This window comes from Haemaphysalis longicornis, unplaced genomic scaffold (assembly GCF_048455015.1).
Source record: "Haemaphysalis longicornis isolate Haplotype H1 unplaced genomic scaffold, Haemaphysalis longicornis Haplotype H1 scaffold_6, whole genome shotgun sequence".
NCBI lineage: Eukaryota > Metazoa > Arthropoda > Arachnida > Ixodida > Ixodidae > Haemaphysalis > Haemaphysalis longicornis.
The window spans coordinates 212445358-212677509 of record NW_027526407.1 but is presented as its reverse complement, the minus strand read 5'-3'; the positions used below and the strand labels follow the sequence as shown (position 1 = coordinate 212677509).

At 48.7% G+C, this 232152-nt stretch overlaps 2 protein-coding genes and 1 long non-coding RNA gene across 3 annotated transcripts; all 3 read left to right on the top strand.

Moving 5' to 3' along the window:
- The first annotated feature begins 22771 nt into the window (after window positions 1-22771).
- On the top strand, window positions 22772-188337 carry LOC144143471 (neprilysin-21-like). The gene is made up of 16 exons (XM_077675217.1): window positions 22772-22798; window positions 28577-28735; window positions 45666-45743; window positions 46405-46532; window positions 67788-68031; window positions 69641-69739; window positions 96732-96809; window positions 107628-107734; window positions 111420-111478; window positions 129860-129911; window positions 133742-133809; window positions 142562-142680; window positions 178088-178153; window positions 178218-178328; window positions 184935-185011; window positions 187555-188337. Exons 1-16 carry the CDS (start codon window positions 22772-22774, stop codon window positions 187655-187657), a joined length of 1575 nt encoding a protein of 524 aa, XP_077531343.1. The 3' UTR covers window positions 187658-188337.
- Window positions 74134-79666, top strand: LOC144142198 (uncharacterized). The gene is made up of 3 exons (XR_013316884.1): window positions 74134-74304; window positions 74914-75000; window positions 79576-79666. It is a non-coding gene; the product is annotated as an uncharacterized LOC144142198 (long non-coding RNA).
- LOC144141709 (uncharacterized) lies at window positions 138641-140562 on the top strand. The gene is made up of 3 exons (XM_077673221.1): window positions 138641-138796; window positions 139327-139524; window positions 139585-140562. The coding sequence occupies exons 1-3, from the start codon at window positions 138641-138643 to the stop codon at window positions 140368-140370; spliced, it is 1140 nt and encodes a 379-aa protein (XP_077529347.1). The 3' UTR covers window positions 140371-140562.
- Window positions 188338-232152: the final 43815 nt, after the last annotated feature.

Here is a 232152-nt window from a genome sequence, read left to right as displayed (position 1 = left end):
GCTGCAGTCGGGTGCGTTGGCGCGCTGGCACGAGAATTTCAATCGTCTATACACCATTTTCCTTGCTAGAGGTGGGCGCCGCCATTTGCTTTTTCTGACCAGACGCTAGCGCCGTCTATGAAGCGACCGCCGAAACCTCCGTGCTGGGCTGTTAAGTGCGCCGTTCTTTGCGTGCGTCTGCTCGGTATCCGTGCATTACCGAGTGAACCGTAGTGGTTTGGCGTTAAGTTGGCGGTTGCAGTGCTTGTGTGTGTGTGTTCTGTTTTGTTTTCATCATCTGCGGGCGGATTTTAGGTCCTAATTTGCTGCCAGAGCGGGAAATTCCGACCCCGGCTGTTTCGAGCAGCAGTAGCAGTGTGGTGGTGGTGCCGGTGGTGCTACGCAGTTCCGCGATGCAAACGTACCGGTATGGCACCGACTGACATAGAAATAGATATCGGGGAGTAAATACGTGTTTTCAATGCCACCGTGCTTGTTATGTTCACCGATCAGTCATTTTTACGGAAGCGCGGACGTCGAATGCGGAGCGCGCACAGCATATGTGGCTCACGGTGATCCGTGCTCGCGATGGACTTTCGACGAGGCGATTGCTACGCTGTTGACATTGCAATGCAATATAATCTTTCTTAACTACACTTATGACGGTTACTGACGAAACGAAATTACCCGGGCGGAAAAATAACACGACCGCACAACCAGTCAAATTACTATTCGAAGGTTGAGCAAAAGGGTTCACGTTCGGGCGAGTTAATATTGGTTGATCATGATCGTGATCATGATTGACCTAACTCTGCGCAGCGCATGTGGCCTGTCGCTCGAAGCCCACCTTTGTGAAACCGCTGCTTGCACCACAAATGCTTTACGCGACCAGCAGTAACTGTTTTGTAATTGTAATACTTTAGATTCCGTGGCAACGCAAAAGGATTAGAATCTTTTCCTTTGACCGCGTTGTGAACAGGTTGAGCTATTTTCCAAATGCAGCGTTCACGCGCATCTCGAGCTGCGTGTCCACATTTGGCTGCCTGCTTATCCTGCTACCGACCAGCAGTGTGTGATGGAGAAAGTTATCCTTTCATATCGTTTGGCAGTGTGATGCGTTTGCCTGAAAAAAAGTAAACAAAACGCCGTGATTTTAAAGGTTAGATTAGATGAAAAGGGGATTGTTTAATGCCAATCGGCCGTAATGACCAAACAATATATGGTATTTTAAATTGACTACAAGGAACCAGAAGTTATTTTAGTGTTATATTGTATCGGCGCTCGTGAAAGATCCCCAAGTGGTCAAAATTAACCCGCAGCCCTCCACTACGGCGCGCCTCATCACCCATGCAGCGTCGGGGTGTTAAACACCATAATGAATGAATCAATCAATCAATCAACCAACCAATCAATGCTGTATTGTAAAGGATAAAGTTGTTTCTAACATTTCAGGGGGTTCCGTTCCGTGTCGCAGCTTTGCGTGTGATAAATGGATTTTGCTCCGTCTGCTTGCCGTCCAAGTGCACCCAACAAACCCTGGAGTTGGTCGTTGGTACAAAGTCGTTGCGATTTATCAACGGAATCCACCGATATCTCAACTCGGTGTGCGTAGGGAAGCGATGCCGCAAAAACACGCCGCAACCGCACTGCATTTTCTCCAGGCAGTGTCGTGCACATGCGTGCTGTCAGCGACTGTTTCTCGCTTTGTCTGATTGTTCAATAACTCGCCACCGCGCAGTGCTGACCAAGCGACGTTTGCGCCTTGAACGGCATCGCAGCATTGGCTAAAACAGTTGAAAGTTCCGCAAAAACTAAGCACACGGTGCGAAATACTCCTGAACTACGCAGCGGAGCACACCGCGCCGAGCGATATGTTAACAGCCCAGCGCGCTCAGGCAACGCTGGTCGGCCGCCGAGAGAACTGGTTTGAGAGTATTTTCCTCCTTTCCCGGCTGCTTATGGAAAATGGTGTATATATGCGCAAGCAAGCGAAGCAGATGAGCATTGCAATTGTTTGCAACGGCGAGAACTGTCTCTTTGTTATCAGCAGAGTTTGACAACACCTATCGCCAAAATAAACAGATTGAAACAACACGGTGCGCTGTCTGCCTGTGATCGCGCTGGCTGAAGCATCTATACGGGTATACGTACGGTATCGGTTTTGTAGCTGCATGCAACCGTCGCGTCCTGCTTTCTCGTTCTAATTAGCATTAGGCCATGGTTGAAGTGCTGATACACGGAAACAACACAAGACTAACATGGCGACCGCCCGCTTGAGATGATTATCCCAGATGGGGAGTTTATTTTGGACGTGGTGCTATACAAGGAACCGAACGCCATCTCACAAATGGTGTTAAGTGGTTCTAAATCCTCCCTTTTGCCACACGGATGGGCAACGGTACTACCATGGAGGTTCGTCCATATTTTTAGACCATGCCTAGGGAGTACATTTTTTGCTATAAGTACTTTTCAGGGCACATTACTTGATTAAAACTCCATTTCCGGCTAGTTTGCGTTTACAGTGTACACAACATCCCGGACACAGACAGCGCGGACGATATCACCAGAAGCCTCGTTAACCGAAGAAACCCTACGATCCTCCAAGCGAGAAGACTGGGCTCATCCAACACTGCCATCATAGTGTAACGGAGTATTTGGGTCACATACTGCCGCTACTGTAGCATGAAGATTGTAGTGAAGAAGTCGAAACGTTGAAGAGGTTTTATAGGTTAACTTGTTTACTTTACTGATGACGTTGGTGACATTTAGCACATACGAACTTGAAACATTTACACTTATTACATAGATGAAAAAGACAGTCAAAAGATTAAGGGTACTTAGCGGGACATAGCTGGCGGGCGAAGGGCTACCGGCGAGAGGGCACGACGACGGGCTGCAGAGTTTCTGAAGTGAGCTGGTGCAGGCCGCCCTCTCGCCCTCAATAGCCAGAGGGGCCGCGTTATATTTGCTTCAAGCTGTCCGGTGGGGGACGTATTGGGGGAAAAAGCGCATCCTAGCGTGCACTGTAAAAAAATGGCCAATTTTACGGAGAAAGCTGCTGGAAAATGTTGCCAGACACATTTCCGTAATTTAGACAACGGAAAGAATTTTAAGAACGTACATTCCGTAATACGGAAAGGCCGTAACAAACCAAACACTCCGTTTCAAAATGCACGTCTTTCCGTAATTGATAGAACCTTCACTCCGTAATAGAATGGACCCACCGTATTTGGTAGTACAGCAAGACCGTAATAAAACTAACACTCCGTTTCAGAAAACCTGCCTCCCCGTAATTGATTCTGTTTGACGTGTAACGGAGAGAACATCCGTATACTGAGGGACGGAGCGCACTTCCGTTAAATTGCGGGTGTTTTCTTTGTTCTGCATCAAACAGAGCACGGCTCTGTTTTATTACGGCCATCTGGTCCGTAATTTGTCCGTAAAATTACGGATTGTTTTTACAGTGTGTGCGGACTGCGTGGAAAAAGGCTTTCTGCAGCCAATCGGGGAGACGCTTCATAGCTCCAATCAGACATGTCCCCGCCAAAGTGAAAAGGAAAAAATCACACACAGAAGACACTAAGTTCAAACTCGAAGGCCCCCGTTTCTGGCAAAAGAATTACTGGTGAGAATAAAGTAAAGGTGTACAAACTCGAAAAGGAGAAAAGACAGGCGGCCGTTTGAACGAGACCGAGGGAGAACATAGCGGCCCGCGTAGGCGCGCAACGGGGGGGGGGGGGGGGGGGGTCGGAGACGCCAATGCGCGCGGTAACAGAAGCCGAGGCGATGGTTCGCTTCCCCCAACAGCCGCGACTCTCGGTTTCTCTCACTCTCTCGGTGGGTCAGCGCGCAGAGACAAACTTCGCATGCGCTTCCTAGAAAAAAAGGGGGCCAAGGCATCGCCGCGTCCGAACCGCTTTCGCACAAAACACTTGGGAGGAAGAGCCCCGGCGGCGGCACAGAACTAAAAGAAACAAAACCAGAAAACATCAAGAGATCTTCGCTTCGCGACAATATTGTTCGAAGGAGTCCGAGTCCCGCATTATGTCTACTACCGCGGCGCGGAATACCGTTGTTTCCTCCACCGGAAGAAACACGAGGTGTGTGATCGCTGCGGACGCTTCGGACATAGAACCGACGTGTGCCCAACGTGCGGAACCCGGGATCCGCAGGACAATCACCCATGTGAACCTCAGTGCGCAGTGTGCGGCAAAGGACACAAAACTGGCGACAAACGCTGCAAGCAACGTTACCGCGTTCCATACCTGCTAAAGAAGCGTCACTGGGACAGAGAGCGCAGGACGCAGCTCAACACCACGAATGAAAGCAAAGATGGACAAGAGAAAGGAATCCTGAAAAACATTAGGGACAGATCCGAATCCTTCCCTCGACTGGCGCTCCACACGGATGGCGACCCGAGTGGCCACGCATCTCGAAGCCGGACGCCCAGCCGCTCGGCCTCGAGTAGGGCGAACAACGTCGGTGGTCGTGCTGCCTCCCGGACGTCGACCCTCGCGGTCAGCATCATGGCAGGCGCGCCATTGCAGCACAGCCACAAACGAGGGGCAAAGGAGAGACACCAGCAGCAGCCGGGACCACAAGAGCAAGAAACAGCAACAGCACGAGGCCAAAGCGGAGACTTCTACGGGTTACAAGGGTCGGCCCCAATCGCGGTCGGCTTCACGTGGGAGCCAACATCGCTCGAGATCGCCGCCCCGGCTCACTGAGCATCGAACCTCTGGAAGCAGCAAACAAAACAACAAGGTGAGCTGGGCTGACGTGGTCTCGCACACTGCTCCACTCGCGTTTGGCAGGAAAGACTCTCCCCTCCTTTCGAACCAGGAAGTCCATCAGGCAGAAATTACTAAAATAAAGCAACTGCTAGAAATAGTAATTGCGGAAAACAAGGCTCTGAAGGCAGAAATTACTAAGCTCAAAAGTCCACGCGTGGACACGGCGACCTCACAGCAGCGCAGCTTTGCGCAGACGGTCCCTTCAAAAACACCATTAACGGAAGTTGAATCCCCGTTGAATAGAAGTTGAATCCCCGTCTGTTAAACGCAAGGCAGAGGATGCGACCGTGAACCCTATGCGGCCACCCAAAAAGGCAGGGGCCCCCTCATTCGTAACGATGGAACAACTAGAAGAGAAGTTTAGCCATTTGAACGACACTCTCGCCGATACACTCACAGGGAAGTTCGAAGCCTTGCTCACGAAATTCACAGAAAATGTAGGCAAGCAGATCACTGCCCTTACTGCAAGAACAAGTGAGCTGGAGGCCGCACTGACGCGCTACCCAGGCGGTGGAGGGTGTGCTGGTCCCATAAAATCCACTAAACCATATGCCAGACCGGCCTCCCAGGACAGAACTAGAACTAGCTTCGACAACGCCGCAGTCACAAGCCATGGAACGGAATAACGCAAAATACGTAATCTGGCAGTGGAATTGCCGTGGTTATCGCCGCAAACGGGGCCACCTTGAGCACTTCATAAGTAATAAGATCACGGAGGAGGCGCCCGACGTTATATGTTTGCAGGAAACCGGATGTCTGGCGAAACTAGCTGGATACAAACCTTACTATGAGGCCTGCGAGCCGGCTTCGGGCGACAGAAGTGCTTCAGTAGCAACTCTCGTTAAACGTAACATACCAGCCATTCGTCACGACACCGGCGTTACGACCGTAGATCACGTCCTCGTGGAACTCATATCGAGTAAAAAAAGAACTCGGGGGAGCTTATTCGTTCTAAACCTGTACAGCTCTCCGAGAAAACAAAACAGATTCGCGAACCTTTTCCACAAAGCATTAGACATTGCCAAGCATCAAACACTAGTGATAGCGGGCGACTTCAACGCCCACCACACTGCCTGGGGGCACAGGCGGGAAACGACCAAGGGGCGGAGTCTCTGGCTGGATGCCCAGCGGGAGGGCCTGTCCCTGGTCAACGACCCGACGTACCCCACTAGGACGGGCAACAGCGTAAGCGTGGATACCTCACCAGACCTAACTTTCACACAAAACGCCCGACATGACGCCAAATGGGTAAACACACAAGCAAATCTGGGAAGTGACCACTATATAGTCGCCACAAACCTCGAAGCAAGCCCTCAAAATTCCAAGGAAGGTGCGAGGATCAAGATTACCGACTGGGACCAGTTCAGGAGAGCAGCCGAAAGGGATTCGCACGAAGATAGAGCGCAGACGCACGAAATCGAGGACATTAAATCTTGGGTCGAACAGCTTCACGCCTGTGTGGAGAAAGCCACAACAACTATCCCAGAGGAAGCCGGAATGCAACAGGCAGACTCAAAACTCCTACACATGTGGGAAGTGAAGCGCGGCTTGGAGAAACGGCTCGGCAAATAAAAACTCAACCGTCCACTCCGTAGGGGGCTCGCGGTTCTCAATAAGCAAATCGAAGATTACACCACTCAGCTGTCGCGCCAAAACTGGCACAACACCTGCGACGGCATGGAACGACAGATAGGCCTGGCGAAAACATGGAATATCCTTCGATATCTCATTGACCCAACCAGCAGTAAGACTGAGCAAAGGCAAAACCTAAGCAAAATTTTAAACACTTACAAAGGAACGGACGATGCCCTAATCAGAGAAATCCGGGACAGATATATCGGCACAAATCCTAAAGAAAATCTTAAACCGTACGCGGGAGCTGCAAACCCAACTCTGGACCGGCCGTTCACGACGGCGGAGGTGCGGGGGACCATACACGATCTCCGTACCAGGTCCGCCCCGGGACCGGACGGTGTTACAAATAAAATGTTGAGAAACTTAGACGAGGACTCTATTGAGGCTCTCACCAAATATATAAATCTATGTTGGAGCGTAATCGCGATCCCCAGACAATGGAAGACCGCTAAGATCGTTATGCTCCCGAAACCAGGGAAAAAACTGCAGCTATAGAGCCTAAGACCAATCTCGCTTACCTCTTGCCTGGGGAAGTTAATGGAGCATGTAGTTCTGAACAGACGCAACGGGTACATGGATGAGAAGGGGCTTTTTCCACATACCATGACAGGATTTCGACCCAAGCTATCAACTCAAGACGTTATGTTGAGGCTTAAACATGAGATTATGGACGGGGATGGCTGCTCTCCTCTAGACACCAGGGCAGTACTGGGGTTGGATTTCACCAAGGCTTTCGACAACGTTAGGCATGACACGGTGCTCGAAAACTTGGCAAAACTAGGCGTGGGCCCCTGTCATGTGGTAAGAGCCCATACCCGAAGGGGGATTGGCCCCAGAAGAAGATGTTGTCATAAAAGATGAAGAGAAAGAAGAATCAGCAGACGGGATGGTGAGAAGGATTTTGGAGTGACCAATGGAGAAGAAACACAGGGTATAATCGAAGAGGAGGAGGAGGTAACTTGTTCAGCGAATGGGAGTCGCACACGATAGAATGCGAGGTGAAGAGGAAGAGATCAAAGTTGGAGCAGACAGAGTGGAACGGGTTCTTTGGAGGAACGGTGGGAAGTTCGGGCCGTGCCTGCACACCGCACCAGCGGCATCGCACCGTTTGGCAGCGGGCTGCCCGGAACCACCGAATACCAGCAGCTGCGCTCTGCTGGCCTCCTGTTGACCGGCGGCATCGCACCGCCGGCGACCCGTCGAGCCGTGCCCCACGACGCACCAGCGGCATCGCACCGTCTGGCAGCGGGCAGCTCAAGACCACCGATTACCAGCAGCTTCGCTCTGCTGGCCTCCTGCTGAGCCGCGCTGCTCAGCGAAGCCGAGTCATCGCACAGCGGGCAGCTCCGGACCACGACGCACCAGCACGGGCCATCGCGACGTTCGGCGACGTTGGGTGACGCGTAACCCAACCGACCCACTGGGCCACGTCATCGGCATCGCACCGTGGTACCGGCGGTAGGATGTTTGGATTTGGAATATACAGTTAATGGGTTATAGTGACTGTCTGACTAGATTTTTGGGATGGTATGAGGTTGTGCTTGTATTTTTGTGTATAGTGTGATATGCTTGTGAGTTGGTTATGATTGCGTTCGTTTGAGTGGTTTTGTTCTGTAAATATATTGTGTTGCCATCGATTGAATCAACTTGAGCCTCATTTCTCGGCCGCGTGAGACGCGTGACAGCCCCCGAACCTACGACTACGTGAAAGACTTTCTAACGGACCGGACAGCCACCCTAACCATCGGGGGTATCGAATCTGACGAGTTGGAGTTGGGAAGCAGGGGCACACCGCAAGGTTCGCTCCTCTCACCATTCCTCTTCAACGTCGCAATGATCGGCCTCCCAGATATGCTAGAAAAGATAGAGGGATTACAGCACAATATCTAGGTTATTCAATAATGGACCATATTCACACGATCAATCAGGTGATAGAGAAGTGCGCTGAGTATACTGAACCCCTATATATAGCCTTCATAGATTATGAGAAAGCATTTGACTCGGTCGAAACCCTAGCAGTCATTCAGGCATTACGGAACCAGGGGGTAGATGAACATTATGTAAGAATACTAGAGGATATCTATAATGGCTCTACAGCTACCATCATCCTCCATAGGGAGAGCAGTAAAATACCTATAAGGAAGGGTGTCAGACAAGGAGACACAATCTCTCCAATGCTATTCACAGCATGCTTACAAGAAGTATTCAGAACGTTGGATTGGGAACAGGTGGGAGTAAGGGTTAATGGAGAATACCTCAGTAACCTCAGATTTGCTGATGACGTTGCCTTGCTAAGTAACTCGGGGGACGAATTGCAAAGCATGCTTTCCGCACTGGGCGAACAGAGTAGAACCGTGAGCCTGAAAATTAATATGCAGAAAACTAAAGTGATGATCAATAACCTCGGGACAGCACAGCAGTTTGAGATAGATGGCGAGGCAGTGTAAGTGGTAAGCGAATATATATATTTAGGCCAAGTTGTGACCCCAGATCCCAACCATGAGGCAGAGATAATTAGAAGGATCAGAATGGGGTGGGGTGCATATGACAGACATTCTTAGATAATGAATAGCAGCCTACCATTGTCGCTGAAGAAGAAAGTGTATGACAGCTGCATCTTACCGGTACTCACCTACGGGGCAGAAACTTGGAGGCTCACTAAGAGGGTTCAACTTAAATTGAGAACGACTCAGCGGGTAATGGAGCGGAAAATGATAGGTGTAACATTAAGGGACAAGAAGAGAGCGGAGTGGGTCAGGGAGCAAACTGGTGTTAAAGACATATTAGTAGAAATTAAGAAGGAGAAATGGACGTGGGCAGTGCATGTAATGCGAAGGCAAGATAACCGCTGGTCATTAAGGGTAACAGAGTGGATCCCTAGAAAAGGCAAGCGTTGCAGGGGGCGGCAGAAAATTAGATGGGCAGATTAGATCAAGAAGTTTGCGGGGATAAATTGGTCACAGTTGGCACAGGACCGAGGTAATTGGAGAATAATGGGAGAGGCCTTTGCCCTGCAGTGGGCGTAGATAGGCTTGTGATGATGATGATGATGAATCTATGCGGAAGATGTAACCCTTTGGGCGGCGGGAAACAGCAAAGGACAGATACAAGACGTCCTGCAGAGGGCCATAGATGCATTCGAAGCGTACGTTAAGCCGAGAGGCTTGGATTGTTCCCCACAAAAGACAGAGCTCCTGCTCTACCAGCCGGCCCTGAGGGGACGCAAATCGGCAACCACAATGTCACCAATCCACCTCTATGCCATCGGGGGGCAGCTCATCCCAACGGTAAACAGCATCAGGGTGCTTGGCCTCCGAATTCAGGCTAACATAAGGGCACTCGAATCTAGCCTCTCTCAGACAAGCAGACTCGTCTCGCGCATTGCCAGCCGGCACCACGGGATGAAGGAAAGTAACCTCATCCGATTAGTTCAGGCATTCGTCGTAAGCCGCGTGGTCTATGTCGCCCCGTACCTGAAGCTCAGGATGGACGAAAAGAACAAAATAGATGCCATGCTCAGGAAGGCCTTCAAACGGGCACTAGGCATACCCGTCACTACCTCTAATGAACGGTTCGAGGCACTGGGCCTGCACAATACTCTAGACGAGCTGATCGAAGATCAGAGGATCGCACACCTGGAAAGGCTCTCGAAGAGCCCGACTGGGCGACACATTTTAAGCTCCCTCCGCATCAACTATGAATCTCGAGCTGGAGCTAAATTGGACATCCCAACTGAGATCAGGGCGAGCATATACGTCCCGCCACTGCCCAAGAACATGCACCCCGTACACAACGCAGAACGCAGACGCGCAAGAGCACAGGCACTGCAGAAAAGATTTGAGAGGTCTGAGGACGTGCTTTACGTGGACGCCGCGGACTATGACGATCGGGACGCCATGGCCTTAGCCATGGTAAATCGACAGGGCGATTCAGTCGTTTCCGGCACGATCGTCACGACGTCGCCTGAAGTCGGGGAGGAGGCGGCCATTGCCCTGGCAATGACGGCATCCAGCAAATACAAATTTATAGTGAGCGACTCCAAGTCGGCCATCCTTAATTTCTCGAGAGGGCGCGTGTCGTCGGAAACGCTTAAACTCCTGCTGGCCGGTTTCGGCGGCCATCGGGTCAGAGGGGTCCAAATAGTCTGGGCGCCGGCCCACTGCGGTCTCCAGGGGAATGAGAACGCGCACGCCGCGGCTCGAGGTCTAACCAACCTAGCCGACGCCGACGATTCCACCGTCGACGCGCACTCGTTTCGCCGGTCGGGGCGGGACAGGCTGGTATCTTATCGGGACATACTAGATCATTACAGCCTTGAAAGAGCGAGATACCCTGCACCACACAGAACTTTAACTAAGTGGCAATCGGTGGCTGGGCGTTTGCTGCAGACCAACACGTTCCCTAACCCTGTAGCCTACAGCCGCTGTTACCCGGGGCTGTACACAGCTGAATGCAAAATTTGTAAAGGCAGAGCGGACCTCCAGCACATGGTTTGGTCGTGTCCCATCAAGAGTAAACAGGTACAGCAGACATTAGAACCGTGGAGCAGTGGGAGACCGCGCGCTCAGCTCCGATCCCGAAGTGCAAGTCGAACTCGTCCGGATGGCTGAAGACGCCGCCGGGGTCCAAGGACTCCTGGCTGCCGCCTAAAAGGGGGAAGAGGACCGAGGAGGATCTCCAACCTCTTCCTTTTCCCACCGGGCACAAATAAAGTTGTTCTCTCTCTCTCTCGCCTCGGCCGTTCTACGTATTGTGCACTCGAAGAGATGCCCGGCCGCGAGCTTGCAGTGCGCCGCACAGCTGCCGTAGTCGTTCGCGCACCGCCGCCCGTACGCGCGTTTCGCGTGCTCGTCGAGTCGACCGAGAGCCTGCTGCCGCCGTCGCGACCACGAAATCGACCGTTGTGCTACTGCCGTATTCGCTCTAGACCGGCCCCGGCACTTTTCGAATTTGCTCTTTATGTGTCGGCAACCCAGAGTTTCTTCAGATTCTCGCATTACGAAAACGAGTGAAAGCAATTATTCATGCACGAGGCACGAATTACGCTGATCACTCGCGTGAGGCCGCACGTAAAAGGGCTACTGAGGAGAGGCGACGGCCGCACGGGAGTCCTGACTGGCACGTCACATCCGCAAGTCCGCCGCAGTGGCGACTAGTTGCGGCGACACTTCGCTAGGTGCTGCGTCGGCTCAAGTGGCGTGTTTTCGAACGGTTTTAATTAAAAAACTGCGCGTTTGTGGAGTTTAAAATTAGGTCACCAGGGACTTTGGAGGTGCATACCACACATTGAAGCAGAATTAAGGGCAGGGAAATTTTCGTTGCAGTTCGCCTTTAAATGCTGGTATTCCTCGCCGAAATTAGTAATCAAAACTTGGGATTGGCGTTGTGTAAAGCGCGAATGCCTCTTGTGACGAAGACACCGCGGTCGAGGAGTAACCTTTGGTCACTCTCTACGAGAGCGTCGACATCAGGAACAGCATCGTAACAGTAGACGGTGTTCATCAAGGTTGCGCGGGGTGGCAGTGTCACATGATCATCGGCGATCCTTAAAGCAGCACGGTGTTCGAGGTTCGGTTCCGGCGTCATGCAGTGATCGGAGGAAAAAGTTATGGACTTGGTCTGTAGATCAATAATTGCACCGTTGTTCGTCAAAAAGTCTATTCCAAGAATTACGTCGCGGGAGCAGTTAGGAGAAATGACGAACGCCGCAGTGTACGTTGTGCCGGGTATGGTGACGCGCGATGTTCACGTCCCACTTGGCGCCACGAGGTGGCCTCCTGCTGTGCGTATGTGCGGACCGTCCCATCTGGTCATAACTTTCTTCAGCTTAAACGCAAATGGCTCGCTCATGACTGAGTAGTCGGCTCCCGTGTCTATGAGGGCTTCTACTTCAAAGCCGTCGACGGACAGCTGAATGTCGGACGCTGCCTTCTTCGAGTTCCGGGTGCGTCGTAGCGTCGTATCTCGGCTTCTGCGTGTTGACGGTCGGGCGCTGTGCGTCGCGGTCGTCGTCTTCTCAGCGGCAGGTTTGGTCAGGTCAGGTACGCGTCGCGCCGTGTGGTTGTCGTCGTGTTCAGGAGTCACGTCCGGGTTAAATCGGGTCGTCGGGCTGAGGGCATGTTGGGAATCATTGTCTTCCGCGAGTCGTTGCGTCGTTGGAGGGTTTTCCTTTTTCCGTGTCCTGCAACTTTACCCCCAGAAGTTGCTCCTTCCCCCGCGTGGGCTGGGTCCCCCGCGTGGGCTGGGGGACCTTCCACGTGCGAAAGCAGCATTGCTACGACGGTTGGGCGACTGTTATGGGTAGGGCGATGGCGATCGGTTGAAACGGGCTGGTCCACGGCTGGTGTTGGACAGGTATTCTCGATCTCAGATGGGCGCGTGCCGGGTAGGGGGCGGGGTGCGTCGACGGAGAACCCTTGCAAACTGAGCCTCTTGTAGGGGCAGCGACGGTAGATGTGGTCGGCTTCTCCGCAGTGGTAGCACAGCGGACGATTATCGGGGGTTCGCCAGACGTTCTTCTTCCTCGGGTTCTGGTTTTCGGCTTCAGGGGGTCGTGCGGGCGATAGTGGACGGCGGTACGCGGGGCTTCTTGACGACGGGTTCGATCATGGCGGGGTCGACGAACAGCCGCGGTCATGGCTTGCCGTTCGCGGAGTGCTTTCGACGGCGTAGAAGTTCCTAGTGTGTTTTAGTCTTCTTCTCGGATTTATCGGTCAGGGAAGCCACTGGAGGCTGCGGCGTCGTTGGAAAAAGCTTCCGAAGCTCCTCTTTGACTACTGCTCGGATGGTCTCCCGCAATGCATCGGAGCTTCCAGTTGCGGCACCGCTGGTCTCCGAAAACAGCGCGTTGACAGAGCGGTCGTACTGCCTCGTTCGAATTTCTAGCGTCTTCTCCATCGCGGCAGTTTCAGACGCGAATTCGGTCACCGTTTTAGGGGGGTTGTGGACAAGACAGCGAAAGAGTTCTTGCTTTACGCCTTGCCTCAGAAACCTTAGTTTCTTTTCCTCCGTCATTTCTGGGTCCGCACGGCGAAAAAGTCGATTCATCTCCTCGACGAAGATCATGACCCCTTCGTTGGGGTGCTGCGTTCGAGTTTCAAGCAAAAGTGCTGCGCGTTCCTTTCTGACCACGGTAGTAAAGGTCTTAAGGAACTCGCTTTTGAAGTGAGCCCAGTTGGTCAAGGAGCTCTCGTGATTCTCGAACCAAGTGCGAGCTGAATCTTTCAAGTAAAAGAAAACACGCCGGAACGTTTCTGCGCCGTCCCACCTGTTGAAGATCCGGACGCGCTTCAGTTTCTCGAATCATTCTTCTGGATCTTCTGTGGGGGCTCCTCGGAAGGATGGCGGTTCCCGTGGCTGCTGCAGGACGATTGGTGATGTTGTTTCTTGCACCATGGTGGTTGTCGCAGCGGTCGTTCTTTTGGGTCCGTCTGGCAGGAGACCAAACTCGGGCGGGAGGCCTTGCAGTCGGAGGCTGGCTCTTCTGGACCGGCTTGGCGGCTTCCGGAGGTTGTAGAGCTCACGAAGGGTTTTGTCACAGACAATGCGGTTGTCTTCAAGGAAAACAAGTTTATTGGAGCGAACTTGTGCCCCCCTAACAACTCAAAAGAATACGGAGGCGGCGAAGCAGCGGTCAACAAAGTGACTTGCGCAGGCGAGTGTCGTCGAATGGAATGCCACGGCGCCTGCTCTGCAGGCTTTTATCTTTCGGCGCAAGTGTTTCTGGAACCGTCGATTTACATCCAGAACATTGCAGGTCAAAGAAGATTATTCTGGGCTTAGTGTCGTTAGGATGAAACAGTCTGCTTATCTGAATGAGATAGCCGTGCGGCATAAACATAAAGAATGGTAGACGCGCATCGCTCTGGGCACACATAACAGAGCCGGGCGTGGCCGGCCAGTAAAGCAAACAATAAATAAACGAACCCATACACGGTTCGCGGCAATATCGTGACGCCCCAAGTCTCACGTGATTTTTGGCAGTGTATCTCGGGCATTTTGTTTTGCATTTTTTTTCCACCGAGCTCGACCTTTGTGTACACTCTTCCCAGCGTTCGTGAGTCATTTCTCGCGTGCTATTCACGTGCTATTCACTCTTCGTGCTATTCACGTGCTATTCACTCTTCGCTAGTTCACGTGCATGCGCGCCTGAAGTTGGGAAAACAGGGCAGTTCGCGCTACAGACGACGGTTGTAGCGCGTGCTAACGCGATCCACTTTGGTAGAGATGTGAAAGCCTGCTGAAAAAGCGATTTCAGCCTGCCAGTCATGCAGAACTTTCAGTGGAAAGTTCGGAAATCCATGAGAGGTGCAACAGCCGGATTTCCAACGAAGGGACAGGAGCCGCTATTTCTCCAGCCTTGCACCCCTAGTGCAAGCGGCGCCATTTCTTTAGACGAGGCAGGGGTCTGTTCTTAAAGGGTTTTGTCACGCGAAAAAATTCGTGCTTTAAACAAAATACGCACAGTAAACTCGAGGCAAGGCGTGTATTTATTCCTAGGCGTTCTCTGCTCGGATTCCGCTTATCGTTTCGAAAGTTCCTTATTTCCACAAGCCGTGGTGATTATTAGTGCTTCTGTGGGCGTTAGACTGAAAACAATAAAATTTCCTGTTTCCGTTCCTACTGCGGTCTTGCCTCCGTCGGCGGTTTAGGTAAGACCGCATAATATGATAATATTACCGTGCACGCTGTAAAATTTGTCTGGCTTGCAAGACGCTCTCACTGATTCCATGACTGCGTTTCTCTTCACAGTATTGAGCGGCCATTTGTCCGAGAAGTTGTTTTTCTGCGACAGCAAACAATGTGAATACGAAGGTAAGACCGGGGTCCTCTTCCTTCACTATAAAATGAATGACTAGTACATAACAACGGGTGAACGCCGCCTACTACCAGGGAATAACTGCGGTATATCGCGAGAATTTCTGCGGTAATTTGGAATAGCCAAAGAAACCTTCTTACGTGGAAATGGTTAGCGTAGGCGCAGCTTATCAGTTATACATTTATTGTTTGATAATTCTTTATATAGTTAAAATATTACCTTATATAATTATTCAAAAAGCCATTCTCTCCATGCCGAGTCATCTGAAACACTCCTTTGAACGATTGACACTACGTACCCCACGCCCGGATACCAGTGACCCGTTCACGTCAGCAGAGCGGGATGCACCCATTAGTCTACGAAAAATAATGGTAGTCTGAAACCTACCTTCGGCTTTCATAAGAGTCGCAATTTTTTTAATGCTGTTAGGTGAGCCCATCTACTCGAGAATAAAAAAAAGAATGTACTTGGAATGTAAGCAGCCATTCCCCACGCTCGTCCGGTGAATGTGCGACAGCTAGCAAGGGCTTTATACGCAGTCTATCTACTTGCAGGGCCTACACGTAGATAATGGATCACGGTTTGCCCACATCGACTCATTTGTACATCTATTTTACCGCACTGGCTAAGCTTAGCGAAGGCGTGTGACTAGAATTATCCCCGTTTCTTCATTCCCGTTTTCCGGGTTTTCTTCGCGTGGTACATTTAGGCCGCTGTATGCAAACAACACTCGCACAAAGCTCATAAAGAGCAACCCGTATCGCAGGTACACAAGGTTCACTCAGGTTTGAGCATAACTTTGAGAGAGTGTGATTCACAAGATTACTAAACACGTGAAAAGTACCATTAGCTGAAAGAGCCATGAATGTTTTGTGCTCTGAAAAAAAAAAACAGTCGTTACATTTGCGCAAATGGGAATGTACCCGTATTACGGAGGAGGAATTTCTCAGACCCCCCCCCCCCTCCAGTAGTGCACATACTACGAGATTTCATCAGCATACAGTTCCGTACCAGTATACACGAGAGGGAAATCTAGCGGCAGCGTCTAGGCGAGTCGCGTTTCAGCGAACGTGCCCGCATGTACCCCGTAGGAATGTTTCGCTTTTCCTTGGCATGGCTATGAAAAGGCTGAAAAGTGGGTGCATCCAAAAACATTATTGAAAATGATTATTTGGAGTTTTTTGTTGAAAAAATGGAGCTCCAAGAGAAATTACTCCAAAGATTAATGCAAAACATATGAGGGAAAATAGTTGTCATTGTTTGATTATTTCGGCTCGAGGAGCGAGAAGCCAGTCCACGCAGGACAAGAACGTCGCTAGTAGCTCGGTGACCACGGCGGCACAGCGGCAGATTTCCCTTTCTCCGTGGTTGCGAGCGACGCTGCCCCGATCTTGCAGCGCACTTCCTGAACTCGAGCGTGGACTGGGCGCTGAACCCGTGCGACGACTTCTACCGCTTCGCGTGCGCCCGCTGGAAGGGGCGCCACCACGTGCCCAACCACAGCGACGAGCGGTCGCTGTTCACCGTGCTCAAGCGCGCGCTCGACATGGACGTGCTCGGTGAGCGCCCCGGGAGAAGGAGGGGTACAGAGGAACGCGCTCTGTATTTGAGCTCACTTCGTACAGGTCGCGCAGAGTCTGCCATGCCGTTAGCTGCGTACACTGTAAAAAAATGGCCAGTTTTACGGAGAAAGCTGGTGGCAAAATGTTGCGGGATACATTTCCGTAATTTAGACAACGGAAGAGTTTTAAGAACGGACACTCCGTAGTACGGAAAGGCCGTAACAAAACAAACACTCCATTTCAAAAAGCACGTCTTTCTGTAATTGATAGAACCTTCTGAAAAGAAAAAAAAAAATACTTCGACGAGAAATCGAACCCGCGGCGTTGATCGGATGGGCACGACGCTCGAGACCACTGCACCATCGCACGAACGCTGCCCTTGTGCCGAACAACCTGTATACTACATGGATGCCCACCCTGCGTGTGCCATACATCGGTGTTTACCAGCTGGCTTACAGATTTCCTGGCTGATAAAGTGCGATTTCTTAAATAGCGCTTGCGCAGTAAGGTTCCGCGATGCCCCCAAAATAGTTGATCGCCATCAACTCCGGTGTTTCCAGAAAGTGCTCGCAAAAATTTGTGTGACTGGCTGCGACTGCGATTTCGCACTGCATGAATAGTGCTCGCTGTGCTTTGGTTTTAAGCTTTAGGCTAAATACTTCGGGCGATATTGATTCCTTAAGGACTAAATTACCTTCCGCAACTCTGCTTCTGCACGCTAATGACCTTATATTTTCTACAAGTGTGCCGGTCACACACGCATGTGCAGTTTGCAGGTCCGGGGCAGCGACGTAGCCGGAGCGTCGTAAAGAGAAGATACAGCGCTCGTGTTGAGCGGTATGGGCCTCATGGACCTCACTAAGTTTACTACACTTTAGACACTAACGAAACAGAGCCGCATTCACGAATTCACGATTGATTCCCGACGATCGAGACGACAATATATTTCTTGCAGTTATTACTAAACTGATTTGTTTCTGTTCTGCATCATACAGAGGAAACGCCCGTATTTTGCAAAGCAGAAAAAGATTCCGTTTGACGTGTAACGGAGAGAGCATCTGTATACTGAGGGACGGAGCGCACTTCCGTTAAATAGCGGGTGTTTTCTTTGTTCTGCATCAAACAGAACACGGCTCTGTTTTATTACGGCCATCTGGTCCGTAATTTGTCCGTAAAATTACGGATTATTTTTAGAGTGAATGGGGCAAACGGGCAATGCATGTCGTTGCAATGAGTGCAAATGTCTACAAAACATAAAACAATAATACAAAGCAACACAAAAATCTTAGAAAAACTCGTCTACAAATCCTACGTACCTTAACCCGCGACATTTTTTCGCAAGCGTCACATTCCGTTGGACGTACTTTTTCCGTAATTTTTTATTTGTTTTTTCTTCTTTTGATTGATTGATTGATTGAATGATTGATTCTGGGAGTTTAACGCGCCGAGTTTACACAGGGGATGAGGCGCGCCGTAGTCGAGGGCTCCAAATTACTTTCGACCTCCTGGGGACAAAATCTCGAACACACGGCCAAATCTAGAACACATGGACATTTTTTTTATCTTAGTCGTATTATGCAAGTGGACTGGGTAGACTTTTGCGATTTCGTTGCCTTTACATTTCGCATATTTCAATGTTCTCATCATATAAGTTTTGTGGACTGTGCGTATAACCAAAGTGGGTGACTTTTTGTCGTTGTTATGATGCACCTGTAAGGCTTTGGGCCGCGTGTGCCAGTTATAATTCATAGCGACTGGCTGCACTGTAACATGAGTTGATAGAGGAGAAAATGCCTAATTGTTCATATTCCATGAAAGCAAAGCAAACTTCCCCCAACTATTCCAGGGCAGTGTACACTTATTTCCAGCTTCCATGTGTTTTCAGTTTGCCGGGAAGTAATTTGGACGGCTATGTCATATTAGACACCATTTACGTTGACACAGCGCATGCTCTCTTACACTGCAGGCATACTGAACGCCACAGTCCTCCCAGAAGAGTTGCAGACACCAAAGCAGAAAGCAGCCGCTCTTCTCGGCGGATGCATTGACAGAAGTGAGTTGGTTTCCGTAGCTGTACGCTTTTGGGAAACCAGAAACCTGAGAGGACCAGCCTGCTCTGTCCCGGTACCACGCTTGTAAAGTGGACTAGCCATATGGGCGCACGTTGTGCAGAGACACATGTAACGCCTTGAGTGACACATAATGTTACCCACGATCTCAGCACGGACAGAGCAGCACGGACAGCGTCATTCGGCGTCGTTCAGGTAAGCACCTGCTGCAGGGCAGGTGAACCGCCTGGGCCTGGCGCCCTTCGCGCGCCTCCTGCACCAGCACGGCCTTTCCGGCTGGCCACGGCCAGCGTCGCGACATCCCGACCAGCCGACGCAGCTGGTCGCCGAGCTGACTCGCAAGCTGCGGCTGCACGCTTTCTTCTCCACCAGCGTCTCGGTGCACCCGAAGGACGTGACCAGGCGCATGGTCCACGTGAGTAACGACGGTCGCTGACACCGTAGCTGGAAAGCGTGGTAATCCGGGGGCTCTTTTGATCGCTCTCGTCGTGCGTTATGTCTACTCAGATGGCCATATGGAATTAAAAAAATACACGGTGTTATTCGAGCAATTTGAGCAGAGATAGAGGAGTAACCGCATGCAGCGACGGTGAGAAGCGACGCGAAAAGCGTAACTCAATGGGTACAGCAAGCAGCTAGGTAGTGTGCGCGACAGCCACAAGCGAAAAAAATTAGCAGTGACTTAGCTCTGCTATGCCAGGATATATGCGTGAGCTAAGGTTCAGAAATCCAATCCAATCCAATCCGGTCCGGTCCAGTCCAGTCACTGCACCTCGCGCATGCGCAGCAGGGCTCTCCGGGAGCCACGCGACGCGGCTATCAAGCGGCTCCGGCGTAGCGGCACACTTGGCTACTACGCCACGCAGGCACACACCTGGGCACGCCCCGGCGCCACTGCGTCGGCCGGGGCTATGACGTCACTATTCTGGAATGCGCAGACCGGCGAATGTGCAGACCCAATTCTCTACCCACCTGTACTACAATTGGATTGGATATCCAATTCAATCCAATCCAATCCGATCCAATCTAAATCCAATCCAGTCCTCTCCAATCCAATGCTCCTACCGCTTGCGCAGCTCGGCCCTTTAAGGTCCACGGGAAACTGCTCAACCTCGGCCAGTGTAGCTTACGCTACAAAAATATACACAGGCAGCCTGCCTGCGGCGGCGACAGCGGCAGGCGACGGGCCGTAGCCTTCGCTGGCCGGCCAGCAGCAGCCCACAACCGTGCGCGGCAGCGACGAGCTACGACGACGGAGGGCATGGGGCATTTGTGTATTAATTTTTTTTTCATGTACAGGTAGTGTGGGTGTAGCATAATTAAACGTGTCCTGACCCCGCTCGTAAACCGACCTACGCAAAGCACACTTATTTACGGGAATAATGGGTAGAATTGAATTAGGCGTACATTTTACAGCAAGAAAAGCAAGAAATCACGGCTCTCGCCAAAACTGACGATCCTGTCCCTAGGCTACTAAGGCCGAACAGCCAATATTATGTAGGAGTTGCTCGCGAGAATGTAGGAAGTGTTCCAAGTGAACCAGTCGATGGCGCTGGCTGCGTACACAAAGTGACGGGTTTGTACCTATCTGGTTGCCAAATGTCCTGAGTCTGCTAGAACTTGCTTGAACAGCGTGTAAATCGAGGCGTACTGTGGACAGGCGTACGGTTTGTAAAGTTTGAGCGAGTTCTACTTGCTACCACAGCGAGACCTCGAGAACTTTGGAGGCGGCAATTGACGCAACAGCCGCCCAATGGTAAAACGCAAACTGCACCGTGTCCCGTGGTGCTATAGAGCTGCAAAAAAGTATTGAACGCCATGGGTAGGGCTCTCCCGACAGGCGAAGGGCGACTACAAGATGCGGCAATAATTCTAAAAAAGGTTTGCAAGCAATTTCACGTGGCAGCGAATGAAGTTGAATTCAGCGTGGAATGCAGCTCATGCAGTGCTAGTTTTGTTTTATAGTTGTTGGAAGAAAGGAAACCGCAAATATGATATTCCGTCGTCGAGCGCCTGCCGGTAGCCAAAATTTCATTTCCAGTTTAACAATAGAGATTTCAGACAGGAAAACGAGTCTTGGTGCGGTTCGCGGTACAACGTCGGGGCTACTGCGATTGCGCGCGACCAGTTCCGGCATTTTTTTTTTACTTCGTATTTTTGCCCCGCGGCATATGAGAGGAGGCTAACGATGGGAAGAGAGAAAAAAGTAGGAAGGCAAGAGAAAGTGAAGAAAGTAGAGAGAGAGGGGTTTCCAAAAGTACAGATGGTCACGAAACCGATAGGTTTTCGAGTCTACCCGTATGCATGCAGTCCACTAGCGTGCGGAAAGTCCGTCCGCGACCTGCAGTAATTATATTCCTGCACCCAGCGGTTGTAGTCATCCAGTTTATCCCACCGGAGACCAACCTTTCTGAGCGCATCGTCTCGAGCGGTCCTGGTTCCCGCGCACGTCCACAAAAGATGCTTGGCATCAGCTTCAACCGCCGGAAACGGACACTTGGGACACATTCCTGCGTCGTCTTGTGAGTGCCCCCAAGTCCAAGTTACTGAAGGTGTGAGGGCCACCCCAGCCCGAAAACTCCTGAGAGAAATTTCCTCCACCCGGGTAAAGATTCAGGGGCACGTGTGTCCCTTCGTAGGAGAGATTTCCGGGCTGAAAGACGGGAGCGCGGATCACAAGGAAGGGGGACAGGGGAGGATTCAGGGGGAGAAGAAGAGTGGGAATAGAAGGAAGAAGAAGAGTCCGCTATATAAGTTCAGTATATTCTGACCGTACCCAATCTACACGGATCGTTAGCTCTGATATTTTGTGGAGGCTCTGAATCTGCTGGCAGATTAGAGGCACTTCTGCACATTGAAAGTCGCTGGCCATGTTTCTTGCGGTGTTTTTCACCATGAATCTGAATCTGCACCTACTAGCCCAACTTGCCATCTTACCTCAGTAAATTTCTAACACATTCGGCTTTTTCCTTACTTATACACTAACGATTTGAGTAACCCCGCAAGTTACTTGCGCTGTTTTTTTAACATGAATCGGAATCCCTACCGTGTACCGTAACGGGACCATTTCTCAGACCACCTATAAGCCCTCATTCACACAGCCGTCACCTTCTCCCTCACGGCAACGTCACGTCAAGAAACCGCGGCGGAGACGTAAGCGGAGTAGTGTTCGTACTGGAGCTGTCCGTCAGAGTACAGGGTCGTCTGCCTAGTGATCAGTTATACCCCTGTCACACGGGCATTTTCAATCACGATTGAGTCGATCCGGATCGAGCTCAATCCGGATCGGGCCCCTGCTACACGGCAGTTTCAATCGCGATCGAGCTCGATCCCGCTCGAACTCAATCCTGGTTTCTCAAGCGCGATCGAGGCTTCCAAGCGCGATCGAACGAAGGCGGCGATACTCTCGTCCCCGCTCAGTAATGGCACAGAATGTGACAACTTCAACTAACGCCACAAATTGTGTCAAATAACTTGACCCAAATATGCGTGAGGTAACATTTACATAGTTACATATACCTACGACCGCGCGAATTACCAGACGCCAGCCGCAAGTACATTATTAGCGCCATCTGGGGAACACGAGTGCAACCCGTGCAACTTCTCGATCACGATTGAAACGTGCCGTGTAGCAGCGGCAGTACGTCGAGCGCGTTCGAAAACTCGATCGCGATTCACTTCAATCGCGATTGAAAGTGCCCGTGTGACAGGGGTATTGAGCGTGCTTAATATGAGAAGTAAAGAATGTGCTTGTGTTCAATTTTCGCTAAATTTAGCCGTAAAAATTTGTTTTCTGATTAGCTGGTTTACCGCGGGGCATAGTCCCGTCGCGTTGACGGGACGGAAACGTAGAACTCAGCCTCCCGTCACCGTCGCACCGTTTTCAGCGAGAAATCGCCCGAAAAACCGTCGCCCATGACGGAGGAAGACAGTGACGCGACGGTGACGTGACGGGGTGAAAAACGGCTGTGCGAATGAGGGCTAACTCTAATAACGAACGGTTTATAAAGAAAGCTAGACCAGGTGTGCCACGTCGTTAAAGTACTGAGAACTGTGGTACGGTTGGTCATGAACACTCCCAGTAATCTACTAATAAACACACCGCAACACAACGCCTGCGCAGGACGAAGTGGTCACCTAAACAACACGTCGTTCAAAAAAAAGGATGTAAATGCATTAGAGTGGAGAGCGAAACAATGTAGGACTCCAGGTAAACAAATAAAAGGCCCTCACAATATTTTCTTTCATTCTTTTGGTTGGGTTTCTGAGGAGTCTGTGCAGACTTGTGCTTCTGAGGGTTTTCATCAGAGTAAACTTCATGCCCCATTTTTGCCCACTTGAACCTAAAACACGAGTATCAAATCAACGACCAGGCGCTTCGGAGTGGTTTACCCATAGGGCCACGAAAGCGGGCGTGGAAAGGGACGAAAGCGACGAACCCGATGGAGACTTAGGTATAACAAAAACGCTACAAGTTTTCGACCGCACGGTTAGAAAAATTGCGTGCTTTATAAAGTGCCGGAGCTACACCTGGGCTATACGGTGCGCCGTCGTAGAGGATTCCGGGTAAGTTTCTGCCACCTGGGCATCGTTAGAGTGCGTCCAGATCCCTGAATTCAGGCTGGTATGTTTGCTTTTCGCGTCCTTCACAAAAGTAGAGGGAGAGAACTTTATTATTCCAGCGTATGGATGAGGCATTGCGGTGCAGGGGGCCGCCGCGGCCGGCACGCTACGGCTGGACAGCAAGACTTGGCTCAATGCCTCAGGGTCGTGCAACGCCTTCTTCCAGAGTACAGCCAACGCAGCCGGCGTCTCAACAGCAGCCCTTGCGATGAGCAGCACGACGCCTTATCTATTAAAGGGACACTGAAGTGAATTTGTCAAGCTCCCGTTTTTGCTTGCACTGTGTAGACTGGCTCAAATTAACACACTATTCATCGTTTATCCGGTTGACAAATCGGTAATTATTTCACAAAGCGCGAAAGAAGAAAAACTACTATGCGCGGTTTGCGGCGGCCGCACCAACTAAAGGCTGTGACGTCAGGAGGGGGGCACCGTGATTGGACGATGCCCAAGGTTAGCAATCAAAAGTTTCGGTTTCGGTTTCGGTTCTGTAAAACAACATGCTTGACATCTGATGGCGTTGTTGGATGGGCATTCTCGATTTCTCAATTATCGCCGTACCGCTTTTCTGCCATGTTGTCGGCTGTCAGATGTCTAAGATAAACCTCCCAGGGCGGCTTGGAATCGTAGAAATCACTAGACGAGGCCTACGCAGTGGATGAACGCCCTCCGCGTCACCGCAGGCTCTCAAATGCCATGCGCTTTTCCCGCATATTCGGAGCTTGCCTCACTCATGTCTGTTCGTAAAAAGCCTTATTGCGTAAAAAGCTAGTTCGCACCAGGCCAAGGGTGTGCTGATTCAGGCCTGGGCCCACTGCCCGCAAGCAGTCGGTGCTTGTGGCAACAGCACGCCAACGAGAACTCGCTAGTGCGTCATTGTCAGTATGCGCGCGTTCTGCGATCTCGCTCGTGGAGCAGTGAACGTTACGGCCCAAAAATGGTGAACTCAGTTCAGAAAACATCGGCCGCATACGAAAAAATCAACTTACAAAAAAAAATACATGTACCCTCGGGGATTCGAACTTGCGACTTTCAAAACAAATTCCAGCGCCTCAGACCGCTAGACCACGAGCCGGCGCTGGCCGGCTTGGATATATAAGGTTTATAATGTATGACCAGTTTACATTTTTATTTATTTTAAGCATTTTAAGTACTTTATGTGACTATTTGTTGTATATCACTCCTGCAGTAAGTGTCCCCCAAACTTCCACAATATCTCACGTCTATCAATTGCATTTCTTTGACGGAAAAGCGTTCGCAGATGTGCGGTCGTGCTGCTGACCGCTGTGCTTGTTTACCCAGCGCAAAAAGTGCTTCCTGCTCCCTAGTTTTGCGCTGTACGGTAAAAGTTTCAGGTGATTTTATTTTCTTAGTACCTATATTGACTTCGCTGACTCTTCTCCCGCCTTCAGTTGGCCTTAGATTTTCCTACTAGCGTAAAGTCAGCGAAGCGTCGCATGTGCACTTGTGCAGCGCTTGTGTGGAGCGACCCGGACTCTGAGTTTGACACACTGTACAAGCTAACAAAGTAAGGAAAGGCACATTCTTTCATTCACAAAGGTGTTGTGGCTTAGTTTCAATTGAGCGAGCGAATAGCGACGACCCGTCGGCAGCCGGCGGACGAAACGCTGGGCGAACTGACTCGATCGGTAGGTCGGCTGGTCGGCGAACCGTGCAGTAGCGCAGCCATTTTCCAGCTCATCTCCTGCTGACGTCACACGAAAACGCCACAGAAAATGGGCGAGCGTAAAGAGAGGAGGACAGCATTTTCGAATTGATTTTTCTACTAAATAAATTCGCGTAAACGCGGCCAGAGTGGTCGAAACAATGCCTACGGACTCCGAACTACAATTTGCGCTAGTAATCCCGCAATGTTTACAAATCACTTCAGTGTCCCTTTAAGCGGTCACGGCGGATTCGTGTGAAAGGCTTGTTTTGTAGCGTGAGCTACACTGACCGAGGTTGAGCAGTTTCGCTTGGCTCCTGGAGGGCCGTGCTGCGCATGCGCGAGGAGCAGTCACGTCACACGACCCACAGAACGTTGCTCACCACACGTGCCCAGCGTCTCCGCCGACCTCCGTTCCGCACGTGGCGGCCCGGTCCACTTGATGCGAGGGGTGGCCGGGTGTGAACCAATTGCTCGTGCGTCGCAGCAACATTGGCGTGCGCCTGTGGAAGTAGCTGAGCTCTGGGGCGATTGGTGACGCCGGGACGGAGCCGCTTGATAAACATACACGTGTAACATGATGCGCATACCGTGTGTGTGTCATTGAAGCAGCAGTAAGCATGATAATCCAGCTATCCTAGACAACCAGGAAAGCTAAGAATAACCAGCCAAACCTTACCGCAGGCTACGTATATCCTGGGATAGGCGAGCTAAGCCACTGCTAATTTTCCTTTATTTGATACTTACTGCCATCCATCCCTTGGTGGTCAATGCGGGAGTGGTGCATACTTGCAGCGCTATAACAGAACAGTTGACGGTACAAGAGCATGATCAAACTAAAATGACCACATACCAGTCTTGCGTGGGACATGTATGTGCTTGGGCCACAGGAGCGCCATAAGTGCGCTATCAAGACACTATCCAGGTTCTCTTCACAACGCGACGTGGTAAAGCATGATAAGAATAACAGAAGCCAATGCATCTGATAAGAATGCCTCAGGCGCTGCAATGCTGGTTACGTCATGCGGGAGCGCATTCCAATCGGAAATCGTTCGAGGAAAGAAAGAATATCGCAGAGAATTTGTTTTTGTAAGGGGCAGTACTATAAAATTCCCATGCTTATTCCGTGTTTTTCCTGATGTATTAGCCTTAAAGGCGAGGCCTGAGCGACCATTGATTGTGCTATACAGAAATTGTAAGTGGTGTATCTTTCTGAGGGACTCTAATGTAGGACAATACGGAACTCTAATGTGGTATTCCTGTGTTTACACGGCTGGGACACCAGATATGTCGTGTCTAGAAAGTATACACGGCATAATTCTTGATGGCCCGTTCAGTTAGTTGCAGGCCTGCGGAGTCTAGGGTAGACGTCCTTGTTCGACAACTACCCCCATCGAAAGTGTTGAAAACGGAGAAATCGAGGGAATTTTGCGTAACAAAACATAGGCCGCGTATCTGCTCCTTTTGTTGCACATGTCGACGAAAAACCATATTCTTTCCTAAGGATTTGCGAAGTACCTGCCTCCCTTCACTTTCCCGCTGACCTCTCGTGCTGTTCCTCTTGCGTCGCGCTCCTCCCAAGGCAAACGCGCTAGAGGTTTGCTGAAGTCATATTACACTCACCGCGTTCTACTGCTCCAGGCCGGGGTACCTCGATTCCCGTGCTGCTGTACGGCGGAGAAGCGTGTGTCTCGAGGTAAATGTTTATAGGAAAACGTTGTCCTACTCCACGTGCGTTCCAAGGGGAATGTGGAACCTATCTAGTGGGACATCTCGTAACAGTTTCCCTTTGATTACTTAAAATGCCGCTAGAAGCTTTAGTTGCGCGGGAGACGGCAGTACACGGAGTGAATTTTTTTTGTGTGCAGTAGAAGCAGTATTCCATTTCAATCAAGCATCCAGCAATTTGTTGTTGTGAATGAATTCGTCTTGTGTTAAAGCAAAGCTTTCTGCCTCTATCGGCCAACGCTGCCGTCGTAGCGTGCGTGACAAGAAACTCCCAACGCGGCTGAAGGGGGTGGGCGCTTTTCACTCACGTAACACACTGCAGATGGGGCGGTGAATGGGTACCCAGCGTTCCCCGCGCGCAGGTGCTTGCTCACAGCGGCGGCCGCGGTGGCGGGATGGCTTAATTGGTCGTCTCCTTTAGCGACTGCTGTTCTGGCGTAGCTTCGCGTCCATTGCGTGCTTACTTCGCACGGCTTGATTCACTTGTTCGACAGCACCTCGAGGGTAACCCGCACCCGACGGAATTAAGTGGTCGTACGGCAAAGGTACGTTAAGGATTGGTTTACCAGGACAAAAACAAAATGTAGACCAAATGCCGACATATGGCCGCTAGTGAAGCGCTACAGTTTGCGCACTGCTTGCCACGAATGGGATTTTCTTTGTAACTTGGTGAATACCGATTCGGTTGTGTTTTAAGAGGCATTACAGAAGACGAAAGGAGCAAGTGATTCTGATAAATAGCGATTGTAAAAGTTTCCTCAGCTTTGTCGTAAATCTCAAGCTGACTAAACTAACTAGTTGAAGTTGGTTTAAATGGGAATCACTGAGCTGGCATGCCGCGCGGTGGTGTAGCCCCGAGCTAGCACATCAGGATGGCTACGTTCCGCTGTTTCACCCTTCGAAAGATGCTCTTCGTGTTTTTTAAGTGCGAATGCACTTTATAAGCGACCCCAAACCATCCACCGCCGGCGGCGGCGGCGGCGGCGTCGGCGGCGTCGGCGTCCGCAGTGCTCCTCTATATTTAAAAAAGAAACGGCATCCGGCGCCAGGTTTCGATCCGAGGACTTTGCGGCCGCAGCGCGACGCTCTACAGACCAAGCCACGGACGCGACGCTGATATCAGTGATAGTGACGCGCCTTATATCTTTAACGCATTCAAACTACGTCGTCAGCGGTGTGCGTTGGCGACTCAGCGGCGTTATAGCGGCTTGATAACTGCGTGGTGTACACGTGATACTACAAACCCGATGGAAGAGATGGAAGAGAAGGCGGCGAGGCGGTGGGCTGCGGGGGCCGAGCGCAAGCGCCGCAAGCGGGCCGACAACCGTGCATTCGCACTTTCACATTCTCCCCCTCGGGGAAATGCGGGGGAATTTTTTCAGTTCTGTCTCCCCCCCCCCACCCCCGCCCTGAGGAAGCCCATGTAACGGCTGGTAGAATCTTTGGTTTCACTCTTTGTAGAACCACGTGATAGAATTCAAACGAGGTCGCATTCACAATTTTTGTGGGTGTCGTTTAAATTTTTGTTTCCAACCACCTTCAAAGCGTGGACTGGAGCCAACTTTTTGCTTCTTGGAAGCCTTGACACTGGGGTGCCAAATTTGAAGCTTGAGTTTGGCGTCCTAATTTACGGCAATTTATAAGAACCGTGTTCACGTGCAAACCAGGCGAAAATTCGTTGCCATGACGTGGACTTTTTCCAGATTGACGAGCCCGAGACGCTGCTCTCCAAGGCGATGATCCTGGAGGTGAACGTGCTGGAGAAGTACCGTCAGCTCGTGGCCAGCATGCTGAACATGTTCAAGGACAGCGACGAAGGCGTCGCCAACAACGTGCTGCACATGGAGACGCAGCTGGTCATGGTCAGTGTCGCACACGGCGCTGCTCCTCTCTCGCCGCATTCTGCCGTGTCGCCCGAGATTATAAAATGCGGTCACGTACACCGGAAAATATAAAGAAAAAGGTAGAAGACAAAGTTCCTTCAAAGAATTTAGAGGCTTTTATTTTCTTGTGAGTGCATAATGGAACTTCCACGCGTGCTGCGAGACAAGGCAAGCAAATCTTCTTTTATCGTTTCCAGACACCAAGTGGATATAGTCACAAGCAAGTAGGGAAGCCGATGTGGGGGAAGTGCGTGCGCTGTGAAGTTAACAGCGTCACTGTAGTGCACATGCAATCACTGAAGAAGTTGAGCTTGCTGGGTCAGTTGGTGCATTTGAAGTTTGGGAAAACCAGCGAAAAAAATATGCAAACAAAACGGAGACACGAGACAACATGCACGCTGGACTAGCAACTGATACTGAATAGTCAAAGCCGACAAACGCTGTGAACAACCAAGCCAACGCATGCGGCAACAAGTACGCCCCACTTGGTAGAGACGCTATCGTTCAGCTAACTTTTTGTGCTTTATTATTGCTTCAGTTCAGATTTGTAGGAATGGGATCTCCTGATCGCTCAGGAAAATTGACGGTACGCTGATGCAATTTCAGTTGATGCATGATGAGGATGATGATAAGTGGCACTTCGTTTAAATCGGGGCGTTGGTTGTCAGCAACCAACTTGCCTGTTTTATTAAGCTTAGTTGAGCTATTCCCAGCTAACCTAATAGATTTGCTTCCTCGGTACCATCTCCCCATCTTCTCTGTTTTAAACTCATCGCCCCACCCCCTTTTTCCTCCCCTCGCTGTTCTAAATTGTCATCCGTATGATTACTCCGTCTGCGTACCCATCCCTGCCCTACTTTTCCTCCACCAGCACTCCAGTCGCTTCTTCGTCGCCTCTCTGGCCTTGAGGTTGAGGTTCCCCATCGCCCCAAATCCCAAAGCCTCCGCCAGCATCGTTTCCCCCTCACCCCGCGGTGGTCTGATCTCTGTGCAGCCCCTGACAATATGGTCTATGGTTTCCCGATCACTGCCGCAGCCTCCACATGTTTCATCCTGCTGCCTGTAGCTACCCGTTTATGCCCGGGTTCTCAGGCACCCCGCCCGGGCCTCGAAGAGCAATGCACTGCTTCTAATATTGTCGTAGAATTCCTCCTTCTTAATTTCTCGTTTCTCTGCCCTAGAAGTCTCCAGGGTTTTTTTCGCTTCCATTCTCTGTGCCCACTTCGTCGTCTCTGCTGCCTTTACCTGCTTTTTAACTGTTGTGTAAACCCCGCTTTCCCCTACCGACTTTCCGTACCGCTTGGTCAGCTGTCTGGTCCTCCGTCTCCACCGCGTGTCCACGCTCCTCATGTACAGATACTTAAACACCCTCGCGGCCCATTTTTCGTCCTACATGTGACGAAGTCGCTCCTCAAACTTTATTTTGCTCTGCGCCTCCCTCGCCTGCGAAAACGACCAGACCATATCCCCGTGTACCGCTTCATTTGTATTTTTGCTGTGGGCCCCTATAGCCAATCTGCCTACCACCCTCTGATTTACCTTCAGGCCTGCTTGAATCTCTGGTTTGATGTACAGAACCGAATTTGCGAAAGTTAATCCTGGTACCATGTCCCTTTTTCAGACTGCCCTTACCACCTCAGATTTGGTGCATACGCAGAGGGCTCTATGCTTCATTATGCTGTGTTCCGCGCCACCTTGTGGACAACGAAGACATCTGAATTCCGCGAGCAGGCGACGTCCCGTAGCGTCTCGTCCGGCAGTGTACGGACACGGCCGCTCGATGGAAACTAGGTTCCCATTGGCCGGCCGTGGCACGGATATCAGCTCAAGAAAGAACGAATGGCTGCTATTCTTTCGCAATGCGATACAAACAGCCAAAGGGTACTTTAATAAGGAGAACAGGTTTCGCAAGGGCAACAGGAAAGCGATTCGCCAAAACAAAATGGGTTGTATGCAAGCACGGGTTTGTTTCGGCGCCGTAAGAACTCGCAACGCCTTCATCTGAAACCAGCGGCGCCGCTCGAATGAAACATAAAAATAGAAAGGCGAAAACCCGCGAATCCATTTACGAAAACACGGAAAGAAAGAGTAGTGCAGGAGCGTGCATGTGTCTGTGCATCGCCTCGTGGAAGCGATAATGTCTGTGAGCAAGAAGCCACGATCGCTCCACCAACGAAGCGATCGTTCTGTGGGGCCCCTCTGCCCCGCAAGAGCGTAAATTACGGCTCAATGATCCAGCGGCGCCGGCAGCGATTTGGCTTGTTCATGTGCCCTGACAAGCACCTCTGAATGCTTGTCAAGGCACAACTGTGAAAACTGGCATCGTTTGGCGGGCAGCTTAGAGGAGAGAACGCCGGTGACCGGACTTTCACGGGGCGGCTTGGAGAAGCGAATTTCTCCCGTGTAAACTCCACTGTACCTTCTACGTGTCAGGAAGTGATTTGATGTCTGTTGTGTGTGTGAAATCGACGCGAAAGGCTCGTGAGTATATTGCGACACCAAGGATATGCGGCTTCAAGAGCTGGAAGATTCAGGTTTGTAGAGGCAAGTATTTGAAAATGCAACTGCTCGGCCAAAGTCTACCTCGAACTGCTGAAACTACGATGAGTTCGTTGGAAGGGCTCAGAAAAATATCGCGATGGTTTTTTGAGTGGTTCCATAGGTTTATAAACGTGTACTTAATGTGAAAATACTTTTGACGTAGATTCGAGTGAGGAAGCCTTTATGAAATCCTCTAAAAGTTTATTTACCTTGTTCTTTATCGTTCGACATATACCAGGGCAGAGATATGGTAGAGCGAACAACAGGAGCTATAATAGTGCACATCCTTCTCGCATTCGGAGTGCCAATGAAAAAAAACGACAATTTGAAATAATGGAGATTGTTTCAAAGCTGATAGAATTGTACGCTATGTTCGTGTAACTACATGCCAGTGTGTGCTCACGCGTGCAAAAATATTTTCCGCAAAAGCTCCACTTGAACTCGTTTCGTTTCTCTTACAGTAAAGATCGTTTCCCCGAAGTCCGGTGTCGATCAGGAACCCAATCGCCCGGGCTCCGGTTGATTTGGCAGGAGGCTGGCTGGGTGATGGTATTGAAGTTCTTGGAGATGGCGGTCGAATTGACGAACTCGAGGTGTTGAAGTTGATTAAGTGAAACGGAGGTTTATGTACAGCTATTTACAGTAGGATAACTGGGTACATGAGTAATGAAAAGAAAAAACTTCAAACTGCAGCTAGACGCTAGCTCCGAGTGCGCACAAATCACTCGAGCTCCTCAACTTCGTCTAACTCTCCTATTCTCGGAGCGTACACAAACCGCTCGAGAAACGACGGCCGAGACTCTGTCTCGCCGCAAGATCCGTCTAGTTGCCCGGTGCGGCGCTGCACCCTAAACCTCCGACGCGATCTTAACCTCAACTAGGGGGCTCACAAATCCAAACCTAGTGTTAACGGTCGAGACTCCTAGTCCCGGCGGGAACTGCCAGCTCAGCGCTCAGACAAGAACGATTTCCAACGGCCAACTTCGGCCTTTTAAAACCTCGAGACAACCCTCTCTCGGGAACGCCCCTGTAGCGTTCGTACACGCGTATGGGAGTGCCCGAATTCACCTAGACAGCTGTCACTCAGCACGTCACGGAATATTCAATGAGGCGCCATTATCTCTGGGTCAACTGACCGCCCGCGGGCCAGAAAACGCGTACGATCCCGACGGATGAGCGCGAAAGACGCGACTGTGCGTCATGCTGACCGGGACGTGTTAACAATAGAGACTCGTACGGCGCTTGTCCTGACGCCGGTAATCCCACCACCTCCGCGCGTCAAATAGACGTTCCTGGAATCCGGCGCCGCAGTCTGCCTTCTCAATGGGGGATCATCCTTGTGGCATGCGGTGGGCCAGACAATCCGTCTTCCGCGCACGCCATGACCAATTGGCGTCGACTGCAGCGCAGTGTCGGCAGTGCTACGTCACCAGACAGAGCGGCGGGTTCTCACGCGCAGCCCGGGCGCCTGGCCGCTAATCTCATAAGTGGACCTTACAACTCCCCCCTTTAAGAGGGTTACTGGACCTCTTGGTTCAGTCAATCCGAAAAGAATTTAAAAGGGCCACTCGTTTCATCTCTGCTTCCGCAACAGCAGCGGCATAAACAAACAAACAAAAAAACACGTGGAAGGAGCTAGGTATAACCGCAAATGAGCCCCCTTCTATTTCTGCAGCTGATCCGCACTCTCTCTCGCCTAAACTACAAACACAACCTATTCACTAGCCGTTCAACAGGGACGGAATACTCTAGCAAACCGGAAACACACAAAAAAATGCTAAGTGCGAGTAAAGAGAAATTGGGTCGTGTCTCCGGGGCGCGTAAACGCCACGAACAACGAGACAACTCAACCTAAAACACTGATGCGCGCTATAACTGCAAACGCGCACAAACATCCCGGCACTCGACAACAAGAACAAAAGGAATACGGACTGGCAAACAACACGGGCAATTTTGCAGTCAACAAAAATAAAACGTTAAGAAATTTTGCATTGCCTCTATGGGCACGCGCGCAAATGTCCTCCTTGACGGCGTAGCCTGATAACGTCCCTTCAAGAATGTTCGGCTGTGCTTTCGCTCTCTTGCGGTGCACAGAAAGTTCAGTTCGGTGCGCGGATCGATCAATTCGGTGCACGGATCGAGCACTCAAGGCCTCTCGTCGCGCACAGCCGCGGCGCACGCACGCACGCACGCGCGCGCGCACGCGCGCACACACACACACACACACACACACACACACACACACACACACACACACACACACACACACACACACACACACACACACACACACACACACACACACACACACACACACACACACACACACACACACACACACACACACACACACACACACACACACACACACACACACACACACACACACACACACACACACACACACACACACACACACACACACACACACACACACACACACACACACACACACACACACACACACACACACACACACACACACACACACACACACACACACACACACACACACACACACACACACACACACACACACACACACACACACACACACACACACACACACACACACACACACACACACACACACACACACACACACACACACACACACACACACACACACACACACACACACACACACACACACACACACACACACACACACACACACACACACACACACACACACACACACACACACACACACACACACACACACACACACACACACACACACACACACACACACACACACACACACACACACACACACACACACACACACACACACACACACACACACACACACACACACACACACACACACACACACACACACACACACACACACACACACACACACACACACACACACACACACACACACACACACACACACACACACACACACACACACACACACACACACACACACACACACACACACACACACACACACACACACACACACACACACACACACACACACACACACACACACACACACACACACACACACACACACACACACACACACACACACACACACACACACACACACACACACACACACACACACACACACACACACACACACACACACACACACACACACACACACACACACACACACACACACACACACACACACACACACACACACACACACACACACACACACACACACACACACACACACACACACACACACACACACACACACACACACACACACACACACACACACACACACACACACACACACACACACACACACACACACACACACACACACACACACACACACACACACACACACACACACACACACACACACACACACACACACACACACACACACACACACACACACACACACACACACACACACACACACACACACACACACACACACACACACACACACACACACACACCACCAACGAAAAAGGACGGGTGAACGGGAACGTTCACGTCCGTCGTGGCGGTGTTAAGGCTCGGAGGCAATTCAATACTAGCCCCCCCAAGCAACAATCTGAAAGCAGGGGAGTGCATTCGCGTACTTCCCGCCCCCTCTGCAGATGATCCAGACCGCGTAGCATTGCAATGTCAACGCCAGTCTCGCTAATTTAGCCCCATGAGGCGAACACAACTTCGGGGAAGACGGAGTGGTATCGCGAAATGTGACTTCGCTTCCTGTCCCATAGGCCAAGTGTCCCATAGGCCTCTCCAATGCCCCAACGTAAGGCAATGCTGCGCGCTGGCCGCGTGAGTGCAGGGTTGATGTTGGAGCCTAATGGCGGCCCGCGAATGCGACGACCTTCTCGGGATCATTCTTTCCCTTACGCACAGACTGCCCCACAACAACAACCTCACAAGCACCTGTCACTACCAAAAACCGCTCGTGCACGCTAGGTGCATTCTGAGCAGCGGCCTGACAAAGACAGTTTTTCGGCTGTCCCAGCACGCACTCATCCTGGCAAAACTCAGAACTAGGGCCTGTGACACACTGCCAGGTCGCAGAACTTAGTGCGTCGACCCATCCAGCGCGGCTCCCGACTAAATCTCGGTAATGGCCGCAACCAACACTAAAGCTACGAAGCTCTATCTCAGCCACCGGTTTCGCGAGATCGCCGATTGCGTCTCGTTCCTCGCTTTCAACTGTAGCTGCCTCCTCACACGGTTTTTCCCTCTCCTTCGCAACCTCCTAGGGAGCTCTCATACTTGGTTTCGCAGTCTCCACGCCTGCGTTTTCGTGTTCTCCATCGGCCTCCTCGGTTACACTCTCACCATCAAGACTACCAAACCCACGCGACATCTCCGTATCGTTCCTACCCTCTTCAAACGTTCTGAGCTCCTCATCCTCCGTCTTCTCGCGTTCTCTCTCACTTCCTCTTCCATTTTCTACATGTTCAACCCAGACTACCTTCTCAGCTCCCTTATCCGCCTTTAACTCCCGCTTTTTCTCAGCCTGATCGTCAACTCCGTCTCTTTTTCGCTCCGTCTCGTCACACGATTTCTCGCCCGCTATCTCCTTTCGCTTCTGGGCGATCTCCTGAACGCCCGACCCGGAGTTCGCTTTCTCGTGCAACTTTCGAGCGTAATTGGGAGCGCGGCGGGCCCCGAGACTTTCCTGCGCGACTCCAGTCTCCTCCGGTCCACCGATTAGAATCTGGGTACCGCCTGTGCCAGCAAGTTCGGCACGCATTAGCGCAGTGTCCGGTGCAAAAGCAGCTGGCGGCTCTACACCCGCGACAACGGGGCTACCCCTTGACTCTGCTCCCACACCGGACGCGCTCGCTGGGATGCTCCGCGTGCTCGCTTCGCCTTCCATGCAGCTGTTCCCGGCTGAGCCGCTCGCCAGCTGTGCGCAGCCACGGCCGCTTATCTCGTTCTCGCGCGGCTCGAGCTGACAAACGAGCTGGCTTCATTCAACTCTGCTGCCAGTGCATAACTGGGCCTGCTCGACGGGTTCTGCCCTCTGCACTGCGACTCCATTCCCAAACTTTGCCTGCGAGGCTGCTCGTCATGTTCGAGCATCACTTCATTACACCGCTCTACGGTATCCCCGGACGCGCTTACTTCGTCGCTCCTCATCCCAATGTCCGTCTCCACGCGTTCGACACCGGCGGAAATGATAGCCTCATGTAGGGCGTCACGGCTGCTTACTTTCTCATCGCAATGTTCAAATTCCCAACACTGGCCGGAACCATTCAACTTCGCGGTCGCCACACGACTTGTTGGGTCGGTGCCCCATTGTTTCTGCTCGCGGGTGTCCGAGCGCAAGGGCGTCTGCCTTCTCCGCTCCAGCTCCAACTCATACCTTCGCAACCGCTCTTCGGATTCCAGCTTCAGCTTTTGCATGCACTCCTTAAATTCTCGCGCCTCTATTCTCTCTCGCTCCTCCGCCTCGCGCACTGCTTTTCTCTCCCGTTCTTCGAATTCGCGTGCTGCTTTTCTCTTCCGCTCTTGAAACTCCAATTCCATTCGCCTAATAATCATTGTTTCGGACTCCGCTTGGACCACCCCTCCTGCCGCTGTTCCTCCTTGAGGTGGTGCCTCATGCGTCTGGCCATTTCCGTCTCCTTCCGCCATGTTTGGCAGCATGCTCCGCGTGACTACCACGCAGCCCCAGACTCAGCCTACGCCGCCACAACGAAGCGCAAGAAATCCCGCTCACCCGCGCCTTCGGTGGTCGGCCGCCGCGTCGTTGGCCCCGCGCGCTGCTTGGCTCTGCCGCTCCACTCCGCTAGGAGCTCGGCCGCCGCCGATGAAGGCGGGCTTGCGTCTGCTTGCTGCCCCTGGTTGCGGCCTGGTGATTTCTTCTACCAAATCCTGTAGGCTGCGCCAGTAAAGATTGTTTCCCCGAAGTCTGCTGTCGATCAGGAACCCAATCGCCCGGGCTCCGGTTGATTTGGCAGGAGGCTGGCTGGGTGTTGGTGTTGAAGTTCTTGGAGATGGCGCTCGAATTGACGAACACGAGGCGTTCAAGTTGAAGCTGTACATAAACGGAGGTTTATGTACAGCTATTTACAGTAGGATAACTGGGTACATGAGTAATGAAAAGAAAAAACTTCAAACTGCAGCTAGACGCTAGCTCCGAGTGCGCACAAATCACTCGAGCTCCTCAACTTCGTCTAACTCTCCTATTCTCGGAGCGTACACAAACCGCTCGAGAAACGACGGCCGAGACTCTGTCTCGCCACAAGATCCGTCTAGTTGCCCGGTGCGGCGCTGCACCCTAAACCTCCGACGCGATCTTAACCTCAACTGCTCACAATTAGGCTCACAATTAGGCTCACAAATCAGAGTCACAGAGTCATTTCAATAAAACTGTACAGTCGGGGACTTAATTTTGCAGACCACGCGAGCGCGTGACAAAAGCCACCGATGCGCGCTCTGGAGGCCCAGCACCTGTTGTCGGTCAAGACCGGCGCAGCGCGCATGCGCGTCCTCTTTTATTCGCAGGCACGCCGATTTTCTCGCTTCCTGTAGCGCTGCAGCAATGGTCACTCAAGCACCGCATAGCGACGCCATTGTAGCATTTCTTTCTTCCCGATGGCACATTTTGGGGCCTTTGCGAGGGCTTTGGCGCAAGTGCTCCTCCTCGCGTCCTGATAAACACTTGCGCGGAATGTTTTCTTTGTTTTGTGCTTTATCGTGTATAGACGATGAGACTGGCGGCTTGCGAACGGCGTCCCCGAATGAAGCGCGTACGAAGCATTCTCACGGTACCGCTCTACCGACGACGAAATGCCAGCTTTATGAATAGCGAACCTTTATTCACCTTGTTTATTTTGTAATTTGTCCACTGAACATATATTTCAGCTCGCTCTCCGCTGCCCATAAAGTAGGCGATTTGCAAGTTTGATAAAAGAAATTATTTCGGTGTTTTTGCTGCCTACTTCATTACTTAAAAATGATAGAAATGCGTACCCATATAAATTGTCTGTTCGTTCTGCGCGTCGGCATTATTCAAACCGACACCTCGGGTTTCCATCGAGGAACGCCATAACATTATTCACTACTTTTCGCCGTGATATTAATCGCTACGCTTTTATTACTAATGAACGGGTGTTCAACCACTGAAAAACAATCAGCTCCTGTTTCGTTGTTGATTTTGTCCTTCCGCTCAGCTGGGCATCTGCAAGGTGGCCCTTTTCTGATGGCGCCAAAAAGCGAAAAGGCTCAGTGTATTAGGGATTTCGGCGCATGTTACACGTCCCCAGATAATCAAATTTAATCCTGAGCTTTCAACTACGGCGCGCCTAATCGTCTGTGTAGCATCTGCGCTTTAAAACCTCATAATTAATCAACTTAAGCCGACCTTGAAAAATTGCTAATCGACCAGATTTAGGGGAAATCCCCAAGGTGGGATTTCCTGAACCAGGACGAATTTTTCTTCAACTGCGAAGTTTCCGAGAAAGCTGTATAGCTTTCATTTGTAGCGGTATGGCTGCATTTAGGTGGATGTCAAACTTTCCTTTACTGAAAAATTGCTCCGGCCTTGGATCAATCCATCCCCGTAGGCATTAATTCCTCGCCTAACAGCACCTCTTGGCCTATTAGTAGGCCGACAAATGTCCCTTTGAAAAACCTCTTCTCAAAAGTAGCGAATAATTTTACGGCATTCAGTGAGAACCCGAGGTGCCATTTTTACGAATGCGACGGGTAGAGCGAACAGACAAATTAAATGGGTACGCATTTCTATCATTTTTAAGTAAGGATGTAGGCAGCAAAAACACCGAAATAATTTCTTTTATCAAACTTGCAAATCGCCTACTTAATGGGCAGCGGAGAGCGAGCTGAAATATATGTTCAGTCGACAAATTGCAAAATAAACAAGGTGAATAAAGGTTCGCTATTCATACAGCTGGCATTTAGTCGTCGGTATACAGAGCGGTACCGTGAGACTGTGCTTCGTACGCGCTTCATTTGGGGACGCCGTTCGCAAGGCGCCAGTCTCATCGTCTATACGCGATAAAGCACACAACAAAGAAAACATTCCGCGCCAGTGTTTATCAGGACGCGAGGAGGAGCACTTGCGCCAAAGCCCTCGCAATCGTCATTGGGAAGAAAGGAATGCTACAAAGGCGTCGCTATGCAGTGCTTGAGTGACCATTGCTGCAGCGCTGCAGGAAGCGAGAAAATCGGCGTGCATGCGAGTAAAACAGGACGCGCATGCGCGCCGCGCCGGTCTCGACAACGGGCGCTGGGCCTCCAGAGCGCGCATCGGCGGCTTTTGCCACGCGCTCGCGTGGTCTGCAAAATTAAGTCCCCGACTGTACATGCGAGTCCCAGAATTGCGGCTGGTTTGTGTCCATCGGTTTAGATCTAGCGTAAACAGTTACGTTTCTCATGCTTTCATTCTAAAGCTTTCTTTATATCTTGCTGGGATGACTGCGTGCAATAGAAGCACGCGTATTGGTGGGATGCTCCAGGTATTTTCTTATGCGTGCACGGTTATACTGACACCAGAGGGTATTTGAGGAACTACAAAAATAAGCACTCGTTCCGTTTTGTTGGATGCGCGGCATTTTTTCGCAGTGGTCGAAGCGGCGTGCAGATACGCAAATGCACCTATGGATCTGTTTTTAATATTATTTCTTATCGGATACTGCTTTGTGCACGTCGACGTCGCAGGCAGCTGATCCGTGTACTGCCGTCTGCTTTTTTTGGAGAAGGGGCGCTTTCTAAAATATTTCAGATTGTATTCCCGCACAACTCGTCAGCGGAATATTTCTATGAATATAACAGCTTTGAACGTAATAAAACGCGGTAATTGTTGTATATACTAACATTGCGGTTGTTGTTTAAATTGACCCCGCTGCGAACTGCTCTATATGCTTGCTTTGTTCTTTAGAAAAAATTCCGCCGCTGCTACCAGGAGGCGCCACATGTTTACTTGAAACTGCAGTGCATGAGGCCCATAGGCTTTAGCTTTTCACTGATGTCATGGTAGTTGTGCTGGTGGGAGGTTTAATCTTGGACGTCAAACTGCCCATCTGGCGTCCCTCTTGGTCGGTTGTCGTGTGTGGAGAGCCGAAGACGACGAAGGCAGGACTAGGGGCAGGGGAAGAAGAGAAGGTTGAGGAACAGAATAAAAGCATGGTTCCCAAGTGAACAGCCTCGGATCATTACATTGGCGCAGCCGACAGGATTCCAAAGACGGACACTATGTGGATTACTCTGCATGCCACGCGGAACTCACAAGGCAAGTTTTACTTCTCGTCATGCCAAGTCGACGACGAAGTGCCGTACGTCTTGCCCGAGTGCATCTCAACACCACAACTGTGTGACTGGGTGGCAAAGAAGACCGGCCAGACAACCGAGGACCTGACTACCCAGTCTTCTCTCAAGCTCAGGGTGAAGCTGTCCGAGTTCCAGGAATACTTCATGGAGCCAACCATTAGGGCGTCAGGGAACACGAACACGACACCGAATGTTAACGTTACCACCATGGACCCAGGCCTTCTTCTGATTCTGCAAGAGCAACAACGGCAGGCAGAGAGGCAACAGCAGCTCATGGAGACCCTCATCGCTACGGTCCAAGCTCAACAAAGAGAGCGCACAGAAATGGTGAAGCCGGATCGGTTTGACGGAGAGAGCTCAAGGCCTGAGGATTGGATTCGTTCCTATGAATACGCATCCGAGAAGAACTCCTGGCACGAAGCTACCGACCGAGTGGAAAACATGCGGCTGTTTTTGACGGGACTTGCAAAGAAGTGGTATGAGCTACACTTCTCCACACACGCGTCAGAGAGCTGGGACAGCTCGAAGGCAAGCTTTCTCGCAGCGTTCAAGGAAAACCCCGTGGAAAGGTGGGACCGTGCAATTTTCTATAAATACCGATCGCGCAAACCCTTGGAGTATTTTTACGAGAAAAGACGCCTACTAAAAATGGCTGATTCTAATCTCCCGGAGTCTTCATCTGTGCCACTGATTATTCACGGGTTGCCTAAGGATCTTCAGAAGCAGGTGCAGCTTAAGTCCCCAAAGACAATCGAGGAACTTTTGGAGTGCTTTCAAGGCTTGTGCATAGATGCTCCTCCGAGAATGCAGGGTACGCGACGCTTCAATTTCGAAACCGGGGAAGCGTCGCAGAGGTCTGGATCTTCCGAAGTGTCATCGGGTACACAAAGAAATTCGTACCGAGGACATGGTGTCATTAACCTTGCATCCCCCAGCAGTGACAATATAACCTCGGATGAGTCCCGTCAAGTCGAAGCACATAGTGACGCTGAAGCAACCCAGAAAAAAAACTAATAAATGAGGGTGATCAGTCCTACCCGACGACAAAAATTGAGACTGTTTACTTCACCACATTAAATCTTCTTTTCATAACGTTGGGAGGTAACGGCACCAACGTCACAGCACTAGTTGATAGTGGCGCTTCCGTGTCCGTTATAAACAAGTCCCTTGTGTCTGAAAAAGATATTCTTAAAGAAAGACCAGTACAAATACAGGGCTTTGACGGAAGGAGACAACTTTACGATGAGTGGATAAAAGCCAAGGTGACGTACCAAGGTCAAAGCACAGAGATCGACGCCTTAGTTGTTAATGGGTGCGAATACCAATTTCTACTCTCAAGACCTGATATGAAAAGACTTAAAATAAACCTATACTGGAATGATAATGTCTGCGTTGACATGGAGGCCTGCGGTTCCCTGAGCACGACAGACCGACTTGTTCGGTGTGAGGAGGACGTTCGCCTCAAGTTTCCAGAGCTCGTTTGCGTCGGTACTTACCCACCAGCAACAACAAAATTCTCTGTTTCTTTCAAGCTTGCTGATGTAACACCCATTAGACGAAAGCCTTACAATACGTCCCGTGAAAGAAGAATTTGGCTAAAGAAAGAACTTCAGCACATGCTGGAAGCTGAAATATTACGCCCGTCAGTCTCCAAATTTGCTTCCCCCATTACATTAGCGTTAAAAGAAGATGGCTCATTGCGTTTTTGCACAGATTACAGGATTCTAAACAGACAAACTGACCTTTTCCCATTTCCGATGCCACGAATAGACAACATCATTGAAGAGACGGGAGGCTGCCGCGTCTTCTCTCGCATAGACTTGGGCAAGGGATTTTGGCAGATTCCTCTAGAGGAAGAGTACAAATAGTACACGGCTTTTGTCGCACCCTTCGACGCGTACGAATACAACCGACTACCTTTCGGGTGAAAGAACAGCCCCGCCTAGTTTCAGAAGATGATGAATGGGGTGTTGAAACCATTTTTGGGCCTATTTTGCAATGTTTATGTTGATGACATTATAGTGTACTCCAAGGATGATAGCTCACATGCGGAACATTTGACCGCTGTCTTGACCGCCCTGAGTGCAGCCAAGCTGAAAGTAAATTTTAAGAAAAGTGAGTTCTTTAAGCCGAAAATCACATTTCTCGGTCGCGTGCTGGATGGCTTCACTAAAAGCACGAAAGAGGAGTCCGTTGAACGGGTACGAAATACGAAGCGACCTGAAAACATACACGCACTGCGAGTTTTTCTCGGTCTGGCAGGACACTTCCGGAGCTTTTTCCGGGTTTCGCTGCTCGTGCCAAGCCACTAACAAGCCTGCTTCAAAAGGGTACGGCTTTCCAGTGGACAGAAGAGTGCGAAAAAGCGTACCACGACTTAGTGTCAGCCATTTCATCTGACCCCGTGCTCACACTGCCAGACTTCTCACTTCCTTTTGAGCTCACCACGGACGCTTCTCACTATGGTGCAGGCGCCGTCCTATACCAACGAGGACATTCGGCTACAAACGATCGAAAACTACACGTGGTTGGATACTACTCGTATACGTTCAACAAGACTGAAGAGAACTACTGTGCAACAGAGAAAGAGGCTCTGGCTGTTGTGCTAGCGGTGAGGTACTTTCGATCGTACCTCGAGGGCACGAAGTTCAAGCATTTTACTGACCACCAGGCCCTTACATATCTCCTGCATGACAGTCAACCTAAAGGACGAGTATCTCGTTGGATCAGCGAATTGCAGCAGTTCGATTTCGACGTATTGCACCGATCCGGGCAGTTTCTTTCAGATGCGGATGCCCTTTCCCGTCTTCTTATTGACATAAGCTCCAAGACTTGTGAAGAAGTAAATGCACTGATGGCTCTGAGGCTGTGGGAAGGAACAGAAGAACTACAGTGTGTAGATGAACGGTTTCACGTTCCACCTACACTGGTCAGAAAAGTTCTGGAGTTCTACCATGACTGTCCAGAGTCAGGAGGTCACGACGGCTTCTGGCGAACCTATTACAAGATCAGGAAGAGGTTCACTTGGCCACACATGAAAAGAGATGTAAGCGCATACATCCGCTCGTGTCACTCATGCCAAATCAACAAAGCCAAATACAAACAGAAAATGAATGCAATGACTTTGCCAGCCCATTCAAAAATACCATTTGAGACAGTGCATCTCGATTTTGCGGAGCTCAAAAAGAAGGGTGAAGGGGTAAGAAGGACACAGTCTTTCTTATTGTGTATCGATGAATGCGCCAGGATAGTGGCTGCAAAACCAGGAAAGGTGGACGCAAATACTGTTATAGCGCTTTTGAACAGAGAGATGTTTAATGGCGTAAAATACGTTGTGTCTGACAATGGACCTGCTTTCAGGAGCCGAGCAATGATACGCTGGGCGGAAAGCAGAGGCATCACACTCAAGTTTGCAGCCCCATATCACCCGGCGGCTAATGGTCTTACAGAACGGGCCATACGAGATATTAAACAGTACATCCACTTCTACCGTAACTTTCCCGGGGGTTGGAAGTGCTGTCTGGAGGCGGCGGTCACGCATCACAACCGGTCGCACACAAGTGCACTGGGGTGCAGCCCTCAGTATGCAGCCTTTGGTAAGCCATCATACCTGCCCGCTGACGAGATCCTTGGTCTGACGACAAGGCTTAAACTTCAAGAAACGAAAAGGACAGTAGAGTGAAATGAAGTATAGGGAGACGATGAAACGTTTCTTCGACAGGCGCCACAACACGAGTATTCCGGCTATTTCACCAGGCGATTTGGTCTTGGTGCGAAAAGGATGTGGCAACTCAAAAACCAGACCTATCGGGCCCTTCGAAGTTATCAAGACAGCATCTACCAATGGCGTTTTGAAGACCGTCTGGTACATGACGGGCAACGGGACTGTGGAAGTCGCGGCCATCAGCAACGTGGTTCCCTACACACAGAGGAATGACGAAAACAGGGCCCCGGAGAGTGTGGAGAGCCGAAGACGACGAAGGCAGGACTAGGGGCAGGGGAAGAAGAGAAGGTTGAGGAACAGAATAAAAGCATGGTTCCCAAATGAACAGCCTCGGATCATTACATGTGTAGACAGTAAGGTGCCGACGACGCTGTATGGAAACAGACAGCCCTATGCTTGTGCGCTAGAGTAGAGGTCCTAAGTTTTATTCAGCTAGTTTGCTAGTAGTATTCTCAATTTCAAATCACAAAGAAACGTTTTGCTTCGTGCAGTCCGCTGACTGCGTAGAGCTTCGCAGGTCTTCCTTTTTCGCAGAGTCGAAGGGCACGAAATTGTTTTATTCTCAGACGCGCGTCTTTCTTCCCGCCTTTTCAATACGCAAGCAGCGCGGACAGTTGCAAGGCAAATTTGTGGAGCTGCCTCAGAAATGAGCACGAATTCTCAAATGAGGCAGCCCTCACCCAGGACACAACAGGAGGGGTCAGCAGCGTTACAAGGGTATTGCTGAGAGTATAGAAACAATCAGGGATCGGCAGGCAATTAAGTCGGGTCTAACATTTTTGTGGACCCAATCTATGCTCTCTAACGTGAATGTGCATTTTCTAAAAGGGGCAAGTGGTGGAAATCGTCATGGCTGCAGAGCTATTTCCTTTAAAATGGCAGCTATTTCCTTGAAAATGGTTTGAAAGCGTACTTTAGGTTGCTAAGTTGATGAGAATACCACCTTTTTTTTCAGGAGCACACAAGCATTATTTCAGTCCCTGAACTTCGGCGGATAATGTTGTATTCTGCACAGCAGTCATTCAAATTTTTGGGGTCTTATGCGTCGGAGTGTGGCGCGTCGACCTGGGGATTTCTAACGGGCGCCAAAAGCTCGACACACGGGCTCGCCTCCGTCTGAAAAGCAGCCGCCGCGGACGGGACCTAACCAGCGTCCTTGAGCTCACCAGTATAACGCCGTAGCACCGGAGCCACCGCTGTGGGTCGAATGGAAATTGGAAGGGTTGGTACAACGCACTCATACTTCGAAGTGGCTAACTTTTAAGAACGTAAGCCGGTTAAATGATTTAGTAATAATGGGGCACAATACTTGATCCTCCTGGGTTGTTTTACAGTAGCACACTGTCGACGAAGAATGTATTGCTGTAACGATGCTTTTCTTTGCAGGCAAAAGAGCTGCCGTTCAAGCGGAAACGAAGGCGTACCATCAGAATCACCGTGGGAAGCTTGCCCAAATCCGAAAAGGTACGTTCAAACGGTGGAATACAGAGAGGGCAGCGTTACGTGTTGAAAGCTAGTTCGTCAACAGTTTACGTTGTAAAACGTAAAGTAGCCATGGTACGAGTTGCTTCAATGGTATATGGCAGTGGAAATGAATTCCCTCTTTTTTTTGTCGGAGGTGGGGCTGCAAGCAGCTTTTTCCCCATGTCTACACCACATTACGTTGTTATCACGTTGTTATTTTAGGCTGCCTGTATCCACACTCCCTTGTGGTCACATGAAGCAAACCGCGAACTGCGATATTCAGCGCGTGCTATCCCGAAACACTGGGACACGAGGCAATGTTTTGGTGTGCTCCCTTTGGGCGGCGATGCATGCTGTGTTTCCGGCCGTGGTGCTCGAACGTGGCACGGTCGCTTGCGCAAACTTAGCGTCAACAAGTTATACACTGAAACGTGCGCTAGGCCTGATCTTATTTCCTTGAAATAGGCCGATGTGGACTAATGACATTCTTACATGCAAGGGTAATCGCAATAAGGGAACAAGCCCTGCACCGTAAATATTGACATATTGAGTCGCATTGTTGAACTCTTTGATTGGTTGAATAATAAACCGATTGATTTATTCGCTGAGTGGCTTTCGTGTTTTTGTTTGGCCTGGGCGACGGAAGATGACTTCCTTTCAGTGGGACTGGGTCTTGTTTATGAAGACCATTCTCGGAGACATCTTGGACGTCACCGCTGATACTCAGGTGATTATGCGGAGTCCAGAGTTCTTCTCCCGGCTGCGCCACGTGTTCAACAACGCCTCGAGGTAAGCATGTGTCATCCATTGTGCGCACATTTCATTTTCACTGAGGCAGAGTATGAGTTCTACTTGAAAACACCGCTTAAGTTGGGGATACAAGTTTCTGACAGTGCATTGCTTGGCACTTATGTGACAATTTGGGCTAGTCGGTACGAAGTCTTGCCTTTTTGTATACCGAACGTATACTGCAGGGTAAAAAATTCAGGGAAGCCATTAACTCACGCGCGAGACTTGAATGGCGAAGCTTTTGTAGGGGATCATTGACAAGACACAATGTCGAGTTTAATATCGTTATGGTGTCGTGGCCGATGTCGACGGCACTGCGTTTGAATGAACATTGTTGAGCAAGGCCAGAGCAATCAGGTCGTTTTGGTCCACGTTTTCGTACGCCACTGTGTAAGCGCGACTTATCGTTTCTGGCGGATGCTTTGCACGCCGAGCCTGTCGAAGCAGAGCGGCCGTGCGAATATGCGCGGCCGGGCCATGTGGAATCAAGGATCACCTGCAGCAGCTTCGACATTCAAGTCGCGGCTCTTCTGCGGTACAGAGCGCGTGCGCACGACTACACGAGGACGAACGAACGAAGGGCGTACGCTATGGCGTGTCTTAATCGTTCCGAGCAAGTGTCGCCACGATACGGCGAACGCTGGAGTTTTTTGTGGTCAATGTTAGCCAATCTCCCTAAGTAGTTATGCTTGGCTTGACGAACGTTCGCTCGAGATACAGTGAGAGAGAAAAAAAACTTTATTTGAGCCCCACGGAGCTAGTCGAAGCATGTGTGCACGAGCGTTGGGCATTTCCTTGGTGTTTGTAACTGCGAACACCGTGCACAAACGATTTGGTCAGCAGCTTTACTGTTAAAAACAACAGCCGCGTTAATTCAGCGCCCCTATGGCGCAGATTGCAACTCCACAATTCAGTCTTTTGGCTTTACTAGAAAATAAGGCCGCTGCTTTGCTGTAAGTTTTATGACACCTGTTAGGCGCCACATAATATATGAGACAAAAGCCACGGGGCACCATTTGCTTGTTTCAAAAAGAACAGCAAATTATTCCAACTGAATTATCAGCATGAATTAACGAGCCACTTCAAGAAACTTTCGCGTAGAGGGACCAGCTTCACTAAAAAACTTAGCGAAGTCTTCATAACAAGGGCGAAAACCTAAAGCAAAAATAATTCAACCGAAAAGCAACAGACCTGAGAAATGTGGCAAAGCCTACTTACAACCTAGAAAAAGCTGTGGACCAAGGCTGTTTAGTAAATATCCATACAATGAGGGCGCACCGTGTTCACGGAATCACGGGGGGGCACTCTTTCCAAAAGCTTTAGATGCTCGGTCGTGTGGAATAACAGAGAATAGTGACTTTAGATGCTCGGTCGTGTGGAATAACAGAGAATAACAGAGAATAGGGGGAGGCCGCTGGTATTCTGTGACCGTTGATTGAAGTGCTGCGAAGGTGGCGTTATATTTCGTCAAGCCCAGCCCCAAGTTGAGTTGCTGCTAATTAAACAAAATCGAGCCAACACGCAATTTCTCCATAAATGAGACCAAAACTATATATGAGACCCAAACTGTACGGCTCATTACGCGGATCTCTAACCCCACCAAGGAACACAAAGAGGAGGAGAGAATCCCACTGATCCGGGCATTCGTTGTTAGAAGAATCACTTACTCCCTCCCCTAATGAAACCTGGTAAAAGTGAATTAGAAATAGTCGAGCACCTCAGCCTCCTGACATACAAAGGTGACTTTCACCTCCCCCGCAGTAATATTCTGCCGGAATCGAGGGTCTTGAGGGTTTTGGGGGGTAAATATTGACCTAAATTAGTTGATTTCTCAGTGAATACGACATCATTTGCTGCTGTACGAGCGCTAAGAGCACTATAAAACAAAATCTTTCGATTAAAACAAACTTGTGTTTTCGCTTCATGGCTCCTTTAAGTATGTGGTCCAAGTTCGATATTTTTTTATTTTCCTCGCAATGAATGCACCCTGAACTAGCCGCAACAATTTGTCGTATGTGTGCAAAGTCTAGCTGATGATGGTGGTCGTGCGTACCCTGGTTTCCTTCCTTTTCGAAGAGGGCATGGATACGTTATTGCGGCAGACTTGCCGATATTAGCGATACCGGCAAGCATGCGTTCAATAGTAAAGAGGAAGAAACTCTCACTAAATGCAGATAATATACTCGCAATGCTAATAAAAACACGCGCTCAGGTTGCTGAGTCGGCCGCCACGTCGGTTTTGATGTCCCGCACTGTAACAGGGGCATCCACTTATCGGTCAGCATATTCGTACATTCATGAAAGCACGACGTTCTGCGTGAATTTTTAAAGCGGCTAGCGGCGGTGTATGGAGTGTTTATTATGTTTTTATTTATTGTTTTTTATGTTCAGGAGAACTATAGTAAATATTTTTACGCACAACTTGCTTGAGTTTTCTGTGCTCAAAAATGTTTTGCAAAAAATTTACCAAGCGTAATGAACGCACCCCTAGGTTTACATAAAATTTTTTGAAAAAAAAGTGGCATATCATTACGCTAGTAAATACGGTAATGCATTTCCCCATACACAGGCTGTTCGACCGATAAGCTCTGATAAGGTCTCTGGACGTACAGCGATTGCAAGAAACCAGCCTTACATTGTGTCAGAACGGTTACTTGAAATTCGCGAAAAAGGAATGGTTATAGATAAGACAATACACACATCAATAATGGAGGAGTACAGTAGTGTACCTTTATCTCATAAGATTAGATCGTTCATAGATGCGCTTGCTTAGTGCGCGAAAAATCTTCGCATGGGTTCGTCGTTAGTTTGCTATTTTGTTCTTTGAAGGTTTGACGATCGATTGGATGCACTCTTAACGAAGGTTCTGACGCGATTTTGACGCAGATTTGATGTGAGAAAGCTTTTGCGCTTCTCTCAACTTTCGTTACGAAGTGATTAAGTTTTTTTAAACGTTTCTGATAACACATTTCACGCGGCTACCAGTCATGTCCCATTTGGTTTATTTACCTGCTGTACGTTAAAAATAAGTTTCGCCTAGGCGAAATTTGGGTGCAGTTGGCGTTCCAGGACGATACTTTCTCCTCGGCTCTTTGAATGCGGAACTCTGCCTGTACCGAAGTTATCATGAAGCAATGTTATTGGTGAGCTTGATCTGAAGTCGGGCTTCCCAGTCGGACGAATCCCTCTGGCGTACTGGAAATTGGCCGATCTCTCTGTATTATGGGTCAAAAGGGAAAGAGAAAAAAATTGGCAAAGCTTGGACTATGTCGCGCAAGCCTAGAACCATAGCGAAGCTGGAGGATTTCTTTCTATGTAAGCACTGAAGGACGCACCATCACACAGTGAATTAGGTTTGAAATGGTTTATTTACATGTTCCGTCGTCACTTTTCACAGTGGTAGTGGTAGTCATCGTCCTATCCATCTATATGAGCTCAGATGGGACTCGCATGTCGCCAATGTTACATCAGCTGCCTTACGGCGACTCTTTTTTCTGAGAAGGTGACTAAAGCAGGCACCACCAGAAACAAAACAACATGCTTATAATACATTTGTAAAACCAACTTTGGAACACGCAAACGTCACCTGGTTTCCTTAAACACACTTATAAAAAGACTTGAAATGGTGCAGAGGAAGGCTATTAGGTTTATTTATAACAAATACAGGAAAAATGATTCGCCCACAGAACTTCTAAAAAAAGGAGGAATATTAACTCTTAACCAGCGAGCAAAACTTGCTCGGCAGATCGGCAGAAGATGTTATACCGATTAGTAAACAAGCAGTTAAATATAGATAGTGTGATGAGATACAGGACAGAGTGGTGAAAGGTTTAGAGATCATTTAGCAGAGCGGAGACAATCACCCTCTGGGGGTATGTGCCGTCATAGTGTCGCCTCAAAGTGAACCAGGAAAATAGTGGGGGCAATAATGTGACGTCGAAAAAGGAAGGGGAAGAGGAGATGGTGGGTGCCGACGAAGCAGGGGGGTGTTCGAAGGAGCGATGATTCGGGGAGCTATCCGCAAGGTTCGGTAGCTGTCGTCTACCGAGGCCGTCGTTAAGGACGCCCGGAGACCGAGCCAGGCTGCAGTGCCAGCCGTTCGTCGACCACGCATTATATCGCCGGCTTCGACTGAGCAGCATTGTGTAATGTTCCCTGTGAGCACCTCCAAGAAGTCGCCGACAACAGGGAAATAGCAGCACCGACTGCATCGACAGTGCCAACGCACGTGAGACATTTGATTCCTTACCGGTTCCTGTTGGAAGTGAACTAAAACGTGGTAATTTTTTTCCCTAGTAGAACTTTGTGTGTTCAGGATTGACTTAAGCATCACAGTATAGTAGTGACTGTACCTTCATATCGTCAGCTAGTTTCACCCAGATAAATGTTCGTCTTCGTCTTATACGCCGGTCTCAAGCGCCTGTCTCGTTTGTGCGACGCGAATCCCGAGGTCTTAGCCAACAATACCATCACAATAGCTTCATGTTTATATCAAAATCAGAAACCAGATCAACACGACACACGCATCCACTAACACTTCGAGAATACCAATGCCGTACCGACTGTTTTAAGTTCACCTTATTTCCACTCGCCATACGTGAATGGAACAACTTGCCTTCCTCCGTAACAAGCAGTCGTACTTATGAAACCTTTTCGTCTTTGCTGGAAAATCGCCTGCGCACATCGATGTAATTCAGTCATAGAACCTTTGACTTATACCGAATCATGTTGTGTTTTCTTTGTTTTCTTTTTTATCTGTTTTTTTTTGGTTTGGCGGCCGGAACGGAGCTCCGGGGGTGCCGCCGGACTAAGTGGAGGTCGGGATCAAGGGCAACCTCTACCACTTGTAAGGAGACAGGACGCTTCTATCAGGGAGACAGCAGAGCGAACGGTTCCGTCTTTTACTTGCCAGATCGTGATTCCACAAACAAGCGACTTGAGAGGATGATTATGTGCAAATGATGATTGTAATGATTATGGACAGGTGAGGAGTTGACCACACCGGTGGACGGTGGACGGGTACGGTGTGGGGCAATTCACAGGTGCAGTAAGCGCTCACAATCGCTTATTTATCAACGAGAACGTGACTCGCGCTAATAGATAGCTCTTCCACTTGGCTAGGCTTAAAGGTAAAGAAAAAGGTTTCAAGCTTGTGTGGACTAGGAACGGCAGGGTGCTCGCTAGGAAAGAGGAAGGTCGCCCCATCGTTCATATCGATTCGAAAGCGGAGCTTGACTTCATCGTATAAAATGGATAAAGACCACTTCCTAGTTTCTAAATCTTTTTCTGCAGTCAAAGAGTTGTTTAGGTGTGATAGTAGTTCGGTTAAACTTTGCCACGTCAATATTCTAAGCATTAGAAAATACTGGGACCAGTTCTTGGCTTTAACTTATTCGTATAGGACTTTTTCGTATTCGTATAGACTGTTTTTGTGTGAACCGAGATCAATGTTCCTTGAGACACCCTTTGCAACTACAAACTTACTAGTTATCAAGTTTATTCTTACTTACGCCCCATTGGAAAAGGGGGAGGCATAGCTGTATTTTTCGAAAACACGTGGCTGGTTTCAGAAATAACCTTTTCTTTCACTCAGGCTCAAGTGGTCGCATTGCGGTTATGCTCCCCATGACTATCTCTTGTGTTCATAGCGGTGTACCGCCCACCTTGCTGTAATGGGCGCATATTTCTGCAAGAACTAAGTGTGGCCATTTCTCCCCTGTTGTCTGGTGACAACATATGTGACAGGTGATATAAACATTTACACTTCGCGCCCCAACTTGCCGCTAACTGGGGACTATTTAGATGTATTCTCCAAATGGGGTCTAGACTGTGCAATTTCCAAAGCTACCCGTGAGGAATTTTTGCCCAGTAAGCTCGTGACTTCTTACTTAGACCACATCAACGTACGCATTCACGAATTTCAAACCCTCTCTGCTGTAATTGAAACTAAACTTGCGCACCATTATTTTTTTTGCATGCTCTTTCTCACCGAAGTCTTCACATGTGCGCAGAGTCGCGAGCAAAACAATTATTTCAGTCATTGATCCGAGGGCACTTGATAGGGAAATCGCGCAGTACGATTGGCACAACTTTATATGTACAAATCAGGGCATGTACAAAGGGCATGTACAAATCAGGCCTACCTAAGCCGCAACGGGCTTGTCTGGCAGAGCCTACATCTCCCAGTAACATGTACAAAAGTTCGTAACCTTGCTCGATGAATGGAAGAAAACTGCGACACGAAGGTAAGGCAAACAAACTCTAATGAAAAATGGATGACAAAAGGAATCCTTGTCGCTATTAAAGAAAAAGATGTGCTTTGGGCTCGAGCAAAACGTGCCCCACAAAATGCAATTCTCAGGGCAAGCTTTAAACAAAGTCGAAATAAGGTAAATGCGATGATACGGCTAGCTAAAAGCCACCACATGCGAAATAAGTTTGATGATGCGCGCTTCGATTCCATGAAAACTTGGTCCTTAATTAACGGTATGAGAGGTTCTAATGTACAATCTAGCAAGAACGAATACTTTTTTTCCCATTTTTCTGGTGACGGACTGAATATTGCCAATGGTTTCAACGACTTTTTTTCGCGGGTCACAAGTGTTGCCCGAGCAACCTCTGGCATTTGTACGTTGCAGAATAGCGTTGATGATTCGGCTTATCTGCCCTCACTCATTGAAGGTGACCTCAAGTCAATTTTATTTGCGCTTAAAACCAACAAGTCACCTGGACATGATGGTATTTCGATAAGTGTGCTGTGGAGACATTTTGACCACATTAAAGCTGTTCTTCTTTCCATTTTTAACCATATCATTGAGAGTGGCATCATTCCCATACATTTGAAGGAGGCAATAGTTTTTCCTTTGTGTAAGTTTGGTTCTCGAAATAAAATTAAAAACTATAGACCTATCTCTGTTCTCTCTTGCATAGTTCAGATATTGGAGAAACACATTTTAAACGTTATGACCAGTTTTTATAGACTCATGATGTTTTGTTCCCATTTCAGTATGGGTTTATTGGAGGCCGAGGTACTCAAACTTTGCTCGAGGATTTTTCTGATTTATTAAACTATACTTTCGATCGTAACCAGATTGCATGTGGGTTATTTATTGATGTCCGTAAAGCTTTCAATAGCGTGTGTCATACCCTCCTGTTCACCAAACTACAAAGACTAGGTTTTCGGGGCAACTTTCTACCTCTACTTGAAAACTTCTTACTTGACAGAAATCAGGTTGTTCGCATTAGTAAATTTTCAAGTAATGTTTCTTTTATTAAGTCAGGTGTACTGAGTCCTATGCTGTTTATCTTGTATGTTAACGACCTCGACTCTGCTGTATCGTCTTCAATATTTCAATTCGCTGATGACACGGTTCTTGTTTCTTATGCTTCTCATCATTCTGACGCCATAAACTCGCTTAAGTTTCTGCAATGGAAACTGTGAATTGGTTTACGGCCAATTTTATTGATATTAATACCAAACAAACACAGCTGATTTGCTTTCACAATCCGTTGAAAAAAGTTGACTTAACGCAATCTTTATTTTTACACAGAGCGGCCTGCTTTTATGTGTTGTATTCCTGTAAATTATGTACCCACTGTGGAGTATTTAGTTCTGTATTTCGATAGCGGCCTTTCTTGGAATTCACACTTAGCTTATGTGTGTAAAAAATTCGTGCTGTATCATCTTTGTTGTACAAATTCAGAACATTTATTCCATTTTCGCTGCGAAAAGCTATTGTACATTCCCTTTGTTATATTGTGCTTAGGTACGGGATTACAATATATGGTCACTGTGCTTTACGTTGGATAAAGTGAGTCAATTCCATTTTGCGTTTTTTGCTGCGTGCCATCGCATATGACTTGCGTATGGAGAAAGATGGCAATGTATTCAAAACTTTGATGTTGCCCGATTTCACCTCTCTCCTTTTTTAAAACATTTTTGGACTAACACATTCAAAACTTGTTACACTCCTGCTCGGTCTCTGAGACCGAAGCAACGTTACGCAATTCCTCGTTGTTCCACAAGGTACGAGAAAAGAACACGTCGTTATCACGTGCCAGCTATATTTGACACTTTGCCATCTGACTTTTTTGCGCGTGCTTCGAAATATAAACTGAAAAAGGCTTTACGGCGCATGCGTTAGAGCTTTCCAGAGATTTTGTGAATACCGCATGTTTATCTGTTCTTGGTTGGTACTCTGTCCTGTTATATACTTTTTTAACGCTTGTCGCCTGCCAGGCTCTGGCAGACAAGCCCGTTGCGGCTTAGGTAGGCCTGATTTGTACATGCCGTTGTTTGACTAATAAATATTATTATTATTGTAATATTATTATTATTATTATTATTTTATTATTATTACTATTATTATTATTATTATTATTATTATTATTATTATTATTATTATTATTATTATTATTATTATTATTATTATTATCACTGTATCAAAGAAACATAACAAACACGTCATTCGGCAGTAATAAATATTTCGAAAAAAGCCTAATACAGTCGAACACGCATATATCGAACTCCAAGGGGATCGCTAGCACTGGCAATACGACGGCGACCTCGATATGTGTCCTTACCGAGTCCCTCGTCCCTTACCTTTCTGTTCTGCTACATGCATTACGAGAACTCTGGCTCCAGCAGTCCGGAAAGGGAACGAACCCACTCGTCACCTAAAAACTCGTGATAGGCCAACTCGTCACACCGGTCTTTTGGTACAGTGCCATCTCGAGATAGGAACTCTCGTGCAAGGCGCCTTTTCGTCCCATGGATTTCGTTACACCGCGGCCGGTAAACAAAAGTCTGGAAGCCCTGACCGGAAATTGACGTTGAAAGCCAGTCATAGCCTGGTTTCTACAATGCTAAATTCGTTACGGCTGTTTAGGAGGGCGTACTGAGGTGTGTGTGAGCAGCCGGTGTGCATAAAAAGATATTTTTTTTTCTTCGGGTGGGAATGCAGAGGCCAGCGCGACCTGCATTTCTTCAAGTTCTGATCGTCACGGGTGTTGAGGTGATGTACGTCTGTAATTTCACGCGTATAACCTGCCCTTGCATACAACCCGCACCCCCCTTTGAGTCTGCGAATAAAAAAATAAAAATTCATGAAGCTTGCACTAGGCTTGAACCATAGCTAACCTGGATGGTTTCTTTCTATGTAAACACCGAAGGACACACAAGCAGGCATTGCATTACGTTTGAAATTGTTGATTTGATTGATTGTGGAAGTTTAACGCGCCGACGCTACACAGGTGATAAGGGGCGCCGTAGTGGAGGACTCCGAATTCATTTTGACCCCCTGGGGACCTTTAATGCGCGTGCGCCGAAATCTCGAACACACGAGCATTTTCGCTTTTGATTGATTGATTGTAGGGTTTAACGCGCCGACGCAACGCAGGCGATGAGGCGCGCCGTAGTGAAGGGCTCCGGATTAATTTTGACCACCTGGGGATCTTTATCGTGCGCCGAAATCTCGTACACACGGGCGTTCTTGCTTTTCGCCTCCATCAGAAAAGCGGCCGCCGCGGCCGGGAATCGAACCCGCGACCTCGTGCTCAGCAGCGCAACGCCTTAGCCACTGAGCCACCGCGGCGGGTATTTTCGCTTTTCGCCTCCATCAGAAAAGCGACCGGGAATCAAACCCGCTTCCTTGGGCTCAACAGCACAACGTCATATCCACTGCGTCAACGTGGCGGGTAATTGTTTGTTAACATGTTCCGTTGTCGCTTTTCACGGTGGTAGTCGTAGTCATCGTCGGACGGCACCCCCACGGCCCGCACGCAAATACCAAGATGTCAACGATCGCATCGCAAGAAGTCTGGGTGATCATGACAGCGGTGCCCCAGTCTACACGCTTCGGAATATTGCCCGCAACATCCGCATCTGAACTGATGCAGTGAACAACGTCGGAACTTAGCGTTGAAGACTCCTACACAGCGAGGCAACACTGCAATATAGTACAAATAGTACAACAGTACAAAGCGGGTGCAATAAAGATTTTTTATTTCATGCACAACCTGTTCAATGCTTCAATTAACTGTGTGCCATTTCTGGGTGACGTTTATTACAAATTTGCATGCAATTATCACTTTAATATAATTAACAGGGTCTGACGCCATATTCACCTAACTTTCTTCGTCAAAAACTTTGAAAGAACACTCGCTCACCTACATCATTTTTAAATGGGCGACGTATATCAGGCGGAAACATCGCTTTAACGTTCCAAAACAAGCTCGTAATGCGAGTTTTCCGTGTGACGAATATTCCTCGCACGAAATGCCCTGTGGCGAGTTGGCATTCCTGACCAGTTTACCTGTGAGGAGTTGAACTATGACGAGCCCACTTGTGACGAGTGGGCCTAGACCCCTCCGGAAATGCCAATTGCTAATAACCCTGACCTTCGATCACGTCTTACGTGGCGGCCGCTGGGAAAAACATGCTCTACGTCTCCCGCGGTGGTCTAAGGATGGCGCTAGTTGACCGGCCTCAGAGCAGTTCTAAATATAAACCCCCGCAGTAGAGTAGTGAGGGGAGCTGTCGCGGAATAGCACGATGCTTAGCGCACCGCACGCGTCATACGGAGATGTGGGTTCGACGTTCGACTGCCGCTTCCGGAAAAAAACGGCGGACTTCTATTTTCGCATCAAAGATTCCCGACGAACACACGGCCTTCGGCACTAAGCAATATTTAGAAAAACGCCGTATAGCACTGGCAATAACTACTGAGGCCTTTATATATATTGTAACGTGGCGGCAGGACAGACGACATGAACGATGAGACAGTCGAACGATCTATTTACAGATTATTTACATGGCGGCCAAGCCAGAGCCCGCGCAGGCCGAGCGCACAGACAGATCTTCGTCGTCGTCGTAGGCTGGGGTTACCGTGCCGCGTTACGTTGCCCTCTTCATCGTCTTCTCGTGACAATATCTATATATATTATTATATATACATATAAATATAAATGTATATATATATATATATATATATACACACACATATATATATATATATATATATATATATATATATATATATATATATATATATATATATATATATATATATATATATATAGCGATGAATAGGTTCCGGGATTCGGTTTCAAAAATACCCGAGAGGGTAGACACACGTATGAAAACGATGATCGAACTAACGTTTCGACCGGGGTCCGGTCTTCGTCAGAGTAAACTTCGGTAATTGAGCGCGCTGAATATATAGGCACGAAATGATAAAGGCTGACGAATAGTCTTGCCACTTTGCAGATACAAATCAACAATAATAAAATAAGAAGAGCACACGTGGTGTTTGTACACGTGTGAATTAACATGACGTTTTCAAATACAGAACTTGTACGGAATATCGGAACGGATCAGGGAGGATCAACAACTACCCTTTAGAAAGAAAATGATAACGTTCGGGGATTACAGCTTAGCACTTAATACGCAAACACATCAGGAGCAGTTTGTAGATATAAAAAAGAAAGAAAAGATGTCATCGTTTCTGGAAACATTTCATATCGCTTCCGTTCGCGTAACCACACAAATGAATCGGTAAGGCCTCATTGAAAAAGGTGGCTCTGCTTCTACGGTTCCAATGGGGATAATGCAATGACGCCAGCATATCAGGGCAAGAGGCACGTTAACGTCCCTACACTTTCATTGATACCCCGTTTGACTGTGTTAAATTTATGAATTAAAAAAGACTCACGCACTTCCCTTTCGTGATGCGAACGGAAACCTGATTCCAGTATAGTAGCCCTAATTTTTTCGAAAGAGTGACCGGGAATATTTACATGCTTAGACAAAGGAAGCCCCGGAGAGGAACGTGCGTGCGCCCGGTGGTTATTAAAACGGAGCCAGAAAGACGTCTCGGTTTGGCCGATATACTGGAGTGCGCAGACTGAGCACTCTAGGAGATATACTACATTCGACGTATCGCAGTTAAAATTGCCTTTAATTTTTAAGGAAAAGTCAGAAGCTGTGCTGTTTACCGTTAGTGACGTGGTCATATGGGCGCACACTTTGCAACGAGCTTTTTGGCAAGGAGAACATCCATGCGAAGATGGCGATGCGATCGTGGAAGAGGTCAGCATGTCCCGTAGGTTTTTTGAACGGCGATAGACTACGCGCGGTGGCTCTTTAAAAATGCTTCTAAGTCGCTGACTTTGCATAAGGATATTATGATGCTTCTTTAAAATACCTGTGACTTTCGGCGCAGACGCCGAGTGGGTGAGAACGAGATTGGGTTGTGAATCAGCCGTTGTGTTATTCTGCGGTTCGAGAAGCGTTTTGCGGTCCAGGGAATCCGCGCGCTTCAGAGCATCGTCAATTAATTCTTGAGGGTAGTTTTTCTTGTTTAGAGATTCCCGGAGTTTGCCGCAGTTATCAACAAAATCTGATTGCTCAGAGCATATTCTTTTGAAACGAAGAGCTTGGCTGTATGGTATACTAGTTTTATTGTGTTTAACATGGCAGCTTTCGAAGTGCAGATACTGATGCCTGTCAGTGGGCTTTCTATAGAGTTTAGTCGACAATTTTCCATTGACTAGGGACACGGTTACGTCGAGAAAGTCAATTGTAGATTCTGAGATATTGTGCGAGAAGTTAATGGACGGGTGGGCGTTATTAAAATCAGCTATAAAGGAATAAAGCTCAGATTCTCCATGTTGCCAAATTAAGAAGATATCATCGATAAAACGCCTGTAGAAAAAGGGTTGAAGGCAGCGGTCGGCAAGAAATTTGTCTTCCAGGACACCCATAAAGATACTTGCATATTTAGGGCCTATTCTTGTGCCCATAGAAGTTCCACATACTTGAAGGTAGTGTTCATCGGAAAATTGAAAATTGTTTAGTTCAAGTATTAATTTGAGCATGGTTGCTAGCCCGGACCTGTCAATCGGTTTGTCATCATCGGAGCGTTCATATAAGTTAAGAACAGCCTTTATACCGTCTGCGTGCGGTATGTTAGTGTAAAGCGATGCCACATCAAGAGTTACAAGAAGTCAACCATGCGGAATTTTAAGATCGGCTATATCAGATAGGAAGTGATTCGTGTCTTTAATGAAAGACGCCAGAATTGGAGGTATTTTGTTAATGAGGTTATCAACAAAGCGCGAAAGATTCTCAGTCACAGTGCCTATTCCAGAAATAATGGGACGCCCCGGGTTGTCTTTTTTATGAATTTTGGGTAACAGATAAAATTGACCAGCAACAGGGCTGAGTGGGAGGAGCGATTTAGCAAGATTCGAAGTTATATTCCCTGTCTCTAAGAGGCTCTTAAGAGTATTTTCGATTGTGGCTTTGAATTCTAAGGTTAGGTCGTAATCAAGGCGCCTGGAGAAGGAACTATCAGCAAGTTGCCTGTGGGCTTCATTGACATAGTCACTGGTATTCATTATAACAATGGCGCCTCCTTTATCGGCAGGCTTAATAATAATATCACAACGCTCTCTCAGTTTATCAATAGCAGCGGTTTCATTACTAGAAAGATTTCTGCGGAAAGATCTGCGGCCTTGGTAGCTTTCGATAACATCCTGCTGTACTGCTTTAACGTAAATATCAAGGAACTTATCCCGTTGGGTTGGTGGGGTCCAATGCTTGCAGGAAGGGAGTAACGAAGGTTCAGGATTTGAAGCGGGACGGTCGTGAAAAAATTCTCGCAGGCGCATCCACAAACCTGCTACCTGCGAGTAAAATGCCTCCGGTCAAACCATCGTCAAGCAAAAGGCCTTCAAGTAACCAGCGCCCAGTCATCAAACCTCCCTCAAAGGAGCACCCCGTGACCTCCAACAGCCAGCTACTAGTCCGCGAGCCTTCAGCAGAGCCCATGCAGGAGGGACCATCGACTTCTTCGGCCAGCCAGGCCAGCCAGCCGTCAAGCCCTACTAACCTTGCTCTGCGCTACAATCTCCGTAAGGACGGCGCCAAAGCCGCGGCATCGAAGTGACTAGCCGCGCCACATCCTGGTAATACTTTGTCTTCAGTATTATCTAGCCATTTTTTACGAATACGGAAGGTTCTCGAGAAGCGAACTCGTTACGAAATGCATGCGTCAACTCTCAAGACGTACATAGACAACGGTATAGTTCCGAAAGGTTTAAGAATTTACGTAAATCCCGCTACTTCCCAAATGTCCGCAAACAACGCTTCTAGGTGGGAGCAGATACTAAAGGATGCTTCTCTTGGAATAGCAGCTGTCCTTATTAATCACTACCAATCAAACAGTAAAGACTTGCTTAACAAAGAGAATCAATTACGACGCGCATCTGAGCTAACGCCATTCGAATGCGACGCGTTGGAAACATATAGGCAGAAAAAATTGCACGAAATCAATGAAACTAAGGCCAAAAAGTTATCGCGCGATGGTATATCCCCTTTAAATATTGAGTACCCCCCTGCATCTGCCCCGATTGGTCGTCAACTTAATTTCAGCGCAAAACCTGATCGCCTATCTAGTGGAAACATTGTCAACTTGTCGAGCGTAGATTTATCCGACGCCGAAACTAGTGTCTTGTCGCGCGGGTTAAGTTTTTGCCCGGCCACTGGCGGTTATAACGAGTTCCAGGTACTCAAAGATTTAGATAATTTCGCACGGAGCATGCGCCTGCGAGAATTTTTTCACGACCGTCCCGCTTCAAATCCTGAACCTTCGTTACTCCCTTCCTGCAAACATTGGACCCCACCAACCCAACGGGATAAGTTCCTTGATATTTACGTTAAAGCAGTACAGCAGGATGTTATCGAAAGCTACCAAGGCCGCAGATCTTTCCGCAGAAATCTTTCTAGTAATGAAACCGCTGCTATTGATAAACTGAGAGAGCGTTGTGATATTATTATTAAGCCGGCCGATAAAGGAGGCGCCATTGCTATAATGAATACCAGTGACTATGTCAATGAAACCCACAGGCAACTTGCTGATAGTTCCTTCTACAGGCGCCTTGATTACGACCCAACCTTAGAATTCAAAGCCACAATCGAAAATACTCTTAAGAGCCTCTTAGAGACAGGAAATATAACTTCTAATCTTGCTAAATCGCTCCTCCCACTCAGCCCTGTTGCTGGTCGATTTTATCTGTTACCCAAAATTCATAAAAAAGACAACCCGGGGCGTCCCATTATTTCTGGAATAGGCACTGTGACTGAGAATCTTTCGCGCTTTGTTGATAACCTCATTAACAAAATACCTCCAATTCTGGCGTCTTTCATTAAAGACACGAATCACTTCCTATCTGATATAGCCGATCTTAAAATTCCGCATGGTTGACTTCTTGTAACTCTTGATGTGGCATCGCTTTACACTAACATACCGCACGCAGACGGTATAAAGGCTGTTCTTAACTTATATGAACGCTCCGATGATGACAAACCGATTGACAGGTCCGGGCTAGCAACCATGCTCAAATTAATACTTGAACTAAACAATTTTCAATTTTCCGATGAACACTACCTTCAAGTATGTGGAACTTCTATGGGCACAAGAATAGGCCCTAAATATGCAAGTATCTTTATGGGTGTCCTGGAAGACAAATTTCTTGCCGACCGCTGCCTTCAACCCTTTTTCTACAGGCGTTTTATCGATGATATCTTCTTAATTTGGCAACATGGAGAATCTGAGCTTTATTCCTTTATAGCTGATTTTAATAACGCCCACCGGTCCATTAACTTCTCGCACAATATCTCATAATCTACAATTGACTTTCTCGACGTAACCGTGTCCCTAGTCAATGGAAAATTGTCGACTAAACTCTATAGAAAGCCCACTGACAGGCATCAGTATCTGCACTTCGAAAGCTGCTATGTTAAACACAATAAAACTAGTATACCATACAGCCAAGCTCTTCGTTTCAAAAGAATATGCTCTGAGCAATCAGATTTTGTTGATAACTGCGGCAAACTCCGGGAATCTCTAATCAAGAAAAACTACCCTCAAGAATTAATTGACGATGCTCTGAAGCGCGCGGATTCCCTGGACCGCAAAACGCTTCTCGAACCGCAGAATAACACAACGGCTGATTCACAACCCAATCTCGTTCTCACCCACTCGGCGTCTGCGCCGAAAGTCACAGGTATTTTAAAGAAGCATCATAATATCCTTATGCAAAGTCAGCGACTTAGAAGCATTTTTAAAGAGCCACCGCGCGTAGTCTATCGCCGTTCAAAAAACCTACGGGACATGCTGACCTCTTCCACGATCGCATCGCCATCTTCGCATGGATGTTCTCCTTGCGAAAAAGCTCGTTGCAAAATGTGCGCCCATATGACCACGTCACTAACGGTAAACAGCACAGCTTCTGACTTTTCCTTAAAAATTAAAGGCAATTTTAACTGCGATACGTCGAATGTAGTATATCTCCTAGAGTGCTCAGTCTGCGCACTCCAGTATATCGGCCAAACCGAGACGTCTTTCAGGCTCCGTTTTAATAACCTCCGGGCGCACGCACGTTCCTCTCCGGGGCTTCCTTTGTCTAAGCATGTAAATATTCACGGTCACTCTTTCGAAAAAATTAGGGCTACTATACTGGAATCAGGTTTCCGTTCGCATCACGAAAGGGAAGTGCGTGAGTCTTTTTTAATTCATAAATTTAACACAGTCAAACGGGGTATCAATGAAAGTGTAGGGACGTTAACGTGCCTCTTGCCCTGATATGCTGGCGTCATTGCATTATCCCCATTGGAACCGTAGAAGCAGAGCCACCTTTTTCAATGAGGCCTTACCGATTCGTTTGTGTGGTTACGCGAACGGAAGCGATATGAAATGTTTCCAGAAACGATGACATCTTTTCTTTCTTTTTTATATCTACAAACTGCTCCTGATGTGTTTGCGTATTAAGTGCTAAGCTGTAATCCCCGAACGTTATCATTTTCTTTCTAAAGGGTAGTTGTTGATCCTCCCTGAACCGTTCCGATATTCCGTACAAGTTCTGTATTTGAAAACGTCATGTTAATTCACACGTGTACAAACACCACGTGTGCTCTTCTTATTTTATTATTGTTGATTTGTATCTGCAAAGTGGCAAGACTATTCGTCAGCCTTTATCATTTCGTGCCTATATATTCAGCGCGCTCAATTACCGAAGTTTACTCTGACGAAGACCGGACCCCGGTCGAAACGTTAGTTCGATCATCGTTGTCATACGTGTGTCTACCCTCTCGTGTATATATATATATATATATATATATATATATATATATATATATATATATATATAAAGTCAATATTTAAACTTAAAACTGCGCATACGGACTGGACAAGGAAAAGCAGACACAGGACGGGCGCAGTCTCCCAGAGACAGAAAATGCCGGGAATCCTATTTAATGCACAAATTCAACTCCATGGAATCTGCTTGAATAAATGCGTCTAGGGGCTACATGGAATACTTGCGATACTCACAGGGAATACAGCATTAGGCACTGTCTTGCTTGTACCTTATGCAAAGAATACGACCCCTCCCTCTGCTCCTTATGTGGCCACCCAATTCCTTTTGTTTTCATTCCTTAGCCTCCAGTTTAGTACGCGCAGGCATCCCTCAAAACGTTTCTCTGGAATTCCATTTTAATTTTTGTTTTCTCCCGTTTTAGCTCGGCTTTGTATGTCCCCCTAACATTATCATTTCCTTTGTGAGTTTGAGGAACGGTCTGTTCCAGGAATGTTGCTGTTGGTGACACGTGCCATTTCAGTTGTGCGGTTATTGCTTTTTCTCTTGTGCGGGTGTGGTTTTTCCTTCTTTTTTCCTTTTGTTTTTCCTTGACCTAGTTTTTTCCCCTTCTCTACCTTTTCTTTTGACGTGGGGCTTGCAGAGAGCTTACGATAAGGATTCCTCGCACCGCCTGTTCAGCTTCCGTGTTTCTGAGAACCTTTCCGTAGGCCGCGCGGTGGGGGAACAAACCTCTCTCATCCTTTCTCTCCAAGAATTTCCCGGAATATTGTCACGAAGACAAAGACGACGCAGTTGTCTTGAAGGAGAAACAAGTTTATTGGAGCGAACTTGTGCTCCCCTAACAACTCAAAAGAATACAGAGGCGGCGAAGCAGCGGTCAACAAAGTGACTTGCGTCGGCGAGCGTCGCAGAATCGAATGCCGCGGTGTCTGCTGTGAAGGCTTTTATCTTTCGGCGCGAGAGTTTCTGGAACCGTCGATTCACATCCAGAACACTGTAGATCACAGAAGATTCTTCTGGGCTAGCGGCGTTAGGGCGAAACACTCTGCTTATCAGAATGAGATAGCCCGTGCGGCATAAAAATAAAGAATGGAACACGCGCTTCGCATGGGACACAGATAACAGATCCGGGCGCGGCCGGGCATTAAAAACAAACAATAAATAAACAAACCCGTATATGGTTCGCGGCAAATCAACCCTCCCCCCCCCTGACTTCCCTAACCGACTTCGCGGCTCAAACTATACAACCTTCTTTACCCCAGAATATCTCCGCCTACATACTCCCAAACCAATCCGCTTTCTCAATTCCACTTTTTCTCTCCTCTCATCTGGGGACCTACCCCTATATAAACCATGCCTGCCAGGCGAGGGGTTGCCCCACGAAGGCAAGTGTCTCTGCTGAAACGTTGGCAACAATCGTGATTTCTACCTTGTTCGAAGTTTTCTTTTCTTCTGTTCTCTACCATCTTCAGAGTTTTATTGCTCCATATATATATATATATATATATATATATATATATATATATATATATATATATATATATATATATATATATATATATATATATATATATATATATAGATGTATATATATGTATATATGTATATATGTAAGGTTAGTAGAGAGAGAGACACACGAGAAAGACGTAGAAAATAGAATTAGGTTTCCTGACGTTTCAGGAAGAGGACTTCCTTTCTTCAGAGTACAGAATAAGTTCGCTTCAGTTCAAGATAAGAGAAGGTATAGTTTGTACAATTAGATCATGATTGGTGGGTAGCAAAATAATGAAGAGAAAGGGAAAAAAATTATAGAAAGGATAATAAGAACACAGTCACGCGGTACGAACATGGGAAAGAAAGAGAGAAGAACCAAACAGAAAAAATTACAAGGTAGTTCCCCCTCCCCCGTGGCAACAGGGGTGAAACAGGGGTGGAATCAAAATATGCCCATGCAGGTGTTTGACAAGGGCAAAAAAATTAGTCATGCGGAATGAAGGTCCAAAACATGTCATTGAAAGATGAGATGAGGTCATTGAAACATGAGACACTTGGCTTCTGTTGGTGGGAGGCAAGGGTCGCGCCCAAAGGAAGACCTTACCCTGATTCTTGGAACGGGTGTGTATGGGGAGATGTTTGCCCTTTGTGTTCATGGCAATACTTTCTTTGGACCTACTTCGTGCCGCGTGACTAATTTTTTTGCCCTTGCGAAACACCTGCATGGGCATATCTTGTTTTGACCCCTCTTGCACCCTTGTTGCCACGGGGGAGGGGGGAATTACCTCGTTAATTTTTTCTGTTGGGTTTTTCTCTCTTTTTTTCCCATGTTCGTACCGCGTGGCTGTGTGTTCTTATTATCCTTTTTATAATTTTTTTCCGCTCTCCCTTCATTCTTTTGCTACCCACCATCCATGATCTATTTGTACAAACTCTCCCTTCTCTTAGCTTGCCCTCGCCCTTGCTACATTTTCTGTATATATATAACTCTGAAACGAACTTATTCTGTACTCTGAAGAAAGGAAGTCCTCTTCCTGAAACGTCAGTAAACTTACTTCTATTTGCTACGTCTTTCTCGTGTGTCTCTGTCTCTACTAACCTTATTTTTTAGCGCTCTGTGTGAGTTTTTATCTTTCCAGACTATATATATATATATATATATATATATATATGTGTGTGTGTGTGTGTGTGTGTGTGCGTGTGCGTGTGCGTGTAACACAAGTCGTCATATGCACTGTACAAAAGTATAGTTACACAGATGTAAATTATTGCATTAGAGAATATTAAAATATTTTGGAAATTTGCATGATAAGCTTGTGTATGAAATACGTCGTGTGACCGAGCGGTAGGGTCCGTGAAATGTAGTAAAGTCCATCGTAGGTAGCTTCGTGATGTATTAGCTGGATCATTCGCAGCATGAGGCTGTTCCTTGATAGGGCAGTTTCGACTTCACTTTACTTAAATATAAAGCTAGCGCACCGAATATTACAAAAATCTTGCAACCAAACTTTGCGGGCAAAATTGTTCGGTTACGCCTACACCATAAATTCAATCACTCATTTCTTAGTAGCTCTGTCATTACGCATGCTCACCTCCACTCATGCCGTATCAGCCACCCGCCGCACACACATACTTCCCCGCATCTTCATTGTTTCCTTATTAAAACAGTCATAGAGTGGAACGATCTCCCTATCGACGCCACGCACCATTCCAACTTGCTTTTGAGTGGCATGTGGTGTCGAATCAACCACCGAACGTAACATCCTTCCGGAAGATTGACCACCTCATGTGCCCTCACCACCTGAACTTGAACTGCCTAGAGGGGCAGTTGAGGATGTAGCCAATTAACTATAATTTAATTAATTCAAAGCACTTTAAACGCATACCAGTCGGTTACTCTAATACTATTATATGACTGAAGTATTCTTATTTTGCCCTTTAAGTGCCTGTTTCTTTGTTGAGAGGAAGTCTTTTTTTGTAGTATCTGTTTGAGCCGTATACAGTTTCTTAGACCAGATGAAAATCTAGCGGGAGTGTGCATCAAAGCCGCGCTCGGCCGAGCGTGCGCTCATTCACCGCAGAGAAACCCTCTCTCGTCACTCGCCATGGCTCGCCAATACGCTAAACTGTTGTCTGAGGCTGCAAAAAATAACAAGAAAATTGTAAAAGAATCATAAAATTTGTTTTAACAATAGAAAGGTTGAGCTCCACAGAACTCCTTTGTTCGAAATTTCGATGCTTCATGCCAACAGAGCGAGAAAAAAAGTGTTGCCGTTTTTTTTTTGTCGTTTTGGCCACAAAAAGCGAAGAGAAGACATGGCTAGCCAAAACAAGCAGGAGAGGAACAATCGCTGGATTCCATGACAGGCCCAAGACAGCACCTGATTGCAGCGCGACAGTTTTCCCTCTGTTGTAGATTAGTAGAAACTCTACGGTCTGTGGCAATAATATGATTCTTTAACTACTACTTCTTTTTTCCTATGAACGATAACGACGATGACGGTGAGAAGCCCACGGAATCTAATTGCTGTGCATTTAATTTAATTGCTGTGCTTCTCGTCGCATTATACCCGGTGACTATCGTTTTTTTTTCGCCAACAGGAAGATTGTCACGGACTACGTTGCCTGGCGTCTGCTGGTGTCCGTGTCGCCATTCCTTCCCGACTCGTTCCGTCCGCTGACGGGCCTAGCCCGGGCTGCGGAAGGCGGAAGCGGAAACGCGTTTGCCGCGCCCCCTCGCTGGCAGGCGTGCTACGAGCGCGTGGCCCAGCTGATGCAGTACGCCGTCGCGGCCGCCTACGCGCAGCGCTTCCTCATCGGAAAGGCCAGCGCCCTGCGCAAGGACGTACGTGCTGATGCTTCTTCCGGGGCGAAAACATACCGGGCAGCTTTGTACGCATCGAAATTCGCCGCTTTTAGACCTCATTTAAGGAGTGACGTCCCAGAGTAGAAGTTGGGCCAAAAGCGCATGGCGAAATAAAGTTCAGCAGAGTATTGGTCTGGGCGAGCTGGTACATATTCACGTATCAAAGCGCAGCAAAGACGAGTACAGGAACACCGAAGACGACACACAGAGCGCTCTGTGATTAGTCTTCGGTGTTCATGTACTCGTCTTTGCTGCGCTTCGAACGTCGCCACGGCGAAAACTAGAAACGAGATTCAGGGGCCATTCGACCCTGCCAAGATGGATGACGCGGGGAGCTGCATGTGGCTTGCTAACGCAGGGTAAGGGCATGATTGTGAGTGGGCATCACTGTTCCACAATCAATGTAAAGCCCAGAAATGTAGCAGACATTTTCACCGTGGCAGAATAACACTTACCAAAATATGGAGGCTCGTGACCTTTTATTTTTTCTGAATTTATGAGTTTTTTAAGAAAGGCCTGAGGGCGCTACATAAGGGTGGTTCTAGGAGGAAGTAGGCAGCGTATAAACACAAACAAGAATAGAAATGATATACAAGATTGCACAGGTAAAACACAAATCGTAGGAGCAAACAGCGTTACACATTTTTAAATGGGGAATTGAATCACAAAACTACTGGTCAGTGCCTTCGTACGTGCCTTCGACTACTTAGTTATTGACACACTGTTCTTTGAATATAACAACAGGCGATGTCATCCGGCAATGCAGTCCTGATAGTTAAGGTATAAGGACAGAAGGAAGTGTTCATTCATGACGTCCGGGAGTTCATTCGGGTAATCGGATCATTGTGATTCAAGCGGGGGGAGGCCCGGGGCGGTAGTTCCAATAAAGCGTGTCTTCTTTGCGGAGGGTACTAAAAAGCGCGAAGGCACAAGCGAGAGGTAATGTGACGAGAAGTAATCTTGGGAATGCCGAGGAATATTTTCAGCGATGTGACCTTTATTTGACCAGTGTGAGGGATTGAAACGGGTTACGCGATTATGAATGGATTCCAAATGAATCCCAACTTAATTATGCGCATTCTGTGGTAAAGAATGTTAGGTATGCTAGCTTTTTATTGTCAGAACATGCGGACTTGAGATTTCGGCGCAGAATTCAAATGTGCGTGAAGCGTCAAAGCAGATAAATGAATTATGTGGAACCCATGATAGAGACAAAGGAAGATGCACACCCAGGTAATTGTACATGGCAGTCTTATGAACCGGGGTAGGTGTAATGCTATAGAAATTTTCTATTATGTTTTGCTTGCAGGAAAATGACATGACTTTACATGTATCAACATTAAGAGGCATCTGTGCGTGATCGCACAATGATGAAATGGTGTTGAGCTCGTGTTTAGGCTGCTGGTGTCGGTAGAGCTTTGGGTAGGGTCATGTATGACGCATTCGTCAGCCAATTATGTAAAATTAGTTTTATATTAGCAGGTAAACGATTTTTGCAAATTTAGACTAGTCGCCGATTGGGATCTACCAAACGTTCATCAGTGGGTGCTTTCCCCCTGTCTGCATTACAAGAGCTTCTTTGTCGCAGGTCAAGAAAAAGTACGGGCTGTTTAGCGAGCGCATAATGGAGGCTATCAAAAAGTCTCGCTGGATTCATGCCAAGTCGGGGCGTGCCATCCAACAGCAGGTGGGTCTCCTGTGACGCCGCGATTGTTTTGTGCACACCGAGTTCTTCCAACGAAATATAGAGTCCTATTGGATTCTTAAATACCTTTTTGAGGACGATGCTTTATAGTGTTATTTTGATTAGCTTTTTTGTTCTAAAAAAACTGTAATGTTCTTACTACCAAACCCACTGAAACTAGCATGTACCCGGTCACAAAAAGCATTCGACATACGTTTAAACATTAAACAACAGTACTGTCGAATCCTCTGCGTTCCAGGAAAGAGCTGCTTTATCATGCCGCCAACTTAGTTTAGCAGGTACAGGAAATTGGGCAGCTCACATTATTTTACGACAGGAAAGCAGAGAAGTACGCTACACAAGCGCTGTGTTGTACACAATAGAGCTTGCAGTGTGCAAGTCTCTGCTTTATCTTTGTAGAATAAAAATCTTAAATCTTCAGTGTATTGGCACCAACCAGCCCAAAATTTGCCCAACCAACTGGCACCAACATTTTCAGGTACCATCGGAGTCACTAAGAAATGTTGATTGTACTTGCAATGAAGGGAGCGCCGAGGAAAGAACTGTCTTACTAAGAAGAAGTATATGGCTAAACCCCCGTTTTTCATTCCGGTGAAGCCGATTTACTCGGTGCTGCTACAGTGCTCCTCTTCGCCTCCGCCGATGCCGCTTTGACAACTGTTATGCCCCTCGCCGCCACAGATGCCTCTTTCACAGTTGCCCAATCGGCTGATAATTGGTAGCGCCCTTGTCAGCCGTTACGAGAGCAACTCGCCCGCTTTGAAGGCCCACGTGAGCACATAATTCTTCAACATAAAAGGCTTTCCGCGTGACATTTTCACCCGTATATTCCACGCCTAAGGACACGCCCATCACTGGTTGCCGGTTTGTGCATGCACTGGTTGGGGATGGAAGCATGGGGGCGGGCATGCACAGCTAGGCTTCATGCGTCTACGGATGACACGTGCGCTGTGGTGGCGGGGAGTTTAAATGCGGAAGTCTCGCGGCCCAGTGCGCCCTGTCAGCTGTCCTCAATGGTCGAGCGGTTTGGGTTGGAGTGTTACACGTACAGCGAGATGTCCAGTACGCGGGAGGGAAAGGCACAGCTACATGTTCATCGTCTAGAATAATACTTCGTATGGCACAGACGCGTGTCGTTCGCTCGGAGGAAGAACAACGGGAACCGAAGGAGCGTCTGCCGGAACAGAAGCGCGAATTGGCGCGAAAACAACATAAAGAAGCTGCCGCCGCAAGTAGCTGGAATGAATTGCAACTTCGGCGTGCGCCAATATTCCTTGTTCGGCTTGAGGGGCTTTGAGAGCGCCCATTTTGGCGGTGCCTTTACCAGGTTGCCTGCTTGCCGGTTTATCAGGCATAATCTGAGAGTGGAGGGAAAGGGGCGTGCACGCGCAGATAAAGGATTCATGCCCTCACTGTTGACATGTCAGTTGTGCTGGTGGGACGTTCAATACGTGTACGTCCACCGCCCCAACGTGAACTTTGAGGTGTCCTCAGCAGTCAAGCGGATTAGTTTGGTGTTTTACGCTGACATAGGACGCCTACTACGCAAGAGCGAAACTGACAGCTCCATGTAGAATAAATCTAGAGTCCTTCAAAACTTAATTGAGGTAAGTGTAATTGCTCGATCGCAAATGACAAACCTATTTTGTTTCGTATCTACGGCGTCGTGGACGGCGTGGACGGCGTCCAGGTTCGCAAGTCATCCTTCACAGAGTTGAAGGCACTAATTTTTTTACTATCTCATTGCTCAACCCTTCACAGAAAATATTTTTACGTGTCAAAATTTCCAAAACGCGTGATTTTGTAAATTGTAAAACGCAAAATTTACAAAACTTGCAGACCCAAGTGGTGATGTTGTTTTAGCGCACTTCGTAGGACCGTGTTGACGACCACGGTCCTGCGAAACTCAACCTAGCCTTCCTTCCGCTCCATTATCTAATTGAGCCGGCGTTTTGCTGTTTCACTGTATTCTTGCTGGCACCATAAAATTACTAATTAAATGGCATTACCTTCCCGTTGCGTTGCCAATGCTAATTTGGCAATGTGTGGAAAGAGAGAAATAGTCTTCAAAATACGCCTATGTCAAGCTGGCGCTATACGAAGTCATACTTTGCCAAATGCGTACAAAAATAAACCAATGCATTTGCACTTTCAAAACCGGGCGATTGGTTATTTAGTTTCCTTTATCTTGCGATATTTTTAACTCCACGTTACTAGACAACTGGAAGTACCTAAAAGACAACAAAAACGAAGCACGAAGGTGGTGGAATGGGCAAGACACACGTTTGCATGCTTTGGACATCTCTGAAGACAATGTCTATGCGACGTTTTCAACATCACTGGGATGCACACACTAAACTTTTTTACGCCCTTTTGGCCAAAAAGGGTGTAAGATAATTGAAAAAAGGGTGTTGGGAGGCCCTTACGCCCTTTTTCTTGAATCTCAACACCCTTTTTTGTAGCTTTCCACCCTTTTTGCGTGAAAAAAAGGGTGTTGACCAACCTCAACACCCTTTTTTTTGGAAGGGTGTTGAAAGGGTGGGGAAAAGGTGTTCAGCTCATCATTGATTGAGGTCATGCATGCAATATAATTTCAAAAAGACATACCATTGTGCCATCCACCCAACCTCGTCAAAAATGTTCAAAAGCAAAAAAGAAAAGCTGCCAAATTCAATAAAAAGCAGCGGCAGCACCGACATTGAAACAGGAAAAAATATCAGCCCTTGCTTATTACGACATCGACAGAATAACACTCCCCCTCCCACTTTTTGTTTTCTACAACCTTGCACCGAGCACAGCACAACGTACCTTGAACTGTGACATCTGTATCATCATTCCGTCGTTCCCTGTTCCTCTCCTGCCCCACCAGCACAATCATAGCCCCCTCTGACAACAGTCATTCTCGTCACTCAGCGGAGTTATAAAGTACTAGCAATCACAATTTTATTCCATTCTTATTGTTAGCGACCGTAAATATTGTGTACAAATGCAATAAACAGACCACCTAGTTTCTCCTACAGAAACAACGTTGGAGAACAAGGCAGATATCAAAAGAAAACAAAAGTTGGGAATGGAGGGGGCATGAAGTCGGGCGCTAAATAAACAGACGCCAAATAATAATACGATTACTTACACTAGAACACTGCCAAATTTCATTGCGCAGTGTTATCTTATAGCGTCCTCGATAAACACGCACCGGTGTTGCCCCCAAAACCGGCGCGGTGCACAGTGCCCCACGACGGTGCGTACCGGCACGGAGCGTTGATCGAGGACAAATGGGGCGGTTCTACCCAGGCGCCATCTCTTAATTCAACTCATAAAAACGTTCACAAGTAACAATACAGCACTGTAATGAGACACAGCGCTATTTGAAAGTGGTATTTATTGAAGGCCAATGATTATATGTACGCACAACTTAAATCCGTCACACATGCAGAACAACGTACCGCCACCGCTTCCACCAAACAGCTACATACAAGCTGCTTCTAATCTTCGTTTGAGCCATAATACGAGTGCCTGTTTTGTTCCGCCCTTCCGTTACAGCAAAACAAGTAGGTCTTCATCGTGTAGGCACTCCGGTAACAGTTCATGATAATTCGATCGAACGAAACGAATGTCAATCCCCAACTTTCTGGCAATGCATGCAGCCGTCTTTGAAGTACACAAAGTTCGCGTCCTCATTTACAATCACTGGCCGTTGTTACCGCCCGTTAGGAGACTGTCGCATCGTTGCCCGATGAATTCACAAGCACGCCATCCTTGTCAGCAACAATACACAACTCCGTCCGCCTTGACACGAGTGCGGCGATGCGCCGTCGCTGCAGCAGACGGCGGAGGAAGCTCCTTCGCCGGCATCGTCCGCGATGCATCTCGGGACTGCACGCCGGCGCACCGTCGACTCCCTCGGTGCGCGGCGGTGCAACCAAAAATTGCCCCGCGACGGTGCACCCAGGTTTATCGAGGACGGACGGTGCACACCGGTGCGGTTTATCGAGGATGAAAAGGCGCACCGGTGTGCCCCGGTGTGCACCGGTGCGGTTAATCGAGGATGCTATTACTATCTGCTGCTTTTTTTAACGTTCAAATGGAGCGCCAAAAACCCCGTCCGCGTTTTGTGTTTGTAAACTTTAAAAATCTAAGCTTCTTTATTAAATTGCACACAAAAAATAATAATTTACTGTTGTAGTCAGTAAAAGAGGCAATTATTTATTGTTGTCGTTTTAATTTCTTTACGCAACTCCCTGCCAATGGCCGAAACCCTGAGTACGGCGCGCGGCGGCGTGGCCGGATTCCGGAACAGATACCCCGTGACCCTCCATGCCGTGACCCGTCTTTCACGGATTGTTTACTGTGGTGTGCAGTTACACAAGCACAGTTATTATGAATAACATTGATGATTAATTGGACACCTCGTCGTCTTCGGTTATGTCTGTCGTGTTCGACTTCGCGATGAAGTATTTGAGAACAACTTTGCCACCTGAAGACGGCTAAATTCGTTCGGCGCTTGCCCCTGAACGTCGCTCGCTCTTCTGCTTCGTTTCCTGCAGGTAAGCTGTCTCGACACATTTGCCGCCTTTCTTTTCACTGGATGCCGTTTGTAGCTGTCAGCGCCGCTTTAAGGATTCGTTAACAGGAGCCCGCGTGTGTGATTTGTTTAACTGAACTAGCGAGGTTGAACCTTGAGGGCTCGTCTTTAGAAAGGCGATGTGCGAAAGAACATTGTGGTGCTTGCATTGAGCGCTGAACGCACTGGCGCTCAGTAACGCAGTGGCGCTCAGTAACTCAGTAACGTTTCCCATTCCGCAGCACTACATTGAACAGCTTCAGAGTTCACCACTGCAAACCACGTCTTACGCGTAGTTTATCAGAACACGGGCGGCTACTCCTCTAAACTGTGCTGCGCAGCGTTTACGGCTTCGTTAATCACCGCTGTCATTTGTGCCGTGTTGGGAATGGCGAGGGAGAATCGTTTGCGAGCGAATGTGCGCGCCTCGCAAGCTTCGTTGCGTTTGCGGCGAGCCACCTCACCATGTGTACGGTGCCGCGGTACGCGGGCATTGATTTTGGCTGAATATTGTGTTGCCGAGTTGTAACATTCGTGCACCCAATAATTTCCATTCTTGCCTGTGTGGTAATCATGTGTCATCCTGTTTTAGACCTCTGGACGGTCTGAGCACATCACGTCCCTCCATTCAACCGGACAAGAGCCACAAGCATTGTCAACAGTGTTTGGCCGCCAGAACGTAAGTTTTCAAACACAGTTTTGGTAGCACAGTGGGCTACCATACTTGAATAATGTTCGATCACTTGAATGTACAAGTTCTCGCCCCCGTAACAATTATTGGTGTTTCATGCATAACCTAACATGTAGCCGCTAAATGGCAACCTTTCTTGTTAATTTCGGAAAACTCAGTTTCACCCAAAATCATAATGCGGGCGTAACAGTTAATCACCATGTATACGATCTTCCTGGTGTTAGTCATGTTTACGGTGAAGCCATATTTCTTAGGTGGTGACACCAAAATGTTGTTACCTTTGTAGTTTAGTCTTCGATAAAGCCTTACCAGTTCTGTTTTCAGCTATTTTTTGGATGTTTATCATGTGAATTGACAGTCCTTGCAGTCCACTTTTTCAAATAGTTATGTAACTGCCTGTACAGTCTTTGTCAAAATTTTGTGGGCCACGGCGACCGTGGCTGGAGCAGGCGCGCGGCCGAGCAGGGGCGCTGCTCTTGCCGCTGTCGGCTGGTTACGCGGCTAAAGAGAGGGAGGGGAAATTTCGCGCTTCCTTTCGTAGTATGGCTGGCGCGATAAGTGCAGCGGGGCCGCTTTCTCAGAGAAGGCGCACTTCGCTTCAGCGCAGGCACTTTGCGCAGCACTTGTGGCGCCGGACACACTACAAAAGCAAGAACAAAAGTTCCCCTCGCTCTCTTTAGCCGCGCAACCAGCCGACAGCGGCAAGCGCAGCGCCCCTGTCTGGCCGCGCGCCTGCTCCGGCCACGGTCGCCGTGGCCCACAAAATTTTGACAAAGACTGTACCATTTAAAGAGGCCTGATTGGAGTTCTGAAGGCTGCGATTTACGCACGCTAGTGCTGTACCGCCAATAAAGAAACATCCTTCCACAAAGAAAAAGATTTGAAAGTGTAAAGTATAAGCAGCATTATTCTTAAGTGGAACATGCTAATTGCTAGTCCTGGGGCTTTTCCTGAAAGCACTGTGGATGTTATGAGAGAAGAAAACCACTCAAACACATCTGCCAAGGCCGTTGCTGCTCCAAGATGCGTGCAAGCATTGAGTCTTCTGAGCAATACATTACACCTTTTTTTTAAACAACCGACGTGCATGCTGAACGTACTCCTGATTGGCGTGTGCCAGGCGCGTAGCCAGGAATTTTTTTCGGGGGGACGGGGGGGGGGGGTGTGGTCGACCAGAAAATGGGACGGGGAAATATGTAGGCAAGGCATCTTGCGCGTTGTTTTGCAAACGAAGCTTGAAATAACTGACTTTAACATGCGATTTGTGTATGCTCAACACTACCTGTAAAGCCCACCTTAAAGGAGCCATGAAGACAAAATACAAGTTGGGTTTATTAGAAAGACTGCTTAGTCCTGATAACAATGATCCCAATATCATCGCAATCTTCGAAAAAATAACGGAGATATTAAGGAAAACGTTTGACGCAGTCGCGACCCCCTAGCCAATTTCCCGCAACTTATCTACGACGTCACGGAACCTTGTTTGTGCGATTGGCGGCCGCCTAACTGACCTGTCGCGACGGCACATGACTGCACGTCTGTAATCCGGCCTCTAGTTTCATTTGACCGCATCACTTGAACGTTAACGTGCAGTTAAGGCACTGAAAATTGTTTTATTGTGAGCCCGTATGACGTCATTCTTGCTCATAACACGTCACTGTGGCGCAAAATTTGAAAGTTTTTAAATACTTCTTGCTTTTTTTTCGCAAAAAAACATATTTTGCGGCTCTAATGGAGCGAATCCTAGTTCTTTCAAATTAAACGAAGTTGTATTTTCTCTTCATGGCTCCTTTAAGGAGCTTAGATGGTGATGATAGTGATGATCGGCTAAATTGCTGTTCGCTGGTCTAGGGGCAGACCACGGGCGATTCATTCGTCCGCAGAGCAGGTGGTTAGGCGGACCCGCGCTCGTGAGTGTGATCATGAGTGCGCTCGTGAGTGGCGCGCGGACCCCGAAGTTCGTCAGGCGGAAGTGGAGGCCAACACTGAATGTTTACTATCAAGATTCTCGTGTTTTAGAAAAGGGACTATTAAGTTTTCTTGTCAGCTATGAAGTACAGTCGAGCACGATTTGAAGGTTATCGAGCGGCCAAGCATGCCACCAGCCCACAGTTTCGTTTCGGAACCATGAAAATCGAGATTTCACACTCTTCGCTCCCTTGTTGGCTGTTCCATGATACAACAATGGCCTGCACGACTGACTTGCCACCCTTTGGGTTTCAAGCTGTACAGGGCGGTCCACGCTAGGTGCGAACACGGCGCAGCGTGACCTTGCTCCGCGGAGCGCCAGCGCACAATCCGCGGCCGCGCATCGAAGCTAAGCGGCGCAGGCGCACAGGGGCTTGGAGGTGGGGCTTCGTGTCGTCTGCTACCGCGGGAGAGCGCCGTGCCTGCTTTGTTGTGAAGCACGCCTAACTGTAGGCTTGCCTGTAGCGTCTAAGCGCGCTGCGACAGCATTGCGGGAAAGCGCGCTTTCCTTACTGCGGCGCGTTGTGTAGTTTCTGCCTACGAGAACCCACAGCTTCCGCATTTCAGTTCCGCGGTGCAGGTTAAATGCAAGTATTGTTGCAAACATTTCAGGACTGGCTTGGTTTGGTTCAATGAGAGACGCTGTATAGAACGGCATCGTATAATTTCGGCCACTAGGATTTATTTAATGCTCACTGGCATTACGCAGAACATAATTGTCTGTGCATTTCGCCTCCGTGGAATTTTGGTCACAGCGGCTGGGTTTCGATCTGCCGAATTTCTTCCAGATGTGTATTGGCTTTTTTCAAACATATAAATATCGCGCATCGTCGAGATGGTTCAAGCAGTCGCCCAGCCAGGAAGTCACGCCCCCAGCACAATCGTCTACTCTACGGTCGAATCCTGGACCGGTCCCACTCTAGTGTGCTAAATTATAATGCATACGTCATTGGTTGCGCTCCCTACATGGCTAGTTATTTGGAGAAAGCGGCCCCTCCCTTTGTTGCCACCTGTGCGCATCCTCCTTTATGGTAAGACCCGTACTTCCTCGCGACTCCTTGAACCATCTCAACGATGCGCGATATTCATATGTTTGAAAAAAGCCAATACACATCTGGAAGAAATTCGGCAGATCGAAACCCAGCCGCTGTGACCGAAATTCCACGGAGGCGAAATGCACAGACAATTATGTTCTGCGTAATGCCAGTGAGCATTAAATCAATCCTAGTGGCCGAAATTATACGATGCCGTTCTATACAGCGTCTCTCATTGAACCAAACCAAGCCGCCAGTCCTGAAATGTTTGCAACAATACTTGCATTTAACCTGCACCGTGGAACTGGAAAGCGGAAGCTGTGGGTTCTCGTACGCAGAAACTACACAACGCGCCGTAGTAAGGAAAGTGCGCTTTCCCGCAACGCCGTCGCAGCGCGCTTAGACGCTACAGGCAAGCCTACAGTTAGGCGTGCTTCACAGCAAAGCAGGCACGGCGCTCTCCCGCTCTAGCAGACTACACGAAGCCCTGCCTCCAAGCCCCTGTGCGCCTGCGCCGCTTAGCTTCGATGCGCGGCCGTGGATTGCGCGCTGGCGCTCCGCTGAGCGAGGCCACGCTGCGCCGTGTTCGCACCTAGCGTGGACGGCCCTGTACATTCGTTGTTACCAAGCACAGACTTGGACTTGGTTGCCCTTTATCTACACCAATGATAACAAAACTTGCATGGAATATTTGCTAAAGCTGTTGTTCTTCCTGCTTCGTTTGAAAGAGTAGCTTTCCCGCGACAACCTCCGAATCGCAGTGGACTGTACATGCGGCGCATTCGTCTATTATGGCGGTGAAACTAGCAAATGTGCGTCTTCGTCCTTAAGTAATCGCCTTTTGTTATTTTTTGTGCTAGTCGCGCGAGTAGTAAACTTTCGCTAAGCGGAACACCTTATTGCACTGCTGTTGAATGTTGAGCTTGTTGCACGTTTCTTAAATTTCATTATATTTGTATCTGTTAAATCGAAACAGACATGGCTTCAGTAAAACTCCGGTTAAGCAAATACAGAATGCTGATTCTAACCAAGAGGGAGGTCAAGGAAACTGGAATAGTGCCAAAAAAACAAAGCTCCGCATTAGGGAGAATTGTGTAGTTTTGTTGATGTGGAGGAAATACAAGATGGGCAGAGCAATTCTTTTTATGCAGCAGAAATTATGGATCTGCAATAGTCAATGAAATGCGATGTCGGTAGAAAAGTAAACATATCAAGGATTGATAGTTGACTGAACAAAATACAGCGACGTGCTCTGTCATGTGATTATACTTTGTACCAGTGTAAAGACAAGGAATGACACGCTCCCGACAACATGTAAGCCTATATGAGGCTTTTCCTGCTGTTCTGCCATTCCCCGGCCGTGCTGTTCCGCCATTGAAACAGTGGGGCTGTTTCGATTGGCTCGTGGCAGGTTCCCAGCGCTTGTCGGTGTATCCGGCGCGAAATGCAGCCGGGCTGTATATGTTGACAGGTACAGCATCTGGAGCGGGCACAGGGATCAGACGTTGACATAGCCCTTGTTTTCAGCTCTATATGAGCAAGAATGTCCTTAAAACTGCAGGTTCCGCGCCTGCAGGTGACTTCAGGCGGTTTTTCAGGCTGCTTAAACCGCAGCCCAGCAGTTATCTTCTTGGATGTTCTTTTCCCCGGGGCTTGTCCTCCAAGCCGCAGTAGCGCTGAGGATCTGACCCCGGGTATCCTCAACCGACAAACTCAGCCTCCGATACAAAACTGTACATTTATTTACAGCCCGGCGGGCGACTAAAAAACAGTGCTCAGGCGGAGCTCGAAGATGACGGGCCGAGCTCTCCTGCGCCCGGACCACGTCTCCCGATGTCGTCTCCTTGTCTTCATCTTCCCTCCACCCTGACGCTGGGGGCTAGGGAAGAGGGAAAAGCGAGTCCTTCGTGGGGGTCCAACCCCATGTGGTGGCCATTAGCGCATCCAGTGCAAGCAGGCGTGACCTTCCTCGGGATGCGCGGAGTTTCAAGGCGCCAAGCGACACGTGCGTTCAATTTCTGTGCTGCTCGTCCCGGGGCCCGCGCCAGTTCGTGCGTCGAAGCGCCCGACACCTCCACCGCCAATGTGAAACATACCTTCAGGAATGTTTCACACTCGAAACACACACCACACACACATTTGGCCCGTGCACCATCGTTCCTTCAGTTGACGACACAACAATCAGCACGGCCAGTGCCTCTTGACCCTGGCTGCAGGTCACCATGACAAATTAGGCACAATCCTCACATAGCTCATTCAGAGCGAGCGGCCTTTAGAATGCGGTACGCACCCGCCGTCGTCGTCCGAAAACGCCCTTGCCATGCGCCGCACACCCTCACACAACAGTATCATGGGCCCCTCTCTTCCTCGCTCGGGAAGGGACCACTGCTGGGTCGTCAGCATGCGTTGGAGCCACTCTGCACTGAGGTGAAGCTGACTGACGCTTGCGCCTCTTTCCAGGCGAACCCTCGGGTTCGGCCGCTTCTGACCCACCGTACGCGCACGAGGTGTCATTCTCTACGACACACCTTTGGTCAGGGTAAGCAGCAGAGGGCTGCTTCGTGGGCCCGTTAACGCGGTCATGCAATGCTGGAGAGGCTATCTCTTCAGTCACTGCAGTTCTACCTGCAACTGCCTGAGGCTGCGTTACATGAGCGGCCGTACCCTGATTTGCACTTCCCTCTCTCAATTCGCTGGAGCTTCCCATGGCAATCATATTTTCGGGACTCGACATTCGGGGACCTCCAGAAACACACGATGCAGTGTGTGCGACACCAACTGCATCCGATTCTTCACGCGATTCCCGTGCTGCCGCATCCTGCAAAGCTACTGGCCGCTCGGCCACGCTCCCAGGATGTTCTCTGTCTCCGCACGGTGCGACGACAGGCTCACGCTCAACTGAAGCCAGTCTCCGCCCCTTCAGAACGGCTGATTTAAGAACCTCATAGTTCTTCCGCTCCTTAATGTGCGAACCCTGGCGTTCGGCCGCTGCTGAACCACCGTTCGCGCACGAAGCGCCGTTCTCTACCACACACCGTTGTGTGACGCAAGGAGTAGAGAGGGGCTCATCGGTCACATGAATTAGAACATGCGACGCAGCTGAGGCTGTTTCTCTGGCTATCAGCTTTTTCACGGGCATGCCCACACTCCTTCGACGCACGAACTGGCGCGGGCCCCGGGACGAGCGGCACAGAAATTGAACGCACGTGTCGCTCGGCGCCTTGAAACTCCGCGCATCCCGAGGAAGGTCGCGCCTGCTCGCACCGGATGCGCTATTGGCCACCACATGGGGTTGGACCCCCACGAAGGACTCGCTTTTCCCTCTTCCCTGGCCCCCAGCGTCAGGGTGGAGGGAATATGAAGACAAGGAGACGAGAGAGACGCGGTCCGGGCACAGGAGAGCTCGGCCCGTCGTCTTCGAGCTCCGCCTGAGCACTGTTTTTTAGCCGCCCACTGGGCTGTAAATAAATGTACAGTTTTGATCGGAGGCTGAGTTTGTCAGTTGGAGATACCCGGGGTGAGATCCTCAGCGCTGCAGCGGCTTGGAGGAGAAGCCCCGGGGGAAAGAACATCCAAGAAGATAACTGGCGCAGTCGACAGGATCTTCAACAGCGACAACTCAGCCAGCCGGCGGGCGAGATGGAGCAGGCGGAGAAGTCGCGGCCTGCTGAACGGGATCCGCGGGAGCAGCGAGCTCGTCAGCCTGGTGGAGAAGCGGCTCGACCGCCGCTCAGCGGACTTCTCAACGGAGAGCGGCAGCCTGCTGAACGAGATCTGCAGGAGCAGCGAGCTCGCCACCCAGGTGGAGAAGCGGCTCGAGCGGCGCTCAACGGACGTCTCAACGGAGACCGAGGCAATCTCTGCGGCCTGCTGAGCAGCGGAGCAGCAGCTTGGCGAGCGGTCAGTGGAGGCATCAGCAGCCCACTGAAGGAGAAGCGGCAGGCGAGAAGTCGGCGGGCGATTGTTTGGTGGACACCTCGGCGGAAGGAGCGGTGCATAAACGGATAACCCATCTGCACCGGTGCGGCATCTCTACAGGCGCCGAGCTATACAGGTCAGTGCCTCGTTTGATGCTGGGTCTGCGGTTCACCATGACATCTAGCGGCTATGTAGGTGTAGCCGCAAGATAATGATGAGGATTAGGAAGCGTGCATGAACGTTGCAGGGACAGCAAGCATTGCAATGTCGTTCGCTGAGCAGAAGGCGCTATTGCTGGCGAAATTGAGAATCGCTGAGGCAGAGTTAGCAGCGGAACGTTCGAAGAGTGGACGTTTCAAGAGAGCTAACAATGTTCCTACCTCACCGATTGCTCTAACAGTAATGTTCAGCACTCGGGGAGAGAGTGAACTGGGGTGCTCCGGTACGCCGAAAGATGCGCTGGGTGGAACCCATTCACTGGGCGCGCGTAGTCCTCCTGTTTCGCGGGATCCGCCACGATCAGAGTCACGTGGGAAAGGCGAAGATAGGATAGTGGCGCACGTTCCTTCGTGGGCGTTGAGATTTTCTGCAACCGGGAAGCATGATAGTGAAGCATCCCGCTTAGAGAATTTCACCGAAATAAAGATGGAGGTGAAGGAAGGTGTTACGCGCGAGGCTGCGTTGGTAAATGACAGGCAGTCAAAGTTGAATGAGAGTGTGCGCATGCCCGTGATGAAGCTGATGGCAAGAGAGAAAGGCTCCGCAGCGTCGCATGTTATTGTTCATGTTGCCGATGAGCCCCTCGCTACTCCTTGCTTCACACAACGTTGTGTGGTAGAGAACGGCGCTTTGTGCACGCACAGGGGTGCAGTAGCGGCCGAACACGAGGGTTCGCACAGGAAGGAGGGGAAGAACTATGAAGTTCTTAAATCAGCCGTTGTGAAGGGGCTGGTTTCAGTCGAGCGTGAGCCCGTTGTCACCGCGTTCAGAGAGGGAGAACGTTCCGGGAGCGTGGGAGAGCGGCCAGTTGCATTGCAGGATGCAGCAGCACGGGAATCGCGCGAGGAATCGGATGCAGATGGTGTCACGCACACTGTATCTTGTGTTTCTCGAGATACCCAAATGTCGAGTACCGACAATGCGATTGCCATAGGGAGCTCCAGCGAATTCAGCGAGGAAAATGTAAATCAGGGTACGGCCGCTCATGTAATGCAGCCCAGGGCAGTTGCAGGTAGGTCTGTAGGAGTGGCTGAAGAGATAGCCCCTACAGCATTTCATGTCAGCGTTGACGTAGCCGCTAAGCAGTCCTCTCCTGCTTACGCTGACCAACGGTGCGTAGTGGAGCACGGCGCTCCGAGCGCAGAAGCGGCCGAACCCGAGGGTTCGCCTAAAAAGAGGCGAAAGCGTCAGTCAGCTTCACCTCAGTGCAGAGTGGCTTCAACGCATGGTGACGAGCCAGCAGTGGTCCCTTCCCGAGCGAGGAAGCGAGGAGGAGAGGGGCCCATGATACTGTTGTGTGAGGGTGTGCGGCGCATGGCAAGGGCGTTTTCGGACGACGACGGCCGGTGCGTACCGCATTCTAAAGGCCGCTCGCTCTGAATGAGCTATGTGAGGATTGTGCCTAATTTGTCATGGTGACCTGCAGCCAGGGTCAAGTGCTCAAGTGCTCATTGTTGTGTCGCTAATTGAATGAACGATGGAGCACGCTCGCAAAGTGTGTGTGGTGTGTGAAACATTCCTGAAGTTATGTTTCACAGTGGCGGTGGAGGTGTCGGGCACTTCGACGCATGAACTGGCGCGGGCCCTGGGACGAGCAGCACAGAAATTGAACGCACGTGTCGTGTCACGCGGCGCCTTGAAACTCCCCGCATTCCGAGGAGGGTCGCGCCTGCTCGCACCGGATGCGCTAATGGCCACCACATGGGGTTCCCACGAAGGACTCGCTTTTCCCTCTTCCCTGGCCCCCAGCGTCAGGGTGGAGGGAATATGAAGACAAGGAGACGAGAGAGACGCGGTCCGGGCACAGGAGAGCTCGGCCCGTCGTCTTCGAGCTCCGCCTGAGCACTGTTTTTTAGCCGCCCACTGGGCTGTAAATAAATGTATAGTTTTGATCGGAGGCTGAGTTTGTCGGTTGGAGATACCCGGGGTGAGATCCTCAGCGCTGCAGCGGCTTGGAGGAGAAGCCCCGGGGAAAAGAACACCCACAAAGATAACTCCAGCCTTGACATAAAACATTATGAAGGGGGGGACACCGGGACCCCCCCTCCCTTTCCCCCCCCCCCCCCGGCTACGCCCTTGGCGTGTGCTTATTCTTTCTCTTGCATCCATCACATTCGAGTCGTCACGTTGATTTGGGAATGCTGGAATCCAGCATATGCTGGCAAGATACGAGAGCTTGAACACAACCCACTTGCCCGCAATGAGTTTTCAAAGATCTCCACCACCTGAAGGTACTGAAGTGAGATGTAAGCATTGCCTGAAAACCATACCAGATAAGGGTACCAAATCATAGTTATGGGTCTTTCTCGCCCATTTTAGTGTTTTGAACGAAAAAAGTGCCATTTAAAGGTGACACGTCGTTCCCTGCCGATTTCTGATGCCTGATTAAGTTTGTGGGCATAAATTTAGCAGCTTTCTCACATGTCTAACGTGTATGTGTGCTTGTTAGGAGTGAAGTAGGTAAAATTTGAAAGGTTTGATTGTAGTTGTGTATAGATTACCTACATTTTTTTCATTCCTAGAAAAGAAAAATTGAGGTAACCCTGCCAATTGTTGTGCATTGCTGCGTTTTATTATGCTTGTATGATTCGTAGAACCTGCAGGAGTTCAGCTGCTTGTTAACGGAAAAATGAACAGTGGTACAAAAAAAAGTGCATCTACTAAAAAAATCTTCACAATCGCAGAATGCCAACGGTCCACCTACCAACTTGCGTCCTGCGTTGTTTCTGCTGGCTGGAGCGGCGCATGGAGCATTTTTCAACTTCTCGAAGTTTGTGATCAAGCGCTGCCCCAAGTGAAGGATGCCGCAGAGGGATCTTCGGTTTTAATGCCACAATTTCATGTGCTTAGCACTTACTCGTAAGGCATTTTAAATATTCATCATCTCAGAGGATATGTTACCTTCGTCTTGGGTGGAATGTGGCTGCAATCAGGTTATTTGTGACAGAAACAAGTGAACCACGTGGTGAGAGTCATTGAGGCCCTGTTGATTGCGCATGCTACTGAAATAACATTTTCATTCAGCTGAATACTTTCTAAATATTACAATTTGGAACAAAATATGATAAAAGTCACGATTAGTTGTACTGCAGTGCAGGAAAGAAATGCCAGCACATGTTTTAGGAGCCTCTTATATTTCAGGTCATTGGCTGGTGAGCAATAAAACATAACCGAAAATTGTTTAAAGTGAAATCAAATATTTGTTGTCGCCAGTGCATGGCCCGTAGTAAAAGCTATCTGGTCTCCAAATTTCAAATGAGACAGGAAATGCCAAAAAATAAGGAAATAAACAAGACAGCTTGCTACAATAAACCAATTCAAATAATTTGCTCAATGTCTATAAAGTGGTGATTCAGGCGGGTTAGTTCGGTGTTTATGAAATACAAGCAGGCCCTCGCCTGGTCAAAAACAAATAAACAAATAAAGACATTTTGGGCCCCTACTGGCCTTTGATCACAATGAAAGGGGGGTGAAAGGTCGCGATTATTTATAGGTTTGGTGGTGCAGAGTGCGCATGTATATCTCGGGGAGACTACCCCGCGACTGGTTAATCGTGTTTTTAGTTGGTTGAATATGCACTGATTCTAAAAGTAGTCGTGTCGACAGGCACTTCTCTGATGCGATTATGCTTGCGGAATCCCAATCGATGACGTGGTCAGTAGCCAGTTGATGATCCGCCAAGGCATTTCAGCTTGCATTGCCTTTTTTGACATCGTTCTGGTGCTATTGAATTCTTTTAAAAATTTCCAGTTTGACCTATGTAGGATTAGGAACGAAAAAGAGACGCCGACCAGTCCAAACATAACGTACTGACGTTTCGGCTTCCAGCACGAAGCCTTGTTCACAATAAATGCATCACCAGAAGTGGGTCGTTTAAGTGGGCTTGAATAATCGCTGAAAAGAGCATGCGTAGATAGGGTTTAGATTTCAGTCATTACGATTGACTGTGTTAGATGTGGTCTGAATGATTAGTGATTCCAGATGTAGCCGTGATGCTGTCACTTTTTCTGTAGTGACGATTCTTGCATTGTCCCAATCAATCTTGTGGTCATTCACGACGGCGTGTTCGGCTTTTATTCTTTACGTCACGTGCGTGCTGCTGCAGACGATTCTTATAATTTCCTGATTCCCCGATATACACGCCGCTGCAGTCTGCACAAGGTATCTCGTATACCACACTGGGGAAGCGCTCCTTGGGAAAGCGGTCCTTGACTCTCACGAGCTCATGGCGCATCTTTTTGGCTGGACCGTGGGCCACCTGCATGTCATATTTCCATAGGATACGTGCTAAACATTCACTTGTTCCTGGAAGGTAGGGCACAGGAGCTCGCTTCATCGGGGCAGGAGGCATGTCCAGTTGTCCCCGTCGGGTCAGTTGGCGTTCCGTTGCGTTTATAAAGTGCCTCGGGTAACTGCAGCTAGCCAGGTCGTCCCGCACCTTTGCCGTGTCCACCGCCGCATCCTCAGGCTTCAAGCACAATCTTTTCGCACGCTGCAGTACCGTGCAAACAACAGCCCTCTTGTGGGAAGCGGGGTGCACGGAGTTGAAGTTCAGGTAGCGGCCTGTGTGCGTTTCCTTGCGGTACATGCTGAAACGTGGCCTCTGGCCCTGCCGAGACACGAGGACGTCCAGGAAGGGAAGTTTGCCGTCGGCCTCCTCTTCTGACGTGAACTGAATGGCACGGTCCATACTGTTGAGGTGGGCCAGCAAGCTGTTCGCCGCGTCTTTCTGAACGACGCAGAAACAATCATCGACATAACGCAAGAACACTTGGTTGAGGGACAAAGGAGGCTAGCGTGCGTGCTTCCAGCGCTTCCATGGGCAGGTTCGCCGCCGTGACCGAAATAGCGGCACCCATTGGAGTCCCCTGCATTTGCTTGTAAAAATGGCCCATAAAGACGAAGTACGTATTGTTCAGGCAAAAATCTAGAAGCCTGCGTAGTTCTGGCACATCCATCGGTGATCTCTCGGGCAACGTCTCATCAGCCTCGAGAGCAGCGGTGGATACGGTGACAGCCAGGTCACTCGGAATACTCGTGAAAAGGGACTTCGTGTCGAAGGACACCATCAAGTCGTCTTTCTCGATCACGGTGTTGCGAGTCTGCTCGACAAAATCGAAAGAATTACGAACGTGAGTGGTCCCTTTATTGACGAGCGGAGCCAGAACTTGGAGCAGGAACTTCGACAGGTGGCCCACATTCCAGCCAAAAAGATGCACCATGAGCTCGTGAGAGTCAAGGACCGCTTGCCCAAGGAGCGCTTACCCGGTGTGGTATATGAGATACCTTGTGCAGACTCCAGCGGCGTGTATATCGGGGAATCAGGATATTATAACAATCGTCCGCAGCAGCACGCACGTGACGTAAAGAATAAAAGCGTCCGCCACAATGCTGTAGCCAAACACGCCATCGTGAATGACCACAAGATTGATTGGGACAATGCAAGAATCGTCGCTACAGAAAAAGTGACAGCATCACGGCTACATCTGGAATCACTAATCATTCAGATCACATCTAACACAGTCAATCGTAACGACGGAAATCTAAACCCGATCTACGCACGCTCTTTGCAGCGATTATTCAAGCCCACTTAAACGACCCACATCTGGTGATGCATTTATTGTGAATAAGGCTTCCGTGCTGGAAGCCGAAACGTCAGTACGTTTTGTTTGGACTGGTCGGCATCTCTGTTTCGTTTCTAATGTACCCTCCCGGCCAGACGGGATTCCGTCATGCTCTCGATTTCACCTATGTAGGATGCGTCACAATCCTTGCATGGAATTTTGTAGGCAACTCCGGGGAATCTTGATTTTTCTAAAGGGTCCTTCACGCGTACCAGCTTCTGATTAAGCTTGTACAAGTTTAACACCATATTTTAATTTTAACACCATATGTGCCAAACACCCTTGCAAGAGCTTCACTGATGCCTTGCGTGTAGGGGACGGCAGCGCGGTTTTGCCTGTATTCTTCAGGAACCCTTTCGGGGGAGGCAACTGAAGCCCGCAATTGTTGCGTCCTCACACGCTTTGAAGGGTAGCCGTTGCTGCGAAGGTCCTTCCTTACCACGGCTAGCTCTTGCTTGCACAGACCAGGCTCACAGCAGATTCGTGATGCGCGTGAGAAGAGTGCAGCGGCGACGAAGCGTTTTTGGCCTGTAGGATGCGCAGAGTCGAGCCCCAGGAATCTACCCGTGTGGGTCGGCTTTCGATACACACTGGTTATAAATCCTTTGGCCGACCGTCTCACAAGTAAGTCGAGGAAGGCGATCTGTCCATCATTATCTTGTTCCATGGTGAACTGGATGCTTGGAACACAAGAGTTTGCTCAAATAAAGGCATTACGTAATGCTCAAATAAAGGCATTACGTTTCGGCGGTGGATCACACAAAAATAGTCGTCTACGTAGCAGACAAAGATCTTGGGGCCGTCTTGTACGAGCATAGCGCAGAATTTTCTAGAGCCTCTAGGGCAATATTCGCACAGACTACTGAAACGAAAGCTCCCATCGCTGTTCGAAACCGCTGGTCCGTTGAAAACAAAATATGTGTTCTGCAGGCCAAATTCCAGGAGACGATATAAGTCTTGCATCTCAATTGGCGAACGTGAAGGCAGAGATGCATCGTTCTCGAGTAGATCCTTGCAACTCCGGACCATGTAATTTTGCCTGGAATTTGGCCTGCAGAACACGTTTTGTTTTCAACGTACAATGTTAAAAGCAGCGGTTTGGAACAGCGATGGGAGCTTCCGTTTCAGCAGTCTGTGCAAATATTGCCTCAGAGGCTCTAAAAAATTCTGCGCTATGCTCGTACAAGACGGCCCCAAGATTTTTGTCAGCTACGTAGACTGCTTTTGTGTGATCCACCGCCGAGACGTAATGCCTTTAATTGAGCATCTAAACTCTTGTGTTCCAAGTATCCAGTTCACCATGGAACAGGAAAATAATGGACAGATCGCCTTCCTCGACGTACTTCTGAAACGGTCGGCCAAAGGATTTAAAACCAGTGTTTATCGAAAGCCGACCCACACGGGTAGATACCTGGGGTTCGACTCTGCGCATCCTATAGGCCAAAAACGCTCCGTTGCCGCTGCACTCTTCTCACGCGCATCACGAATCTGGTCTGAGCCTGGTCTGTGCAAGCAAAAGCTAGCCGTGGTAAGGAAGGACCTTCGCAGCAACGGCTACCCTTCAAAGCTTGTGAGGACGCAACAATTGCGGGATTCAGTTGCCTCCTCCGAAAGGGTTCCTGAAGACGGGCAAAAACGCGCTGCCGTCCCCTACACGCAAGGCATCAGTGAAGCTCTTGCAAGGGTGTTTGGCACATATGGCATTAAAATTGCACACGTGCCAACGAACAGGCTTAAGCAGAAGCTGGTACGCGTGAAGGACCCTTTAGAAAAATCAAGATTCCCCGGAGTTGCCTACAAAATTCCATGCAAGGATTGCGACGCACCCTACATAGGTGAAACTGGAAATATTTAAAATAAGAATTCAATAGCACCAGAACGATGTCAAAAAAGGCAATGCAAGCTGAAATGCCTTGGCGGATCATCACCTGGTTACTGACCACGTCATCGATTGGGATTCCGCAAGCATAATCGCATCAGAGAAGTGCCTGTCGACACTACTTTTAGAATCAGTGCATATTCAACCAACTAAAAACACGATTAACCAGTCGCGGGGTAGTCTCCCCGAGATATACATGCGCACTCTGCACCACCAAACCTATAAATAATCGCGACCTTTCACCCCCCTTTCATTGTGATCAAAGGCCAGTAGGGGCCCAAAATGTCTTTATTTGTTTATTTGTTTTTGACCAGGCGAGTGCCTGCTTGTATTACCAGGCGAGTGCCTGCCTGTTTGTATTTCATCAATGAATAACCCTCCCCTGACGAGTTTTCGTCGAACCTTGGACTCTGTTAGGTGTCGGTAGGTTTACACAGCCAACTTGTGGGGACGCACATAAGCTCTTAACAAATGAGCTGCGTAGTGGCTATGCACTAGCCATGGTTTTTATTAGTTGCTTTGATAATTATGATCTTCTGTCACAGTGTTTTAGGTAGCTCACTCGCACATTATTCCTTTGTTTTTTGGACATTGTGGAGTGTCCAATGATTTTTCGTTCTATTTCTGATTTTTATTGCAACTGTAAATATGTCAGGAGTCCCGTAATGAGTTTCTGGCAGCAATAGAGCACTACTGTGTGCATGAAGGCAGCCTAAATAAAAAAATTGGCTGCCTTGCCTTTGCTTAGAGGGGCCATGCAGACAACGCACAAGTTTGGTTCATTTGACAGATTGCCTCGTTAGAATCATACTGACACCATTTTTAACGCGCACTTCACTCGAATAAGCTATATAATTAGGAAAAAGGGAATGGCCATGCGACCCACTAGCTCATTTCCCACAGCAGTACCTATGATGTCGTATGTCCCCAGCTGTGCGATTGGCTGAGGCCGGCAAAAGCAAACGCAAATAGGGCAGGCCTTATAAGCATGCCAAGCGAGCTATTTGCACTTAAATGTAATGCATATTCATTTTACAGCAGTAAAAATGGGGCAGTAAACAATGAAAATTACGAAAATACGCGTAAACATACAAGTATCGTAGCGCACTGCTGTTGGTACGGCGTGCACTATGCTTGTTTTAGGTGGACAGCACTCCGCCGCTTTGGAGTTGGCCTGCACGGCACTGGCCGATTGGCATAGGCGATGTTGTCTTACGTGACCCTGTTTGTCGAGGATACCTCATGTTTCACAAAACCATTACTTTCTACAGTAACGAAAACAAGCCAGGTGCAGACGCGGTCAAAAACAAAGCAATGGCAAACAACAGTTCGTGGATGAGTATGGTAGCTCCACCTGGGAGGACTGAGAGCAAGGCTGCAGACCCGAGTGACGAAGTAGTCTGCTTGATCACACGCACTTATGGCTTCATTGCTGACATCCCAAAAAGACACGATATGGTGGGAGAATCAGACTTTTAACCTAAATTAATTTCTCAGTGAATGCAGCATCATTTGCTGCCGGTCAAGTGGTGGGGGCACTATAAAACAGGAAATATTTCGAACGAAACAAACTTCTATGTTGTCCAAATGGCCCCTTTAATGCACTTTATTGTATTTTTGGTTCCTGTGGTGATGTCACCATGAAGGAACCGCAGTAGACAAAGTTATTGTCAGCGCTTTACCATGCATTTTTTTGTGTTTGATGGAAACAAATATAATACTCTAACCAAGGACTTTATCCGAAGCTATAAACAATTTTTTTGTTTGCTGCAGCGGATCAGAGGCTAGGGCACAAATAGGGGGTAGGACAGCTAGATATCTGTTCATCTTTCGCCGGCTTGCTTGGGTGTGACAACTGTATCTAGTTGTCAATTCCAATTTGTTGTGGTCAGTTTTTCTCAACTAAATTGTAGCTTTTTTAAACATTATATTGTTTTTGTGGGCCTAAAGGGTTGCCTCATTGCGTGTTTCGCCTATGTAGCGTTGAAAGCGGATATTTTGCTTCAAAGTGGAATGTCGGCCTAGCATCATGGTCCTTTGGTTGCTGCTCACTTTCATTCATGCCATTATTTTTTATATTATCACTTAAAATTAAAAGTTAACCAATCTGCTGTCATTTTAATTTTGTCACCTGCTTTATACTTTCTTTTTTTCCAACTGTCTGTAAGGAGTGAAAATTCGTATTTTTATGATACCAAGGCGTCGGACTGTGCTAGTTGGTACATGTTTGAATGGATGAAAAACCAGCGGAAAACACAGGGTACGGAAGAGAACGACGGGATAAGCTTGTCCCGTTGTTCTTTGTGTTTACCGCTGGTTTTTCATCCATTCAATTTTCATGAATTTGTTGAACAGTGATTAGTTTAAGTGCTCAAGCAATTTTCGGCTTGAAGGTTCCCTGTAGCATTTATATAAGTGCTCCCTGCTCTTTTTTTACCCAAGACCCCATTACCAGCCTTAATGAGATTGTCTTTTGTAGACATGAAGTTGAAATAAATATTTGTTTGCATTGCTTTACATATTTTGAAAGAATTGCTTGCTCACTTTTTTTCAACCCTGTTTCTTAATCCTGCTTAAAGCATTTTTCCATGTTTATTTATTTATTTTTTTTTTCAGAACCAGGAAGGGTGCTCATCCTCGGTTCTTGCTGAAGCACCAGTATCTGTACCTCACACGTGAGCTTTGAACATGCAGTACTTGCGGTATGAAACATTTTACCAGTATTAGCTTGCTTTGTAGAGGTCATTGTAGATGGCAAAGCTCTCAACAGTGTAGTACAGGGTCTGGTGTAGTGCACAATCTCTCTATAACAGCACCCGCTGGGTGCTTGTTGTAGAGAATAATATTGTGGCTATAATACTTGAGATTATTTTAAAATGTACGTCAAATACTAGTAAGAATAGCTCTCTAAATTGGTGACCATTTTCCTGGTGGAGGCAGAAAGTGAAAATGCCCATGTGTGGAGATTTAAGTCCACAATAAATATCCCAAAGTTGCCAATGCTAATCCAGAGCCCTCCTCTTCGGTGCACTTAATATCCCATGTGCAGCTTTGTGTAAAAACAGCCAGAAATGTATGATCAATTTAAATTGATTTTAATGTTTCTAAATGCAAGTATTCTCAGTTTAAGCTGCCTTATTTAGTAAAATATTTTCTAACAATTGCATATTTACCAAAGGTTTACAGAAAAGCTTTCATTGGTTATGCACCTTCTCAGCGAAACAAAAATGTCATTAAGAAAAGCAGAAAAAAACCTAAATATGGAAAGTAGCAACACTAAAGCTGCTAATAAAAAAGATGCTGAACGTTTTATCGATACTATTTTGCAGATTTTACTTCTAGTCAACTCTAAAAAGGGCTATAGACGGGTTTGATGCTTCCCAGGAAGCACCTCGTAATACTAGACGAAACTAATGGGCACTGGCTGTTGGCTTTTCATTTGCAACATTGAAAAATGACCCCACATCCACCAGCAGCGACATAATGCAAGGCACCATGCACAAGCTAGACTCATGATAAAATACTGCTATAGCAACAATGTCATCACATTTCAACCATGGGCTTCACCAGGGAACTCATATGCATTGTTCTGTGATGTTTACAGTTCTTGGTATTGCTATGTGGGGTCATTTTTCATGAAGCAAAAAGAATAATGTAAAATAAAATAAGTGGCAGTGAGGACCCAACTTTTATGGGTAGAATAAAGCCACAGTACGGAGGGAAGTATACATATTGCATTTGGTCTGCCTTAATATTGAGTTTTTCTGCTCAGCTCAAGAATAAGGCACTAAACATTGCGGGTAGCTACCGTGATTGGAAGTTTGATGCAGTGCTGAGAAGCCAAGGGTTTTAAGGTTCAAAGAACTTTTGTGCAGTTGATGTGTTGCACGCCTACTTGCTTTCACTGCATAACACGTTTATGCTGTGCAGTGAAGCTCGAAGGATGTGCACTGCAGTTCAGCAAAATGAACATAAAATTGAATTTTTAACACCGTTTCGAATAATCAACAACCTCTAATGATACAACTTCTGTACTGCAATTTGGCGGTAATATTAGACTTTATAAATAGATGTTTCAAAAATCGGTGGGTCAAAAAGTTCAAGTAAATTATCAGCTGACGAATGTTTCATACCGTAATTGTGTGTCATACTGTGCCATATGTGGCTGCACACCTGCAGCGCCATTTGTGAACCGAGGATGATGCACCCTTTTTGTACCCCTTTAGGTGGGGGCTTTTGCAGGAAAAGCTCCTCAGATTGGGGTGCTAAGTAAACACACTATGATATTTTGGGCAGAAAAGGGTGCTCCTGCAGCGACAGAATCCAGGCACCCTAAAGGGTGTAAAATATTGTGTTATGAGGGTGCTCCTGCGGCGACAAGCTGAACGAACCCTTTTGGGAATAAAAATGTTTAGTGTGGGGTTAGATCGAGCTCCGCAAGACGGCGGTACTTGTCCGTGCTAAGCGCATGGTATGGTTTGGACATTCCAAGCTCTAGCCCGCCGAACGCAAAGTAATGCCTTGACTCCAATGCGAGTGCTTTTAATAACAACTTTGATGACACCACTGTTGAGAATCGGTTGAAACGGAGCAGGCGACACACGTCGGTGTTATATTTTTCTTCGGCGTGCGGCCGCAGTGGCACGAGCCGCGCCATGTCCGTGGCGCGATCAGCCATGTTCGTGGCTATTTCAGTGTTGCCAAACAAATAAATTGACAGCTAAACTTTTCAATTAATACCGGCTATAGGATGGGTCAAAGATAAATGTTCTTTATAGTTCAGACTGCTCTGTCCACCTCATTGCATTCGGAGGGAAGGAAGTTCATAATTGCTTGTATCTTGATATTTGGTATGTGCTTGGCTGTAAAGTTTTAAGGGAAGTTGCCAAAATGTTTAGTAATAGACACCTCAATCATATTTTATGGTTGTGAATTAGTTTTAGTCTCAGGATTCATGCGCAGAATTTTGCAAACATTCTTGTTTCTTTTTTTTTATGTTGCGACATTTACTGTCGATTGTAACAGTTCGTTCGGAAAACGTGGTTTCGTTCGGCTTGAGTCTCAAGATTTTTGACACAAAAGGAATTGTGCAATTTATGGTCAATTGAACTTATAAGTGTGGTTGTCTGCCTTTTAAAAAAGTTGTGACGACAAATACCAATACAATACGGGTGCACATCACATGGGATATTGTTTTTGGAAGCTACCACCAGAAAACATGATTGCAATTGTAGTGGGGCTCCAGTTCTGTCTAGTTGTATCACTTCAATGCTAATGTGTAGTGAGCACACTGATAACAGTTTTCAGTGGTCCCTCTAGTGCACCAGCGTTGTGATCGTCACGTGCAGGAAATTGTGAAATTATTTCTTCTTTTTTGGTTCAGACTACTACGTTTTTTTTTGTGTCATGTCAAGTTAACCGATATTTCAAGATATCCGAGTTTGACGCCGCGAGGGATCACTGTATATATAACTTAAAATTGTGCCATTAGTCATAAATTGTTGCATTTCATTTACTTACAGAGCCTCCAGACATACACCTGTCGCCATGAATTAATTGCATTAAGACACCATGGTGATAGGTCGCAAGCCTCCAAGGCCCTGGTGATGACGCGCGCAGCACCATGGTACTGCGCATGCCATCACCTTTAAAAAACGGTGTGAGGATGCTCAACACCCTTTATTTAGGGTGTTGAGCGTCCTCACCACCCTTTAAGGGTGTTGAGCATCCTCAACCCCCTTTTTTGAGCTCAACACCTTTTTTTTGTTCTTACACCCTCTTTTCGTCCATACACCCTTTTTTTGCGAAAACACCTTTTAAAGGTGTTAGCCATGGGACAAGGTTTTTACACCCTTTTCGGCCAGAAAGGGTGTAAAAAAGTTTAGTGTGCAACATTGAAAGTTTAATGTCATTTGTGGTTATTCAACCTCACGGCCGTAGCTAGCTTCAAGTGAAATCACACCTTGGGATATAGCCCCGTCAGTGGATATGCCACATGCACGTGTCTGTGGTCGTACGTTCCTAACCTCAAGTCACGTGCGCATTAATCCGTTAATGATGTACATTTTATGGTTTTTCATTACACTTACAACGTTTCTTTTAGCGGTTTCTTAACCAGCGTGGCTCCAATTGGGTGTCGGAGACCTACACGTTCTTGCTTATTTCGGTAGCCTACAGAAGCCTTCTCCTCATCCTTAATCTACACATACCTCCGTATTTGACACTACTCTGCCCCTGCATTTTCCATCAACATTCCCTCCCAACAAATTACTTTGTACACTTTGTGCTACTTCAGTAGCCTGTCAGTAAACGCAGCTCTCGCTGATCATCACGTTGCGCACCAGGCAGTGGTTTGAACGGCCTTGTTTGTTGTCTTAGTGACGTTTATTTAAGGCAAAAGCCTTAGATCTCCATTTTTTATGTAACACGTGAGGTACAAAATTTTCAAAATAATAATTGTGATTTACGCAGAATTGTGTGCAAAAAAATTAAGTTGGATTTATCGTTCAGCGCGAGTCTGATATCGCGCTCGAGGAGGGGGAAAGAGCAGTGCTACAGGTGGGTTGTGCGAGGGCCCCGAGATAGTGCGAGGGAGTGCGCGCCTCGAAAAGGAAACAACTGTGCCAAAGCAGGGTAGGCAGCTGCCGCACCTGCAATACGAGCCCTTTGAGAAGTGAAGCTAGCGGAGGGTGTGAACGCAAGGCTACTCGCGATGGCTAGTTAGCGGAACGAGAGTGAGACGGTGCTGTCCAGGAAACTGGTCAAGTGGTGACGGTCGCGGCCGCAAAGATAAAAAAGCGGCCAACAGCGCCTTACACAACATCCAACCAGGCTTTCGCTTAACGTTATTCCAAAAGTGGTAAAAATCACTGAATTTTTTATGACCACTTCCATTACGGTCTGGGAAGAAGCTTGCGTTCTTTTTCTGCGAAAAAGCTTGCATCGTATTTCTGCAAGAACGTTCGTCATCACAACACTGCTGCAGCTCATAGGGCGTTTTACTGTGGTGCGATAACTTGTTTATTGAGCTGCCCCGGTATATGTGTTACAATGCTTTGTTGATGACGATGCTTGCAGGTGCTGTCCGTGACTCCTTACTTCCTTTACCCAGCATTCGTTGAGAACGACTATGCCATCTCGTCCTTCTATCACGTAGTAAGTACCAGACAGATATTTTAAATCCTATGTATTATGCCACACTTCAGGGCGTACACCTGTATTTGTCCGTAAATGTTGTGGTGTGGTTGTAAAAACTTTGCCTACGATTACTAATAATGAACTGCGGACGTATTGCCGTGATACACGTGCTTAGTAGAAAACGTGATACACTCCGCGCAGTGCATTGTGTGTCATGAGGCATGCCGTAGTCGCGGTGGACGAATTCGACCTTGTGCAACGCATTGGGCAAGGTGAACCGCGGATATTCTTAATGCGAAAATAAAAAAATAAATTACAGGGCTGCTACAAACGAAACGAATAAGCTTTTTTTATTTAACCCAAACTGTGTCCCTGAAGAAATGCGGGCAATACAGTGCAATCTATTCTTGGTAGGTACAGTGCTCACGGATTGAAACGCGACACGGCGAGCGCGTGGCCTGCGGTACATGCAGCACCGCCCGTGAACGCCCGTGGAAGCTAGGTATTGTATTGTGGTATACCACGAGAATGAGCGTTTTCACCTTAGGCTTGCTGCTTCCGGTTGCCAATAAGCGGGGCTGTGGTTCCCCGCAGCGACAGCGGTGCGCTGCCAGCCTAGAGGGCAGGAGCGCGTTTGTGCGCCGGTGGTAGCCTCCCGGCGGTCCGCGCAGCCAAACTTTCGCGACATCGTCTGCTCGCACGCTCTTCTTATGCGTGCCCTTCCGATGCGACACAGATAATGTGCATGCGAGGCACAGTCATGTTTATCTGAATAAAACGAGCGCCTGCATGAAGGAACGGCCAACTTTATTCCATGGTATAAAGTAAAAAAAGAGTAGGGCCGACGAAGTACTCATGCACCGCACCACACGCGAACCTGCCTGAAAAAAAGGTTTTTCCTTTTTTCTAGTTTACATCCTGGAATACAGTTTGCTGTTCCTTCGCACAGAAGTTTCTTTTATTCAGATGAGCGTGACTGCGCATTACATGAACCTTGCTGTGCTGCATTGGAAGGACACGCGTAACAAGAGCGCGCGCACACGATGTCGCGAAATCGGCTGCGCGCACAGCCAGGCTGCTACCGTCGGCGCACAAACACGTTCCAGCGCTCCTGGCTCGCAGCACGCCGCTGTCACTGCAGGCAATCACAGTCCCGCTCATTGGCAACCGGAAGCAGTAAGCCTACGGCTAACACGCTCTCATCCTCGAGGTATACCACAATGCAACACCTAGCTTTCACGGGCGTCGAAGGGCGGCGCTCCAGGTACCACAGGCCACGCGCTCGCAGTGTCGCGTTTCATTCCGTGAGCACTACATATACGGGAGTGGTCGTCATGTATGAACACGTGGAATGCACTTTTTCCTGGCATAATTTCTGGTCTTTCCTTATTCTGTTCGGCACACCACTGGTGTCACCCCGTGTCTTGCGTGAATTGACGGTCGCTTTTGTCCTGCGTCTCCCATATAGGTAACTGTGAACAAAGCCTCATTATACAAAGTGACGTTCTTTTTAGATGCAGAGCATCTGATTCACTCGCCTTGTCCCTCCGGCGTCGTCGTCGTCGTCGTCGTCAGCGTTGTCCACCCCTCCCCCATTCTCCTCGCCGCGCCAGCTGCGCTCTCCGCCACTCACCCCCTCTCCTCTCCGATAGCGAACACTCTCTCGCGAGGGGCGTTGGATTGGATTCGATTGGATTGGCTTGGATTAAAGTGGATTTTGGATTGTGTTGCGTCATAGCCGCGGCACGTTGCGTCACAGCCGCGGCAGACGCGCTGGGGCCGGCGCATGTGCAGTACTCTCTCTTCCGCGGTTTCCTCTCCTTCGGGCGCGCTGCGCATATAACCGGTGTGCCGTTCTCCGGCGAAGCAACATCCACGCTTGGCTCAAACACCTAGAGTCCACGCCGCTTTACAAGTACGCCGACGTCGTCATCGACTGGGACCGGCTTACGCAGTCCCCTCAACGTTATGCGCGCTATAAAACGCGGTCCCTTCGCCGCTCCGCCTATGCGTCGCATCTATACAGGGGCTCCCGCGAGGGGAGGTGGGAGTTTTTACTTTCGGTCACGTCCTCACATATCACATCGGGGTATTGCGGTTCAGTTCAGTGAAATATTTGAACGTACTGTTACACATGGAACCAACGCCTGGGTAATCAGTAGTGTCATAGTGCATGGCCTGAGGTAACGTTACATCCCATTGGGGTATCTAACCGGCGTGGAAATTCTCCCACCTAGACAAAAGCTGTGCATTAAATGGCCATTCTTAATAAAGCGAATCAAACCAGTGAAGAAAGACACCAAGAAGCACAGAAGTCACACAAACTGTTCTTAGCACGTAACTGACCCTATATTTCACACGTTTAGCTCCTGCGTTTCCGCATATGAAGCACACAAATGACGTGTACGCAAGCGGAAATACTTCGCTGACAATGCACCTGTATTCCGGTTCTTCCCAACTAATACTGTCAACAAAATTGGAACCACTTTCATTCCACACACGAGCCATAGTGCCACGTCACTTCCCCTGGCACGTATACGCGAACTAGGAGGTCACTCCTATTTCTTTCAGTCGAATATACAAGATAAGGAGTAAGAAGTTGGGCGTAAAACATTACGCCTCCATCACGTTTACCCGGTACATTATTGTGTTTCCTTGCTCCCTGTCCTAGTTCGAAGTTACTAACTTTTGTTTCTCTCAATATACGTTCAGAATTTTGGACAACCCCTACATCTTCTGAAATGAGGAAACCGTTCAGGTAGGCTTCGTGAGCACCGATGTTGATATTCTGACTGCGTACTATGATCTTTACGCCATCCGCGCCTCCGGGTGTCTGTCCACCTCCACTGCTCACAAGAATGCGCGAGTAATAGATTTTGGAGGTGGCCTAAGTTTGCCTAAAGTGGGAGGAATCAGAAGAGAAGAAATTTTGTGATTTGCGACCTTCGCTTGCTATTTGACTACGGATATTAGGTTGCAGGACATGCCACCGCAGTGGCCGGAGATGGAATCTTGAACGGCACTTGCTGAAGCAAAACGTTATTTCATCAAAAAAGTTTAACGTTAGACCTAACGTTACACAAGCGAGCTTCTGCGTCTCGCCCTCCATTGCACCGGGAGCAGATCAGCTGACTAAACTACTAATGAGAACAGCCTTGTGCGCGCTCCTTATCTCGCCGTTTCCTTTTATTGCGTGAGAAATGAGCTCGATGTGTGGCAAAATACTTTCGCCGCCGATTCGCTCAAACAGGAGCGATCAGGTGGCAGTGGTGGCGCTCCTTTCGCGCGCCGCTTAGGGCGCTTAGCGGGGCGCATCGAGGTTCATCAAGGGCGCATCGAGCAACGTCAGCAGCGCCGCTGCCGACGTTGCTACGGAGACGCCAAGTGGAAGCGCGGTTCGCCACGTGTCTCTGCTGCCACACCAGTCGTACGGCTCCTCGACAGGATGCATGACCCTGGTCATGTCTCGGACGCGTTGTTGAGTGCAGGGCAGCCAGTGCGTGACGGGGCAAGAGGAAGGAATGCAATTAATGCGAAGAAATGCTGAGACGGGAGGACAACCAAGCGAGCCAGCGACACGCAGCCTGCGAATAACGCTGTGCATAGCATGTACAGGGGACCAGGGAAGCGGTTCGCTCGGTGTACGAGGCGCAAGTGAGAATCGAGTTGCGGCACTCTGAAGCCGAAGTAGCAAGTGCTCATCTGGTCGAAAAGCCAGTTTACTCACGCACTCTAAACCCCTACCAGCAGAACCTCCGTTATTCCTTTAACAGCAGGGCTGTTTAAGCCGAGCGTTGTCCATCCGTTGCGCCAAAATACCTCGCCGAGCGATGACGTCAGCTCACATTGCTTGCTAACCTGTGGCACAGCTGTGAATAGCTTCGAAGCCCCACCAGCGCCCGTCAAGCACATGGTACAAACTACCGTGTACAGCAGCGCCTTTCCAGGCTTGCGCATGGGCTCGCGCCAAGCGTAAAAAATACCAAGTAAATATACCGAGAGCTCCGGAGCGTGCGCCTCGTGATGAGCGCGTGGCGTCGAGAACACTCGGCCCAGCATTCGTGGCGTGATCTCTGTCCTGCCGTTTTTCTCGCCAGTTCACGTGCGTTCGCTCAGCGGCAAGTTGGGAAATCAATGTGAGGTGCAACAGCCGGTCTCTGACGATGGAACAGCGGCCGCCAGCTCTGCTGTTGCTCCAGTCTTGCACCAGTAGTGCAAGATGGGGCAGTTTTCTATTCCTGAAATGCGGCGCATCCTCAAAGCTGTGTCCAAACCAAGGACAATGTTTTCCGCCGCGGGAGATTTGTCTATAAGCCGGACAACGATTTTTTTTCTGCCTGTGGACGCCACCGCTGGTGTTGCGCAACGTATACTTCCGCGTAATTCGCAATACCTATGCCTTCTCTATGAGCTTCGGCGCGGCGTGCGCCCGTGCACATGGCCACAATCTTGAGCGGTCATCCAGTAAGCGCCACGATTGTCGCCAGGCTTCGATAAAGGACAATGACGACCTTGTAAAATTTTCGATGCCGATCCTAAGCCTTCTTAAGCACAAAGAATTCAAAAACAAGCTTCCCCGTTAAATGTGACAAAAATATTTTTTCCCACTAATACGGAAAGGTGTCGAGCTTTCCGGCATAAAAACTTTCAGCTGGGCTCGGGACGTAAGCTTGTACATTGAGTTTTTTTGCGGCCTCCGCATTTCCGGCTGAACAGAAATGTTTGACAAAGACTATATCCCGCCTCAATTCGCACGCGGTGATGCAGATATGTTACGTGGTCACGTTGGAGGGACAAAGTCAGCAGTATAGGCAACCGAAAAACCTGCTCACCACTCCTGTTCATTAGAAGGGGCTCCTTAAGCGACGCTGCGTCGGTTACAAGAGTACAGAGAAGAATGAACACAAGGCAACTATTGGCCTGCTACTGAAGGCTGAAGGGTAATGGACAGAGGGTAATCGCGATAACAGTCGTATGAAGTGCTCCATCGGACTTTTTAGGGGGCGAAGCACCTTATGGGTTCTGGCTGTCGGCGTCTCCTGTCGTTGTCTCATGACGTCAAGGTAAATCAAGTTGTCAAACGATGGTAAAAAAAACGGTTAAAAACTAACATTGTTTATAATAATTTAAAATACAGGAATAATCAGGATTTAATTTCTTTATTTACTCTTTATTTATTTTACATACTGCCAATCCCATTCGGGATTTTTGGAGGAGGAGCGATACATAGTTTCAAATACACAAAATTCAAACGTGGTTTTCTTTCATACGGGAAGAGAACAGTATGAACATGCGGGACAGGTTTTCTACATGACTAGGGAAGGTTACATATTACATATTAAATCACAAATCTCATGCATCAAACGTCACCAAGTTCATGGAAACAACAAAGCAACAAAACATAGTTAAATTCCATGCAGGATGGACCACAGACAGAATTTGGAGGCAATATTTTACAGCAGCACTTGAAGAACTAACGAAACCAAACATCTTACGTAACCAAGCCAAACATAATAATGAAGAACTACTCACTAATAGTGAAAATCATAAGTGACCCAGAGAGAGAAGGAAAACCGTGCAGACTCATTTGATTAAATTCTCGCTATCGTTTTGGTTAATTTATTTCGTGGAGGTGGTTTTCAATTAGAGTTAGGAATTGTTCTATAGGTGCGCTACCGGTAATCGATGAATGCATACCGTTCCACTCTGTTACAGCTAGTGCGAAGAAGGAATATTTAAGGCAAGCACTGCGATAACTGTATTCTTTAAAAGTTAGTCTGATTTTGCCACGTGGGCCTCGCTTCAATGTTATTGAGATAATTTGTAGTATCAAGGTTTAGATTTTTATGAAAGAGTTGATATAAGAATTTTAAACGCGCTAGTTTAGAACGATTCTGTTGGGTCAGCATACCGGCGTTCCTCAGTAGTTCTGTTGGTGAAGTATTTGTGTCGTACCGATTGTAAATGTACCTAATTGCTTTCCGTTGTATTCGCTCTAGTCTATTTATGTGTACGTTAGCATACGGGAACCAGATAATGTTAAAGTATTCGAGTAAAGATCTCACAAAGGCGTTGTAGGCTAATTTCTTTGTTTCTGGCGGCCCTGATCTAAGGCGTCTTCTGAGGGAGAACAGCCTTCGTAGGGCAGCCGATGCGATATGGTTTATGTCGGCATCCCATCGGAAGTCTTGCTTAAAGATCACTCCCAAGTATTTGTGCTGGTGCACCCGGATTATACGTCTATTATTTATGTTGTAAATGTGTTAGTACCTGTTCTTCCTTCGTGTTATTGATAACTGAGCCCATTTTTCTACATTGAGGGACATTTGCCAGTCATTACACCAGTAATAAACAGAGTTTAGTGCAGACTGTAATATCAGGCGGTTTTCTATGATGTTAATTTCCAAGTAAATTACGCAATCGCCAGCAAATAATCGAATGTTGGCTGAAATACAGGAAGGCATGTCATTTATATAAATAAAAAATAAGATTGGGGCCAGGACGCAACCCTGGGGAACTCCGGATGTGGCATGTGTTAATGGTGAAAATTTGCCATGGTATTCTTCGTACTGGAAACGGTTGATTAAGTAGTTTTTGATCCAGCGAATCATGACCTCCTCGTTGATAGCCGACTCTAGTTTTTTATTAGCTATTGTGTGGTACCCGATCGAATGCCTTTGAAAGGTCCAAGAAGATTACGTGGATGTGATTTTGGTTGTCTATGCTTACAGATATATCGTGTGTTAGTTCAACGAATTGAGTTATTGTCGATAGGCCCTGACGAAAACCGCGTTGGCAAGGTGATAATATTGTCACGAAGACAAGGACGATGCAGTTGTCTTGAATGAGAAACACGTTTATTGGAGCGAACTCGTGCTCCCCTAACAACTCAAAAGAATACAGAGGCGGCGAAGCAGCGGTCAACAAAGTGACTTGCACAGGCGAGTGTCGTCGAATCGAATGCCCCGGCGTCCGCACTGCAGGCTTTTTATCTTCTGGCGCGCGTGGTTCTCGAAACGTCGATTCGCATCGAGAACATAGTAGATCCAAGAAGATTATTCTGGGCTGTTCACGTTAGATGGGAATGCTCTCCCTATCACAACAGATAACACATGCGGCACAGAAAGAAAGAATGGAACACGCGCTTCCCTTGGCGCAGAGATAACACAGACCGGCGCAGCCGGGCGGTAAAAGCAAAACACAAATAAACAAACCCAATGTATGGTTCGCGGCAATATATGTTCACGTTCTAGGTGTGTAGTTATGTGTTTCAGGATAATGTGCTCAAGCAGCTTGCTTACTGTGCAAGTTAAAGAAATTGGTCTAAAGTTTGACTCGGCGTCATAACGGCCTACTTTGGGTACGGGAACAATTTCGGCCGTTTTCCAGTCTTTCGGTAATGTAGTGTTGTCAATGACTTGTTGAAAATCAAGACCAGATATTTTGCTACCAGTGCGGCATATATTTTTAAGAAAGCGTTTGGAATATTGTCGGGGCCGTTACTCTTTTTTGTGTCAATGTTCAGCAAAAGGTTTAGCACACCTGCTTCCGTTATAGATACTGGATCTAAATGGCGTAGATTTTGGGTATCTATGTGTGGGAGATTATTGTCGTCGACAGTGAAGACGGATTTAAAGTAATCATTCAGTGAGTCAGCAGTGACACAATCTTTGTCTTGGGTTTTTACCTTTTTTCTGGACTCTTTGGGGCTTAAGCAGTTCCAAAACTTTCGAGGACAGCTTTTCAGAAAGCCCGGGAGTACTTGGCGGAAGTAGGTGTTTTTGGCTACCTTCATGTCGTGAAGTGCGTCAGAAAGCTTGTTTCGCACAGATTCTTCAGACTTTGCTTTCAAAGATTTTCTCAATCGTTTTACTTTACGTTTGGCATTTACGTTTGGCATTTACGTTTGGCATTTACTTTACGTTTGGCCACGGGTTATGTTTTCGGGATTGTTTAACTTTATGGGGAACGTAGTTATCTATGCTTTGGAAAATATTTTTTTAAATTTATGCCATAGCGTTTCGATACCAGTAACGCTGTCGGTTGAATGTTGTTCGAACCAGGAGAATTCGAAATCAAGGTGGTCTACTATCGCAGTGTCGTCAGCGGAGTTAGAGTCAAGAAAAGTTATTTTATTTTGGGATTAAAGTAGCATGTCCTGAACGGGAAGGGTACATATGGGAAGTTTGTGGTCTGATATGCCATCAAAAATTTCAATCTTCGCTTCATCCGAAGGAAAGTGTTCGCTAAGGAATATTAGATATATTATATTCGAGGAAGACCCCTGAATTCGAGTCGCTTGGGTGACAATTTGAACAAGGTTAACAGAAAACATAATATAAGCCTGATCTCTGAGCACGTGGAAGAAAACTGCATGGTCTGCCAGTTGGAATCTGGTAGATTAATATCTCCCAATAATATCAGCCGCGAACCTAATACGTGTCGTTGCATGTATTCTTGCAGTGATTGCATGACGTCGCAGCCACTTGTTGGGCTGCGATAGAAGCATCCCACAGTAACAGCGCATGCCCCGAACATTAGCCTGATGAAAATAGCCTCCAAACTGTCAACCTCCGGGAGAACTGCGTAACTGATTTCTTTCCTTACCATAACAGCTACTCCCCCGCCTCGCGTCGGCCGGTCTTTTCGTATTACTGCATAATTTGGGGGCGCTATTTTATCGTTCATGACGTCGGTGGCTAACCATGTTTCGGTCAGGCCAATAAATCTGGGTCAAGTCCGAGCAGTAGGGATTCTAGCGATTGCAGTTTGTTAAGTATGCTACGAGCGCTTACGTTCATGAAGCTGATTTCTGATTTCGCGGCCTGCAAGTGCGTGCTGTTGGTATATCGTCTTGGGAGTTTTCTGTTGTTGGCGGATGATTCCGGTGTTCTTTGATTGGTACTTTGTCATTTTTTTCGTCGTCCCAGATAAACGTTACTTTGTTTATGTACAATTTATCGTATGACAACGTCACCTTGTCACCCGCATCTTTATTTTCTCTCGCACCATTTTACAGCTTCCTCCTGATCTCTAAGACTCGGGGTGAAAAATCTTCACTTACAGCAAAGTCTGTTCCTTTAAGTTTATGACAGTTCTTGAAAACCTTTGCCTTATCTCGGGAATCTGACAGTTTCAGGATTACTGGTGTATTTTTTCCCGTCGACAGCTCGCCCTAGACGGTGTATCCGTTCAATGGCTTCAGGCTCTCTCTGGAGAATGTTCTTTAGCATTTTTCATTTATTTTGTCCTCAAGAGATTCCTTATTTTCGTTTTTGCCCTCCTCAATGCCTTAGAATATTAGATTAGATCTCCTAGAACGATTTTCCACGTAATCTAATTTCAATTCAAGAGCTGTTATTTCCTTCTGCAGTTTAGATACTTGGTCCAGACACTTTGATATCTTGATGTCGAGTACGGTCAGGTTTTCCAATTTCGCGATTGCATTAATTGGCTTTTTTCTGTTATTATTATTTGATATAATTTCGTTCATTTCTGCAAATTGCATTATTTGCATTTATTTCTGTAAATATGTCTGTTATTATTAATTGCATTATTAACAGAGATATGGTCAATTCTGTCTCGAAATAGGTTTCAAACGCCAGGTTTTCTCCTGTAAAGCATACTTCTTAGCATGCTGCCGCGTGTGAGAGGAAGACAACCTACAGCCGATATGCCTCCCATTTAATTGCGAAATCCGGTTACACAAGAAAGGGCGGCACTGCCTCAGAAAGCATGTGATTGCTCCTCCCACCGGCGCCTCTCCGGCGCCTCTCCGGCGCTTAATCAGCGCCCGCTGTGCGGCAAGACAGTGACTTAAAATTACTGAATACACTGCTTCTGCGCCCCTCCCCAGGCTTCACGTTAGTGGCGATGGCCAGAGATTTTTTTGTTACATCTCTTACTGGGATTAACGTCAGGAGATATGAAAAAGTTTTCTTGTTGTCGTTTATAAAATGAATGAAAATTTTGATAGCTACTGAAATATAGCAAATCACATGTCAGGGCAATAGCTGCGTACAGCTGCAAAGTTTTGAACAGGTGCTCATTTTTTACCCAAATTTCGCGCGCACTTTAAGCCATACTGACAACGGTGTATGGAACGAAAACAGCGGGATTCTGCCACCACAGCAGGAAATAAAAAATTATAGTTCCTAGCTCATTACAATTCCAGCAATACAAAAATCTCGGGTCATCTCCACTCACGTGAAACCTGGGAACGGCCGACGCATATGTGTATAACTGCATTCAACGATTGTACACCCAAGAGCAGAAGTTTACGAACCACGAAAGCAGCAATTTTGAGTTATTTCTCTTCCGCACGCCAGCCCGGAGTACTATGTGCGGAAGTTTTCATTAGTTCACTACTCATACGACATCTCGCATGCGTTCGACAGTTTGTTGGGCAGCCACAGGAAGAGAAATAACGTAAAATTGCCATTTTTTTGGTTTGTAAACTTTTGATCGTGGCTGTACGTCTCTGTCTTGCTACACGGCGCGTGGTGAGGAACAATCGCGCGCTTGCTAAAGAGGACGCCGCCACCTGAGCGGTGCGTCTTGTCTAGCGTTGAACCGGATTTACGCAATTAAATGAGAGACAGACTGGCCGAAAGTTGTCTTCGTGTCACATGCCACAGCAAGCTAAGAAGCATGGTAAGAAGTAGCGCGAGGCGTTGAAAAACGACTCTCTTGGTGTTTTGGTACTGTGACTACATGATGCTACGACGATAGGAGACGATGACGACATGGATGCCGACAGCCCGGGCCCCTAAGGTGCTTCGCCCCTGAAATGTTGCCCCGGATAGTTTGCTCCAATGGAGCTTGGGGTGCCCGCAGGTTCCCGACGTGCAAATGAAGGCGGTCCTCGAGAGCTACTACAGCGCCCGGTCGAGCCTGAACGAGCACTACTGGCAGTGGCTCGCCGAGGACTGGATCGGCCCAGAGTGAGTGATGACCTTACCCCGCCCCTGCATGCAATGAGCCAAGGCACTGCAGGCCCCTCGGCGATGCATTAACAAGTCCTGCGAACGCTACTACTTAGCATACAAATCCAGGTCGCGATGCTTGAATACATGCTAATATTGCTAACTTAGATATAAAATACACTTCATAGCCGACGCTACATTGGTGACCAAGAAATGAAATCCGCTCTTTTTTCTGGCCTCTTTTGTGTAGAAACAAACACCAGTTGGCCCAAGAATAACTACTGATTGGATGTTTGCTGAGGATACTTTGGTATCTATTGTACTGCATTGGTTCATTTTCGCGCATTTTGGATAATGCCGGCTGATTAAAAAAAAGAGTTTCTTCGCAACCATCATTTCGGCATGGTCCTACCGGTTTTTTTGTGTGTGTGTTTGAGAACGAATCCCATTCGACCTTTTAGCTGTAAAAAAATGAGTGCCTCCTTTCGCGAAAAACCAACATCAAAATGCCTGCATATATACATTTACCGAGCGTTTTTTTATATTTAAATTTCACTATTTTTAAAGAAGTGTTCTTACTAGAAATTTTGCTCTCTTGAGTATTCTGTTAATTCGAATGCACTTTACCAACTCACCTGAAGACTGCGCGAAGCCAGTCTTGAAAATAAACACTTGGCGTAAAATAAACACTAATCAAGCCGGGTGTTGTGCCATACGGCCCCGATGTTTTTACGGAAGGCTGCTGGACATTATCAGAGGTTCTGTATATGATTTTACGGACAAAAGAAAGTGTCATAATTAGTTTAAAAGATAATAGAAAAAACTGGAATTGCACCTCAACTCGAGAAATTCGTCTAGCCCTGAATTGCGACAGTCAACATTCCGTTCGAGTGATCCTGTCAGCAAGAAAGTTGGAGGCCAGTCAAACAAGTGATCCGCTGTACGAAGTCGCAGCTACCAATGGAAAAAACAAACGGCGAGATTGAAGCAAGCCTGCCAAGCCAGCGCGTGTTCTCAAACGTGTCGGCATGATACAAAAGTAATGTGATGGAATAGAAGAAGTGCCGCTTGCTGGGCCAGTTGTTGCATATTGACGGATGGGAAACCAGCGAACACAGGACGCAAAACACAGGGACAGATGACACAAACGGGACAACTAGTCTAGCGTTGTGTTTTACGTCCTGTTTTGGCGGGTTTCCCATCCCCTAATAGGACAGACGCCGGCTGCTCCACTGGCCACTGGGAAGAAGCTTGTACTGGTGACACATGCGCTGCCCCGGCTGCTTTAGCAGCACTATACCGCATCTTTTCGACATCGAACAGCGATAGGAATGGGGAAGGAAGTTCGCAAATTGGCGAATACAGATGTCACATAAACACCTATAAGTGCACTCTTTCCTTCTTTCTATTATTCGCATTGTATCTTCCCGTATAAAATCGGATATCGCAGTGAAAATAAACCAGTTGATAGTAGCGCTGTCTCGTCCACTTGGTTCGTCCTTGCTCCTTTTGCGCTTACACCAACTCGCCCAAGAAACCACCCCTGCTTCATGTTTTGTAGAGCATTTGATGAGCGGCAAATGGTTCAGAAATGGCCATTTTTCCCGCAGTTCTATCAGATGCTGTCTTTAGCAGGACATGTGGCCCTCGCGTGACTTTCCTTGCCACACTATCCATACGTTGGGTCGTTTTTATTTGAGCCTCTGGTGTGGTGTGCAGTTGGAGGTGACATTGCAGCAGGGTTTTTAGCGGGTCTATTTCTTCGTGCTTTGAGAGCACTGAGGTTGATTCTTTCGTTTGGCGTGCCCCAAAAGAGTTCTGCGTGATGCTGCTGTACTGCATCATTCTGACGAGCGATATTTAAAGCCTTCATGACGTCTAAGCTGGGGTCAAGCTGCAGAGTTTGCGACAGTTTGGGGTTTCTTGAGGCCCATGACGACTAGTCTGCCACGGATTAACTCTTCGCGGAGCTGCGCGTAGTTACAAGTCTGTGGTAGTCTATGCAGGGCTGGAGCAAACTCATCCACGGACTGGATCCGGGTGTTGAGTTTCTCCCGCTCGTAGATGATGTTTCACCGAGGTAAGAAGTGGTCCTCAAAGCTCTGAAGTAAAGCTTCAAATTTTGTCTGCTCGTCACTGGTCAACTTGAATGTTATAAAAACGTCTTCTGCCTGGGGTCCCATGAGGTAGACCAGTGCGTCCACCTGCCATTCTTCTCATCGATTGCTTAGCCCTGAAGCAGCCCGGAAGTGGAAAAAGTGTCTCTTCAATCGGGGCCACTCTGACGGTGAGGAGAAGGTGAACCGGTCAGGGGCCGTGATCCGGAACGATACAGCGTTGCCGTTTTTGTTGGCCATCAAGGATGAGTCGCCCGAGAAGGTCGCAGGCTGGTCGCTAGTCGAGATAAGGTCCGTACACGAGGCAGAAGCGGCCGAGCCAGCCGGTTAGCTGCTGCTTCAGGACAAGGGGTGGTTGGGTGTGCCGACGTGTCTTTCAGGTGGAGAGCAGCGGCCAGTATGTTGGATGGAATGCCTGCACAGCGAAAAATGAATGACGTCGGATGCATGGCGTGAGGCGTGTAGCAAGAGCTCTTTATTTTCTTCACTACGCTACTCGTGCGGGTGCAGCAGATTGTCCCACGTGGACTACTGCCCGAAAATGTGAAGAAAGATGTCGTGACCGGGACCCCGATGAACGAAAGACGTTTTTCTGCCTGTTCGAAGCCTGTTGCTCGGCAGCAGCCCCGGTAGCACCCACCATTCCAAGGATCCCTTTCCGGAATATACACAAAGACTCTCCCGGTGGACATTCGTCCTGTATTCCCTTTCTTCGTCTAGCGTTTTTTTAGTGTTGCGCTTTCTGAAGGTTTCAAAATGCCATTTCACCAAGTAGCCCAACTCGCCATTCTGCTACTCCTTGTAGGCCTTTGTGTATCGAACAGTGAACGCAGTTTTAGAGGTTTTCTTGCCAGTACGATGGCGTTAAGGCGACGCACATGCGCACGTGAACCTAATCGGCTCCTTTAAATGTCGACGTTGGAGTGCATAGAGCCGCTGCCACCGCTGTACAAATCTGCGCGCGCAACTATTGTGACATTCATATCGGTGGGATGGACACCTCCCTGGAGGTGCGAAGGCCAAAACTGTAAGAACTTCAGATGGAAGCATTGGTCATATATTCTCTTGAAGCGAGCACAGAAGCGGCAATCTGAGATTTCAAACGTAATACTGACGAGAACAGCAATACTTCGTTCGGCAATCCAAACGGCCAAACGCACTCTTAAATAAAGCTAAGACGGAAATATTGTCGACATCATCACTACGTTTGGGCCATTCCTGAACAGATTCATTGCATCACTGTGAAAAAGTGTTCATTAAATATACGAATATTTCCTTTTATTTAAATGTTACTTTGAGTTTATTAGTTGACCTCCCGCTTTCCCATTTGATTTAAAAAAACGTTCCGGGGTCAGTCCACCAAAGTGAACTTTAGTAAAATATTTCGTTTTATCCCCTTGTAGTCGAAATATCAAAAACTACAAAAACAACTTAGGATCGTCTTTGGCCTCGATACAGTGCTTCCGAAATTGTGCTTTCCTGTGCCCGCCATGGCCTGTGCATGTGCATAAGGTATGTTAGTCACACCCGCTTTGCTGGGATGAGAGCATAAAAAGCAATGAAGAGTTTTTTTCTTTCCACAACAGGTGGGAAGCGCCCTTCCTGAACCCCCACGTTTACTTCAATGAAGAATTCAACACTCTCGGTGAGTGCACAACTCTGGCTACCAAAGCGCGTAATTCAAGGCATGTAAGAAGGGTATGCCGCGTGGACAGAAATCCAAAATAACAGTGAGAATATATAAAAAACAGTTGCGTTTTAACATCGAGTAAATGTAGCTTTCAATAGCTCCCCGGTACCACCGTAGTACAACCGGTTATACCCAATTGCAACAGTACAAAAATAGGGCCAACCGGCAAAGAGAATTTTGTCCACCCGAAGGTGGAGAGAAATTAACGGGAAAAAGCTTTCTTGCGACCCACCGCCAGGGGGACGAGCCCGGGGTGACCCCTCTTGTCCCCCCTAGGAAAAAGCCGGATAGGGTGGGTTGCTGGGAACGGGAACTTGGACATCGGGAAGGGTTATGGGAAGAAGGGTGGGAATGAGGGAAGCAATTTTGCTCCAATCCTTTTGTCTGACTCTCTTCCAAGACTGATTGATCAGCGAGGGCATCAGACAGTGCCAATTGCCAAACATGCGGTCCCTGCCACGGGTTACCGCTCACCCATAGGGTCCGATAACTGGGCCCCAACTGTCGGAGACAGGAAGTACCCTATTTGGTGGCGACGGACGGGCCCCCTCCCGACCTCCAGCTCAGCGGCCGATGCGTACTAACGTCCTTGACCGACGGCCCCGCACCAGGTACTCACGATCACCAGTGAAGCTTTCCACTATACACGGGCACTTGCAACACCTGCTTTTCACGGTCTCCGGACTCCGGAAGTTTGTATGCGAACGTTAACTGAAATCCACGTTCGCCAGGCTCCCACGGGAGCGGTTATGAGAGCCATGTACTTATGTCCTCCTCTGTGCCTACTCTTTCGCTCAATGGAACAAGAGTCTTTTGGCATTGCCGCGGTGTTGACGGCTCAGCAGAGGAGATCGGTCCGGGCCTACTAGCCGTTACTAAGCCAGGAGAGTTTCCCCGGTCGGTGTACCAACCTCACCTTTCCCCGTTTTTCCCGTGCGGGACACCAAGTAGCTCGTGAAAGTACGTCCCAGTGGCATTTGGGTGACGAGGTTCGCAAGCGCCTCAGCTAGAGAAGATCAGTCTATAGGCCCCTCGCAGCAAGGTTACAGGGGGGCGCGACCCCCTCCCGGCCCCGTACGGACTGTACAATATCTAGCCCCCTTGACGTTCGGTTACAGGGGTCTGTCACTCCCCCCGACATATTGCGATCAGGTCACTGGCCCCGCCAAAGCTTGCGGTTACAAGGGTCGGCAGTCCCCCGGCCCGTAATGGTTTCCCGAATTTAATCGGTATTCCCAATACAAACGACTGTACGCTCACCAGCACTTGCTACTTTTGCAACTTGACTTGCCGGCCTCCTCTCACGCTGGATTACAGGGGTGCGTTACTTCCCCCGGCCATAAAAAGTCATAGTTGATCGATCTCGACACGTCTTCCTGCTTCCTGCTTCAACCGTATTGCCAAGTGCCGGGCTGACACCCGACCGCCCGACCTCCACGTAGGACCTGATTCCAGTTGACCAGGAACCTCCGCTGTGGCGGCCGTTTTGCACGCTCCCTGGGCAGGGATTGTGCGGCCTCCCCGATTCCTCGAGGAGGTCCCGTGGAATTACCGTACTTCCACGCTCTGGCCCCTATGACATTATGTTACAAGGGTTTGTCACAACCCCCGGCCTGCAGACCTGTTCGCAAGTTCAACAGAACGAGCCCCAAGCTATGGTTACAGGGGTGTGCACGCCCCCGGCTCGGTAGTGGTCTACCCATTGCTTCAGCAATGGTACGCCAACACTACGTGCAAACTGTACCGCGTGAGCGCAGTGCTTACGTCGCAATATTGACCCGCTGGCTTCCTCTCACGCTGGATTACAGGGGCGCGTTACCACCCCCAGCCTTTGGCCTCCTCCCACACTGGATTACAGGGGCTCGCTACTTCCCCTAGCCAAGAGAGTCATAGTTGCTCCACGAATACCATCTTTCGGGATACAAGGGATCCTCTGAGGAACTCCCAGTGGCTCTGCACTCTCGCCCCCAAGACTGAAGGTTACAAGGGCTCATCAAGTTCCCTCGGTCAGCAGACCAGTTCGCATTAAAGTTCGCATTCCATGCTCCGGTTACAGAGGTTCGCTACACCCCCGGCCTCATTGTGTGTACCCATGCTTCAGCATGGCACGATAAAACGAACTGTACCGCATGTACCCCTATGACTTGGGTTACAAGGGCTCGTAACCTCCCTCGGCGAGCAGATCGGTTTGTGTTTATAGGCCCCTTCCTAGCTGCGGTTACAGGGGCTCGCCACTCCCCCGGCCTCATAGTAGCGCTCACATTGCTTCAGCAACCGTGCGCCACTACAACACAAACTGTACCGCTTGGTGCAGTTGCACTTCGCAACATTGACCCCCCCGCCTTCACCAAACTGGATTACAGGGGCGCGTTACCGCCCCCGGCCAAAGAGAATCATGGTTGATCCACAGAAATTTGCGACCGCAAATTTTGTTCGAATTACCATTCCAAGCACCAACCTCGGTAGCCACCCAGGCTGTCCGGGCCTGCGTCCGCATCACGCATCGGTGTTCTTGGAAGGCACTTGGCCTCAGAGTGCCTGGGAGTTGCTCAAGGTCCCATGGGCGTTGAATACCCAATACAGTGGACCTGGCACACCACTGACTCCTGCCATTGCGACGGACCAAAGCAGGACAGCCGAAACCGACCGACACAGCCCAGTCCGCCGGCAGGGGGGGCCACATGCAGGCCGGCAGTAAGATTTCCCCCTCAGTTGCGTTTTAACAGTGGGAACACAGCATAATGCCTGGCGAAATAGTCATCGAAACCAGCAGATCGAATAAACTCAAGAATGGTTGAGGCCACAAACGGCCATTACAATATATGCAATCAATTACTTGAAGGGACCCTAACACTCTTTGAGCAGTGCAAGCAAACCTTCGCGACGTTTAGATTACATTGCCACAAATACCTGAGCCAAATGTTATACGTGCACGGGAAGCCATGAGCGCACAAATCGCTGTGAAAGACCCAGAAAAATCAACCGCGCTCACTTCACTTTTCTTCATTATGTACCCAACGCATCGCCGAAATGGCGTCACTGTGGCCTTGGCTGCCATATTGGCTGTCGTTGGTCAACTTCGCGGCATATTTCTCGCAGTTCCTGCGACAATCGCCGTCGTCGGCGCTGTGTAACGCTCTTCTATGCCTGAATCTGTACGCACAGTTTTGGGGTTTCTTTTATGTTTTGAGTGCGCGCGTATTCGAGTGACGAAGTTATTGCTTCTCTTTAACGAGACCACTCGACCACAAATGTTTACTGCTTCAAAAACGCCCTACCAGCCTGTGCGCTTGCTTGCGAGCAGGCAGCCTGCTTTTTGGGGGCACAGACAGAAAATGGGCCTTTACAAGTTGTGTAGAAAAGGAGAAAACTCGTATACCGAAGGCTGCCGAAAAGAACGCCGAGAGCCGCCTCCCTCTCCGGGAGAGAGCGTGCAGCTTTCGTCGGGCTGTCCGCGGTCGATTTGAGAGGGAACAATTGTTAAATGTCTCGCTGGGTATGCGCCGCTCATCATAATCATTATGAAAGCACCCCTGTCATTAAAGCTGTCGCGACGGCGACAGAGAGAAGCGAAGACACACGTCTGCACGCTACAGCGCCGTGGACCCAAACTGGGGTCCCCGCTTTATTCCACGCTCGTGCCCAGCGCGCACCGCAAGCGCGTGGTCAGCACTCGCCACTCGTGGCTCAGCCCCAGCGTCATCGTTCCTGGAGCGTGCCCGTTTGCGGCAGCAGACGACGCAAGCTGCTGGGGCGCCGCCACATAGCCCCCCCTCTTCAGACGGAGTGTCGGCAAAACGGACAGTCTTTGCGCTGGGATGTTCACGGGTGGGGCTGAGAACGGAGGGGAGAGTGGTGGTGTTCAGGGTGGAGTGGTGGATGGTGGTGTCGAAGGCAGGTGGTCGGCCTCGGTGAAAGCGGGCTTGAGGCGATCGATGGAAACGACAGTGTCGCGGCCGTTAACGCTAACTGTAAACGTCTTTTCGCCGCGTGAAATGACGAGATGAGGGCCGGTGTAGGGCGGTTGAAGTGGCCGGCGGGCACTGTCGACACGGATGAAAACGTATTGGCTGACAGAAAGACTTGGGTGAATAAAAGTGGGTTTTGTGGAACACGGCCGTGGCGTTTGGGGACGGATATAGCTGAAAAACCGGGTTAAATCCTGTACGTAGGATGGGCCAGGAGAGGAAGGGTTATCCTGAGGCCGTGGAGGGACGAGGAAGTCTGCCGGTAACCGCAAAGACGTGCCGTAGACCATTTGGGATGCGGCACAACCAAGATCATCTTTGATGACAGTGCGTAATCCTAGCAGCACAAGAGGAAGGTGAACTGCCCACTGCTCAGGTGATTCGTGAGCCATCAGCGAGGCCTTGAGCTGACGATGAAACCTCTCGACCATGCCGTTGGCTTGAGGATGATAGGCCGTTGTTTTTAGGTGAGTAACACCGAGTAGGCATGTCAAGCGGCGAAAGAGTGTGGACTCAAATTGGCGGCCACGGTCTGTGATAATCTCCGACGGCACGCCAAAACGGGCGATCCACGTCGACATAAGCGTGGAAGCAACAGTCTCAGCCGTAATATCGTCGATTGGAGAAGCCTCCGGCCAGCGGGTAAAACGGTCGATCACTGTCAAGATGTAGCGGCAGCCCTTAGATGGTGGTAGTGGGCCAACAAGGTCCACGTGAATTGTGGAGAACCTTGAGTCCGGTGGTGGAAAAGTAGCCAGAGGCGATGTGGTATGCCGAGAGACCTTGCATTGTTGGCAGGCGAGGCAGGAACGGGCCCAAGCGCGTACGTCAATATTCATGCCCGGCCAGACGTATCTCTCGGCAATCAAACGCCGTGAGGCACGAACTCCAGGATGAGAGAGACGGTGAATAGAGTTGAAAGCAATGCGCCTAAGAGACGCAGGAAGGTACGGCCGTCTGCGGCCTGAGACCGGGTCAATGTCGCAAACGATGCTGATTCCCGAATCAGGGCATAGAATGTCCTCGAGGTGCAGAGAGGAGCTGTTTGAAGAACGTAGAGTTCGGAGCTCCTCGTCATCGCTTTGGGCTTGGGCCAACTCCTGAGAACTGAAACCGGAGCGCTGTATGGCGGAAATACGGCTAAGGGCGTCGGCTGGAATGTTGTTAACTCCCTTGACATGCCGAATGTCCGTCGTAAACTCTGCAAGATAAGCCAAATGTCGCGTCTCTCGGGGAGAATATGTAGTCTTCGATGACTTGAAGGCGTTCGTAAGAGGCTTGTGATCGGTGAAAATCACGAAGCTGCGGCCTTCGAGGAAAAAAACGGAAATGCTTCACAGCGAGGTATGCCGCCAGGAGTTCCCGTCCGAAAGTGCTGTACCGTTGCTCAGTGGGAGAAAGCTTCTTCGAAAAGAAACCGAGCGGGTGCCAGCTGCCGCGGATGTGCTGCTGAAGTACACCTCCAATCGCACAGTGGGAAGCATCTACCATCAGGCTTGTGGGAGCGTTGTGGCGCGGGTGCACGAGGAGGGTAGAAGAGGCCAGGCGCTCCTTGGTGGTAGTGAATGCGCGATCAGCAGCTTCAGACCATTCAAGACTGCACTCGGGAGACTTGGAAGTTTGAAGGAAAGTTTCGAGAGGTTGAACAATGGCCGCACAGTCCGGGATGAACCGTCGGTAATAATTCACCAGCCCTAGGAAACGGCGAAGTTGGCGCAAGGACTCAGGTCGGGGAAAGTCGATTATGGCCTTCACTTTGTCTGGCAGAGGGCGAATTCCATTGCAGTCAACGAAATGACCGAGAAACTCCAACGACGGCAACCCGAACGCACACTTTTCGCTATTAAGGATGAGGCCATGCTCTGCTAGGCGTTCGAAAACTATCCGCAGATGGTGCAGGTGCTCAGATAGCGATGAACTGGCGACAAGAACGTCATCTATGTAGGCGAAAACAAAAGGTAGGCCACGGAGGACGACGTCTATGAAGCGCTGAAAAGTCTGAGCTGCGTTGCGTAACCCGAAAGGCATCCGAGTGAATTCAAAGAGGCCAAACGGTGTAATGATGGCAGTTTTCTTGACGTCATCCGGGGCTACGGGGATTTGGTGGTAGGCTTTTTGGAGGTCAAGCTTTGAAAAGATGGTACATCCACTGAGGTTATTGGTGAAGTCCTGTATATTAGGTAGGGGGTACCTGTCGGGTACCGTGGCCACGTTCAAGGAGCGGTAATCACCACAGGGTCGCCAGTCTCCTGATTTCTTCGGGACCATGTGTAACGACGAGGACCAGTTGCTCGATGACGGGCGAGCAATGCCGATTTCAACCATGTGGTGAAATTCCTGTTCCGCAATTTTATGTTTCTCTGGAGCCAGTCGACGCGCCACGGCGTGCGTAGGTGGACCGGTGGTGATGATCTGATGAACGACGTCATGCTTCACTGGCTTTGTCCAGTCTGGAGGGGCAGTCAGAGAAGGAAACTCGTTCAGCAATTCCCGGTACGGAGAAGGCAGGTCACAAAGAAGCGTAAATGCGAACGGATGGACTGGAGACGATTTGCCGATGACAGAAAGGCCGGTTTTGGCGTCCAGGATTCTTTTTCGGGCCATGTCAACCAGGAGGCCGAAGTGCGAAAGGAAATCGGCTCCTAGAATGGCGTGACTCACGTTGGCCACGAGGAAAATCCAGCGAAGCGCACGGCGTAGGCCGATGTTTACCATCAGGGATTTTTTTCGGTACACGGGAATGCTGGACTTGTTAATAGCTTGGAGATGGCACAGTGGTGCTTGAGTGCGGTCACAGGAATTAGCGGGGAGCACACTCACTTCAGCACCAGTGTCAACTAGGAAACGTTGACCACTGGTTGCATCTGTGATGTAGAAGAGGCGACTGTCGCTGGCTTGGGAATCGGTCGCCGCCGCTAACGATCCCCCGTCCCGTTTCCCGGCCAGCCGCAAGGACGGGTGCAACGTCGCGCCGCTGCACCGAAGCGGCGATGGTACCAGCACAATGAATCAGGGGGCTGAGGTGGCTGGCGCGTTGTGCCTTCCTGGCGAAATACTTGCGGAGACGGGGTACGGCGAGAAGGGCAAAACCGGCGAGCTCGAGGGTTGCGAGGCGGCGGCGAGCTGTAACCAGCCGAGGCGATAAGCTCCTCCAAGTTTTGCATGCGCTCTCTGAGAGCGGCGAGGTCGTCGGATAGCGGTGAGGGCAAAGGAGTAGCAGGCGCCGCCACGGTGGTATGGTCGGAAGATTGAGCGGATACCACCGTGGACAAAGGCGGATGCAACGTGGTGACTTCCATTATCTTGTCAGCATGCGCGGCCAACGCGGATAAGGGAAGGTCAGAAGCAGTCGCGAGGATCATCTGCACAGAAGAGGGGAGCCGTCGCAGGAAAAGTTCCTTCAACAAACGGGAGTCCGTGGCAGAAGGTGCGTCGCCGAGCAGGGTTTGCAGTTCGTGAAGGAGCTGCAAAGGTCGACGGTCACCCAACTCCTCTGCAGAAAGCAGCCCCTGGAAACGCTGCCGTTCTGAAGGGCTCGTGCGGCTCAAGATGGCAGCCTTCAACGTGTCGTAAGGGTTCGTGGTAGGCGGGTTGGCAAGGATGTCACGAACGTCAACCGCGATCTCAATAGGCAGTGACTGTAGTAGATGGTTGAAGCGGGTCTCTTGCGACGTGATGTGACTCACTCGGAAGCTTGCCTCGGCTTGAAGGAACCACACGTCGGGGTGCTTAGCGCTGAAGGGGGGCAAACGGCAAGCGACGGCGGAGATGCCAGGTGAAGAGGCAGCGGAGGACACAGAAGGACCGCTGGCGTCGCGGGGAGGGTCCATTCTGAGTACGTGGCTCCGCTGCAACGTCTGGGTCACCAATGTCGCGACGGCGACAGAGAGAAGCGAAGACACACGTCTGCACGCTACAGCGCCGTGGACCCAAACTGGGGTCCCCGCTTTATTCCACGCTCGTGCCCAGCGCGCACCGCAAGCGCGTGGTCAGCACTCGCCACTCGTGGCTCAGCCCCAGCGTCATCGTTCCTGGAGCGTGCCCGTTTGCGGCAGCAGACGACGCAAGCTGCTGGGGCGCCGCCACAGAGCTATCGTCCCCGCTAAGGGCAGCCATGGCCCAGGTCTTCCATGCGTCGTTCTTCTGCTATATTTCTTGGCGCCGTTAAACCCGGGAGGATGACCGCACGCTACGAAGGAGACCACCGACGTCCCCTCCGGCTTGAAGTTCCTAGAACCCCGCGATTTTGACTGTTTCCGCTTAACAGCCCCGCCCTCAGCCGGAGGGTGGCATGGCTGGCCCAGACCGTCCAGTGACGACCGACAGTAAGTGTCGAATGGATAAGCTGCACCGGCTGCAACGTATCTTTCGCATATCTACTACAAGACTGCTCAAGGCAGCGAATAAGCTTCTAAAAGCCCAGTCTCCATCCCCACACAAGTTGCAAGCGACCATTGATCTGCTTGAGAGCAAAGATGCCCCAATGTACGAGATAGACCAGAAAATTATCGATCTTCGTCACCATGAGGAAGTCGAGCGCGAATACTTCGAGGCCTTGGCCCTCAACCGGTTCCGCAATGTCTTAAAGGTCCCAAAGGCATCCTGCATGAGAGGCGCCACCAACGCCACGCCTAGCAGGCCTAGCAGTCCCTCGACCCTTGACCATTGTGACCAACAGCGTTCTCCCGACAACCCATCGAGGTGACTCTCTCATCCGCTCGCGGGCAGCGACCTTAACCCCAACGATGCAACGTGTGACGGTGAGACACGTGAATGGCAAGGGACTGGGAACCATTTCGAGTCGGCAACCCGTGAACTAAGGGACTTTCCTCACATCGACAGCGTGAGCACAGGAGGTCCGTCGAAGTATAACGTCTCCATGATGGTGGTGCAAGAAGACGATCCATCCAATGCGAGGTGCGACGCGGGGAAGCGATTCTTGTTCCCACCAGAAAAAGAGAAGACTATCAACAACTTTTCTGGTAACGTCTCGCAAGTCTCCGTACAGGAACAAGCCGTCATCGCAGCGCAGGATGCATCATACCAAAAGGCTGAACACACGAACATGCAGGTGGGACCCAACACCGAGGTAGCGTCGAGTGTCTCAACAAAAGGCAAGGGTCAAGACCGCGAGGATACGCGTGCAACAGACAAGGACGACTCGGCTGCTTCTGTCCAAATGGAAGACGAAAAACCTCAGGTTAAGGACGGGAAAGAAAGGCTAGAGCCTCCGCAGTTTGGGTTTGAGAGCATCTTTGTTCCCGACTTGATGAAGGGTGAATCCTTATTGGAATTTCTTAAGACCAGAGCAGCTCCTACCGTTGAAGAAGTTGAAAAGCTTGCAGTCACGCGCGAATCTCAGTCGTTTGATCGAAGGGAAATTGAAACGGCAGAAGAAACCTTGCTGGTCACTGCTTGTCAGTGGCAAGAAACAGCGATATGCGGTCAAGAAGCAGTGTAGCCGCATAGTACTCTCACACCCAGCACGAACGCAGGCTTCTCAGAAGTGGAAAAGACCGAAAGTAAAACTCGAGGCAGCCAACATACTGATTAAGGAAGTTCGCCGTACTCGCTACACCAAACCTACGGCTACACCAAAAATTTGAGAATTGTCCGACACCATCTTTACTACAGTTATATACAAAAGTATGGGACTGAAAACTCTTGAGGGAGCTATTCGCCCAGATTAATTGTCATGCGCTGCGTCTTGGCGCCACCAGGGTGTGCTGAAGGCTGCGCGATGGTGCATGCATCGATGTAAACAGAAGAGGTGACGAATTCGACCAAAATGTTAGGATTGCGGAGTCATTGTTCAACCATCGATTATCTTGGGCGCGGGAGGATGTTAAATCTCCCGCTGGGTATGCGCCGTTCATCATAATCATCATGAAAGCACCCCTGTCATCGCCCCCGCTAAGGGCAGCCATGGCCCAGGTCTTCCTTGCGTCGTTCTATCGCTATAACAATTATGCGCGATTTCTCATCGCCAGTAGTTTCGGTGATAGCGAACATACTTTCATAATTCTTGCGGAAAGAGATTGCTGGAACAATAGACTTTACCCCAAAAAACATTTGGAGCAGTCGATGGTAAGTGCTGCAGGGTCCCTTTAAAGTTTACCTCGATTAAGCCGAATTGTTGCATACGGCCAACAGCTTGGAAATGTTCTTTTGGTTTTCGTTTTGTATAAGCCTACTAATGCGAAAAATCCGCCTCAGGCGAACAGCTTCGGGCCTATACTTCTCGCAACGCCAGCATTTTGACTCTCCAGCACTGGTGAATGGGCAGTCTTGACGGAGCATTTAGGAGACAGGAGATGATTACAATAACTGAATAACCAGTCCTAATTATATAATTGACTAATCATTATTGATAATATTATATATAACAAAACAAACCTTGTCGAAAAATCTTGACATTCTATTCTTTGCATATCTAATCTGCCATCTTCATTCCCTTCTGAATGGAGAAGGTCATGTGAAGCAGCTGACATCTCTAATGCTTTTCAGGGCTGTTTTTTTAATTATGATTTTTCAGTAGACGATAATGTAGTCTCGCCTTTCTCAGACCGTCCCTCCATCTCTCTTTTGGGGATATTACTACTACAGCAGAGGGTATCCTTAACCTTATATTGAATCTAGACGTCCAAAAAATGGAGTGGTCCTGGCTGCATTTCCAATGCATTTCAACTTATCTATTCACTGTGGAGTGCAGGCTACCTTGAGGTTACCTATAATAAATCTGTTACCACTGGTGCCGTTTTCTCGTGGTGGAAATTAAAGTTCTTCCCCAGCCCGAATCCGGCTATAAGCACCGCTTGTCTAATCACAGTAGGACTTTTTAATCTCAGGTTCGTGTACAATCCTTCAGCGTATGATCTTTAGACACTTCCTTGGTCCTAATAGCATTCTGTCTACCGATTCCTTAAAAATCATCGCTAGGTTCAACCCAATATCTGTCAAGGAGGGTTTGAAATCTCTGGCTCCCTATAGCGTGCTGCAAGTGCGTCCTAACTACAGACTTAACCTTATGGCCATCGACACACGTAATGCTGATGCAACGGAGCGCTTGCTGAAAATTTCAAGCGTTGCGGGGATTCCGGTGACGGCATACGAACCACGCCCAAGCAAATGCGGTGTTGGCGTAATTCTGGGTGCAGCCACGGACATCTCAGACCCTGAGATTCTCGAGGCTTTGCGTCAAAGAATACCAGTCAAATCGGTCCGCAGACTGGGCAAATCATCCGAAAGCGTGCAAATAGTCTTTGCTACTGAATCGACCCCTGAACACGTCATTATCGGTTACACACGCTACCGTGTGTATGCCTACGTTGAATCACCCAGGCAGCGCTCTAAGTGTCTTCGCTTCGGCCATGTGGCAGTCGTGTGCAAGCTTACAACGCGCTGCACTCGATGTGGGGGCAGCCACGACCGTGCCATGTGCGAAGCCGAGAACCTTCATTGCGCCAACTGCGGGAAAGAACACGAAGCGACGTCTGGGAAGTGCTGGGCCCGGCGTGACGAACAAACAATATACACATACAAGACCACTCATAAAACTGACTATAAGTCTGCCAAAGCTGCCGTAGAAGAGCAGCTCATCACTGGACGCAAAAAAGCTTCAAGGAGGCGTGCGCAGAAGGGAGGCAAACACGTCTCCATGGTCGTCGATAAAGACTTCCCGGCACTACCCTCCCTTAATAGCAAGGAGCCACAAAAATTCAAAACAACCGCAACCCCCGAGGCGACCGCATCTGCAGTCACAATACTTCCAGCAACAACGGGCGTTCCCGCTCCTAAATCAGGCGGTGCCCTTCTTCCGGATCGGATAGGCACTACCTCTTCGGAGCCTGCACATGTGCCTCCTTCTGACCCAACAGGTGTCCCTCAACCAGCTCCTCGTAAAGCGCCGGAATCTCAACCAATAAATTCCTCATCATCAACACCGGCTCCAACGCCCACTCCTGCTGCTCGGTCAACTAGAACCAACTCTCGTGTCACACTGAAAGGACAGCGCGGATCGCCAGCCGCCAGCAGCTCCGGATGCCTCGCTTCTTCAATCTCCACCCTCGTGGAGGCTCTGCACTTGGTTCTCAGGCCTCTTTCCGCACCAGTAGCCAAAGCCGTGTTGACGATCCTCGATTTTATCTCCCCTCTCCTCGCACAATGGCTGTAACGGCAACGACTATGATACGGGACCCCTCAGTGGATCAAATGCGGGAAAAAGCAACAGTCTTCCAATGGAATGCGCGAGGAATTAGACAGCGGCTTCCAGATTTCCCCCGCTTTGTTTAAAAATATCAGTTCCCGCTCATCGCCATATCGGAGTCGCGACTAACCACAGATGTACGATTATCGGGATACGTACTTTTGCGGTCATCAAGTGGAGCAGCAAAGACGAGGGTTTTACTAGGGGTGCGTAACGACCTTACCCTACTCGAACACAACCTGCCACCTGACGCATCCAATGAATTCGCAGCAGCCGCAGTGCGACATGCTGGCATCTCTTTCACCATTATCGCTGCGTACATCCCTCCAAACGCATCACTGAACGCCACTCGCCTCGAAGACATTATTCCCGCTACACCGCCTCCGCACATCCTGACAGGAGACTTCAATGCGCACCACCCTTCGTGGGGAAGCAAAAAAACCACGGCTAAAGGACGTCGCCTTTTGGACATTGCTGACCGCCTTGGTTTAAGTGTAGTAAACGCCGGGGACCCAACATATCATCGTGGAAGGATGTCGAGCGCCCTCGACGTCACCATGGTTTCCGCGGCGTTGCTGACGACCACAAGCTGGTATGTCGACATTGAGTCCCACGGAAGCGACCACATACCAACGTACATCACTCTGGGTGGCTTTCCTGCTGGTTGTCGTAAACCTGCGGTTCGATTTGTGAACTGGAAAGGTTTCACCACCGCAATAGAAGATAGCGCTTACACTTTCTCTTCTTACGATGACGCTATCGACAGCATCACGAAAGCCCGGAGGTTGTGCAGCAAAACTGGCAGGCTTCCAAAGGAGTATACTGTGGCTGATGCTGAATATGACAATCTTCGGGCGATCCACAGAATGGCCGAAAGACGTGCGCGGGAAACATTAGCGATTGAAGACGTACGAACGGCGAGACCCACACAAAAGCTCATTCAGAGACATTTGGAAAAGCTCGCCAAGCGTGAATGGATGTCGTTTTGCTCCAAATTAGACCCCAGGAAGCCCCTCACGAGGATATGGAGTCTGGTTCGTGGTCTTCGTGCACCACGGACTCAGTTACATACCTTCACATCAATTTCTTTGAGAATGAAGACAACTGACCTGGATGTAGCTGAAGCCTTCTGTGCCAAAATCACCTCCACGCAAGGGTCACCTAGTACAAGTACCGTAGGAACAATGAGCCCCCCATCGCCGCACACATCTTATCTGGACACACCCTTTTGTGTGGCGGAACTCGAGGCCGCCCTGGCCTCAGTTCAGAAAGCTTCTTCCCCAGGTCCTGACGGCATAGCTACGTGGTTCTGAGTCACCTTGGTGCTAAAGCGAAGTGGTGGCTTCTCTGAGTGTTTAACCATTCTTGGGAAACCGGCCACCTTGAACCAGAGTGGAAGCGCGCCCGCATTGTACCAGTCTTAAAGCCTGGCAAGGTGCCCACGCACACTGACTCGTATCGGCCGATTGCGCTCCTCAGCTGCATTGGTAAACTGATGGAGAAGATGGTACTGCAACGCGTGGACTGGGATCTCACTGAGACAGGTATATATCCGTCGCAGATGTCAGGCTTCCGCAAGGGTCGGAGCAGCATCGATAACGTGATTTCCCTTGCAACACATGTTAAGGAGGCAAAGGTTCGACGGCAATTAACCATCGCAGTCTTTATTGACATAAAATCGGCGTGCTCCCTGGAGATATCTGCACAGCTATGAGGTCCGCAGGTATTTCGGGACGCATGTACGATTGGATCTGTGATTACCTCTCCGGCAGAAGCATCTACATGCGCGTAGTACATGGCGACACGTCATCGCACAATGTTACCTGCGGTGTTCCCCAGGGCGCCGTCCTGAGCCCAACTCTTTTTAACCTCCCTTTGGTTAAATCGCAATGTACGCACACGATATATGCATTTGGTTCTCAGGCCGCAACCGGCGTATGATTCGAGCGAGACTACAGCGCGCTATTAACTCGGTTGCGAAGTTTTTCGCGATACGCGGCCTTGAAATATCCCCCGCCAAGTGCGCCGCAATGGCCTTCACTAAACGGGATGTATCCAATGGCCGCTGGCGTACTAATACCATATGTGGATCACCACAAATTCCTTGGTGTCACTTTTGACCGTCATCTCACATGGACACCACAGGTTGGCAGCTTAAAAGAGAAGCTGGCATCATTTGCGCACATTATTGGTATGCTCTCCAACAGCGCTGGTGGATGCAGTGTCAGCTCTCTTTTAAGGCTATATGACGCTCTGTGTGAAGGACTCCTCTGCTACAGCCTCCCAGCACTGACTCCACTCTCCAAAGGGAACCGTAGAGGGCTAGAAGGCCTACAGGCCAAAATACTACGAATCTGTCTTGGGGTTCAGAAGACCACATCCACTGTGGGAACCATGACAGAAAGTAGACGTCTTCCGTTTCCTACTCTGCAGGCACTGGAGCTAGGTCGAACGCAACTGCGCATTGTAACCAGACAGCGTGGGCACCCACTAGCAGCGGTCTATGTGTCCAGGGCGCAGTAGGTCCTACCAGCACATTTCCAGGCCCCAGCCCCTTTTCTTCACCCACCGCGGATGTTCCCTCCCATGAAGATCACGACCACTGTTCCTGGCTTCAAGCGAAAAGCACGCATGCCGGCCCCAGCTTTGAAATTTTTTGCCTTGGAGCTCATTAATACTTACTATAGAGCCCATACGCATGTGTACACGGATGGATCAGTGACGGGTACCTCTTCGGCGATTGGGATTTGGATTTCCTCGTCGCGAACCACCATTAGCGTCCCATTTAGCCGCAAGACGTCAACGATGGCTACCGAGCTCGCTGGGCTGCAGGCTGCTTTTCACTACATCCTAAAGCAGCCACCCACTAAATGAGCTTTTTTCACTGATTCCCATTCTGCTCTAGTATACTTAAGATAGCTGCCGAAAGATCAGATGACATGGGATATACATCATCTGCACCTCCAAGCAACACAACAGCGACACAGCGTCGAACTGCAATGGCTCCCTGCTGACTGCGGAGGCGCCGGAAATGTTGCAGCTGATACTGCAGCCTCTTCGGCCCACAGCCTCTGTGTTCCACCGCTGCCCGTTCCTTTTACAAGGAAGGATGCGGCAACCCTCGCTCATTCCATTGCCTGGAGATCACAGCGGTGCATTTGGACCGACAAGAATCGTCAGTACAGGCCTCTGCATACCATTGACCCTAAATGCAGCTTCAAAATGCCGCCTGGACTCAGCAAGCGTGAGGAAGCGGTAGTGCACCGCCTTCGTCTCAACGTGGCGTACACACGGCATTTCCTCTGCAAAATTCCAACAGGACATTTCACCACTCTGTCCAACACGCCATGTAACAGAAGACATCAAACATGTCATCTGTACCTGTCCAAACTTCACAGTGCCAAGGCAGACTCTCCAAACATCTCTGTGTATACCACACCATGCAGGCCTTGAACTAAGGACAGTTATGGGCCCTTGGTCGGACCCACGCCAGGCCGTACGGGCTACCAAAGCTCTGCTGGTGTTCTTGCGTAGTACTGGCCTGGAACAAGTGCTGTGATGAACTTAACTTCCAAACTCTGTGTATGTGTTTGAACACTCGTGTGAATTACCTCGTTATTTATTTATTTATTTATTTATTTATTTATTTATTTATTTATTTATTTATTTATTTATTTATTTATTTATTTATTTATTTATTTATTTATTTATTTATTTATTTATTTATTTATTTATTTATTTATTTATTTATTTATTTATTTCAGTTCACATACTCTCATGTTTTCGTTCCTTCATATGGGGTAGCATGCTAAGCGATATGGCTCGGCTAACCTCGCTTTTACCAATAAATGCATTCTCTCTCTCTCTCTCTCTCTCTCTAACATTCTGTCGAATTTTCAACACTTGTTCGACGCGGGATCAGTACTTTTCCTGTTAGCTGTATGAACATTTACGCAGGATATTAAATCGATGCTATCTTCATCGACCTTTAAGAGCTTTGGACGGTTTCATTCACTGTAAAATTTTGTTCAAATTAAAGAGCCTTAATAACCCCACAGTTGACTGCTTTATCGCTTGATTTCGTACCGGTCTCAATATGGGTATTTTGATTCCGCTGCTTTTTCGGCTGCCAAAATATCTTCCGGTGTATCAAGGGGCTCAATCATTGGGCCTTTTGTTTGCTTTTTATCAACGGTTTCCCACATATGGTTCGCATGTATGCCCATCATTGTGTATGATATCAAGTAATAATTGATCTCCCGATGACCACATTATTCCCAGTGATTCATTTAGGTCGTTGTGCAGCTGGTGCCATTCCTGGCGAACGAATATTAACCGTTACAAAAGTGTGTTTCTGTCGTTCACTAGCAACTGAGCACCTTCAGATTACTGCTACGGATTTAATGAATTCTCCCGGCAGGAGTTCACCTCGGTGGCAGATAGCCTGCCCTGGTCCAATCATTTTGATTACATTTCTGCAAAATCTTTTAACAACCTTGGTTATTTCTGGCGTGCGTTATCTGCGCCCCCAAGTGACACCAAACTTGCTGTGCACAAGGCCATTATCCACCCCGTGCGCGTCATCCACCCAGTACGCGTCACCTGTATGGAGCCCCTACGATAACTGCGAAATCAACCAACATTAGTACGTACAGAAGAAGGATATTAGATTCATCTGCTTATAATGCGAGTCTGCTTTTTCCACTATTTCGGCCTTACCATCTTTTAACCTATAAACACCTTCGTCGCGGCGGTGCAATGAATCGCTAAACCTTTTTTATCTATCGTCTGCTCGTCTTCAAGCTTTCAAAGGGTATGTGCTTACCGTGCTCCAGGCCTTCTTGGACACGTCACTATTGTGCTCTTAATGTGACACCATTCTACGCCCGTGCTAACATGGTCCAATACAGCTTTCTTTCACGCACGGTTGAACATTGAAACAACGTAACGGGTCACATATGTTCTTTGCCTTCAAATGAATTCTTGTAAGCCATAAATTCCCTTTGACTGTTTTGGTGTGCAGCACTTTGGTGGCCGCCGGTCTAGCAGCGGCGTCGTAACCGAGCCAGAGCCTTGTATAGAGGGCTGCGAAACAAGCGAGCGATGGGAAGACCAGACTGAAAGAACACGGAGGCGATGAGTGTCGCGAAATTGTAGCATGGGGGGGGGGGGGGGGTTTAGCCGAGGCAGCGGGAGACGCTCCTCCGAAAGCGTGAAGTGGAGGACAGTATGCCGAGCCCGCGCCAGGCACGTGTGTGAAAACCTCCCTCGGTGTCTAGTGGCGCCCGAGAAAGGAAATGCAAAACCAGGCATCTACGAAAGCAAGAATCTTGATCTTTCAATTTCATAAAATCTGCAGAAGCTCAGCACGCGCTGCGTCCTGCAGGTTCATCGGTCCTTCGGGCCATTCGTCGTCGTCCTCATCGCGTGGCTCATTCGAACCACGTGACATTTTTGCGGGATGTTCAAACACGATTGACAACAATATGCGCGGAGGCGCCTACGCGCTGCGAGATAACGGCAGGGCAGCGCGCGCCGCCGAGCGTTCACTGATCACGCGACCACTTCGTCAGACACTGGCGACGCGACTCGAGCGAGAAGACTGCAGTTCGTGCAGTTTGTGTGTTAACATTGTTGACCGTAGTTTGGACAAGTTTCAAAAATAAGCCACTTTCCTGATTGTCAAGTTTGGCAGCCGGTATGATTTCTTCCAAAGCTGACATTTTGATGAGAAATGTAGACTGGAGCGAGATGTTAGCTGTGATTAATTAAGCAATGTTAGGCTGTGGCATAATGGGGACGGGCGAAATTTCAACCCAATAAATAGCGGTTTTCAGTGAGTGCCTTCTCCGCTCTCAACGATACAAATCGCTTTGTTTTGCAGGCGTGCAATGCCATTCATCGGAGTCGGTGATGCGATACCCTAAACGAGAGGGTAAAATACAATGTGAGATTAAAATTGCGAATTATAACTTATGTGATTCTTAATGTTACCTGGAAGTATGGCATGACACCGAGAAAGGGCTTTTGCAGCTTTCGATAAATTGGCTGTAGTTCCCGTTATTGTTCGTTAAAAATATGTTTCCACTTTACATGATTGTACACTTAGTTCCCGTGGTTGGGTTTGTGATATTCACAACGTTTGGACTTTTTCTTGTGCAGCAATACCTTTCGGAATACTACAAAGTCCTCTGTACTACACTAATATTCATCCGTAAGTACTGTTTAACGCCATCTTCGTCATCGTATATTCTTGTGATGGCGATAAATTTTGATATCACCCCTTATACGTTGCGTGCACTCATAATACTTTATAGAAGCTCTGGTTTGGCCGTGCCATCGTTTAATGAAGCCAGTTAACCAATAACCAGTAGTAGCCTTAACAAGTAGTCTTCTTGCAAACATTACCTTTTACGTTTTCGAGTTGCTCAATAAGGTTCGCTTGATATCTGTGGGGCTGCTTTAAGCTTTAGTATTACTTGGGATAGGGCGAGTTGGTTCATATTCACTGAAACGTTCAGTTTGAACGCCCAAACGAAGGTCGGTAGAGCATAACAGTCGGGAAAAATCCTGGGTCCGTTGTTTCCATGTGTCCCTGTCCGTGTTTTATGCTCCACCGTCCTTTGCCTTCATGTTAAAAGTGAGATTTCTGTTGCTTTAAGCTGTTTTCTGCCATTTCACTATGACAGGCAGCGTGCCGGGAGGGGTCCGCTGTAAATTGGTCTCCAACTTCCCGCAGCCGCAGCTGAAACAGCGTTCCTATACTCTTAGGCTCTTTGTAGGTTCAGCGGTGGCAGGTTCTGTTTGCAGGTTATTTAGCAGCACCGGGCGGCAATTTCTGTGACTTATTCCATATTTTTTTAATATATGTGTGACTTATTCGATGGCATATGTATCCAGATACATAGGGTTACTTTATTTTTATACATCGTTTATCTTTTATAGTTTTCATCTGTTTCTTTTCGACATTGATGTACATTTGCGCTATTATAACGATTAAATGTGTTAGTCCGCCAAATACGATTTCTTTCAAAGTGAGGGTGTTTTTGCAATTTTTTATTTATTTACAGAATTTTTTATTTGTGCTTCCGCGGCGCTTTTCTGGGCTTTTTGATTTTATCATTTTTTGGTTTGTCTATATAAAAGACTTGTTTGTTAATTTAAAAGATTTGTTTATTAATTTGTTAATTGTTATATTTGCTTGTTAGGTTTTGTTAATTTAAAATATTTGTTAATTGGTATGACGAATTGTAACCAAATGTCGTCATCTCTAGATTCAAAAAGTGAAGCCCAGGTTTGGAAAGCAGTCAAGGACTCTGGATGTACTGAGCATGCTATCGCAGCGGCTGTAAACAAACGGAAATAAATGAAAAACAATATGAAAATGTTTTTTATAACGTTTCATAAACTCGGTGCGTTATTCCGGGAACAGGCTAAATAGAAAAATACGAAACGGGAAGGTTCTTTCGCCCCGGGTTGAAATGGGAAGGAACAAACGGGAAGGTTGAAGTGGAAATGGGTTCAAACGGGAACAGGCCAAGTGGGAAAGGGCGAAACGGGAAGGTCGTGTTGCACCGGGTTGAAACGGGACGAAACAAGTGGGAAGGGTGAAATGGGAATGGGTTCAAACGGGAACCTCCCATACTTACAAGACGAACGTGCGCATTGATGGGGAAAATGCTTCAGTGATTTATTGTACTGGCTACGAAAAAACCTTAAGCTGAAGACTAGTTTTGAGTAACAGCCGGTTCACTTAAACCAATCCATCACCATCGTAACGGCAGGTTAAGGGAACTTCTGTTTCACCGAGGTGCCGTTCACTAAAATAGGCAAGCTTGAACAAGAACCACGCTGTATTCCCAAAATAATAAAATTACATGGAAAGAAATGACTCTGTTTAAAGAATCCCCTAGTCTTAAGCTGTGCACGAAAAGGCATGCAAGGATAGCCGTCACTGTTCTTCACGCTTTTAACCTCTTCTCGTAATTGCTAAATTTTTGCGAGATCGCTTGGGCCTGAATGACAAGGTAGAATCTCCCGCATCCGCAGTCTCTATCGGAGTCTCTCTCTGACAACCTAGGCTCAAGTACTTGCAACAAAATATAAAGAACCACCGAGCCTTTCTTGAGTAGTGGGTTTCATCTACTCGCAAAATTTGTTACAGCGGAACACCTCTGGTATAAACACGGAACGACCACCTCCAAACAGCATGGCGCTTTTTGCGAGTGTTCATTGGGGGACACTTCGGTGCTACTCCGACATTCTTCATGCAGGGCGCACAGCGATAGGACGCAATGGAGGGGCAGACACAGTGCGCTGACTATTAACTGTTGGTAGCCCGCACGCGCAGCGCTGTTGGCAGTCGATGCTGTGTCAGCACCCCTTGCTTACATCCTTTTGCTGGGCGCTTTGCATCAAGAAAATATGTCGCTGTACTGAGTGCAGTCTACCAACTCTACAACATATTCCTAGTTTTTTTCTCGATCATAGGCTTGTTTATATAGTTTCGGCTGCTGTGAAAGCGGCACCCTGCGTTTTCCTCGGTCGTAGTCTGCTTTTTTCTGCTCCCCTCGTAAAAGCAATCATCGCGGACCTAATTAGCGGTCTTATTTGTGCACTTCGTCATTGTTAACAGTGCTTGCAGATGATGAAGGTGGGGTGTTTGTGGTTTGGGACACCTTGAAAACGGACAGTTCAAACCGAAACTGGTTGGCGCTTTCAGAAGGCGGTAGAGGCTGCGTGGGGTGAGAAGATCAGGTTCACGGATCTAAACTACTCGCGCTATATCACTTTCTCGAGAGTAGTGCACAATTAAAGTCAGCGTATATGAACTGTGAACAGTGAACAGTGTATGATGTATGAGGAGGACGCATTTGGAGGAGGCTTGCAGGTGCTGTAGCGCGCGATTTTCGGGCAGTGCCAAATTAGGTGCACGCTGTAGACTGGCAGGTGCGAGGGAGGCGCAGAACGGACATGGAGAAGGCAAATTGGGTGTACCGTTTACGGAGTGTCTCAGGGGTCAAGCTAGCATTGGCAAAATATTTCTTTATGAAAACTCCGGCTGCTCTTGGGAGCGGGGGCAGAGCGGACGGCGGGCGGGAGTAAGGGCCTTGAGGCGTTTTGTTTTCTTTTTTTTTGTACTGTAGAAGCTGTATAGCTGGCGGTAATGACTCAGAAGGCGGGTAGCAGCGGAGGCATAGAGGTTATACCCTCCCGTGCAGCCCAGTGGGCTGCCTACTTTCCCTGTGATGACCCTCCGTGTCCAGGCGACCAGTCGATGCGAAGATCGATGCCGCTAAATTTGAGGATGGAGATCTGATAAAGGATTTTGTTGGCGAAAAGTACAACGTCAACAAAATGCCAGCAATGTCGAAACAAACAAACAAAATAAATAATTTCATAGAATGGCAACCATGTAGATGCCATTACTGAAACTAAATAACCACTTTTGTTGTGAGAGGTCACTGCACAACACAAAGTTTCTTTTTCGTTGCACGTCTCGTCTCGACTACAACGAGTTCGTTAATGAAAAAAAAACGTTATTTACAACAGAATACACACAGAACATGCCTGCTGGCCGCCAACGTTCTTCATCATTCTCAGATTGGCAGCGCTCGTTTCGTCGATCAGTCTCATTATAGTACTGCTTAGAACGGTGCGCTTCATGAGCAGCTGATCTTTAGTAGGTCCCGGTCGTTGTTCGGTTGTGCTAAAAGCGGTTTCAGTTATTTGCAGGCATTGCTTTCTACTGTCGAGTACATGCCGTCCTTAGCTGGTCCCGTAGTAATTCGGCACCACTTTTTCGCCACTACAACGCCTTCGTTAACAGAAAAGAACTGTAATTACATGTTAGTACACACTGAAGACGGCCGCCATCATTATTCATCATCCTCTTCTGCCATTGCCCGCACTCATTTCTTTGTCCTCCATAGAATAAAGTTTTAACACTTGTTGCTACGATGGGGAAGTAGAAAATGTTGCATTGATTAGCCTCATTTTCTCTTGATTTCATTAGGTCGTAATGTGCGCCCTTCTTATCCGCAGGCCCATCGATGCCGCGAGGTTTGGCTTCCAGGTGGCTCGCGAGATTGCACGGGCCTTCCTAGCCAGCGGTCAGTGCATTGGCCTCGCGCGTTTTTTCCCGCTCACCGCGATGTAACACGCACGCGCCATTGGTTTCACTTTGCATTTTTAGCGTTGAACGTTTGTACGCTGAAAACTGGGGCACAGCGTAACGGAAGAGCGACATGCCCGGGGTTGACAGAAGTGGGCCACGCCGATGATACTGTTACCGGGTTATCCGCGAATCCCTATACTGCTGTGTCGTGTCATGCTGTTACATTGGCCATCTTCCAGTCACGCGTGTAAGGTAAGTGAGAGGGAGAACGGATGCATGGCGTTGGCAGAGGTGCATCCGGCCAGGTAGAAGAGAAAGCTGAGGAAGGTGTTTCCGGCCTAACGGCCTTGATTTTACTGCGCCCAAAATAGCATTTCGCATGCCTTATAATTACAGCCTGCGTCAATCTGTTACGGCTGCAGCAATATTGGTTAGACGATCGCGACTGTCATCAGTGACCCCATTCTCGTAGTTGTACCTCTAAATCATGATGGGGTGACGCTATAATATTGTAACGTGGGGCCGCAGATGACACGAACCATGTAGCGATGTAGCGATGAAGCGATGTATTGATGGTGAAGAACTATTCACATCAAGCCATAACCGAGCCCGGGCTGGCTGCGCCGCACACACAGCTCTTCTTAGTCGTCATCCTTGGTCGGGGGGCCATCGCCCAACGGGGATTGTCCCGTCCCGTGACATCACCTCCCCGGTCTATGACGACCGTCCCGGTCGACGCCGTTGCAAATGGCCGATTGAAGGAGGATGAGTGCTGGGATGAAAAATGCAGTGACGAATCGCTTGCCGCCACAGATGACGATGACGGCGTTGATGATGCCTGGCCCAGCAACAGGAATGGCTTCAACCGCGGCGAATTACCAAACGTCCTCGAGCCACGTCGGACGGTAAAGGGGGGGAACACATCTTTGGCTTGTCTGGGCACGGCTCATTTCGTCTGGTCTTCATTCGGGTCTTTCGGGCTGGGGAACACGGGGCGGGGGAGATCGTCGTCTTCTGGTCTTGACTGAGTGGTGGCGGCCCAGCGCGGCTTCATTGTCTTTGGCGGCTGCGTCCACGCCGATGCGATGCGATGCTGGGGCCAGGATGGGAATGCCGAACCCGCACACTCCACCAAATGTAATGTGGCCGGAGATGAAACGAACCATGTAGCGACGTAGCGATGAAGCGAGGTATTTACATAATAGTGAAGAACTCTTTACATCAAGCCATAACCGAGCCCTGCCACCACGTTACAATATAAAATAATGTGCTCCAGCACGGCTTACCATATGGATCAAATAAGTAAGCAGGGACTTATTCAAGTTAGTTTAGGTTTCGAATAAAAGCAGGACTGGCTTACGTCTTTCGTGACCCCTGGAACCCATATACGCTCCGTTTCTGCTAATATTACTGCGCGACTCTTGACCCGAGGGTTTTCAATTGTCAGAGCGTAGCCGTGGCAATATGATGTGGGCTGCTTATAGTAGCATATCTACTGCATGTGCACGTGGGTGGCACTAGAGAGATAGGCGAATTAAGAAGTGCCGTAATAGTGGCAACATTGCAGTCGACGTGGCTCGAAGCGTATTCGAAAATGTAGCAGAAACTTCCGAGTGGGAATTTTTAGGGTGTGTGCAGGCATCCTTTTCTCATCTCTGCATGTACTGGAACTTCACAACAGGCGGGGCGCGCTCCTTACTATTTAGCTGCTCTCTATTGGGGCGCATTGCCAAAGCGTCTTCGGCGACTCCCTGCGCCACACCGTCAAACATGACGCAAGAAAAAAAATTCCCCCGCACCTCCCCGAGGGGGATTGTGAGGATAGAAATGCATTGGCTGCACCGATGAGTGTGATGCGATTAATGGCGAAGAGAGAGGCGAGAGTGTGAGCGTAATCATTTATTTTTTTCTTTTCCCACACCCGTCATTTCCGCTTCGTTATAGAGAAGCGTCTTCGAGACCGCGTTGAGCGCAACCGCCAACTGCAGAGGATCGTTCACGTCAAAGTCGTCGGGAATCGTTTCGAACTCACCGTCAGCATCATCGACGTCGTCTTCCTGCGGTTCCTCTCGTTCGCCGCCGTCATCGAAGTGATCGAGCCGACTCCAATCGACCCGAACGTTGATGGCGCGATACAGCGGGGTGTGTTCCAGGTGCTTGAGCCAAGCCAGGATGTTGCCGCGCTTCACCAACCCGCGCTTGTACGTTGCCTCCGCTTGTACGTTGCCTCCGCGCTTGTACGTTGCCTCCGCTTGATGTGAACGTCGAACGCAACGTCCTCGGGTACCATGCGAGGAAGGCACCGCACAACCTTCGATACGTCGATGGGCACGTTCACCGTCTGTCCCTTGATTCCAAACTGCCCGTTGCCTCGAGTCAGCCGCCTGATGCTCATGAAGGGGAGTCGAGGCGCGATGAGCCACTCTTCGACCGGCTTCATATCGGGAAGATGCGCCGGCCGAGGAGGATAACGGTAGCCAAAACTCACGCAGCCCTCCTCTTCGCAGCTTTGTCTTCTTCTCCTTCTTCTTCTTCTTCAGCGGTTCCCCTACGGGAAGATGACGATGGTGGTTGAACGCGAAGCTATCTCGTGATGGATTGTTTGGTTGGCCAATCCCTAGGGGCATCATGCCACAATCATCATCAGACGCGCTGCGGACGCCGGCCAACGTACGCAAGACCAACGTTACTAGATACTTTTTTTCAGTTTGCAAACTGCGGCGCCGCGAGTGTCACCCTTCCCTGTACCGCCGAGAGGGGGCGCGCTTGCGGCTTTTTGACCGGTCTGAGGGTCGTGCGGAGTGCGGAGCACGTAGGTGCCCGGACCCACGCCGGCGGAGTTACTGCAGGTGTGTTCTTATGCCGGGTGCTGCTTTGTTGCTTTCAAGTGTGCTTCGTAGTCATCGCTGTCACTGAGTCCCAGCGAGATTTATATCGACGTAACTCGCGTAGTGTGTGCTCTGGCTGCAACTTACTACAGTAGCGATCAACGTGGTGCCCGGCGTGGCGCCGACGCTGTCAGCGTTGGCGTGATCTGCATGGTGCCGGGTGTTTTTTAATGTCTTCAACTCAGTCATCGATATCCCTGTGAGCTACACAGCTCACATGTGTCATGTGACGGTTCTTGAATGTGAGAAAACATGCCTCGCTGCTTTGTGACTGGTTGCCGAAGTGGGTACGATTCGACGAAATCCGCGGCCGAAAAGAGACATTTTTTCAAGCCTCCCGCTGACGAGGTGCGCCTTCAACTGTGGCGACGGGCTATACCGAGATTGGATAAGGAACTGACAAGCTCTTGCGCTGTTTGTGACCTTCACTTCCGAGAGGAAGATATTGCGAAGGACTACGTGCACCACGTTCATGGTGACGTAGTTCTCATTCCGCGTGGTAAGTGGGCTCTTAATGAAGATGCTGTGCCGCGCATTTTTCCAAATTGCCCGAAGTACTTGTCCAAGCCAGCGCGAAAACGCAAGGCCCCAACCGTGCGTGCACCGCCTCAGCCTAAGCGTAAAAAAGATCAAAAGGACAATGACCAAGAAGCTGCGACACCGGACTTCGGCGTCTCTTACGAAAGCAGTGGTGGCAGTGAAAACAGTCTTACGCTGGAGAACAACACACAGCTCTTCAGCGAGTTGTCTGACATAGCAGCAGCAGGCCAACGGATCCAGGGTTGGTCACTCGAAGCTGTTGGCACTACAATCGTGTTATATAAGCTGACAATGAGAGAAGACATTCCAGAGATCGACAGGGCTGTGGTAGTTTCCAACCGCCTGTCCTTGTCTGTCAGTGCCAAGGGGCAACGTGTTACATCAGCCGTGTATAGCACTGGTGCGGATATTGAATTGAAATCGTGTGATGATTTAAAGTGCCTACTTTCACGCATTGAAAGGCTGAACGTTTGTGAAGGTTGCCCCGCTAATAATTACCCCCACGTCTTGTCATCATCTGTGGCCGTTAAAAATGGGGAATCATGGCATCGCAAATCGTGCACAATTCTGTGTGTGACTGCAACATGTCAGGAATGCATCACTCTGCACAAGCTGTTTTCACGGCGGCGCAAGACACGCAACAGCTTGCAATCTAAGAGCACCAAAGTCAAGTCTCTGCGCCGAAGGGCAATACGAGCAACCATGCAGAGAGAAAAGTTGAAGAAAGAGGTAGCCACCGGGAAAAAACAACTTGGGAATGTTACAGAAGAGAGCATGGAACGTGCACTTGACATTCTTCCAGCCAAACAGCAGCTGGTTTTCAAGAATGCTTTTCAGGTAGCAAAAGCAAAAGCAAAAAACGGGAGGCGATACACAGAAGAGTGGCTGATGACATGCCTTCTCCTGCAGATTGCAAGCCCTAAAGCTTACAAGCTGTTATCTGATATGCAGCTTTTGCCTCTTCCTACAAGAGCACGCCTTCGTCAGATTATTAGTGGAATTCCCTGCAGATATGGCTTTAATGAGGTATCGCTGCAGAGCATCCAAGAGCATTTTCAGGAGAAGAGCCACCTTCAAAGGTGCGGTGTTCTGTTGCTTGATGAGGTAAAGCTCAAGCAATCTGTTGCTTTCAACAAAACATCGTATAAGATGGATGGCTTTGTTGACTTTGGCGATGAGACGAATGCCACCACTGAGCAGCTCGCTGACCACGCACTGGTGTTAATGTTTGTCCCATTGTTTGAGGGCTGGGTTCAACCCATAGCGTCTTTTGCCACAAGAGGTGCTGCACCTGGACGGATCCTTGCACGGCTCATTTTGAGTGCTGTGTTGCAGCTTCACAAGCATAATGCTTCAGTGCTTGCTGTTGTAAGCGATGGAGCTGGTAATAACCGCTCAATGTGGACAACCCTGGGCATATCAGGAGACATGATGTCACCATGCAACAGCATCGAGCATCCCTGGGAACCTTCACAGAAGATCTTCTTTATCTGTGACGTCCCGCACGTGGTAAAGTGCATCAGGAATCATCTCAAAAAGCACACCTACGGAATGGTAAGAGTAAATATGTGCATTTAGTTGCAACCAAATACTAAAAACCGTTCTGTTTCTTTCAGGCTGGAGATCATCAGATAAATTTCGCACATTATGTTGCCCTGTACGAATCCGGGAAGAGCAAACATACACGAGTCGCACCAAAACTGACGAAAGCACATGTTGCCCCAGACAACCTTCAAAAGATGAGCGTCCGACTAGCTACACAGGTGACACCTTTAAAGACAGTGCAGGCTAGTTTGGGCTATCTTTCAACTAACTTATCAATGCACTTTTTTACAGCTATTCAGCCGAGGAACGGCTATTGGCATCCGAATATACAGAGAAGCCGGTGTTGAAGGCCTGAGGGGCTCTGAGGGAACCGAAGCATTCACCATACTCCTCAATGACCTGTTCGATGCTTTAAACATAAAGCTACCCGAAAGAGGCATCAAGCGCCACTCAAAGGAAATACAGGCAAGCCCTAGTTCCTTTTCATACGTGTTGAACTTGGTGCTTATAGTGCGCTTACTTTTACCTCATTCATTCAGGTCATCAAGGACTTCTTGGAAATGCTGAATTCTACAGAAAAGAACTCCGTGGAGCAAGGTCTCAAGCTCTTTGCATCGCAGCAAACCACTCAATCTCTGCGCGTTACCTTGATGTCAACGCTTGAAATCATCGAGTTCTTACTGGATCAGGGCGCACACTACGTTTTGACAGCAAAGTTGAACCAGGACCCCTTGGAGGTGAGCGTGTTACTGCTGCGACTATGAGTGTTGAGCTATGAGTAATGAAGTTGGTTGTAGCTTAACAAACTTCCTCTTTTCCAGCGGCACTTCGGGCTTGTTCGGTCATTCGGTGGAGATGAATCTCACCCTACGGTGGTCAACTTTACTCAGATCTTCCGGCTTCTCAGTCTGTACACACCAATAAAGACCGCACTTCGTGGTAGTGTGCAAGGAGTACCAGGAAATGTGCTTGCCAGCGTACAGGAAACACTGCGGACGACAAGAGAAGTTCAGCGCACCAAACATGCTTGTTTGCGTGAATTCATAGAGGAAAAGCTGCTAAAGATCACTTGTGAAACGCCCAGAGAACCTGAAGAGCAGGATGACGACCACTCTTACTTCAAAGGAGAAGTGGACGACGCCATTGTGTACTACATTAGTGGATATGTAGTGTACAAGTTTGAAAAGCACACAGCATGCCTTCTGTGCTTAGAAGATATAAGCAGTGCAGCGCCTGTCGTTGGCTCTGATGCCTATCTGACAACCTATAGAAGTTTCAAGGAAGGCTGCATGAAGCATCCAACAGCTAAAATGTTGCGTGTGATGAGAGTTGTTAATGATGTAGTTTCTGCAACATTAGATGAGGCTGGTGCTTGCGAAAATATTTTTTGGAAGGTGCTAGAAGAGCTTGAAAAGTGCAGCATTGCTCGCTTGGGCTGTTCAGACCATGAATCAGCATTCACTTGCCAAATATTGAACTTTGTCATTGTGACAAGAATGCATTTCTTTTCCAGAGATTTCAACCATAAATTAGAAAGCAAGGAAAAGGTGGCTGTAGCAAACAAAAAAGCACGTCTCCTGTAACTCTGGCTCTTGCCTTTGAAAAAAAGTGACTTCCAGTTTGTTTGTTTCAGTGTTCAGTAAATTGTGTTTAATTTGACTTTGTGTTCAGTGTTCAATAAATTGTGTTTAATTTGACTTTGTGTTCTCGTCATCTCTCGCATTTTATGGCCTTAAAAAGGGCAAACTTTTATTGAAGTAGTTCGGTATCTTTCTTCTAAAATAATGTGAATCGTACGATTCAGTTATCTGGAACGAACAAGTCGTTCTGGGCTTTACACTTCAACATATCCGGCGTCATTAGATGGCTGTAGTGCGTGGCTCATCGTACAATAATATCTAAGGTTCTACGGGCTAAAACCACGATATGATTATGAGGCACGTCGTAGTGAAGGGCTTTGGAAATTTTAACCACCTGGGGTTTCTCTAACGTGCACCTGAATCGAAGTGCATAGCCCTCTAGCATTTAGACTTAATGCTGTGGCCCACTGTCAATGGTTTTTTTTTTACATAGGCAATCGAATTTTAAAGAACAGGAACGCGAAAGAGCTGTATGAACAGAAGTCCCGCAAGATTCGGCCATCGCGCTCACGTCTCTGCCGTGTGGCATCGCCTTAGCGGCTCAACTGGTGATTTACTTGCACACTCGTAATAACCTTCGCTCACCCTCTCGGGAAATAACTCCCCTTACACAAACTTAACTGCGTAAATTCCGTTTAACATTGCGCGAAGGCTCCGTTACGATGCGGCGACCGGTCAAATGGCGTCGGAAGCGCCACCTAGAGAGCGGGAAACGAAGGGGGCCGCGTTTCGCCGCCGCATCCCGGCGGAGTTTGCAAACTGAGGTAATCTAGTAACGTTGCGCAAGACAACCCCCGGCTCTAATGCATTTCTGCATAAAAAGCTAGGACATGGCCCTACCTGAGAAGCGTAAAGCCTAGTTATAAATATAAAGTGAAAGTCGGCCCAGATATCACTGTGCCGCCTGGCCTCGCCGTACGTGTCAGCGTGTAGCATTCATTGGCCTCGGAATTGAGGGAGGCCTGCTAGAAGCCACCTCCAACCGAGCAACCACCGGCATGGCACTGCAAGAAAAAAATAAATATTGTGGGTCACGTGCTTGGCCGACTCCGGCAGCTCGAGAATGGCCAACAACGAGGGAGTGGTACCAACGGAGGTGGGGTTGCGAAGGCTGGCAGCATGAGGTTGTGCCGTCTCCTGGCTTTTTTCTTCCTCGATGCCGTCAAACTGCTTTGCAGTCACAAGACCAACCGCGCTGCGTCATGGCGCAGCATCTGCGATGGTTATTTCTGTTACCCACGCACACCTATGGAGGGCGTCGCTTGTGATCATGCGCACAAAGTACAGCCGATTTTTGCTAGAGTAAAAAAATATCAGAACTCCCCCCCTCGCTTTATTAATATAGGAATGGAACTTGCTCCCGGAAAGTCTTGCTCGTCTGACAGAATCATCTTCCTTTCAAACCGCATTGCATTCATTTATCACCCAAAACATTGACCAGTAAGCCTTATGAACTGCTTTGTTGAAAAAGTGTTTTAAATTGTGAATTTTCTTAGTTTAAGTTGCCTAGTGTAATTCTCTAACGTGCAGAAAGTTTTGAAATGTTTGATTTTATTCAATGTATGATTTGCAATTTGACTACGGACGATTTTGATCTTACGGGTTGCTCTTCCTCGCACCTTTTACATAACCCCATTGCAGTACTAACTTATTTGCGTTCATTTGCGTTAAACAAAGAGACGCGAGGAAGAACGATGAATGATGGATGTATTCTGTATGTCACGCCTCGTTCAACTGTGCAATAGTGTTGTGTTTGTTTTCAACCCATTGCCCCTCCATGTAATGCCCCTCACGGACCCTTAGGGTACAACAATAAATAAATAAATAAATAAATGAATAAATAAATAAATAAATAAATAAATACGTTGCGTAAGGAATGACAGATGCAGAGGGGAAGTGGCCACGGGGTCCTTACTACGCATTCAAATATTGTTGCGTATTACCACGTTTGGGGTACCTTTGCAGTGGTAACCGAAAAATAAGACTAATTTTTAAAGAAAATAATTCAATTCAATTCAGTTCAATTTTGTCCGTGGTTCATTTGCAGAACAATTCCTCGCCTTGTTGCATCGACTCGCAATCATTTCTTGCCAATTCTGTGAAACTGAGCGACCGTATAAACCGCGATCCACAGGTCCGTTTTCCAAGGACAGTAAATCCGTGAAGAAGCCGTCCGACCGAGCGACGCTGGAGGAGTTCAGGAGCCGAAAGAACTGCTTCCTCCACCAGTACGGTCAAGTCTACGGCAAACAGGTGAGGCCGCCAGTGTTGCCAGCATCGCACACATGTAGCGCGTATTCTAGTAGGGAGACCAAACCTCCAAACAACGCAGGTTTTCACCGCCAAGGTGAAAAGCACTCATAAGTTCTAATCCCATATGGGCAGGTAATTGAGGCTCCCACCCGCAGAGCACGTTCGTCGCTGACGCTGCCTACGGTCCATTGTGCAGTGTCACTTTTACGTTTCTCGGTCAAAAAAAAGACGTGTATTTTTATAGGCTTCTTTGGAGCTCATAAGCGACAGAAAAATTTCGAGCTGTGGAAAGAGCCATCCTCCTACTCCTACTGGCTCCTACTGGCACTTGCTGTTACAAAACACTCGGGTGGTCGAAGGATGTAGGTTTCTGCAATCGCTGTGTGTAGAGTGCTGTCTGACATCCCTGTAAACGCACCATTAAAGCAGCCATGAAGAGAAAACACAAGTTTGGTTCATTCGAAAGATTGCCTCGTTAGAACCATAACGACACCACTTATAACGCAAACTTCGCTCAAATAAGCTACATAATTAGGAAAAAAGGAAATGACCATGCGACCCACCAGCTCATTTTCAGCAACAGAACCTTTGATGTCACTTGGGAATGCTCTGCGATTGGCGGAGGCCGGCAAAAGCAAACGCATGTTAGGCAGGGCTTACAGCTTGCATAGCGAGCTAAATGCCCGTGAAACATACTGCACATTCTTTTTATGACAAAGAACGGTGGAGTAAACGGTTGAAGGTCCGAACGAACTCGCAAGCGTGTGCGCCAATGCGTACGAAACTAGCGCCGCGGCCGAGCTCGACATCTCGCCGTCGCGCAGACGAATTTTCGGGTTCGAGGCTCTTCGGGGCCAACGAACCGTTCCAGCACGCACAGCCGCGACCTTGCTTCGTATCGTAATCCCTTCACAGGAGGTTGGCCGTCATATCGCCAACCAGCAAAGGTAAAAATAGAAACGAGGGGAGTAAGGAACAGCAAGAAGCGACGAGATAGTGCCAGTCGTCGCGTAAGTTTCGAATGGTGTTGGCTTGCTGCTGTCGTTACGAGCTCGTTTCCAGTTTACAACCACTGAAAACTTCAGTTTGTTCAGTTGCGGCAGGGACCCTTACGTTAGCTCACTCCTGGGACATGTTTGCGCTCGTCGCCGACTTCGTGAAATCGCTCTGACCTTGGGGGAAAAAATGCCGTAAACACCGCGCATTGACGCTCGTATCTTTCTGGTCGAAGCAGAGAGCTCGCGCGAACGGCTTTCCATACACGACACCGGCCAACTGGCATAAGTGATACTGCTACTGAAATTTAACTATTATTAACCGTAATCAAAATACGGCACATACGTACCAGTCTATATTCGTCCGTCGCGACGGGGCTGACGAGGCAGCGGTGCCGACGGCTGGGCGTTCGTCTGTTGTGGCAATCGCGGAATGGTCGCTTTCCGGTCCACCGCGTATCCCACAACTCTTGCCGCTCGTGCACTTAGAAGCATTGAGCGTTTTTGTGGTGTGAGGTTGTTAAATGCAAGCCCGAGCTCCTCGGCGAGAGTTTTGTTCTCCGGATCAGGCGATTCCATGACTAGGGCTGCGGGTGCACTAGGTTTTACTAGTATTTTTAAAATGGCCGCCGTCTCGGTCGACTCCCGCGTGTGGGTGCTATATGGAGTCGACATACTAAGTATCTGTTTCATGGACCGGCCCGTGTGACGCCATTGCTCACGTCACCAAATGTGCAATTTTAGCGGGAGATTTAAAATTTTGGCTTAAATTGCCTTATTTCTCAGTGAATAAAGCATCATTTGCTTCCGGGAAAGCGCTTGGGGTACTATGAAACACCTAATCTTTCGAATAAAACAAACTTTTGTTTTCTCTTCATGGCTCCTTTAAAGTGATGTCAGGCGACGTTTTCTTGGTGTGTTTCGTGCCTGGCATGAATTCGCTCTTTATAACATAACGTAACCCCTCAACTTCACAGAAACCTATCATTTAAAACTTCAAAAACAATTACTTCGTGTAGCGCAAAAAATGAACAAGCACAGAAAGAGATGGCGCTCACAAGCTTCCAACTAATCTTTATGGGCAATGCCACGAGTAGAAACACGCATGCGGGACGCTATCATGCACAAAACAAAGGAAAGAAACGAAACCAGACGTTATGAAATTCGCACACAAAGCAAACCGCGCAAAGATGTGACGTCCAAAAAGGCAGCACGAGGCCCCCCCCCCCCCCCCTTTCAGATATTCAGTCTCCTCAGCGCAATGGTCCCCCGGGCGCCTCAACAATTTCCCTTGTGTTCTGACTGGCGTGCTGAGCAACGACGGCACATCACTCAAAAAGGGGTGCACAGCCGCAATGGCGGCAATGAGTGCACCATATGCATGCTGTAGTCACGCTCGCGCAGCCGGTCATTTAGGCAGCGACCTGTTTGCCCAACGTATATTTTTCCACATTTCAGAGGAATCGGATACCTGCAGTTCCCACGCGGGCCGCGAAAAGATTTTGACAGCGAAGCCGTTGAGTGTATGGCGTCAATATAGGCGAGCGCTCGTGCACGCGTGCCTCGAGCGCACGTTCGTCAAGCTAAGCATCGTGTAGCGATTCAGTGCGCCGCTGGTCTGTTCCCGCGTACTGCATGCTTCGTGCAGCACTCATAAGCAGCGCCTATCCTCCTCACATGCGCCGCCCGCGTGCTCCCTCGCTGTCGATGACTCAGCCTCGGAGGCTGCCAAGGCGTCTTCATCAAGAATCGGAAGCTGCAGCCGAGATCTGCTCTACCTCCTCTCAACGAGCTCAACGAGCGCCGCTGCCGCCGGCCCCTCACAAACTCGGAAAGAGGGTTGTGTGTGTCTGTACTACAGTCGAGCCCACATATAACGGCCCCTTTAAAACAAGATTTCGCTTATAACGAACAAAACGCGCGTGAGCGTCAAAATATACGTTATTTCAATGACATAAAATCCCACGTACAACGAACGTCTTTGGCTCTGCCGATCGGTTAGAGCGAACGGCCGGCGCCGCGATGTCGGTTGAAATGACGGCCTCTGCCCAGCTCTGCCGGTGCAGGTGGCTTTCCCGAACCTCCTCGCAGGCAAAATGGGTAAATCGGGATTTTTCCGACTTCAGCCCAGGCAGTGGCTGGCTACATCGCTTCAAGGTGCGGCACGGCATTGTTTTTAAGTTGATTGTCAGCGAGGCTGCGTCCGCAACTGACCACGATGTTGCAGCGTGGCTTGAAAAAAACGGAAAAGGTATTTCAAGCTATGCGGAGCACGGCGTCTACAACGTAGATGAAACTGCGTTATTTTACCAGAGGTTGCCGGATAAAACGCACGCTATGAAAGGCGACACATGCACTGCGGCGGGATGCATAGCAAAGTGCGCGTCACAGCTCATCTGTGCACTAACGTGGATGACAGCGACCGCCACGTGCCCTTCGGCATCGTAAAGTCGAAAAAGCCGCGTTTCTTTAGAAGCTATGTGCCCGCGCGCTACAGGCAGAACGGGACGGCTTGGATGATGCGCGATTTATTCGCGGATTGGCTGAGCGAGTTCGACCGCGACATGCAGAGTCAAGGCAGGCGCGTGCTGCTCGGGATGGATAACTGCTCTGCGCCCAAAGTGCAAACTTCCCTGACGGCAGGGACCATACATTTCCTGCCATCCAATACCACTTCGAAAGTGCTGCCCCTTGATTTGGGAATAATACGTGCCTTTAAAGGAGCCATGAGGAGAAAATACAACTTCATTTAATTTGAAAGAACCAGGATTCAGTATCTCACTCAGCTTAATTAAAGCCACAGATGATGTCTTTTTAACAAAAAAAAAGCAAGAATTATTTAAAAACTTTCAAATTTTGCGCCACAGTGACGTGTTATGAGCAGGCATGACGTCATACGGGCCAACAATAAAACATAATCTTCAGTGCCTTAACTGCACGTTAGCATTCAAGTGATGCGGTCAAATGGAACTAGAGGCCCCATTACAGACGTTCAGTCATGTGTCGTCGCGACAGGTGAGTTAGGCGGCCGCCAATCGCACAAACAAGGTTCCGTGACGTCATAGAAAAGTTGCGGGAAATTGGCTAGGGGGTCGCGACTGCTTCACACGTTTTCTTTCATATCTCCGTAATTTTTTCGAAGATTGCGATGATATTGATATCGTTGTTATCGGGACTAAGCAGTCTTTCTGATAAACCCAACTTGTAGTTTGTCTTCATGGCTCCTTTAAGGCATCGTATAGGCCCCACGTTGTGGAGCGCTTGGTCATAGCTGCTGACCGCCCAGCAGCCAATTTGCCGCTTCGAGGTTCGCTGTATTCAGCTGTAGAGATAATGAAGGCTCCCTGGTCGGAGGTGACAGCCACTTCCGTGCGGGATTGTTTCCGCAAGGCCGGCTTCGTCGACACACAACCTGAAGCCGAGCCTTATGCTTCCCATGGTCAGTCCGGCGGCGATTTGTGGCAGCGAGTCATCGACTCCTACCTGGTGGCCATGACCTGGGCTGGGACGCTTTGGTTTGTGCCGATGAAGGTGCTGACACTGCGGAACCGTGCGCGGACGAGGGTATCGTCAATGAAAGGCGGATGAATCGTCAATGTGAATCGTTAATGAAGCGATGCGGAGAAATCGGACGCGAACGAAGACGAAACTTCTGAGCCTGCGCCTAAGCGCGCCTGTTTCAATAGGCTACATAGAGGACCTTAAACAACTTGTTTACGCCAAGGGCCTCGGCGAAGATCACGCGGCTCCTCTAAATAAACTGGAGACCGCCCTAATGAAGTCTGCACTGCAGAAAGAGAAACAGCCATCACGGACTTGTTTACGAAAAATAAATTATGTTTTGATTGGATTGTAACACATTTAATGAGCATAAAAGTGGGTGGTTTTCTCAGTCCAGATAGCCGCGAGCTAGCGCAGCTGCTTGGGCGCGAGTGATGAGGCGTTCTTGGTCCTCGCACCGTGAGCTGGCCAGCTCGCGCTCCCACTGCTCAGGGGATGGGGAAGGGAAGGGGTTTGGCGCGTAGGGGCATTCCCAGACTAGGTGGTCGGTAGTGTTTGGGACGGAGCAAGGAGGGCAGTTGTAGGGGTAAGTGGAGGGAGATATGTGGTGGAGTATTGTGGTGTTGTAGAATGTGTTGGTCTGCAGTCGACGCCAAATGCGAGCCGCCTGTGTGCGAGGGATGGGTGAGGAGGAGGGTATTGAGGCCGCAGTTGGCGATAATGATATAGGATTTCAGTGTATCGGGGAGGGACCGGGGGATAGATGGAGGGTTCAGAAAGGTCCTCTTCCGTCGACGAAAACGCCCGGAATGTAAGAGCTCGGGCAGCGGCGTGTGCCGCCTCGTTTCCCTCGAGGGAAGAATAGCCTGGTGTTCATACAATCTCGATGTGGGGTGGATCCTTGATTGAGGATAGTATCTTCAGCGCTGAGGGAGAGATGCGGCCTGTACAGAAGTTGCGGCAAGCCTGTTGCGAATCTGTGAGGATTGCCACGTAGTTAGAGAAGCCGTGGTCGCTGCTAGAGCGATGGCTGTCTCTTCAGCCGTCGTGGTTCTTGCGTGGAGAATGCTGAGGGAGGTAACATTGACAGATTTGGAGTCGACGACAACCAGTGCGTGAGCAGGGCGGGATATACGGAGCGACGTCCGTGTATCGGGTGTCCGGTTTGTTGTGGTATTCGGCTCGGAGGCGGGTGACGCGGGCCTGTCTTCTGCCTTGATTGAAGGAAGGGTGCATGTGTTTGGGGATGGGAGACACAAAGATGTGAGCGCGGAGTAACGGAGGGATACGCTGCGGGGTGTCTAAAGGAAGAGGAGTGGGGTAGCCTAGTTTATGCAGTACCGTGCGACCCGTAGGGGTGAGGGCAAGGCGAGTGAGTTGCTGGACCCGCTGTGCTTCGGGGAGCTCAGAAAGGGAATTGTGGATACCTAATTGCAGAAGGCGGGCAGTAGGCGTGAAGGCAGGGAGGCCGAGGGCGATTTTGTATGATTACCTAATTAGGGCGTCTAATTTGGCATGTTCCTTTGGTTTGAGGTTGACGTAGGGAGTACGATATGTAATGCGGCTGATCAGTAGGGCTTGAACAAGACGGCAGGTGTCTGGTTTTGGCATGTTCCTTTGGTTTGAGGTTGACGTAGGGAGTACGATATGTAATGCGGCTGATCAGTAGGGCTTGAACAAGACGGCAGGTGTCTGGTTCTTTTAGGCCATGGCGCTGGGTGCAGATTCTTCTGATCAGATGTGTGAGCTGGGTGACTGTGACATGAAGTTGTGGGAGAATCGCCGCCCCAGAGCCATCTGCGTGGAACGTCACACCAAGTATACGGAGTGAGGGCACTTGGGGAACGGGCGTAGAATCGATCGTGACTGACGGGTCCGGAGTGGGGTTTGGGGGACGGCCTCGGGTGCGGGCTCGAAGAACGAGGAGTGCGGATTTATGTGGTGCACATGTCAGACCACGCTGCTGCAGGTACCCGAGTATGCAATCAACGGCTTGCTGGAGAATGTCTTGTTGATCTCCTGGGGATCCTGCGTTAGTCCAGAACGTGAGGTCATTCGCATAGAAAGCGTGCTGAAGGTTGGGAATGGCAGAAAGCTGGGCTGGGAGTTGAAGAAGGGCTATGTTAAAAAGGAGTGGAGAGATTACAGAGCCCTGTGGTGTTCCTTTCGGCGGAGTCGGGAAAGGGTCAGACTGGAGGGGCCAATACGAAGCGTTGCGGTGCGGTTCTTGAGAAAGGCCCGGATGAAGTTGCATGTGGCCTCCCCGCAATTGGTTGTTTGCAGTCCTTGGAGTATTGCGGCATGCGTGACATTGTCAAATGCTCCTTGTACATCTAATGCAAGTATAGAACTGGGGTGCGTTTTGCTTAAGTTTTCGATAATTTGCTCTTTAAGTTGTAAAAGCACATCTTGGGTAGACAGGTGTGCTCGAAATCCAAACATGGTATGAGGATAGAGGTCATTGTCCTCCAGGAATGCCGTAAGTCGGGAGTGAACGAGGTGCTCGAAGAGTTTACCCAGGCATGATGTGAGGGAAATAGGGCGAAGGTTGTCAATGGAGATTGGTTTGTGTGGTTTCGGGATGAGGGTAATGTCGGCGTGGCGCCACTGAGGAGGAAGGGTGCCGGCTGCCCAGTGCTTGTTGAAGAGGGCAAGGAGAGAGTTGAGGGTGTCTTCATCGAGATTTCGCAAGGTCTTGTTGGTTACTCGATCTTTTCCAGGGGTGGTATTGCGCGTGATGCGGGTGAGGGCCTGCTTCAATTCTGGAATCGAGAAGGGGGCATCAAGCACAGGGTTCGGTGTACCCATGTAGTTGTTATATGGAGGAGGTGGCGGGGTTTGCGGGGGACCAAAAAACTTCGTGCGTAGGGTGTCTAGAAGGTGGGCAGGAAGATGGGGGTAGTTATGAATCACACGTTGAATGTGGTGATACGTGGCAGTGTTGGAGTGTTTTGAGCCCAGCAGATGTCTCAGAATACGCCACGCACGTTTTGTGCTAAGCGTACCCTGCAGCGCGTCGCAGAATGAGCGTCAATTTTGGGTTTGAAGGGTTCGAGAGTATTCCGAGGCACTATGGGTGACTTGAGCGATCCGGCGCTTTAGCGAGCGATTGTGCCTGCACGTCTTCCAGCGGTTTAATAAGCCTCGTCGGGCTGCCCACAAATGTGCGAGATGGGCGACCACACAGGGATTGGCTGTAATGAGGGGGACAACTTTTGTGTACTTCTGAACCAGGGACAGAAGCTGCGATGTCCATTCTTCGAGGTCCGTGATGTCATCTGGCAGGGAGGTGGGATCCTTGCGGAACGAGGACCAATCGGTGCGCGTAGCGTGACCGATTTTACGCTTGAGGGGAAGGCAGCGAATAGTGAGTGCCAGAATGTGATGGTCACTCCCCAAAGTATCCGGTAGTCTCTGCCACTCTAGGTGAGGAGCATTTCGAGCGAAAGTCAGGTCTGGGTTGGTGTCGCGTGAAACACTGTTCCCTATACGGGTCGGGAGGGCTAAGTCGTTGCACAGCGTGAGTGCGTGGTGCTGCGTTGCGTGAAGGAGGGCAGTGCCTTTCCCTGTGGCTTGGTTATAACCCCATGAGTGGTGAGAGGCGTTGAAATCCCCAAGCACAAGAAGAGGGTTAGAGCCGGCTTTTTGTGTAGCCATCAGGAAGAGGGGGTCGATATCCTTAAACGGGTGTTGCGGGAGACTGTGCACATTGAGGATAAAGAGGCTGTGTTGACCAGGGTGAGTTGGGAGAATCTCGACGAAAGTGTGGTTAATGGATGAAGGGATATCATGCTGCTGCGCCGTGAACGTTTTAGAGACGAACATTGCTGTGCGATGAGAGGGATCCTGGGTGAAACATTCGAGACTACAAAGCGTTGGGGTTGGCGTATCGGCTTCCTGGAGGGAAATAACGTCTGGGGGAGATTGGCATATGTAATGATCGAGCTGGGCTTTTTTGCTGTTATATGACCGGCAATTCCATTGATAGATGGTAATCTCGGAGGGGTCAGTCATCATCGGGCGGGAGGGGGGTGGCGGCGGCTATCTGGGCATCGGGATGCTGAGATATCTTCGGCTTCTTCGATTGATTGATTGATTGATTGATTGATTGATTGATTGATTGATTGATTGATTGATTGTGGGGTTAAACGCGCCGACGCAACGCAGGCGATGAGGCGCGCCGTAGTGGAAGGCTCCGGATTAATTTTGACCACCTGGGGATCTTTATCGTGCGCCGAAATCTCGTACACACAGCCGTTTTTGCTTTTCGCCTCCATCGGAAAAGCGGCCGCCGCGGCCGGGAATCGAACCCGCGACCTCGTGCTCAGCAGCGCAACGCCTTAGCCACTGAGCCACCGCGGCGGGTGGCTTCTTCGATTGAGGAGTCCTGTCGCCTTCGAGGGCGTCAAGGCGCTGCAGAATAGCCTGGGTAAGGTTGGATGAGCTAGCCTGTTCTATGGCGGTCATGCGCTGGTTTGACATTTTTTTTTACTATGGGCCATCTACTACGAACTTCGGTGTATAATGAACGGAGGCCGCGTGACGCTCACGTTCGTTATAAGCGGGCTGGGCTGTATTTTCGGCCCTTGCGCACAGAAGCATTGCAAAATCTGCGCAGCCATATAACGGCCATTGTGTTTAAAACCCGTCCTCTCGGTGGATCGTTCGCATTCGTTTTGCAGCAGGGAATCCATGGTGTCGCCCTGTCGAGTTCTGCTGCAATCTCTCCCGTAAGCGCGTTGCTCCTGCATTGCTTAGGCTCATATCGCGTCATGTAGTAAACGAGTTATTGCAAGGTTTGCTTCTTGTAAAAACACTGCGCTAAATTGAAATTACGAAGACGAAGGACGGCGGAACACAGGATGCAGACTTACGAAAGCGCGACTATTAACTGGCCTTTATTTTGCCACCCTATCAGAAAACATTGCAAATATAAACATAGAAACAGAAACGTTCAAAACCCCGCACAAAGCCCTATCTGTGTTAAGTTCTTGATAGTTGTTATCGTCGCTTCTTTTTTGCGCGGTCTCACTCACAGCTGGCCACGTGCGCTCGTCGTCCCCTCTCTCTGGCTCACTGTCACACGGGGAACGTCTTCCGCAGAAGGTGAATTTCCGTGTTTTTTAGAATCACCGATGGCTGGCTGACGCGTGCGCCTTGGCTCCTCGATGCCATACTAAAGACTTCTATAACCTCCCTGGTCGTCCTGCTGTGGGAGCGTGCCAATACTGTTGTTTCATTGAACAGGGGTTCGCATTTGTATTTTTTGCAGTCATCGGCCAAATGCCCGGGCCCTTGTAGCTTGGCGCACGCGTTCTTAGGCTCCCGCAGCCGCGCGTTGAGGCACCTTCCGGTTTGTCCTATATAGGACCTCCCACAGTCCAACGGAATTTTTAGACGACTTCTGACTCGCACACCACGAAGGGGTTTCTGTGTTTCACCTCACAGCGTGGGCGTCCAGCGTCATCCTTGTTCACCCGCCTGCACAGTACCTTCAGCTTGTGTGAGGGGGAAAAAACAACTTTAGCATCGTACCTTTCCGCAACCTTTTTCAGCCCGTGTGAGACGTTGTGGATGTACGGAATGACTGCCGGAATGACTGTCATCTTTCTCTTGCTGACGCCCAACGCCGCGTTAAACTTTTTTCAGACAATTCTCTGCCACTCCTAAAAGGAGCGGTTCTGGAAAGTCGCTTTCTTTAAGCCGCCCGATCTGCACATTCAGGCTTTCTTTTCCCGCGTGGTGGCAAGATTTTGACAAAGCCTGCATTACGCACGCTGTGCCCAGAGTAGTGTGAGAGCAATTTTTTCTGGCTTCTGGTCAGGTACTTTCAACACGCGTGGTCACCATGCAGTGTGAGGCTGACGTCCAAAAAATTACCCCACCTTCCCGCGAGGGGAACCCTGTGGAGATGCCACGCATCTTGGGGGCTCACTTGGTGTTTCCGTTGGGTTGATTCTCTAATTGCGTGAAACGTGTGAGGAACGCGTATGATGTATTCTTTATTTCTTTGGCCGGTGCTGGAATGACCGCGGCTATGACGCTACGTGGCGCGACTATGACGCAACACAATCCACTTTAATCCAATCCAATCCAAATCCAATCCAAGCCAATCGAATTCAATCCAAGCCAAGCCAAGCCAATCGAATCCAATCCAATGCCCCTCGCGAGAGAGTGTTCGCTATCGGAGAGGAGAGGGGGTGAGCGGCGGAGAGCGCAGCTCGCGCGGCAAGGAGAATGGGGGAGGGGTGTGGACGGACAACAGCGACGCCGTATGGAGGGACAAGGCGAGTGAATGAGATGCAGTCGCATCTAAAACTGGAGGCGCCCGTCTTCTGGTAGCTTGGGCGTGAATTCAAGGCCTGCATGGGCATTGATGAAGGCTTCGAAAACCTTCGCTACTGTGTCATCTCTCAGTTCTCCCCACAGGAAGCTCACGAGGAAGTCGTCCACGTATCGGAAGCAGCGCGTGATACCCATCTGCTTCAAAGCGTAGTGGCGGCGTCGTGAACTACCGAGGACGCCCGCTTGATGGCGCTGTAAACAGGGCTTTATAAACATGGCGGATGCTTTTTGCGCAGGCCGCTTGAGCTCCTTAAAGGGAAGGTGAAGCGGTTTTAGAATTAAAAGAAAGGTTGACTAGCAGCTAGTACACATTGAATAGTTCATGTGTACGAAATATTTTCGCAATACATGCAATAGAAGCGGCGCAATGAGCAAACAAAAGTGGCCCGATGCCCCGCCCCCATCTCGCCGCGCGATGCCGGAAGACCGAAGAGCGCGGGCGAAAACCGGCTGAAAAACGTCATACCTGGACTTCCGGCCGGATCGGCCGCCTCGGCCATGCTCTTTTCGCCGTGTTTCCTTGTGAATGATACTTGTTGTTGTTGTGGTTGATAGCACTCATTTGTACAATTTTCGTGTTCGAAAACGAGGCATGCGTTATCATGCCGTATTCCTAAGCAGAATAATACCACGCCGCGATGCTTGATAACATACGGAAGCGACAGCCGAGGTGGCTGTGCTTGATGACAGAGAATATACTACACTACGTTAAATACTTTGTAAACCACTCCAATGCGTTTTTTTTTTTTTTGATGCGACGGACGTGAATGTTCACATTAGATTCTAGATTTAGGAAGGATGGGGAATACTGCTGTACCTGGACTTCCGGCCGGATCGGCCGCCTAGGCCATGCTCTTTTCGCCGTGTTTCCTTGTGAATGATACTTGTTGTTGTGGTTGATAGCACTCATTTGTACAATTTTCGTGTTCAAAAAGTATGCACGAACGCCAAACAAGGCATACGTTATCATGCCGTATTCCTAAGCAGAATAATGTCACGCCGCGATGCTTGATAACATGCGGAAGCGACAGTCGAGGTGGCTGTGCTTGATGACAGAGAATATACTACACTACGTTAAATACTTTGTAAACCGCTCCAATGCGTTTTTTTTTTTTTTTTTTGATGCGACGGACGTGAATGTTCACATTAGATTCTAGATTTAGGAAGGATGGGGAATACTGCTGTACTTTGGCCTGGGACGTTTCGTTCCATTGCAGAAACCAAGTCACATTTGTTCAGGAAATACTAGTTTCGTTAAACGCGTCGGTTTTATTTCCCTATGGGCTCAGGACAGTGTTCAAAAAAACAATTTTTTGGTGAAACTAAAACAAGGGCCAATCCTGATAGAAGTTCTCTCCCGGCTAAGAGGAAACAGTATTCCTACAAAGTAAAAGAACCAAGACAACCAGATTACTTATTTTGCAAGTATACATGTCACGATAAGGTGATGTTTGTCTGGAATTAAAAAAAAAAAACACCACTCCGAACCACCACCGTGCCATAATTCGTGTTGACCGCGGGGGCCTAATTTTTTGCCCAAGATTCCGTGTGGCTGCATATTATAACCTGACAAGCACTTGTTGTCACTGAACGTCAAGTGTGCTCCAGTTATAGTCGGTGATATATATAATGATGATACTAAAAAAATTAGGAGCGAAGAGTAAATATACGGCCTCTGTCCGACTAGCGTGGTAAATGCTTAAATCTACAAATGCTGAAACAGGCCAACGATTCATTATCACAAACGTTTGGTGATTGTTACCTAAAGTAACGTAACTACAACGTAACTGCCTTGTCCGACTGGTCTGTTAATTATAACGAGGTGGCCGTAATATTGCAGCAGAATGCGCAACGCACAAGCGAAAATCAAGCACTACTACAGCCAATAATGCTGAGCAGGCACTAGTATGCTGCAGTGTTTTCAGAATAAATGCATGTGAAGCACTAAGACGCCACTCATCGAAGTGCAGCTAGCAATCGCGGAGGCGCCGTAGCGCCGCTGCCGAAATGGCGCGCGCGTGTGGGTCTGTGTACGGGGATGAGTAACAGGGCTGGGGTGGGCGACAACGAACAAAGGAAATGCGGAAGCAGAGTCTGCGTGTTGTTTTATGCGTGTACCGGCAAGATGTGTCTCGCATATACGTTTACAGCGCATGAACGCTATTTTTTCGCGCAGTGCACGTACGTGCTTTTCGCTGGTAGATTGTTCACAAAACGCCCATTAATCTTCGGCATAAATGGTTTTGTGTATAACAAGAAACAGTTAAGGCAGTACTTAATATTAACATAAGGTATAAAATCCCCCTATGCTGGTTGCCTAATTCAAAAATATTTTGATGGAACCCACTAGTCGACGTCACAGTCACTGCTTTGGGGTTCTCTGTCGTGTAAAGCAAATTTAAGCTCCAAGATAATTGAACCAACAGCCCGGGAAATTATAAAACAAACTTCCAGTCATGCGCGAAAATTAAACTGCAAGCTAAATTTCCGCAAAGGCAACCGTGCGATCGTTCGCAATGCTTCCGACAACCCGCGCGGCCGAAGGGTGTCCTCCTTTGACGTCATGACGGGCGCAACCAATCAGTGGCGTCAAAAGACGAAAAGCGCGCGTCTTTCAAACGGGGCAGCGCGTTTTGCAAGATTAATGCCACTTGGACTCATGTACGAGCTTCCCTTTAATAACATGGCGGTCCTCGCACGGCGGCCGCCGGCTCGCTGCTCCATGGCCGGACTCGACTCTCCTCCTCCTGCTTGCGAAAGGAGCGTCGAGTCCGGCCGTGGCTGCTCCTGCTGGTTCCTGGCTGGCACGCTGGCCGCGTGTTTACTTGCGCCGCGCTAGTGAAGTGATGTTACGCCAGGCGACCAGATGGCCTCGACTGGCACAGACCACAGTGAGCAGCAAGTGAGAACAAATCGTTTATTGACATCCGCAAGTTTACAGAGGCCAGGACATCAATTCATTTCGATCGCTGCAATTGTGCGTCGCTTTCGTGACAACATTTTCTTTTTGCCATAACAACTCGTTCACTTACGCTAAGATTTCGAACGAAGGGCACAAATGAGGTATTGACGGCGACAACGGTTTCGTTTGCACCGTCTTTCTAGCGGAGTGCATAACACTCACCTTCTGTTGGTAGAATCAAATATTCTGGCCTCGACAGCTGTCTTCCGATGCGGAATGTCCTACATTTGTCACTCCACAAGCACTCAATTCCCGTGTTTTGCCAGTCCTCTCAACAACTGATGGACGCAAAAGCACATAACAGCAATAACAGTCACGAAACCAATTCTGCGCGCATAGAAACGGTGGGCCGTTGCAGCGGTTTTAATTTGAATTGGCAGCTTTGTGGTTGCGAATTCAGAAACAAGGTGGTGCACCAGTCGGCGGTTCATAAAAAGTTGCGTGTATTGTTGCTCAACGAATGTTTGATGCGGAACTTGTTCATAATATTTTGAAACAACACATTGTAAGCGAACTGTGTTGACTCTTTGAGTCACGGAATGAATGTTTTGTATTCTATACCAAAAGTAACGTTTCGGTTGCGCCGTCTGGTGGACTTGATGGTCGAAAACTGCGCTGTAGGTTGGTCACGTGGGGCGTCGATTTTTACGCCGCCTATAGGGAAGACAGGGAACGTCCAAGCTTGAGAGGCCTGGAGCAGGCGGGTAAAGCTGGCTCAAAAATGTGTCTAAACATGAATGCCGCCATGATGCCACGCTGTAGTTGCCAGATCAGTAGTTGAAGATATGGCTAACAATTTTTCTTGAAAATGAGGCACAAATTTAGGGTCCTAAGCTAAAAGTAGGCAACTTTTATGGCAATAACTGAGTTTCTTTACGAGTTTGTATGCTTTTATTAGTTTTCTTGAAGTATTCATGCTTGAAGAACAAAAATAAATGAAATTATAAGCAAAAAGAAGACGTGGGCTGAGGCGCCAAATTCAGCTTCGGTATATTGTGAGGAGCGTCAGTCGTGTGGGGCTAATTTACAAAGGTTCACTCTAACACGCCTTAGTGTCTGCTGTGTCACTTCGCTGCTTGCGAAGACACGCTTGCGACCTTGCGAAGACTGCCGATGATACGGAATAAAGCCGCCGCCGCCTATCTTCAAGGACACCTTCTCTACATGTCCGTAGTGGCTGCTGCCGATTTGAACTCACCGTCAGCCGGTCATATCATGTTACGCGAAACATGTCTGGGCAGATCGGCTCCTTTTATTCGTATATGATTCGCAAATTAAAAACAAACAAATGTACGAACCATTTTACCATGCCTAGCGTATAACTAGGCTCTTGTTTACGGGTGCTGTTATACTTTCACGGAACGGTTTTTTACTCGAGTCAGAGATAAAACAACCGCCAACTAATAATAATAATGATAACTTTATTTGCACGATAAGGTGGTTTTCTAGAGGAGGACAAGGCGAAGCCGAAAGGTCATCCCGAATGTAGGTGCAGAAATCTCCTGTATGGGTGTGTGCGATTGGTGCATGCTCCTTCGATCGCTGAAACACGCAATCTGAAATTTTCGAGAATATATTTGATGCTTTACATGACACATTTCTTAAATTCGGCGGATCAACGACGTTGTTTAATTACGTATACTTGCACCTCTGCTCTCATATGGCCCATGTATATACCTGCACAGAGGAGGTGGGGGAGGAGTAAACTTCGTTCATGTGAGATGGGCACCCGTGTGGTGGGGCGTTAAAGGGGTCCTGAAATGCCTTCCGCCGATGCATGGATGTACATGTAACCAAATAAAGCAATGTATTAGCAATCTCCTCCTGCAAGAATTTTGTTAAAGCGATGAGTATTAGCTGAGAAATCGTAAATCAAAAACCGCGAATTATCGTCGCGCCGTATTTCCTCCTCCTTTCAACTGTTTCTTCGCTGTTGGCCTCCCCTCCCATGATGCTCCGCTCCTCAGCGGTGACGTACTTCCGCTATTGCGCTCCCACAGACTGCCGTCTGCTACGGGCCAGCTCTTTCGGCTTTTTCATCTCTGTAGACACCATGGAGCGAGATCAGCGAGAACCCGTGTTCTGACAAGCTGCACCCATGTGTTGCATTCAACACTGACGGGAAAGCGTTTGTTTGCACTTGTTTGGATAGTCGTAAAATGTCCAAACACTCCGGCACTCCGCTAGCAGATCAGCCGGCGAGACATTTCGGAAAACATTTGACAGATGGCGCCGTATGCATTAGTGTGTCGCTACGCAAAACTGATGAGACGCTCTACTAAAACTCCCATCGCGGTGTCACGTAGCGGGACGCAAAAATTTAGCGTTTAGCGTATGCAAAGGCCACAAACGCTGTACTAAAACTCTATTAGCAGCAAAATAGCATGCGTATGTGAAACCGCTTGCGTTTACAAAGCTGCACGCCGTGCGCGTACGTTTCAAACCTAGTGACATCGTTTAAATACACTGGCAAGCACAGTGTAACGTAGTCAGATATCAACCGTATGCTCAGGCGACAAGCAAGATCTTGTTTTATGTGGGGCGGAGATTGCGCATAAAGGCCCGTTCGCACTTGCGACGAAAGCGAGTGAGAGCGGCAGGAATTCCGTCGCTTTGTCGCGCGACGATCGTTTTTGTCGAATGGTCGGGACAAATTTTGGTTGCGCGACAGAATTCCCGTCGCTTTCGCTCGCTTTCGTCGCAAGTGGGAATGGAAAGTTCTGCCGCTGCCGTCTGCTACGCAGCTCGGAGGTAACCGCGCGATCTGCTCGGGCCGGATGAACGCGCACACTCCCGCACGGCAGCGCCCCAAGCGGCAGACGGCCGCGTACATCGCTCCCGGCACCCGCCTGGAGCCCGCCCTTGGCACACTAGCCAGTATATTTCAGGCACTATAATGACGGAAAGATTTTTTGCTTCCGATGAACCTAGTTCTTTGCCCCTGTGTTTTTAAATACGTGAAGTGGTTAGCACGTCGTCCTCACGCAGCTCTGTATCGTCGTAGCATCGCTGATTGTCCGAACGAAGCTTGCAGCTAAGCCAATGCAGCGACCGAAGCTGTGTGTGTGTGTGTGCATCGCCTCCTGTGTGTTGTGGACGCGTTCGTTTCGCGATGAAATGCGACATTGTACTTCTGCGGGTGGATAGTGCTTCCCATGGTCTGGATTATCTTTCTCGAACGACGTACCACTCAACCTCGCATGGGGTATGCGCAGTGTGCCTGGCTAAAAGCCTTCTCGCTTGCGCGCCAGAGTTGTGACTTGCTGCTCGTCCCCGCAAACCGGGTGTGAGGTGAGTGCCGTATTTACGACGGGCAGGAGGAGGCAACTCATCGTCTGTCAATCGCGGTTCAGACTTGCAACGCATGTTGTGACGTTGCGTTCGTTCGAAACGCATCTCTGGATTGTTTTGAAGTTGAATAAAATGTACGCGTCAAACCCGGGCATTCGGCTCAGGGCGTTCTCTGCGATTGCACCAAAGAAGTGCCACGGGACTTTCTTTATGGTACGTACTCACGTAAGATGAAATCCACGTCGTGTTATGGCCGTGTTGCATTCAATACAAACGGTTAAGCGTTTGTTTACACTTGTTTCGTTTGTCGTAAAATGTCAAAGCACTCCGGCACTCCGATGGCAGATCAGCCGGCGAGCCGACGCTGAGCAGACGACTCATCTCTTTGCCGGAAGTGCGTGAAAAAGCCGCCCAATAGCAGGATGTCTAGCTCATGACGAACATCTGGGAATCGATGATGTAGACATGTGAAGATGGCGGCGTCCAAAAACACGAAGGAAAGGGTGAGAAAAAAGCGACAAACTTTGCAACAAAAGTGTGAGCTTTCCGCTGCGCGTAAAAGAGTAATACTTGGCACAGGTGACGTTGGTGACCCAATCTAGCGATTGCGCTAGTTCATTTAGTGTGCTCAAAATGCCTTTCAGGGCCCCTTTAAGAAAACTTACTCTGTCCTTCCCTGGGTGCCTTCGCCAATGAACGGAAACGGCCACTTCTGTTCACGCCCAATTATCAGGACCACCCCGCCTGCAGGCGGTTTTGCCTGAAATGCCTGCGGGTTCGGCCGGAAATCTGTCTGTCAACAGAGACCGCCTAGGAAGCATGTTGAGGTAACATACATATGCGCTTTCTTGGGTCGCGATGGGACCGTCATGTATTTTGTGCAAGGCGAAGTCGACGAAGGATATACGTCTCCCTTGAAAAGTAAATTAATTTGAGTGCACCTATAAATTGTTATTGCCGCTCATTAGTTCAATCATAGTGGTTAATTTTGAAACAGCTGCCAAACATAACTATAGCAGGTGCATCAGACTGCCTAGCATGAGACTATCAATCGCTAATATAGAGTATTCAGACAATGTGCATTGCATATGGCAGTCATTAAGAAAGCCGACAATAAATTGAACTCTCAATTTTATTATTTGCGACAGTTACATCTGCACGTATCGGTTCAGCCAGGGCCATCTGGAGACGTTCTTCAGCTGTATACACTAGATAAGAGGAAGGAATGCAATACGCGATAGAACGAAGGAATTCGATATGTCTAGCACAGCCTTCTGATTTATGCCAACATCAAACCGGTGGCCACAAAGGTGCCACACCAGACCTTGTAGAATTTCCACGCTTCCATTCCAGCATGCTCACAGCAACAAGGATGATGACGAAGCTGCATTACCGAAGCTGGGTTCCAGTAATGCTGTAGCTGATTATGAAAGTTCTGGCTAATGCTCATTCAGATTGTGGTCATCAGCATTCTTATTTTCATCAAAAATAATGGGCCATCGCAATGCCATCAGTCCGTGTATCAGAAGCAAAAATAAACACAGAAAAAGCAAGAGGGTCATATGTACAAGCAATTCTTATCCAACAAATTTTATTTCACCACCAGTAATACCATCAGACCTCTAGGGAAGTTTGTGATGGTCAGAGCAAGGCTAAGATGACCTAATGTGCGACTTCAAAGAAAGGAAGAAACTGTAGAAGAAAGCTAGGGAGGTTAACCAAGGAAAGAAGAAGAACTGTCCAGCTGGCTGTGCTACATGTGGAAATGAGAACAGTAAACTTGAAAGGAAAGGAAAGGACTGGCATAAAATAAAGGATAAAAAATTCGGGAGAAAAAAAACATGGCGAGGAAATGGCCAGTACAAAGACAGCACCATGGGCGAAAAAAAGACAGGCATAAAAGAAGCAGGCAAAATGACAAAATGGGCAAACGAAGGATGCTGCATGCTGGTAACACCCCTACAGCACCTGTGACTGTTTTTCTCTCTTAAAGGAGCCATGAAGACAAAACACAAGTTATGTTTATTAAAACTACGGTTTAGTCCCGGTAACAATGATACCAATATCATCGCAATATTCGAGCAAATAACGGAGATATTAAAGAAAACGTGTGAAGCAGTCGCGACCCCCTAGCCAATTTCCCGCAACTTTTCTATGACGTCATGGAACCTTGTTTGTGCGATTGGCGGCCGCCTAACTGACCTGTCGCGACGACACATGACTGGACGTCTGTTATGGGGCCTCTAGTTTCATTTGACCGCATCACTTGAATGCTAACGTGCAGTTAACGCACTGAAAATTATGTTTTATTGTTGGCCCGTATGACGTCATTCTTGCTCATAACACGTCACTGTGGCGCAAAATTTGAAAGATTTTAAATACTTCTTGCTTTTTTTTCCGTTAAAAAAACATCTTTTGTGGCTGTAATGGAGCTGAGTGAGATACTGAATCCTAGTTTTTTCAAATTAAACAAAGTTGTATTATCTCTTCATGGCTCCTTTAATCACTGCAATCTGCTTCTTCAAGGCAAGAACTGGTTTGGCTACTTCAGCTCCATCTTGTCTAAAACCACTGAAATATGTCTGATTTTCTGTGTACATAATGTAAATAGGGTACATAATTTCTAATTTTTTAAAATTTCTCCTGAAGTGTCTGCTCCATCGTGGAAGCTTTCGTGACTAAGTGCCTCGTAGAATTGCATTTGCTTTGTTGATTTTTTGCTCTTTTATGCTGCCTCTGCTTGTATTTGTTTATTTCGTTCTTCTCCTCTTCTCCAGTGCTTAGGATTTTTTATCATAAAATTGTTTTTTCTTCAAAAAGGTTTTCTGGCTTTTAACCCTGTCTGTTTATTGGCTTTAAACCTGCCAAAGCTTTGCAGGAAATAGTTAGTCCCTCGCACAATTTTCCTCTTTCTTTATTCTGGGAGAGGGGGCATGAAATTTTAAAAGGTAAAGAGCCCTGCAGCGACTAATGAACACTTGCACTACTTTCTTTGTAGTTGGAAATACTGAAAGCTATAGTTCCACAAACCCAGAATGAAAATGCGCGTTACATGATATCTTCTAGTCTCTGGTTTGCTTTTGTCGAGATTTTGTTTAAGCTGCTATTAAATAGAATTATTGCGACCTAATGTAACCAGACAACATTAATCATGTACCTTGTGTGACGTCCCCAAGCATACAATCAATGACAAATCCTCTAAGCGTACCTAGAAAAACGGAAAATCTCTTGAGAGAGTTTCTTGATGCACATAACTTAGTAATATTAGGCTTGGGTATTTCACGGTTATGGAATCTAAGCTAATGCAAGGGCCACTACCTAAAAGCATTTCAACTGGAGAAAAAAGTTGACACACGTGCTGCAGGGGCCTCGTAGACAGGCACAGGAACAGGCACAGAAAGCATGTTTGTTTAGCATAAAGTGCAGTCACAAATACGATTTCCATTTACATGCATTTCTTGGAAGCGTTGTCCAGTTCGAACTTCCATTCGCTAGAAAAGCAAGTAGTTATAAAGAGCACCTCAATAGATTGCGAAAACAATCAGCTGACGCATACAGGGGGGGGGGGCGGAGGCGTGTGAAACATGTTAAAATAGCGCTGTAGAGACGGGACAACAAAGAAAAGACTACACAGGACTAGCGCTGCATATCAACTGAACTCTTTTAGCACACACGAAATGATATATACAGAAACAGCGCATGCGCGAATACAGGGGAAGCCACCAGGAAAAAAATCAGGGGAAAAAAGCAATCAAGGGGAAGTGATTTCTTTTTAAAGGAAGCAGGAAAATAAATGGACTGGGGATATTATTAAGCTCTCATGGGAGCTCACCTGCATTTAACACAGTCCGCAAGCGGGAATAGTTGGGGAAATAGGATAGGAGAAAGAAAAGTAAAGATTAGAAAGGTGAGGAAAGAGTAGAGAAGAGTAGTTCCACTGTGGTCTATTCCGTCGCACACAACACACCACGAACACTGTTGGCTGGCGTAATGCTGCGTCCGGGAGACGAGAAACCTTGAAGGGAACAGTGAAGCGCGGAGGCGAGCATGGTGCGACGAAGAGCGAAGTCTGCGGCGGTCCCGACCACTTTGGAGACGGGTACCGCGGGTACTGGGAAGGGGGAGGGGGAGCTGGCACTCGACCGCCCACACCAGCATAGCGAAAGCAGCGAAAGCCAGGCGACGTCCAACGGCCCGCGCTTGCAACGGGCCGCCGAAATGAAGCCCCTCCGAAGCACAGGAGCACGAAAAAACACGTCCGCTCAACTCCGAAGCGACGACCGAACTCCCCTGACGCACCCGCAAAAGCTACCTCTCCGAGCGTACGAAGTACCCGCTAATCTACGCGCTACCCTTCTCAGTTGCGGAGAATGCATAACTGCATCTAACGCGGCAGCATGGCACAAAAGTTCGCTACCTACCACAGGAAAAACTTCACACAACGTTTGTGCACAGCAAAGTTTTCACGGCGCACTCACAGCAACGGTGGCTGCCATGATGGAATGCGTTGGTTACTAGGTGAATACCGACTACTGCCGCCAACTCTAGTAGGCAAAAAGGCAGCGGGCAACGCTGTGAGGGTGGCATCATGTCAGCGCCCGGGTGTAGCACGGTTTCAATGCACGGGCTGGCCGGGCAGCTTTTGCTCTAGAGTCAGTAGTATTAACTCTATGGCCTGGAGGCGAGCACTGGCCCGGTCTGGCCGGAAGCGCAGACGGCGGCTACGTTGGCGACATCACGCGGCGAAAGTAAGCGCCCCAGTGAGTTCCGGCCGACTCCGCCGATTTCGGCGTAGCAACTTTTCTTGCTCCACGGAGCGATCTCGGCTGCGACGGCGCTCCCGATCTCCCATCGGAACAGGATTCCGTTGCTCCCGATCTGCCATTGGAACGCGTCTTCTCTAGACAGAGCAGAAAAGTTGCTCCGAAAGTGTTCCGGATCTGCCATTGGAATTCACGATTAGACGTGACAGACACTGGCCGAAATGTCGCCGCTCGGGAGGCCCTTCATTCTGGACGGGAAATACAGCGGCCAAAAGGACACACCACTACCCCTTAAAGGAGGAGACGCAAAACAGAGCTCGCGCTCCTCAGCCTGCGCCTATTACTGACAGAGGTAACAAAATTCATGGACCGTTAACCACACGTAGCTGCGCAGCAAAAATAAACGGGCAAGCCCCAGACTTGAACAAGCGCCCCTTGTGTCATCAAGGCATGATCAAGTCCTTACCTCCTCTCTACGCCCAACCAAGTGCCACACATTTGAATGTCGTCCGACGGTACTCTAGCGCTTTTTTTAGTGCTGGGATGGATAACCGTCGGGCGGCGCTCGATACATGGGGTTCTGCCATATGCTTTTGCCTTGATTTCTCGAAAGGGAATTTGAAGTATTGCGTGCTTACTAAGGATATATAAATTCAACCCAGAATTGTATATTGAAAACACGGCAATCAATGACGCATTGCAGTGCACCAAATCAATGCTACGAGTTTTATGGAGTGGTGTATATCTTCAGTGATTTGGGTACAATTCTAATAGTCTATTTCAGTGCTACAAAACGTCTGTCCCTACTAAGCAATCTGTAAATCTGGAAAAGCTATGTGAATTTTGGTTCAGCCAACAGTATTGAAACTGGTTGGGATCTGGATTAATGCAGGATATTTTGTACCATCTTCAGAAAGCAGAAAAAAACTGATAACCTTGGTAGTACCCAAAAGGCGCCCTTCGTAGCGTGGCAGTAAAGGTTTGGTTCGTTGTTTCTTGCTTCGATGCACCGATGTTGTGGCGTGTAGAAGACTTCCGATGGTCTGCGTTGGTGCCTGATGGTGACGGCACTGCTGACACGACGACGATGAGAGCTGTTGACGGAAGACATATACAGAATATTTACAGACTGAAGTAGACAGAGTAAGAAATAAAGTGGGTTCCTAGGTCAGCTAAGAATTCGTGCCCGCGGCACCCCCGTCAGCGACGGACCCTGACCTAAGACTACCCAAGTGGTGAGATCCTCCCTAGCCTGACCTGGCTAGCCCGGCAATACGCCGGCCGTGCATAGCACATTAAAACCCTGAGGATTCGACCCCGAGACCTCGTGTCTCGTGGTTTTAATGGGTTACTTAGCCCCCACCCCCGATACACAGGCCAATCGGTATCTCCTCGGCACCTGATAGGATGGATTAGTAAATCCGGGCCTAAACCACGGTGGGCAACGCTCCCCGTAACCCTCAAACACTGGTCACTCTCTCTCTCTCCAGAAAAAAGGAAAGGATCAAAAGCAAACCAAACAAACACGATAAACACCCAAAAAACCGTGAAAACACGTGCAAGCGCCAGAGACACGCTTCCAAGAACGCTGTCTGCATCGCCTGTTCCCACGCATCTCGTCCGAGACAGGACAGCTACTCAAGCCAGCTGAAACCCATAAACATCCGTCTTAACGACCCGGCGTGTCCCCAAGATTCTCCGCCGTTGACAGGCGATGCCCCGTTAATTGTACCGTGGGCCAGAAACAGCGCGTAGGGACAAAAGTACACGGCGGCCGGCTGAGGCGTCGCCTCTGCCGCGCCCATCCCGGGCTGCAACGCGCGTCCCCTCGCACGCCTCCACTCCGCGCGCGCAGCTGGCCAACAAAAGGAAAGCTATCGCCACAAATCGGCAACTGTCTAACCACAGTTGACAGCTCCACGCTCCCCGTCTCCAGCCGCTCGACGGACCAAATGGTTTTACAACCTGCCAATGGAAACCGCGGTGGGCCCCGAGCCAGCGGCCGCCATACCCCCGGGGTTCCATTTGAGTCGCCAGGCTACCAATCTTTTCCCACGGCTACACCACGCACTCGTGCCAAAACAACGCGACAGCGCAGCTGCGACCCCAGACAATGTTTCCTCCCGCGAGCGGCATGACCCAGAGACCGCTTGCTCTTAACGAGCTGGCTGCCGTAAAGTCATTCATGTGCCCTTCAGGGAATCGCCGCTTCCCACGCGTTCGACTTTGCAGTGTCGCTGACGCCTGGAACTCTTATAGTGGCGTTCCCAGATGTGGTTCTCTGTGCTTGTGGCTGGTCACGCGTTGTCGAACTACGAAGAAAAGAACGCCCTTAAACATCGTAGCTCCAGAAAAATCACCCGTTTGTGTCATTTGTTTGTTCTTTGCTGCGTAAAATAACATAAATACCACCATAAAAAACATAACTAAAAATAACGTAAAATAATAAAAAAACGTAAAATAACATAAAATAAATACCACCTATTGAACAAAAAATTCGCTGGTAATTACGATGCTCCCTAATGCGATACTTGGGCACAGCAGCAGTGCGCTGAGGACACTCACTCGTGGGTTCGGTCGACGGCAGCGATGATGAGCCGCTGCGTCGGCGGCGAGAAGTGCGTCTCAGTAAGGAACCACGACCCGCTTCTTATGCAGGGAATGCACACATCGTGACTTCACGAACATGCCCCCCCCCCCTCACGTTTTCGCGCCAGCGTCGCGCAGACGAGTGTCTCGAGGGGGAACAGCATACTGCCCCCCCCCTCCACCACCGCACACTTTCGGAGAGAACATAACTAATACATAACTACATGTTCAATATATATATATATATATATATATATACATACGTAGGGAGTAGTGGAACTTTGAAGATGGTAGAGAACACAAGAGAAGAAAACTTCGAACAAGGTAAAAGCACGATTGTGGCCTACGTTTCAGCAAAGAGAACTTGCTTTCCTCAGGGCAATCTCTCGCCTGGCAGGCACGGTTTATATATATCCCTTGCATCTTTCCCTCTCCTTTCACCTGGGGTGAAAGGAGAGGGAAAGATGGAAGGGAAATTGAGCAAGCTGATTGGTTAGGGAGTATATCGGGGGAGATGTTGAGGGGGAAAGAAGGTTTTATAGTTTGAGCTGCGAGGTAGGCCACAGGAAAGTCAGGCGGAGGGGGGGGGGGGTTAATTCCGGGATTTTTTGGAGAGAACAGATGAGAGGGTGTTTGTTGACGCGCTGCAGTTGCATGCGGAAAGGTTCCCAGAACCGCTGGAAGCAGGCCAGGGGGTGAGAGTTGGGTCCTTATCAGAAACAATCTGCAAGCCTCAGGACAAAAGAAAAAGTAGAGAAGGGGGGGGGGGGAGGGATGACCAGGTATGGAAATAAAGAAAAAGAAAGAGAAAAAAAGAAAAAGAAAGAAAAAACAGGGAGGCAAAGTACACAAACCCACACCCAAAAGAAACAGCGATAACCCGACTGTTGAAAAGGCACGTGTCGCCTAGGGCGACTTCACTGGAAGAGGCTTGTCCTGAAACTCAAAAACGGAAAGATAAAGTTAGACTGACGTCAGGGCCACAAGACAAAGCGAGGAAAAAAAATAAGAGAAATAAAATGAAATTCGAAAAGCAAAGGTTTGGGTTGCGGGCGCGTATTAGCTGGAAGCGAAAGAATCAAAACAAAAGTAATCAGGTGACCAGGTACAGAGCAGAGTGAACGGTCATAGTCTTTGGATGAGGTATATGCACGAAAATGCCTAATTCTTTATTCCCGGTGAATATCGCAAGGATTCCAAGTTGCCCTTAGACGCATTAATTCCAGCAGGTTCCATGGAGTTGAATTTGTGAATTAAGTTAGGATTCTCGGTATTTCCTGTCCCTAGGAGACTTAAAATTTGACTGAAGTATGTAGAACTTAAGGTCATCAAAATTGTGGCCTGGTTGGTTGAAATGCTGCGCAGACTTTCCATTCGTCAGCGGGATCCCCCATTCTTCAATGGCACAGACGAGCAGGACGTGGAAGACTGGCTCGCCACGTACGACGGAGTAAGTGCCCACAACAACTGGGATGACAACGTGAAGCGGAACAACGTGGAATTTTACCTGACCGGTACGACCGAGCTTTAGTATGGCAACCACGCAAAGCGATACCCAACGTGGTCGGAATTCAAATCGAGGTTTTCGGAATACTTCGGCCGCCCTTCAGTGCGGAGGCTTCAGGCAGAGCAGCGCTTGCGAGAACGAGCGCATAAGCACGGTGAGAACTTCCTCAGTTACATCGAGGAAGTTTTGGATTTGTGCAGGGTGTGAGCGCCACGATGAGTGACGAGGACGCAATTAAGCACATCCTCAAAGGCATTTCAGATGACGCCTTTCAAATGCTGCTGGCGAAGAATCCCCAAACGGTCACCGTCGGCATCAACCTGTGCCAGAGCTATGACGAGCTCATGAGACACCTAGCTCTCACACGGCGATCCGTTGGCTCGGATATGTCGAGTGTAACTGCTGGTAGCGACAACACTCTGTCTCCGCGCATTCAGCAGTTCATCCGGGAAGAAGTTGCCCGTCAGCTTTCCCTAGTTGTCTTCACACCGACGTCTGACGCCACTTCGTTTAGAAGTGCTATCCAGCAGCAGGTGGCCGATACCATACTATGCTCCCGCCAACACGCACCTGTGACCGCTTCGCTCATCGGTGCAGGCATCGCGCAACCCACACCACCTGGTTCCGCCCAGGTACGTGACCTCGGTGCAAACGCTACCTGTTGCCGGACCTCTAACCTGCGCCGACGCCATCTCCAGGCCCTTTTCCGAAGCCGTCACAAGTCAACCAATCCTCCCGGTCATGCCGCAACAGCCCACTGAGCTCACAGGAAGACCAACGTATCCCAGCTACCTGCCGGTGCCGCCTCTATTGCAGAGGCCGCCACGCGTACGGCTTGACCCGTCATCTTCGACCACCGCTTGGCGCACGCCGGACAATCGCCCAATCTGCTTTGTTTGCTTAACTCCCGGACACGTCGCGCGTTACTGCCACCGCGGGGGGATGCCTGCACGGCAGCCTTATTTGAACGTGCTGTATGTCTCTCCGCAGCCGATGCCTCGTGCTCCGACCAGTTTTGCCGACACGTCTCCGCCCGCCAACTCGCGTGACACCAAACCGTCACCCATCCCCGCGACGCCGTTCACTTTCACCGATGTGTCGGCGCTCCTTGCCTCCTGAACGGAAAACTAGGCGCCGCAGTTCCGGAGGCAAGAGCTGCGTCATCGTCGAACTGTTCAAGACCTACCTTCTCACCCACCAACGTCGTCGACATCTAATAGACGGAGTCGCCACTCATGCGCTTGTCGACACTGGAGCCGCCGTTTCAGTTATCCGCCGAGAGCTTTGCCGCCGCCTGAAAAAGGTTATGACGCCGCATTTTGGACCACCCTTACGTACTGCTTCAGCACGTTCGATCGAACCAGTACGTACGTGTACTGCCCGCGTGTTCATCCAAGACGTTCTGTATGTACATTGTTCAGTTCATTGCCCTTTCTTCATGCTCACATGACGCCATCCTGGAATGGGATTTCCTCTCCGGGCACAACGCTATCATTGACTGCGCCCGAGCCGAAGTTGAGTTGTTTTCGCCGCTTGATATACCATCTGGAATTTCTCCAACACCACTTTCCGTGAACGTTTCTGTCACCGACGACACCACTATCCCTTCATGCTCCACCGTCCCTGTGCCCTTAATCTGCAATCTTCCTTCCGACGTCATCAATGCACCTTTCACGCCGTCGCATTTGTTCTGCTAACGCCGATGTCTGTTGCTTCCTTCCGCCTTGCTCAGTATCCACGATAGCCAAACCGCCTTGTTCGTTTCTAATCCTGGAGCTGGTCCTCGCTCTTTGCTCCGCGGCGAGTGCCTTGGACGCACCGAGTCAGTGGAGTCCGCCGTTTTCATCGCCACTTTATACGACCTGCCGCACGTTGAGGTGACCGGACTCTGCCCACCTCCTGCCACTGCATCTCGGGTATCCCCGGAAGTTTTTGACCGTGCCATCGACGCCGACCTTACGCCGCCTCAACGAGACCAACTGATAAAACTGCTGTGTCAATTTCATTCATTCTTTGACTGTGCGCAGACGTCGCTTGGTCGCACCACGACGGTCAGCCACCCTATCGACACCGGCTCCCACGCGCCTTTACGCCAGCGACCTTACCGCGTTGCCCCTTCCGAAAGGAGTATAATTGATGAACAAGTGGGTGGCATGCTCCAGCGCGGTATTATTCAACAACCGAACAGCCCCTAGTACTCGTGCGGAAAAAGGACGGCTCCATCCGTTTTTGTGTCGACTACCGCCGCCTAAACAAAATAACTCGCAAGGATGTTTACCCGCTACCACGCATCGACGACGCCCTAGATTATTTCAAGGAGGAGAATATTTTTCGTCACTTGACCTACGCTCGAGATACTGGCAAGTACCGATGGCAGATGCGGATCCTTCGAAAACAGCCTTTGTTACTCCAGACGGTTTACATGAATTTAACGTCATGCCGTTCAGCCTGTGCAACGCCCCCGCCACATTCGAACGGATGATGAGCAATATTCTTCGCGGCCTCAAATGGAAGATATACCTGTGTTAACTGGATGACGTCGTAGTGTTCTCACCCGACTTTTCCACGCATATACGGCGGCTCGAGCAAGTTTTGGCTTGTATGAAGGACACAGGCCTTCAACTAAACCTAAAGAAGTGCCGATTCGCTGCTCTCCAGCTGACGATCGTTGGCCACGTCGTTTCCAGAGATGGCGTTCTTCCCGATCCGGACAAGCTTCGTACCATGGCTGCATTCCCGAAGCCGACGACGATCAATGTGCTTCGTAGCTTCATCGGGCTATGCTCGTATTTCCGCCGCTTTGTGCGTAACTTCGCCTCCATCATCGCGCCATTGACACAACTTCTTGGCAACAGGATGGGTCTTTTGGCATGGTCATCGGCTTGCGACAAGGCCTTTACAACCCTACGCCGCCTCCTGAAGTCCCCGCCAATTCTTCGCCATTTCGACCCGTCGGCCCCAACTGAAATTCACACCGATGCGAGTGGAGGTGGTCTGGGTGCTGTTCTGGCTCAAAGGAAGGCCGGGTTCCACGAATACGTTGGCGCCTACGCGAGCCGCACACTCACGCCTGCGGAGTCGAATTACTCTGCCACTGAGCGGGAATGCATGGCAATTGTGTGGGCCCTCTCGAAGTTTCGTCCTTATCTGTATGGCCGACCTTTCGACGTGGTCACCGACCATCATGCGCTTTGTTTGTTGTCGTCCCTGAGAGACCCTTCTGGCCGACTGGCAGGACCATTCAGGACTTTGACATCCGCATGGTGTATCGCTGTGGCCGCAAGCACCACGACGCTGACGCCCTCTCCCGGTGTCCGATGTTGCCTGACGAGACGACTAATTCCCCCTCTGAGTGCTTTGTATCGCTCGTTGACGTGAGTTTCATGCCATCTGAACAGCGAAAAGATCCGTGGGTCATGTCGCTTTGCAACTACCTTTCGAACCCGTCGAACTCGTCGGTACCTCGAGCAGTTCGGCGCCAAGCGTCCCATTTCGCTATTCGTGATGGCTTGCTCTACAGGCGGAACTACCACCCTAATGGGCGCAAATGGCTGCTCGTCATTGACGGGCATCTGCGCTCTGAAGTGTGCGACCATTTTCACAGTGAACCTCAGTGTGCTCACGCCGGCGTTCTAAAGACCTACGAACGCCTGAGACTGCGATATTACTGGCGTGGTATGTACGGCTTCGTTCGTCGTTATGTTCGCTCTTGTAGGGACTGTCAATGGCGCAAGCCACCTCCCCTTCGTGCGTCTAGCCCGATGCAGCCTTTGCCGTGCCCGATTCGACCTTTTGACCGGGTAGGAATCGATCTCTACGGACGCCTCCCCTGTACTGCGGCTGGGTCATCGTAGCCGTCGACCACCTGACGCGGTACGCCGAAACCGCTGCGCTGCGTGCTGGTACTGCCGACGCCGTTGCAACATTTCTGCTCAACCGCATCATCCCACGTCACGGCGCTCCTGGGGAACTTCTCAGCGACAGGGGGCGTGTCTTTCTTTCTGACGTCATTGAAGCGCTCCTAAAGGCCTGCCGCATCGTCCACCACACGACTACTGCATATCACCCGCAGACGAACGGCTTAACCGAACGCTTTAACCGCACCTTGGGGGACATGCTGGCAATGTATGTATCATCCGACCATTCCAACTGGGATATGATTCTTCCATTCGTAACCTACGCCTACAACACTGCCAAGCAAGCCACCACGGGTGTCTCTCCCTTCTTCCTTGTGTATGCACGCGAGCCGTCGTGCCTGCTTGACACGATCCTCCCCTACAGTCCCGACGTGTCTGAAGCCTTGTCAATCTCGGACGTCACCCGACGTGCGGAGGAGTGTCGCCAACTGGCTCGCTCGTTCACGTCAGACGAGCAAGGACTCCAATAGTTCCGCCATGATGCGTCGACGCCTACCCCAGAATTTTGTCCGAATGATCTCGTTTGGTTCTGGATTCCGGCTACGACTTCTGGGCTGTCGAGGAAGCTCATTTCAAAGTATCACGAACCGTATCGTGTACTCGAACGGACGTCGCCTGTCAATTATGTCGAGCCTCTGAATCCTTCCTCTGACAATCGCTGCCGTGGCCGAGAGACCGTTCACGTAGCACGCCTGTAGCGGTACTTCGAACCCGCCATGGTCTCGTGCCCCTAAGTCGCCAGGATGGCTCCTATTCGTCCCGGGGAAATTGTAATGGAGACGAATCGTACAGGCGCTAGTGAACGAAACACGATAGTGCGCCGGACTCCGCAGCCGCGAAAGCAGCATCGACAGTGACAACAAAAGGAAAACCACCGACGACGAAGACGACAGGCGCGCGTCTGTGAACCCGCTCCATCTTGGATAACGGTCATTAAAGGCCTTTCGTCAGCTACCTTGCATTGAGCAATACATCCCCTTAGTATATATATATATATATTGTTACGTGGCGGCAGGACACAGATGAGACGAACAATGCGATGGAGTGAAGCGATCTATTCACATTATGTACAGTGCGGCCATGACAGAGCTCGCGCAAGGTTCGCGCGAGGCACTTCGTCGTCGTCGTCGTCGTCATCGTCGTTAGTTCAAGGAGCTGTCAGGCATTGTCCACCTTAGTCCCGTAACATCACCCCCCGGTTCGAGGACGACCGACCCGGTCGTGGCCGAGGCAACGCGAGGATAGCGATGAGGATGAGCGATGCGATGACAAGGTACAGTGAAGATGTGCCTGCCGCCACCGATGACGATGATGCGCGTGATGATGCCTGGCCCCGCAAAAGCGATGTCTTGAAGACAGAAGCGGACCGTCGGAGGAACTCGAACCACGTCGGACGAGAGGGCTGGGGACGCGGCTTCTGTTATTATGGTCTCGGCATGTAGCGGCTCGTCTTCATCGGCTGGTCACGGGCTGCAGTCACGGGCGGGGGACGTGGTCGAATGCTCGTCGCAGTGGGCTGGGGCTGCCCGACACGGCCGACGTTTCCTCGACGATTCCGCCCGGGCCGAGACGATCCGATGTGGAGGCCAGGATGGGGATGACACCGCACACTCCACCAAAATGTTACGTGGCGGCAGGACACAGATGAGACGAATGATGCGATGGAGTGAAGCGATCTATTCACATTATGTACAGTGCGGCCATGACAGAGCTCGCGCAAGGTTCGCGCGAGGCACTTCGTAGTCGTCGTCGTCATCGTCGTTAGTTCAAGGAGCTGTCAGGCATTGTCCCCACCTTAGTCCCGTAACAATATATATATATATATATATATATATATATATATATATATATATATATATATATATATATTCTAGCACGAGCAGCTCTTCGAACGACATCAGCTTTTCCGGGTATGCGCCACATCAAGAAAGAGTGCCATGCGATCGTGGCCAATCTATGCACGACGGTATGCGCCCACGCTGGTAGCAGTGGAAGAAGAAGTACGGCAGAAGGTGCTTGGCGCGTGTGTTCGGCCATTGTCTGTACGCTTGTACCTGCGCTCGCCTTGCTTCTGCTCCTGCCAATAAACAACGTTGGGTCTACTACCGGAGGGTCAACTATATCCCTTACAATTTATATATAAATATATATATATATATATATATATATATATATATATATATATATATATATATATATATATATATATATATATATATATATATATATATTGTAACGAAGAGTATGAGCGGACGCCTCAGAGCAAGTAGAACTAACGCAGCGCTATCCGCCTGCTCTCGGACTCTCGCGGAACCCTGCTCTCGGCTCTTCCGTGTGCACGCCTCGACCGTGAATAAACCCCTCTCTAAGCGACTACCCAGGCGTCGGCTATCTCCTTTACAAGTGGTAGAGGTTCGGGGTATCGATCCAGTCCTGGAACTCCGGAGCCGCAAGCTCCCCGCAGCCATGAACACCGGAGGCAGCCAGAGCGCTACGCCCTCGCCGCCGACTGTGATGTGATAACAATAAAACTGCGCAAAAGGACGGGACGGAAGAAGAGGACAACAAACGAGGCGCAACAAACTGCGCCTCGTTTGTTGTCCTCTTCTTCCGTCCCGTCCTTTTGCGCAGTTTTATTGTTATTATGGAACACCAACTAGCCCAACACCGTGCTTTACTCGACTGTGATGTGCTCCGGTGGCATACGTGAGCGAGATCCACCGGGCTTCAACGGCGCCGATGAAAATGACGCGGAAGATTGGCTGGCATCATTCGAGCGAGTGAGTACGCATAATCAATGGAACGAAGCTATGAAACTAAGCAAAGTGAGCTTCTCTCTGTACGCCGTCGCTGAACTTTGGTACGGGAACAACGCGCATCGCTTCAAGACGTGGGCTGATTTCAAGGCTGATTTTTTGTTTACTTTTGGCCGCCCAGCAGTCCGAAAGCTTCACGCAGAACAGCGCTTGCGCGAACGTGTACAGCGTGCGGGTGAAACTTTCACAAGTTATATTGAAGATGTTGTCGACCTCTGCAAACGGATAAACAGCAATATGACTGAACACGACAAAGTCAAGCACATACTGAAAGGCATTGACGACGACGCTTTTCAGATGTTGCTGGCTAAAAACCCGCAAACGGTTAGCGACATCATCAGTAATTGCCTGTCTTACGAGGAGCTGCGCAAAGAGCGCTGAGGGTGGCGCTGGCTACCACCCTCTAGCGTCAGATACAGTTGCAGTAAATATAAATACCCCAGAAAGCGAAGGAGAACACAGTCGCCCAGATAGGCGAATTGGTAAGGCATCCGAGATCTAATCGAAAGGCGTGGGTTCGGTCCCCACTCTGGGCGCGTGTTTTTCTTTCTTTCTTTCTCACGTAATTAATAATAAAATAAAAATAACGTACCGCACTAACGGTAATAAATCGTCTAACTGTTGCCCTATGCCTTCTTTGGTGTTGTAGACTGCCAGCATTTCTTTCTGTATTTGCTAACGAGCCCCCCAAACCATATTATATACATATAGATATATATATATATATATATATATATATATATATATATATATATATATATATATATATATATATATATATATATATATATATATATATATATAGTTTGACACCGGGAACAACGACGGTACTTACGTATTTATTTTGAAAATAAATAAAAGCGATTTTCCGCCTATGGGAAAATGGCGGCCGATTTGGACGTGCGAGCCAGCGCAAGTTGATCTTGGAATGACGGCGCTACCTCTGGCATTCAGAGCGAAACGCAGGTTTGGCATTCACGGTAGGAAGTAGCAGAACGATGCAACAGACGATCAGGAAATGCACCTAGGCAGGAGCCAAAAGAGCTAGCACACAATCAGAAAACCCGCGTTCACATTTTCTGATCACAATTATACTATTTATACACAGTTATACACAGTTATTCACAGCTATGCTATTGCCTACTGTAACGTCACCCCCCTAAATGTTAGGTTTATAAACATTGCAGCCAGCATATCGTAAGTCGTTCGTATTATTGCACTGCGAGAATTACCAGGATCTCTTGGAGAGATTTTTCTTGATGGTAGCTGTTTGGTATTCTGTGAGCCTAAATACGAAAGAAACGCTGACTACTGGCTTTGTGTCGCAGGAACATTTCCCCGTAAATCTGCTCTAGATAGTAATCTCGTGCACATCTGAAGTAAACTGCGTGTTCGTAGTCCGCTAATATCCCTAACTGTGCAGCGCGTATTGCCTCTCTGAATAATATTTCACTGCCCTCTTGAAAATAACCGTTGATGTTGCTGAAGAATAAAGAACCAGAATTTGGACTTTTATTCTGGTCGGCGTCAGTAGGACAGTACAAATTACATGAACATGGCAGCTACACCAAACACATCCGTTTGATTGAAGATGACAGGTTTTCACTTGACATCTAAATTAATTTTAATCGTTTAAGTCGCTTGATTTCATTTTCGTAAATGAATTTGTTTATCACAAAAAAACTAAACGGACTCATTTTTTCACAAAATAAAGGAGTTATCACAACGCTACATATCAAAAATGCAAAATCATGCATCCATCCAAACTTCTTTTGGGTGCAATGAACACGAATTTTTATTTAGCTCGATGTTTTCCAAGCTCAGTCAACTTGCGTGTTTGACCACATAGCCGCGGAATCACCCAATTGGAGTTGCAATAAGACGAAAATAGCAAAATAAAAACGCCCTGGAAATAAGGCACTACCGCTTTCAGTATTTTTTGTGTTGAATGCAAGAATCGAAGTAATGTGTAGTTCGTTAGCCCGGTATTTTGGAGGTAGCTGTGCGTGTTCTTCCTCCTACGCCGCCTAGAAATAAATACATTATCTACTGTACGATTATCGCTTGGCACCAGAGAAGCACGCAGAACAGGCGACACTAAGTGCACTTCCTTTCTGATCTTATTTCGTTGCATGATTTTACAAATGGTTAGGCGTTGTGACAGGGCCAGCACCATGACATCAGACACATTCTAAACAGTTCCTATGGCTGGTGTACTTTAAACAGGCCGGTTTGAATATTTACAACCGCGAGATTGAATGTTTAACGCCAAAGTCTTTTATTCCTGTATACACGAAGATTTCGCTAAAGTCATTCCCGTCACGGAAATGACGCCTGTACAACGAAGCAAGCGGCCTGTAAAGGATTCCCCCCTGCACACAGGGCCTTCTTGTGGAGAAGCAACTTTTAGTACTAATGAGTGCGCTATACTACGGGTTGTTCCGGTTTTATATATTACCACGAAAGTGTTATATGCCGCGATATCCCAAGATTTCACTGATGTCATATCCGTCACGGAAATTACTCCAGTACACCTCTGTCGAAGCGACCCGGCAGGAGAACGTCGCTCGCGAAGCACACCCGCAAGACAGCCGCCGACCCGCTGCCCTCAACTGCAGATTCCGCTGCACATTTCAATTTCATGTTTTACTGATTCCTATGACAGAGGAATCAACCAGAGGTTTTTTTTTACACTGAAATCACCATTACGTTGCCTTGCAGATGAATCCTTACGCTTCGATAACCGAGAACATTCTCGACAATGCGGCTCTTCCCATCGCCTACCGGGTAAGCTTGTTCGCACTGCCGGTCTGGCCGGGCGAATGCGGATGCCCCATGTTTCTCCCAGCAGGTGTATCGCAAGATCATGCGCAAGAGTCGCTCCTTGGGGGCCTCCGACTGGGTTCTCAAGCAGTTCCCCGAGGTGTCGTCGGACCGCATGTTCTTCATCGCGTTCGCTACGGTAAGTAGGAACATTTCAGCCGAGCTGCCATACGAATTGCACGATGCGTACGCAAGTTTCAAGAGTGCGATTGCACTGCTTGTTGACTGCGACCACTCTGGACCCTCCTGGTTGATGCATCAGAATTGCACCAAGTCATTTGGCATCTATTTAAGCCACTCGCCCCGAAAAATGATCACCACGTTTTCGCGCTAATATTCATGTGTACAGCATCAGTTTCGGTGCATAATATTTTCGCGTGGGAAACACGAAACACATAACGATGCATTCCTACACTTCTATGGTGCGCATATCTACGGTAAAATATCACCAGACATCTGTACGGTGCGCTAAGCAGCGCAAAATCCGGTTCTCTGTGGGTAATAGCGACCTCAAATTGAATTGGAGCTTCCACAACGTCCACACCAAGTTGGAGTGGAAGGGGCCAAGGGGGTCTTTACTAGAGCAACCATCAATAACGCCCAACGTTCACCATAAATGCGCTACTCCTCCCGAGCTGCATTCTCCATAGTAGCGCTCTCCGAGGATAGCACACCTCAGGACTGCCTCACTGTCCTCACGATTTCAGGCGGCCGTATCCCTCGCCCCAGCCCAAGACACCATTCTGTCAGATTCGCAATCCGCAATCAGAAAGTTCCAAGCTGGCAGGATATCCGAAATTGCCCTCCAAATTCTACCCCGAAAACCACCTCCCACCTCCCCACCTCGTGGTCCTGTTGTGGGTCCCCGCCCATACGGGAATAGGTGTCAACGAGGCGGCCAACCGAGAAGCTCGAGCTATGGCCCCGAGCAGGCCCTTCGCTGGATTGGAGACCAACCACGGCCATTCCAGCTCCTGGGACATTCTTATCTCGTACCGCGAGATCACACAGCACTACCGCCTCCTCCGCCGACATTATCCCCCCCCCCCCGCCCCAGGAGAGGGGGGGGGGGGATAATGTCGGATAATCCTGGGGGATAATCCCAGCCTCACACAGGAGGACGCCAGAACCTGGCGCCTCCTCCAAACGCACTTCTTCCCCTGCAGAGCCTCTCTCTGCCGCTCACACCCTTCCCTCTTCCCCTCCTCTCTCTGCCCCTTTTGCGGCGCAAAGGGGCCCTAAACTACGCTCTCTATGTGACTGCCCGCGCTCCCCTTTTCCCCCTTTCCCCACACCCACCCACTGGGAGCATGCCCTGCGGAGCTCGACCCTGGAGACCCAGACCACCCTCGTCTCCAGGGCCCAACAGGTCGCGGAGGCACTCTGGTCCCCTGCCACCTCCTTCCCCTGATGCAGCCTTAAATAAAGTGATTCTTTCGCTCTCTATCGAAGTTTAGCAGTAAAGAGTCCCAAAACGGACTGCACAAAAGGCAAATTGACACAATGTATTTCACAAAACGATGATGATAAGTGAAGCACATCAAGCGCCTCAACAAAAAAAAAATTCTTCCCGTGGTAGGAATCAAACCTGGGTCCCTGGCGTCTATCCGATTGCGCCATTCCGATGCAGTCAAAGGATTTGCAGCGAAGCTTTCTTGGTATCACTGATGCACCGACGAGATCCACGGATTGAACGACAAAACGGCGCAAGGTCCCGCCTATAAATGATCAAAGTCAAATCAATTCAATTCAATTCTTTCATTTCCTTGGGGAGACGGGGCTGGAGCTGAAAGCTGTGGATACAGATTGACAGAGGCACACAGTGGCAGCCGTGTCGGCAGTGCGACACCCGCTATGATTAAATCCACATAACCAAGAGCAAAGAAAAAAAGCATTATACTTATCGTGAATGAAATCGCATAAAACTGTTTTTATGATAATACATAGTGTTGCTCACGAAATATCAAATACATACACATACAAAGGCATATAAACGCTCTTGGGTTTAACAAAAAGGCCACGGGAGTTCTCCGCATTATGCTTAGCTACTGGACTTGAGAAGGAGACCCCCCAACGACAGCGAACAAATCCCTCACGATAAAGCTGAGCGTTTCAACCCTCGTTGTGGTTAGACGTAGGGGCGTTTGCATTTCAGGATTACGCACAGTCCAAAGCGGTTATTTAGATTACATCTTTTAGTAATCAAAGATGCCACAGTATTGGTGAGAAGCCCGATCACTGTGGTCTTCCTATTTACATCTGAAAGCTGGGCCGCTGCGCAAAAAAAAGCGTTCTCAAAAACGGCTCCCGCTTTAAACTTGTGTAATTTCGGAGAACTTTTCAGCTGTCTTGCCATGAATTAGAAACACAACTATGAGAATGAAGGAGGAGGAGGAATAAACTTTTATTGAGGCCCAATCCGACTCCATGTGCGGAGGCAGACCAGTGGGGAGACTCCTTAGTCCAGGGGTCCATGGCTCTGGCTGGCAGTCCGGGCCCGTCTCACCAGGTTAAGCTGGGAGCCGGGTTCAGAGCTGGACAGCTGCGCCGCCCACTGTGAAGGGGAGGGGTGGGGATTGGAAGGGAGGTCGGGTGTGTGGGAGCATTCCCATACGATGTGATACAGTGTGCCCCTTTGGGGGCAAAACTTGCACTGTGGTGAGTGAGAGGTGGGGAAAATCAAATGCCAAAGTGTATTGTGAGGGAAGGTCCGGGTTTGAAGTTGACGGAGAGTGATTTCATCGGCTTTTGTTAGAGACGGGTGAGGTGGAGGGAAGGTGCGACGAGAGAGCTTGTAGTGTGTGAGTATGTCATTGTAGGTGAGTAGGGGGTGGGCATCCAGGGTGGTAGGAGGGGGGTCGGGGGCAATGGCCCGGTGTACCACTTCTAGGGCCGAATCGTGCGCCGCTTCATTGCCGGCCAACCCACAATGGCCAGGGGTCCATAAAATGTGGCACTCCTCGGGGAGGTAAGTGGTGCGTTCGATGATGCGTAGGGCAGTGCGAGGGAGTAGACCTTTTTGAAGGTGTCGGCAGGCTTCCTGCGAGTCCGTGATTACTGTCACGTAGTCGCGACGAGTGGAGGTAAGGGACAGCGCAATGACTATCTCTTCCACTTCAGTTTGTGTTGAGGCTCGCGTGGAGGCAGTGGCGACGGTACGTTTTTGACTATCTACAGTCGCGACGGCGTAAGTCGATCGGTTGTGGTATGGGGATGCATCGACGTAAAGCGTGTCCGGCAGATGCTGGTAGTGGGTGCGGATGTAGTTGGTTCGCGCGGTGCGACGACCATCGTGGATGCCTGGGTGCATGTTCCATGGTAGCGGGGCGACTTTAATGCGAGCGCGTAGTAGGGGGGGAAGACGTGCCAGGTGGTGAGGCTGAGTCGGGGTCGGATAGCCCGGGCGAGCTAAGGTACTACAGCCAGTGGGTGTAAGCTTAAGGCGTTGGAATTGCGAAGTTCGTTGAGCTTTGCACAGCTCTGTCCAAGTAATTGTATTCCCAAGCATAAAAACAACTCAGTAGAGGTGTTAGTGGGGAGGCCGAGTGCAGTTTTGTATGCTTGCCTAATTAAAATGTCAAGTTTCTTGTGCTCTTCTGGTTTGAGGGACAGGTAAGGAGCTCCGTATGTAAGGCGACAGATGCGGAAAGCTTGACCCAGACGGGCAGTTTCAGCTTCTTTGAGACCAGTACGTTGGCGGGTGATGCGCTTAACTAGTTGTGCCAATTCAGTAACTGTGCGTTGAAGTGCGAGGATGGTGTGCGAGTCGGAGCCATCTCGTGGGATTGTGAGTCCGAGTACCCTGAGATGGGTTACCACAGGAACCGGGCGAGTCTCTATAGTAAGAGCCGGGTCGGGCGTCGGCGCCGTGTGTCGTCCCCGAGTTCTCTGCTGAAGGGTTAGTAGTGCGGATTTTTCCGGGGAGCAGGTCAGACCACATTTAGAGAGATATATGGTAGTGATATCGATTGCTCGTTGAAGCGATTCTTGTTGTTCGCCCATGGAACCTGAGTTGGTCCATATCGTAAGGTCGTCGGCATATAGGGCATGGTGGAGGGACGGGATGGTGTCCAGTAGCGGAGGCGAGAATGAAGCAAGTAATTTTTACATGCAAAGGCTGCATCGTTCGCTTATCTTCAATTTCACCTTTCGGACAGACTTGGGTAAAGGGGCGTTTAAACCTACTCCTAATCGACCAGGGTTAGGGAAAATGCCCAAGATGGAGTAAGTTTCTGCGAAGGGACGTCTGATGGAGTAAGTTTCTGCGAAGGGACGTCTGACATCCAGTCAACTGAATGCAGGCAAACAGCTACAAAGGAAAGCTTTCTCAGAAACTTCGCAGCTGAAAGAAAATTCGTCCTGGTCCACTATTCGAACCCGGGACCACCCCTTAACCGGAGCAATCGCTCTACCAACTGAGCCAACCAGGAGGCTTGTCGCTTGCAGCGCGAGCGCAAATTAATGAACAACTCGAAGTGAAGGACAGCTCTTAATCGACCAATTTAGGGCAAATACCCAAGGCTGCATTCAGGTGGATGTAAAACTTTCCTTCGCACAAACCTACTCTTACAAATGTGACTCGTCGCCTTTTCAAAATTATCTTGCGACGTAGCTACTACCAATTTATGGTGCCCCAGCGGCGTTCCATATTCTTTGGGCAACCAAGCTCGTTACGGCAAAAGCGTACTCAGGGAGGTTCCAAATCTTTTTGGATTTCGTGCCCCATTCAAAATATGTTTTCAGAATGTTTGAATCATCGTTAGGATCAAACACTCGAATCCCAAATGTAGCTGAGCGTATGGCACCTCTTTGGTTTTGCCGTCGTTAGAGCGGAGTGACAGAGTCAGAGTCGTTAAAGTCGCAGAGGGGATATGGGGCGCCACTACTACTTTCCAGGGCAGAAGCTAGTGCTAGGTAAGGTGGGAAGTAAATGTATCAGGCGGCACAATCAAGTGGACAGAACACATCACTCCGCAAAAATACTATTGAAGCGTAGGGCACTCGGTTAATAGTCGTTTTTAAAACCGCACAAAAGAACGCGACGCTCCCCGTGCGGTCTGTTTGTTGCGCACCTGGTTTGGTACATTACAGCAACTGCCGTCGCCTGCGTTCGTGTTACTCAAACATTTTCCTGAAAGGACATTTCCAGCGTTCACCGGCTGTGAATTGATTGATTGATTGTAGGGTTTAACGCGCCGACGCTACAGAGGCGATGAGGTTCGCCCGTAGTGGAGGGCTCCGGATTAATTTCGACCACCTGGGGATCTTCGACGTCAGCCGCAATCTCGAACACACGGGCGTTTCTGACCGGCTGTGAACTGATATGAGGGCCTTACTGCAATACGGAATTTAGCCGGACCAGCTGCTACATATCTGAGCAATAAACGGCGCGAAAACTACAGGACGAAAGTAGAGCGCACAGACACAGCGCTGTTCTTTCATAACAAATTTATTATCGCTTATTAGGCAATACACACCAGGCTCAGAGGAAATGTGAGTTCAGTCGCTACAGAGAAACTGCAATAACTAAATAACTCTTAGAGATAACTGATAACGCTACAGAGATACCGCTACAGAGATGAGTGCAATAACTCTTAGCGTTGTTCAATCCATACAACAGATTCGTATGGTAGGGCGCCTCATCGGATATCTGATTTGTTTGCGTGCGTGCGTGTGTAATTTGCAGCACATCTCACCCCACCCGCCCTGGTGGCTCAGTGGCTAAGGCGTTGCGCTGCTGAGCACGAGGTCGCGGGTTCGATTCCCAGCCGCGGCGACCGCTTTTCTGATGGAGGCGAAAAGCAAGAACGCCCGTGTGCGCGAGATTTCGGCGCACATTAAAAATCCCCAAGTGGTCAAAATTAATCTGGAATCCTACCCTACGGGGAGCCTCATCGCCTGCGTTGCGTCGGTGCGTTAAACCCTACGATCAACATCTCAGCCCACCCGAGAGGGAATCAGTTTGGATTTTTACAAATAATGTTTGTTCATGGCGTCATTCACCGTGTGGCGTCATCTGACTAAGTTCCTGTGCACGGATTAACGACGTGAGTGCATACGCATATCTTGTTATCCCCGAGCGTAATGTCCCTTGGAGATTTGAACACTTCCGCGTCTTGGAGCCTTTGATGTAAAGACAGCATTGAAACGAGAAGACAGGCACAAAAAGCGACGGCGTGTCGCGCTGAATACCGCGATAATTGTTAAAAAGCGACATACGAACTGATCAAGTGAGCTGAGACGGGCTAGCGGGTGCATGATGCACTCGCTAAATGCGACATGAAAAGAAGGAAAGGCAGACATTGCGCAGTATATGTCTTTCGTTCCGTTCTGGTTGTTTTTTAGGGCTGTTTTTATTAATAATGACACACTCAGTTCAAAGATAAGAACGCACTTCACAATAGCTGCGCCGTTCACGACGAGCATTTATCGTCCGGACGGGGGGCTACATTAGTTCTACTGCCGTGTACGAATATATATATTTAGATGCAGCTTCCTCAGAGCATTTGGATTCTTTTAACGTGGATTCAGCATAACTGAACGTTTAGCATAGAGAAGTGCGGTAGATCTCTTGTGAATGTATGATGAAATTTTGTCTTAAATGAAATAACCTTCACGAACCGATGACAGCTGTCCTTCCTGAATCTGTCATCTGTCACCCTGTCACCCTAAAAATGTTTCCTTGTTTTCCTCTACTCTTGCTAAGGCACTTTTTTCTAGCTCCAGAATCGCCCTTCATTTGCAGATGTTCTGCGACCTGAAGCGAACCAGGGCTCTCAAAATACAGCTCACCCACGGGCCGTTCAGTCCTTCCAATTACAGGTGAGGGGCGCATGTAATATGACCGAAATAGGTTAATTGGCATGAGCATACCAGCCAAGTATGGGACAAAGAAAAATTTAGCTGAACCAGGGAGAGGACGAACACGGGCTCCGAACATTAACCCTGTGCTCAAAACAGTAAGGCACGTAATAAGAAAAAAGACGACACTCGCGGAAAGATTGATTGCAAAATTATTTCAGCCGTGAAAGGTTTTCAACTGTTCCAAGCACCTTCTAAGGCGAACTGACTGTTCACCTTTGCCTTTGCCGGGCCTTGCTCAAGCTCCGTAATTGAGCTCCGAGCTCGAGCTCCGTATTGATATGCAAAGACGAAAATATTGCTGGTACATTCGCAAGAACAAACAAACCAGTAGATAAACAACCTAGCAGCGGAAAGAATCTGGTCATTGCGTTCTGAAAAAAGAAAACTGCGGATTTCATCGCTTAGCGGGTATTTGATTGCGTTAATCAATGCGTTAATTAATCCAAAAAGGTACCATATTGGGCTAGTTGGTGGTGAGATACCAAGGAGGGAACAGCGCACATTTTGCCGAAGCACGGACAGAAACCCACATCACAAGCACTGACTGTCAACTGATGGCTTTATAACAAGTTGCGGATAATAAATAGCACATGTAATGGACAGAACAACGAGAACAACAAGGAAGAAAATTGCCTAGTCTGTCAAACCATTCTGCCATCACTGGACCTATCGCCACGCCCGCTTTTCCCTGGCCTCGAAGAATGCGAATTCCTTTGGCGTGGTAGCTATCATAGGCACGCTGCCACAGTTATCACCAGATCTTGCAATCCTTGCAGCTTCAACCAGTTCCCGCGTGGTTTGGTTTTTGCTCTTAAAGTTTACCTTTGTTTTGTTTTTTTCAAACTCGGGAATACGACCAGCACACAGCATGTAGTGCTGCCCCACGTGGCCTCGTGATAGCCGACGGACATTACAGTCATGCTCTTTTAAGCGTTTACTTAGGCATCGGCCGGTCTGGCCTGTCTATTACTTACCACAGGCCATAGGGTCCTGGTACACAACACTGTGTTCACATTCAGCGAACTTTTACTTTTGCTTTGTTGTGCACTCGACTTTTTTTCTGCGAACAAAATTGCTTCTTTTGCTTAGCTGAGATAACTTGTTTGGTGCCAAAAATATAACGTTGACGTCAACACGCTGACCAATCAAGGTCGTGGGTTCGATTCCCGGCCGCGACGGCCGCTTTTCTGATGGAGGCGAAAAGCAAAAACGCCCGTGTGTACGAGATTTCGGCGCACGTTAAAGATCCCCAGGTGGTCAAAATTAATCAGGAGCCCTCCACTACGGCGCGCCTCATCGCCTGCGTTGCGTCGGCGCGTTAAACTCTAATATCAATCAACACGCTGACCAATCTTAAGATTGTGGGAGAGAAGTACGGGATATAACGCTGACGTCAACACGTTGACAATATTAAGATTGTGGGAGAGAAGTACGGGATAGAAGTACGGGATTTGAGTTGTGTCTGCAAGTCGTCGTGGCGGTTCGTGCTGCGTCTTTTTACTTTGCTAATCAGGCGTTCAGCCACTGAAACAAGCAGGAGACGGTAGTACCCAGAGTTGCTCAGCCATTCAATTTTCGAATGAAAACTTTCCTGGGTCATGTGTCCACATGATTTCGTGGGAGCATTAGTGAGGCATGAGTGCGCATGAGTTAATGCGTTGTTGGCCTAGCCAACAACGAGCGCGGGTGCCTCTTACTTTGCCGGCGATGAAAAGGCATAACTAAGAAACGCGGGAAACCATCCTCCATAACACAGTAGAGATTCTACATTCTAAAATGTACTTTCGAGGAATGTTTCGGCTATGGCATGCGAATAATTGACATACCGCGGCACTTTTTTGTTAATAGGCCGGTATTTAGGCAATGGCAGGGCCAAACTTTTTGCATTAGTTCTGCCTGAACTGCAGTTGACAAGTTCCCATTAATCTTGAATCTGGTCGAGACACCTCTGTAATCCCGCTGAGAATCTTTTACACTTCTCACAACAGGGAAAGCTGTCATTGGTGCTTGGTGCTTATCTCTGCTTCAGAGTTTGAAAAGACAGCAGTGTCCTTAGTTTGATGTGTTTCGAAGTAAAACAATGCAAGACTTGAACAGTGCAGCCTCAAAAAAGTTGGGCAGTATTCCATTCAGTAAGTCTGCCGACACCCATGGGCCTCGCTTTCGATGGCGGCATCAGATACCACTTTACGTGCTCGTTTTCACTGTCGTCATCATGCTGGGTACTGGTATTTAATAGGTCATTCAGGAAAAAAACAAAACGTAGCGGCTCATGTACGCTCGAGAGCAAATACCGGTGTCGCGTAGGCAAGAAATAAATCTTGTTCGGATGAATGTGATAAGGACAACAAACACAGCCACTGCACATAAGAGACAATGTCACCGCAAATGACACACATCAGGCGCATTTATTGGTCTGTCTGTGCAACGTGCTTCTTAAAGAATGCTACATGAAGAAAATTGTCGCAAGGTGTGATCCATAATTATACTTTTTTTCGCAGAGTAAACGTTCCTCTTATCAACTTCCCCAAGTTCGCGCAAACCTTCGGATGCGGCCCTGGCGACACCATGGTGCGAGAAGAGACGTGCAGCATCTGGGAGTAGCGTCGGCCGCTCTGCCTCTATTTCAGCGCAGCACACGGCACCAATAACTCACCCTATCGACTACATTCGCTTTCTCCATGCGCAAGACGCGTTGCCCACAAAAAGGACTTGTTGTTAAAGCGGGCATCCTAAACAAGGTCCTATAGCGAGTTTGTTCAAATGTACGAGATACAGATTATCATATTGCATATACTTAAAGTCCTTATTATATACCGTGCGTTGTGCGTGTTTGGTAAAGCCTGCAGCGAGTTTCACAAAGAGGCAGTCAAGCATGCGTGGAAGCCTGAATCATGGGCACTATATTGAAGCGGGCCTAACGGTCGTGCGCTTATATTAGAGCAGGGCACGAGGAGTGAACTTACTACACCAGTGTTCCAGACTCGATGTAAAACAGATCGTCACTGGTGCACAGTGCGTTGCAGTGGAAGCCGACATGAGGGCTTCTGGTGCGGCCAAAAGGGCGAGTAGGGTGCCTCGACAATTATTCAAACCAAGCATCACTTGGAAACCATGTCCCACACAGGCGAATAAACATTACGAAAGATGTCCATAAAAATTATTTGTGTCCTTCACGCACAAGCCGAGGAAAAGTTCGAACACCGACCACCTTGTTTTGTTTTTGAACTCGCAATAAACGCTACAAGTTTATTTTATAGGTATGATATTGTAGTATACTATTGAAGCTTGGCAATTTGTTGCCCAGTACCGCCAGTGCCAAGACCGTGTAACGCCCTGCATTTGCACAAATCTCAATAATTGGGGAAGTAGCACATTTATTCCTTCTATTAACATAAATCGGAATAATTGCTCTCACATAAATTTCAAGTTCCGAGTAAATAAGAAATAAGAAAGCAAGAATTTTTCAAAAATGTATGGATGAAATGAAAAATACGCATCTTCTACCTGTCCTCCAAAAAAATGAAGACCAAACAAAAGAAAAACCCGGAAAATAACGTTGCAAGATCCAATAAAAAAGAGATAATGAGCCAACCGTGTAACACCTTGCATTGCCAAAAGAATGCATAATTGGGGGAAGTAACGATTTTATTCGTTATAATAGTAAAAATGGAAATAATTGGTCACATGAAACTTTCAAAAACCAGATATACAAGAAATAGAAAAAAGATACAAATTTTCCAAAAATGAAGTGTTGATACCTTGTCCGTTTACTTCTTCAAACACACTTCTTTTCCTGCCACGTGTGCCTTTGATTGCGTATATTTCCTTTGAAAATTGCTTTCATGATTTTTAAACTTGAGCGAAGTGAATGCATTACGTGAGGGTAGTCGGTACATATTTGTGTTTTTTCCTTAAACGAATAGGCACGAGCTGGCGCCGTGTCGTCTCTCTTTCTTCGTCTCTGTGTTGTGAGAGCTTTGAAAGCCAAGTTGAACCTGACGAATTGCGCGCCCCAATTTTCTTGTCCCCGGAGCGCCCGCACGCTATGGCAAAACAACTGTCAATTTTACTAGTCTCCCCGCATAGAACTGTGTAACTGAGAAAATGGCTCACCTTACGCATCGCAGTGATTTGTTGACTATTTAAACGGGTCGCCATTTGAAAGATATGTTTTTGAATAAATATAAAAATTCCCTCTTGAAAATTTCTTAGCACATGCGCACATGGACAAGAAAAAGGACAAGTAAGAGAAGGGACAGCAGGGAGTTTTCATTAGAACACTATTTGTTTGAATGTCGCAGTTTCAAAGAGCAAAGCGAACGTTTCCTTTCTGTCCCTTTCGAACGCCTTAGAGCTGAACTAAAAACTTCAGTTCTTTCATTCAGTGCTAGCTACCTTGGCCACGCCCGGTCGATGGAAACAAGGTTCCATCGAGCGGCCGTGCCTTGACAAAGCAAGCAAAGAAATTTACTTTCTCCTTCGCGAATTCATCATGGCTACCGGAAGACTTATATGCTAGCGGATTCGTATAATCATTTATCTGTCCCCGCCCCCAAGGAGTGCCGTGTTCTATCATTAATATCTATTTCTAAAGAATACTTTCTTAATTATTATACAAACATCAAGCCTTGGCCAATCCCCCTCAGTGGGAATGTAGGTACAATTTAAGTATAAGAAATGCAGCAATGATTGATAGGACAGAGAGAGAGAGATCAAACGTTATTTAAAGCGACCCATGTACGGGCTGCCGAAAATGTGGTTCTGGTGGGCCTGGAAGACGTTCAGGTGGGAATTCCGCAGGTGTCAGGGCCGCGCACGTGGGCAATGTGCCGGGCGAGGCGAGGCCAAAGGATGGGGCGAAGATCAGGCGGAGGAGCGGCCCAGTTTTCCCATGAGTATGGAATGTGGGATGGTAAAAGGTGTGAATGAAGAAAGTGAGGTGATCGCCTGGCGCGAGGACAAGTCCAGTAGTGTGTTTAACGTCGGGACAGGCACCACACACCTGACAGCGGGGCGTGTCATCTCGGGTCATAATATAGTGAAGAACGAGGTCACAAGGGAGGGAGAGAGTCTGAGCTTGGCGGATGTAAGTGCCTTCGCGGCGTGTGAGGTCAGAAGTGGGAGGAGGAAGATTACGGCGGGATCTGCGAAGGTGCTTCAGCTGTTGCCTCCGGGCCTTACGATGGGTGGCGCGTTCTTCCTTGGGGCTATGGTCCTGGGGCCAGGGTTGAGGGTCGCTCGGGTTTCGATATGCACGAGCAAGGGCATGAGCCCTTTCATTCCCTACAATTGCCTGGTGTCAGGGGACCCATTCTAGAAATACGTGCAGGTGACTGTGGGCTGCCATGTAGCACGAGTGTGCGCGGTGAGCGTGATGAGTGCGCGCAGGTAAGGAGTTAGTTGCGAATTCTCTGAGGGCAGATTGACTATCCGTGCGGATGGTAGTTGATGGTAGATGGTAGATGGTCAGTTGAATGGTCAGATGCGGATGGTAGATGCGGATGGTCAGATGCGGATGGTAATTTGGTCAGTTGAATGGGTTTGCAGCATGATCGAATCGGCAATGGCTTGAATCTGAATTTCAGCAGCTGTAGAAGAAGGTACATTACAGTGTTGACGGATGGCTCCTTCACGTGGACCTACCGTGAAAGTTGTGGCCATGTTGTCGGTAAACGTGGAGTTACCGTAACATCACAAAAATAACGATTACGTAATTGGCAAGACCTCTCACTTTTTTCTTTTTACTGTTTCATAGCAATTTTTGTTCAAGTTTCGGCCACTACGTAATCGTTATTGTTCGTGATGTTACGGTAACTCCTATCAATCATTGCTGAATTTCTTATACTGAAATTGTTCGTATTTTCTGACATGATCGCCCAGACATTTCTTATTTTTGGCATTTATTTATTTATTTATTTATTTATTTATTTATTTGTTAGAATACCCTCATCGCCCTTAGGGCATTACAGAGGGGGCCGATACAACATTTCATAATGCACAAAGGAATAAAGACAAGGAAAAAGCAAAGAAAAGAAACAAGTGTCAGTAGAAGAAATTACGAAGGCAACATAAATCAACTAAAAACAAGAATGTATATGTAGTAAGAAATGAAGCAAATGAAAGACAAAGATACATAATGGAAACTGCATATAGTTACAAAAATTGCTGAGAATTTGGTCTTGAACAGCAAAGGGTCTGTTATCGTTACAACGGAAGAGGGAAGGTGGTTCCAATCCGTACATGTTTTCGGTAAGAAGGCTCCTGAACAGAATTTCATGATGGTGGTCGCGAGATGAGGTCTCGCCTCATTGATGGGTAGTGAAAAAATATCTTGTGAAAAAAAATGAAGTCGCGTCTGTTTCCTCAACACAGTTAATTGGGTAGGACATTTCTGTGTATACAGTAGCCTCGCGATAATTCAAAGTCAAAGAGACCCCCGGAATTCTTTCAAATTATCACGTTTGAATCATCAGAAGTTTTCAAAAATCTACTCGGGGCAACATACCTGCTTGTGGTCAAACTAAAAATTTACACATTTTTACATAATTTTGTATTGTAAATTTTTACAAAAATTTACAATAATGCAACATTAACACACAGTTCTGAAGTTCACGCTTTGAAAAACACATCTCGAATGGATGACTGATTCGCCTTTGCATAAGAGTTCAAAACGATGTTTTCGATGCCACCAAGGGCAGCCAGTTTATTGCGAGTCTTCAGCAATGGTCAAGAACTTGTGGGTACCAGCAATGTGCGGAAATGATGAAAATTTCAGCTAGAACGGCGAAATGTAGCATATATTTTTTGGGAAAGACAAGCAAAAAAGTACGAATTAACGGAAGTTACGCAAGGGAGCAGTTCGAATTAAACGACTTTAAAATACATTAAAAGCATAGCTGGCCAAACAAAATTTTAAAATTTTCTTGAATAAACAGAAAGTTTGAATTATGCGATCCCACTTTGAATTATCGTGGCTCTACTGCCTTAATTCTGTTGCGCACAGTATCACATAAACCTGCGCTGGTAATGCATATTTGTCTGGTGGTGTGGCGTGAATGTCTCGAGCAAAAAAAAGGGATTGCATTTAGTGCAAGACACAATATTGTTATCTCTTTAAATGTAATGTGAAGGACCCCAGCAAGGCTCAACTTGGAAGACGTTTTGTTTAACGAAGGTGCCATAGAAGGTCACATCGCCTGTAATGCAGAAGCATTAATTTCCTCATTTGCGAAAACGCGGCATTAGGTGTCGGTGTAGCCAAAAAGGGGCTCCGAAAAATGGCCCACCGTGCAAACAGAAGAGACCCACACGAGACAAAGTTGCATTTTTGAAGAAGAAAGCAGTTTTGAAAGAACGCAGTTTTGAAGAAGGCGAGTTCAACAGGCCTACACAATCGGCGAGTCTTGGCTCTGCGCCACAAAAGGTGGACGCAGAAAAAACGTTCTGGTCTCCGACTTAGGGCACCTCTTTGAGGCGTGTATTGATGTCTAAAGAAGCACTTTTGCCCTGAAAGTTATAACAAGTCTACGCCATGAACGAATATGCAGGGCTAAAAGGAGCCATGAAGAGAAAATACAACTTCGTTTAATATGAAAGAACTAGGATGCAGCATCTCACTCAGCTCCATTGCAGCCACAAAAGATGTTTTTTAACGAAAAAAAGCAAGAATTATTAAAAACGTTCAAATTTAACTCCACAGTGACGTGTATGAGGAAGAATGACGTCATAGGGGCCAACAATAAAACATAATTTTCAGTGCGTTAACTGCACGTTAGCATTCAAGTGATGCGGTGAAATGGAACTAGAGGCCCCAAAACAGACGTCCAGTCATGTGTCGTCGCGACAGGTCAGTTAGGCAGCCGCCAATCGCACAAACAAGGTTCTATGGCGTAACAGAAAAGTTGCGGGAAATTAGCTACGGGGTCACGACTGCTTCACACGTTTTCTTTAATATCTCCGTTATTTGTTCGAAGATTGCGATGATATCGGTATCATTGTTATCGGGACTAAGCAGTCTTTCTAATAAACCCCGCTTGTCTTCATGCCTCTTTTAGGAGGGCGAAGAAGGGAACCAAGCACATAGGCGTTGTTGTGGGACATGGGAAAAAGGGTAGGGGAGGATGGTTCAAAGACTATTCACTACACTGTGACCGTTCACTTCGCACAATATGTACAGTTTAAGTTGTGGCGAGGGCACTCTAATAGGACCATCATCGGGGTATCCAAAAGAAGCTGGTCGGGAGCCACAAACGGTGTTTTTGGGGGACATCTAGAGAGTGGCTGAACGATGCGCCATCATACTACATTATAGAGACCTGTTTCGAGACCGAATTCTGTAATTGGCTGTAAAATTTGGGGGTTGTTTTTCACATGTTGGACATGTTCTTCAGAAGTTGTCGGGCGTAATTGCGTTGTAAGGAACTGGTCGCGGTAGTTTCAGTAAGCTGAAGATGCCCAGATGAGGTGGAAAAGGTTCGGTGTATTGTTGCTGCCGCAGTAGGAGCACCGAGAACTAGTAAGGTGCCTGTAGCCGAAGAACGACGCAAGGCAGCTGAGGCTCAAGAGAATTCGTCTCCGCGCAGGCGGCATGATCCAAAGGCCGCCTGCTGTTGACAGGCTGGCTGCCAGAAAGCCCTTCAGGCGCCCTTCAGGGAACCACCGCTTCCCACGCTTTCGACTTTGCAGCGTCGCTGGCGCCTGCAACCCTTACAATGTCGCGAGGGCTTGTGAGGTGTCAAATTAAAGGTCTCGATGAGGAGAATCACGTGGGACAATTTAAAAATTGCTTCCTGGTTATAGTCACGAGATGGTCACGTGAGTCACAAATTGGGTTAAAAGTCAATGTGAGGCCACTAGGGCTCGTGGGGTATCAAAATAAAGGTCTCGATGAGGGAAGTCACCTGGGACAAAATAAAAATTGCTTCCTGGTTATAGTCATGAGATAGTCGCGTGAGTCATAGATTATGTTAAAAGTCAATGTGATGCCACTAGGGCTTGTGACGTATCAAATTAAAGGTTTCTATGAGGGTAATCACATGGGACAATTTAAAAATTGCTTCCTGGTCATCTTCATGAGATGGTCACGTGAGTCACAAATTGGTTTAAAGTCAAAGTGATGCCACTAGGGCTTTTTAGGTATCAAATTGAAGGTCGCGATGAGGGGAAAGACTTAGAACACATTAAAAATCCCTTCCTGGTTATGGTCTTGCGATAGTTACGCGAGTCATGAATTGGATTAAATGTCAAAATGATGCCGCTACGGCTTGTGAGGAATAAAATAAAATGCCTCGATGAGAGAATTACGTGGGACAAATTAAATATTGCTTCCTGTTTAGAGGCATCAGATAGTCTCGTGAGTTATAGATTGGCTTAAAAGTGAACGTGATGCCTTAGAGCTTGTTATCACCCTGCCGAATGTAAAAAGAAAGCCTATAAACAGGAAGCAATATTTAGTTTGCCCCTTGTAATTCTCTCATTGGGACATTTAATTTGATACCTCACAAGCCCTAGCGGCATCATTTTGACATTTAACCCGATTTATGACTCGCGTAACTATCTCGCGACCATCAACAGGAAGCAATTTTTAATGTGTTCAAAGTCTTTCCCCTCATCGCCACCTTCAATTTCATACCTAAAAAGCCCTAGTTGCATCAATTTGACTTTTAACCGAATTTGTGACTCACGTGACCATCTCGTGACTATAACCAGGAAGCAATTTTTAAATTGTCGCACGTAATTCCCCTCATCGAGACCTTTAATTTGATACGCCACAAGCCCTAGTGGCATCACATTGACTTTTAACATAATGTATGACTCACGCGACTATCTCATGGCTATAACGAGGAAGCAATTTTTATTTTTTCCCAGGTGACTCCCCTCATCGAGACCTTTATTTTGATACCTCACAAGCCCTAGTGGCATCGTATTGACTTTTAACATAATCTATGACTCACGCAACTATCTCATGACTATAACCAAAAAGCAATTTTTTTGTCCCAGGTGACACCCCTCATCGAGACCTTTATTTTGATACCCCACAAGCCCTAGTAGCCCCATATTGACTTTTAACGTAACTTATGACTCACATGACCATCTCGTGACTATAACCAGGAAGCAATTTTGAAATTGTCCCACGCGATTTGCCCCATCGGGACTTTTATTTGATATCACAAGCCCTAGCGGCATTAAGTTGACTTTGAACCCAATCTATGAGTCACGCGACTATCTCATGACTATAACCAGGAAGCAATTTTTATTTCCTCCCACGTGACTCCCCTAACAAGACCTTTAATTTGATACCTCACAAGCCCTAGTGGCGTCACATTGACATTTAACCCAATTCATGACTCACGTAAGTATCTCATAACTACAAGCAGTAAGCAATTTCTAATTTGTGCCGCGTCATTACCCTCATCGAGACCTTTATTTTGATACCCCACAAGCACTAGTGGCCTCACATTGACTTTTAACGTAATCTATGACTCACGTGACCATCTCATGACTATACCCAGGAAGCAATTTTTAAATTGTCCCACGCGATTCGCCTCATCGAGACTTTTATTTGATACCTCACAAGCCCTAGCGGCATCAAGTCGACTTTTAACCCAATCTATGAGTCGCGCGACTATCTCATGACTATAACCAGGAAGCAATTTTTATTTCCTCCCACGTGACTCCCCTCAACAAGACCTTTAATTTGATACCTCACAAGCTCCGGCGGCATCAAGTTGACTCACATGACTATCTCACTACTATAACCAGGAAGCAATTTTTAATTTGTCCCACGTGACTCCCCTAATCAAGACCTTTAATTTGATACGACACAAGCTCTAGTGGCATCACATTGACTTTTAATGTAACTTGTGAATCACATGACTATCTCAATGCTATAACTAGGACGAGATTATTAATTTGTAATACGTGATTCCCCTCATCGAGACCTTTAATTTGATTCCTCACAAGCCCTAGTGGCGTCACTTTGAATTTTAACCCATTTTGTGAATCACGTGACTATTATCATGGCTATAACTAGGAAGAAATTTTTAAAGTGTCCCACGTGATTCCCCTCATCGAGACCTTTAATTCGGTACCTCAGAAGCCCTAGTGACGTCACATTGACTTTTAACCCAATTTGTGAGTCACGTAACTATCTCATGACTATAACAAGGAAGCAATTTTTAATTTGTACCACGTGATTCCGCTCATCGATCCCTTTAATTTGATACCTCATAAGCCATACTGACATATCTTTGACTTTTAACCCAATATATGACTCACGTGACTATTATCATGACAAACTAGGAAGAAATTTTTAATTTTCTCAAGGGATTCCTCTCATCGAGACCTTCGATTTGATACCTCACAAGCCCTAGTGCCATCAATTAGACTTTTAACCCAATCTAGGTCTCACGTGACTCTCCATGACTACAACCGGGAAGCTATTTTTTATTTCTCCCGCGTGATTCCCCTTATCGAGACCATTACTTTGGTACCTCACAAGCCCTGGTTAAATCAATTTGACTTTTATCCAAATCAATGACTTACGAATAATCAATTAAGTACCTATGTTAGGTAATTAATTAAACCGAACGCGTGTCACCGGGACCCAATTTATGACAAAAAAAAAAGTGAGTTTCGTATGACTAACATCATCACAATAATGAGAGAGAGAGAAACAACATCTTTATTTGCCCTGCGAAAAGGGTTACCTACTACCGCCGGCCTCCTGGGGGGGAGGCAGCGGGTTCGGCCGCTGGCGCTCGATGGCCGCTAGCGCGAGCTGAACGACCTCTCGCTGTAGATTATAGTCCGTGCTGGTTACCGCACTTTCCAGGCGCGGTGGTAGCGGATCCGCGGTTGAGTCCGTTGGTTGGCATTCCCAGAGCATGTGCTTCATGGTAGCTCGGTCGCCGCCGCACACCGCACACGCGTCTGTCTGGTATATCTCAGGGCACACGTGTTTTGCGAACACTGGCGTCCATATCGCGCGCACCTGTAGTTGGCGTATCAGCACTGCCTCTCCTCGGGTGAGATTTCGGTGCGGTGGCGGGTAGGCTCTCCTGCCCTCCCGATACCAAGCCAGCACCTCCTTGTACGTGTCGATCGGCGTCATCTCAGGGTGATCGTCCTCTTCTTCGCCTTCCGTAGGACGAGGGCTCGGGGCAGCGTCGTGGCTGGTGAGCACGCGCGCTGCTCGGTCTGCCTCCTCGTTACGGTTCGCTCCCGTTCCCACCGGGCCCATGTGCGCCGGGAACCACTTGATGGTCACTGGCATTGTTCGTTGTGGTAGGGCCCCGCACACCCTGGACGCGCACGAGGACACTCTGTTTGTGGCGTAGTTTATGATCGCACTGCGTGAGTCGCTCAGCACTGTCGCACACTTTGGGTTAGTCAGGGCAAGCGCGATGGCCAGCTCTTCCGCTTGTCTGGGGTCTTGGGCCCGCACGCTGCCCGCCGTGTACAGCTCCCCTGAGGTCGCCGCTATCACGGCCACGGCGTACGTGCCTTGGCGGTTCGGGTACGCCGCCGCGTCGACGTAGTAGGCGTTGGTGTCCGCCGCGTGCGTGGCCGTGAGGGCCTTTGCCCTGGCAAGGCGGCGTTCCCGATTCGTCTCTGGATCCATGTGCTTGGGGACTGGCGGAATCTGCATGAGGCCGAGCAGCCCGCGCGGCAGCGACAGCAGCGGTGCCCGGTCCCCCGCCCCCTGCAGCCTCGTTTGGTAGCCTACTCTCTGCAGTATCGATCTGCCGGTCCTAGTCAGTGTTAACCTCGTAAACTGCGCTGTGCGTTGTGCCTCTGCTATTTCGCTCAACGTGTTGTGAACTCCTAACTCTAAGAGCCGCTCCGTGTTGGTGTGTGTGTAAAGGCCTAGTGCCATCTTATATGCTTTGCGTATCAGACCGTCAACCTTTCGACTCTCCGCTGCTGACCAGTCGTGGAAGGCCGCGACGTAGGCCACGTGGCTTATCGCAAACGACTGAACCAGCTTCAGGAGGTTGCCCTCTCTCATTCCTCCGTGCCTTGTTGCCACTTTCTTGATGAGTCTTACTGCCGTCATTATCTTCGTTTCGAGCTTGGTGACGGTGAGGCCGTTGTGTCCGAGTGCATCGACGTGTAGCCCGAGGATACGCAGCGTCTTCGTTCGCGGAATTGTCGTTCCGTCTCGCGTTCGGAGGTTGATGTCGGGTTCCATCTTGTTTCCTCGACTCTTTCGTTTCGGTGGTATGATCAGTAGTTCCGACTTTGTCGGGGAGCACGTGAGGCCCGTGCCTTGCAGGTGGTCTTCGACTTCGCCGATGGCGCGTTGCAGAGACGCCTCGATCTCGCCGTCACTGCCGCCGGACACCCACAGCGTGATGTCATCTGCGTAAATGGTGTGTCCGACGTTCGGGATGCTCTGTAGTCGTTCGACAACCCCGATCATGACTATGTTGAACAGCGTCGGCGAGATCACTGCGCCCTGCGGTGTTCCCGTGCTTCCCAGACTTTTCTTGGGTAGTTCCATGTCCCCTGCCACTATCGTCGCGGTGCGGTCCGTCAGGAAGTCTCGGATGTATGCGAAGGAACGCTCCCCCATGTTGAGGCGCGAGACCTGTTGTAAGATGGCTGAGTGGCGAACGTTATCGAACGCGCTCTTCAAGTCCAGGCCAAGTACCGCTCGATTGTCCATGACGCTGGTCGGTCGATCTAGGACTTCGTGCTTAATGAGCAGCATGGCGTCCTGCGTGCTGAGCTTGGCTCGGAAACCCAGCATCGTGTCCGGATAGAGGCCCTCTTCTTCCAGGTACGCTTGCCATCTGTTTAGGAGGACGTGTTCTAGAACCTTCCCTACGCAGGACGTCAGGGAGATGGGTCGCAGGTTGTCGATAGTCGGCGTCTTGCCCGGCTTTGGGATGAGAACCGTTCTGGCTTCTTTCCAGCTGGTGGGGAGTTTGCCCGCTCGCCAGCATTTGTTGAAGTATCCCGTCAGCGCCGTTATTGCCGCGTCACTGAGGTTGCGCAGCGCTTTGTTCGACACCCCGTCCGGCCCCGGTGCTGACTTGCAGTTGATGGTTTGAATGACTGCCCGGACCTCCCATTCCTCGATGTCGGCGTCGAGCTTGGCGTTGGCCTCGCCCGCGTAACTCGGGAGGGGGGTTGGCGGAGTGGGTGGGAGGTATTTGTTGTCGATTCGCCGGCGTACCTCAGCTTCGCCGAGATCCTGCTTCGCCTTGTGTAGTGTCCGGGCAAGGACGTGATGTTGTGTCCCCTTCGTCTTGTTCTCGTCTAATAGATGGCGTAGTAGGTGCCAGGTCCGACTCTTGTGTATCTGGCCGTCCGCTTCCTGACAGACCGCCTGCCATTGCTGACGGCAGAGCACCTCGCTGTGTTTCTCAATCTCGATGTTCAGCAAGGCGATGCGCTTGCGGAGCTTCCGGTTGTGGCGTTGTCGTTTCCATCTGGCCCTCATCGAGTTTCGCGCCTCCAACAGGTGCACTAATCGGCTGTCGACTTGTGGGGTCTCTTCATCCGCTTCCACCTCTGTTGTGGCTGCTTGTGTCGCTGTGTTGAGAGCACGCGTCCATTCGTCGATGTCTTCTATGTGCTCGGTCAGGACGTCCAGCTTCTGTCTGTACTTGGTCCAGTCCGTCATCGCTTGCTTGCGGGGGGTCGGCGCTTTGCCGTGCAGCAGCACCGCAATCTCGAGGACGCAGTGGTCGCTGCCCAGCGTTTCGCCCGTGTTTCGCCAGCGAGCCCCGGCGGCGTTGCAGAATGCCAGGTCTGGGTTAGTGTCTCGTTGCGTGGATGTGCCGTGTCTCGTGTGTGTCGATGGGTTGTTTAGTAGTTGATACTCCGCTTCCATGGCTTCCTCGTAAAGGCTTTGGCCCTTGGTCGTGGACTTCGGGTACCCCCACGCCGTGTGCGGTGCGTTGAAGTCTCCGCACACGAGCGCGGTGTTGTCCCCTGCCAACTGCTTCATCTTGTGCATGAGAGTTCGAAACCGTTGTTGGAAGTGCTTGGGATTGCTCTATGCGTTCACGATGAAGACGCTCTCCTTTCGCTTGCGGCCCGTGACGACCTCGATAGCTAGGTGTTCGATGGCACTGTTTTGAAGCAGGCCGTGCTCGATGTATGTGAGAAGTTGCCCGGAAACACGTGTTCTCCACACCCACTCTCCAGGGGATGTCCCGACCATTTTTGCGATTTTCTTCCGCGGGTGGCGCTGTTGAACGGCGCCAGCAGCGAAACCTGTCTGTCCTACGTTCGTGCCCGTATTGGGTTTCGAGAGTTAGGCATTGTGGCAGTTTCCCTTAAAATTTCTACTGAGCGATGTAATTTAAATTGGATAATTCGTATCCATGACACCATCCTCGGATTCAGTGTAGTAATGAGGCGATAATATTAATAAGGTGTTTTGCGGGTCGGTTGTTGACTATGTACAGTGTAACCTTGTGTTTTTCGAATCGTAATCTTGTGACCTTTGTGTTTATCAGACTGAACTTTCGGGGTTGACCTGGGCACGTGTTCTTTCTTTTCTGAGTATATATATTTGTGTTTACGCCTAATAAAGTCAGTTGCGAGTTAGCGCCGTCGTGTGTGTCTTCTCGTCTTCCCGTTTGAAGCGCTACTTACGATGGATGGATTAATAAGGCGAGAGTGCTGGATAGTCACGTGACTGTTTTATTGCGCAGTTCTTAGGTCGTCTGGTTAAACTGGTCACGTAACCTACTTCATCTAACTTGGATGAAAATACACTGCGCCCGGATGGTAATGGTTGCCAACTAAGTTACAAAGCGCTGTCATGTGTTGTGCACTGCGTCTGTCCTGGATTATATTGGTTGGCGCCTGGATTATATTCACTGGCGCTGGGATTATATTCACTTGCGTTTCGATTATATTGAGCGGGAAATCCTGTGGAAGACACTACACTGCTACTAGACCACAACTACTACTACAATATAACTACTACTACTCATTACTGCAGTACACTACTCTACCGCAACAACTACTAGAAGCACGACTACTACTCTGTGGATCATCATCACCGGTTAAAGGAAGAGGATGGTCCAACGCATCGGTTCCGGATCTTTCTCCTAATTTGGGTGAGTTCGTTCCTTTTTATGCCAGGAGCTTAGCAGTGCAGCTACATAAGATCCTTGTGCCCACTCCTCTGGTAGAAATTCCGGGCAAAAATGGTTGTATCTAACGAACCTAGTGCGATTCTGTCGTTAGGCTTCGCGCTCACTGACTTTGGACCGCAGTTCTTCAGATACAGAGTCTAGTCGGGAATAACTGAGCAGACAACCATGACCTCTGATCGTGGATTCGAGGCCGCACTGGTTAGCTATCTCCGTCCCTCAGCTCTTTGGGAACTGAGGATGGGGCGGCACTAGTATCTGCAGTGGAAGCGGTGGAGGGGGTAGTGGACAATCCCCCTTTGGAGAGCCTAGAGGACTGTCACAAACCCCTCCCCTGGATAACTGCGTCCGCTTGCCAATACCAAAGAAGAAGGGCGAGACAACAGTTATTTATATTTCAGCAGGGTGGCCGGCCCGTGAGTTTTCACGTGTGCCGAGATTGCTGGGGTGAATAAATTCACAACGGAGATGCTCGACTACGTTTTGAACTATATAGGTTTACTGCACAAACCAAAGGACTACAGGGCAACGCCCGACACAAGAAGAGAAAAAAAAAAACCTTCACACCGCCATCGGCCTCGTACGCGCAGGCACTAATCGGCCGTACACTAAGGGCACGCGCGCGCTGGGAGGCTAGCGCACGGCGCTAACTACGTGGTAACCCAACAAAAGAAACCCAAATACACAGGGTGGCCACTATGACGACACTCGATCCACCGTGGTCTACGCCTTAACCTTCGACCTCGAGCTTATAACTCAGACAGCCGCATGCGACACGCGAAACACTCTAGAGGTAAACACATGTTTAAACCTCGACAACGCAACTACCAAAAAATACTAACAAGTACACAACCCGCATAACACCCTAGTGGCAAACACTTGTTTAAGCCTCGACACAGCACTTAGTATAAAAGAAATCTATCAGCTCGGCAAGCTGTACACGGCGAGCAAGATGCCCTCCAACATCATTACCCTCAAAACACACTACTACAAACAAGACACAAACGCACAAAAAAAAACTCTCAACCCGTTAACTACAAGCGACGCCGGAAGAAACAAACCCGGAGGATGCGGATATCTTAATCCGAGGCAACAAACAAAATACGGCGGGAGGGGCGTTGTAAAAGAAATTCTCTACGAGGCAAGGAGAACACGCCGGTTCACCGACGGGAAGTCACGACGAGGTGGAGCCGACCTCGCCGGGCAGCCGCTTACGTGTTTCGGGGCTCCGGGGTGTAGGAGCTGGTCGGCAATGGGACTCGCGGCGACGGGCGAACTCGAGCGCTGAGCCGAGGCGTGGACCGATCCGTCGCCAGCCTACCGATGTACTTCCGCTAAAGCGCGTCACCCCCGGACGCTTCCCCGCGTAGCACGTTCACGAATCTCCAGCCGACTGCCCCAAGCGACCGCGTGCGCTCCCTTAAATAACCCTCGCCGGCCGCTGAAGTCCTGCTCTGACGTCTTCCCATTGTTCCTCTTTTCCCCCTCCCGGGGCCCTCGCCCATTCGCCGCGATCGCAAGCACGTGTCCGAGCCAGCGATCGTGACGACACCCCTCGCACCTGCACGTGCGCTGGAATGTTGCAGCCCGCATTGTCCTCAGAGCTGGCAGGGCGAAACAAAGAACGTGAGCACAAAGTTGAAGTGGGGACCCCAAATTCCTCAGCCAGACGCAAAGTGGCCGACTCCGTCCGGGAGGCCGTCATGTCGGCCGCCCGAATATAGAAAATGGAGGGCCTGGCCTGCAGTTTGTGACAAGGACGCTCCTGAGATGCCCAATCCCTCAGGCGGGAGTGTTTCTCGGGGGGAGGGGGAGGGTGAGGATTGTTCACAGGATCCTTATTTCACTGACGATGTGGCTGCAATAGGTCGGCAGTTGTTTACAGTACTGTCTGAGCCTACGAACAAAGTCACAGCAGCGGACCGGCAGCCTGTAATGCATCGTTACTTTGACCTGCAAAGAATGGTGGCTAACTTGAGCGTTGTGAAGGCCCGTGCAGAGGGTCAAGTTGTCGAGCTTCGGAGACGCCTGGAGGGGTTACCGGCGGAGGGATCGCGGGTTCCGGTCTCGGATGTTCGGCCCCCTTCGTTCGCGGAGGTCTCCGCACGTCCGGAGGCTGCTTCTTGTGTTCCGCCCGGGGACGGGTCATCTGCGGCGGGCCTGGCGTCCCCTTCGGCGTCGAGGCAGCGGGAGCACGTGCTGCATCTGCGACTCGCGACCCCTCCTGCAACCCCTGGCAAGGACAATGCCACTCTGATCAAGAATACGTTCAACCCTAGCAACTTGGGGTAGGTCCGGTTATGTTCAAGCCCACTCGGTCGGGGCCATTAATCATACTGGTATTAATCATACTATACCGAAAAGTACATCCCGCAGTCTGTAGAATTACGGCAGCGCTTTTTTCGCAGTCTCCTGACAGGCACTATTCTCAATGATTGGAAGATAGTCGAGGTAGCACCAATCTTTAAATCAGGAGACGGTACTTCACCATTAAATTTCCCTAACAAGCACCATATGCAAGGTCGGGAAACATTTCATCCACCCCCAGGTCGCTAATTATTTATAAAATCACAATATCACATTCGAATATCACCACGGTTTTCACAAGGGTTACTTGAGAAACACAACTTTCAGGATTTGTTCACGGTCTACATTGATCCATTGACGCAGGCTTACAAACTGCGGTAGTTTTTCTCGATTTTTCTAAAGCATTCAATCGCATTGCACACCACAGACTACTTCTCAAACTTCACCCTAATGTCCTCACTTGAGTGAAAGATTTTCATTCTTGTCAAATGCAGTTTACTTCTAATAACTATATACTTCTTTTGCTCGTGCCACTTTGTTGTCCCCCCAGGCAGGTTGCTTGGTCCTGTCTATCTTCCATGTTGCATATCCTCCCATGTAGGTCTATTTGCAGATGATGTTGTAATTTATCACACAATTTCTTTCAACTACTACCGTCAATGCTTTCAATCTGATCTTAACACAATGAACTCCTGGTGTGCAAATGGCTAATGTCACTTATCTCTAAAACAAAGTGCATGACTTTAACGGTGGCAAGTCTCGAATTGTAAATACTTACTTCATTACCAACAGCCTGATTGCCTCTTGAGACAAGGGTGTTTTGGTAGGCCGGTAGGGGAGGGGGGATTGCATGGTGAATTTCAAAAGGTAGATCGATCGGGAAAATAAGACGTGTGATTAATATTTTCATTTGCACTCCAAAACTCGCTTTATTTCATATGTTTAACCCACTGCAGTGGCTAGGGTGGTGTGCTGTGGAGGCGAATGTCGGTTAGATACCGCTTGGTGTGGCCGCTCTTCAGATGGGGGCAACACGTAAAGACGCCCGTGTTTTTAGATTTCGTTGCGCACAAAAATACCCAGGTGGTCAAACTTAATGCGAAGCCTTCCCCTACAGTGCTCCCCATATCCCAACTGTAGCTTTGGCGTGTTAAACCACAGTTTTTTTTTTCATGTTTTTGATATATTACCAGCTGCTGTAGCAGATGCAACATAAAGGTGAAATTATACAGAATGTTTCCAAGGGCTAAATATAAAGGCCATATTGAAGTGCGTTTATGGGTCTATCTCATAGCAGTAGTGAAAGATTATATACTCTGGTGCAGGTTAAGAACGGCAATGGCTCATGTAGTGTAGTCCAGTGTTTGACGGAATGCCGTTTAGGCAGGTAAAAGCATTATTGCAATGATGAAACGTAGGTCACTGACCAAGTCAAGAAAGCCATTTAACGGTTTTGTGCTTGTTCACGGTGAGGATGTGTCGTGGAAAACGAAGCTATATATTGGGCATTACACGGCGCAATGAGTTTGCATTGATATGGTGCAGATTGCCATCCATTATGTTGATAATGTTGGGCGTCGTCTGAATGATGAGGGACTCGAGCAGTAATCGAGAAGATAGATTGCACTCAGTTGTCAGTAATTTTGTCTTGTTCCAGTCGACAACGTGTCCCGTCCTCTCACGGTGCTCTGCCAGTGGATTTGTTTTTGCATGGCCCTTGTTCACTTCGTTCCAGTGCTGCGTTAATCTTCTGTGCAGATTGCCCGTTTCGTCAATGTACACTGATTTGCATTCAGCGCATGGAATCTAATAAACAATACCCGGAAGCTTGGAGCGTGAGAGGGGGTCTTTCACGCTGACAATGTCAGAACGCAGCTTGCTAGTGGGCACATGCACGATGTATGCACTGCGTTTCTTGAAAATGTGTGCGAGAGTTTCACCGTGTGTGGGACGTAGGTAATTGCTGCACGTTTTGATGCAGTCCTTGTCCTGAATATAATGCCTAAAGCATTATATTCAGAAAGAAGCGAAGAGGGCGACTAGCAGGAATCCACATTGACATTAGCAGGCAGAAGCGTCCACAAGGCCTGTGTCAAAACGTGCTGCAATTCTCGTCCTACAGATCAATCAAGCTTTCGCACGCATTTTCAAGAAACACATTCGTGCACGTGCCCACTAGCAAGCTATGTTCTGACACTGCCAGCGTGAAAGACCCCCTCTCACGCTTCAAGCTTCCATGTGTTGTTTATGTTTTGAACGAAAAAAGTGCCATTTAAACGTGACACCTCCTTCCTTGCCGATTTCTGATGCCTGATTGTTCAGTTTGTGGGGATAAGTTTAGCAGATTGCTCACATGTCTGATGTGTATTTGTGCTTGAGCAGTCAAACGCTGATGTTAGCAGTGAAGTAGGTGAAAATTGTAGTTTGATTGTAGTTGTGTGCAGATTACCTACATTGTGTTAATTCGTAGAAAAGCAAAATTGAGGTAACCCTGCTAACTGTTCCGCATTGCAGCATTTTATTATGGGAACGTTAAGGAGTTCAGCTGCTTGTTAAAGGTGAAATAAACAGTGGTACAAAAAGAAGAGCATCTACTAAACAGAAATATCTTCACAATCGCAGGATGCCAACGGTCCGCCTACCAACTTGTGTCCTGCATCGTTTCTGCTGGCTGGAGCGGCTCATGGAGCATTTTCCAGCTTCTCAAAGTTTGTGGCCAAGCGCTCCTCCAAGTGAAAGATGCCGCAGAGGGATCTTTTGTTTTAATGCCACAATTTCACGTGCTCAGCAGCAAATTTACTCGTAAGGCTTTTTAAATATTCATCACCCAAGAGGGCATGTTACCTTCGTCTTCGGTGGAATGTGTCTGCACTCAGGTTATTTGTGACAGAAACAAGTGGACCACGTCGTGAGAGTCATTGAGGCCTTGTTGATTGTGCATGCTTCTAAAATGACATTTTCATTCGGCTGAATACTTTCCAAATATTACGATTTGTGAACAAATTATGGTAAAAGTCATGATTAGTTGTACTACAGTGCAGGAAGGAAATGCCAACATACGTTTTAAGCGCCTCTGATATTTCAGATCGTTGGCTGGTGAGCGATAAAACAAAACTGAAATTTTTTAAAAGTAAAATCAAATATTCTTTGTCACCATTGCATGACAATAGTAAAAGCTATCTAGTCACCAAATTTAGAATTAGACACGAAATGCCAAGAAAAATAGGGAAATAAACTAGACAGCTCTCTACAATAAACCAATTCGTAAAATTCCTCAATGTCTATCAAGTGATGATTCAGGCGGGTTAGTTAGCGGGTTAGCAGGTTAGTTAAGTGGGTTTACACACCCAACTTGCAGGGAAGCACATGAGCTCTCAATATTAACATGTTTTTAGTGATGGCCGTCTTCCTTCATTAAGCTGCTTTGCACATTGATGCCAGTCTGATAAATGTAGTCCTGAATTTTTGTTATGATCAATCTTTGTATGGGAACCATATATTTTTATATGATGTCGCTGTGTATTTCTGAAACTGTATCTAGTCACTAATTCCAATTTGTTGTGGTCAGGTTTTTTCAACTAATTCGTAGCTTTTTTAACAATTATGGTATATTTTGTGTGCCTAAAGGAATGCCTCATTGCATGTTTAGCCTACGTAGTGTTGAAAGCGGACATTTTGCTTCAAAGTGGAATGTCGGGCTAGCAACAAGGTACTTCGCGTGCTGCTCACTTTCATTCATGTCATTATTTTTTATATTATCATTTAAAATTAAAAGCCAACCAATTTGCTGTCGTTTTAATTTTGTCACCTACTTTATACTTTCTTTTTTTTTCAGCTTTCTGTAAGGATTGACTATCCATATTTTTATGATACCAAGGCGTTGGACTGGGCTAGCTGGTACATGTTTGACTGGATGTAAAACCATAGGAAAACCCAGGACACAGAAGAGAACGACGGGACAAACTTGTGCCGTCATTCTGTTTTAACTGTTTCCTGTGTTTACCACTGGTTTTTTATGCATTCAAACATTTTGTATGAGTTTGTTGAACAGTGATTAGTTTAGGTGCTCAAACAATTTTTGGCTGCGAAGGCTCCCTGTAGCATTTATTAAGTGCTCTCTGCTTTTTTTTGAGCCAATACCCCATCACCAGTCTTCATGAGGTGGTCTTTTGTAGAAATGAAGTTGAAATAAATATTTGTTTGCATTGCTTTACATGTTTTTTTTTTGAAAAAATTTCTTGTTCATTCTTGTTTCTTTCAACCCCGTTTCAGAATCCTGCTTAAGGCAGTTCCTCTGTTATTTTTTTTTCAGAACCAGTAAGGGTGCTCATCCTCGGTTCTTGCTGAAGCAGCAGTATCCATACTTCACACGTGAGCTCTGAACACACAGTAATTATGGTATGAAACATTCTACCAGTATAAGCTTGCTTTGTAGACGTCATTGTAGATGTCAAAGCTCTTGACAGTGTAGTCCAATGTCTGGTGTAACGGGCAATGTCTACAACTCGTAAAAATTAATTTTGTGGCTATAATGTTTGAGATTATTTTAAAATGCACGTCAACTACTATTTAGAATCGCGGTCCAAATTGGCAGCCATTTTCCTGGTGGATACAGAAAGTGAAAAAGCGCATGTGTAGAGATTTCAGTGCACCTTAAATGTCCCAAATTTGCTAAAGCTAATCCAAAGCCCTCCTTGTGGTGCACTTCATATCCCATGTACAGTTTTGCGTAAAAACAGCTAAAAATTTATGATCAATTTAAACTTATTTTAATGTTTTTAAATGCAAATATTCTCAGTTTAAGCTGCCATATTTAGAATAACATATTTTGTAACAATTATATAGCTACCAAAGGTCTACAGAAAAGCTTTTTGCTTTTGGTTATGCACCTTCTTATCAAAAGAAAAATGTTAAGAAAGGCAGAAGAAACCCAAATATAGAAATTAGCAAACCCTAAAGCTGTGGATAGACTGCATGTTTTGTAGAGAATCTTTTGCTGATTTCAGTTCTAGTCAATTCTAAAAACGTCTATCGACGTAGAATGCTTACCGTGAGGCACCTCGTAATACTAGCCAAAACTAATGGGCCCTGGCTGTTGGCTTTTCATTTGTAACAGTGACAAATGACCCCACATCCACCGGCAGGGACATAATGCAAGGCACCATGTACAAGCTACCCTCATGATAAAATAATGTTTTCTGAACAATGACATTACATTTCAACCATGGGCTTCACCAGGTTCTGTGATGTTTGCAGTTCTTGTTATTGCTATGTGGGGTCATTTAGTCTAAAGGTATGCTTGTAAAACTCCATATACCACCAAACCTTGCAAGTGCTGTACCATATGAATATTTTTTCTTAAAGCAAAAAGAATAATGCAAACGAAAATAAATGGCTTGGGTACCCAACTTTTATAAGTAGATTATGAGCCGCATTACGGAGGAAACTATACATTTTGCATTTGGTCTTCCTTCATATTGAACCTTCCTGCTCAGCTCAAGAATAAGGCACTGAACATTGCAGGTAGCTACCTTGATTGGAAGTTTAATAAAATACTAAGAAGCCAAGGGTTTTAAGGTTCAAGGAAGTTTTGTGTGGTTGAAGTGTTGCACACCTAATTGCTTTCACTGCACAGCATGGTTAGGCTGTGCAGTGAATCTCGAAGGATGTGTACTGCTGTTCGGCAAAGTGAACATATAATTGTTTTTTTACGAAGCTTTGGATAATCAACTACCTCTATAGTTATAACTCTGTACTGAGATGTGGCTCCTGACTCTTTAAATTGATGTTTTAACAATCGGTGACACAAGTTCAAGGAAATTATCAGCTGATGTTGAGCTTCAATGGAATGTCTCACAGAACCGAGCTTGGAAAGCACGAATGTTTCATACCATAACCGTGTGTGATATTGTGCAATATGTGGTCTCACACCTGCTGCACCATTTGTGAACCGAGGATGACGCACCCGTTTTGTACCCCTTTATGTGGGTGGTTTTGCAGAAGATGCTCCTACAGATTGGGGTGCTAAGTAGCACCCTAGGATACTTTTAGGCGGACAAGGGTGTTATAAGGCACCTGTCTTCTGGGGTGCTTCACAAAGGGTGCTCCTGCGGCGACAAAATCCAAGCACCCTAAAGGGCGTAAAATATTCAGTTTTTAGGGTGCTCCTGCGGCGACAAGCTGAAGCACCCTAAAGGGCGTAAAAATTTTTAGTGTGTGGCCGCAATAACTTGCAGATCCCTCCAGGTGATTTCGAGCACAGAACTCATTTCACTGAGAGGTACGGCAATAGGGTGCATATAACTGAGGTGGCTCCCAATGTGTATTCTATTTTGAAACAGCGAGATAAGCTTCACATTGGCTGGACGTCATGTGTCGTGTGCGCGAAAACGTTTACGTCTCCATGTCTTACAAGTGTTCTATGTTCCGGCCCACAACGCTTCCGTGCCATGAGACCAGCTTCACGTGCAATAGCTGCGCTGAACCCCGTTGCACATGTACTTTCACAATGAGAGACCCTTCGAAATATGTTTGCCGAAGGTGGAGTCGCCCGCAGGAGAATTTTTTCGGTTCGGCATCCTGCCCCTCCGCGCTCGCGTAGATGGAACGGCAGCGCGCGAGGACGGATTGCGGTTGCTAAATTTCACCTTATTTACTGTTCTGTTTAGCTTCAGCCACTCTTAAACTCACTACTTTCTTTTGGTTATTGTTCCCATATTTATTTGTTGGTAGTCCACGGCAGCATTGGCGGGGTTATCCTTTTTGCAAGCAAATTTAGATTAAGGTTATTGTTTTGCCCTAAAATGTGCCCCTTCATGTTTTTCCTGTGCTGACAGCACAATACGTGGTAGCTCTCAGGATTTCATCCCGAAACTTCTCTTTTTTTTCTCGTAGCAATTTATTCGGCTACCTCAGTGCCGATAAGCACCATTTTGAGCCAGGTTGCTGAAGTGCTTGTGGCAACGTCAGACACGCAGGTAACCACGGCAGGTGATCTAAATGCTAAGAGTCCTCTTTGGGAAGGTTCGCTCACGCACGCCAGGGGAGCAAAAGTATTTAAATTTTTGACGGCACATAACCTGGTGGTGATAAATGACCCTGGGTCACTACCTGCATTTTGCACGGAGTTTTCTGAAGCATGGATTGATGTAACTATTGGGAAGCAAGATATTGCTGATAATGCGATGCAGTGGCGAGTCAGTGACACTCCAACTCTGTGTGACCATCGCTATGTGTTGTTTTCACTGGAGTCGCGGTCACTGCCGAGCGGTAAACGGCTTACGCGGGCGGGTCAATTTATTTATTTATTTATTTATTTATTTATTTATTTATTTATTTACATTACCCTCAGGGCCCGGGTAGGGCGTTACAGAGGGGAGTGGGAACAAAACAATGCAATAAGGAGCAGACACAGCAAGGAAGGAAAAAAATGAGAACAGAAAAATTGAGGGTTTTGCGTCTCTCGAGCGTAATAAGTGGTTTGACGTAGTGGCGTGATGTGACATTAGCGACCATCATTCTCTGGAGCTAATAATAGGACATTTTATGACATATTTATTGGTCTGTACAAGGCCAATGCCCGAAATGCCAGACAATATCCCAAACCAAAGCCTTCGTGGAGCGATGACATTGCTCGTGAGCGCTGGTGGGTGCGATCCTTAAGGCGTAGATATCAGCGCTAACGAGACCCGACTTGATTCCTTAATGAGAAGGGATATTTCTTATTCGGCCCTCAGGAACTACAGGTGCCAAATTGCAAAAGCTAAGGATCATGCAATGCGGAATTTTTGTGATGAAAACACTAAAAAATTCTTATTTTCAGAATCGTTTAACTTGGCATTTGACAAGCACCGTTCACAGGTTACTATCCCTCCCCTTCAGACCCCCGACGGCACGTTTACCGCGTCTCCTGAGCAATCGGCTAGGTTTTTGTTCCGCTCGCAGATCCAACAGGACTCGGTGGCTTCTGATTCGGTTGATCACACTCGCGAACGTGACTTGGCTTTATTGCCATATCCGGATCGCCCAAACAATGCTCCGTTTTCGGAACTCGAAGTTCGCTCAGTGGTGGAGACAAGATGCGATTGGCGCCGGGCTTAGATAGACTGACGCCTACCCTCATGCGGTCATTGTATCGGGCGCATCCGTAATTTTTTGTGTTCGTTTTTATTGCTGCGCTGTGCTTGGGGCACTTTGCGGCAGTGTGGAAGAGTGGCCGTGTGGTATTTCTTTATAGTTAGCGGCGCCTGGTTTCGATCCCACGACTCTTAGGCCGCAACGGGAGGTACGCGGTGCTCTTCCCACTACGCTACAAATTTCTTCCTAAGCCTGGACGACCGCTAGACAACCCTTATCGTACCGCCCAATTTGTATGAATTCTGTTTTTGGAAAGGTTTTACAGCGCCTCCTGTACTCTCGTCTCTTCTTCTTTCTTGCTAGTAATAATTTAATTCACCCCTCCCAATTTCGGATTCACTCACATAAAGAACAACATTGGCACTTTATAATTTACGGTTGGCTCTCCAGGAGCGCCGTAAAAAATTGCTACATTCGGTTTTATTTTCGTTAGACTTTCAAGGTGTCTTTGATTCCGTGTGGCACCCTGCGGTTCTAAATTTTTCCGTCGCAATTCCTGCCCTAGGATTTTGCATTTTTTCCTTGCATCTTTTCTATGAGGTAGGCAAGTGGTGTATAGTACCAGGGTAGAGCATGTTACAACGTGGGCTTCTACTGGAAGTCCGCAGGGATCACCTCTGAGTACATTACTATGGAATTTATGCTCTTAGAGACCCAGTTTCCTCCCGGCGTTTACGTACAAACTTATGCTGATGACACTGTGTTCGTGGTTTCCGGTAATCAGAGCAGAGAAATAAAAGAGTTAGTGAATTCGGACCTGCGAATAGTAAGTTTATGGGCGGCAAGGGTTAAGGTTCGACTGAACGTGGGGAAGGGTTCATATATGCTTCTTCCGAACGGACGGGTAAGCATGGCTCGCACGCTGCCGATCATTCGCTTGGATGGGGTCAGTCTACAGCGGGTTGCCGAGATGAAGTTGTCAGGGGTAATATTCGATCCGTGGTGCACCCGGATGCCACGTGGGAATTACCTTAAGACAAACATTGAAATTACAACTCAAATATTACGGTTTCTTCACGTGCATTGCAGGATTGCAAATTCAAATTTTAAACACCCGTTTAATCAATTGGTACTCCCTATCATAACATACGCCTCGCCTGCGTGGTGCCAAGATTCGCCTTCTCAATACTTAAAGGCAAAATTGAAATCTGTGCAGCGAGTACCATTGTTGGCCATGTCCGGGGCTGTTCGTACGGTACGGACAGAAGCCTTGGATGTTCTCACTGGCGCACTGCCCATCTGTGAAGGGCTAGACGCCCTCCGACTCCAGTTTCACTTGTGCGAACTCCGGAGGGATATTGTGTATAAAAGCCTTGAGTTAAAGGTGGCTAAAGTACAACGGCGCTACGACACGTGGTCGGTACACCCTTCAGATAAATTTCAGTGCCCATTCGTAATTCTGTCAACGGAACGAGCGGCAGCCCCGGCCAGGATCCCCGGCGTGCACATTTATACGGACGGCTCTTTTTCTGGTTTATCGGCGGGAGCGGCGTTTGTCGCATTCTCCCAGACGGTTAGATTATTAGTGGCTAAGCGTTTCAAGATCGTTCCTGCCTATGCCGTAGAGGTGTTAGCACTTCGGGAGGCTTTCATCCATTTCCTCGGCTTCGGTGGCCATTCGACGCTCTTCTTCAGTTCAGTCATTACCAAAGTGAGGATGTGCATGATTTAAAGCAACTATTTCGCCGGCTTTCTAATAGACTACGTGTTCGTTTGTATCATGTTAGAGGCCACAGAGGCCTATCTGGAAATTAGTTTGCCGACCATCTGGCTGTGCGAGCGAGCACTGTGGGGACTCTGAGACGTGCCCAGCGCTCCAAGCGGGTTGTTACATCTATCCTAAATGCCTAAAGTTCGAAGCGCTGGTCAATAGAGTGGACATTATTGCATCGTGACACGGAGTTAACCAAATGGGTTCCCGACGTCCTTCGGCTCCCGCCAGACTTTTTCCCCCTGCCTCGACAAGTCATTTTTCTAATAACGGGAGACGGGAGGTTCCCCTTCTACATTCATCCCATCTCGCTCCTTCCTTCATCGCGGTGTTTTTGTGGAGCAGAGTGCTTGAACATTCATCACTATATGCTGAGTTGTGCTGGCACAAAAGATTTGCGCGACCAATTGGCGTCTGAGTGCAATTATGAATCCCATCCTTGTGGTTACCCGGCATTGTTGAGGAGTACGCAGGTGGTAGAGATACTGCGCGCTATGGTGCGTCACATTAATAGCCAAATGCCCTTGACGAATCCAGTCCCGACTTGAGTAGGGTACTTACCGGCCGGCGCTTAGATGTGCTACTGTGATCCCGAAGTGACGCGAAGGGGTTCACCCACCGAAGGGAGCTCTCTGCCCACCAGTTAGCCTCTAGGGCGCTGGTACGTACTTGCGAGAATTACAATGAGTGGCCTTTTTTGAGCTGGGGCTTCTCTGAAGGCAATTTTTCAAGCATGGGCACTTGGTCCCGGCAGTTGCCACGAGGCCGCTCAATATGTAGTGGCCCCGATGGTGCTGCGCCCGCTCACCTTTTCCACGTGACGCGTTGGGCTAACGCTTAGCGGAGGGAGGTCTTTGCCGGCCGTAATCCTCATTGAGCAGCGGTTCGTACATGGAAGGGCTGCCCGTCTGTGGTATATGTGGGCGGCGCCAACTCTTTCTGCTCTAGCTCCGGCCTTGGGTCTTTCCGCATCGGCTCGAACGCGCCGCTGTTGCCTCTTGATGACTATCGATGTTGGAAATCGAGTGTATGGAGTCCCCGGGCACCCTCGGAAGCTGATGACCCAACTGCTTCTCCGCCCAAAACACTCCGCTGCGGTGACATCCTTGCCCATTTACGCCGACAACGCCAGCACTTCTCTCCACTCCATCCGAACCATCCCAAGACCGACGACTGCATCTTACCGCAGCTGCAACCCAACACCTTTCCCCATGGCACACGCCTTCATGCTATTTATCCTACACAGTACTCTCCGAAGTGCCAACTCTCCCATCCCCATGCACCCTATACCGCATGGTTTGGGAGTGCCACCTAACCACAACTCTACTCCCCATTCCCAACCCAGCCCCTGAGCAGTGGGAGGGCCAGCTGGCTAGCGGCGACCTGGGTGACCAGCAAGAGCTGATATCCCGGGCGCAACTGGCCGTACGTGCCCAGGACCTCCTGGACTGAGGACGCCTCCCGCAAGAGAGGAACGGCTCAACTAACTCCGTTCCAGCCCAACAAAACGTTTTCACCGTCACCACCACCACCAGGCCTAAATTTCACTATAGATACAAACAAACTGTGGGATTTAAGTCGGGGTGTGTGTTGGGTTACCAGCTGGAATCATTTTTCTCTTCATACATGGTGTGTGTACATGGCTAAAAGGACGGAGGTATTTAATCTACAAAAATGCTAGCTCGGCTTTGGTTGTAGGGGTGTGTATATGTTCTGGCGGGATGCAGTTAGACGAAAAATTATTTGAAGATGTACGTTTGTTTTGATGTAGTCATGCTCCCCTTAATGGCATGTTTCAGTTGCACATGGCACATTCTCTGAACGGTTCTGTGGTAGTTTGCTTGCAGGTAGACGTCGCTCGGCTTCTGTCATTGGTCGGCTTCTGTAGTGTGGTCCCAGGTAGAGATTGTCCAGCAGATTTCTTTTTCCCGCTTATCGTTCAACCACTTGAATCGGGGCTCGAGAGTGTTTTGAGGCATTGTATCAGATCCTCGGGCAGCATTTCTACCGGCCTTTATATCGCTTGGATATGTGCCCCCCCCCCCGTCCATCATGCTGACGGATTGACATTTGTATTGCAGGTTTGCCCTTATTTCTTTTTTCAAGGTGTGTTTCTGAAATGTGAAGGGATTGCCCAACGTTATGTACTTTCCCTTTGAAACGAGGGAGATAAATTATTTTTTCGGGTTTGCTGCAATGTGCTTGTGTTGGGTTGCACTTGGTTACAGTTGCAACAGAGACTAAGCAGCTTCGGAAATTGAGATCGTAGGGTGCCTTGATCCCCCTGTCGGTACGTTGTTGGGGCTGGGTTTTGTTTCTTTATTTATTCGCAGAGATCCTTGCAGGTGGAGATCCCGGGTCGGTGAACTGCGTGCTGAGGAGTGAGGCACCCTCGGCGCTGCTCTTGGTGGTGCGGCTCCGGCGGTGTTGACGGAGCTTATCTGGGCCGTGCCCGCTTCCTCCCTGGGGACACCGCTTTGTTGCGGCTGCTTCCGGAAGCGGCCTCATGTGGGACCGCTGATGATAGGTTTCCGGCTCTATATATGGACTCTGAGCTGATCGGACTTGCGCATGGACTCTCAACTGCGGACTGTGAACTCTGCGCCTTGTGGACTGTTGGGATGAACTAGTGTTTGGTGTTGGCAGGGGGGACCGTGTTGTTGGGCGTGCTTGTGGGCGACCTGGAGGATGGTGTTCGGTTCCTGGTGCTGTACATTGTGTTCGGGGGACTGTAATGTTTTGGGGTTGTTGGCGGTGGTGTATTGGGACTTTTTTGGGTCTTCATTGTTATTATTATTCTTTATTTTTTGGGGAAGGGGGGGGCTGTGCACTGTGCGTCTGTCTTTTCAGTAATGTATGGAGGGCTTCGGGGTGGTATGGGAGAACAGTGGGGCGTGGGGGGTTGTGTGCGGTGTGTGTTATATGAGGCGCTTCCTCTCGTTGCATTCAAGAGTCAATTCCATGGGGGTTTTCCGTTGCGTTGTTTTCACGCCGAGCAAAGCAAAAGCCTCATTTTTTTCTTTCCTTTTCCTTTTTTGTAACTCATTAACTTTTTCTTCCAAAAGGTTTTGAAGCCTCGGCTTCCTGTTCTTTTATTTTTCTGATCGGCATTGACCTGTTATACCCTAGCTGGTGCAGGGTTGTTCTCGTTTTTATTTAGGTTGTTTTTATTTTTGTAGGGAACATTATTTTTCCCTTCTTTTCCCTAAGTGGGTATGCTTGGCGTGACAAACGTGCACAAAGGACGCTGGGCGGTCTTCGCGAGGCTCGCACACACGAGCGGTAGGCATTTTGTTGGTTTTGTTTAGGTGCCCGGCAATCTCCGCGAGACCCGTGCTCACGTGCGCGCGCTCGGTAATTTCTTGGTATTTTTAACTGCGGACACAAAAAATTACAATTTGCTAAACAGCTTCGCCATTAACAATGAAGGAAGCTCATACTTCTAGCCACAATGATGGAGTAAAGGTCGCTGCGGTAGGCAAGCTCCTTTTTATAGCAACAATGTTGGACTAAATGCCGGAACGGCAGCAAAGAAGAAGCAAATCGGCTGCAATGGGGTATTTATACCGTCGTGATAGTCGTGAAGGTTGCGTACAGCGCGTCCCCAAGGTGACATAATGATTTTGACGTCCAAAAAAAAAAATGAAGCAAGCTCACACTTACAGCAACAATGGTCATTGCGGCAGCGAAGAAGCTAATCGGGCGCAATTGTGTGGCGGTCGTAGAGGTTGCGCACGCGTTAGTGTGAGCTTCCTTCATTTTAAAATATATACTAGACAATAGTTAAAATTTGCTGCACAGGCGTCTTTTTTCTAATGTCTGTCTCCTACCCGTAAGACTATTTGACAGCCGAGACACTGTGGTGAAAGTCGTAATCATTGGCGACAAAACGGGCTGCTTAGTTCTGCACGCGCTCAAGGGCGTCCGATAGGGTTACCCGATGCGCGTCCAAAACCGCGCAGGCGCACGCTAGAATAGGTCGTACGTGGGGAGCGTACAATAGCCCTTTTACGTTTGCTGGTGCTTTTCGAGAATTTCGCATGAGGAAATTAAATGTCCTGGGGTGTTTTCTTCTTGAACGTGCTTCCTCCACCCTAAATCTACGGCAAAATACACACCGAGGTACCTAAAATCCGACACTCTATCGATGTAAACTGAATTTATGAAATACCGACAATGTATCGAAGTACATTTGTGCCTAAAGCGGACATATTTACACTTGGATACATTGAATTGACATATGCCACTTCTAACACCAACTTTGTACCCCACCCAGGCCATGCTGCAGATAATCTATCTATCTTGATTGATTGATTGATTGATTGATTGATTGATTGATTGATTGATTGCTTGATTGATTGATTGATTGATTGATTGATTGATTGATTGATTGATTGATTGATTGATTGATTGATTGATTGATTGATTGATTGATTGATTGATTGATTGATTGGGGGTTTAACGCGCCGACGCAACGAAACGATGAGGCGCGCCGTAGGGGAGGGCTCCGGAGTAATTTTGACCTCCTGGGGATCTATAACGCGTGCCGAACTCTCTTATACACTGGCGTTTAGGGAATCAATACCATGCACGCTTTCAATGTTAGTGTGCACTACGCAGTCGTCAGTGTACACCGAACTTCGCATGACTAGTCTTTCGCAATATCACTGACATAAATAAAAAAAATACAGGCCCTAATACCGAGCCCTGAGGCACTCCTGACATATCAACACGGTCCGATTTAGAGCCATTTATGACGACATCATTCATTCTCCTGGTGTGAAATAAACTTGTCAGTTCCTAAAACATACGTTTTATTTGCTTCGAATGATTGCTTTATCATCGAAAAAAGGAATCGGTTCATCTGGGGTTCGGCCCTCCGAATGTTGATGAGGGACTGGAAAAACAATCTCGCTATCCTAAACACCACGATGCTGTGACAAAAAGAACGCACTTGTGGTTACAATCAGGTAAGAACTCACCTAGTTAATAAATGTTATACTTTTTTTGAAGGCGAGGAATATTACGCTCAGCTCGCGATCCCTAACACACAGAACAATTTGGCGCAGTTCACCCTAGTGGTGAAAGCGTGGAGAAACACCAGAGCTGGTGGCCCCACTCCCTTCGTCTGGTACCCTGCTGTTACACCTCAAATAGTTTTCCGAACTTGCCGCTAAGTGTTCCCGATGTCTGGACGGCCCGGAGTGTTTTGAAGTTGGCCTTTCACACCTCTCCCACAGTGAACCGCGTTAGCACACGCTAGAACTCGCGGCAAGAGCGCTTGCGAACTCGGTGGCTGCGCGCCTCACTTCAGGCGCGAACACACCTGAACTGGCGAGTAGAACAGCACGCAAGAGAGAAAGAAAGAAAGAGAGAGAGAGATAGAAGAAGCTTTAATGAGCAAAAATAAATTGTGGGGTGGCTTCCTAGTCTGAAAATTCCGTGGGCAGTCCTGGCTCTGTCCGCTCGGTCAACCAAGATCATCTTGTCGTCGAGACTCGAGCTGGACAACATGCTCTCCCACTGCTCACGGGAAGGGCTAGAAATGGGGTGAATGTCGGTGTTTCTGTCGCTCTCCCAGACGATGTGATAGAGTCTGCCTGAATTGTCGCAAAACGCACACTCCGGGGAGTATTGTGTGGGGAATAGATGATTTTGTCGTACTGGATTTGGGAACGTGTTTGTTTCAATTCGTCTTAATGTCTTTTCCTGCGATTTAGACAAACTGTGTTGGAGGGGGGGGGGCGGTTCTTCTACCGAATCAATAATATTGGGTTATTTCTAGAAGGTCTTAATCGGCGTTGGACTGTGCTCCTCCTATGGGGCCCGGTTGGTGAGAGCGCGGGCCAATGCATGGGCTGTGTCGTTGCCCGGGAGATCGGAGTGGGCAGGGGTCCAAACGATTCTGACCGTGCGAGAGGGAGGGGTTTTGCTCAGGAGGCGCAGTGCTGTTGAAGAAACTGCTCCAGCGGCGTAGCTTCTGCATTCCGCTTGACCATCGGTGATTATCGTAATGGCAGTGGTTTCCGGTTCCATCCAGGAAGTGGAAGAAGTGGCGATTGCTTGGCACGCGAGAGATCACGCCACGAACTCTGGGCAGTGTGTTCTCGAATGTCCAGCTGGCCGACACTCCTCACGAGGCGCCCGCTCACGTGCACTCGCTACTTTCTTCGTGTTCAAAAACCAAAGCTTTACTAATCTCGTCGAACGGTTCCGCCACCGCGGTAAATTTGACCTTCATTTGACTGCAGCTGCGCCACACCCTTGACAACGCATCACGTCACTCGCCGCCACTGCCGGCTTCACGCATGCGCTCTCTGCAGCTTCTTCGCGCCTGACCGCGTGCATGCGAACTTCCCCAAGGATGTGAGCGAGTACCCGCCGTCTTCTATCAGCGTTACGCCGGAGCTGCAGCGTCGTGGGCAAGCGGCGTCTGACCACACCACGGATACCGGCCGGCGAGCTGTTCGGCTCGGAAAACGCCTCAAGCCGGAGCGCAACCGTAAACAAAGGCAGGCTTTCCAAGAATACTATAATAATTACAGATAAATAAAGGATAGCCAAATGAAACCAAGGATTAACCAGGATGTGCCAATTTTCCTTTTTGCATATCCAGGGTTAGCTGAGGTAAGCCGCTCACATTTTTGCGCCATTCGACACAGCGCCATTTTCAAAGCTCTCAAACGACTACGGTGCGGTTAAGAGCCTTTTTTACGAGCTCTTCACGTGGCGCACGCTCACGGACGCTCGGACTTTTTGTGTGGTATTTTACATCATCATCATCATCATGACCAGCTACGCCCACTGCAAAGCAAAGGCTTTAATCTCCAACTGTGACCAATTTATCCCCGCAAACTTCTTGACCTCATCTGCCCATCTAACTTTCTGCCGCCCCCTTCCACGCTTGCCTTCTCTAGGGCTCCACTGTGTTGCCCTTAATGACCAACGGTTATCTTGCCTTCGCATTAGATTGCCTGCCCACGTCCGTTTCTTCTATTTAATTTCTACTAATATGTCCTTAACACGCGTTTGTTCCCTGACCTACTCCGCTCTCTTCTTCTCCATTAACAAAAGTGCTGTATCAGCTGTTGCGCCGTCGAGCTGTTGCGCCGTCGAGCACTCGGAGTCGTCTATGCTTGCGCCAACCGACGGGCTCGCAAAAATACACCAAGAAAAATACCGAGCGCGCGTAAGCGTGCTTCCCGTCAGGAGCGCCCGGCATCGGCCAGCTCGACGACCTTCGAGAACACACTGCCCAGCGTTCGTGGCGTGATTTCTGGGATGCTGTTTTCCTCGCCAGTTCACGTGCGTTCGCGGCCGAAGTGGAAAGCACAAACGCCGAGTTCGCGCTACCGACGCCGAGTTTGCGAAGCCGGCTGCCGCGGGTTCTAGCGGGTTTTGACGCGGTCCACTCTGCATACGTGATATGCTTCGGACAAAATGATCGGTCCCTGCCAGTAATGGACAACGTTTAGCGGAAAGTTCGGAAATACATGTGAGGCGTAACCGCCGGGTATCCGACGAAGGCAAAGGGGAGCTGCTTCTTCAGCCTTCCACCAGTGGTGCAAGCAGCGCACCAATTATTTTTTTTTGGTAACGATATATACGGCGGAAGTAAAAGCTGAAACAGCTTTGCTGTTAGAACAATTTCCTTTCACACGCCGCCCGTAACTGAGTCACAACCGATCAGGTTGATCTTATCAAGAGGACATTGCCGACAAACATTTCTATTCTCAGGTACAGTTTTAATAAAATAGCAAAACGCCTGCATAAACCATGTTGGGACCCTGAAAGGTCACTAAACCACCTAGAAAACACGTAGAGACCGAAATAACAGTGCTGCTCTGTTAAAGGGGCCATGCAGACAAAATACAAGTGTATTTTATTCAAAAGATTTCCTGTTTTAATGTGCCCCAGCACTTGTCCGGCAGCAAACGATGCCGTATTCAGTAAGAAATGAATCACTTTAGGTTAAAATTTTGATTCTTCTGTCAGATTGTGTGTTTTCGTGACGTCTGCCACATAATCATGAGGGCGGGTATTCAAACGAGCTTCCAGTGCGTCGTTAGGCTCTGCAGCCTTGCTTACCGTCAGTCCTCTTAGATAGCGCTACCATAGTCTGTCGCGGACAGTGGTCCACCGGTGCTTTGTTTTTGACCGTATTTGCACCTGGCTTGTTTTCTTGGTATAAAGTAATCTTTTCGTGCAACATGGCGTATGCCCGACCAACAGGGTCACGTAAGACAACGTCTCTTACGCCAATCAGCCAGTGTCGTTTGAGACAACCCCAAAGCGCCGCACTGGTGTGGAGCTAAAATACTCATAGTGCGCCCAGTAGCAAGACCAGTGCACATCGGTAATTATATGTTTACGTGTATTTTCGTTACTATTGTTAGCGCTATAATTACTACTATTGTTAGCGCTATAATTGCTATTGTTAGCCCCTCACTATTGTTAGCGCTGTAAGAAGAATATGCATGAAATGTAACCGCAAATGCCCCGTTCTGCAAGCTTATAAGCCCTGCCTAATTTGCGCTAGCTTTTGCCGGCCCCAGCCTATCGCCGAGCTTGGCATGTGACATCCTAGGTTCTGTTGTGGGAGATCAGCCAGTGGGTCGCATGACCATTTTCTTTCTTCCTAATTATATAGCTTATTTGAGTGAAGTGTGCGTTAAAGGTGGGGTCAGTATGATTCCAACGAGGCAATCTTTCGAATGATCCAATCTTGTGTTTGGTCTGTATGGCCCCTCTAAGCTCCAGGAGCGACACGCAGGCGTAAAAATTTTTAGAGAGAGAGGAATTCATTAACCCTTCCCCTCGGTGGAAGGACGAAGCTGCAGCGACGATATGCCTTGACTGGGAATCAGTGCAAGCAGTGCGCGAAACAAATCACGTACCTGAGCATCTGGCAGAAACTTCTACGAACGAGAGTTTTAATTCAAGCGTACAAACATGGGTGTGCATTTTACTAAAGAAAAAGAGACGCGGACGAAGACGTGCACAGCACACTCGCTAGACTACAGCTGAAATTTTACTAAGCGTCCGTGAAACAAAGAAAAATAGCATATCACCCCGCCCTTCCCCTACACCACCCCACACACGCCATCCTATTCCTTTCCTGCCCAACATAAAGATTTTAGAAAAAATGGCCACAAGTAATTTAATTTTGTGTATTTACCCCTTCCCATTGATGCTTCGACAAGTTAAAATGGAAAGCCCAGAGTATTTCACACAGAAAACAACGCCCACATATATTGTGGGCTGGGCTTGTATTTGTATGATCTGCGGGTAGTAAGAATACCTTAAAAACGGCATCAGGCGCAGAAAAACCACATTTTTACGTATTATTTATAAGTTTTATATTGTTTTCAGGAGTATTGATATTATAAATAGGATTTTGTGAAAATAAATAATAATAAAGTTTTAATTAACATAATTAATAATTATAATTATTACTATTATCACAAGTAATTACGCAACGAGTTGAAGGTTAAGGAGCAAGAAAACATTACCAATGAACCAGAACAAAACCGCGAATAAATGAAAAATAAAGTTTTAATTAACATAATTAATAATTATAATTATTACTATTATCACAAGTAATTACGCAACGAGTTGAAGGTTAAGGAGCAAGAAAACATTACCAATGAACCAGAACAAAACCGCGAATAAATGAGACAACAAGAAAGCAAGAACAAATTATTTATCGCTAGCGCTGCAGTGCACGAGCCCGCCACCGTGTGCCACTAAGCAAAATTTTCGTGACGACGAAAGCCCAGCCAACACATATGTGTGGGTGCATTTTTCAAGCGTGATGACGGTACGCACACGAAGGGAACGGGTGTGTTTTTTAGCCGATCGTGTTTTCCCAAGTCCTGAAAATCGCGTCTTACGCTTGTTATTCAGAAAATACGAGAAGAAGAAATACCAGCTTTCATTGTGAAGGCGGCTAGCGTGATTGCGACGGCTTGGGCGCCGTTTTCAGTGTGCGATTTCTCGCCCCCTGGTGGCGAAATGAGTGAACTACCGAAACCAATAAAGTCTCTGAAGCGTTCGCAGTGACTACCCAGGGCTCTGAAACCGAAACCGAAACAGGTGCCACTTAGTAAACGAATTTGTTGACCCACACGTTTGTGTGGGCTGGGCCATAAAGGGCTATGTCTCGCACATGCGCCCTAGCAGGAAGCCTATCTCCTTTTCTGTAAGGGTGACTGAAGGACTGCTCATCCAATTCACTCCTTCCCTGTAGATATAAAATGCCTCGTTAATCTCGCGACGGGTTTGGTCGCGCCCAGAATCTAAAACACGTGTTTTATCGAACGCCGGCGTACAACCAGGGCAGCGCTTGCAATGATCGGCCAGATGGCATCCCGCCGCAAGCGATGAAACTGCTGCACGGTGCTCTCTTAGTCTCCACACAGTACTTAGGCCCACGACTCAGTACGTCCTCAACAAAACCAGGTAGTGCCCCTTGCACAAGCGCCGTGAATTGCTGGGGTCTAACTTTCGTAGCACACTTTTTCCAGGCACACAATGCTGGTAGACAGTTTCTGCATAAAAACCCAGTGACAGTATATGAATCACGGTTCCACGCACGGTCAAGGTGCTCTATGGTGACGGGGTACGTCGAACACGTCGCCGCAAAAACACGTAGGCACCCGTGTAGGTACCGGATTTCCCTCTGAAGGTCTGACCTGAGGATCCTGGTGATTCTTCTTGCGGGGCCTATGAACGCACCGCAGGGAAAAAACAGACCTTGCACCTCGGGGGAACCAGCCCATTCTTGAGGGCGAAGGACAGCACCCTCGACCGACAGCTAGCGATGGCGACCAGGCTGACGTGGGTTTCAGAAAGGCGGACACACAAAGAAGAAGCAAGGACAGGGCCCATACAATTAGAACGCGTGGCAGTTAAGGCAGAAAGTTCGGCTAGTCGGTTATCTAACTGCATTTGACTAGCGAAAAACAGACGCGTAGGCAGAAGTAGTACACACGACACTCGCTAGACTGAAATTTTACTTAGCGTCCGTGCAACAACTGCGAGAGTGGGCTCCTCTGTCCCTCTCTCTCTCCCATCCCATTCTGCTACGTCGGAATATCATCACCCTCGGTCTAGAGTAAGATACCCCCTACCCCCGAATCGCCCCTCAGGCTCCCTAATGCACGCATGTGGCAACGACTCCAAACCAGTGCCTGTTACAAAGACCCGTGTACTCACATCTACTTATTGCATACTCAACTGTTATGCTTGCGACGTGCTTCGACCGGGAAACATGTTTAAGTACAGCATTTAGTTGCTTGGACCTATATAGCCCTCCTTTGGTGATTCGCCCACCACAAACACCGTGTTTCTTCCCGTCCCCCATACCAGCTGGAGAGCGTGTAGGGGCCACTGGCCACTCTGACACGTGTGAGCGAAAGCGCGAGAGCACCGGACGTGGAGCGCGTGCTCTGGGGCTGTCGGGAATAACAGGGTTTCATTCATGCTGCTCAAGGGGTCGGGCGTCTTTCTCGTGGGCTCTGAACATGGTGTCAGAAGTGTTCAGCCATGTCTAGGGACCCAGATGTTCCCGTCGTCCGTGTCGGCTCCTCCGAACTACAAACGCTGGCCGCATTTGTGTTCAGAAATCCGGGAAAATGGCCTACATGGATCGCTACATTCGCAGATTGTCTTCGCGTCTGGCCTCGACTCCGCGGGGGACGAACGAAACGTTCGAACGCTACACTACGTCATAAGACCGCAGACGCGGACTTTGCTTGCTTCGCTGGGACTATCGGCACCGGAGTCGCTACCCTCCGCCACAGTCAAGCAGACATTGACCCATCATTTTGTTAATCCCACCAACGAGATCTTCGAGACGAGAGTAGACGCTGCCACCGCCGAACGCAGCAGCCTGGTGGGCCAATGAACGCTTTCTACGGGGAGCTTCAGAACCTGGTGAAGCGGTGCAGCTACAGCAACTCAGAGGTTGAAAGCCGCTTGGTTCGAGACAGATTTGCTGTTGGCCTGTTAGACGAACAACTCTCAGACCAGCTTTGCTGCAGCACGAAGCTGACAGCAGAAGAGGCGCTATATCAGGCTCGCTTACACGAGGACGCCGAAATGGAATGTGCGGCGCGGTCACTTAGCACGTCAGAAAACCTGAATGTCGATGCAGCTAAGAAGGGCGAGCATCGCCGCTCAACACCCTCCACGAGCACTCGCTCAGCACGAGGAACGCCGGCTTTCAGGGAGCTCCGAATACTGCGGTCACCAGCCTCACCCTCGACAAAAGTGCCGGCTTTGCGGGCCACGTGCATACTGCAAGAGGCAGGGTCACTTCGCCGATGTCTGCCGAGCAAAGAAAGGAAAAACCAAGCTATAGGCTCAGTGGAACTCCACGCGGTCGGCACGCGCTGTGCAAGGTATGCTGACGTGCGCGTGAATGGCATACCCGCCAAATTCAAAATAGAATCTGGCGCCGAACTGACAGTTGTCCGTCCCACTTTTCCTGCTGTTCCCAAAGTTCTTGATCGAGCAGAAGCGGAGCTCACCGGTCCAAGCAACCCGCGCCTGCCAGTGCTCGGGACGTTTTCCGCGACCCTCAACTGGGAAGGCTAGTCGACTACTCAACGACTTTACGTCATCCGTGGTCAGAACACCCGCTACTTGGGCTTCCAGCCTTCCTGGGTGTCGTGAAATTCGTCGACGCGACATCAAATACGATGCCTCATCCGCAGCCTCCAGTCTTTGGGTGAACCCCGGACCACTCATGCCTGCAGCGACTCTGGATCGTCCGTGGCAACATCTTGCGATCGACCTATTCCACTGCAAAAGCTGTGAACACCTTGTCGTCATAGATTACTACTCCCGGTTTCCTGAAGTAGTGTCCCTCACTTCCACAACTAGCGTACCAGTAATAAACGAGAACCGTACAACATCCGCCTTGTACAGGATGCACAGCCTTTGGCTTTGTGCACCCCACGGAAGATTCATATTTCAGTATAATGCCAGTGGGCAAAAATCAGCTCGACGAGATGGAGAGTCAAGGCGTTATCCGCAAGGTACGCAAACCAACGCCGTGGTACGCCGGTCTCGTTGTTGTATCAAAGTCGACAGGTGGCTATAGGATTTGTGTAGACTTCACCAAGCTAAACCAGTATGTCCAACGGGAATGCTATGTTCTTACAACTGTGGACTGTGCTAGGTCAGCTGAAGGACGCACACGTCTTCTCCAAGTTAGACGCCACATCGGGATTTCATCAGGTAAAGCTTTGCCCTGAAAGTGAAGAGCTGACCTTCATCACAACCTTCGGTAGGTATAGCCATCGTCGCCTTCCTTTTGGTATCGCTTGCGCTCCGGAATCCTTCCAGCGCCTGATGTCTCAAATCAAATCCAGGAAAGTCTTCCGGGGTTGTCCACATGATCAACGACATTTTGGTATTCGGGAAGGGCCGTCAGGAACATGATAAAAGACATGAAGCCACCATGAAGCGCCTAGACGATGACGGAGTCACGCTCAACGGGGAGAAATGCGAGTTAGGAGTCAAGTCTCTCCGTTTACTCGGAGTTGTCGTCAACAAGAATGGAGTGTCACCTGACCCTGACAAAGTAGAGACGATCCAAAGTCTTCAGCCACCAACGGATACCAGCGGAGTACGCAGGCTGCTAGGTATGGTCAACCACATTGGTCGCTTCCTTCCGCACTTCGCAAGCGGGACTGCGCCCATCCGAGCTTTACTTAACAAAAGCAGTCACTGTACCTGGGGTTTGGATCAAGATGCAGCGTTTAAGAAGGGCTAGGACATGCTCAGCTCAGACTGATGCGTAGCTGTTCTGACCCGTCGTTTCCAACCGTGGACTCGGCGGATGCAAGTTCGTATGGTATCCACCGTGCTTCTCCAAATTCAATCCTGCGGTTCTCGCCGTGCTGTCGCCTTCGCTTCGAGATCTTTGACTCCAATAGAAGCCCGTTAAAGCCAGATAGTGAAGCAGACACTGGTGACAACATGGGTTGTAATGCGGTTCGACCAGTACCTGTGAGGTGTTTTAAGTGCAATGCACTTCTTAAGCGACCCTGAACCTGCGTCCACCGCCGATGTCCGCGCACGTGGAGATGGGCGCGCGCAGCCTGGCCGCTGACATGGCACATACCCACGTGGGGGATTGGCCAGGAATCTCCTCGTCTTCCTTGGCAACGGGGGGAGATGGGCGCGCGCTGCCTGGCCGCTGACATGGCACATACCCACGTGGGGGATTGGCCAAGAATCGGGCGTGAGAAGGGCTAATGCACCTGCTTAAAGGAGTACTGACACGAAATTTCAAAGCTGAGATCCGCTCTAGCAATCAAGTACAACGACAACACAAATAGGTGTCTGTGAATAAATGCATCTTTCTTTCTTTTCTCACGGTGGAGTCTGACCATCAACCCCTTGTACCTCTTTTCGGACATAAATACCTCGATCAGCTGCCACGAAGGTTTCAGCGCATGTGCATAAAGTTGATGCGATGCCAATTTCAAGCAAAGTATGTGCCGGGGAAGTTGCTGGCAACTGCAGACACGCTGTCCAGAGCTCTCCGCGATACAGCTTCCCTGAAATTAGTAAATGCTGTTGAATTCTTTATTGGGGATACCTACAAAGGCCTCTTAGCACCAGCAGTAAGCCACCTTTAGATATTCGACAAGCCCAGCTCCGCGATGAGGAATGCCTCGCAGACAGTGGTTTCATAAAAAACGGCTGGCCAGACAAGATCAAAGTTCCAGTTCACCTCATTCCATTTTGGAAGGAAAGGGCACGATTGAGCACTTCCCACGGAATTATACTCATGGACCGCCGCTTAGTTATCCCTCGGGCTTTGCGAGCCAATTTGCTGGCCCTTCTTCATGACGGACATCAAGGCCTTCGCCGGTGCAAGGAACGAGCAAGAGAAAGTGTCTGATGGCATGGGTGCAACATGCGCATTGAACATATGGTTAGAAGCAGCAAACAGTGCGCAACCAAAATAGTAGTAAACCCCTGACCACTCATGCCTGCAGCGACACTGGATCGTCCGTGGCAACATCTTGCGATCGACCTATTCCACTGCAAAAGCTGTGAACACCTTGTCGTCGTAAATTAGTACTTGCAGTTTCCCGAAGTAGTGTCCCTCACTTCCACGACTAGCGTAGCAGTTTGCCAAGTTTGCTCAACCGTGCGGCTTTCGCCATGAAACCAGCAGCCTGCGGTACCCGCAATGCAATGCAATACCCGCAATTCTTTACCATCCGTTTGGTACGGATGGTAAACAACCTTGTTGAAAAAAGCAATGACCCGTACCTGGCACTCCAAGCCTATCGTGATACACCTGGACCATCCGGATTTCCCCAGGCCAGCTTCTGATGGGACGCAATCTTCCGACACGACTTCCGAGTCTTCCAGAACACCTGAGTTCACATACCCCACGTCATCGGGAGTTCAAGGATAGGATTGATGCTGATAAAGCCCAACATCCCAAGGCGTTCAACTCTCGACACCGTGCTAGTCCGTTGCCGCCTTTAACAGCAGGTGACCGTGTATGGGTGAAGTACCTAAACTTCCCGGCGGCACTCCTCAGCCCAGGTCAAAGGCCTCACTCATTCGGGGCCAAAACACCAAGGGGCGTGGTACAAAGAAGCCGCCGCCACTTGGTACGGTTCTATCCCGACGCGACGCAGGACTCGGAGCCACACGAGGGAGAAGAGTGGACAGGACACGCGTAAGAAGAATGTTCAGGGAGGTCGTCAACTTCTGGGACACTTTTTGTTCCTGATTTGGCGCGGTCTCCTGGCAGCTACCGCACAAGATTTGGCCGAGTGGTCTGGCCCCCACAAAGACTGAACTTATAGCGTTCGAGTGTACACCTTTGTTATAGTCACGCAATAAAATTCCTTCTTGAGGTCAACTGCGAATATGGTCTTGAGTTGCGCCAAGCTTGGTTGAGCCATAACTTCTTTGTGGAGTGCTAGGAGAGCATCTTGTGTCGACAGATGTCTAAATCCCAGCATGTTGTACGGAATGACATCAACTTCTTCAAGGTGATCGTGCAAGCACTGTAGCACCATACGTTCCATAAGTTTTCCGACGTTTGAGGTGACCGTTATAGGGCGCAGATTGCTTGCAGCGATGCTTTTGCCTGGTTTATGTATTAAGATCATTGGTCCTTCTTTCAAAGCTGGATTCAGCCGGGTTTTCCTCGTCCACACTTGGTTGATTTCTACCAGAAGTGTCTGGCGGTCCATATCCCCTAAATTACGTAAACAGGGTGTCGTCATCATGTGTGGTACTGGTGCTTTGTTTCCCGCACATTTGCTAATAGCTGCATTGAGCTAGGCAAGATGGAACTCTGTATCCATACAGGGATTATTTGTTCCACTGTATTCCCTATAGTTTGGTTGTACACGGGGCGGGATGTAGGTCTCTTCCACGGTTTTAAGAAGTTCTTGGGGGTCGTCGTACTCTTGGATGAGTCGGTGTATTTTCTGTAGGGTTGAAGTTTTGGTGGTGGTTGGTTTAATAAGGGCTCGGAGCAACGACCAAGTTTTCTTCATACCCATCGTTCCGTGAAGTTTGTCGCAAGTTCGATGCCATTTTTCCGTATAGGCTTGCGTCGTGTACTCTTGAATATGTTTGGTGAGCTTTGCAAGGCGTTTCCTAAGATTGCGGTTAGTTTTGCATCGCTTCCACCGCTTGACAAGACCGTTGCGGGCTTCCCAGCAGTGTGCTATCGCATGGTACGGTCTTGAACCAGGCCAGCACTGGTCGGGCGGGTAGAATTCGGCGTTACGCCTAGGTCAGTCTCCCACGATGGTAGACGACGTTCGGCCGTAAAATCTCGAAAAATGGTCCCAGGTCACTCACAATTGGTAGACAGCCTTTGGAGATGCTCCGGCACTTGGTCCAGTCCAGTGGAGAATATCCGAACGAGATATTTTGTGTTTGAGAGGTATTTCAACGGAGCAGTGTGCAGTGGTCCCGGGTTCGAATCCTGGACCAGAACGAATTTTTCTTCAACTGCGAAGTTTCCGAGAAAGCTGTATAGCTTTCCTTTGTAGCCGTGTGGCTGCATATAGGTGGATTTGAAACTTTCCTTTACAGACAGACAGCAGTTAAAGATAGAACCCATTCCCGGTAATATGGACGGCACTAGACACGCAGAGCGAAGAGCCATCAGGGCCAAATATATCAATAAGAAACCGAAAAGAGAACCCTAGCAAATGCATGTATACACGGACGCGGGGGGAAAAGGCACATCGTGGGCTGTCGCGTACTGGATGGTGCTCAACAGATCCTATACAGAAGGTAACAAACAGTTGACTCAGCAGAAGAAGCGGAACTATACGCCATTAGCAAAGCTGTTATCCACTTCTCCCAAACAGCCCGTCCCCTAAATATCTATACCGACAACAAGAGGGCATGTCGACTCTTAGACTCCGGTCATACATCCCGCTCGACGGCACACCTATTCAAGCGTATTCAAGGAACTGTGAAGCTGTACTGGATTCCGGGCCACGCCGGGGTACTGGGAAACGAAAAGGCTAATCACCTTGCCCGAGACGCATACATCCGGGCTCCCAGCAACGGCTGCCAAAGTCCTACCTCTCAGGAACCAACTCACCTGCAACTTCACCTTAAAGAATACAAAACAGCAAAACGACTACTCCCTGCTCCCCACCATAACCTAACAAGACAGCAGCAAACCCTATTCCGACAGGCACAAGCCGGAACACTCGAAACACCTGCGAGGCTACGTCTCATCAGATATGGCAAAACACCCTTACCATCATGTTCACAGTGCAAAATTACAAATACCCAAGACCACATTCTTTAGCAATGCGCTCAATACATCCAAATTAGAAAACAATACACTAGAGAGTGGCTGCCTTCACCTAGAAAAGAAAAGCAGCAACGCGGCCTGACTGACTTCATTCAAGAAGCCGTCAGCAGAAGCCTGGACCGAGGCCTCTGAACCTCGCAGCACTCCCTACAACTCCTCCTCACTTTCTACCTGTAAATAAAATATTATCTCTCTCTCTCTTAGTTATAGTCTAAGAGGGGAGATGTAGGGGCCGCTGGCCGCTATGACACGTGTGAGCAAGAGTGCCTGACCTGGAGCGCGTGCTCCGGGGCTGTCCGAAATAAAGAGTTCTATTCTTGCTGCTGAAGGGGTCGGTCGTCTCTCTGATGGGCTCCGAACAGAGGGGACCGACCAGCTCATGTCTCGAGGACCGGGATTAACTGGTGAATCAAGCCCTAACTGCGGCGGTACCCCGCGGCCTTCTTAAGGGAGAAGACGCCACTTACTTTGATTTCTTATTTCTAATATCTGCTCTAAAAACATTTTTCTGGTCGCCTGTTCGTCACCCTACAGTTCTCTTCGTTGCACAAAGAACGCCTGCACAGTTCACTCGGTGTGTCGGTTAGTAATCATTGGCGCCTGGTTTACTGGTTTGCGCCTGGTGTACTGGGGTTTACTCTCAAAATGCAGGTATTCCTCTACATTTTTGTCGGCTCCCATACTCTGATCGTTTCCACCGCTAGGAAGACAGCTCCGGACAGCTCTTCTACCGCCGCGGTGGCTCAGTGGCTAAGGCGTTGCGCTGCTGAGGACGAGGTCGCGGGTTCGATTCCCGGTCGCGGCGGTCACTCTTATGATGGGGGCGAAAAGCAAAAACGCCCGTGTGTACGAGAGTTCCGCGCAGGTTAAAGATCCCCAGGTGGTCAAAATTAATCCGGAGCCCTCCACTACGGCGCGCCTCGTCGCCTGCGTTGCGTCGGCGCATTAAAACCCACAATCAATCAATTAATCCTTTACCTTCTCTAAAAAC

What these genes read in the sequence shown, in the direction of transcription:
- LOC144143471 (XM_077675217.1), top strand. Translation starts at nt 22,772, where the DNA reads ATGACGGAGGAAGACAGTGACGCGACG. An exon ending in TCTCGTCCTTCTATCACGTA is followed by an intron (nt 96,810 to 107,627) that starts GTAAGTACCAGA and finishes GGGTGCCCGCAG; the next exon opens with GTTCCCGACGTGCAAATGAA. An exon ending in GTCAAGTCTACGGCAAACAG is followed by an intron (nt 142,681 to 178,087) that starts GTGAGGCCGCCA and finishes GTTGCCTTGCAG; the next exon opens with ATGAATCCTTACGCTTCGAT.
- LOC144141709 (XM_077673221.1), top strand. Translation starts at nt 138,641, where the DNA reads ATGTGGACAACCCTGGGCATATCAGGAGACATGATGTCACCATGCAAC. An exon ending in AAAAGCACACCTACGGAATG is followed by an intron (nt 138,797 to 139,326) that starts GTAAGAGTAAAT and finishes TCATTCATTCAG; the next exon opens with GTCATCAAGGACTTCTTGGA. An exon ending in TGAACCAGGACCCCTTGGAG is followed by an intron (nt 139,525 to 139,584) that starts GTGAGCGTGTTA and finishes AGTTGGTTGTAG; the next exon opens with CTTAACAAACTTCCTCTTTT.